The sequence below is a fragment of the Capra hircus genome, chromosome 7, assembly GCF_001704415.2.
Source record: "Capra hircus breed San Clemente chromosome 7, ASM170441v1, whole genome shotgun sequence".
Classification (NCBI taxonomy): domain Eukaryota; kingdom Metazoa; phylum Chordata; class Mammalia; order Artiodactyla; family Bovidae; genus Capra; species Capra hircus.
In genome coordinates this window covers 61,275,995-61,564,299 of record NC_030814.1, presented here as the reverse complement: position 1 = coordinate 61,564,299, position 288,305 = coordinate 61,275,995, and the positions used below count along the sequence as shown (strand labels likewise).

General features: G+C 43.1%; 2 protein-coding genes and 1 non-coding gene across 4 annotated transcripts; all 3 read right to left on the bottom strand.

The window, feature by feature from the left end:
• Window positions 105,055-227,683, bottom strand: KLHL3 (kelch like family member 3). 2 transcript variants are annotated; one of them, XM_005682967.3, is made up of 15 exons: window positions 227,224-227,683; window positions 215,498-215,617; window positions 197,812-197,918; window positions 186,406-186,527; window positions 175,999-176,161; window positions 163,880-163,989; window positions 149,072-149,188; window positions 137,398-137,547; window positions 125,991-126,108; window positions 125,300-125,497; window positions 123,454-123,555; window positions 120,118-120,246; window positions 116,542-116,682; window positions 113,801-113,944; window positions 105,055-109,643 (listed from the first exon to the last, which is right to left on the bottom strand). In XM_005682967.3, exons 1-15 carry the CDS (start codon window positions 227,235-227,237, stop codon window positions 109,615-109,617), a joined length of 1,764 nt encoding a protein of 587 aa, XP_005683024.1. In that variant the 5' UTR covers window positions 227,238-227,683; the 3' UTR covers window positions 105,055-109,614. The 2 variants fall into 2 exon arrangements, with proteins under 2 accessions (XP_005683024.1, XP_013821031.1); XM_013965577.2 differs by having other exon boundaries at window positions 227,220-227,421.
• On the bottom strand, window positions 130,568-130,677 carry MIR874 (microRNA 874). Its single transcript, NR_129796.1, has one exon. It is a non-coding gene; the product is annotated as a microRNA 874 (primary transcript).
• On the bottom strand, window positions 248,331-251,451 carry HNRNPA0 (heterogeneous nuclear ribonucleoprotein A0). Its single transcript, XM_018050344.1, has one exon. The coding sequence runs from the start codon at window positions 250,815-250,817 to the stop codon at window positions 249,903-249,905; it is 915 nt and encodes a 304-aa protein (XP_017905833.1). The 5' UTR covers window positions 250,818-251,451; the 3' UTR covers window positions 248,331-249,902.

Sequence of the window (288,305 nt, the reverse complement as noted above, 5' to 3'; positions counted from 1 at the left end):
TGCTGAGATGCTCCTGTTGCATTTCCAGCCCAGAACTGTTGATAACTTCCAGCTGTATATCCAGCTTTATAATCGATAGGTCCTCTGGATGCCCCAGGGGTATGTCGAATCAGAAGTCTAGATTTTCCTCCACAAACCTGTGCTGAGTCCTCCCCATAATAATAAATGTCTCCCACCCACATGGCTGCTAAAGCCAGAAACCCACGAGGCACCTTCAATCCCTCCATCTCCCTGGTCCCTCACTGCCCATCTGTCAGCAAGCCGATCCCCTCCACTTTCAGACTCCCCTCCCATTCATCCTTATCCTTCCACCTCCATGGGACCACCAGGTCCTCTTGACTGTCACGCCCTCCTGAAAGACTGCAGTGGCATCTTGGCTAGTTTCCTTGATTCTTTCCTTTCCCTTCCAACCCACTATTCACTAAGGGGTCAGTGCCATCTTTTTAAACAGATTATTACTGCTTCTTATAAAACTGCTCAATGGCTCACCATGTGCAATGAAAATCTAAACTCCTTCCCATGACCAATGAAGCCCAGCACCATCTGGCCCCTTCCCCTGTGCTGTGATTCCTGCATTCTAGCCACACTCCTGCTCACGGTTTTGCACGCACATGAAGCGTGTTCTCACCTCTGGCCCTCTGCACTGGCCATACCCTCTTGCCTGAACTGTCCTCTCCCTGCTCTTCAAAGGTCAGCTCCTTCTTGGGAGCCTGCTCAGATGCACCACCTCATCGAAGTCTTCCCCGACAACCCATCTAAAATAGGCCCTCCCCATCCAGCCACGTCAATACTCTTCATCCTTGCATTTGGTTGTTCCCTTAAAAGTATTTCGTCCCTTGATTCTCTGTCTTGCAATTCAAATAGTAATTCCAGGAAAACAAAAACAATGTCTTTTTCATGCCTGTATCTCCAGGCTTAACTCATAGGCTGATGAGCATTCAATAAATATTTACCCAATAATTGGATGAATGAGTGAAGCAAATTCCATAACCCTTAATTCACCCTAAAGTTTGAAACCTAACTGTCTGGAGACATTTCCTCTGGTCACCCATAAACCTCTTGCTCTGCAGATTCTATCTCTGCTTTTCTGGCAGGCCCTGGTTTAATCAGAGGGCATCTGCTCTTGGCCAGGCTCCAGTTTCACAACTGGAATTGTCCCTGTAACCACCCACCAGGGAGGGAAGGGCACTCAGAGCAGCCGAGGCAGGTATGGGGGTGCTGAAGCTGGCCTGAGATGAGAAAGGACGTAACCTTGGAGCCAGGGCAAGGAGCTAGAAGCTGGAGACCTGCCATCAGCCCAGCCGGTTGGCGAGGAGGGATGTCAGATTTATTCGGCCGCGGGAAGCACCCGGGACCAAAATCAATACTGAGCCTTGGGGCTGTATTTCTGCTTGTCATTGGCTTACACACAACTATAATAACTCCTTGTTTTAACATAGTTCTTATTTCCAAAGAGCACCACATGTTTTATTTTCAGTTTAATGGATCCTCAAACATGTACTATTGGTAGTCTGAAGCAGACATAACTATCACCATTTTATGCTGGGAACAGGGGCACACAGAAAGGTTGGATGAATTGCTGAAGGTCACAGAGAGAGAGGAAGATGGATCTAACAGTGGAAAGTTCTAGGTGTAGCACGCCCCCCCCCAACTTCGTGATTACCTCCATCTGAAAAGAGGGACCCATAACATTGACACTGTCATCACCCCAGATTTATTTTTAGCCGCACACTCATATACCCACCTGTTACACAGCATCTCCATTTGGCAACTGTCTCACTGGCCACATGGACTCACTGTGTCCAAAACTGAATGCTTGAGCTGTATCCCCCAGCAAAACCTTCTCCCCTTCCCACCTCCCCGATGGGAAAGCAACCCCCACTATGCTAGTGGTGGTCACCAAATGCTAGTGTCATCCTGACGTCCTTCACAGCCACCACTTTTAATGAATCAGTCAAAAAATAAAAACGAGGAGAAATAGTTCAGAAAAAAAAAAAAGAATCAGTCAACTGTCAGGTCTGCCGTTGCAGTTATTTCCAGTCCCACCCACCCTCCTCCACTGCTACACTTTCCCACCACCTCTCAGCCCCCACTCCACAGGGCCCCTCATAAAGACCTCAGCTTCTCAGCCAGCCATGTGTAGTTCATTCTCCATATAGATGCCAGAGTGATCCCGTCTCAGCATACACGTGGTCCCTTCTCTCTCCTCACTGGCCTTCCTGAGCTCTCAGGGTGATGGTCAGGCACCCGACTATGACGACCTGTGTACCCGCTAAGCCTGGGGGCTGCCACCCTCCTTGGTCCCACATGTCCCTCCCCCCCTTCTGATCACCTGCATCCTACCCCCTCCACCTCAGGGCCTTTCTGTGGGGGGCTCACTACAGCCTGGATGCTCTCTTTCTTCCCTGCCTTCTCCTCACCCTCCCCATGCAGCCTTCAGTTCACAGCTTCCCTCCAAGTGCTCGGGAAAGCCGCCCCTGACCCCAGCAATCCCATGGCACTCACCCCAGCTGTGTAATGCCCAGCTCCCACCAGGCACGCAAGGCATAGGGCAGGGTCCGGCTGTGCGTGTCTTGTCTTATTTGCTGATGAACCTGTAGTGCTTAAAAAACCCTCTCGTACATGGTAGGTACACAATAAATATTGAACAAATCAATGGATGCTCACAGCTCAATGCATTTAGTTGCTTAGAGGCAAAGGAGCTCCCTGGTTTACGTTGACATCTTAACCCTCAACACTCCATGGATGGAAGGTGGTAACAGTGGAGGAAGACAACCTCTCCACTCACAGGTTTGAGGATGAAGCTGGAACCCATCCTGGCCCCATGAAGAGGACAATGAAACAGATGCACTTCCTGGCATCCCTGAAAACAGCTCACACAGCAGGGCCTGTAGCTTTCACAAACATGTCGATTTCACCTATTGATTATATGTGTTCAGCAGAACCAGGCCCACTCCATCTCACTACATCCTCCATTGCCATCCTCACCCCTAACATGTACCTTCATGCTTTCTTCTCCTCCCTCCATGCGGAGCCATGGTGTATGGGCAGCCTAGCTTGGGAGGAATTGATTTTAAGCAAATGAATACCTCACAAATAAATGAAAATAACTGACAGAAAAGCCTAAAGGCCAAGTAATTACCCAGGGACAGAGTAGAGGGGGTCAAAGAATCACCAGGGCGACAATACCAGTGACATTTGCTGATGAGTACAGGGCGCTTAGGATGTATCAGATCAGATACCGCAGCCCTGTGTGTCATATGCCATCCTTACTGCAAGCGCCTAGGAAGTTGGCACTGAGATAAGCCCCATTTCACAGCTGGAGACACTGAGTCCCAGTGCTGTGCTATCACTCACTCTGGATCCCTCGGGGAGTAAATGGAAGAGCCAGGACTCAAACTGGCCACTCTGTGATGGCAAAGGCCTCCCACGGCCCTCAACCCCGTAGCTGACGTCTCCTTCACTGCCCCATTTCCCTCACCTCCCACGATAAATTTCACACTAGAGGAAGGGCACCTTTTGATCCAAATAGGCTGTTACCAATTCATTTATACACAATGTATGTTGTTGTCATGAAGTTTACTGTCTGTTACCATGGAATGTATGGTCTAGTCAGCAAGATTTAAGTGGAAAATCATACTAATTAATTACAGTTGTGATCGTATATCCTGCAAAAGGCACTGGCAACTGTGACTCATTGAATATAGTAGCAAAAAATTTAATATGACGCAGGGTCACATTAAGTGTAAAAGAGTATTTGGCTGCCAAGGGCCACATGTGTGGTCCTCCCCCAGGAACACTGGGATGCTTGCTACCTCTAATAGTGATGGCTGCTTACAAGACACCTGGTAAATAAGACTTGGTGGTGTCTTGACCCACCTCTGTGGTCCTCTAGGTAGAGTCTAATGAGGTGGCCAGGGATCATGGAAGAGAGACTCCTGGGGACCAGGGTATCTGTGAAAGACACTGGGGAGGGAAGCCACCTGGGTTGCTCTGGGGAAGGCAACCTCAGAGTCTTCAGTTACCCATTCAGCAATCAGCCATGGAGCAGGCCCTTTGCGCCAGGCTAGATGATGCTGGGAAGACGACAGGGAGGTGGGACTGACAGAGCCCAGCCTGTGTGGAGCTCTCTCTAGCAGAGAGGGCCTCAGGGCTTCTGGGCACCACTGCAGGCAAGCGTGCTTGGCCCGCTTGAAAGCATTGTCTTTGTTTGATTCCTCTGCGCTCCTGCAGGCTCCCCAAAGCTAAGACATCCTTCTGCCTGGAATGCTCTCCCAGTTCTTAGTTTGTGAGACTATCAGCTGTCAGCTGCATCCCATTTCAGAGAAGTTAACACAGCACTCATCTCAGACCCAAGAAGACAATGTCATGCTTATCTCATAGGGGTATCAAGAGGATTAAATGCGTTTATATTTGTGATGTGCTTAGAAAGTTCCTTCCACATAATAAATGCCATGTTAAGTGCTTGCTTTTTAAAGGTTCCTCACCCCACCCTGTGAACCAAATGCCTCAGTTCTCCCACTTTGTGTTTAAGGACTCTGAGGTCAGGAGAGGTTAAATGACTTGCTCAAGGTGAGGAGGGATCTGAACCCAGGCATTCTGGCTCCCGAGTCCACATCCACACCTCAGTGCGGGGCTGCCTCACTCTTTCCACATACATGATGCTCTGTGATGGAAAGTATGAAGATACCTGCCCTCTGTTGACTGAATAACAAGCCCGCAGAGACCTAGAAGATAATTGTCTTCTCCTCTCCCAGAAAAGCCATCCAAGCTCCTTTTCTTTTCCCTGTTCTCATTTTTATGTTCCTTTCAAGAGGAGCATTGCATCCCTGTGTTAGCAGGAGCCTCCACCCTATCTATACTGCAAAGATTCAGAACTGGCTGGCTGGGGCCTCCTTGCTCTCAGGGTCAGCGCCACATCTCTGCCTTTGGAAGGGCTTCCATTTAGGCTGATGTGGGTTCACACGTTTGGGAGGTGGAGGCCAGGCAATGCCTGGTCTACAGAGAGCTTAGCTGTGCCTCCAGAGAGCAAGGTTCCCAAAAGAGGACCCAACAAGGATCCCAAGACTGGCAGCAAAACAGGGTTCCTGGTGGAGGAAGCTCGCCAACTCAGATGGAAACCAGAGAGCAAAACTGGAGCTGGAGCAGGCACACAGAGCCAGGTGAGGCTTGGAAACACGACAGAGCGAACCCGACTGGTCCGCCCAGTCCCGAGAGAAGCCCGAACATTAACAGTCTTGTTGAATGCAGCATGATCTAACACAAAAGGATTTCCAAAACCACCCAGTAAACTAACTTGAACCATAACCAAGTCTCCTGTAAATATTTTCTATCACAACTTCTGAAATGGAATACAGATGGGTCACCAGGTCCTAGACACTAAATTGAACCAGCTTATGCCCCCAAGAATGAACAAATCTAAGAAGGCATCATTTAAAGGCAAGACGTCTCAGAGGCCTGGACAGCTAGATAAGAAGACTCAAATTTTCACTGTGCTAATGCCAAGAGTACCAAAGCTCTGGGGACCTTGGCTCAAACATCAGCTCAGCCTCTTACCAGCTATAGACTCTCAGACCAGTCAATTAACCCCTCTAGACCCATTTGCTCGCCTGTAAAACGGGGATAATAATGTCGTGCCTTCTTTGCAAGGCTGTGGGGAGGATTAAGAGGTATGTAAAACTCGCAGTGCCCGGTGTCTGTTCATGAGAAGCACTATAAATACGGTACAGCAGAGTCACTGCCATTCCTGTAAGATGTTTTACAGCTCACCCAGCAACGTCTTATTAAAGTTTCACATATGAGGCTCACATAAGCAGGTCAGTCACCCCTTTAAAAACTGAGAAACTTAGAGAAGAAATTTTAATCACTTACACACTTCTCTCCACTAGATATTTGTTAAACTCAAAGTGTTAGCAAGAATTTGCCTGGCTACATACATATTCGTATATAATTCACAGATGCCTACAACTATGAAAGACATCCTGAGGCAATTTGCAAGTTAAATTTGTATCATTTCATTCAAGGCATGAAGTGAAAAGGGAGCTATCAAGTCAGAGAGAATGCAGAGAAGACAGCGGGGGTCCCCAGAAGATCTCTCAAGATCTGCAGTGGGAGAACACTAAATTCAAGAATTTAGCATCTGCCCAACAAAGGAATATTATGCACATCATTAAAATGATGGCTATAAAATCCATGAAGCAATAGGGAGAAACATAGAGTGGAAAAAGTCAAGCTACAGAATTGGAAGTACAGAATGATTTCAGCAGGAAGGAGGGAAGAGGGAAAGAAATACACCAGGGACTGGCAGTGACTGTGTTAGGGGCAACCCGTGAATAATGTTCTTTTTCTTCTTCCAAAGATATTTCATTATGGAAGTATAACAGAAACACTATAACCTTTGTGAAGAACATATACTCTGGAGTGAGAGAGACTGGGATTTGGAGCTCAACTTTAATGCCTGTTCCCATAACTTTTTCACTCTTTCGGAGCTTCAGTTTCCTTATGTGTAGGACGGAGGTAATGATAGCATACATGCATCATGATTTTGAGAAGATAATACCGCATATATACCATGCTTGCACCACATCCAACATATTCTAAGTTCTCAATTACCATTAAATGAGTAAGCATAAGTTTTTCCAGTGGTCATGTATGGATGTGAATGTTGGACTGTGAAGAAAGCTGAGAGCTGAAGAATTGATGCTTTTGAACTGTGGTGTTGGAGAAGACTCTTGAGAGTCCCTTGGACTGCAAGGAGATCCAACCAGACCATTCTAAAGGAGATCAGCCCTGGGTTTTCTTTGGAAGGAATGATGCTAAAGCCGAAACTCCAGTACTTTGGCCACCTGATGCGAAGAGCTGACTCATTGGAAAAGACTCTGATGCTGGGAGGGATTTGAGGACAGAGGATGAGATGGCTGGATGGCATCACTGGCTTGATGGACGTGAGTTTGAGTGAACTCCAGGAGTTGATGATAGACAGGGAGGCCTGGCGTGCTGCAATTCATGGGGTCACAAAGAGTCGGACACGACTGAGCGACTGAACTGAACTGAACTGAAGAAGTAGAGACTGTCTTCTCCTTATCAGTGGGGACTGGCCGATAGTGGCTACTGTTCTGTCAATTCTTCTCCATCCTCACTCCTGATGAAGATGGTAGAAGGAATTGGGTTGGAAGCCCAATTCATGTACTATTTTCCTGTCTGTCCCTAGGACTCTGTTTCTCCTCTAAAGTGAGAGGAGGGAACCCAGCACCTCTGCTCCAGCACTCTACTCAGGAGGAGTGAGGTGCCCTTGACATTAACAATCGAAACTTCCATATACTTTGAATCAGTTAAAAGAGTCAAACAGATCAATGAGGGAAAGAATATCCATCAATGGGAAAACGCAAAGGCCTTGAGCAGGCAATTCACCAAAATACAAACGTCAAACTATATACCAGTCAACTGCCTCATAACCAAAAAGAGTACATTAGAATAATGTCACCTATCAAATTTGCACACTTTTAAAGTTCATTATCCTCTACTTGGCAGATATGAGGAAAAATCACCGTCCTACACTGTGAGCTCATTAACTGGCACAGTCCTCCTGGAGGCCAAGTTCATGATGTTTATATTAAGAGCCATAAAATGTTTGTGACCTTTGACTTCACAACTTGACCCATAACAATTTAACCTAATAAGATAGTTAAGGATGTTTACAATGATTTATCAACAATGCTACTCTTCTCAGCACTATTTATAATAGTGAAACTTGGAAACAATCTTAACATCTGGAAATAGGACTAGTTCAGTTCAGCTCAGTTCAGTCGCTCAGTCGTGTCTGACTCTCTGCGACCCCATGAATTGCAGCACGCCAGGCCTCCCTGTCCATCATCAACTCCCGGAGTTCACTCAGACTCACGTCCATCAAGTCAGTGATGCCATCCAGCCATCTCATCCTCTGTCATCCTTCTCCTCCTGCCCCCAATCCCTCCCAGCATCAGAGTCTCTTCCAATGAGTCAACTTTTCTCATGAGGTGGCCAAAGTACTGGAGATTCAGCTTTAGCATCATTCCTTCCAAAGAAATCCCAGGACTGATCTCCTTTAGAATGGTCTGGTTGGATCTCCTTGCAGTCCAAGGGACTCTCAAGAGTCTTCTCCAACACCACAGTTCAAAAGCATCAATTCTTCGGCGCTCAGCCTTCTTCACAGTCCAACTCTCACATCCATATATGGCTACTGGAAAAACCATAGCCTTGACTAGACAGACCTTAGTCGGCAAAGTAATGTCTCTTCTTTTGAATATGCTATCTAGGACTAGTTAAATAACTACAATAAAGAATCTGCCTACAATGCAGGAGACATAAGTTAGCATGTTCAGTCCCTGGGTCCGGAAGATCCCCTGGATGAAAAAATGGCAACCCACTCCAGTATTCTTGCCTGGAGAATTCCATGGACAGAGGAACCTGGCAAGCTACAGTCCATGGGGTTGCATAAGAGTTGGACATGACTAAGTGACTGAGCATGCACGGATGCCCGAACTTGGTAAAGAACATAAGGGCAACAATACATTCTGTCTCAAATTAATTCAAAATGAAAAAGTCAAAAAATAAACATCAAAAAATAAAATATACTTCACATTTTATAAACCAAGAAAAAGGAAAAGAAAGTGTAGGCCCAGGCAATGAGAATTCTTTTTAGTGTTACCTAAGCCCAAGCAAAACAAATAACTCAGGTAGAAAAATTAAAAATTATGTTTGCTCCCTGAACCAAACAGAAACTGTACTTAGAGTCTGTGCATGCTGTGTTCTCCATTAGCATGGATAATTGGAAATTGACTGTCTTTAGAAATGATGCCCAGTTTCTCTCTCTGGGTAGAGCACAAGATAAATTCCCAGGGCAGTGGCCTATGTTATTGAATCCAACAGTAATTAAGTTAATGTATCCTATCTTGTGTGTCGAGGTATAATTCAGATGGTACAAATCCTTTATTGAACTCAAATTCAATAGTCATGTACAATTCCCCCATTTGTGCTATGTACAAAGGTTGTGGGAAAATTACAAAAGGTGAAACATTATCATTATATTCCTAGGAAGGTTGGGTGCTGGAATTGACACAGGTCATTCATGGGGCACCCTTTCAGTTGCACAGAGGAACATGTTCTGTTGAGCAAACATCAGCACATCATCAGTGGAGCAAAGGCCCGCAGCTCTTGCCTGCCCAGTATTTTTTACTCTTCATTCTGCTAAACATACTCTGATTCTACTTTAAGAAACCACCTCCTTCCTTCTCATAGCCCATATGATTCAGGAGGGCAGGTGTCACACCCTAGTTCCAGACATGGGTACAGGACCCCAGCTGGTCAATGAGGCTCCTTTCTAGGGCTTTGGTTGGGACTATTAGGAAGAATAGGGGCTCCTCCTTTATAGGATGATACTAAGGTGATAGGAGGTAAACCCAGAATCAGGGGTGCCCATCTTACTGGCATCTTGGAAGAGGTACTGAATGAGGTCAATGCAGGGGATGGAGAGCTAAGAGAAATGGTGGCCAACCATTTGTCAACAGGTTTCTTGTCTCTCTTTCTTCCTCTCTTTCTTTAACCCAGTTTTAGTTGGGTTTCTAATACTTGCTAACAGAGTAAATAATTTTTAAAAAGGTTTTTGGCCAAAAAATATATATATCATTTATTTGAAATTTCAGCACTCAGATCTATCTCTGATAGACCACTCTGTTACACTATTATAAATAATTCTATCTTCCTGATTCTTTTAATCATCCTCTCTCGCTTATCTGGTCTTCCCTTTCACCTCACACCTCAACAACACTCACGAAACTCACCTTTCCCCAGAGCAATCAAGCGTCCTGCCTGCTCCCTTCCCCAAGTGTCGCACAAGTGAAACCTCTGTAACTCAGGCTCTGCATTTTCTCTAAGCTCTAAAAGAAACAGTAAAAAAAAAAAAAAAAAAAAAAAAAAAAAGAGGAGGGACAGAAAGAGAGAGATGGCGAAGAGTAAGACTGCATAATCATTCTGAGGTTAAACGTGGAAGTTTATTCTACCAGAAGCAGCAACCGGAAGTTGCCATCGCCAGTGTTTTCATGGTAATCACTTACCAGCTCAGGAGTCTTGGAGAAGACACCTGAAGGCCAAGGCTCCAGATACCTACAGTTTAGGCCACGAAAGGAAGGGTCACATTAGATGGAAAGCCACCAACATGGTTTCCATTGAGTCAGCGCATCCTCCACAAAGAAAAGTGGCAGAGGAAACCAATCCTCAAGTGTACCAAGAAGCTAGACAAACTATCACTTCCTAAGGTTCTCATGCAACTTTCACATTCTACCCACCTCCCCATAATAGCCAAATTCCTGCAGAGCAGAGACCGTCTGCCTGCAAGCAAAGAATAGCTACACTGGTAGCAAACACTTTCTGCATACCTACTACACGCCAGGCGCTATACTAGACACCCCTCCAACTATCTCCAACCCTCGCAGCCTCACTTTAAGGTAGATTGCTTTAGTCTCTTTTGTCAAACAAGAAAATTGAAGTTCAAAGAGGTTAAGTAATTTGACCGAGATCCCACAGTGAGGAAAGTTCTGCACTGCCTACCCACTGACCCTTCCTCTTCCTCTGTGTCTTGCTCTATATCCATGTTCCATCTAACATATGAAAAGACATGAGCAGGAGCACACGTGTCAAGCTGGTGTCTTTGAAAGGAAACTGGGAGAGCTGGATCCACCAAACAGAGAAAGAACCAGGCAACCACCTCTGCACTTATCTCTCAGCAGTTAACACTAACAATGATGAGTAAAAAGTACATATTTCCCATGTGTACCAAGGGCAAATCACAACACTGTAATGAAGGAAAAAATATCTGGAACTATCCACCGGAGAAGTGACTAAGCCAAGTGGCACAGATCACTAGGACAGAGATCCTGTAGCCTTAAAAAATGATGTTACCTGTTGTGTATGTGAAACGAGATCAAGCCAAAGGAAAAAGAAAAACAGGAACCAAAAGAATAACATCAATCACAAAAAATAACTTTTTTTGATAATATACTATGTGCAGGCATAGTGACTAGTACATTACTTGGATTATCTCACTGAATCCTCAACTATAATTCTATGAAGTGGGTATTATTCTTTCCCATATTTCAGATGGGGAAACTGAGGCTCATGTTAAGCAAAATACCCAAAATAATTCAACTGGAACTCATTTTAGAAACTAGGGAAGTTTCACTCCAGAGCCTTCTCTTTTAAGTGTTTATCACTACAATCTGAAAACACAGAGATGAGCATGTATGCAAGAACAATGAACAGGAATGCCCATATATGCTCAGCACTGTTTAGTGTTCTGGGACACAGAATTAACAAAGCAGAGAAGGCTGCATGTTTCATGGAGCTGACATGCTGGGAGAGGTAGGAGACAGACAAATGTGAGAATGGAGACACGGACTGTGGAGAAAGCGCAGAGCAAGGTAGGAAGAGGGGGAGTGGTGCGGAGGGGGCTGGTGTAGACACTCGAATAGGGTCATCCAGAAAGGCCATTTCGAGAAGGTGACACTGGCCCAGAGAAATGAGAGGCCAAGCCACGCAGCTGGAGCCAGGGCAGGTGGGGGAGGAGGCGAGGCCCTCCAAGGGAAAGAAACATTGGCGTGAAGGTGACGAGGAAGGGTTGACCTGTGAGTCCAAAGAACAGCAAGAGTGCCCATGTGGCTAGAAGAGGAGGAGGATGATAGAAGCTGAGTTCAGAAGGAGGGACAAATTCACAGCAATATGGACGGACCTAGGGATTATCACACTAAGTGAAATCAGACAGAGAAAGACAAATGCCGCATGATACCACATATGGAGAATCTAAAATATGACACAAATGAACTTATCTGCAAAACAGAAACAGACTCACAGACACAGAGAGCAGACATGTAGTTGCCAGAGGGGAGGGGCCACGGGAGGGTTGCACTGGAAGTTTCAGATTAGCAGATGCAAACTATTATACAAAAATGGATAAACAACAAGGTCCTAATAGACAGCATTGGGAACTATGTTCAATATTCTGTGATAAACCATAATGGAAAGGAATATGAAATATATAATATATATATAAATAAATAATAATAAAATATATAATATATATTTATATATAAATAAATAGGATATACAAATAACATATATTATATATATATATATTTATACAACCCACTCCAGTATTCTTGCCTGGAGAATCCAATGGACAGAGGAACCTGGTAGGCTACACTCCACAGGGGTACAAAGAGTTGACGCAACTGAAACGACTTGGCATGCACACACACACAATATACATATAGCTGAATCTCTTTATTGTACAGCAGAAATTAACACAACATTGTAAATCAACTGTACTTCAATAAAATAATTTTTTGAAAAAGGAGGAACAAGATTCTGAAGGACTCTGTGGACCACTGTAAGGCCTTTGAATTTTATGAAACCAACTTTAGAGGATTATAAGCAAGGAGTGATGCGATTTGATTAGGTGGGCCTAAAAGAGGGGCTCAGTAGTAAAGAATCCATCTGCAATGCAGGAGTCATAGGAGATACAGATCTGATCCCTGGGCCAGGAAGATTCCTTGGAGGAGGGAAGAATCCATCTGCAATGCAGGAGTCATAGGAGATACAGATCTGATCCCTGGGCCAGGAAGATTCCTTGGAGGAGGGCCTGGTAACCCTCTCCAGTATTCTTGCCTGGAGAATCCCATAGAATGAGGATCCTGGCAGGCTACAGTCCATAGGGTCCCAAAGAGTCAGACACGACTGAAGCGACTTAGCACAGCACACAAAAGGGGCACAGTGTAAGACTGAACTTCAAACTCAAAATACCTAAAGTCTGTGAGGTCTCTTAAGGACACCTCGTCCACCTAGAGATGGGCAAACTGGTCCCAAAGGTGCCTGATCTAAGGTCAAATAGCAACACCTGTGAAAGGGCCGGTTCCTTTAATGATCTGTGCGACTCCGGGCAAAGGAAAGGAATGAGCCGAGGAAAAGAAATCACAATGTTTGAAATCAAAGAATTTAGGAACTTAAGACCCCTCAGGTTCAAGGTCACTGGGGATGCTCGAATCTGTGTTCTTATGTGTAAAATGGGAATAATGGTTACCTCACAGAGTTTCTTTTAGGATGAGACACATACATTTATCTACATGTGGTAATAGATTACTGACTACCCTGCAACATGGTAACCCAATTTAGAAAGCTTAGCTGGTTCCCAGCTGTCTATAGGATAGAAGCTAAATGACAGTCATCCAGGTCTCATCTTAAATATCACCACTTACGTAACCCAACCCTCACTTGCCTATTCCCTCGAAAGCTGTACCAACCCCTAGGCCTCTCTACCACATGTCCCTGCTTCATTTTCTGGATATCGCATATCCCTGAGGTTCTTATTGAAAACCTGTGCATCGCTATATCACAAGTACTTGAAACCATAGCTGTTAGACAGTGTTGTCCTCTATAGGAGGACATCATAGTTGATGACTGAATTGGCTTGAAATTAAAGACCTTGGAGGATGACATGATTGTCAAAGGACATTGTGAAACTCTCTTTTCTACCTGGAATGGCCTGGAGACAGTCTTGCCAGTGGACAGAGAGCTGGAGCAGGACACCTCTTCAGGACGCTCTACTTTTTGGAGTTTTTTTTATCTCCCCCTGTCTCTTTGCCACTGGAAAATCTGTCATTTGTAAGAAGAGACAATGAACCAGCAGCATCTTCCACTTCCTTGTGAAGCCTTAAACCCATGCAAAATTGTACAATCTGGTCACGCAGTTGAAACTCAACTCTTGGAAAAGAAGGAGGGAGAGAGCTTTTTATACTCAAGAGCTAAGACTAAAATACGTAAAGAAAAATAACAACGCTGGCAGTGAGTATTGGCAGCTTCCCTGACAGCAAAATTCAATTTTAAAATAAATCAGGCAATTCTTCAAACTAGAGCTAGACTTCAGGAAATTAGGGTTTGTGTTCAAGTGGGCACATTACAATTCCATAAAAATTGTCTTAGCTCTTTCTCTGCTGTGGACTTGGGAAGATAATGATGTACTTAATGTTTCTGATTATGTTGCTGGACGCATCGAGGGCCATGGAATAATTGGAGAAGCAGAGACAGAGAGGTTATTTGGAAAGAAATAAACCACAGGCCATCCTCCAAGACTTGTGCCTTCAGCTCACAGGCTGGGCCAGACCTTCACATCATGCCCCCACCCCACTCCTACTTCTACTTTGACTCCTTTAAGTCAAATTCAACCAAAAGGGAAGGAAGATCCTAAGTCCATTCTTAACAGGGATTGTTCTGTTTTCAAATAGATGGTGTCAAAGCGGGGGGAAATCCTGCTACTGCTGCTGCTGCTAAAATGATTCAGTCATGTCCGACTCTTAGCGACCCGATGGACTGCAGCCCACTGGGCCCCTACACCCATGGGATGTTCCAGGCAAAAGTACTGGAGTGGGTTGCCATTGCCTTCTCCGGGAAAAAACACTACTCTGTGACAAACATCCTAATGGTTCAAAGCAGCAGGAAAGCTCTTTCTCTGAGAGCAAAGGGTCACCAAACCAAGATTATTCCAAGTCAAAAAAAGAAAAAGGTATTTAACAAGATAATTTACAATTTATCTCCTAGCAAGGAGAGTCCATTAGTTTAGGTCCAGAAATGACTTGCCTTAAAAATACCCAACATAAAGAAAATCAGATGTGATAGACTGGATATAAGGCCAAAGTCAACCCTCTCTCTTTTCACACTAAAGGAAACAGAGGCTTCAAGACACTGAAAGTCATGCCCAAGGGGACTCTGCAGAGCCAAGAAAAGATCTCAGGTCTCCACTCCAGAGCAGGGTGACCAACCACTCTGGTTTGCCCAGAACTGTACCCATTTTAACATTGCACGGCCTTCCTCTGACTTCCAGTTTCTGGTCTGGCATGTAAAGAGTATGGAATCTTCACTCCTCTCCTAACAACTAAAAGGCTGAACAAGCTGAAAAACCAACAACTCTTTTTAGATCCATCAGAGAAGTGAAGTCTAGGTCAAACAACTGCCTCCCAAATTGGGGGAACAAATAGATTCAGAAAATGATAGTTTGCTGGAATAGAAACACACAAGCAAAGAACTCAGCAGGAGCCATACTGGGATAGGATAACCTGAACTATAAGTAATGAATTACTGAAGGTTCATCAGGAACAAGTCTGAGAGTTAAAAACTCTGGCAGGGCCCAGGCAAAGGAAGATCCTCATACTTGTGAGTTTTACCTCCAGGTAAGCTCACAGTGAGGACAGAAGAGAAATGCCTTCATGCTTCATGCAGACATAGAGGGAAATAGCCATTTTGAAATACACCAGAGCATTCTGTTCTTTCTCACAAGGCCTACCCATAAGAGAAACTATTTTACCAGAGCCTAACCTACTGGGGTGTATCAGAGCTCAGATAATCTGGGCGAAGGAAACACTCAACTCTACCCTGCTCCAGCCTTCCCCATAGAAGAAGGAAAATACGCAACTGAGCCCCCTCTAACCATCCTGTCCCGCATGAAGGGGGAACAATTCTAAGAAACACTGTGATGTTCACAGTTCAAGGACACAGATTCACTGAGATCAGAACCTAATCCTAGAAATGTAGAACACTTCTCTTCCCTACACTTCACCACCATATCACTAAAGGCCTATTTATCACAGTTCCTTTTACCCAATACATCATGTCTGGCTATCAGATACTAAATGCAAATAGCACACAGTTCAAAGAGATTGAACAAGCATTAGAACCAAAGTCAGATATGGCTTTGGAATTTATCAGGCCAAGAATTTTTCTTTCTTTTGGCTCATGCAGCATGTGGGATCTTAGTTCCTCAACCAGGGATCAAACCTATGCCCCCTGCAATAGAAGCATGGAGTCTTAACTATTGTACCACCAGGGAAGTTCCAAGGATTTTTTTAGACTATGATGTATATGCTAAGGCCTCTACTGGAAAAAGTAAACAGCATGCAGAAACAGATGGATAATATAAAGGGAAAAGTGGAAATTCTAAGATAGAATCAAACAGAAATATTAGAGTTCAAAAACACTGTAACAAAAATAAAGAATTCTTCTCATGGGCTACTAGTAGATAAAGCTTAGGGAAGACTCTGAGTTTGAGAATATGTCAATAGCAATGCCTCAAACTGAAAAAGCCAGAAGAAAGACTGAAAAACATTTTTAAAGGAAGAGAATGTCCAAGAACTATAGAACAACTACAAAAGGACCAATGCACGTAATTACCAATGGGTAATATCAAAAGGAAAAGAAACAGAGAAAGGAACAGAAGCCACATGTGAAGCATGTGACTGGTCGTTGGTGTTCAGCCGCTAAGTCATTTCCAACTCTTTGTGACCTCATGGACTGTATCATGCCAGGCTCCTCCGTCCTCCACTGTCTCCTGGAGTTTGTTCAAATTCATGCCCATGGAGTCAGTGATGCTATCTAACCATTTCATCCTCTGCTGCCCCTTCCCCTTTCATCTTCAATCTTTCCCAGCATCAGGGTCTTTTCTAATGAGTCAGTTCTTTGCATCAGGTGGCCAAAGTATTGGAGCTTCAGCTTCAGCATCAGTTCTTCCAACAAATGTTCAGGATTGATTTCTTTCAGGATTGACTGGTTTGATATCCTCGCTGTCCACAGGACTCTCAAGAGTCTTCAACACCCCAATTGGAAAGCATCAGTTCTTCAACTCTCAGGCTTCTTTATGATCCAACTTTCACATTGCCTCAAATTAATGTCAGATGCCAAACCCCAAATCCAGGAAACTCAGAGACAACCAAGCAAAATAAATGCAAATATAGATATATATATATATTACACCTAAGTATATCATATTCAAACTAAAAATAAAAGTCAAAGATAAAAGAAAAAATCTTGAAAGAATCCAGAGGAAAAACCTTCTTACCTATAAGTGGAACAGGGGTTTCCCTTGTAGCTCAGTCGGTAAAGAATCTGCCTGCAGCACAGGAGACCCGGGTTCAATCCCTGGGTTGAGAAGATCCCCTGGAAAAGGAAATGGCAACCCACTCCAATATCCTTGCCTGGAAAATCTCATGGACAGAGGAACCTGGTGGGCTGCAGTCTATGGGGTTGCAAAGAGTCGGGCTCAACTGAGCAACTATCACTTACTTACTAGAGTGGAACAAAGATGAAAATTAAATCTGACTTCTCAAAAACCATTCATACAAGAAGAGAATGGAGTGAAATATTTAACCTTGAGAGTAAAAAAACAACCAACCTAGAATTCTATATCCTACAAAATTATCATTCAAAAGTAAAGGAAAAAAACTTTCTCAGTAAACAAAAATTAAGAGAATTTATTCTGCTAGACCTGCCTTGCAGAAAATGTTAAAAAGAAATTCTTGAAAGAGAAGAAAGATGGAAGGCCAAAACCTTTTATCTACATAAATCAATGAAGAGTACCAGAGAAATAATAATAAAAAAAAAACTTTAATTTTTCTTATTTTTTAATTGATTTACCGAAGAGAAGCTAGGATGAGTTCTGCTTGTGCCTTACTCAGAAACGGAGGGAAAGTGTCTCTGCAATGACTACAAAGGTTAATGGGGAAATACAACTTAATTTATAAAAGTTGTAGTTGAGGAGAAATCTTCTGAAATGGGTCTCCTATATAAACCAAGACATACCTATTAACAATCCCAAAAAATCAAACATTTGAAATTGGATTTCTTAAATCACAGGTTAAAATGAATTACTTTGGTACTTCTGTCCTTAGGCTGTAAGCCAGCCTCTGAGAAGACAGCATCTAAAACAAGTCCTTTCGCCACCAGCACAAGGATTTATGGATTGTTCTGGCACACACTTCTCTGAACTATGAGGGGAAAAGGTAAACTTGCCTTCTAAAATACAAACTTTAACACTTAGAGAAATCACATTTTATCTATTAAGAAAGTTACTCCACTCACCTGTGGTGTCAGCAGATCCTTATGAGCTATGAAAATTGTATCAATACTTGTGTAAGAAGGTGGAGAAAGGGGGCTAGAAGAAGGGAAGAACCAGCACAAGGACTCCTTGCTTTGGAAAGACTGGTACTAAGGACTTAGGGTCACTTCTCTCCCAAGTGTGTTCCACACACTGCTTTCCCTTGAAGCTGATGCACCTTACTGGACCATAGATTCCCCTGGAATCCTAGGGAAATGCACCTTGCCAACACCTTGATTTCTGACCTCTGGCCTGCAGAACTGTGAGAGAATATGCTCCTGTTGTTGTCTGGTACCAAGTGTGTGATGATTTGTTGTAGCAGCCACAGGAACCTAATATATCCCCTATAGTCTAATCTCATCCAGCAGACAGAGGATCCATTTAAATCATAAATCAGAGCTGACCACTCTTGGGTTCATGAGGGAAGTTCCTAAGGTACCTCCCCATGTCCTTCATGATCAGCTGGATCCTCGGAGGCTCTGCACCCCACTTCTCGCAGCTCATGATTTCTCTGATTTCCTCCCCTCTGCTCTCCCTCCTGCCCCTCCACCCCAGCCACATGGTCCTCCTCAATCTACCTTGAATCTACCAGGGACACTTCCACAACAGGGCCCTCTGCAGAGATCTCCATGGTACTTCCTTCACCTCCTTCCAGACGTTCATTCAATTTCGCTTTCTCACTAAGACCTACTCTGACCATTGTTTTTAAGGTTGCAAGCCCCAGCTCCCAAATACCCTTACCCTGCTCTGCTATTTCTTTTTCTATAACACTTGTAACCTTATAACATATAATTTCTGTATTTATCATGTTTACTATTTATTATCTGTCTTCTCCAAAAGACTAAAGCTCCTAGGTGGCAGCAATTTTTATGCTTTTGTTCACTGATGTAATTGCCTGAAATAGTGCTTGGGCACAGTAGCTTCTGAAGAAAGGTGAAAAAAGAAAGAAAAGGAAAGAAGAGAGGAAGGAAAGGAGGGAGGAAGGAAGAGAAAAAAAAGAAAAGAAAGGAAAAGGAATGAAGAGAAAAAAGGAAAGAAGGCAGGAAGGAAGAAAGAAAAACAATATCGTAATACATATTTTGTTTGAATACATAATATTCAAACTCAAGGCTGTCTGGTTCTAAGGTCTTTACTATTTTTAATCCATGCCACCTCCATATTCTTCTTATAATACTCTTGAAATACCTGCCATTGTATATCCTTGTATGTTAAACTCTCCTACGAGGAATCCCTCTTGCAAGTTCCATTATAAACACACATGGAGTGAGTCTAAGGCAGACTTAGTAGGCCAAGTGAGCTTAGTGAGCTCTAGCAGGAGCTACAGAGCAGAGTGAGATGTGGGCTGTGTGCACAAGGAGAGAGGGGTGTGCAGGGAAGGGCAGAGGTGAGACATATTTGAAATAAGTCAGAAAATAAACCCAGAAGTAATTTAAGAAATGCCACAAGGCAATAAATCAGGTACTTCCAAAATGGAAAAGGGAGTCCCAACACCCACCATTTCTTAAATCACCTTTATATCAATCATACCAAGAAGGTAGCTCGACTCTTGCATTCAATTAATACCTTAAATTTAGCTTTTCTTCCTTTTATTGTATAAAATGGGCCTTCTTACAGTGTTCACAGTCAAATCCTCCACACTAGATCATCTTCCCATACAGTAGACCAGAGGTCAGCACATGTGTTTTGGAAAGGTCCAAATAGTAAATAGGCTTTGTGGACCATACATTCTCTTTGGTAACAATTCAACTCTGCTATTGGAGTACAAAAGCAGCCATAGACAATGTATAAAGGAATAGGTGTGGCTGTTTCTGATAAAGCTTTATTTACAAAGACAGCCAGCAGACCTTGGTTTGCCAACCCCTGCATTAGACCACCCAAGATAAGTCACGTCTGTCTTTCACAGGTCAGTCCTGCAGATGCTGTAAGATAAATTCAACAACGTCTCTATTCTCTGAATCAAAAAAGTCCAACTTCTTCCTTTCTCACTGGTATGGTCTCCAGTTCCTCTATTGGAATCCTCCTCTAACTCCCCCCATCATCTCTCTGTGAAGTTCTCATCAAGGGTCCCACCCTGAGCAGGATGCCCCAGCATGACCAGGCCATACTAGAGAGGGCTCCTCAGCGCCTTCACTCCAGCCATCACGACTCTAATGACACTGCCCCAGGGCGCTTGCTCCCCGCATCCCTCGTCCTACTGTTGACTCAGAAGGCCCTCACCATAAACTAAAACCCCGAATTACATTCACACAGGCCAAGTCCCTGCCCATGTCTTGTTTGTGTCCGTGGTAATTTAGGCCAGATCTTTGCCCCCCTTAGATTTGCCTCATGAGATTTCAGGCTCTGGCTCCATCCAGCCAAGATCTGACTCCTACATCTGTCACTCGGTATAGCAGTCCCCCTCCCATCTCTGCCATCTACAAATTGATGAGTGGACCTTCTCTGTCCTCACCCAAGGCCTTGATAAGAAGTCTCTGGGAAGATGCGGCCACTCGCCCCCATAGTCTCCAGCACTTCTATTCTCCCATGAAGCCCCTTCTGTGGTTCAGAATGACATCCAGAGTCGGGATCCCCCTGGCTGCCTTCTCTCTCCTTCAGATCCTTCATCACAGGAACTATAAGCCCTAGACAGAAGAGGATAGAACTGGGTGGAACTTGTCCCCACATCAGTGGCCCTTGGTGGTGAGGAAAGAGGAAAGAGGAGGAAGAGCCCGTGCTGGGAGAGAGCAGTCAAGCTCGAGCACATTTAAAATCCAAAGATGAGCCTGTGCCTACTTTTTAGGGAAACGACAAGACTGCAGTAATCTTACGTGATTATCCCTGATGCGATATTGGATGGAAAAAGTCAGCTATCAGTGTTTTTTCTCTCACTACCATGAAGTGATTGAAAATGGAAACTTTTTACCAGTTTCTTAGGCTGGCTGAGTTTTTGAGAGATGAGGTAAATGAGGTTTTTTTCTTCATTGTGAAGTATTTTTAGGTGAAAAGCTAATTGTTTTACATTAGATGCTATTTTCACTCATAGCACTTCTGACACCAACTGTGAGGGTTCTTCCTTCACACCCACCAATTCTCCAGACACCAACTTGGTGCCCTCCACTTCACCTCAATCCCAACACTCACCACCTGGAGTTGGCATCATATCCCACAGGCTAACAGGCTTAGTCCCACAGGACTGCCCCCACTTCAAGTGCCAGGTGCAAGTTCCAGACCATCGTGCTTCTGACCAGAAGCTATAAACTGAGGGTTCCCACGACCCTCTCCTCATGCTCAGTAATTCACCAGAACAACTCATAGAACTCAGGAAAGTGGTTTACTTACTGTTAGTGGATTTATTATAAAGGATTCAATCCAGGAACAGCCAAATGGAAGAGGTACATAGGGCAAGGATGGGGCAAGGGGCACAGAGCTTCCATGCCCTCTCCAGGCATACCACCTCCCAGTACCTCAGTGCATTCACCAACCCAGAAGCTCTCTGAACGTCACATTCAGCAGTTTTTATGAGAGTTTATTAAGGAGGCATGTGTGAGTGCTTTGTCGCTTAGTTGTGACTCTGTGGACTACAGCCCACCAGGCTCCTCTGTCCATGGAATTCGCCAGGCAAGAATACTGGAGTAGGTGGCCATTCTCTTCTCCAGGGGGTCTTCCTGACTGAGGGATCAAACCCGCATCTCCTGTTTTTCCTGTATTGGCAGGCAGATCTTTACCACTGAGCCACCTGGGAAGCCCCTTATTAAGGAGGCAAATTGAGCAAATCATTAGCCATTAGTTATTGAACTCAGCCTCCAGCCGCTCTTCCTGGTCAGGTGGTAACCTGAAAGTTCTAATCCTCTAATGGCTAGTTCCTCTGGCTAACAGGCCCATCCTGAAGCCCACCAACAATCACTTTACTGGCATAAATTCAGGTGTGGTTGAAAGGGGCTCACCTCCTATTATTCAGGAAATGCCAAGAGTTTCAAGAGCCCTGTGCTGGAACCAGGCACAAATACGATTTGTTTTTCAGTCACTAAGTCTTGTTCAACTCTATGTGACCCCAAGGACTGCAGCATGCCAAGCTTCCCTACCCTTCCTATCTCCTGAAGCTTGCTCAAACTCATGTCCATTGAGTCAGTGATGCCATCCAACCATCTCATCCTCTGTTGCCTCCTTCTCCTCCTGCCCTCAATCTTTCCCAGCACATGCTCAAAGTTCAGTTATATATTTTATTATGTGACAGGTACAAATCACTGACTTCTATTTTTAAAAGTTTAAACATCACATCTACTTGGGTCCCAAGAGAAAAGCAACTCAGAAGAAATGTTGGTCTCTCCCTTGTCAGTATCAATCTAGAATCATCTAGGGTTTCATGCTGCAACAAGGAATCAAACTTTAAAAACCAGAGAGTAGAAAGAGCCAGAAATACAAAGTTCTTATTGTGGCCCTAAGGAGCAAGGCTGGAAGTTCATCAGACCTGAGTCAAGACTGATGGTGGCTTTTTCTTCCACTTGAATAGACAGTCAGACTTGGAGCATGTGCATGTGAGTGTGTGTGCTTCCAGCCAGTTACCCAAGTAGAATTTGGTATTCATGAGTTTTATACTCGTCTGTTTAAGGATGCTCAGACATAAATGGATCTTTAATTACGTGGGTCTAAATATAACCCCATCTCCTTGCGCAAGAACCTCACCTTTCACCGCATGCATTCATTCGCTCCTACTAACATTAGATCTTTCGGAGCTTTCAGAGGGAAGACCCTCCCCAACAAGAAAGCACTCCCTCTTTTCTGTGAGTCTTTCCCTTTCTAGGGAAAGCGGGTGTGAGGATCCTGCAGCTGCGTAATTGCAGCCTGACCTGCCCATCTGTTGTTTATGAACACCAGTGCTTTTCAGGCTGGGCAGCTTTGCCTTAATGGGAGGTTGTTACTAAGTGCCAAAAGGCTCACCTCCACTGCCCTGTACAGAAAGAGTTGAGGCCCAGGCTGGAAGTCAGCGTTTCTGAGCAAAGTAGGACCGTCCTGGTCCCTGTCCCCGGGACAATCTCTCAGCCTCTGGCTTCCCAAACCTGCATGGTACGCTGAAGCTGGTTTATTTCCTCCAGCACTGACATCCAGAAGTTACTCTGGTTCCCTGTCCAAAAGTAGAGCTGATTCTGGGCTGGTGAGAAGGAAGCAGAGGCAGAGGAATAGTGGGATGGGAGTTGCGTTTTAGGTAGAAGAACCAGGCTGTGTGGATCCCATTAGACCTGCCTCACTGAGCCTGTTCCTGGAAACACACCACGTTTTCCCTCCTCCCTCCTTCATGCCGGGAGAGCACAGCCACACCCAGCTCCCAACTACACACTTCTACCTGCTCTGAACCCTTGCTTGGCAACCCGGGTTCCTTTTCTTCCTTTTCTTCTCCAGATGAGCTCAGATGACCCAAGGGAGTGAGACGAGGCCAGATTCCAATTTATTTCCTTGAGCTCCAAATCTGAGACATGTTCACTCCCTACAACCATGAGCTCTAATAGCTTGCCTGCCATTACAACCACCCCACATTGCAGCTGAGGCAATTTGCTTTTCAAAAGTAATAGAGAGTAAATTGCAGAGGAAATATTTTATGCAAATTAACCAAGCTTAACATTTTGATAAAGGCCTCTTTTTTTTTCAAATGAACCAAGGAATCCAATACTCCATTGCAAGTTTAACACAAAAGATAATTTTAAAAGCCTGAGTTTTTAAAGTAGGTGACAGTGAGAGACATTAACCACCTGTAAGATGGAATGCAGAAGGCGAAGCGCATAAATTATTAGTTCAAAACAATATGTATGTGAGCCTATGGATTAAGGTGTTTCAATAATTTAAACAATTCTCTCCCTTCTTTTGAGTGGACTCACCGCTAAGCCAAAACATATTTGTAGTGGGATCAATGCTACATTTGCAAATGAGCTTGAAACGTGCTATCAAACAGAGCAGGAAGAGAGCTAAGATTCCTCCAGTGCAAATTGTGGGCCAGGCCCTGTGCTAGTTGCTTGGTGTGTGTTATCGCTTTGCATCAGGAGTGCTCTGAATTCCCCCAGAGAAAATGACAAAGGGACCAGGAAAAACCACAAGCCCATTATCCTTGGTAAAGACACTTTGTTTGGAAAGAAAATGGCTGAGAAGAGTATCATTAACGTCTTTCTCACCTGCTCCCAGGACATCTACATAAGATAGCCCTTCAAAGTTGGAAAAGGTGGGTTGAAAACAAAATGTTTTAGAAGCCTGCTAATACTGCCACTCATCCCAAATCCAGGCTTCCCAGGAGCCTCAAGCCCATGTCCTCACAATTGCCAGCTAAAAACAGTTTAGAGGAAGAGGCAGGCTTCAGCATAGGCAAATTGCTTAACAAAATGTGATTCCCCACAGAACTTCCCAAATCTGAGGCCTTAGAATTATTACAGAGGCAGCCAGCATCTACATGCACACCAGACTTTGTCTGTAGACAGAATACATGCTTCTTGGGTGTGCTGTTTCTCAGATGTGTGTCAGGGCTGGGGTGATTAATACAATGCAGATTCATGTTTAAAAGTAACTGAATAGTGTAGGTTTGGGCCATTCTCCATCCACAGACCTAAAAGTATAATCACTCTCATGTGGGGGTCCACAATGTTTTTACCTTAAAAAGAGTCCATAAACACAATCAACTTGGAAAGCAGTGACCTCAACAGGGCTGGAACAGCTGTCACCAAACTCACATGCATTACTTTGTAGGAAAAAAAAAATAAAAAATCACAGGCCCACACTATAGCCTCAGTGACTCTTACTTGGTAAGAAATCTCAGGAAGTTTGATTACCCATTTTTTCCCAGAGACAAAAGTTACAAATCAGTAATGTGGAAAAATATAAAGAACATTCATAACACTCAATTGATTCAACTATAGAACTTTTAAAGTCCCTTTGAGTCAAAAATTCTCTATAAAAATTAAAATCACAAACATAAAATAAACATAAGCAAAAGGTTTAATAACCTTAATACATAAAGGCTTGGGTGTGTGTTTACATCACACACACACATAGACATATGTCTTAATGTATAAAACAGCACAGAGCCCCCAGGTCATAAAGGACATGAATAAAATACATAGAAGTACAACTGACCAATAAACACTATAAAATTCAAACTCAGCAGAAGTCAAACATGTACAAAAATTTAACAATTATAGATCATTTCTCACCTATCCAACTGGTCAGAGATGCTTAAAAATTGTAATACCTAATAATGCCAAGAACCTAATGAGAAAGACATTTACATACTTTTACTTTGAATATAAACTGGTACTATATTCTAGAAAGAAATTTGGCCATATGTAATAAGACCTTCTTTGAAAAATAGCTTCATCAAAGTATAATCAACATATAACAAATGATACATAATTGAACTGTATTATTGATAAAATCTGTCATACCTATGAAATCATATCACAATCAGGATGCAGACACAGGCATCATCCACCAGAAAGTTCCTGTGTCCCTTTGTAAACCCTCCTTAGCCGTTCTTCCCACCCCCTCATTCCCAGTCAACCATTAAAACGCTTTCTGTCTGTGTTAGATTAGTTCTTACCTTTTAGAATTTTACGTAAACAGAATCGTAGAGAATGTGCTCTTATTTGGCTGGCTTCTTTGACTCAGCATAGTAATTTTAAAAATTCATCCATGAGAAAAGGGAACCCTCCTACACTGTTGCTGAGAAAGTAAACTGGTGCAGCCACTGTGGAGAATAGCATGGAGGTTCCTTAATAAACTAAAAATAGAGTTATGTCAAGGCTGTATATTGTCACCCTGCTTATTTAACTTATATGCAGAGTACATCATGAGAAACGCTGAACTGGAAGAAACACAAGCTGGAATCAAGATTGCCGGGAGAAATATCAATAACCTCAGATATGCAGATGACACCACCCTTATGGCAGAAAGTGAAGAGGAAATAAAAAGCCTCTTGATAAAAGAGAAAGAGGAGAGTGAAAAAGTTGGCTTAAAGCTCAACATTCAGAAAACGAAGATCATGGCATCCGGTCCTATCACTTCATGGGAAATAGATGGAGAAACAGTGGAAACCGTGTCAGACTTTGTTTTTTTGGGCTCCAAAATCACTGCAGATGGTGATTGCAGCCATGAAATTAAAAGACACTTACTCCTTGGAAGAAAGTTATGACCAACCTAGATAGCATATTCAAAAGCAGAGACATTACTTTGCCAACTAAGGTCCGTCTAGTCAAGGCTATGGTTTTTCCTGTGGTCATGTATGGATGTGAGAGTTGGACTGTGAAGAAGGCTGAGCGCTGAAGAATTGATGATTTTGAACTGTGGTGTTGGAGAAGACTCTTGAGAGTCCTTTGGACTGCAAGGAGATCCAACCAGTCCATTCTGAAGGAGATCAGCCCTGGGATTTCTTTGGAAAGAATGATGCTAAAGCTGAAACTCCAGTACTTTGGCCACCTCATGTGAAGAGTTGACTCATTGGAAAAGACTTTGATGCTGGGAGGGATTTGGGGCAGGAGGAGAAGGGGACAACCGAGGATGAGATGGCTGGATGTCATCACTGACTCGATGGACGTGAGTCTGAGTGAACTCCAGGAGTTGGTGATGGACAGGGAGGCCTGGAGTGCTGCTATTCATGCGGTCGCAGAGAGTTGGACACGACTGAGCGACTGAACTGAACTGAACTGAACTGAGAGTTACTATACAATCCTGCAATCACATTCTTGGGCACACACATATCCAGAAAAGATGAAAACTCTAATTCAAAAAGATACATGAACCCCAGTGTTCATGGCGGCACTATTTACAATAGCTAAGATGTGGAAGCAATCTAAATGCCCATCGACAGATGAATAGATAAGGAACATGCAGTATTTGTATACAATGGAATATTACTCAGCCACAAAAAGAATGAAATAATGCCATTTGCAGCAATATGAATGGACCTGCTGCTGCTGCTGCTAAGTCGCTTCAGTCGTGTCCGACTCTGTGCGACCCCATAGACAGCAGCCCACCAGGCTCCGCCGTCCCTGGGATTCTCCAGGCAAGAACACTGGAGTGGGTTGCCATTTCCTCCTCCAATGCATGAAAGTGAAAAGTGAAAGTGAAGTCGCTCAGTCGTGTCCGACTCATAGCGACCCCATAGACTGTAGCCTACCAGACTCCTCCGTCCATGGGATTTTCCAGGCAAGAGTACTGGAGTGGGGTGCCATTGCCTTCTCCGATGAATGGACCTAGAGATTATCAAACTAACTGAAGTAAGTCAGAGAAAGATAAATATCATATGATATCACTTATATGTAGCATCTTAAAAATATGATATATGTGAAAGAAACTCTTAGACATACAGAATGAACTTATGGTTACCAAAAGGGATAGTAGGAGAGAGATAAATTGGGAATTTCGATTAATGGATACATATTATTATATATAAAATAGATAAACAACAAGGACCTACTGTATAGTATAGGAAACTGTATTCAATATCTTGTAATAACCTGTAATGGGAAAGAAGCTGAAAAAGAATACATATATACATATACAAATGTGTATGTGTATATATATATATATATATATACACATACACATATATATATATAAATAGCTATGAAAAGAAGAGAAGCAAAAAGCAAAGGAGAAAAGGAAAGATATAAGCATCTGAATGCAGAGTTCCAAAGATTAGCAAGGAGAGATAAGAAAGCCTTCCTCAGTGATCAATGCAAAGAAATAGAGGAAAACAACAGAATGGAAAAGATTAGAGATCTCTTCAAGAAAATTAGAGATACCAAGGGAACATTTCATGCAAAGATGGGCACAATAAAGGACAGAAATGGTATGGACCTAACAGAAGCAGAAGATATCAAGAAGAGGTGGCAAGAATACACAGAAGAACTGTACAAAAAAGTCCAGTTTTGATGCAGGATACAGGATGCTTGGGGCTGGTGCACTGGGATGACCCAGAAGGATGGTATGGGGAGGGAGGTGGGAGGGGATTTCAGGATGGGTAACACATGTACACCTGTGGCAAATTCATGTTGATGTATGGCAAAACCAATACAATATTGTAAAGTAATTAGCCTCCAATTAAAACAAATAAATTTTTAAAAATAAAATAAAATAAAATAAGATCTCCACAATCAAGATAAACATGATGGTGTGATCACTCACCTAGAGCCAGACATCCTGGAGTGTGAAGTCAAGTGGGCCTTGGAAAGCATCACTACGAACAGAGTTAGTGGAGGTGACGGAATTCCAGTTGAGCTATTTCAAATCCTGAAAGATGATGCTGTGAAAATGCTGCACTCAATATGCCAGCAAATTTGGAAAACTCAGCAGTGGCCACAGGACTGGAAAAGGTCAGTTTTCATTCCCATCCCAAAGAAAGGCAATGCCAAAGAATGCTCAAACTACTGCACAACTGCTCTCATCTCACACGCTGGTAAAGTAATACTCAAAATTCTCCAAGCCAGGCTTCAGCAATACGTGAACCATGAACTTCCAGATGTTCAAGCTGGTTTTAGAAAAGGCAAAGGAACCAGAGATCAAATTGTCAACATCCGCTGGATCATCGAAAAAGCAAGAGAGTTCCAGAAAAACATCTATTTCTGCTTTATTGACTATGCCAAAACCTTTGACTGTGTGGATCACAATAAACTGTGGACAATTCTGAAAGAGATGGGAATACCAGACCACCTGACCTGCCTCTTGAGAAACCTATATGCAAGTCAGGAAGCAACAGTTAGAACTGGACATGGAACAGCAGACTGGTTCCAAGTAGGAAAAGGAGTACATCAAGGCTGTATATTGTCACCCTGCTTATTTAACTTCTATGCAGAGTACATCATGAGAAACGCTGGGCTGGAAGAAGCACAAGCTAAAATCAAGATTGCCGGGAGAAATATCAATAACCTCAGATATGCAGATGACATCACCTTTATGGCAGAAAGTGAAGAGGAACTAAAAAGCCTCTTGATGAAAGTGAAAGAGGAGAGTGAAAAAGTTGGCTTAAAGCTCAACATTCAGAAAACGAAGATCATGGCATCTGGTCCCATCACTTCATGGGAAATAGATGGGGAAACAGTGGAAAGAGTGGCTGACTTTATTTTGGGGGGCTCCAAAATCACTGCAGATGGTGATTGCAGCCATGAAATTAAAAGAAGCTTGGTCCTTGGAAGGAAAGTTATGACCAACCTAGACAGCATATTAAAAAGCAGAGACATTCCTTTGCCAACAAATGTCCGTCTAGTCAAGGCTATGGTTTTTCCAGTGGTCACATATGGATGTGAGAGTTGGACTGTGAAGAAAGTTGAGCGCTGAAGAATTGATGCTTTTGAACTGTGGTGTTGGAGAAGACTCTTGAGAGTCCCTTGGACTGCAAGGAGATCCAACCAGTCCATTCTAAAGGAGATCAGTCCTGGGTGTCCTTTGAAAAGAATGATGCTAAAGCTGAAACTCCAATACTTTGGCCACTTCATGCGAAGAGTTGACTCATTGGAGGAGACTCTGATGCTGGGGGGGATTGGGGACAGGAGGAGAAGGGGACGACAGAGGATGAGATGGCTGGATGGCATCACCGACTTGGACGTGAGTTGGGTGAACTCCAGGAGTTGGTGATGGACAGGGAGGCCTGGCGTGCTGCGATTCATGGGGTCACAAAGAGTCGGACACAACTGAGCGACTGAACTGACTGAACTGAATACATACACATAAAACTAAATCACTTTGCTGTACGCCTAAAACTTTGTAAATCAACTATACTTAAATTTTTTAAAAAATAGATTTATCCATGTTGTTTCAGATAGAAATAGTTTATTTCTTTTTATTGCTAAATAGTATTCCATTTGATGGATATTTCACAATTTGTTTATCTATTTTTCAGTTGAAGGGATTGGAGATATTTCCAAATTTGGGCTATTATAAATAAAGCTGCTATTGATGTTCCTGTACAGGTCTTTGTATGGATATATATTTCTTTTTATCTTGAGTAAAAACGTAGGAGTGGAATGACTGAGTCATATGGTGGGTGCCTACTTAATTTCCAAGGAACTGACAACCTCTTTTCTGAAGAGGTTGTACAACTTCACATTCTCATAAGCAATGTATGAGAGTTCCCATTCCTCCATCACCAACAATTGGTATTGTTAGTGAAAGCAGGTATCAAGAGCTTTAAAACAGTAACAATTTTACAGTCTGATCTAGTAGCCTCAAAAGACCCCCCAGGTGTATGTCCACCCCTGATTTGTTGGGAGTTGCCCACAGTGTAAACAGAATCAGTGGATTTCAGAGCTGACTGGACACCTCTGACAAGTAAGCCTATTGGAGCTCAAATTTCATGATTGGGAAATGAATGGACCCTTCTCAATAGAGGACTTCCCGACGTGCCTATCCATAGGATCACATTCCAGGGGAACAACTACACATGCTAGTTTCCTGCTAGATAATTCCCACTCATATGGCCCAGCTCTCCTCAGGTTCAGTATGGGTGAACTGAACCCTTCCTGAAAACATAGCCTCCTCCCTACCACTATCCCCTGTCTGTGTCTGTTAGCAAAATTCTCATTCTCCCCAGAGGTAACCAGACCCTCAGAGATCTCTTGCCTCCCTTCTCTCAACTCCACTCCTGGTCACCAAGTCCTAACCAGTCTTTCCTGCTTGTTGCTCTCTTCCTCCAGGCCTAGTTCTACAAACCTCGTACCTGGACAATGAGACAGCCCCTCACTGGCTTCCAGCCTTCCTCTCTCTCTGTCTCTCTCCCTCTGGTCCATAGCTGGCCCAGAGCTCAGTGAGAGCAAAGCCGCCAAATCACCTCTCTGATCACAGCCCATTCTACATGCCCACTGTGATGCTGGGGTAGAGAGTCACCCATAAGCAAAGTCATGTCCTTTTACCCCATGAGCATCAGTAACAGTGGCCATCTGCTATGCACCTGAGCCAGACCCTTTGAATACTTTATTTTACCAATCTTCACACAACTCTGTGAGGTAGAAGCTATTGCTCCACCTTACCGACAGGAAAAATGAGATCATATATTTAAATCATTTTTCCTCCAAACCTATTATTTTTCCTTGAATTATTTTTCCTCGAAACCTATTTGAGGTCTCAAAATTCTGTGAGAATTTACCAAAAGCTACGGACCTCTCATCCAGAAAAATATATGTGCTTAAAAATTATAATATAATATATGTGTATTATATGCAATATATTTATTATGGTGCATATTATGCTTGCAATGCCAAGTCCTGCATCCTATTTCATGGGATGAGCAAATAGAGTGAAGGAACCCATATGCCCCCTTTTGGTGTACTGCCAGGTGAAGAATCCCAGCTTAACAATGTCTTTCACTCTCCCTAGAAGCAGGCATCCAGAATTTTAAGTTAATGGTCTTGAATGGTTGGGGTTATTTTTATTTTTCATCTTTATCTTTTAGCACATTCGATCCCCTTAGAATGGGACTAAGGTATCCAGCTCATGACTCTAAAGAAAGACAAGAAGGTGGGTAAGTCGTTACTCCCCAGTTCCCCTAGAAAAGCATATTTCCATTTCCCTAAATGTGTGTGAGGCATTTCCCCTGGGCAGCCAGTGTGGCTTTGGAAGAGATGAACAGAGCAGAGGCTGTCACTGTAGAGAAAGTAACCCGCAAGGTTAAGAAACCAACCACTTTCCTTCAAGATCAGAATTTAATCTGACTGGTGTCAGAAATACTTCCTGGTGGCACCAAGATTTAAACTCATGACACCAAAAGAACAGTGAATGTCCAGCTTTATAATCGCTAAAATGCCCTCGCCAGCCCCGGGTTAATAGGCTGCCATTCAGAACACAGGTTTAGCCGGAAACAAACCACAGCCACGACAAAACAAAACCTCTTCCTCTCCATCTCACTCTCTCCTCCATCCATTCAAAATTTATTAGACATCTACTGGATGCTTGTGGATTCAGAAATGTCCCTGCTTTCAATGAGCTCACCGCCTCCAGGGAGAGACAGATGATTAAATGGATAATTATAGTGCTGGCCGAGTGTGGATAAATGGATGTTATAAGGGACAGGTTAAATTAATCAGGAAACGACCATACAATAGAGTCCTATATACCCATTAAAAAGAATGACGCAGCCCCATATTTATTGACAGGCCAAAATCTCTTCAGTGTGTTAAATGGAGGGGGGAAAGCAGACTGCAAAACTGTAGTTACGGTAGTTTGCTCTCTGTAAAATTATATTTCATATACACACCAATGTTGAAAGGATGTTCACCAAATTATCTACCAGTTAGCTCTGAGTGGTATGTTTTCAGGTGATTTTTACTTTATCCTTCATGCTTTTCCATTTTGTTTATACAACTTAATCTTTTGAAAGGAAACCTCTTTCTATAATAAAAATGAGAGGCACTCACAGCAGAAAATTCAATGTGCTAAGTCCAGTAACAGAGATACTCACACATAGACACACATGCAGCGAACATACCCCACTCACTTGGAGTGAGAGGATATGTGAAAGGTCAATGACTGTGTCTGGAGTTTTCTTCCATTTGGGGGTTAGCTAGCTATATGGACCAGAATTCTCAAAGCTAAAGATATTGGAAAATAAGAAAGGATACCAAATGGCCTGTAGTGTTTGCTACCAACAATGATAACAACTTCCCCATTCTGCAAAAGTGAGCTTCCCTTGACTAACCGAAGAAGCAGTTTGCTCTTGATTCTGCCAGAATACCAACCCCCACCCCACCATTCTGGCCAGCCCCTATGTACCCCAGCCCTCTGGACCAGTAAACCCACTGAGCCCTAATCCTCTCCCTCACACCCACTCTCACACCCGAACAAGGCTGAGGGGGCGCGGTTAGGATTATTGATTCACTTAACAAATACTTACTGAGCCTCCCCTGTGTGCTCGGCTTCCATCGGGAACTAAGGTGTAGAGATGAACAAAACAGGTACTGTCCCCATCTTCATGGACCTGGTCGGGGAGGGGACTGAAACAAAAGTCCTCTGGAGTTAAACTCCCTGCATTTATGTCCTGGCATCCCACTGGCCAACTGGATTATGTGGGGATATGGCTTAACCTTTTATGTCCTGGCATCCCACTGACCAACTGGATTATGCGGGGATATGGCTTAACCTTCCGGCCTTCAGTTCCCTGTCTGTTCTTTCTTTCCTTTCCTTTCCTTGCATGAGTGCTCAGGCATGTCTTATTCTTGGTGACCCCCATGGACTGCAGCCTGCCAGGTTCCTCTGTCCATTGGATTTTCTGGGCCAGAATGCTGGACTGGATTGCCATTTCCTTCCTGGGGGGATCTTCCCAACCCAGAGTTCGAACCCGCATCTTCTGCATTGGCAGGCAGATTCTTTACCACTGGCCTCACCTGGGAAGCCCCACTGTTAAAGGAGCTGTTAACGGGGCATAACAACAACCCTCATTGAGTCGCTCTGGGGATTAAATGAGATGATGCATGTGACATGAGCCTGACACGGAGCAGCCCCAGATGAAGGCTAATTACTATTGTCACAAGCACGTACATGTGTAGTGAGTGGCGTAAATGAAGAGTGCTTAGAGAGCAGAGCCTGGGAGCTCCCAGCAGGGTCATTGCCTACCTTTCCAGTAACAGTGGCCCAATAGGATAAAGGAAAAATATCATCAGACTTGCCACCATCACTCTCTTTCATTAAAATTGTGGTCATCAAGGATCCACAGCATTGCTGCAATCTCCTGACCACATGGGCAATACTGAAAAGAAGGACAAGGCAGAACATTAATATCTCTCCTAGAAAAATATATGGTAGGAGCCCCACCATGTTGACCTTTTCCACACGGAATATTTTGATTAACTGGTCATCCTATTCCTCCCCTGCAGGTCTAGAAGGCTATAAACAGAGAGGGGATGACTGGTCAGCCAGTCACATTTTTACTTCACTGAAAAGGTTAAGAGACTGCACAGTAAAGCACGGTGTCTGGAAGAGGAGAGAACCACGGCGGCAGTCCAGAGGAGGAGAGGGGAATGGGAGACAGCAGAGCTGCCCCACCTTGAACCCCTGGTCCTGAGCCAGGCTTGGCCCTTCTGCTGGCCTGTTCATTCCAAGCACTAACATCTGCCCTGATTTCTTCAAGGTAATTAGCACCACATGTTATCCACAGGAAGCTGGTACCCACGGGCACTTGAGATAATTGTTTCGGCACCAGCACATCTCTGCCTACCGTGAAAGGTCACTGCAGCCGATATATTCCAACCACCCCTATCCCTCTCGTCAAATGAAAAAAGCTGTCCCTGTGACCGCAGTCCTATCAGTTCTTTGGTGCTAGGCTCAGGGCATCCATACAAAGGCTTCTCAGAGGGACATGTGCTCCAGGAGTTTGTAGTGATTACTTCCTGTGACATTGCAAGTGTGGCCATCCCCTCATACAGGCAGTAGTTGAGGAACACAGCCAGATTTGGTGTGTCTGGGACCCTGATGTGCTCAGAAGAAGAAAATACAATTGCATTAGATGACTGTGACCAAAACTGCTCAGGACCCCTACCAAAGTCCAAGGAAGCATCTTCCAGAGAGCCAGTAGAAGTGGAAATCTCAGTGTCCTGGCCAGTCCTGCTCCGGGAAGGTGACTAGGCCATAGTCTCCTTCCTCTGGATCTGTGTCCCCTCTCCTGTTCTCTTTTCCCTGACCTCACCCTCCTAACACATCCTCCTCTGGGTCTCACCTTAGCTAGCGCTGACCCCCGACCCCCTCATACCCCTCAGTCTCTCTAGCCTTGTCTGTCCCATCCCAATCCCTCCTCTCTCCCACCAAAGGAGAACCGAGAAGGAGCAGGGGTCCCAGCTGTCTTGCTCACCCCTTCTACCTCCAGGGTCCCAAACATCACTCAGTAAATATTTACTGAGTACACTATGATCACACAGAGGGCATTGCTATTTGCTAACTGATGCTGTCCTGCTTTCCACTCCATGTAACATGAAATTCAGAAGACCATTAGTCCCCAGGGAGACATAATCAACAAATTCTTTATTCCAGAGCAAACAGGAGCAAGAAGAATCTTAATTGTGAAGTGAGTCAGCAGCTGGAGGCCCCAGCACGAGTTTCTCAGCAGGCAGCCGTGTCCTTCTGTCTGCATGGAGAGCTGAAGGCCCCCACAGGTCAAGGCTTCAGACATGGCAGCAAGAAATGCAGGACTGCCCCCAGGCAGCCAGCATGTGCTTGTTACTCTGTGTGCCCAGTCCACGGAGACCTCCAGCCCCCGGGCCAGGAATGGGAGCTCGCCTTCTGCAGACACTGCCCTCCCACTTGGCACCCCCCAGTCCCACCCAGGTGATAGCTGCACCAAGTCACAGGGAAGGGAAGTTTCAGTGGCTCCCCTGTCTTCTCCATCAGACCCCTATAAGTCCTCCCCCGCAGAGTGCTGGCTGCGCTGGTTTCTCCCCACTTCTAGGAAGTGCCACCCCTTGGCTCAGGGCCTCTGGCTTGGTTAATGCCCCTGCAGCCTTCATTTCTCCCTCAGTCACACAGAGGGGCAAATCCCCGGGTGGTGCCACACTCCTCTCCTGCACGCACTTTCTCCTGTTGTCATCTTACATCCAGCATGTGCTTCCTTGGTTAATGCTGGTTTCCCCCACTAGACCGTCAACGTCATGAGCACAGGGTCGAGCCTAGGTCTAACTTTACTAACCGCTTTGTCCCCTGTACCTGGCACTCGGGTGGCCGACTTAGGTGTGCAGTACCCAAACCGAGTCTTAAGAAGATCCCGTTTGCTCAGTTAACAATCAGCGTGCTCAGAGCACACTGATGCTCAAACAGATGCCCAGTGTGGGCATTGGTGTGCTCTCATCTCATGACATCTAATAACAATCTCTTACAACAACATCAGCAGGTAATACGGCCACATGTAAAACAGTTAGCTAGCAGGAAGCTGCTGTACAGCACAGGGGCTCAGCTCCGTGCTCTGTGATGACCTGGATGGGCTGGATGGGGCTGTGAGTGGGAAGGAGGCTCAGGAAGGAGGGGCTGTACATATACATATAGCTGATTCATGTTGCTGTACAGCAGAAACTAACACAACATTGTAAAGCAATTATATTCCAATTTAAAAAAATTTAAAAACTCCAAGCAGTGTTGTAAGAAAGAAGAGTATTCATTCAACTTTAATGCAGTGTTCCAATTTACCTGAATATGGAATCCTTTTCTCATTCTTTTCAATATCCTAGGAAGAATAGTGTACCTTAGAACACTAGTTTGGGAAACATTATTCTGGGTAAGGTATCTGTTTTTAAATATCCTATTTAAACAGATTAGTAAACCCACAATTTTTCAAGAATGCTCTGAACCAAAACAATGGGGTGAGAAGGATCTGCTGTTTCCAGGCTCTGACTCCTGTCCACCCCACCCCGCCCTTCCTTCCCATGGTCCAGGCCATGCCACCTTCGTGCCAAGACCATGCTGATAGATATGGACAGAAAGTTCCAGGGTTTAAGTCAGGATGAAGAACAGGCTGGAACCTGCACAGGCCTGAAAAGGACTATCCTTTTCACATTCACAGTCCCTTCATATCACAGGTTGTCCACACAAAGTAAGAACAGCAACTGGCCATTTATACTCTTCAGATCGTGTTACTGATGTTTTCCTTTTTGTCTCACAAAAAAACCCTCAGTAGCCAGTAGGTAATTCTGATGTAATTTTTCTTATTTGAAAGAACAGAGGCATGGAGGCCAGTGGGGTGTGACTAGCTCCAGGTCACTCAGCCCCAGAAGCGGCAGAGCGTGAACAGAAGGACAGCTCCTGCGCCTCTCCTCCCTCTATATGACGAGGTCACCGCTTCTAGCTAAACTCTTCCCAGAACACACAGTTTCTGGCCCAACAAGTCTGAGAGCAGAGAGAACACAGGCAGGCAACCCCAGTTCATCATGAACCCAACACATCAATGGCAAAGGCTGCAAACAGGTAGCCTCTGAGCTGAATCTAGTGGTTTTTATTCAGTTTAAAGAGTGGTATTACTTCTTAGCTGCCTGCATTCTAAAACCCACTGGAGACCTGGCCACCTGGGGGCTACATTCCTGCGGCCACCATCAGTGGCAGAGGGGTCTCTGTCCTTCCGGACAGGCATGACCCCTCCAGCTTACTCCAGGCCCCCCAGCCTATGTCACTCATTTATTTACCTGCTGGGCCCTATGGGCACTGGAGTTTGACCCCTTGCTTTGTATGTGATGGTCTTGTTCACAAGACCACCAAACTCAGAGGTGGGGGCAGAATGGAGGGGCACAGGGATAGCTAAAGAAAGAGGCGGAAAGCGCCAAGAAGGACGTTTTCTGAAGCCTGGAAGAGCTAAAAAGCAAGTTTCTGCAACAAAGAGAAAATACAGACCTAAATTCCCTTTAAGCAGCAGTCAAACATTTTAATATTTATGCCTAGACTTTCCCAGGCAATTTTAATTCACATGCGCACTTTTCCTATAGAAAATAAAAAGGAAGACAGAGGGTGCAGAATGTGAAAAATACTCAAAATGCCATCATTTAAATGTAATTGAATCCTTTTCAAAACACGGTGTCCAGTGAAGCCGTTGCCTTGAGAGGTGTTTTGTCAGCTCCCTGAACCACTCAAAACCCAGTGAAAGCTATAAAAAGCACCGGCCACCTCAGTGAACTCCAGATTCATTCACTCTGGGCTTGGATTCTAACGTGGCCCCTTTGCAGCAGGAGCAGAGCTGGGAGCGACAGCTGAGGAACTTCTCAGGCCTGTGACAGGCGACCTTGTCAGGCTACATTTCAAAGCCACACACTCTGTGAAAAACAGGCAATCCCTTCCAGGGTGGCCACATCCCATCCCCAGCTCTATCAGGCCGGGCTGGCCCTGGGAGGAGAATACTGATGCAGAAATTGCCAACCTCACTTTTTCCAAGTCCTTCAGAGTTCAGTAGTTCAAGTTGGCTCTTTCTTTGAGTAAATTCACCTCGTATTGGCTGTGGAATTGGCTGACTGGGCATTGCACATGTATAGGAATTAATTTCTCCTCAAAGTGAACTCTCGAGTCAGCCCACATTCCAGGTTCAGGTTCACCACTGTCTCCACCAGGGAGCCCTCCACCAAGTCTCCAACCTTTCCCATTCTCACTTTCCTCCCAACTGCTGGGGTCCTTGGTCTTTTTAATACTTGGTCTGCTTCCTTGAATTATTACTTACCTTTTCTACATGGAGATCTTTGTGAGCAGCTGGTCCCTTAGGACAGAACAGGGCCTCCTACTTCTCTTTATCAAAACCTATGGTAGGTGCAGGAATGGCCACCTCATGCAGAAGACACCCTGGACGTGAGACTCTGGGGCTCCAAGGGTGGCAAAGAAAGAGCAGAAGTGCAGGCCTGGAGGACTATGTGGCTGGGAGGATAGGCATCTCAGTGGCCAGTGGCTGAGGATTTCCCAAACCCTTGGCACTGCCTAAAACCTGGCACCCTGGCACTTCTCAGGGGAGAGACAGGACCCAGGAATGACCAAGGCTGAGCCTCAGCCAGCCTGGTAGAATGGGAACTCAGATTTACAGAAATGAAACATGTCACACATCTGAGCCTGTGCACTGGGATTCCCCATGGCCTCAAATCCAACTGAACAAACGACAGAGAAATAAAGTGTAGATTGTCATCCTCAGTGCGGTAGAGGGAGGGATTGAGAACATGTGGGAGGAAGCTGCAGCGTAGGCTCTAGGAGCAAAGAATAAGGTGTGAGTGTGTCTCAAGCCTGGGACCCATGGATTAGGTTTGCTTACGAAACCACAGTGCCCATTTGGATATAATTTCTCTACTGGTCTCAAGAGGTGCCCAGAACCTATTGTCAGTCCCCAGAACAAACCACAAGGCCACTTAAAGTCCCCAAAGAAGCAAGGCACCTTCTGAGCAGAGAGTTCTGGTCCCAGGGAAGACACCAGTGTGCACAACCATGGCGTGTCATGCTGCAAGTGGCTGTAGCCCACAAAACATGCAGGATAGGAACCAAGGTCCCCCTTTACCAGCAAGAAGCATGCTGAGCACATGGTTGAGTCAAGAATGAATTAATATCCACAGATAATAAATGCTGGAGAGGGTGTAGCGGGTGTATACTTTTGGTAGGATTGTAAACTAATATAACCACTCTGCAAAACCATATGGAGGTTTCTTTAAAAAGCAAAAATAGATCTACCATATGATCCAGCAATTTCACTCCTGAGAATATATACAGAAAACCAAAAATACTAGTTGGAAAATGTGCATGTACCCCAATGTTCACAACAGCACCATTTACAGTTGCCAAGGTATGAAAGCAACCTGTGTCCATCAACAGATGAATGTGTCCATCGACAGATGAAGAAGACATGGTCTATATACACAATGGAATACTACTCAGCCACAAAAAGAGATAAAATTTTGCCATTTGCAGCACGTCCACTTCACTTAGGCTAAGTGAAATAAGTCAGAGAATGACAAATACTGTACAATATCCCTTCTCTGTGAAATCTAAAAATAAAGCAAATAAATAAATATAATAAAACAGAAATAGACTCGCAGATATAAAGAACAAAGTAGTGGTTACCAGTGGGGAGAGGGAAGGGGGGAGGGGCGGGGGGAGTAGAGGATTAGGAAGTACAAACCACTGTGTATAAAATAAACTACAAGTATATACTGTAAAGCACAGAGGTTTCCCTGGTGGCTCAGACGGTAAAGTATATATTGCATAACACAGGAATATAGCCAATATTTTGTAATAACTATAAATGGACTATAACCTTTAAAAATTATGAACCATTCTATTGTATATATGAAACGTATAATATTGTAAATGAACTGCTGTTGCTGCTGCTAAGTTGCTTCAGGCGTGTCCGACTCTGTGCGACCCCAGAGATGGCAGCCTACCAGGCTCCCCCGTCCCTGGGATTCTCCAGGCAACAACACTGGAGTAGGTTGCCATTTCCTTCTCCAATGCGTGACAGTGAAAAGTGAAAGTGAAGTCGCTCAGTCGTGTGCAACTCCTCGCGACCCCATGGACTGCAGCCTACCAGGCTTCTCTGTCCATGGGATTTTCCAGGCAAGAGTACTGGAGTGGGGTGCTTTCTCCGTGTAAATGAACTATACCTCAATAAATATACATAATTTCCCCATAACATGTAAATAGGAAAATTCACAAAGGAAGAACAACAACTTTTAAAAATGAATAAATGAGTCATTCCACCAGTGAGGCCCCGCCTGAACCTTTCATCCACTCAACAAGTATTCATTCTGCACCGTTGTCACATGCCACACACCCTGCAGATGCTACAGCAGGAGCCAGGTGGATGTGGACAGACACAGTCCCTGTCTTCAAGAGGCTTGCCCTCTCAATTGGGGAGAGCACCCAAAACTGACAAATAAACTGTTTCAGCTAGGGATCAATACAGATAAAGAGAAGTAAAGCAAGAGAAAATGTTTAAATGTTGGAAGAGAAAATATCTAGACAATCACCTGCAGGACAGGTAACATTTGGGCTGAGACTTTGTGAAGATCTGAGATGAGCGTTGCAAGCAGGGGAAGAGCAGGCACAAAAGGCCTAAGGCAGGAGTGAGTCCGCCAGAGAGCGGGAAGCCCAGTGCGGCTGAAGAGGAGGGAGGGCCACGGGAGGAGGGCCCACACCATGCCACCACTTGTCATCCACTAGTGCTCAGGGAGCACAGCCACCTGTGCCCGTGCCAGCCCCAGAGGGCAATGTGAGTGGCAGGCCCACTGCGGCTGCTCCTACCCTAGACCTTAGCCTCCAGCGCTAGTAAGACCCCACAAACCCTGCTCAGAGAGAAGACCCATGGAATGGTGAAACTTCAACAAGATAAAATGGGTACTTTGCAACCCAGAACTTTCTGAACATCACCTTTGGGTCCAACATTTATGTTTGACACTAGCACAAAGGAAATTTTGTCTCAAAGGGTGAGTTACCTCTGTTCTATTCCTGCATCTGGGGAAGTAGGAAGTCCAAACTGTGCCTCAATTTGAAGAAGATTCCAGAGCTCCTCTCTTCCCTGTTTGAATCACTGAAAGGATACTGAGTCTCTAGATGGAAACATCAAGGGTGGACAAGTGGTCCTTAGTTAGCCATTGTGACTGGGCCTGCAGGGACAGTCTGCACCTATGCTAGAGACCAGAGACCTGCCCTAGAAGGAGCAAGTCAGAGGGAAGTCAAGGGCTGAGGCCAAGGCTCATCAGTGCACCCCTGGGGTTCTCCTCCATCTCCCAGGCTCTCCGCTCCTTCCGCAGGCTGCTGACCACCTGTCACGTGGAGCATTACTACAGCCTCACCTCCCACTTCACACTGCCCAGGCTGCAGGCCCAGTTGTGACCTCGCTGCTCTCTGTGTACAACTTTAAAAGGCTCCCACCACTCTAGGGACAGAGCCCAAGTCCCTCTCACAGTCCCATCCCTTACACCATCCACTCCAACACTCAGTCCAGCTGCACCAGAGTTTCTCACAAACCTGGGACTGTGCTCACAGCAAGAGACAGGTTTTTCAGGAGACCCAGTGTACACATCCACACAGGCTTGTGAGACACAGGTTTCAAGAAATGCTGATCCTTAACATATATAACCCTCAATGTTTTTGGCTCCAGATTATTCTATTTGCTTTTAAAGCTGGTCATGAGATACTAACTCATGAACCACAGTTTGTAAAACAACATACAAGAGGGATCCTGAAGTCTATCTGAGTCATCTTTCCCTCTTGTCCTTCTGATATTTTAATACAAGCAGTTCTTTCTGCTGGAATTTCCTTTCTCTTCCCCATTCCCCCTTCTTCTTGCTAATGCTGTTCTTTTCAGTCTTGGCTGCACATTAGAGTCACATGCCTTAAAAATGCCTAGCCCCCAGTGCCCCTGATCTTATGTAATTGGTCACTATGGGGTCCTGACTTCCCAGTGATTCTCAGGCACAGCCAGAGGTTAAAAAGTCCTGGACTCACTCCTAGGTCAGTCTTCAAGTTCATCTGAAACATCCCCTCTAGGAATCAGGAAACAGCCTCTCTCTCCCCACTCCCACTCTTTCTCCTTCTCAGTAAACACACACACACACACACACACACACACATGCACGCACACACTCTCTCCCTGGTGCAGTCTCTGTAGCACCCACCACATGTTACTGTGCTTGGGGTCCTGTCTGTCTCCCTTTATGTGAGTGGCTTGCGGGCACAGACTGTGTCACGTCTCATCCCTGTAAACCCATGGTGCTCAGCACACAAAAGCTGGTCAGGAAATATCTGTTACCTGAACCTGTGAGGAAGCCCCAGTCATGGTCTCAGTTTACAGATAAGGAAACTCATTCAGAAGCTTACATAAATGAGCCAGGGTTGTACAGCTAGAAGTGGTGGAGATGGGATGAGAACTCGGATTACCCAGTTCCAAGGTCAGAGCCTGCTGACCAGCACAGTAGCTTCCCATCATAGCCTGAGAGACAAGAGTTACAGTAAGCCCACAGACCCAACTCACACAGTTACTGCCAGTCCATATGGATGAAGCTCCAAAGAAAGCCATTAGGTCACATAGTGGGGCTATTCCCTCCACCTCCCCCCGGGTCTTTTCTGGCCCTGGGTTCACACAGCATCCTCCAGGGACTTGGCCTCCAGTCCTCTTATATTTCTACCCTGCCCTCTCACCAAGGATGCCCCAACCCAGACCTCATACTGGTAATGCAAGCTGAACGCTTGCAAATGGACATTCTCAGATCACAACTCATCCCAAACTCATGTTCTCCCTGCTATCACCCAGTCTCACCTCCTCCTCTCTCTCTTAATGTTTCCAATTAACTAAGTTCAAGATATCCCAGCCCCAACATGGCTGACTGCTTGCCTCCTCCCAGGCCCCCACACCATATCATCCTCGTAGTCACCTGGTCTCTCTTATCACTTCCCACACCCTACTTCTCAGCCTCACCATTCTATTGGCCCACAGCCAGCCTGCCCCCAGTTCATCCCCACTTTCCCCTGGACTGCAGGAGTGGTCTCCACACATCTTTCTGTTTCCAGGTTCTCCCCACCTATCGACCCCTCACAAATAGGATGCCTGACAAATCTTCCCGAGCCCAGTTCTGGCCAGATCTCTTCCCTATTCAAAATCCCCAGTGAGCCCACACGGGCCTACACTGGTAGACAAAACTCCAGGGGCGAATCCACTGCTGTGACCTGATAGAACGGGGCCTTTCCAGCCACATCTCAGCACGGCTCTGCCACGGGTGCCTATGCTGCAACTAACAGGTCTGCCAGGCATGTCACTTCTCAGATATGCCTCCTACTCATACCCATCCAGGCACCAACACTACCCGATTGCAGGAAGGGCTCAAGGAGAAATAATGCCTCAGGAGGACCAGCCCAGTAAACCAGATGATTTAGACACTGACTCCCTACTCTCCATGTTAAGACCATGAAATTGGGTCATATCTCAAGCTCATTCATAAGCTAAAATCAGGGCCATGGGATCATGAAACCTTGGCCATGTCAACTGTGAAAAAAGAAGGTGGTGATATTAATAGTAACGGTTTCTAGCAGAGCCATGAGAAGGCGACTATGGATAGGGTAGCTCGAAATTACGAGAGTAGGAGGGCAGAAGCATGGAGATCCACCAGGTCATGGGGCCTCTGAGGGCAACAGGGGAAGGGAATATTGATCCCTGGTATGCCCTCAAGTCAGTTACACTTTCATTATGGGAGGAGGTTCTGCCAGGATGTCTGTCTGTTCTCAGCTATGTAAGACTCAGAGGTCTTGAGGGAAACATTGTTCAGAAACATCCTTCACTCAGCAGAGCTTTCTTTCCTCCCAGAGCTTGGGGAGGTTGGGACCATGCCTCCTCCAACCCACAGCAGGGAATCAATCCCTAGGATCCCATTCCAGGGGGCCCCCTAGTCAACCCCTTTCTCTCCCACGCCCTGTCCCTGACTCAGGCTTGATGCTACCTTGCCTGGGTTCAACTGATTGGGGTCCCTACTTTAGCATTCCAAATGCCTAATTGGGAATAATTATAACTCTTAATTATACTTCAATCATTACATACCAACACTGCAGCTGCTTTTAGGTTTTATTTTTCATTAAAGCAATGTTTTCAAGAGCCTGTTTAAAACGAAGGGAAAAAACTACGGAATAATCATTTATAATTTAAAAGTAAATAAGAACAAATTATGTTCATGTTTGTGAAACAAAATGCTCTATCTAATCCAGTTAGTTATTAACCTAAAAGTCTCCTTGAGTCACCTGGAGCTTCAGACTCAGGCACAAGGCTCAGCCTCTGAATTCGATTCCAGCATTAATTTCCAGTAACCATAGACCCAAAGATAGCTGGCATCCATAGATCCAAAAGCTATGGTTTTTCCAAGAAAGAATGGCAAAGAAAAGGACGGTCAGCTCAGAAGGATGACACTGACAGACAAAAAGGCAGGGGGCACAAACATAACGCCATGCACTGATGGAGCGCTTCCCGTCTTGAAGCACATACTCAGATGTGTGGGTGCAGAACTCCAAGCCTCATTTTCTCAGTGGTTCTTAACCTTTTAAAGATAAAGCTGTGAAAACTTGTCTCCAGAAAAAGGCACTGTAAAGAAAGCTGAGCATCAAAGAATTGATGCTTTTGAACTGTGGTGTTGGAGAAGACTCTTGAGAGTCCCTTGGACTACAAGGAGATCCAACCAGTTCATCCTAAAAGAAATCAGTCCTGTATGTTCATTGGAAATACTGATGCTGAAGCTGAAACTCCAATACTTTGGCCACTTGATGCAGACAACTGACTCATCTGAAAAGACCTTGATGCTGGGAAAAAGTGAAAGCGGGAGGAAAAGGGAACGACAGAGGATGAGATGGTTGGATGGCATCACTGACTCAATGGACATGAGTTTGAGTAAGCTCCAGGAGCTGGTGATGGACAGGGAAACCTGGCATGCTGCAGTCCACAGGGTCACAAAGAGTCAGACACAACTGAGCTGAACTGAACTGAACCAAAAATACACAAGATTTTGCATATAATCTTAAGAGGCTCACAAAATTAATAAGGCTATCTGTAAAATCGTTAAGATTTATGATTTGCAACCTTGCCAATGTTCACTTGTTTGTTTCTATAATTTGCATGTTCTAGCATGGAGGCCCTTGCAAATTATATGCACTACAAAAGTTTTAGGCGAAATTATTTACAAGTCATTCCATAAACATTGACTAAGTGCCTACTATGTTTCAGGCTCCTTGTCAGTGAGGTTGTGATGATAAATCAAACAGGGTCCCTTAAGGAACTCACATTTCAGTGGGTGAGGCAAGGGGAAGATATTTGCTATAGTGAGAAGGAAGTGGGAGAAAGCTCTGGAAGAATGCTGGTCCAAGCTTGGCCATGCTCCATAGGAAAACATGGTATGGTGGGAGGGCAGGGAAGTGCCTCAACACAGACGTGCCATGATGACATTAATGCCAAGACCTGAGTCCCATGCTAGGAATGCTGACCCCCTTCAGACAAGCCCTTGCGCCTGACCCAGTGGCCAGAGAGTATGACCAGCTCTTCCATGTACTGAGTATTTTCTAAGGACCCAGAAGTCCAGAAGAGACCCTACGAGTCACAGAAGAGCCCCATGGGCCACAGAAGAGCATTTGGAAACCACCACAAGAGGGTTTGGGGGGAAAAAGGAGAAAACATGGTCAAAATATACTGCTGACCCTTGAACAATGTGGCATTAGAAGTTCAAACCCTCCACACAATGCAAAACCCAAGTAAAATTTTTAGTCCACCCTCTGTATTCATAGTGCCCCTGTATATGGGGGATTTCTGCATCTGAGGTTCTGCATCTGCAGACTCAATTAGCCATGGATTCCATAGTACCTTAGTATTTACTATCAAAAAAATCTGCATGGTAAGAGGACCTGTGCAGTTCAGACTCTTATTATTCAAGGGCCACTCCTGTGAGAAGAAATTGGCCCTGACCAGGACAGAAGAAGGACTTCCAGGTTGCTCAAGTGGTAAAGAATCCACCTGCCAATGCACAGGCCACAGGAGATGTGGGTTTGATCCCTGGGTTGGGAAGGTCCCCTGGAGGAATAAATGGCAACCCATTTCAGTACTCTTGCCTGTGAAATCCCATGGACAGAGAAGCCTGGTGGGCTCCATGGGGTCGCAAAGAATCAGATATGACTGAGCATGCACACACACACAGAGGACAGAAGAAGGAAGGTTTCCCAGTGGAGGAGTTATCTAGGCTGGGTGCCGAAGGATGTAAAGAGCCCCCATCAGCGCTGTTGCTAGAACCCTATAGACACACTGGAAGGGAAGGAAGCTGAAGAGAAGCACAGTGCCAACCTCATTTTTTTAACCTCATCTACCTGTTAATACCAACGGGGGTTTCCCAGGTGGCTCAGTGGTAAAGAATCCACCTGCCAGGCAGGAGACATAGGGTCAATCCCCTGGGTCAGGAAGATCCCCTGGAGAAGGAAATGGCAACCCACTCCAGTATTCTTGTCTAGGAATTCCCATGGACAGAGGAGCCTGGTGGGCTACAGTCCATGGGTCACAAAGAGTCAGACATGACTTAGCAACTAAACGACAACAACATATCTACCAAGAGCCCTTTTTGTCCATGTCTGTGTCTTCGCATGTTATACCCTGTTATCTCTAGGCTGCCCTCACACCCCAAAGCTGGACTTTCCTAACTGGTGGACAAATACTTCAATCTCTTGCTGGCTGACCTTGCTCCCTAAGCAATAATGCAGCTTTACAACGTTTGCTTCATTTGTCTGTAGTTCCTTATTTTTACAAATACTTCAATATTATGTTATGAAAGAAAAAAACCAAAAGCCTATAACAAGAGGGGGGAAAAATCATAGAAACTGTGTACAGTTTAGAAAAAGAGGAGAACTATTTTGTGAGCCCAAAGCAGTACATCTTTAGTCTCCACAGTACTGTCTGGACTTAAGCCAGTCAACTACATATTCAATTTGGGAAAGAACAAAACCATAAACATAAAACTTCCAGTTAAACACAACCCACTGACCACAAGCATTTATCTCTTCTTCCTCTGAAAACCCCACTAAAATAATAGCAAAGTAAATTTTAAGTATAACTACCAAAGGAAAAGAGAACGAGAAAGGAGGTACCAGAGAATAAACATTTTCCACAGATTTGGGGAAGACAGCAAGTAGATGCAGGGTTGGTAATCTACATAGCTAGGCCAAAAAAGCAACCACCAATGCACCCACAAAATAGAGACACCCATGATATACAAACTAATCCTTTCTTCCCTCACCCCAACACAGACCTTGGAAAGGCTCAGAATTTAAGGTTCTAGGCGCCATCAAAGGCAGTAGGTGGGTAGCGTGAGACACAAAGTTGAAAATAAGAGGACTCATGAAAAGTCAGAATACAGAATTATTGTGCCTTCACAACCCCAAAGAGTCAGGTGACTAAGTCCACCCACCCAGTTGCCAAAGATTTACTCTCTGGAGAAATCCATCCAGACAGGCTTTGGACTCAAGAACAGCTGGCATATTAGAGATAACCGTAGCTCAAGTCTGCAGTTCCCATTCCTCCACTCTGTTCTCAGAAGGCTGAAAACAAAGCATTCCACTCACAGGCTGGAGACTAGAGGATTCATTTCCAGAGAAAACATATCCAGATTTCTACATTTGCCTGGTATCACTTGAGTGAAGTGTGCTAACAGACATATATCACACGCACACGCACACACACACACACACACAGTAACCAGGCATTCCAGGACCCTATTGTGCAATAATACCCAACCAAAGATCATTTAACATTTGAGGAATTTTTCTGATATGAAAAGTAGATCAAAACAGACAGAGAAAAGTAAAGAACAGGTAAACTAAGCTAATCAAGAGAAACAAATGTCAAAATTTTAATAAAAAATAGATACTACATCCAAGAAAAAAAATAAGATTCTCTTTGTTAAGAGAGCAGAGTTGAAAAAAAGAAATCTAAAAGTAAAAATAAGATAGCTCAAATAAAAATCAATAAAAACCTTGGAAAACAAAGGATTTACCCCAAAACTAGAGTTTTCACCTAGCTTCCTCCCTGAAAGAAAGAAAGACCAAAGAAAGGGAGAGAATTGAACATGGGATGCAAAAGATAATGGATTAATGATTTCAAATAAGTTTTTAACCTGAGATTTCTTAACCAGCTAAGCTGTCATTCATGTGAGAATAAACAAGTTCATTTTCAGAGTTGAAACAGCTCAAAACTTAAACAAGGATCTGAAGCAGGAAAGCTGTTACTATTTCTGGGTGACACTGTGCCACAGGCCTAGAGAATAATCAGTTTAGAAGAAGCAAGATAATCGAAGCTTCTGGAAAGGAGGACTCCAGAAGAAAACCAACATCACAGAATTGATAGGCTATCTATGTGTATACTTAAAAAAAAAACTGGGATAGAAGTGTAGAGGTTGCTAATGAAGAAGAAATGAAGGTTATGTAAAAAGAAAATTCTGCAACTAAAAAGTAGGAGGGGGGCGACATTAACTCTAGGAAAACAAAACAAAATAAAAACTCCTCCAAAAAAAAAAAACCACTGTAGTACTGTACTTAGCTTGTCCATAAACTAATCATAGTCATGTAACCATTGATTTCAAATTCAAATAAAATGTACTACCTAATCATACTGGAAGGATGGGGAGGTAGCAGTGTGGTAAGAAGTGGACGGTAGGTAGAGGACTGTGTGTGAGCGTTCTAACCCACCCAGACTCTAAAGAGAATGCAATAATGTCTAAAGTGGGTAAATTAAGAAATGGTAAAATATATAAGCTACAAGGACATACTGTACAACACAGGGAATATAGTCAATATTTTATAATTACCATAAATGGAGTACAACCTTTAAAAATTGTGAATCACTGTGTTGTACACCTGTAACATAATATTGTACCTTAACTCTATCTCAATAAATAAATAAACAGAAAGAAATGGCAGTATTAGCATATTATCTATAAACACAGAGTTAAGTTCCCCCAAAACATTAAACATATGGAAAGCAGCTGACTCTGGGGGACATAACTAGAAAGGGATGAGGGAGGGACTTTTGACCACTATTTTTCATTGTAAGTATTTATTGACTGTGCAACCCACTCCAGTATTTTTGCCTGCAAAATCCCATGGACAGAGCAGCCTGTTGGGCTACAGTCCATGGGGTTAGAGAGTCAGACATGAATGAAGTGACTGAGCGTGGCATAGTACATATTATCTTGATAAAAGTAAATTTTATTTTTTTTAAATAACATATGAAACATGACCATGTCGTTTAATAATATGTTTAAACGGTAAGAAGCTTCAAGGACTTTGTTACAGTTTCAGTTCTCTGAGAACAAGCACACTCTTATAACACATGTCTATTGTTTAATGGCCACCTAGTCACTTTGACTTTAGTTCAGACACATGTTACATACATGTGTATCTGTTCAGACACATGTTACATACATACATGTTAAGCACATGTTACATACAGGGGTATGACTGCTAACATTTTCCTACTATTCAGTAGTTAATGGTTCCCCAGGCCACTGCAGTCCAGGCTTGGACTAATAGTTTCATGATTGGCCCAACCTGTCTGGCCCACAAGCTAATGACCTCATTCATTGTTCTGTATGATAACAACGGTTGAGCCATAATTTTCAACAGCTGGAGCCCTGAGCAGCCTGCCAAGCCCAGCCAACGCTCCTGCTGTTAAGGAAACCACCTGCCCCTCAGCAGAAGCCAGGAAGCTGCTCAGGCCAACTTGCTACCCTGGCTCAACACTGAGTACCATGTCTTCTCCCAATACATCCTCAGTAGGAACACGATAAAAATGTCTTTTTGCAAGGTAATAATCTCATAATTGTGACAATTAATAATCTCCCTGTTGTGAATGTCGCATCTTCCCAAGAAGTGAGCAGCAGTTAGGTTCCTACAACGCATGATGCCTCCTGGGGCTGGGGTCCTGAATAGTCACTGCACCTGGACCCTCCTTCCCAGAGGTGCCAGAGGCTCTCCTTCTGCCCTAATGTGGAAGCCAGCCTGTGTGATATAAGCCTGCTATTGAGTAGACTATCAAATAGGCCAGGCTTGACTTGGACAGCCTCAGTTCAAATCCAATCACATCCTAATCAGGCTTAATTGAGATTAATAACCTCTCACAACTGGCTCTTAGCTAGTTCATCAACAGATATCCTGCTAAGGAAACAGCTCCACCAGCTTCCAGTCTGGCCGCAAACAATTTCTACCCTTCTCCTTCCACACCCTGGCTCCCAGCCCATGAGACCACCCAACCCTGCAGGAACGGAAGAAAACACCAAGGGCACTGTCAGGACTTAGAGAAGATGGGAGACACCAAAGCAGAACTACTACTGAGTCAGAGACATCGCAGCCCTTGCTTGAACCTCTTTGCCCCACTCTGATGGCCCCTATAGGGTAGACGCAGTGAAGTTCTAGAAGCAGTGTGTCCATCATTGTTTCTGGAAGGACCAGATCTAGATCTTCTGCACTGTGGCTTATGCTTTCCAGCTCTGTCCACCTTGGCTGCCACACTGGACTAAAAGTTTACATCCGTCATTCATTTCCTCAAAAGATGTTTAAGTACCTATTATGTTCCAGGCACTGCATTATAAACTATAATTTACTGGAGAATAAGACCGACAAGGTACTTGCCCTTGGGAGTTTAGAGTCTAGGCAGACAAAGTCAGTAATTTCAACATGCAGACATGGCCCAACAAATTTTAATAAGGGCTGTGAACTGGGAGTGATGGATGGATAGTAGAGTGAAGAGAGGGTACCTGATTTAGATTAAGGGTCAGACAAGACCTCCGTAGGGCCAACTGAAGGATGAGCAAGAATTACCTGGATGTGGAGAAAAAGAGCATCCCCATCAGAGGCACAGTCTGTACCGTGTCCCTAAGGTGGGACCAAGACAAGTGATTAGTACAACTGACACACAGACAACAAAGCAAAAAGAGGCCATAGCAGTCCAGAGAGGCTGAATTATGGCCAATCAGGTAGGCCCAATGGGAAGTTACCTAGGCAGGACAGCCCTCTCTGTGGTTTATGGTCAAGAATCTGCCTGCCATGTGGGAGACCTGGGTTCAGTCCCTGGGTCAGGAACATCCCCTGGAGAAGGGAATGGAAACCCACTCCAGTATTCTTGCCTGGAGGATTTCATGGACAGAGGAGCCTTGTGGGCTATAGTCCATGGGGTTGCAAAGAGTTGGACACAACAAAGCTACTAACACTTTCACTTTCATTCTTCACTGGGCATAAACTTTATAGCAGTTTCCCATTCAGAAAACACTTTCCCAGAATAAGTAAGTATATACTAAGATGATAAGACTGACTCTTGCACAGCTTGGGTGAAATCAGTGTCACAAGGTCAGTGGAAGAGACTGCCCTAAAGAAATTCTAGGTGCTTCACTGCCTGGGCACATGGAGGCCACAGGGGAGGAACACAGGCTCCCGACCTCAAGAGGCTGGAAAGAACAGCCAGGTCAGCCTATGGTTCCCCAAACAAGAAAAGCCCCTTCAGACCCCTGCTCTAATGGGGTTCTTTTAACTTAGGACTTCAGAAAGAAAGAAAACAAACTGAAAGGAACTGAACTTCACTTAGGAATGAGAATTCTGAAGAGATACCAAGTAATATTTTTTACATGGACACATACCTTCCAAGCTCAGTCTAAGGCATTCTCTGCAAAGGGGCGGTCCTGAGAATCAGTATTGTAACAATTAGGAGGGGAGGGATGGGTCTCTGTTTCTTCAGATGGAAAAGCAAAGAAATCCCCTGCTAGCTTACCTCAGCCCCATTAACTCACACTCTGCACATGGGCTATTCAAAGAAGCACTTCATAGAGAATCATAATTGAACACTTCAAAAAACTTCAACACTGAAGATATTTTTTGATGGAGCCTAGAAGGTAACAGCTTTAGTCCCAGGAGTTGCACTGGCACCAACAGCCTGTACCAAGACTTTAAGTTGACCCAACCCTTGGGAATAGCTCTTTTTAAAAATTGGAAATGAGCCCCTACCTCATCCATTGTGGCATGAATACCGTGTCTATTACCGAAACTGCCGGCTACAAAAGGAGAGAACATGAGATGACGGTCACAGTGAAAACTGCTTTTACCCATGGCTCCAGCTCACCTTTGTGCTTCCCCATCTCCGCAGCTTTTCAATCAAGTGTTTTTTCCAAAACCACTGAAACTTGAGCACTGGGCTGCGTTCCTGTGTATTGTTGCAAGAGTTCTCTTTCCTAAGCATCCTAGGAAAGCTAGAGCCTCAAATTCTTGTCCTGTCTCACTCCTCTTGTCTGCAGACATTGAGTAGGGTATCCCAAGCCTTGCCAAAGTCTCCTTTGGAAAATCAAGTCTTGGGAAGCTCTCTGCAGAGCAAAGGGTTAGAGCAGGTAAAGAAGTACAAACAAGGCGCCTTTGGCTGAAAGGGAAGCAGGCGCTTGATTACAGAGTTCCCAAAAACCTAAAACTACAAATAGCAGCATACAAAGCAATCCATGATGCAAACTCAAACTGTTCCCTCCTCTCACTTCCACTGGCTTTGCCTGAGCTTAGGGACTCGCCACTCCTCTTCCAGACTGTTGTAGCAGCTTCCCTGCCTCCAGCCTGGCCTCTCTAATCTAGCTCCCCCATTAGGACCACACTTCTATCAGACTGACTTTTCCCAAATTCAGTCGTGACTGTCACTCCCACACTGAACACTCTTCAACAACCATCCATTGCCTATTAGAAACAGTACAACCAAGCTCCTTGGAATAATGTGATGGCCTTCATGATCCATGATCTCCTGTGACCTGCACTGTCTCATACAGTGAGACCCTATATACAAACCTTTAAGTTGCAGACTCTCAAAGATGCGAACATACGTTCCATCAACATCAGGCATGAGTGAAATTGCAGCTTGCCCTCCGCCTCTCGTTGCTGATGGTCCTTCCGTTCCACCATCCTCCACCTCCGCTCCCTCCTCCAGTCAGTAACTCTTCTTACCTGTTCTCTAGATGCCAGCCACTGTATGCCAGCTGTTATACTACTGTGCTTTTCACGGCACAGTACTGTAAATTTTTTAATGTTTTATTTATGTGTTTGTCTCCTTTTTATGTACTATTTGTATAAATAGTATTATAAACCTATCACAGTACAGTACTATATAGCTTATTGTGGTAGCCAATTGGGTACCTAGGCCAGCTCTAATGGACTTATGAACATTCTCTTGGAACAGAGCTCCCTTGTATGTAGGGTACTTGCCATATTCCCCTCACTCTTTCTTTCCCCAAGATGCGCATCCTTCCACTCAACAGAAGTGCATCCCCAGTGACTACTCCTGGGTTGTGCCTGCATGAGGTTTGCATGCCTGGGCCCTTACATATGCCCTTCTCCCTGCCTGGGATGCTTTCTCCCTCTGCCTTATCTGTTCATAAACACTCACCGGAATGTTCCCTCCCTCTAAAGCTGTCTCTGTTCTTCTCTGATAACGGGTCTGCTCCTCCATTGTCTAGTAGGACCGGTAACACCACATGGCAAGTGTTGATTTACAGGTTTGTCTACCCCACCTGAGTAAGTTCCCCAGAACATAGATTTAAAAAGCTTATCCTTCTCCAGTCCCTTACCCAGCACCTAGAGTGACAGGATCTTTACATTGTCCTTATCCATAACTAGAATCATTTTCATTTTACGGTTGAAAAAACTGAGGCCCTAAAAGATGAGTCACAATGCTCATGGGCAGTAGACTTGGATCTAAAAATCAGTTTATCCAAATCTTAATCCAGAGGATTTTCCACCAGGGCTCCCCTCCCACCTGGGGCTGGGCCTGCCCATCTCTGCAGAAGGTGACATCTTCAATCTTAAGTCCCATTCCTCAGAGTCACTGGATACAGAGGCCTCTGGGGTCTGATGTCAAGTGCTGCCATGATACCATGTTGCCTTTTTCTCCCATTTCCAGGGAGCTCACTAGACTCCCCAGCAGCAGGTTAGCATCAGATACCATAGTTCACCCAAGCACCTGAAAGTCCATAGAAGGCCTCATGCAAAGCATTTTTGTCAAGGAGTAGAAAAGTGGCCTGGTTGAAAGGCCTTGGACAGAGGGTCAAGGCCGAGACATAGCAGAGGGGCTGAGGGCACCTATATCCTCCACATTGTCTTAACCTCCCAGAGTCATAAGTACAGAGAAGGCCATCGGGAGGGAGCCTTTAATTACCTGCAGGTGTCCCAATTAAGCAGTATTGCCTCCCCAATTAGCAGTCCCTTCCATTGGAAATCATTAGGCTTAATTCCATTTCCCAGGAAACATCTTAATCAAGCAAGCTCTGTCCCCAGCTCCTGAGGCAGCCAGACTCCTGCTGACGTCAGCCTGGCCCTGTCTGGCCTACATGATGATGCTAAATTGGGTTCTGGGTCAATTTCCCAATTAAATACATTCCCTGGGATTACACTGTTTTCTAACGTTTAGCCAGACCAAGAGACTATGTTTCTTGAATTACTTATTAAAGGTAAGAGCATGTTCAAAGAAGCCCCTTCCCTAAAGAAGGTGATAAACTTGTAAACATACTCCCCAAAAGCATCCATTAGAAAAAATAAATCCTGGTCAAGCCCAAGATGGCAAAGGAGTAGGAAGTAGAGTTTACCTCCCTCCATAGACACACTGAAACTGTATCTACAGGTGAGACGATTCACACAGAACAGCTACTGAATGTAGACAGAAGACCCCAGAGGACCGAAAAGACAAGAAAACCTCCACATAACTGGGTAGGGGAAAAAAGACAAAGGAAAAAGAAGGAATCAGACCGAGGCCTGCACCCCAGGAAGGGGGCTGTGAAGGAGGAAAGGTTCCCAAACCTTGCGAAGGCTCCTCACCAACGGAGAGATTAGACTAGATGGAGGGAGAATTTTGGAAACTTCCGAGGGGAGAGCAGCCACCAGTCTGTGGAGGGCAAATGGAGAGGAACCTGGACAGAGAGTTGGCACCACCACCAGGTGCCCACAACCTGAGATACTCCTGTCGGTGAGGGTGGGGGTAGGCGGCTGAAGTTCAGACTCTGAAGTTCAGTCCCGGGGACAGAACCAAGGTTAGGTGTGGAAACAGCCTGTAGAGGTCAGGCCATCGCAACTCAGGATGGACTAGGAAGAAGCCTTGGCCCACCAGAAAGACAAGGCACTGTTGTTGGGAGGTGCATAAGGAGAGGCGCAGGACCACCATAGGAATTTCTTTCCCTGTGAGTGCTCCCAGGCTATAAGACTCTCCCCACAGAAGCTCCAGCTGCAGTGCACATCACGGCTGCCATCTTGGGCTCCAGAGGTCAGCACTGGCTGCCTCTTCCAGACTCACGGGCAGAAGCCAGGCCCCACCACTGTTGACCTAAAAGGGCACAGGTGGCTCCAGCCACTAGCCATTCCACTAGTTCGCCCTGGGGCCCACCACCACTGACTTAGAAGGGTGCAGACAGCTCCCTGCACTAGCAACTCCACCAGCAGTTCCCAGGACCTGCCTACACTGTCCAAGGAGGGTGCGGATACTGCTGATGGGTGCCAGGACCCACCTGGCTATCCTAGGAGGGCATGGATCACTCCCCAACTAGGCTTTCCATCGGCAGATACCAGGACCTGCACCACTGTCCTGGGAGGGTACAGAAAACTGCTACTACGAAATCCTCCAGTGGGTGCCAGGACCCACCTCAGTAATCCAGGACAATGCAGATAGATCCCACACTAGGATATCACCCAGAGGAGGAGCTGAAGCTGTTAGGGGAAGCACACTGACTGAAACCGCTCACCCTGGCCAGGCACCATAGTTACCATTTGCATGAGCTGTTTTACAACAGGAGGTTCTCGTAAGGAACACGGAACTATTAAGCCACCACCAACCAGGAGAGTTCAGGAAAGGTCAAAAGGAGACACCACATCTCTGACCACCTTCCAGAATCCCTCTTGCTGACATCCATCTTGGCTGAGCAATGCATGCACCACAAGGAAGGACTCTGAGTCAGAATGACTGGCCAAAGACAACCCAGAGACTAATCCTATCACCATAAAACCCTGACTGGCAGCTGACCATATCCCTGACCATATCCCAAGACTGGCAGCTACATGGCAGAGCAGTTCTCCTGGGTCCCCTTACCCTACTGCTGTCCACCCAGGCGCCTCTTCCCAATAAAACCTCCTGGTTTCTCAGCAGACGTGTCCCCTAACCTATGACAAAGGAGGCAAGAATACACAATGGAGAAAAAAAACAGTCTTGTCAATAGGCGGTGCTGAAAAAACTGGACAGCTACATGTTAAAAAAAGAAAAAGAAATTAGAACACTCCTCAACACCATATACAAAAATAAACTCAAAATGGATTAAAGACCACTTAAGGTCGGACACTATAAAACTCTTCGAGGAAAACATAGGCAGAACACTTTCTGACATAAATCACAGCAAGATCTATTTAATCCACCTCCTAGAATAAAGAAAATAAAAACAAAAATAAATAAATGGTATCTAATTAACCTTAAAAGCTTTTGCACAACAGAGAAAACCATAAACAAAACAAAAAGACAACTTTCAGAATGGGAGAAAATATTTGCAATCAAACCAATCAACAAAAGATTAATCTCCTAAATATACAAATAGCTCATGCAGCTCAATATCATAAAAAATGAATAAACCAATAAAAAAATGGGCAGAAGATCTCAATAGACATTTCTCCAAAGAAAACACACAATGGCCAAAAAGTACATGAAAAGATGCTCAACATCACTAATTATTAGAGAAATGTAAATCAAAACCACAATAAGGTTCTCACACGAATCAGAATGGCCATCATCAAAAAAAAATCTATAAACAATGAATGCTGGAGAGGGTATGGAGAAAAGGGAACCCTCCTACACTATTGGTGAGAATGTAAATCGTACAGCCACTATCGGAGAACAGTATAGAGGTTCCTTAAAAAATTAAAAATACAGCTATGATGTGGTCCAGCAGTCCTGCTTCTGGGCACACACCCAGAGAAAATCATAATTTGCAAAGATACATGCACCCCAGTGTTCACTGTAACACTGTTTACAAATCCAAGGACATGGAAGCAACCTAAATGCCCATCAACAGAGGAATGGATAAAGAAGACGTGGTACCTCTATACAATGGAATTCTACTCAGCCACAAAATAATGAGCAAAATAATGCCATCTGCAGCAACACAGATGGACCTAGAGATCGTCACACTGAGTGAACTCAGACACAGAAAGACAAATATCATATGACATCACTTATATGTGGAACCTAAAATTTAAAAGGTACAAGTGAACCTATTTACAAAATAAATTTATTTACAAAATGAACTTATTTACCAAAAGGTAGAGTCACAGATAAGGCAATGGCAACCCACTCCAGTACTCTTGCCTGGAAAATCCTGTGGGTGGGGGAGCCTGGTGGACTGCAGTCCATGGGGTCGCAAAAAGTTGGACACGACTGAGCGACTTCACTTTCACTTTTCACTTTCATGCATTGGAGAAGGAAATGGCAACCCACTCCAGTGTTTTTGCCTGGAGAATCCCAGGGACGGGGGAGCCTGGTGGGCGGCCATCTATGGGGTCGCACAGAGTCGGACATGACTGAAGCGATTTAGCAGCAGCAGCAGCAGTGTCACAGATGGAGAAAACAAACTCATGGGTTCCAGGGGATAAGGGGTGGAGAAGATAAATTGGCAAATTGCAATTGACATATACACATACCATATATTAAATAGATAACTATTAATAATTTGCTGTATAGCACAGGGAACTCTATTCAATACTCTTTAATAGCCTATATAGGAAAAGAATCTTAAAAAAAAGTGGATGCATGTATGTGTATAACTGATTCACTTACCTGTAAAACTGAAACTAACACAACTTTGTAAATCAACTATACTCCAATTTTTTAAAAATTTTAAATAAAAAATAAATAAATCTCAAACACCATAGGTTGAGAGCTACAAAGCACAGCATGTGTACATGATTTAAGACAGGAAAATTAAAGGTTCCTTCATTATCAAAGCCAGAGGAGCCCCATTTCTCTCCCCTTTCTTTTCCTTCACTATTCCCCCAAATTATTAAATTCAGGGAGATCTTTCCAGGTGCAGATGCCTTAAAAAACTGGAAATAGAACTGCCTTATGAACCAGCAATCCCACTGCTGGGCATACACAACGAGGAAACCAGAACTGAAAGAGACACGTATACCCCAATGTTCATCGCAGCACTGTTTACAACAGCCAGGACATGGAAGCAACCTAGATGTCCATCAGCAGACAAATGGATAAGAAAGCTGTGGTACGTATACACTATGGAGTATTACTCAGCCATTAAAAAGAATACATTTGAATCAGTTTTAATGAGGTGGATGAAACTGGAGCCGATTATACAGAATGAAGTAAGCCAGAAAGAAAAACACCAATACAGTATACTAACATGTATATATGGAATTTAGAAAGATGGTAATGACAACCCTATATGCGAGACAGCAAAAGACACAGATGTAAAGAACAGACTTTTGGACTCTGTGGGAGAGGGAGAGGGTGGGATGATTTGGGAGAATGGCATTGAAACATGTATACTATCAAGTAAGAAACAAATTGCTAGTCTAGGTTCAATACAGGATACAGGATGCTTGGGGCTGGTGCACTGGGATGACCCAGAGGGATGATATGGGGAGGGAGGTGGGAGGGGGGTTCAGGGTTGGGAACTCATGTACACCTGTGGTAGATTCATGTCAATGTATGGCAAAACCAATACAGTATTGTAAAGTAAAAAAAAAAAATTAAATTTAAATAAAATAAAATGAAGTTCTCAGTGTCTAAATCCAAAACATTTTAGTCAAAAGGTGAGAGAGAGGGACTAAAGAAAGAAGAGAATTTGGAGTTGTCCCCTTCTTGGATGACTCTCAACAGAATTGCAGCCTAATCCATGTCAGCACTGAACACAACCGCCAACCACCAGATTTGCAATTTACAGAGGCTCCTTCTTGGTTGGGAGGAGCAAGGCTCCAACTTGCTTCTTTCAAATTCAGAGAGCCCCACTCTCATGCTGACAAAGGGTTCATCACCAGCCAACGGTTGGTTCCCCTGGCTACCCCAGCGTGAAATCCTTTAGACTGCAGTGGTGCTAAAGTACCTCTCCTCCCTACGCCCAGCATGGCACCCTTCTGCTTTCTTTCTTCCTTCCTCTTGCTTCATTCCAAGCAGACATAAACCTCATGGAAAGAAGAAAGGGAGGGAGAAAAAGTACGAGATGAACTTGGTTCAATCACAGTTTAGAGTCCCTGGAAACTTATCCACGCAAACTCTGCAAATGCATCTTAATTTTCACTTTGAAATAGACTATAAGTTCAAATCAAATTCTGTTTCCTTTAACTTTTTTTATATCCATGTTAATCACATTCCTATGAAATTGAAGAGAGAGAAGTGCACCTCTCCTTGATGCTAAATTTAATACGAGATGATTAGAAGTGCATTTGCCACTGTTGCCTGGAGAGCTCCATGCATTAGCCCTTCAAAAATTAGATCAACACCTAACCGTTCCTGCCTCTCCCCAGGTCCTCACCACAGTGCCAGCCTCTCTCTAAACGTGTGTGTGTAAAATTTGTCTGAAGTCAATTGTTTTCTATTGACTTTTACAATTTATCCCCTCTCTTCCCCAAAGACAACACTGTTTAGCTCTGATAAAGCATCTGGCCTGTTAGATGAGCCAGTCTTTCTCCCTTGCAGAAATACTGAAAATGTCTCTGCTGTGATAGTGGACTAGAGACAGTTCCCAGGTGTGAGCCACAACCTGTCACTGGGTTCAGTTGTAAAGCCTTCTGGTTGGAGAAAATGGGACTCTTCAAATTATCCTTAACAAGTCTCAAGTCAGCCCTGTGAATTCAAGTAAACATGTGCCCTGTGCCTTGTGACCCAGTCCGTCCAGCCTTTGTGCCTATTCAAGGGAGTAAGCCAGGTTAAAGCCTTGTGATGATAGTACCAGTGGTCATGATATTAGTAATAGACTGTTACTAATAATAGATAATTGTTGAGTCCTAACTATGTTCTAGAAACAATTAAAAAGTGCTCTCCCTATAACATCTCACTTATGTGGCAGGTATTACTATTACCTACAATACAGAAGAGAAACCTTAAGTTTAAAAACGTCAAGTAATTTTTCCAAGAACAGGCAGCTATGAAATGACTGTGCTCAAAAATCAAACCTGGCTTGTTCTACTGGCAAATTGTTTGAAATCCCAGAATGAACAAGAGAGGAAATTAACACTGAGCTGGGGTTAACAGCCAGTAACTTAGACACTAAACCTCGATTCCTGCACAGTTTATGTGACTGCAAATTAGCTCAATATATTAGATCTCACCCTGGAATCAGGTTCTGACTTCGGGTGAATCACTTTCTCTCTGAGTCTTAGTTTTCTCACGTATGCATCGAGAATACTAGACTGAGTGATCTCATGGGAAACTTCCAGCTCTTAGTCTGGGATTCTAGGTAGATGTAATATAGATAGTGCTATTGACGGACGTTTAAAGCTGGAAGCAATCTAATCTAGGCATGCCAAATGCACAGCATACATATTACCTCTTCCCCAAGCTGTGCCCATGGCAGACATCACTAATGGATCACAATCCTCCATCTTGCTAAGCCCAGATGTAGTTTCAGGATCCTTTTCAATTCTATGCTGATGAAGCAACTGATCAAGACAATAACATATTGGATAAATCTATTTGGTTTCCAAATTTACAAATGAGGAAACTGAGACCCAGAGAAAGTATGAGGTTCAGTAAACATTTTGGCCAATTAGTGCATGCCAGGTCTTGTGTTAGATGTCTTCAGTTCAGTGAGAGATGTAGGCTGTTAAATAAACAATTATGGTACCTTGTAATGAGTCTTATTTGGTCTTATGGGAAGCCACCTAACCTAGATTAAAAGATTCATGGAAGGCTTCCTATAAGAAGTAGAACTTAAGCTAAGACTTGAAGGGAAATAGGAATCTGTCAGATGAAGGTGTAAGAAGGCCACTCTAAAAAGAGGTAGGAACCCAACAGTGCAAAAGAGTTCAGATTACTCAAGAAGTTATAAATTGCTAAGGATGGCTGAAACTTTGGGGCATAAAATCCAGTGAGGCTAGACAATGGTAAGCAGAGAGGAGGCTAGCAAGAGCCAGCCCATGAAGGGCCACACAAACCATGGTACTAAGGCCATCCCCTGAAGACACAACTGTACTCCTCACACTGAGAGGTCTTCATCCATCCTCCTTGAAACCTGGCGGGCGTGTAACTGCTTCAGCCAGTATAGTGCTATGGAAAATGATGCCATAGGATTTGTGAGGCTAAGCCATGAAACACCATACAGCTTCTACCATTTTCACTGGAACCCTGATTCTTGGAGCCGTGAATCACCATGTAAGACCAACTACCCTAAGCCCACCATACTGGAGGGGCCACACATGGTGCTCCAACTGACAGTCCCAGCTGAGCCCAGCTTTTGGTCTTTTCCACCAAAGTGCCATATATGTGGAGCCATATAAGTGGGCTTTAGGCTAGCCCATTACCAGCTGGATATGACCAAATGACCTCTGTTGATGCCCCATGGAACAGAATTGCCCAGCTGAGCCCTGTCTGAATTCCTGACTCAAAGTTTATGAAATGTAAATAATGGCTGTTTCCTTTAGCTACTAAGATTTGGAGTAATATTTTTATGCAGCAGTAAGTATCCAGAACGGCAGAGGAGCACTGACGGTTTTAGGAAGGAGAGTGACATGATTTACTGTGTTATGGAAGGGGCCATGTTGGGGGGGCGGGGAGCGGGGAGAAAGAAACAGAACAGTTCTCTGGGCTACTGCTGTTGTGTAGGCAAGAGATGACCAAGAGTGGGCAATGAGGTGAAGAGAAATGCTGAGCTAATTTGAGCTACGTGTAGAAGGTAAAGTTAACAGAAGGCAGTGACTGATGAGAAAGAGGAGAATCAAGAAAGATTCCTAGTGTTCTCGCTCTGGTGGACGGTGGCACCACTGCTGTGATGAAGTTTGGAGGAGAAGCAGGCATGGGCATCATGGGGAGAGGAATGAGTCCATTGTCATCGTGTGAGGTGAGACAACACAGGATGGGGTGGGTAGCAGCTGGAGAACTCAGGAGATCCACCTGGACTGGAAACCCAGGTTTGAGAGTCATGCAGTAAGGGATGCCGATGAAAGCCCTAAGATGGATGGAAGGACCAGGAATCTCACTGCAAGGAATGAGAAGAGAAAAACCAGTCACAGAATCACGGAGAGTAGGAGAGCTGATACTGAGTAGAAACAGAACAGTCTAGCCAGCTAAACCTCCCCGTCCTGGCTGAGCCCCAAAGTTACTTACCACCTCCCTTCTCCCATTTCCTGTCCCCTAGGAACTCTGTGGCTTTGAACATGACAAACACTGAGGCAGAGAAAATGTGGGACTAGGCTCTCTTCCCCTGGTGCTCATCAGAAATGCGTATGCCACCCCATATCAACTTCTTTAATTTTTTAAATGCTCTGCTGTATCCTCCTCTCTTCATTCCCTCCAGCCTGATTGTTTTCTTTTAAATGCTCCTCATTTCTTTCCCATTTCATTTTCTTTCATCTGCAACCTGCTATTAAGGTTGCTTTCCCCACAGCTATTTTGACACCAAAGCAGCTTAATCTATTCTCCTAATTAGCCTGTGATACATACACAGAGCCCAGCATCCCCTGCACAGCAGCATCTCCCACACAGTGGGGCTTTCCTCCTGCCTGCTCCATGGTTCCTCTGACCAGATCTTCCTCTCCATGGTCAGGGGATCAGGAGCCTGCACCACTGGTCTGCCCCATGACTACTGCAGCAGTCATCTTTAGAGTTCGTCCATGGAGTGAGGCATTGTCTCCAAAAAGCCCATTAGAATGTACCATGAAGATTAAGGAGTACTAGTTAAGTCATGCTCAAAATTCTCCAAGCCAGGCTTCGGCAATACGTGAACCGTGAACTTCCTGGTGTTCAAGCTGGTTTTAGAAAAGGCAGAGGAACCAGAGATCAAATTGCCAACATCCGCTGGATCATCGAAAAAGCAAGAGAGTTCCAGAAAAAAACATCTATTTCTGCTTTATTGACTATGCCAAGGCCTTTGACTGTGTGGATCACAATAAACTGTGGACAATTCTGAAAGAGATGGGAATACCAGACCACCTGACCTGCCTCTTGAGAAATATGTATGCAGGTCAGGAAGCAACAGTTAGAACTGGACATGGAACAACAGACTGGTTCCAAATAGGAAAAGGAGTGTGCCAAGGCTGTATATTGTCACCCTGCTTATTTAACTTCTATGCAGAGTACATCATGAGAAACGCTGGGCTGGAAGAAGCACAAGCTGGAATCAAGATTGCCGGGAGAAATATCAATAACCTCAGATATGCAGATGACACCACCCTTATGGCAGAAAGTGAAGAGGAACTAAAAAGCCTCTTGATGAAAGGGAAAGAGGGGAGTGAAAAAGCTGGCTTAAAGCTCAACATTCAGAAAACGAAGATCATGGCATCCGGTCCCATCACTTCATGGGCAATAGATGGGGAAACAGTGTCAGACTTTATTTTTTTGGGCTCCAAAATCACTGCAGATGATGACTGCAGTGACTGCAGCCATGAAAGTAAAAGACGCTTACTCCTTGAAAGAAAAGTTATGACCAACCTAGATAACATATTCAAAAGCGGACACATTACCTTGTCGACTAAGGTCCATCTAGTTAAGGCTATGGTTTTTCCAGTGGTCATGTATGGATGTGAGAGATGGACTGTGAAGAAGGCTGAGTGCCGAAGAATTGATGCTTTTGAACTATGGTGTTGGAAAAGACTATTGAGAGTCCCTTGGACTGCAAGGAGATCCAACCAGTCCATTCTGAAGGAGATCAGCCCTGGGATTTCTTTGGAAGGAATGATTCTAAAGCTGAAATTCCAGTACTTTGGCCACCTCATGCGAAGAGTTGACTCATTGGAAAAGACTTTGATGCTGGGAGGGATTGGCGACAGGAGGAGAAGGGGACGACCGAGGATGAGATGGCTGGATGGCATCACTGACTCGATGAATGTGAGTCTGAGTGAACTCCGGGAGTTGGTGATGGACAGGGAGGCCTGGCGTGCTGTGATTCATGGGGTCGCAAAGAGCTGGACATGACTGAGCAACTGAATTGAACTGAACTGAACTGAACTGAACTGAATGGTATGTCAGATAGCTTTCTTTGAGAGTTAATTTCTGATGGAATAAGGGAACTCAATTAAGACACTGGATAGAGGAACTCAACTCAAGTCCAGATATAGGAAAATGTAAAAATGAACCTGGAGAGTAGACAGCTGGCTCTGGGGTGAATGGTGGCGGGGGAATGTTAAGGTGAGCAGCTCAGAAGAAAGACATAGCGAGCCCTGAAGTGTGGTGCCAACGCCATGCGGAGGCAATGCAACAGCCTCACAGAGTCTCATGTGCTTTGACTCCTCCCAGCTGCTCTGGTGGTGCTTCACGGTGTGCTGAAAACCAAGGGGTCTTGCAGCACTGCCCATCACATAATGCAGAGGTGTCACAACGTTGCCCATGATATAACCAGAAACTTCTAAACATGCACAGTATGTTTCCCCCACAAAACAGGCTGCTGATAAAGCTAATGAGCCTAAGCTGGCCAGACTCACCTTGGAATTTGCATGACTGGCTGCGTACAGCCCCAGCACAAGCGAAAAGAGGAAGAATCTGAAACGGGGACTGAAATAGCATGCCTTTCTTCACAATTCCCCACTCTGTTGAACTTGTTGGCAGTTGACTTAACTGCCTACAAAAACTCATTTTCAGCCTCATGACAATCCTGAGAATTTTCCTCATCTTAAAAAGGCTTAGAGGCAACTCCTTGAAAGCTGGACAAAGTCATAGCTTTCTCAATAATTCCAGGGTTCCCCCTCCAGCCTCAGTGAAGACTCTAAGGATCACCCCACGATTAGAAGTTATCATAAGATAATATACATAGAGAGACTTGCACTGGGTCTCAGATTTGTTAGGTCCCCCATGTAGGGTTCTCTAACTCCAAATGCCACAGCTCTTTCCACAGTGCTTCATGGTGTGCTGAAAACCAAGGGGTCTTGCAGGACTGCCCATCACATACTGAAGAGGTGTCACAGCATTGCCCATGGTACAGCTAGAAACTTCTGAAAACCCGGTTCCTTAATTCCGAGAACAGTCTCTGTGGTCTGAGCCCCCTCCCTAACTGCCCATAAAAAGAACCACAAGCCCTCTAAAGGAAGAATCATGCTATTATCTGAGCTGCAAACAGTGTTTATAAACCCTCCAAAAAACCCACAGTCCCTTGAGGTTTGCATTTCTTTTTCTGAGGCTCACACCCTCCCCTTTAGCCCCCTAATCCTCTGCAGGAGAATTACAGAACTCACCATCACACTCCAGTACACATCTTCTGCCCTTTCCCTAAGGGGACTTGGGCTATTCCAAACTCTCTATCCAGTATATATCAGGCTATTTCCGATAAGGCTTATGGAGCCTGGACTCCCAAAATAATTACAGAAAACACATTTCCTAGACAAGAATATATTTATTCTAAGAAGCATTACCCTCCTAATCTGCCTTGCCCTTTGCACTCCTGAAGACTTCCCTAATTGAGTTTTGACAGTATTATATATTAAATCATAACTGATACAGTTAGAACAGCGTCTGGGCCTACACTGTCCTTCTGCCCGCATCCTATCAAAGCTCCTGGGTAAATACACACCTGCAGCTTCTGGAACATCCCAAACCTCATTTCGAAAAGCAGAAAAGTACAGAAACTGGAGAGATGTGTTCTTGCCCTCAAAGGTAACATATTTGTTGCAGGTGGCTGATCTGGAGAATACACAACGTGACCGAGAACATAGGTTTTAGACTCCATCAGACTGGAGTTAAAATTTACTAGCTTAGCCACTTACCAGCCCCATGGCCCTAGGCAAGTTATGAATTTTTTCAGCACCTGTTATTTAACTCTGTAAAATGGAGATGACAATAGTACCTGTCTCAGAGGGTTATGAGAGAGAACATTATAAAGCTCCCAGCACTGAGCAAGGCACCGGGGAAGCACTCGATAAATGACATTTATTAATTATACATTATGCTAGGGATGCCTTTTATGAACTTTGAGCTTTGTAGTTTGGTGCAAGGGCTATCTTGGGATGAGAGAACCAGGTGTCTTCCTAAACAGTACTGGGTAGCATCTATAATTTAGCTGTAATCTCAGGGGCCATCTTCACTGCCTGGTAATAGGTTTTGGTGTTACCAACATTTAGGCACCCTTACATCTTCAGATTTAGTGGTAAAGAACCCACCTGCCAATGAAGGAGACATAAGAGACACAGATTCAATCCTGGGTCAGGAAGTTCCCCTGGAGGAAGGCATGGCAACCCACACCAGTATTCTTGCTTGGAGGATCCCATGGACAGAGGAGCCTGGGGGGCTACAGTCCAGGGGGTTGCAAAGACTTAGACGTGACTGAAGCAACTTAGCATAGCACACACCTTCAGATTGCCTAAAGCTATCAGTGGTCTTCATACAGACTCTTGGTCCACTCTGGGCTGCAAAACTGCTGTTTTGTTGTGTTATTTCAGAGATGATTGGATGAAAACGAGCATCAGCAACCATCTAGCTCAAAATCCAAACCCCACACAAAAAGGAAAGTGAAAGGAAAGGAAAGTGAAGTCGCTCAGTCGTGTCCGACTCTTTGCGACACCGTGGACTGTAGCCTATGAGGCTCCTCTGTCCACAGGATTTTCCAGGCAATAGTACTGGAGTGGATTGCCATTTCCTTCTCCAGCGGATCTTCCTGACCCAGGGATGGAACCCAGGTCTCCCTCATTGTAGACAGATGCTTTACAGTCTGAGCCACCAGGGAAGTCCATAAACCCCACACACGGAGATATTAAATCACTGAATTCAATAAACACCCTACCTACCTCCCAGTCCAGCTCATTTCTTCTTTCTAATTCACTCCCACTCAACCTTTGGAATGGCAGTATATTCGCTGGGTCAGCAAATATTTAATGAGTACCTACTGCATTCTAGGAAGCATGCTAAGCAATGGGACTAAAAACAAAATGGGCAAAAATATCCCTGACATCATGGAACTTATACTCTAGTTGGGTAACACAGACAATAAACATAAATGAGTGAGTGGTACAGAGAAAAATAGGCATGTTCACGTGGAAAGGGAGCAGGGAGAGAGTCTGCTGGTTTCTGCAGAATATTTGGATTGTTTTCTCCCCAGGGCTTTTCTCTCAAGGCCTCCCAGAAGCAGGCAGAAAGCAAGGGAATTCTATCTGCAAAGAGCATTCAAGAAGCAGAACTCACAAATACAAAGGCCACAAGTGGGAGGAGAATGAGTCTAAGATGTTGGAAGACCAGCAGGAGATCAGAGTTTGTGCAGTGGAGTTATCAAGAGTGAAAGTAGAAGAAGAGATCAGAGAAATAGTGGAGGGTCAGATCAGGTAGAACTTGTAAACCAAGGCAGCAACTTGGTTTTTAACTCTGTAAAGATAGAGCTGCAAGTAAAAGAGAGACAGAAGCACTCTGAGTGGTGTACTGAGAACGGACTGCATGGTTAGCAAGGTACGAGCAGAGACATCATTTAGGAGGTTCCTACATCATCAAAGGAGAGAGCTGATGGTGACTTGGGCCAGAAGATGCCAGTGAAGGTGGTGAGAGGAAAGCTCAGACCCCACTTGCTACAGGAAGCCTCATTCTCTCTTCTTTTGCGGTACTAGCACCATCATACAATTTTCATCGTATTTTAGTTGTCTCTTTCCCCCAACTGACTCTAAGCTCCTTGAGTTAAGAACTCTATTTCATGCATTTCTATAATCTCAGCAACTCATCGAGTTCCTAGCACAGATCCACAGTCCTAATAAAATGAACAAACTCTTTTTGTCCTCCCACTACACGCCAGACACAGTAGGGATGTACATCAGTGGTCTAAGGAGCATTGCAACGAATGTGTATGCTGTCAAGACTGATTCTAAAGGCTCCCGGTCTGTTGTTTTGCTGAAGCACAAATTCAGATTACTTGCCTGAAGATTGGCATGCAAGAAAAAGACATTTCTCTAGTGATTGGGTCCCATAACTAACCAGAATACAAGCTCTACCAAATTTGTTTTTCTCTCCTTTTCCTCAGTGGCATTTTGCAGAGGGATTCAGATATTTCAGGATCCACAAAGATCTCTCTCCTGAAAGTCAAGAATCTATTGTAGATGCAGTATCTCCCTTCATCAGGCTCATATTCTACTGGGGAGGCAGAGACTATAATAAAATATAAGTGCCCTAATAAGATGGAAATATGGAACAGAAATAAGAAGGATATTTAACATCTGAAAATTGATTAATGTAACATACCATATCAATTGGGCTTTCCAGTTGGCACTAGTGGTAAAGAACCTGCCTACCAATGAAGGAGACACGAGACACAGGTTTGATCCCTCAGTTAGGAAGATCCCCTGGAGGAGTGCATGGCAACTCACTCCAGCATTCTTGCTCAGAGAATCCCATGGCCCGAGGAGCCTGCCAGTTTACGGTCCATAGAGTTGCAAAGAGTCAGACAGGACTGAAGCGACTTAGCGTGCACACAGACCATATCAATAGAACTCTTTAAAATTTACTATCTCAGTGGACAAAGAAAAAGCATTTAGCAAAATCCAACATGCTTTCATGATAAAAATCTCAACAGACTAGGAACAGAAGGGCATTTCTTTAGCATGATAAAGCATATCTACAAAAAACCCTACAGTTAACATATTAATGATACCAAAATCGAATGCTTTCCCCCTAAGATAAGGAACAACAGAAGTATGTATACTCTGCTACTTTTATTTATCATTTTACCAAATGTCTGGCCAGGGCAATTAGACAAGAAAATGAAATAAATAAAAGTCATACATATTGGAAAGGAAGAAGTAAAACTATCTCTGTTCACAGATGATACCATCTTTTATGTACAAAATCCTAAGAAGTCCACTAAAAATTATTGGAACTAACAAATGAGTGCAGCAAGTTTTCAGAATGTAAGACTAAAAATGTGTTGTATTTCTATAGACTGGGGCTTCCTAGGTAGCTCAGCTGGTAAAGAATCCACCTGCAATGCAGGAGACCCTGGTTCAATTCTTGGGTCAAGAAGATCCCCTGGAGAAGGGATAGACTACCCACTCCAGTATTCTTGGGCTTCCCTAGTGGCTCAGATGCTAAAGAATCAGCCTGCAATGCAAGAGACCTAGGTTCAATTCCTGGGTTGGGAAGATCCCCTGAAGGAGGGCATGGCAACCTACTCCAGTATTCTTGCCTGATGAATCCCCATGGACAGAGGAGCACGGGGGGCTACAGTCCACAGAGTTGCAAAGAGTCAGACATGACTGAGCAACTAAGCACAGCACAGCAAAGCAATAAACCAACTGAAAATGAAATTAAGAACACAACTCAATTTACAACAGCATCATAAAGAGTAAAACAGTTAGAATAAGTTTAACAAAACACTACATAGCTACAGTAATCAAGACCCTATAGTACTGGCATAAAGATAGACATAGGCACCAATGGACTAGAACTGAGAGTTTAAAAATAAATCCACACTTCATGGTCAATTGATTTTTAGCAAGGGTCTAAGATCATTTGAAAAAGCAAGAGAATTCCAGAAAAACATTTATTTCTGCTTTATTGACTATGTCAAAGCCTTTGACTGTGTGGATCACAATAAACTGTGGAAAATTCTGAAAGAGATGAGAATACCAGACCACCTGACCTGCCTCTTGAGAAACCTATATGCAGGCCAGGAAGCAACAGTTAGAACTGGACATGGAACAACAGACTGGTTCCAAATAGGAAAAGGAGTGCGTCAAGGCTGTATATTGTCACCCTGCTTATTTAACTTCTATGCAAAGCACATCATGAGAAACACTGGGCTGGAGGAAGCACAAGCTGGAATCAAGATTTCTGGGAAAAATATCAATAACCTCAGATATGCAGATGACACCACCCTTATGGCAGAAAGTGAAGAGGAACTAAAAAGCCTCTTGATGAAAGGGAAAGAGGGGAGTGAAAAAGTTGGCTTAAAGCTCAACATTCAGAAAACGAAGATCATGGCATCCAGTCCCATCACTTCATGGGCAATAGATGGAGAAACAGCGGAAACAGTGACAGACTTTATTTTGGGGGGCTCCAAAATCACTGCAGATGGTGATTGCAGCCATGAAATTAAAAGACGCTTACTCCTTGGAAGAAAGTTATGACCAACCTAAATAGCATATTCAAAAGCAGAGACGTTACTTTGCCAACTAAGGTCCATCTAGTCAAGGCTATGGTTTTTCCAGTAGTCATGTATGGATGTGAGAGTTGGACTGTGAAGAAAGCTGAGCACCAAAGAATTGATGCTTTCGAACTGCGGTGTTGGAGAAGACTCTTGAGAGTCCCTTGGACTGCAAGGAGATCCAACCAGTCCATTCTGAAGGAGATCAGCCCTGGGATTTCTTTGGAAGGAATGATGCTAAAGCTGAAACTCCAGTACTTTGGCCACCTCATGCGAAGAGTTGACTCATTGGAGAAGACTCTAATGCTGGGAGGGATTGGGGGCAGGAGGAGAATGGGGACGACAGAGGATGAGATGGCTGGATGGCATCACTGACTCAGTGGATGTGAGTCTGAGTCAACTCCGGGAGTTGGTGATGGACAGGGAGGCCTGGCGTGCTGTGATTCATGGGGTCGCAAAGAGTCGGACACGACTGAGCAACTGAACTGAACTGAACTGAACTGAATCCTAGGTATACACCAAAGAGAGATGAAAATGTATGTCCATACAAAAACTTGTACACGAATGTTTATAGCAGCATTATTTATACTAGTCAAAAGGTGGAAACAACTCAAAATGCCATTCATTGGTAAAGAGATAAGCAAAATGTGGTGTATCTATACAACAGAATGTTATTCAACCATAAGAGAGAATGAAATGTGGATACAAGCTATAACATGGATTAGCTGATAAGATATTATGCTAAGTGAAAGAAGTTACAAAAGACCGTGTATTGTATTGTTTTATATGAAATGTCAGAAGAGGCAAATATAGAGAGATAGAAAGTAGATAAGTGGGTGCTTGAGGTTAGACAGTTTCTTAGTTGAGGCAGCTATAACAAAGTACCATAGACTAGGCGGCTTACAGACAAACATTTATTTCTCACAGTTCTAGAGGATGGAAGTCTGAGATCAGAGTGACAGCGCTGTTGAGGCCTAAAGACCCAGTGTTGTTGACGTCTAAAGGTTACAGATTGCTAATTTCTTGTTTTCTCCTCATATGGCTAAAAAAGAGTCTCAGTCTCTTATCAAAATGGCACTAATCTTATTCATGAGGCTCTCCATCCTCATGACCTACTCACCTCCCAAAGACCCCACCCCTAAATAACATCACACTGGGAATTAGATTTCAATATAGGAGTTTTAGGGAAAACAAACTTTCAGACTATAACTGTTAGGATGATAGGTTAAGAGATGATAGCTAAAGGACGTGGACTTTCCTTCTGAGATGATTAAAAGACCTAAAATTGATTCAGTGATGGCTTCACAATTTTGTGGATGTACTAATAAATCATTGAATTCTATACTTTAGTGATTTAAATGGTATGTGAACTATATCTCAATAAAGATGTTAAAAAACAAAGATACACAGTGGGTAGAATAAAAATATATAACATGTTTAATCAGAATTCCAAAAGTAGGAGAGAAGAATAAATGGGTCAGATGCAGAATTTAGAGAGGATTCTCCAGAACCTATAGGAAATACCAATCCACAGATTCAAGAGGTCAAACAAACCCTAAGAAGGATAATTTTTTTCTAATCACCTGATGTGGTACAGTGAAACCACAGAAGACCACAAACGAAGGAGAGGAAAAAAAAACAACAAAAAGTACTCAGAGGAAAATGATAAAGAGAAATGAGCTATCTCAACAGCTGACTTATCAACAGCAGCAATGAAAGCCTAAAGACAGAGAAATTGCATGTACAATGTACTGAAAGAAAATTACTACCAATCTAGATAAAGACAAATGATCACTGAGAGATTTCAACTTTAATAGAATAAGGTGACATGGAGGTTTCTTGGTAATATCTGGTATAATTTTTGTGTGTGATAGAAAAAGAGCTTTAGCACTGAGCCACAAGACCTGAATTTAAATGCTAGCCCTGTTACTATTAGGGAAAATAAAAATTGGACAGTTTTCAGAGCCTCTAGGCAAGTCAGTTTCCTCATCTGTATCACAGGAATGTCTGCTTACCTCACAGAGCTGATACAAAGCTTAAATAGAATAGAATAGCTTGAATAGAATCACATATCCAAAAAATCGTGGAAATCTTTAAAGAATGAAGCAACATGATGTATACTGATATGAAACTACCTCCAAGACATTTTGTGAACTGAAAAGAAGTAAGACATTTTATAGTGTGTATAGCAGGCGATTACTGGTGTGTGAAGAAGGAGAGACTACAGTAGGTATATGCATTTATATGCATAGACTATTTCTAGACAGAAACACAAAGAACTGATAATACTTGCCTCTGGATAGGAAAAGTACATATCTGGGAGACAGAAAGAGGAGGCCTACCTGATAATTTTTATGACACTTTTAAAAATAGAACCATAAAAATAACTGGTAAAATATACTGTAATACATATTTGCATAATTTTTGTTGTATAATTTATGTAATTTTAAAGTCAAAGTTTTTAAAAACATGACACAAAACCCAGATATAATAAAACAATAGACTGAGAAATTCAAATATCCAAAAGTTAAAGGATCCTGCATGGTGATAATAAAAATATCACATAGTTTGCGTATCTTACCTATTCAAAAATTAATAGTAAAATAATTAATATTTAAATGTATTTGAATCTCTCATGTTACATGGTTCCCATAACATCCCTGTCCCTCTCTGTACTTTACCATTCATCCTAGGAGCCCTTTCTCTGGGTAGCAAAGCATTCCAGCCTTTGCACCCCAACAGAGGGCCTCCCCAACTCATGGATCCTTGGGAATAGGTTCTGCATCCTGTCAGATTCTCCTTTACTCCTGGGTGATGTTATTGATGTTTAGATTTTTACACCCCTAGCTCTGTGACATTCTACAAACTACATGGGCTAATGGAAGCAAAATAGTGGCAGCCAATTTGCATGTCATTTGATGCTCTATTCCTCTAAGAACAAAACATGTACCAGCTTCCCACCCATGACTCCTATAAATAAATGCCCACATCTCTTCTTCTCAGGCAGGCTAACAAGACCCCCTAGCCTACCACTCACTACCCTCCTATAGGGAATTTTGCTGTGCTGTGCTAAGTCACTTCAGTCGTGTCAGACTCTTTGAGACCCATGGACTGTAGCTCTCTAGGCTCCTCTGTCTGTGGAATTTTCCAGGCAAGAATACTGGAGTGGATTGCCATGCCCTCCTCCAGGGGATCTTCCCGACCAGAGATCGAACCCACATCTCTTGCATCTCCTGCACTGGCAGGTGGGTTCTTTACCACTACCGCCACCTGGGAAGCCCTATAGAGAATACACATCCCAAATTCCAGCCCCACAACCTCTGATCAAAATCATCTCTGAATTTTTTTTCCATTTGCAATCTCATCTCCCTCCCTGTTCAAAGCTAGAAACAATTTTCTGCCACAAATTTTGGTTGTCAGGCTCCTAGGCATAAAATATTCTCTTTCCTAAAACGAGAAGACATAGTAGTCCTTTTTGAACCATGTAGCTTCTGTTGTTGTTCAGTCGCTAAGTCGTGTCCAATTCTATGCAACCCCATGGACTGTAGCATGTCAGGCTTCCTTGTCTCCCAGAGTTTGCTCAAACTCATGTCCATTGAGTCGATCATACCATCCAACCATCTCATCCGCTGTTTCCCCCTTCTCCTGCTGCCCTCAATCTTTCCCAGCATCAGAGTCTTTTCCAATAAGTCAGGTCTTTGTATCAGGTGACCAAAATATTGGAGCTTCAGCTTCAGCATCAATACTTCCAAAGAATATTCAGGGTTGATTTCCTTTAGGACTGACTTGATCTCCTTGCTGTCCAAGGGACTCTCAAGAGTCTTCTCCAACACTACAATCTGAAAGCATCAATTCTTCAGCACTCAGCCTTCTTCATGGGCCAATTCTCACATCCATACATGAGTACTGGAAAAACCATAGCTTTAACTACATGGATTTTTGTTGGCAAAATGATGGCTCTGCTTTTAATACACTGGCTAGGTTTGTCATCACTTTTCTTCCAAGGAGCAAGTGTCTTTTAATTTCATGGTTGCAGTCACCATACACAGTGATTTTGAAGCCCAAGAAAATAAAATTTGCCATTGTTTCTACTATTTCCCCGTCTATTTGCCATGAAGTGATGGGACTGAATGCCATAATCTTAGTTTTTTTTTTGAATGCTGAGTTTTTAGCCAGCTTTTTCACTCTCCTCTTTCAGCTTCATCAAGAGGATCTTTAGTTCCCCTTTGCTTTCTGCCATTAAAGCCATATCATCTATATATCTGAGGTTATTGATATTTCTTCTGGCAATCTTGATTCCAGCTTGAGTTTCATCCAGCCTGTCATTTTGAATGATGTATTCTGCATATAAGTTAAATAAGCAGGGTGACAATATACCGCCTTAATGTACTCCTTTCCCAATTTTGAACTAGTCCACTGTTCCAGGTCTGGTTCTAACTGTTGCTTCTTGACCCACATACAGGTTTCGCAGGAGGCAGCTAAGGTGGTCTGGTATTCTCATCACTTTAAGAATTTTCCACAGTTTGTTGTGATTCACACAGTCAAAGGCTTTAGCATAATCAGTGAAGCAGAGGTAGGTGTTTTTTCAGAATTCTCTTTTTCTATGATCCAGTGCATGTTGGCAATTTGATCTCTGCCTTTTCTAAATCCAGCTTGTACATCTGAAAGTTCTCAGTTTGAAGCCTAACTTGAAGAATTTTGAGCATTACTTTGCTAGCAAGTGAAATGAGCAGAATTGTGCCACAGTTTAACATTCTTTGGCATTGCCCTTCTTTGGTATTGGAATGAAAACTGACCTTTTCCCGTCCCGTGGCCACTACTGAGTTTTCCAAATTTACTGGCATATTGAGTGGGGCACTTTTACAGTATCATCTTTTAGGATTTGAAATAGCTCAGCTGGAATTCCATCACCTCCACTAGCTTTGTTCCTAGTAATGCTTCCTAAGGCCCACTTGAGCTTCTAAATGAATACATAAACTTTTTCTGTAAGTTCAATCATGGCCTAAAATGATACTATTAAATGAATTCTAAGCATCATATTGTATTAACATTTTCAAATTTTAGATATAGTTGATTTATAATGTGTTGTTAGTTTGGGAATTATAGTAAAGATTCATTATATATATAAATACATGTATATATATTTATATGTACATTTCAGATTATTTTCCATTATAGGTTAATACAAGATATTAAATATATTAGTAGTTCCCCATGCTATACAGAGGGTGCTTGTTTTTTAATCTATTAATATTTTATATATAGTAGTGTGAATCCATTAATTCCAAACTCCTAATTTATCCCTCCCCAAGTGGCATTTTGATTAAAAAGAATGACAAATCTTTTACATTGCACATGTAAGTGATATCATATAGTGTTTGTCTTTGTCTGACTTTCTAGGCATAATATTCTCTAGGTTCATCTACATTATTGAAAATGGAAAAATTTCAACATTTGCTATTTGTAGGAATCTAAAAAATAAAACCAATATATATAGCAAAAAAGATGCCTGACTTAAAACTATATTATAAAACAAAGTAATCTAAACAGCATGGTACTGGCAGTAAAACACACACAGGGATCAATGAAACAGGTTAGGAAGCCCATAAATAAACTCAAGCATTTATAATCAATCAACCTATAACAAAAGAGGCAAAAAAATACAATAAAGAAAAGGCAATATCTTCAATAAGTGGGGCTGGGAAAATCGGAGAGCTACGTGTAAAAAAATGAAATTAGAACATTCCGTAACACCATATACAAAAGTAAACTGAAAATGAATTAAAGTCCTAAATGTAAGAGTGGAATTCTAAAACTCTTCGAGGAAAACATAAACAAAACACCCTTTGACATAAATCGCAGCAGTAGTTTTTTGGATTTGTCTCCTAGGGTAATGGAAACAAAAAGCAAAAAGAAACAAATGGGACCTAATTAAACTTAAAAGCTTTTGCACAGAAAGGGAAACTATAAACAAAACAAAAAGGCAACCTACAGAATGAGAGAAAATATTTGCAAACAACGCAGCCAACAAGGGATTCATTTCCAAAATATAGAAACAGCTCATACAGCTCAGTATCAAAGAAAAAAAAACCTAATCAAAAATTGGACAGAAGATCTAAATTGACATTTCTCCAAAGAAGGCATACAGATGGCAAACAGCCACATGAAAAATGCTATCGCTAATAATTATAGAAATACAAATCAAAACCACAGTGAGGCACCATCTCACATTGGTCAGAATGGTCATCATGAAAAGGTTTACAAATAATAAATACTGGAGAGGGTGTGGAGAAAAGGGAACCCCTTCCACAGGGTTGGTGGAAATGCCAATCGATGTGGCCACTATGGAGAACAGTATGGAGGATCCTTAAGCAACTAAAAATAGAGTTACTATATGATCCAGCAATCCCACTCCTGGGAATATATCCATAAAAGACAAAAGCTGTAATGTGAAAAGATACATGTACCCCAGTGTTCATAGCAGCATGATTTACAATAGCCAAGACATGGAAGCAGCCTTGGTGTCCATTAATGAATGGCTAAAGAAGATGTGATACATATATACAAGGGAACATTACTTAGTTTCAGGTATTTTTACAGCTTATACTTCATTAAAAGTTATTACAAGATAATGGCTGTAATTTCCTCTGCTGTACCACATATCCTTGCTGCTTACATATTTTACACATGGTAGTTTGCACCTCTTAATCCCATGTCTTGCCTCTTTCCTACTTGCCTCTCCTCACTGGTAACTACTAAGTTGTTTTCTATATATTTGAATCTATTTCTATTTTTTTTTGAAATATAGTTGATATACAGTGTTTTAGATGTATAGCAAAGTGATTCAGTTATATACATATACACACTCATGTATATATATATATTCTTTTTCAGAAAAATTTCCATCATAGGTTATTACAAAATATAGTTCCCTGTGCTATGTAGTAGGTCTTCATTGTTTATTATATATATATAATTGTGCATCCACAAATCCCAGATTACCATTTCATCTCTCCCCCACCTTTCCTTTTATAGTCATGTTTCTTTTCTATGCCTGTGAGTCTACTTCTGTTCTATAAATAAATTAATTAGTATCTTTTAAAAATATTCCATATCTATGTAATACCCTGTGGTATTTGTCTTTCCTTATCTGACTTTTTGCACTTAGTATGATAATTTCTAGGTTCATCCATGTTATTGCAAATGGCATTATTTCATTCTATTTTCAGTTAGTCAGTTCAGTTGCTCAGTTGTGTCCAACTCTTTGAGACCCCATGAACCGCAGCACGCCAGGCCTCCCTGTTCATCACCAACTCCCGGAGTCCACACAAACCCATGTCCATTGAGTCAGTAATGCCATCCAACCATCTCATACTCTGTCGTCCCCTTCTCCTCCTGCCCTCAATCTTTCCCAGCATCAGGGTCTTTTCAAATGAGTCAGCTCTTCGCATCAGGTGGCCAAAGTATTGGAGTTTCAGCTTCAACATCAGTCCCTCCAGTGAACACCCAGGACTGATCTCCTTTAGGATGGACTGGTTGGATCTCCTTGCACTCCAAGGGACTCCCAAGAGTCTACTCTTTTGAACCACAGTTCAAAAGCATCAATTCTTCTGCGTTCAGCTTTCTTTATAGTCCAACTCTCACATCCATACATGATCACTGGAAAAACATAGCCTTGACTAGATGGACCTTTGTTGACAAAGGAATGTCTCTGCTTTTTAATATGCTGTCTAGGTTGATCATAACTTTCCTTCCAAGGAGTAACCTTCTTTAAATTTCATGGCTGCAATCACCATCTGCAGTGATTTTGGAGCCCAGAAGAACCCCTTTGAGAGATTAAGGGGCAGTCGCCTCCTTGTCCCCCTCCTCCCATAGCCACACCTCTCTGAGACTAGCACTGAGAGCATACAGCACAAAGAACACACTCAGCCACTGGAAGGTGATGAACAGCCAGTTCTTTCAGCAGATAACAACACTTCATAGCCTGTTTTCAAAACATTTGAATTCTATAATGCATGCTCACTCTGCTACAAGGAATTACTGAAAATTGATCTGCTCCTCAATACCGAGAAGCAGTATTATTGTTCTTCGTCTGGTTGTGTACATGTCGTCTGGGCTTCAGGGCACATGAGGAGAGATTGCACAATTGAGGGCAGTATTAAGAGACCTGGAAAGTGAGATGGCTGAGAACTGCTCAGAGCCTGGCAAGGACTTCTCTGTAGAGTAATCACAGACACCCACACTGAGGAGTCACAGCTAGAAATCAAGGTCAGCTGGAGTGTTCCAAGTTGGGGATCATTTAATGCAGCCCACTCCAGTGGCTCTTTTTATTCTCAGTATAATTTCTCAGTATTCCAGAGTGCCAAAGATAGAAAGGGCTTAAATATACCCCATGTTTTTCAGTGTTCTCATTTATAAGCAAACAACAATAAAACCCTGAAACCCTGAGAGGGTGAGTAACTTCTAAGGTCACAGAATTAGTGAGATAATCAAGGCTGGAATCCAAAGCTCTGACCCCATTCCAGGGCCTACTCTTACAGTTACATTATGGTCACTTGGCCTCCACCGCTCACTGTCTATGCGTCCATTAGGAAGTAAGCTACCTTCTCTGGGTCCCAGTTTTCTCATCTGTTGAATGGAGACATAATTAGCCCTTCTCTCTTTGGGTTCATGTGAGAATAAAATGAGATCATTCATGTGAAATGCATAGTATAATAAATGTTTGAGGGTCATTGTAAATACTCAACAAGTGAGAATTCTCATGATCACTAATATTATTAGCAATATTGCCACCCTACCTATGAAGAAACTAAGTACTGGAGCTTCAAGAAGACTTGACAAAAGAAAAAGATTTTAAAATAATTGATTTTGAACTCTAAACCCCAACTTGTTATGGACCCTTGAGATGATTACTCTCAGGAACATGTTTCTTGAGACAAACATGCTGTGAAGCCAGCAAGATTGTACCTCTCATTCCCCCATGCCCCCAAGGGCTGAGCTGAGAACTCCAACACCCAGGAAGAGCACTAAACTCAAATTGCCCTTCACTTTCAATTTCCTCATCCTCAACACCCAGGTTGGCAATGAAGCCGTCAGCAGACTGAAATTCTGTATTTGACCTGCCTCTGCCTATAACTTTCATTGCTCAAAATCCCAGTTTTTGTTAATCCTCTAATCTGCTTAATGAAACACAATAAATGTTTAAGGATTAATGAACATGTTAACAAGAAAAAAAGAGATGAATTTACCAAGGATGCATGGAAGATAAAAGAATGAAAGCCAATAGAGAAAAATATTAAAGGGTGTGATTAACTGTACATGAGAAAGGTACAATTACCATGGCTGTTTTCCCAAAAAAAACTCATCACATGCATCAGATTAAATCGCTCCTTTTTCCTGAAAATAAACTAGAGACTTGACTCCTCTGTAATGGAATTCAACCCTTGGTTCTTATGAATCAGGACCAGATTGTAACGTTCTTGCCCAAAAAGTAGTGGAATTATTTCCAGCCAATTCAGAAGCTGTTCACTTTTGGTTATTTAGATCACTAACAGAATTAAAATACAGAGAAGAGCCAGCTTTCATACAAATCAAGGGAGAGTGAAAAGAAAAGAGGGGGAGAAAACCTGCAGGCAGGAATCAGTTAGACCAGCTCACAGCCTTTGCAGACTCTAAGACTCACTCCAAGAACCAGACCCAACTCCAACTCATACTGCACCTGTCACTCATTCCCTAAGACCTCATATTCCTCTCTCAGAAAAAGTCATTTTAAGACAAGCAAGAGACAACAGAGACTAAGAGAGAAGGATGGTGCCTGTCCCTTGCCAGGGATTTTGTACATGATTAGTGAACACTATTCTACTCAAGCTTTGTACCAGCCCTGTGCAGTAAGTGAGCGGACATCCCTGGAGTACAGATGAGGAAGATAATCCCCAAGGAGTTCTGTGACTTGCCTAAGTTTGGGGTTTGTTTCCCCAATAGGGTGATGATTCAAATTCAAGTTTGTGGTTCCGTACTAAAGCTCTTCACACTCATATACAGAAATTATATTGGAAATCCCTTCCCCCCAGAAAATTCCCTGTCACCTGAATTCAGGAAGAGAAATCTAGCAGAACAAGGGAATGGCAGGCACAGACAAAAGAAACTAACTTTTGTGAGCACTAACTACAAGCCAAGCCCTCTGCTAGGCCTGCTCCAAGCATCACACCCTCAAAACAGAGGCTCTGCAAGGAAGATGCTATTGTATGCAGAGACGGTCCCATTTTACAGATGAGGACACTGAGTCAAGGCAAAGAAAAATGACTGGCTTGGGCTTCAGTTTCCTCATCTATGAAACTGTAGGATTGAACTTGACAGTCTCTGAGGTCTTTTCCATTTCTAAGGTCTGTGATTCTGGGACAATAAAGAGGCCACCTTCCCCACATAGTGGAAGGAACACCTAGATCTCTTCTTCGATGATCACTGGCTCCCTCCTTGGGGTGCAGGAGCCAGCTCCCATCGTCAGAAGCCCTCCTAGGCTGGAGGGCATGGTGGGGGTTCCTCTTAGAAATGGAAGCCCCCAGGGAAGTTTCTTCTGTTGCTTTCCAGGTGAAAGATTCCCATGATTCTCAGCATGCAGCCCAGACCCACTAGCCCACAGATTCCCATGGAAATGAGGCTTCCAGCCAGGCAGACCCATATGCTGAGTGGGAGGCCCACAGACACACAACCAGAACAAACTTCCTGAGATCCCCACAGAGAAGCCCACTTTCTGCAAGCCTCCCCATCACCCACCCGCCTTAGCTCTCCACTCCTCACAGCAAGAGCCACAGCCCCAGAGACCAAGCCAACACATGGAGGGCATTTATGGGTGCGTCTGGCTCAACCAAGGCTAACTTCCATTTCCTGATGCTGATAAGAGCAGCAGCCGCCAAACATCCGTAATCCCATATCTCGTGCCACCCATGGCCCCCAGCACTCTGCACAGCCCACCCCAGTCGGTTCTTTCCATGACTTTGTGTTGTGGGCACTGCTCTTTCACAGGTGAGAAAACCAAGGATCAGAGGTTAACTGGCTAAAGTCACACCACTAGGAAGTGAGGGACTTGGGAGTACACTCTAGGTCTTTCTGACCTGACAGCCTGCTCTCAGCAGACTCTCTCAGCAGCTTCCCCAGGGCTGGCACCAGACCCAGGGCTCACCAAGCACCTGTTGGAAAGCAGGCGTGTCCATATGACAGAAGGACAAGAGACCGGCAAGGAAGAGTTCCTTGCTCTGGGAAGAAACACAGGCCTGTGAACAGGCTGCAGGCAAAGCAGTGATCAAAACACAAGAGAGACCCTGCACATAACCCTGGGGAAATGAGCTAAAGGCTGGAGGTGAACAGGGACAGAGGGTGGGGAGGACCTGGTGTTTAGGCTTCGGGGAGTTTCTTTTTTCATTCACTGTACAGTCAAAATTCACATGTTTCAAAAAAATACAAGAGAATCATCTCTGGAGAAGGTATTTAGAGAGAAAAGGGATGGGATAAACCCGACGTAAAGAAAGGGGAGAAATCGTCCCTCATTCACTCGACAATTTTGAGTACCTACAATGTATGCCCCAGTCTCAATGCAAGACTCTCCTCGCAGAGTGCAAGGGGAGAAACCCTGAACAGAGTAACTTCAAAAGATATGGAATCAACAATTGTGGTGGGCACCAAGCAGGTAAAGTGAATTATGTGAGTATTTAACAGAGCAATCTGATTTAGTTTGACAGGGTTGTAGTGGGCGTAACTGAAGACATTTAAGTAGAAGCATGAAAGATGAATAGGAGTCCATTAAACCAAGGGAGGGTGGAGGTGGGACAAGCATTACAGGAAAAGGGAATAGCACGCACAAAGCCCTGAAGTCTGGGACACTGAAGGAAGGCCAGTGTTGAAGACTGTGATGAGGTGAGTCAGCAGGGATGGGCCTGGAGAGTCCCACAGGGCTTGGTCACACTGAGTTCTGAAGGCTGCGCTCAGAGTGTTTCATCACTTTGCAAGCACCAATGGGGAGTTACTAAGCTGACAAGAGATGAGTGGAGTTTCTTATGTTGGAAAAGCTATGCTGGCTATTGTACAATGGATGGATGTGAGTTTGGGGGAGCTAGAAGCAGGGAAATCAGTTGTAAGGTTAATGCTTCCACCTAGGTGACAATGAAAGGGCAGCAGATTGCAGAGATGACACCTTCAGTGAGTCACGTGACATTTTTGGCAGGGACTGGGATGGGGCAACAAATAAGACTGGAAAGAGCCGGAGCCCCATACCGTCCCACCTGGACCAACAGAAGCTCCAGGCACAAAGAAATGGGGGTCTCAGCCTCTCCAACACCATTCCCTCTCATTTGCGGAAAGCCAAGCATATTTTCGGAGAAGGCAATGGCAACCCACACCAGTACTCTTGCCTGGAAAATCCCATGGATGGAGGAGCCTGGTAGGCTGCAGTCCATGGGGTCGCTAAGAGTCGGACATGACTGAGCAACTTCACATTCACTTTTCACTTTCATGCATTGGAGAAGGAAATGGCAACCCACTCCAGTGTTCTTGCCTGGAGAATCCCAGGGACAGGGGAGCCTGGTGGGCTGCCATCTCTGGGGTCGCACAGAGTTGGACACGACTGAAGCGACTTAGCAGCAAGCATATTTTGGGAACCAGCTCCCCCAGCTTTTGCTCTCATGTCAACCCTCCCCACTGACAGCTAACTGGAAGTCCCCAACCAGGGGTCCCTGGGGCAGGAGGAGGACTGGCACTCCTGAGAGGAAAATAGATTAAAAAACAGACGAGGGGATGAGAAGTCACCAATGTACCTCACAAAAGAGAGAAACTTCAGATCTCAAGAAGCAGGGAAACCCAGTCCAACTCCTAATAAGTACTTTCCAACTGAAGAAAAATCCTAGTATTATTACAAAAGTATATCCAATCATTTCTAAATGTCATCCTTTATCTCATCTCAGATTTCCTAAGGAGGATCAATAGACTTGTTTGCTTCTCCAGAAAGAGAAGCAGAGATAATGATGTCATCCAGGGAGGCACCAAGCCAGCAGAGCCAACAGCAAGAGGCCAGAGCTCCCCACTTTCAGACCAGCTAGAGCCCTACACAAGCCCTTCCCCACCAGCAGTTCACAGGGCAGCTCCCTTGTCAATCTCCCCCCACACCTACCCCAGGGCTGGTGGTTCCATCATCCCCCTACTAATGAGAATAATAGTTACAATCTATGGCGCATCATGATGCTTTTGAACTGTGGTGTTGGAGAAGACTCTTGAGAGTCCCTTGGACTGCAAGGAGATCCAACCAGTCCATTCTGAAGGAGATCAGCCCTGGGATTTCTTTGGAAGGAATGATGCTAAAGCTGAAACTCCAGTACTTTGGCCACCTCATGCGAAGAGTTGACTCATTGGAAAAGACTCGATGCTGGGAGGGATTGGGGGCAGGAGGAGAAGGGGACGACAGAGGATGAGATGCCTGGATGGCATCACTGACTCGATGGACGTGAGTCTGAGTGAACTCTGGGAGATGGTGATGGACAGGGAGGCCTGGTGTGCTGCGATTCATGGGGTCACAAAGAGTCAGACAGGACTGAGTGACTGAGCTGAACTGAACTGATGGCGCATCTGCGGAGAGCCAGACCCACATTTCAGGCTGTGTCATCACAGTTATACAGACGATGGATCTGAGAGTCAGGAAGGTTTGGCGACTTGTAATTGACTTAACTAGGACTCAAACCCCAGGGCTGAGTTCTGAGTTGCCTTTAGCTGCTTTGCTAAACCTCCCACTGGGCTCTCCTTGGACCACCAATTAAGATACTTTGGGCCAGTCACTTGGGGCCAGGGCAATGGAGGAAGGGCTAGCAGGGTCCTCTTCTGTAATGAGGACGAGAATAATGGCCTCACTCTGTCCTCTGACAGACAGCATATCCCCTGTTGCCTGCTGGGCTGAAACAAGGAGAGACAACCTCAGAGCTGAAAGCCAAGGGCCTGGGTGCCAGGTAGTCGGAGGTCATTGGACTCCAGCTCCCAGAAAGGACAGCCCTGGAACCCCAAATCCAGGGCTGAGGCTGATGGCTCTCCCTGCCCCCTTTCCACTTGTCTCTAGGACAGACAGTATTATCCCCAGGGCTTTAGGTTGGGAGGTCCAACCTGACAGAGAGGCAGCAGAGTGCAGGGCCCTGGAGTCAGTCCAGTGGGATTCTAATCTTGGGAACCTTAAGAAAATCACTTCTCTGGTCTGTGGTCATAGTTTCCCCATCTGCAAAATGGGAATGACAGTAACAGTCCTCCCTGGGTGGGGGTTATTGCAAGTGCTGGATGGGACCATGCAGACTGTTGGCTGTCATCCCACCTTCTAAGCCCAGAAAGTTCTCATCCATCCCGTGAGAATGGCCCATCAGGTTAGTGCTGCCAAGAAGCTTTTCTGAGCTTTTCTGCACATTCACTCCCAGTGCAGGAGAGCAGGGCGGAGCACCAGCCCTCCACCTAACCAGCAGTGGAGCCTCGCTGGAGCCCTCTGCAATCACCCTATGCAACTGATGTGGAAATGGAGACACAGAAAAGCAGAGTGATTTATCCAAAGCAGTAATCATGTATGGACCATGAGAGCTGGACCATAAAGAAGGCTGAGTGCTGAAGAATTAACACTTTTGAACTGTGGCGTTGGAGAAGACTCTTCAGAGTCCCTTGGACTGCAAGGAGATCAAACCAGTCAATCCTAAACGAAATCAACCCTGAATATTCATTGGAAGGACTGATGCCAAAGCTGAAACTCCAATACTTTGACCACCTGATGTGAACAGCCGACTCATTAGAAAAGCTCCTGATGCTAGGAAAGATTGAAGGCAAAATGAGAAGCGGATGACAGAAAAGGAGATGGTTGGATGGCATCACCGACACGATGGGCATGAATTTGAGCAAACTCCAGGAGAAGGTAAAGGACAGGGAAACCTGGCGTGCTGCACTCCATGGGGTCGCCAAGGGTTGGACGCAACTGAGCGACTGAACAGCAACAAGAGCACAGCCAGGAATCAGTGCCCCAGGAAGAAGTGAACCCTGATCCAGTGCATGCTCCATCATTTCACACCCTCCTTTGTTCTTCCTGTGTAAAGCATGCCAATGAGTATCTTGCCATTCATTGATGGAGACCACAGTTTCATCCAGACACTGTGCTGTGCTCCACTGTCAGAGATGAACATGCTGATACGAAGAGATGATTGCAATTTCCGGCACTGGTGTCTGTAACAAGGTCCTTTAGAGACACATAGGAGGTGCCAATCAACCCTGCTGGGGAGACGAAGATAGAAAGCAAAAGCTGCTGTGAGGAGGGACACCACAGCCAGGAAGACAAGCAAGGCCGTGGAGGACGATGCAGATCCAGGCTTAGAGAGCTGCTGGGAGGGCCTGAGCCCAGAGCAGCCCCCTGTGTTCCTGTTTCCCTGTGTCTGTGTGCTGCCCTGGCCCACTCTCCTGGAATTTCCCCTGGTTAATCCCTAGCAGCTGTTCCTGACATCACCTAACACTCTCCTAACCAATAGGTGCAATATTCCACAGAGTAACCTCCTGGAGGCACTCTCACTGTGTTCCAGCCATGCTCAGCTCCCGACACCTGCCAAAGAAAGCCAACAACATTCAGGCAGCCTCAGTCTCAGGTTCTCTCGAAACCCTCACCCTGCACCTTCCTCTAGGGCTGCTTCTGGGCCAGGAGCTGGGGACCACGGTGCGGCATGAGCTGACGTGACCAGGCTGTCACCACACTCACCCCTGAGGGGCCTTCTTGAGCTCCCAGCTCCAGGGCCTTCCCCAGGCCTCACTGAGCCAGCTCATCCGGCTGCTTTATTATTAGCAACAGCAACTACTACTCGTTTTTAATGCTTACTACATTCCAGGCCAAGAAAAAAATTTTTTAATTAAAATGAATATTCTGCACAGGATCTGCAATTCATGGTAACACATGCTACCCAAGAAAGACAGCTGAGTCTGTCTCCTTCAGAACCTTCCTTGACAGCAAACTTCAACTCCTTATATACTGATCATACTTTCCTCTGGAGTGATAAGAGAACCTGAACGGTTCTACTCCAGAAAGCATAGATATTTCAGGATTATTTCAGGGACCAAATGTCTCTGTGATAACAAGATCCATTCTCCCCCTCCAAATGCGGGCCTGTGAGAATGATTAAAATGATAGACAGGCCTGCTATTTTCCAGAAATCTATAAAGACTGCAGCAATATACCCCAAAGTCTCCCCAGAGATAAAAGAGTAAGATTAAATAATTTGAAGATAATTTCTTCCATGAAAAGAATAATGTTGCCATCAAAATGAAAACCCTTGTAATAAAACCAAATTATGCTGAGACCTCGGGAGTACTCTGCCGCTCTCCTGCCATTTCCAGACAGCACTTCTGCAAATGCAGTGCTGGAACTGTCAGCATGGCTTACAGGGGAGGAGGAAGCTGGAGGATTGCAGGTGCCCACACGGCCCGGTCCTGCGGGATAACACGGGGACCCAGTCGTATATTAAGTGCCCAAGCAACTGAGCATACAACAGAAGAAAGAAGGCTGTCCAACACCAAGGAGTCAGAACCAAGCTGGATCAGGCCTCAAGGAAATCAGAGCAACCAGCCACTGCTTTGTCCAGTTGGGTCGAGTTCAGCAGGTTCAAGTTTCCCACTTGGTTGGGGGCCTGGGCATCGAGTGGGCCCAGGGGCAAATCTGTGTTTGATTGGAACCCTGCGGGCTGACAGCAGAGAAAGGCAGCAGATGGGACTTGTAAGGGTGCCTGTAGAATCAAATTCTGCTGGAGCCAGGGATCTGAGCAAACCATGTGCAAGGCTCCTCCAAAGGCTAGAGTGGGAGAAACTGGGCAGAGAATGTCTTTAAGCACGCACATAAGGATTCCGTTTCTGTCTCAGCACAGCACACCAAAAAGGCTGAAGATATCTTTCCTTCTAATTAAGGGTGTGTGCGAGACAGTCTGAATTAAAGCACAGAGACACATACTAGTCACTTTAAATGCAATGAGAGGGGACTCCTCCTCCTCCAAAGAATCTGTTGACAGCCACAGTCCTGGCCTTCAGGGAAATTTTTACATGCATATTAAGGCAATGCAGGCAGAGAAAACAACAAGCATGTTCAGTGTGGGTCTTCAACTGAAAGTCTCAAATACAGTCTGCCTGGCCCCCAGGATTTGGTTTGTGATGGGGCGCTTCCTTACAGGGCAGTGAGTAGCACCAGGGATTTACTTATTTCATGGTGTTTAATGATTCACCGGAGCCTCAAAGGGGAGGCCAGTTGGTCTTCACAACTAGCCAAACAGGGAGCAGAGAGGAAAGATGAAGAGCATAGCCTGGAGCTTCAGTAAGGCCAGGTGTCAACAGGAGCCAGCCCCCAGGAAAGGCTATCTCCTCCTGGGCCCCCCATCTACTCCTCCTTTACTAAATGCACCTCTCTAGGGTGGCAGGAGTCCACAAGAACCTGTCCTTCTCCCTCTTCTCAACGTGACTGCTGAATCACCCTGGTGTGCCCAGAGACCCGAGCAGGGCCTAGCGTACAGTGGGTTCTTGGGACTGGATAAACAACGGTGAAGTCTCCAGGTCTAAGGCCTGAAGTCTGTGTAGTTAACACAAAGAGGCATTTCTACCCCCTCAGTTTTCAGTCCTTCCTGTCCCATAGTGTTTCCTCCTGCCTCTCTCAAATTCTGCTCCCCCAGGAGGACCTGATGCCATCATATACTTAGCTCTTGGGCCATTTTCTCTGCCCTGGGACTCCCATTTCAAGCTGTTCCCTTGGGATGAAAGATGTTGTCCCTATCTGAAGAACATCAAGCTTAACAGAGAAGGGAAGGAGGGAGGCTGGAGGCAGAGAAAGAGGAAGGAAGAGAGGCGGAGAGAAAGAGACTGAAAAGTATTTGACCTCGTTCAAGCAAAAGAGACTGAAAAGAAAGAGGAAAGGCAGAGGCATCTGTAAGCCCTGAAACCCAGAGGCCCACGCCCCCCAAAAGAGTCCAGGGAAAGTGCTAGTTAAGGCCTTGACGCCAGACACACCTGGATTCAAATCCTAACTCTGCCATTTCCTAGCTATGCAGTTTGGGACAAATTACTTGACAATCCCAAGTCATTTCATCATCAGTAGAAGGGGGGATGCTAACACCAGGTTCTCAGGACTGTTGTGAGGAATAAATGAGCTGATGTAGATAAACCATTCAGGGGAGTGCCTGGCATGCAAAAGAAATCCAAGAGCCAGTAGCTGTTAAACTGTATTTGTATTTCTAAACCAAACAGGGGCCTCTGCTGTGCAAGGAAGGTACTTCCTTAAGTTATAGGATGGAACTGGCTTTTAAAATCTTTGAGATTCTCTTTATATACAAATGGGGAAGCTTCCAGGATCTCTCAAAGATAAGAGAATAAGGCTGGAAAACAGTTTTTAGAGAGAAAAAAATGATTTGGGGATGACACAGACAACTCAAAATTAAGTCTCCATGTAACAATGTTTATCATAGCTTTCAATAATTCTCCCACTGGGAGAAATATTTTAAATTTCACACTATTCAGAGGGAAAGAGTCATGTCTTGTTTCACTTTTTTATACAGCCAATTTCATGCACTTTTGACAACTGTAGCATATCTCTAAGACATGATTCTCTGCCCCTGCCCCCATACACGGAATATCAAAACAACATATTAGGGTTGCCCCAGGCGAAAGAAGAAAAGGACAAGTGCGCGAGACTGGGATGACAAGCCTGGTTCACCTCTGGTGCCACTCTCACTGATGAGCAAGAGGCTGCCTGGTGCCTTGGCTTGCAGGAGTCAGTAAGATAGTGTCATAATTGATTAGTGACGTGTGCCCTGGACCCAAAATAGGGTACCTAGGACTCTAGTGATGTGTTTTTCACATCACAAATTCTGCGATAATTCTCCAGCTACTTAGGAGCTGAATTATGACCACATTCTGCTCAATAGTTGCTAAAGCAAGGAGGGGTCCCCCAAGAAGAGGCCGCCAGGAAGAGGATGGTCCAATGCTTAGGGCTTAGTGAAAACGCACCACCTTCCAGGACAAAGTGGAAGAACCAAACATAGACAGTTGGGACGTGATGAGAGACATCTGTGAGGGTTAATTTTATGTTGCCTTGCCCAGACTAAGGGATGCCCAGATGGCTGGTAAAACATTATTTCTGCATGACGTTGTGAGTGTATCTCTGGAAGAGAATAGCATTTGAATTAGCAGACATGGTAAAGATCAACCTCACCAAAGTTGTAGGGTGTCACCTGAACCTGGGTGTCACTGAGGGCCTGGATAGAACCAAAAGATCAGGGAAGGGGGAACTGACTGTCTTCTTGAGCTGAGACATCCACCTTCTCTTGCCCTTGACTTTGGTGCTCCTGGTTCCTGGACTTGGTGCTGAGATTGGGACCTACACCACTCCCCACTGAGTTCTCATGCCTGCAGCCTGGGGCTGAATTATACCAGCAGCTTTTCTTCTTCTCCAGCTGGTGGACGGCAAATTGTGGGACTTCTCAGCCTCCATATCAGCAGGAGCCAATTTCTATGATAAATTTCTATATGTGTCTGTGTGTGTGTGCACGTGGTTCAGTCAGTTCAGTCACTCAGTTGTGTCTGACTCTATGCAAACCCATAAACCACAGAACACCAGGTTTCCCTGTCCATCGGCAACTCCTGGAGCTTGCTCAAACTCATGTCCATCAAGTCGGTGGTGCCATCCAACCATCTCACCCTCTGTTGTCCCCTTCTCCTCCTGCCTTCAATCTTTCCCAGCATTGGGGTCTTTTCCAATGAGTCAGCTCTTTGCGTCAGTATGAAGTACAGGAGCTTCAACTTCAGCATAAGTTCTTCCAATGAATATTCAGGACTGATTTTTCTTTAGGACTGACTGGTTTGATCTCCTTGCAATCTAAGGGACTCTAAAAGAGTCTTCTCCAGCACCACAGTTCAAAAACATCAATTCTTCAGCACTCAGCTTTCTTTATGGTCTAACTCTCATCCATACACGACTACTGGAAAAACCATAGCTTTGACTAGATGGACCTTTTGTTGGCAAAGTAATGTCTCTGCTTTTTAATACGCTGTTTGTCATAGCTTTTCTTCCAAGGAGCAAGCGTCTTTAAATTTGTGTCTTTTATTTAATATATATATTAAATAAATTAAATGTCTTTTAATTTAATATGTATATATGGTGGTCCTAGTGGTAAAGAACCCATCTGCCAACACAGGAAACACGAGATGTGGTTCCAATCCCTGGGTCAAGAAGATTCCCTGGAGGAGGACATGGCAACCCACTCCAGTGTTCTTGCCTGGAGAACCCATGGACAGAGGAGCCTGGCAGGGTACAGTCCATGGGGTCACAAAGAGTTGGACATGACTGAAGTGACTTAGCATGCATGCATGCATATAGGTTTTATTTGGATATGTTTCTCTAGAGAATGCTGACTAATAGAACATTTTAACAAATAGCCGTTTGATCATATTCGTCCACAGAAAGTTTGGGGAGGAAAAAAGAGCAAGTGTAGCAATGGGTTGTGCCCAAGAGCATGAAGAACTGTTAGCTGATGAATTTGCCAAATCTTTGCCAGACTTGTAGAAAGATTTAAACCAAATGGGACTAAGAAAAGCGAAGATAGACTCCTGTCAGCCTCCTCCAAAACTGATGAGGACTTTGGTCTAGTTTCCACATATTTGGGTCTTTTCCTTAGATATCCTATTGTTATTAATTTCCAACTTAATTCCATGGGGGTCAGAGAATGTACTCTGTATCACTTCACTACTTATAAATTAACTGAGAGTTGTTTTATGGCCTGGATGTGGCTGGCCTTGGTGTACAGATCTTCTGTGGTAAATGGCAAAAATGGTTCAGCAAAAGGTGGAGTCTATTTTTCCATTCTCTGAGTCAGAATTGGCCACGGGACATTAGCAAATGTGAGAGAAGGCTTTGCGACTTGGGGCCTGACCTCTTGCTGTGCCTGAACCTCTAAGATTACCATGTGAACAAGCCTGAGGTAGCCCGACCCCAGTGACCTGCCAACCACCAGATATCTGAGTTCAGCCACCATAGATCCTCAAGCTACTAGCTGACCTGCAGCTGACCACTGGCAATGAGAATTCCCAGCCAAGACCAGTCAGACTACATCAGACCAAAACTGCCCGACCAATCTACAGAATAGTGAGAAATTGTACATAGCCATTATTCTAAGCCACTTAGTTTTGAAGTGTCTGTTATGCAGCACAAACTAGCATGTATGTGTATATATTCATATTATATAATATACACTACATACATACATATATATGTATACATATGTACAAGCACACATGCCCCAATTATCCTTTCACTCTACTTTATAAAGGCTCTGGTATAGACTGTGGCTGTTAGATGTGTGTTTAGGCTTCAGATCGTATGCTATCAATGCAGAATTGTCACTGAACTAGAAGAGGAATTATATCACCTAGGGATGCAGTGACTGATGAAACTTTTGCAGAGGGTAGTTGCATTAGATTAGAAAGGAGCAAGTTACTTCTGCTCTGGTAATTTAGATAGTTGGGAAGAAGGGTATGTACAAATACTGAGTAGCAGATAGAATAAGCGTGGCAGATTGTGAGGCCCGAGAGCTCACTAAGCTTTTCCGTCCCCTCCTACAGGGCAGGGGCTGGAAAGCAAAAAATACTACATCTCCCACGCAGGAAACTACATTCACTATCCTGCAAATAGTGATAAACCATAATGGGAAAAGAAGATAAAAAAGAATGTCTATATGGGTATAACTGAATCACTTTGCTGCATAGCAGAAATTAACACAACATAGTAAATCAACTATACTTCAGTTAAAAATTTCAAAAAATATACTGTTTTCCAGACTCATTTAATACCTAGGGTTTCTAGATGTGATTTAGGTTCTGCTGATAAGATGCTCTGAAGCCAAATGGAGATTGGGATCTTAGGGTATGAGGAAAGAGGTGGGCGCCCACACTCATGGTGTGGATGTGGCTAAGGTGGTGGGCAGGGGGGCAGGACCTGTGACATCCATCTCTGATTCTTCAGGGCCCCACCTGTGATGGAGACAGCCCTGCTCCAGCAGTCAAGCTGTGCGGCACAGCTTTGAGAGCCAAGCAGCCTCCAGTCTGTTTCCTTAACTCTCCCAACAATTTCACAAGCCATTAAACATCCCACTGCATGTCCCTTCTCTCCAACTGAACACTGGTCAGAGAAGGACCGATTCTCCACTGCCATGAGAATCCAGTGCACACTCTTAGATACCATTCTGGGTAAGAAAAAAGGGGACTAGGCAAATGTGAGAGGCTGAGAACTACCTAAAGATGTTGTTAAAAATTTTTGAGTAAGACTAAATTTACCAGAATGGACTAAAAATTGAAGTTTTGGGGGTTTTTTGTTTGTTTTTGTTTTTCCCTAGCAGTAGCCAGCAAGTGGGCGACTTGTAAGGAAAATCAGAACACTATTAGAGAAACCGAGACTGCATTTTCTCTCTTCATATGACTGTCTTTCCATTTATACTCATTGTATATGTATTATCTCATTTAGTCCTTCCAATAACCCTCAAGCTGAAGACTATTACTACTCCCAGTTCAAAGATGAAGTAACAGACTCAGAGATAGTGCCCAAGGTCACACAGCCTGGAAGCAGCAGGGCCAGAAATGTACCCTAGACAATGTGCCCCTGGAGCCTCACTCTTCACTTCTCTGCTGTTCTGGCCCCAGTTTCCCCTCCCTGCTGGTTTGGCATCCTCTCAGGCTCCCAGTCCCCTTTGCTTCCCTCCCCTTTCAAAATGTGCTTAGACATTCAGGCTTAGACAGGAACAACTGTTGAGCTGCTAACTTTGACAGGCAGAGGCGTTATCACTTTAACAGCATCGAGATCCTCTGAGTTTAAAGGATAAAACTTCAGAGTAAAGCAAGCAGAGTGACATGCATGGGACCTTCCTGGGTTCTGGAAAACCACCCCACAGTCACCCAGTCTCTCTCCAGGTTCTTATGCTGTCTCTCAGTTAACCTCCCCCCATCCCTCCTTGCTCCAGGTACCTTCTCCCAATCTCCTCCATAGGGAGAAAAAATCTACCAAAGGCAGCCCAGCTGCACCTGTTGACACACACACACCCCCAGCCAGGGTGGATCCGAGTCAGCAACTTGGGGCCTCAGCAGCGGGCCTGAGAGCCAGCATGGGTAGCGCACATGTCAAGGATAATGTCCCCGATCCTCCATCAGCCTCCAGGAAGCAGCTTCACGGGGAAGCCTAGGGGAAACAGCAGTCAAACTGCATCTCCATCATCCCTGACTCCAACTTGTTGAAATCCGTAACTCTCCACGCATGTTCAAGGGAATGTGTTTAGGTGTGGGAGCATCCGACAGGAAACTGAAATATTGATGAAGATGGGCCTATAATTTTTTGATAAATAACATGCTTTCTAATACTAGATTTTAATACAATACAAACAAGTTGTCAATGTGTGAGCAAAAATTTGCATCCAAGAGAAAGAAAATCCTGTTCATGCCGTTCATTTTCTCCTGTAACCTGAAGAAAACTGCCTTCCCTGAACAGTAGCGTGGTCTGGCATCTTTAAATCGTTGGGAAGGGAATGCCTTACTTCAGTTTAACAAACATTTCTGAGCACCTTCTCGATGCCTTGTACTGGCTGCTGCAGACACATACAGATCTGGTCCCTGCTTTCAAACCAATTAATTTTTCAGGAGAAACAAATCTGTGAATAAGTGAGCACGAAATAGCAGAAAATCATAGCAAAGAACATGGTCTTCAGCTTCAGATAGATGTGAAGTCACAATCCTGTGCAGATTTTCATTAGTTATGTAGACCCTGTGCCAGTGGTTTAACCTCTTTCAGCTTAAGCTGAAAAGGGTGGATAACGATGCCTGTCTCTCGGGGTTGCCCTGAAGGTCACATGCAAAAAAAAGCTCTGTGCCACTTCCACTCTTGTGTTCCACTTGGACACACTGGGGCATAACCCCACTCCCTGGAGGCGCGCGTACCCCCAGCCTCCTAGAGTGTCCTGTGCTAATGGCTCACAGCCAAACTCCTCCCCAGAAATTGCTGTCTGCCCAGGGGACCTGCCAAGGTTATACCACCTGCAGGGGTAGGAGGTGAGAGTATGCATATAAAATGACCTTTTTCAATGTGTTATAATTCACATTCCATAAAAACTTGCCCTTTTAAAGTACAACTCAGTGGGGTTTCATATATTCACAAAATTGTATAGCCATCATCACTAATTCCAGAACTTTCCATTTCCTCAAAAATACCCCAGATATCTCATGCCCATTAGCAGCCATTCCCTTTCTCCTATCCCCCAACTCTCACAACCATTGATCTAATTTGTGTCAGTATAGAATTGCCTATCCTGAACATTTCATATAAATGAAACTATATAACATATGGCCTTTTATGTCTGACTTCTTTCACTTAGCAAATGTTTTCAGGGTTCACGCATGTCATAACGTGTCTCAGCACTTCATTCCTTTTGATGTTGATCCATTCATCAGCTAATGGAGATTTAAGTTTCCACTTTTTGGCTATTAGGAGTAAAGCTGCTATCAACATTCTTGTACAAGTTTTTGTGTAGACATATGTTTTCAATTCTCTATATACCAGGGAGTAGAACTGCTAGGTCATGTGGTAACTTGATATTTAACATTTTGAGGAACTACCAGACTATTTTGCAATGAGACTACACCATTTTACATTCCCACCAGCAATGTATGAGGATTCCAATTTCTCTGCTAGTGAGTGTGAAGTGGTGTCTCACTGTTTTTTATCTGCATTTCCCTGATGGCTAATGATGCCGAGCATCCTTTCATACACTTATTGGTCATTAGCTTATGTTTTTAAGAACTGTCTTTTCAAATCTTTTGCTCATCTTTAAATTTGGTTCTTTTTCTTTTCATTGTTTAGTTGTTCAGTCAATCAGTCATGCCCAACTCTTTGTGACTCCATGGACTGTAGAATGCCAGGCTTCCCTGTGCATCACCAACTCCCAGAGCTTGCTCAAAATCATGTCCATTGAATTAGTGATGTCATCCAACTATCTCGTTTTCTGTCAGCCCCTTCTCTTTTTGCCTTCAATCTTTCGCCTTCAATCTTTCCCAGCATCGGGGTCTTTTCCAATGAGTCAGTTCTTCACATCAAGTGGCCAAAGTATTGGAGCTTCAACTTCAGCATCAGTCATTCCACTGAATATTCAAGATTGGTTTCCTTTAGGTTTGACTGGTTTGATCTCCTTACTGTCCACGGGACTCTCAAGAGTCTTCTCCAACACCACAGTTCAAAAGCATCAGTTCTTTGGTGCTCAGCTTTCTTTATGGTCTAACTCTCATTCATACATGACTACTGGAAAAACCATACCTTTGACTATATAGTCCTTTGTTGGCAAAGTAATGTCTCTGCTTTTATATGTTGTCTAGGTTGGTCATAACTTTTCTTCCAAGGAGCAAGTGTCTTTTAATTTCATGGCTGCAGTCACCATCTGCTGTTATTTTGGGGCCCAAGAAAATAAAGTCTGTAACTGTTTCCATTGTTTCCCCATCTATTTGCCATAAAGTGATGGGACCAGATGCCATGATCTTCGTTTTCTGAATGTCGAGTTTTAAGCCAACTTTTTCACTCTCCTCTTTAACTTTCATCAAGAGGCTCTTTAGTTCCTCTTTGCTTTCTGCCATAAGGGTAGTGTTATCTGCATATCTGAGGTTATTGATATTTCTCCCAGCAATCTTGATTCCAACTTGTGCGTCATCCAGCCCAGCATTTTGCATGATGTACTCTGCATAAAAATTAAAGAAGCCAGTGACAATATATAGCTTTGATGTACTCCTTTCCCAATTTGGAACCAGTCTATTGTTCCATGTCCAGTTCTAACTGTTGCTTCTTGACCCGCATACAGATTTCTCAGGAGGCAGGTCAGATGGTCTGGTATTCCCATCTCTTGAAGAATTTTCCACAGTCTGTGTGTTGTGATCCATACAAAGGCTTTAGTGTAGTCAATGAAGTAAATGTTTTTCAGGAATTCTCTTGCTTTTCCTATGATCCAACAGATGTTGACAATTTGATCTCTGATTCCTCTGCCTTTTCTAAATCTAGCTTGAACATCTGGAAGTTCTCAGTTCACATACTGTTGAAGCCTAGCTTGAAGAATTTTGAGCATTACTCTGCTATATGAGATGAGTGCAATTTTGTGGTAGTTTGAACATTCCTTGGTATTGCCTTTCTTTGGGATTGGAATGAAAATTGACACTTTCCAGTGCTGTGGCCACTGCTGAGTTTTCCAAATTTACTGGCATATTGAGTGCACCACTTTCACAGCATCATCTTTTAGGATTTGAAATAGCTCAACTGGAATTCCATCACCTCCACTAGCTTTGTTCATAGTGATGCTTCCTAAGGCCCACTTGACTTTGCATTCCAGGATGCCTGGCTCTAGGTGAGTAATCACACCATCATGGTTATCTGGGTCATTAAGATCTTTTTTGTATAGTTCTTCTGTGTATTGTCGGAGGAGCCTGGTGGGCTACAGTCCACGGGGTCGCAAAGAGTCAGACACAACTGAGTGACTTCACTTTCACTTTCACTTTTCTGTGTATTGTGACCACCTCTTCTCAATATCTTCTGCTTCTGTTAGGTCCATACCATTTCTGTCCTTTACTGAGCCCATCTTTGCATGAAATGTTCCCTTGGTATCTCTAATTTTCTTGAAGCGATCTCTAGTCTTTCTCATTCTATTGTTTTCCTCTATTTCTTTGCACTGATCACTGAGGAAGGCTTTCTTATCTCTCCTTGCTATTCTTTGGAACTCTGCATTCAGATGGATATATCTTTCCTTTTCTCCTATCCCTTTTGCTTTTCTTCTTTCTCAGCTACTTGTAAGGCCTCCTCAGACAACCATTTTGCCTTTTTGCATTTCTTTTTCTTGGGGATGGTCTTGATCACCGCCTCCTGTACAATGTTATAAACCTCTGTCAATACTTCTTCAGGCACTCTGTCTATCAGATCAAATCCCTTGAATCTATTTCTCACTTCCACTGTATAATTGTAAGTAAGTATTAGTCATTCAGTCATGTCTGACTCTCTGTGATCCCATGGGCTGTAGCAAACCAGGCTTCTCTGTCCATGGAATTCTCCAGGCAAGAATACTGGAGTGGGTTGCCATTCCCTTCTCCAGGGGATCTTCCCATCCAGGTATTGAACCCAGGTCTCCCAGATTGCAGGCAGATTCTTTACTGTCTGAGCTACAGCGAAGAACAGTATAATGTAATGGATTTGATTTAGGTCATACCTGAATGCTCTAGTGGTTTTTCCCTACTTTCTTCAATTTCAATCTGAATTTTTTCGTAATGAAGAGTTCATGATCTGAGCCACAGTAAGCTCCTGATCTTGTTTTTGCTGACTGTATAGAGCTTCTCCATCTTTGGCTGCAAAGAATATAATCCATCTGATTCTGGTGTTGATCATCTGGTGATGTCCATGTGTAGACTCATCTCTTGCGTTGTTGGAAAAGGGTATTTGCTATGACCACTGAGTTCTCTTGGCAAAACTCTGTTAGCCTTTTCCCTGCTTCATTCTGTACTCCAAGTCCAAACTTGCCTATTACTCCAGGTATCTCTTGACTTCCTACTATTGCAATCCAGTCCCTTATAATGAAAAGGACATCCTTTTTTGGTGTTAGTTCTAGAAGGTCTTGTAGGTCTTCATAGAACTGTTTAACTTCAACTTCTTCAGCATTAGCAGTTGGGGCATAGACTTGGATTACTGTGGTATTGAATGGTTTGCCTTGGAAACAAACAGAGATCATTCTGTCATTTTTGAGATTTCACCCAAGTACTGCATTTCAGACTCTTGTTTTGAGTTGTAAGGATTCTTTTGTTGAGTTGTAAGAATTCTTTATATATTCTGGATGTTAGATCCTTAGCAGATATTTGATTTGCAAATATTTTCTCCCATCCTTTGGGTTCTCTCTTCATTTTCTTGATAGTATCATTTGAAGGACAAAAGTTTTAAATTTTGATGGAGCCAAGTTGGCCCTTTTCTTTTTGATCAATGACTGACTTTTGCAAAGATTCAAAAAGTAGTCCCCTTGTGTCAACACCAGGCAGTACTGAAAGATCCTCCCAGCTCCAGAAATCCCCAGCTGAATGGCTGAGGCCTCTGTTGCAATCACATTATGGTTCAACTTCTCCCTCTCCTCCTCCTGCTTCCCTCTCCTTCAAGGAGGTTTCAGCTAACAGGACTAGTGACACTCTGAATGAATATCTCTGCACACAGGAGTATATCTGGGGGGAGAACCCAAGTTTAGGCACTTTCAGTGTTTTCCCACTGACCTCAAGAGAGAATTAGCTCCTCTCCATGGTTTCAAGTCCTCCTGTGACTCGGCTCCTACCCACCTCTCCAGACTCATCCTTCCCGTACATTCTCCTCACACGCTATGATCCAGCCATGTTGAACTACTTGTGTTGAAGCTGTGAAATATTGAAACACATGTTGAAAACTTATGTTTTCTCAAAAAGGCCATCTCTGTAGCCTCTGGGACCTTATATTTGCTACAACTTCTTCCTCTCTCCCCCACACTAACCTTGCTATCATCTATCATCCATTCAACGTAGAACCTTAGCTGACCACCACTTCCTCCAGGACACTGCCCCGCCCCTTCTGTGTGCATCCATAGGCCCATGTATTCACCCCATCCTTATGTGCACCACACAGAATCTAATCCCTTCTTTATTGCTTTGTCTGCATGACCAGACATGAACCCCCCTTGGGCAGAGACCCTCTCATTTACCACCACGTCTGTAGAGCTGGTGTAAATCCTGACATCCAAGAAGAGCTCGATTAATGTGCACTGAATGAATAAACACATATTGAATACATACAAAGTGCAAAAGCAGCCCAGAAGATGCAGTGACTAACTAGGGACAGTCTCAGGAAGGGAAGCTCCTGTACAGGGTTCAGGGTGCACAGGAGCCCCATGCCCCTCCACACAGGCCAGCAGGGGGAGGGCTCCACTGAAGCCCCTCCAGAGCCAGGAGTACCCCTGGGCATCCCTGTACTACACACTCAGACCACAGCAGAGCCCAGTTCCCTTGCTCACCCCACTGTCTCTACCTGGGCCTCCTGAATCCCCCCAGTGTCCCCTCCAGTCCCCACCCAGTCTGCATTCACAGGATCCTGGTGCCTAACATTTTCCCAGGTCCATGCAAAAAAAAATTCTGCTAGAAGCTGCTAGAAATCAAACCACTCTGAGACATGCATAAAACCTCCTCTAGCTGCCTGGAGAGGGTTTTATGGGTTGCCTTATCAGGGCACTGCAGAAGTCATAGGCACTAGGACAGACTATTCCTTAGTTAATCATTCAAATACAAGGCTGGGGTACATTAAAATGATGGATCTGTGCCTGAAAAATAATTTGGCATGCCCTCTGTAGCCTCAGCCATTCCCCCCCACCCAGATACCATCCTCCCAGACCCAGGGTGCAGCTTGAAGGAGAAGATGAGGCCCAGGCCCTCAAGGGCACTATTAGCTCCCAAGAGTATAGGCTCCCTCAGGACTGGGGTGCAATGTCTGTGCCAACCTGTCTGTCCATGTCCTCATCCTCAGAGGGACTGGGCTCGGGCCTGGTTTTATTACCAAGGTCCCCCTGCTAGTGTTTGGTGGGCATGGGTTTAAACCCACACTCTGACTTAGAGCCTTAGCTCTTACACACTGTACCACCCTGTCAAGCTCTACTTTGCAACTAGGTCACCCAGTTTTTCTATGGCCCTCTCCAAGCTGCCATACAACCCCCTCACTAGGTTGAGGGAGAGGCCAAGCCCCTCTGAAGCTCAGAGAGAACCCCCTCCCATGCCACTGCCAGGGTGGAGCAGGAGCCTCACTTGGCGAGTACAGACGTAGGATAGCCCCTTGGCACATCATTTCCTTGACCTCCTTCAGTTTGGCACGGCTCAGACGCCACTCGCTGGGCTACGATCAAATGTGAAGATAGCTCGCAGTGGGTGGGGGTGTGGGCAGGATGACAAGGGAGTTGTGGAAGTGCCTCCAAAAAGCCAACACCAAATCCCACCCATCTCCACCTCCCAGTTTGTGCCCAGCAAGATTTATGGCACTGCACACAGGGATCATTCCTGAGATAAAGGTCGTAGATCTTGCAGCTGACAGGCCTTCTCAATCAGAGCTTCAGGAAAGCATCCTTGACTGACAAATGAGCTGTCCCTAAAGCCTCGGTGACAGGCTCTTAAAGGTCTCCATTGTTCAGAATGTCTCCTTCATCCTGCAAGAGGCATATTCACCCTCGATGCCAACACAGCAAGGCAGACAGCTGAGTGAGGCAGGAGAGGGAGCCTTCCCCACCCAGCCCTGCCCCTGAACAAACAGGCAGCATCACTGCACTTCGCTGACAAGGGTCCTGCACATGCTGAGTGTCCAGCCAAGATAACTGCAGGACAACGGACCAAAAGGACATAGGCTTTGAATCCAAGGAGACTGACCATTGGAGCAGGAGCCATATGGCACTCGGTTAATAGGAGCTCTGACTGTGGCCGACACTGCCAATTATCTACCCAATGTCCATTCTACCCTTCTTTCTCCCAGGCAGAACTCTGAGATTGATGGGAACAGCAATGTGCCCAGTTAAAAGCATTCACCTCCCCTGACTCTCCTGCAGCTGCGGGGGCTGTGAAGAACACTATCAGGAGTTGCTGGAAAGACTTTACTTTCCCTTTACGAGTACTGTACCTTCTACCTCCCCTTCTCTTTTTTTCATGCCTTTTGCAGATATGAAAAGAGCTATGGAGCCCCTATCTTACAACACACTAAGGATGGAAGAGCAGAAGGACCTGGGATCCCAATGACACCACGGAACTGCTTATGCCAGCCCTGGAACTCCTATCTCCGGACTTGTGGTTTTCGGGGTGGGGGGGACCCACTCTTTGGTTAAAGCCACTATTGTAATTTTGTTGTTACACTGAGCCAAACACAGTCTTGGGTGATAAAGTCCAAGCTTTAACTGATTGGGAATTTGAAAGAGTCGCTTCACCTGTTTCTAGCCTCATTTCCCCTATCTGTATAAAGAGAACAATGAGAGTAATAATTGCTACCACTAATAAATCACCCACTATGTGTAGGCACCAAGCAGTGTTTCAAATTCCCCACCCACTGCACTGAGAAAGTGACCATTGTATATAATGGGCAGAGACACGTCCAAAATAAAACCTGCTGTGGCCACTTTATTGGGCCTTTTTTGAGAATCAAGTGAGACCACATTTGAAATTCCTTAGGAATAAAGGGTTACACAGGTGCCTACTAAATCCCATGTTCTGTGCAGTCAGCGGGATCAAATCCAGGGAGATGCTCTGCTCCTGGAGCAGGAAGTAAACTCATGAGACAAACCCCTATCACCACCCAGAGGAAAGGAGGAAACAAAAGGAGTTGAAACAACAGTTGTGCCAAACAGAAGCCACGAGACTGCCAGGGGAAAGCAGGCCCCCGTCTGCATTGTCTCCCTTGGGGACCTTCAGAAGCTGAGCCCTGGGTGTATCCCCAGCCCAGACAAGACTCAGGATGGAGAGCTTCATCCTCTCTTGTATCTATCTCCCCTCCATCATACTTGGTGCGGTGACCACATGCAGTCAGGATGCTCTCTGTGCTGTCACTGCAGAAACTGGGTTTCTCATTCCAGAGGCTGCTCTCCCAGGCCCAGTCTCCCCAGAACCTTGAGTGACTGCCTTCTGTTTCAGGGTCTTTTCATGTAACCTTCTGCAAAAGCCCACAAAACTGGTAGTACCATCTGTATCTTAACAGTTGAGGGCACTGCTGCTAAGAGGCAAAGAGACTGGCTCTAAGCCATAAGACCACCTGACCAAGGTCACATTTGAACTCATGTCTCCAGACTCAGAAGCTTCTGATATGAAGCTCTAGACTGACATGTCTCCTGTCCCTTTAAGAAATGATGCTGGCTCTGTCTGGCTTGCCTGTGTATTCCTATACAAATGGCATCTCCTCTGGCAGTGTGCATGCATCTCACTCATTGTGTTTCCATCTCCCTCTGTTTCTATCTCAGCGTGTCTCAGTCTCTCTCTTGGTCTCTATCTCTCTTCCTTTGTGTGACTCTTACACCCTTTCCCTAGGTCTCTATGAGCTTGTCTCTCTCTGGGTGAGCATGTTTCTCTGCCCGCCCCCTGACGAGCACACTATACTGTACCTGCTGTTTACCAACTGTGTCCCTTACACAACTCCAACCTCCAGTCCTCAGGGACCTCCTGCTTTGTTGGCAGTTGTATCTCAAGTAGCCAACACAATGTGCTGAATGTATTTCTGTTGGATGAATAATGTTTGTAGAACATATTGTGAAAGGAGAATGAAAGATCCACCACACTGGGAAAGACGGGGTGGGGGTGTTCTCTCTCAGAGACAGCTGGGAACCGGGAATGGGAGGAGAAAGAAAGAGGTCTAAAGCCAACTTTTCCAGTCCTTATAAAATTCACAGTTAGAAGATTCACCAGTCTTGATCATGCATGTGTTTGGCAGGGTCCAGTGGCCTAAGACCTTAAATACACACACAGCAGGGTCATCCAAAACTACTTCCATGGAAGATATGGGTTAAGATCCTAGCTCCCCACTGTAGCTTGGCCTTTCTGAGCTTCATCTCCTCCCCAATCAGGTGGAAACAAGAACAAGACCCTGCAAGTAGAGTAAATGCTCCTAAGGACACAAGAGCCCTCTGTTTACAGATAAGGAACTGAGTCCCAGAGAAGGGGAAGGGGTTCCCTGCAGGCCACACAGCCACCTGCAGAGACCCGCCCCTTGCAAGAGTTCCTCCCATCTGCAGCTAGTGAAGGACACAGACAGCTGAGGGTGCATCTGGAACAAGCCTTGGAGCTGGAGTGACCAAAGGGCAGGAATCTCAGAAAGCCCAGGCCTGCCATGACAGGACCACCTACATCTCCTCTCTCCTAACGCAGAGAGGGTGGTGGCCCTCAAGCCTGCACTCACTGCCTTTTCTTAGCCCCAGAGCCTCCTCAGGTACAGGCGGGCAGGCACGGCCCTGTAGCCTTTCTGGACCCCTGGGGTACCTGGCTCTGCCACAGGAGCTCAGGCCAGTCTATAGCTCCAAGCCCCAGGCTTCTCTTCTGCAAAGACAGGGGCTGGACTGGATGATGTCCAGAGTCCCAGACAGGTGTCCCACCCCTCCATAGGCCTTGATATAGAACTTTATAGGGAAAGTTGCCTGGGCAGAAAGGAGTGGTCAGTAGGAGACACAGGCCACTCAGTGAAAATCTCAGAAGGCAGAAAGAAACAACAGATTTTGTATTAAAATAAACTAGCTAGGTAGGGTCAAAAGACCCTATTTGTAAATTATAGAAGAATAAATTGGTAGAAAATCTACCAAATATGATTTCACTCTGGAACTTCTGGGTAAGAAGACAGGTCAAATGGTCAATGGGAGGGAAAGGTGCATATGCTCCAACTAGCACTCATTTGCTCATCTGTCCCTCCCCAGGATCCTCTCAGCCGGGGTGACAAGGCCGAGGAGTGGTTCCACAGAAGGCTGGCACAGGGCTCTGCCTCCCTGATGGCCCTGGAGGACCGGATGTTGGCAACTTCCTCACTCTAGGAGACTCACATAAGGTACAGCCCACTGGGGTCAAGGGTGCCACAGCTCCGCAAGCAGCCTAGCAGGAGGACAGGGTCTCCATCACTTCTCAAGGTTCTGTCTGACCGCAGGCCACTTAACTAGTCCCTGCGATCCTGTGACTTGAGCATCACTCCTGTCTATGAGGTGCTGTGGCATTAAAGCCCAGGACCTGCTGCTAAGCAAAATGTACAATAATGCTCGCCACTATGATGATGGAAACAAGCACATCCTAAGCCCTCTTCTCAGCCTGGTTCTCAAACTCAGTTGTGGACCAAAACAGCTTCCATCTGGGTCTGCACCCCTGCTCACTTATAACACAACCTCAGACAACGAGATTCACCTCTCTAGGCTTCTGTCCAAGGATGGACACAATCAATAGTGGTTAGTGCCATTGTCACTACAGAAACAAATGTGATTGTTCACCATTAATGTGACACTGGGACACTGTTGGTCCAAAAGACTGAAAACTCAGGCTGCAGTATTTTTCTTGAGCCAGGTTTGTACTTCCCCAGGGACCCCTGGGGCCTCCCTCTCCTTGGTGCTTCTCAGCACACCCTCCTCCCCTCCTCACAGCTGGAGCGAGAAGACTAAGGACACAGGCTCGGGAGAGTGACCAATATTCTGCAGCACTGCTACCTCAGACAGTCGTCTAGCCCCTCTGCATCTCACATCTTTATCTGTAAAACGAAGATAATAATAGTAACTCAGAAGACCATGATAAGGATTAAATGTATGGATAAAAGCAAAGTACTTAGAAAAGTGCTGGCACATAGCAAATACTCAGTAAATGTTAGCTATGACTATTATTTCATGTGTTTTGATATTTTATAAGTCAACATATTTAATAAATAGCTGTGCATATTTGATAAAATATATTTGCATTTTTAATGATTCAAACATAACAAAATATCTATACAATCTCTAGTTCTTGTTACAAACTTAAAAAAAAAAAATCAATGTTTATTTATAGCCAAATCTCTGCTTCCTCCTCGGGTGCCTGACACCATTTCACTCACCTCACAGTGATCACTGGGCAGTTGTCCACATGACCGTGAATACCCACTGAAGGGACTGGCCTCTCTGGGCCTCACTGAAGAGCTTCATGGATCTGGCACTATGCCAGACAATAAACACCAAAGGAACCCAGACTCTGTCCAGTACATCTTGAAGAAAAAACATTTTTTAACTGAAAGCACGCAGGAGTGGGTCTGTCCTTTTCATGTCTGAGACAGGGTTGAGAGGCTGGGTGACAGAAATGAAATACCGAGAAAGGTTCTCACAGTTTAGCTTTTATTAAAATTAAAGGAACATAAATTACAGGAAACTAGAACACGAGTCCTGTTAAAAGAGTACATGTGAGGAACTGTTTTCCTCAGCTAGCGCGGTAACCGATGGAGCAGGTGACAAGTGTTCTTTCACAAGCTCTGTGGTTCCTACCATCCAAGCAGAGAACACCCAATCAAGGGCCTGACTCATGCAGTGTGGTGTACAGGGCGTCAGGGATCAAGTCTGCCTGCCAGTGGACAGCCACACGGACACAGCACCCACACAGACAAACAGATTCAGTGCCTTGAATTTGCTTTCAAAGAAAGTATTTTACACATTATGTATGGATTAAACAAGAAGTCCAACAAAGGTTCTTATTGCCACTGAAAAGGGGGTAAAATAATCTGAAATCTCATAACCAAGGTGAGAAGGTAGCACTGGGGCACTTTGTTGCTTCAAATGCTCCAGTCCCATGCATCACTGCCTTGGCCAATGCTGAATCTGTAAGTCAGGAGCCCCATGACAAGGGCTGCACAGGGGCTCTGAGGTTGTGATTATCCACTACGGAAGAGGCCTCTGACACTCCCAAATGTCGGAGGTGCTGCAAGCTCTCCTCCTTGGTCACTAGATACACAGCATGGCTGAACATGAGGGGCTTAGGACTCTAAATAGTGCAAAAACTTAAAAAAAAATACATTCTAACCTCCTCGCCTCTCTAGACAAACAGAAAAACTCCAGCTAATTGGATTATGAGTTTGCTCAGCTTCCCAACTTGATCCACCAAGGTACGAATGGGGAGCACAGAGGCAAGTCAAATGGCACCTGTCCCCAAAATAATAAAGATTCTTTAAATGAGGTTAATTGGCAGACAAATACACAAAATAGAGCCTGGAGTGTAGACACAGCTTCAAGAGACAAGTAAGTTGTAAGTATAGTATGAACATCTGCAAAGCACATGCTGATCACATTCTTAGCAGGGTCCATGACCACTCTTTTCAAGCTCCTAGACAAGATGCTTTCTCAAGAGACATACATCATCCAGCAGCAAAGGGCTTAAGCCTGAAGCTCTGAAGAACAAGGAGATAGGAAAGAATGAAGACTAGTCAGCTGGACCTAGAACCTCCTTGGAGTATATGCTGAAGGGCGGGCCTTTCCCTGGGCTTCTCCAGGCCAGACTCCAGGCCAGACTGTGAGAGATGCCAGGAGATGGGCCAACCAGACTCACCCTGCCTCACTCCTGCCGAAAGCCTGTCTCCAGAAAAAGCAGACAGGCATCATAGATGGGTAAGTGCTGTGTTAGGCTTAATGTTAAACCCTAAACAACTAAAGAAACACCAGTGATTTGTGTGTGTTTTTAGCAATCTCCCTTGCATCTGTTGTAAGAAAGAAGCCTCCAAGTCAGCCAGGAGCTACTGAAAAATCAGTTTGGGTAAGGTGCGAAACAAAGGGAAAATACCTACAGGCATGAATGATGCTTCAGTGAATGACACAATAGAACATAACATTTCGTTATCATGGATAATAAAAAGCAATTCAAATATTGTGAAAAATTATTTTATAAAAATATCTACATTAAAATTTTAGCCTGAAAGCTATAGCTTCAGTTTTATAAAAAGGCAATCTTTGAAAGCATCTGGCTCAGGAAGATACAAACTTTACACAACAGATATCAAAGTAAGACAGCTCAGAAAGCATCTTAGGGGATATTGCAACTGGTTTGTCACAAAAAGAATTAAGTATTCTTATTGCATAGCAGAAAACGAGGTCACTTTCATTTGCATAATACTGCAACTTTTTAGATGGAGAGATGCCATTGGGTACTTAAGAGAAATAACTTTGGAATTCAGAGTCTGACTTCTCTGTTGTCCAAATCAGTATCCAAGCAGAGTCTAAGCTGCTTCTAACCTTGGGCTGCAATTCCATTTCATCACTGTGATCAGACTTCAGATACACCACTGGCAAAGCTGCATTCACAAGCAGTTGCGGCCGTCAGAATAGGGGTCTGGGGGTCTCACCTACCACATGACCAGCACAGACCTGAAAATAAGTCTGTTGTGCCCGCTGTAGGGAGAAAATCATACGGTGGTAAAGGGAGGGCTAGTGTTGGATGGCATCTGTGGGCAGATACAGCACATTGGCTTTTTGGTGATGACGTACCAGTGTTCTAGTCCCCATGAGAAAGGACACATGGAGGTGAGATGAACACAGCCTCAGAACACTGCCAACAGGGGCAGCACTTCCTGGGCAGGGAGACATAAGAAGGGGCCAACAGCGAAAATCCAAAAGCAGAAAACACGCTGGCTAGCTCTCATGGAGGGGACCCTCTCTGGGAAGATGACCATGAACAGTAGCCTCCCCTACACAAGCATGATAAGCATGAAAGGTCAACTTCTAAGTGTTGGGGGGTACTTCATGTTTCATCTGAAATCAGGAGCTGTGTGATGGCACGCATCAGACCCCAACCCCCAACCTTATCACCAACACACATGCACGCACGCACGCACGCACGCACACACACACACACACACACAGCCTGAAACAAAGTCCCAAACCTTCCTCAGAGAGGGAGGAGAACAACATTTGGAACAGAAAGCACATTCCTTCAGCTTCCGATCCAGAGGCAGGCAGAGCTCTGAAACCACAGCCACCTCCGTGCCAGGTAAGGGCGGAACGCCCAGCTAACAGCATGTCTTGATCTCGTTGGATCTTTGGAACTGTTCTTCCAGGTCCATCAAAGCTGGATATTTCAGCCTCTTCCCAAGGCTGCTAAAGACCCTGGGTGCCTTGGTGTTCTCCAAACATCTCACTGATATAATATCTGCTCAACATCGGAAGGAGATGTTTCCCCCTCAAGAGAGTTGAGTGGTTCGTGCACAATAAATATACAGTAAATACACAGAGTGACCAACTTGCTGGGGAGAGTCCTGGGTTTCTAACTTGGGGTGAAGTGGGAAGAATGCCAGTCTCCTGCAAAATCTGCTTGGAAGGGGCCCAGTTGTATCAGAAGTCCAACATCAGGGTTCACAAAGTTCCTTGGCTCCCTAAGGGTGGACCCTGACAACAGGGAGGGTAAATCCCAGTCCCCAAGTTGTGAGGCTGCTCCAGACATAAGATCTCCCCTCCTTATGCTGGAAATTCCAATATAAGCAACTTGCTAGTTCAGGAACAGTACAGCTTTAAGGTTCTTTTTTTTTTTAATGCAAGTGAGTCTATGCACCCTCAAATACCCCTCTCCAGATGCCTGGAGTTCTGTCATTAATCATTTTTACCTGTGAATTAGCAAAGCTTTCATCAAGCTCCTCTCTCAAAATGCAAGTATTCCTGAGAGACATCACACATCCAGGGCCTAGCACCATGTCCCACCTCACGGAAGCAAGGAGTGGGATTTCCAGGGGCTGGAGAGACGGTATAGGCCTGGAATGGGGGAGAGGACAAGGGTGTCAGACAGACTAGGACCTTCATCACAGACTGCTGAGGGCCAGGGCCAGCCGGTACACCCCTTTAAAGTCATCCGTGTCCATGTGAATCACACATGACTCCATCCAGTGCAAGGAAAAACCTATCTTTGGGTTTGGAGGTAGGGTGACCTTTTACTTCACCACCAAACCAGAACACTTATGAGAGTAAAATGGGATGCTCTGAATAATTAAACCCGGATAATAAGTATAAACAGAGGCTGTCCTATCCCGGGAAAACCCAGAAGTAGGGTCTTCTCTGAGACCGCTATGGGCAAGGACCAAAGCCCTAGCACTTGGTTTTGTTCCTTTTGTTTCCCATATATTTTTTCTCCAGTGTGTTTTTCAGTGCTTCGCTGAATAGCTAGTTTTCTCAGCTGAAGAGACAAAATCTCCCAGGGGCCCGGAGACCAGGCAGTTCTGACGAGAACTTCTGGGAGAAGTGAAGGAAGAGCTCCCAGCCGAGGGGCTGGAGAACCCATGGTCCTAGTTCTAGCGCACAGAGGACATGGGGCAGCTTCAAAAGAGCCCCACTCTTCTGCAGACAGTGCCAGCGGTCTAGGCCAGTACACAGGCCTGGTCATTTCTGGACATTCCTGGTGTATCCAACTGCACTTCCAGTAGGCAGCAGCTTTAGTAGTCCCCAGGACCCCAGGGGCCAATCCAGAAGAGGCTTCTGTGACTTGTTTTTCAGCATAGCAGAAGGATCAGTAGTACAGAAATGGAGTAGACCGTCATCATCCCCCAACTTAGTGAAGCAAAACGTTCTGCACACGCACGTACACACACACCCCTACACACACACACACACACACACACAAGTTCCAGCTTCTCTAATACCCCTATAGAAACACACACACACACACACACAATGCTCAAAGGTGCAGAAAGAACTATAAGGAACCCACTGCTCAGGGCAGGGGACAAACACCTCATGGGAGCCAGAGGTCAACCACTGTCTTCCCACCCAGACGATACTGCCAAGTTGGAGGAGGGCAGTCCCTGCCCCACTGCAGACTCCGGCAGTGAGTGGCATCCAACCAGCGTGGTCCTGCTGTGCTGAGTCACAGGCAGCACCCCTCCCTTCCTCCACCTCCTGGCAGTGGGAGTTGGGGTCACAAGGGCTTGTGAATCACAGCAACACCTAAGATGAAAAGGGGAGAAAGTTACCATATTATTAATAGTTTCTGCAAACCTATTCAGAGTCTCAAGGAGTTCATGAACAGCATTCCAAGCCACAGTCAAGGGAAATGGGCATGACTTATACCCAAACACTGAAGGGCCTGTGGACTCAGGTTGTCAGCAGCCGGCTGGCTGCTTCCTGCTGTAACAGCTAAGTCCCTACAAGATGCTTAAACATAAAGCACAGAAAGCACAGTCCCTCAATGCCACAGATGAGAGGTCTCACCTCACCTCATCACACCAACTCATCTCATACTGTAATGACTCCTCTTTCCAGCACTCAGCACCCTCACTGGAAACCTCACAGCTCTAAGTTTGTATCACTTTAAGAGAAGTGATGAGTGATTCATGTCCCCTTTTAGCAGACATAGAAATGAACTGGAAAGAACAATGGACTGACTTCATGGCAGCAAGAACAAGTAAATTCCCATCCTAGCTCTGCCACCACTCAAGCTGCATTGTGGCTTCAGATAAGTCCATGTACCTCTGTAGGCTTCATTCCCACGTATTTAAGGTCATCTAACTGAATGTGAAAGTGAAAGTCGCTCAGTTGTGTCTGACTCTTTGCAACCCCATGGAATTCTCCAAGCCAAAATACTGGAGTGGGTAGCCTTTCCCTTCTCCAGGGGATTTTCCCAAGCCAGGGGTCGAACCCAGGTCTCCCACATTGCAGATGGATTCTTTACCAGCTGAGCCACAGGGGAAGCCCAAGAATACTGGAGTGGGTAGCCTAATTCTTCTCCAGTGGATCTTCCCAACCCAGGAATTAAACTGGGGTCTCCTGCATTGCAGGCAGATTCTTTACCAACTGAGCTATCAAGGGAAGCCCATCTAACTGAAAGATCCCTCCAATGCTAAATTCTACGCATGGATAAACATTCCAAACATGCCTGTATGTGTTACTGTTTTAGCCAAGTTGAACCACACTCAACAGCTAACTTATGAGCCTAAAATCTTACATGTAATGGGCTGCAGCTGTGCAGCAGACATTTGCAGGCTGACTCATCCAACACCCCTTCTACTTGCTGGCCTCTGGTACTGAGAGTAGCAAGTTTCGAGCTCAGGTTCCCAGACTTCCTTGCAGCTGGAGGTGCTGCAATCCTGGCCCATACAATTGTAAATACAAGTCTGCCAGTGCTGCAGCTTTGGCTTTCTCCCTTGACCTTCCCAGAAAAAGCTCACGTAAGGTGCAAGGGGCAGCAGGAGCTATTCATAAAGCTGGCAGAACAGAAAAGACAGGAGGAAACTGATTCAATAGCAGTCTGAACCTCCAGGCTAGCCAGGGACTCCTTTCTGCCTGGGACAAATACATACATACAAATAAGATACTTCATTATTTAAGCAAGTATCTGAGGTTTTCTGGTACCTGCAGCTGAACCAAATTCTAACTTACAGGTAAGGTGTAACTAGGAGCCTTACTTTAACATATTCCCATGACTAGACTATCAAATCTGGTTGAAAATGAGATTGAGAGAACATTGCTAAAAGAAAGCCCAGGACACCCAAATGGTGAGATTCTGTTGAGGCACGCATTTCATGTCAATATCTGGATAAAGGTTCAGAGAGAAAAGAACAGAGGTGGCAGAATCCAAGTCCTCAGACCCAGATGTGCTATCTGCCTTTCAGAACATCCTGCCTGCACCTGAGGCTCCTCCTTCTCAAGGTAGCATTTCTTTACAAAGCAGGCTCCTGTATTGCTTTTTATATAAGCTTTCTGATTATAAAATAAAATATTCCCATTATGGAAATTTTAGATAACACAGAAGAACACCAAGAAAACAAAATTAATCCCTACATACAAAGAGAATCACCATTCTCTTTTCTGGAATATATCCTGACTTCTAATGATAGTCATAATCAGCCACTGAGTGGTTTCTACCTGCCAGACAGGCATTGTGCTAGGCGCTTTCCACATATTCTCACATTTCATTCTCACAACAGCCCCAAGAGGCTTGTACGGTTTTCTTTTCATTTCACAAATGAGAAAACAGGGGTTCAATCAGACTGACTGGCTTGCCCAGAGGCCCAGGGCTAGTGGCAAAGCCGGGACTTGAATTCAGATGTGACTCCAATATCCATTTCTGTAAGCAGGAGGTACTCCAACCCCCATGACCCAGGACTGCTCGACCGAGCTCACAGGGTATCATCCTTTTTTTAACCTAACAGCCTGTCACAAACATATTCTTACATTAAAAACACATCTTCTGTATAAATATTCCACAGCTTATTTAGCTATGTCCCTCACATCAAAACTACAATAAGTAGTTTTCAGTGTTTTGCTGTGATGAATAATGCTCCAATAAATAACTTTGTCCATAAATCTTAGCATGTCAGGCCGTTTCCTTAGATTCTAAGACAGCAGATTCACTCAGTCAATGGGTTTGAAACTAAGCTACACATCTGCTCATCTCCCTCCCACCTACTTCTGGAGTAAGCAAACAGTAAAGAAATGGACATGAAATACTCAGCACATACCCAAAACTCTAACCACTCACGCCTGCACTTTCCCCTCTCATTAAAACTCACATGGAGCCAAGGGGGTATCGTTCACTGGCCTCCCTGCCTCATATAGGAAAATGCCCTGCACTTTTCACTTCAGCTTCGGAGAGAAAATGATAGTGCTGGTTTTAATAAGTAACAATGAGAACAGAGTCACTCTAGGACCAAAATGCCCTGAAATCTTTTCTATTTAGTTGATAAAAATCCTCAATGAGGAAAAAAAATAGTAAAATAAGTTCATTAATTGAAGCCTTGGGCAGACGGAACGCAATACAAAGCCCTTTGAGCCTGCACGGCATAGTCTTTCTTTGCACTAAAATCCAAACAAAATGAAATAGTGACCTTTCTAATGAAACACAGAATAAGAATACCACTGGAGTCATACTGAGTGATAATGGTCATAAAATACTTAGGAGAATGACTGGCATATTGTATGTGCTCAATAAATAAATGTTAGCTCTAACTCTTCCAGCTCCTGGAGAACCAGATACAAGAAGCTGGGCTACATAGATATATTTGCTTGTCTCCCTAGAGACCCTTGACCTCAGCCCCACCAACTCTGATCCTGTGCCTTACACCTCACCAAAACTGTCACACACACACACCCCACCAGGAATAAGCCTCCATAGGCGCTTTTCTGGCAATCCAGTGGTTAAGACTGTGCTTCCTGTGCAGGGGACACGGGTTCAATCCTTGGTCAGGGAACTGATTTCACACGCCAAAAAAAAAAAAAAGCTTCTACAGCAGCTTCTTTCCTCCCTCCTCCCTCTCTTGCTTCACACCCACCCCCCCCAACCCTGAGTTATGGCAGCACGAAAGGCATGGGCTTAGGACTGGGTTTGAATTCTGACTCTGACGCTTTTTTTAGTCACATGATCCTGGAAAGATTATTTAAACATTCCAAACCTCAGTTTCATCATCTATAAAATGGAGGGATACAGTCTCATTCAACCAGAGGATTGTTGAAAAGAATATCTTGTAGGTAAAGATTTATAAACAAAGTTATTTATTGGAGCATTATTTATTATAGCAAAAGAAGACTCTGAGAACTACTTAATGTCTGACATGAGGGGAAATAGCTAAGCTGTGAAAGAGTTACCATATCTAACACACTGCTTTGTGGTGCAGGGAGTGGGTATCCGGTAAAAAACAGCTATCTGTGTGGCTGTGACCCAGCCTTTAAGTTTAAGCAGGCTTTGTCTCCTCCAGGAAGTATTCCCTAACTCTGGCATTTCTCACATGTCATGTCCTAGAGCCTGTGTAGCACATTCCTTTTATCACTTACATGCACATTATCTTGTACTTCCTGGTTTTGGAGGCTGGTCAGGAAGGGCAATGAAATTCTAAAACCTCTTATGACAACTGAGATCAGTTGGAAGGGATTCCCTGGAACGCTGTTAAGAAGAGTTCGGAGGCTACCTTCAACTTCACTGGGGAAAGGAGTGTTAATTTTAGGTATCTGTTGTGGGCACAGCATGAAGGAGTAGTGACATGTGACGATCTCTGCCATCCCTGGAGGAGGCACTTGGTCCCAAGTTAAGCAAACTGACCTGGGCCCCACCTGCCCCACCCCATCCCGGGCCCTAGTGTTGGGGTATGGGTGGGGTGGAGCACACTGACCTGCATAGCTCCGCCCTGTGCTCATGTTGGTTGGCAGCAGCGTCCACTTGTCAGTGACAGGATTGTAGTACTCCACCGAAGCCAAGTTACAGGATCCATCATCCCCGCCAACCACATACAGGAGCCCGTTCACTGCACAGACCCCTGGGAATCAAATAGAGGCCAGAGGAGGTATGAGAGCAGGAGCACAGGAGTGGGCGAGAGACAAGTCTAGATTGCCCTGGGGGCGCTCTTCCTTCCCTTTGTGGTAGCACAATAGATATTTGGCTCCTCAGGTTTAAGTCTGCTCAGCGAATGAATACCCAGCAGTCACTGGGCTCTGAGGAGCCCCCTTCCTAACAAGGTCATGTCTCTGACCAGGCAGCTTTCACAGCGATACAGGCCCACAGATCTTCCCTGCTCTGGCACAGAGCACCATAGGTACAGGCCCTGTTCTACTGCACAGGCACACAGGCCTCCCACGCTCAATCTGAGCTAAGAAAGAAGACAGCTCAGGGAATCTCACCCACACTACTTCCACTCTGCTTGGTTCCCTGATAAGCCCTGTTTCATCAACACTGTGAGGCACTAATGGTTGTGCTTGTGATCCCTTCATACAACTGGTGTCTAAATCTACATACAGTTTTCAGGGCAAAGGCTTTCCACCCACCCTGATCTCAGAGGCAGCTGGTTTGGGGGCAAGGTCTCATGTAACAGGGACTCAAGAGTAGGAAAATTAAGTACTGCTCATTAAGACTTTAAAAGGCCACAGTCCAATATTCTGTGTTTTTTTTTTTTCAAAATAAGATTCAGGGATTATGTGCTCAGATGCTCAGTCGGGTCCAACTCTTTGACCCCATGGGCTTTAGCCCAGCAGGCTCCTCTGTCCTTGGAGATTCTCCAGGCAAGAATACTGGAGTGGGTTGCCATGACCTCCTTCAGGGAATCTTCCCAACCCAGGGACTGAACCCACGTCTCCTGCACTGCCAGCTGGATTCTTTACCACTTTTGCCACCTGGGAAGCCCTAATTCAGGGATGTGCTGTGTGCTTAGTTGTTCAGTCCTGTCTGACCCTTTGCGACCCCATGGACTGTAGCCCACCAGGCTCCTCTGACCTTGGGGACTCTCCAGGCAAGAATCCTGGAGTGGGTTACCATGCCCTCCTCCAGGGGATCTTCCCAACGCAGGGACTGAACCCAGGTTTCCTGCATTGCAGGTGGATTCTTTACCATCTGAGCCACCAGGAAAGCTCAAGAATACTGGGGTGGGTAGCCTATCCCTTCTACAGGGGATCTTCTGGATCCAGGAATCGAACTGGGGTCTCCTGCATTGTAGGTGGATTCTTTACCACCTGATCTACCAGGGAAGCCCAATACAGGGGTGGGTGATGCTGAGAAAGTAGTAATTACCAGTGTTGGTGAACATACTCTCAAATACTGGTAAGCATAAAAGGCACCACTTTCCTGGGCGATGTCAAAAACATATATACTCCCTCTGAATCCAAGATTTCACTCTGACCTTTTATTCTAAGAAACAATTTTAAATGTGTGCATTAATTAGCTATAAAGGCTATTTATAATAACCAAAGCATTACTTACAGAAAAGATGGAAATGACCTAAATGTCCAACAGCAGCCTGGCTCTTTAAATTATGTTACAGCCATTTAAAATAATATTATGTAAATAGGCTTAGTGTTATAATCAGATATTCATAAAAGATTGTAAAGTGGATCTAAAAAGGCAGGTTTTAATAAAGCGGTATTACAGCAAGATTCCAAACTTGTTATAAAAAATAGAAATATCTATATGCGAATGTGTGCATACACATGCATTTACATCTAAACCTAATTCTTGCATTAGCTGCCTTGAAGGTTCTGTAATTCCTCATTCATGTGGCTCAAGGCCAAATGCCAAGTTATATCACAGCAGGCTTAGACAATGAGCAAATTAATAAACTCCCCTCTATTTACACTTTCAACAAGTCAGCTGCAAATGGGTTTAGCGAGCAAGTAATTTGAGCATAAAGGAAATAAGTATGCCTGAAAGTCACCTGCTTGTATTTCCAGCCAGGGAAGTTGGGCTAAGCCAACACTTGGATAGAGTGAGAAGACATAAAGCAAGATATACCAACATAAGACATGACCCATAGGGCAAAGGTCTGAAAGGAAATGGTTTAATCGAGGTTTCAGTCTCCAAGAACAAAACTCTAAACACAGGAAAATCATTCCTACTGGAAGGAAAAGGGGAGGGGAAGGGAAGGAGAGACAGGAAATACAAACAAGAGAATAAGGAAAGTGGTCCTTTTGGAGAATGGATCACAAATCCTTTCATGGATACCACTGAAAGGAAGGAAATCAGTTTCTGGAGGGAAGTGAGAGGTTCTCAGACATCGGCACAGAAAAGATAGAACCAAGTGTCATTGTGTGGCCCTGTCCACACAGCTCTAGGCTTAGCTACCCAACAAAGCCATTGGGCCTGGGCACACTGCTCCTCTGGGTCTGAGTCCATCCATGTGCAGTGAAAGTCATCATGCTTCACTGGGAAGGAAGGAACCTTCTGCCTCTAAGAGGGGGGCCTCTGGCTAGCTTTGGGGGTTCCTTCCATGCTCTCCCTGCCCAGCAAATGGACACTCCCCGCTCAGGATACAAGCTCAGCCCCAGGCCATGGGAGCTCTCCGCTCTGCCTCTTTTAGGGCCAGTGTTTGCAAGGAGAAAACACCCACAACATCCCCACAAGGAAAACAGGAAGGAGCCATCACATTACCTGCATTGCGTCGGCACATGTTCATGTCTGCCACCTGCTTCCAGGTGTTTGTTCCAGGATCATAAACCTCGACACTCTTCCTCACCAAGGGCCCGTCATGCCCACCTGTGGCGTACAGCTGCCCACTGAGGACCCCAACCCCTGAAAGGCAGAGCACAGAGTCCCAGCCTCAGGTTGGCTGCCGTGACCAGAAACCAGGAGGCCTGGCACCTGTCCTGGACAGCCGTCACCGGCAGGGTGACATGGGGAGTGCAATTTTGTCTCTCTAGAACTCAGGGTCCACATCTGTAAAACAAATATAATGACACCCTGCCTGCCTCATAAAATCACCAACCAGAAAACCTCCAAATAGAAGGCAAATATGACCTCATTTCTATTTAAAAACACATAAAAATATACATAATGTGTGTGTGTGTGTGTGTGTGTGTGTGTGTGTGTGTGTGTGTGTGTGTGTGTGTAGTAAAGAGACTTCAAATGGAAACGACACAGCAGGTGTGCTGAGATCATGACTGCTGAGACCTCCCTGCTTATCTGGAATCAGAAGCCATCCTTTCTGCCCCTCGGCTCTCCTCCTAAGTGGCAGAGGGGCCCTGAACCACTCTCGGTGCTGATAAGCCTCAGCTGAGGGCCAGGACTGCATCGTTCATAGGTTTCGGCATAACCTTTTGACATTCTCTAATACAAGTCAAGGGGATGTCATCCTTTAATACAAGAGGATGAGATGGGTGGATGGCATCACCAATGCAATGGACATGAACGTGGGCAAACTCCAGGAGAGGATGAGGAACAGAGAGGCCTGGCGTGCTGCAGTCGTGGGGTCACAAAGAGTCGGACAAGACTGAACAACAACAATACAAGTCAAGGAAATAAAATCCAGAAAGCAGGTGGGTGGCAGGGCAGCTGACGTGGTGGCCAGGATACCTGGGTTCTGGACCTGTGTCTCTAACCTGCCCACCAGGTGGTGCTGCCCTTTCAAGGCCTTGGTTCTCGCTTGTGTACAGTGAGGGAGCCGGACTAGATGGGTAGTTTCAGTGGACCACAGACTACTCCACTCCATGGACAGGCTGCAGCTCAATTAGCTGGGGAATTTTTGAAAACATAGACTTCCACAGCCTCACTCCCAGAGACATCAACCAGGAATCAGAAAAAGTACCTCAGGTGATTGCGACGTGCAGCCAGGTTTCAGACCCAAGGTCTCAATTTCCAGAATATAAACTTCATGCGGACGAGAACCATGCTTGCCTTATTAATGTAGGTTGCCCTGTGCCTGACAGCATATAGTAGGTTCTTAACAAATACTGCTTGAATGACAAGATGCATAAAATCCCACCAGTAATTATGCGGGTGTGCAAATGGTTCCTTGCAGTTGCCCTAAACTAACAGCAGATGGTGGTGTTGCATCAACAGCGGCTATCCGATGGACGGATTTTTAAAAACACAATTCAGTGTGTTCCCAAGCTGCCTCACCTTCCCCTTCTCCATGTGCAGAGGAACGAGCATCCGCTGGAACCTAGAGATGGCCTCTTTTTCGCACAGCCATCTGCGGGCACTGCCCACCCCTGCTGAGGAGGCACTCAGGGACACCGCGCCCTTCTGCAGCCTCCTCCGCTAAAGTTCACACAGAGGTGAACAGTGTGAGCCACCGGGGCCCCCATGCCAGAGTCTCCAGGCTTTAGCCAGCAACGAACACCTACTAGGACAAGTACATGGGAGCCCAACTCCAGAGGGGAGGCTTCCCTGAATCTTAGGGAGGTGAAGCTCTAAAGCAATGCTGCCCCGGGAGCCTGAGGCCAGGGCACTGAGGAAAGAATCCACCTTGGGGAAAGAGACGCCGCCTGAACTGAGGTCCCTGTGCCTTCCTCGTCACCATCCAGGGCCTCTGGCCCAGGTGAGAGGCATGAGCAGCCCGAGGGCATCCACTCAGCAGTGACCCCTGGGCAGCCCGACACAGAGCAGTAAGGCCTCCAGAGGCAGCTTATCCACAGAAGGAGGCTGAACTTTCTGAGGTGGCTCTGCTCAGCTTTGCTCAGGGCCGCCTCTCCACACCTTCTGCTCCAAGCGCTCCCGGGAACAGCCACACGCCTCAGTGCTCTGCTCTGCTCCTGAGGAGCTGCCCCTGCTCCCTGGGCTGTGACCACTAGCTCTCACACCTCAGTCACACATAGGCTTTCCAGTAAGTACAAAGAAGACTCTAGCAATACTATCAACAGAAATTGCTAAAAGAGTCCTGTGAAGGAAGGAGAACCAGGAGACACGAACTCAACTGGACTGTCGGGAATGCCTGCGGCAACCCACTCATTTCACATCTGAAGAAGCGGAGGCCAAGACCACACAGCACGCTCCAGTGGACCCAGAACCAAGGTCCAGGCCTCCTGCCCTCCACGCATGTGCTGTGTGTTCAGGGCCAACCTGTCAGGGTCGGCAGAGACGAGCTCCCTAAAAATAGCCTTCCAAACACAAATGCTTCTTAAATGGAGTCATACAGCTTTTTTTTTTTCTAACTACTGAGTATACAGTGATTTTTGAAAAATATTAAAACAGCCTAAAAAAAATAAAACAGCCTAATTTTCAAGGAATGCTGAGGAAGTGGTCATGTGTTTGGTGGTATAAAATGAGATCACAACTCAATCTTCAAAAGTACAAAGATAATAAAGTAATAACATTGTGGGGAAAAGCTCTCAGTTGTGGCTTCCCTTCCCAGAAGTCACATGGCCTACCCGGCAGCCAGGGTGGTCATCAGTCACCACTGCCACAGGAACCGGGGACAGAGAGCAGGTGCCCAGCCCCCACCACCTCCGTCTGCCCTCCCAGACCCTCTCCCCTGGGCCCCCACGTGATGGGGCAGACAAAGCAGGGAAGAAGGGGCTGCTGCTCCACTTCCTGGAAAATCCCAAAGCTCCTGCCCTTCCCCCAGGAGGGGGCTGACGTGAAGAAAAGTTGGGGAAGAGACACCAGTTTATCTCCAAATACAAACCTGACTTTTGACCCCCTAAGACAAAGACAGGCAAGCTTTAGCTTTTCCAGGGAAGACTGGGACTTCATAAGAACGAGACTCAGATCATCTGAGGTCAGAAAAAGCTAACTTTGAAGGGAGACAGACCTGAGTAGGAATCCTGATTCTGCCAGTGACTAATGAAAATGATGAATGACAGGACCTTGGGCTAATTAACCCCTGGATGGCTCACTTTCTAAACCTGCTGAGTGGAGTTACATTGTGTGAGCTATATGGTGAACCCCTGCAGGGCTGTGATGAGGATTAAACATAAATGAGACATAGAAAGTGCTTATTAGGAGAGCACCCGGCACACAGCAAGTTTCACTTTCAAGAGATGTGGACACCTCCAAACAAATGGAAGAGATGACAACGAAGGGAATATGATCCCACTGGTTCTCTACAGAGGGATCCCCCTGAGAAAGGTTAACTCGTTGCAAAGGTGCAAGTGGGATTACATACACTGAAAGCAGACGAGAGGGAGGGAAAATAAGGTAGAACGTTAAGCTTTTGGCCTCCAGACCCACCAGTGAGAACAAACACGGCCTGCCCCCTGAACCCCAACTCCCTACCCCACCCCATACCTGCGCCGCTGCGGCGAGTGCTCATGTCCGCTACATATGTCCACTCATTGGTCGCTGGATTGTACTGCTCCACGGTGCTCAGGCACTGGCGAGAGGCCCCATCATAGCCCCCGACAGCATACAGCTTCCCTGGAACAGACAAAGTGGCCAGGGGTGGGAGGGTGTTTTGGACCCTGGCATGGAACTGGAGCGTAGCTGAAATTCTGCCTGTAACCCACCAGCACACCCTCACCTCCATCAGGGTTCAGGGCTCCTTCCCCAGGAAGACCAAACAGAGCAAGCATCCTACATGATTCTGCCTCCTACTTCCTCTGAAGCCCTGGGCTCCTCCTCAAAGCAGTACAGAAGCTTAATCTCAAAAAGCACCCCAAACACCCAGTGCAAAGCTATGGCCTGGCGTCACCAGGGCTCAACATATTCTCACTGGTGAACTATATTAGATCTTCTCCAGAACAAGGCACCAGGGAGATGGAAAATTTAAGGGCCCCTGCTGCAGCCAGGCTGGCAGACTTTCTGGCTAAAGGCTCACAACAGCAAACAGAACAAATATAGAAAGATATTCTCCAACAGGAACCCAAACATTGCCTTCACCATGTTTTGTACTCTATCCACCAGCCAGGCAGGCAAAGCGTGTGAATGGAGTGCTCTGTGCGCACTCTGGGCTAGAGGGGCTGGAAGTGATCTGCCGTAAGATCCCCTTACAATTTCTGAGCCATGCACAAGAACCTCGGAGTACCATCATCTATTTTTTTTCTTTATCTTGGAATAGGCAAAGATTTATTTAACCAAAAACAAAAAGTGCAATCCTAAAGAAAAATATTGATCTATTGGATTACATTCAAGTTAAACTTAAAAAAAAAAAAATTGAAGGATAATTGCTTTACAATGTTGTATTACTTTCTGCTGACCATCACCTATTTTTATAATAAAGTACCGTAAGCTATTATCGAAGAGCATCATTTTGGCCTAAGGATGGTGGTGAGGTTGGGCAAGGGGCAGGAAACTGGTATTTGAGCTCTCCCAGAGAGATTTGAACATTTTGGTTTAACATGTAGTCTTAGAATGCAGTGGGATTCCGTTTGTGTGTGTGTTGGGTGTGGGGGTCCTACTTCATCTGAGGTCTCAGTTCTGTGGGGCACCCTGGAGTTATAATAAGGATCTACACTGTAATAAGTGTATAATAAGGATGTATACTAGCTGCAGGCTAAATAAATACCACCAGATGCAAATCTACTTAAAAGGTTACCTAATCAAAAGATTTCTTTTTGGTCAATATGTACTTTCTTAATGGAGACACACCAAGAATGCAACCAATATGTGAAAAATCTGCAATTATTTTAAGTCAGAAAGAGATTCTCAGGCTAAGAACAATGTTTTACCATCAAGACTTTACTGCATCAAATGTAAAATTATTTCTTCTTCTATCACTGAGCCTGGTTTTGTTTTCTGCCTCAAGAGCCCTCTCAACCGGCCCTTTTGCTCTTGAGACAGAAAGCAAAACCCTGATTCAGACAGGCTCCCCCAGGACCCAAGCTACTCTTGGGGTGTGTGCTGGCTCAGAGGTAACCACCTGCCTGGCCAGTTATCCATCACAAGGGAGGAGACAGGCCAGGGGTGTGGAGGAGACAAGACGCTCCTGAGGGCAATCCCAGTCTCTAAAATACACCATCTCTGCTCTGTTGGGAGATTCTGCCTCATCTCTCAACCTCACTGTCCCTTTTTCTACATAGAGATTCTTCAGGACAGCTGGTAGCTAAAGATCCTGGTTTTCCTGTTTTTGTCCCCAGTTGTCGGTCAGGCTGTGACGTCGTGGTAAGGAGATGAGGAGAGGGAGGTGGCAGCCGAAATAGCTTCAGATTCAGGATGGAGAAGATAAATAAACCCCCAGTCTGTCCTCCGTGTTGACGGGGTGTGCTACCGCACAGCACTTCTGCCATGCAGAACATGCTTACAGAAGCCTCTGTCAAGGGGGTCAGGAGGAATATTTCTGATGAGCGCCATGAAGGCATCTCCTCTAACTCCCATCAACCATCTCAACCCTATGTCAGCTGAAAAAATACCCATTCAAGGTTTCTCCTTTCAGGGATACGCTATTTTTAACCCCTACACTATTGTTTGATATTCCTGACTAAGGAGCAAGGGGGGAAATGGGAAAGTGGCTAGACAAAGCACTTATGCTTGGCAGACAAATCAATTTCTGTTTCACCAGGAGGATGAGAGTGCAAGAAGCAATTTATCTTGGTAGAAGGACAAAATCCTTGCACTCACTAAGGTGACTCGTTCTGTGCGTTAGAACAATATACTTTTAAATTAAAATTTAAACTATGTAATATTGGTACAGACCAAGAGATGCAGCAAGAGAAAATTACATTCCTATTAATGTCTAACTCCCTGCCCAACACTCTCCCCGAAGCACTCGTGTGAGCTGTGTGTACACGTGAGAAAGAGAAAATGCCTGTGTACCTGTGTGAATGCACAGATTCTCCACTAAATTCCCACTTCAGGACAGGCTAATAAGTGAGTGTTGTCCTGTGAAGTATAGCAGTTGAGTACAAATAATACTCTATGGTTTAATATGTTGAAATCATATATATTTCTAAAACTCCTCTCAGTTATTAATAACATTTGCCAATGGTCTGAGTTAGAACCTGGAGACCTGGGTTCAAGGAGTGACTGTGCTCTTTTCCAGTGTGGGACAGGCACACTGATTACTCCTCTGGGACTCAGTTTCCCCTTTTGAAGAGTGGAGGAAATCCAAGTCCTGCCCTTCTCCTTCGAGAGTTTTAGGAACAAAACGAGAAACTGGATATGAAGGCACTTGGCGCTCCAGTGCACTGTCCAGCCAGGCCCCAGACCGCACCCCTCTTCCTACCTCACCACACACATCGTTCCTGACTGAGCAGGACCCAGCACCAACCTTCCCTTCAGACTAATCAAAACTGGGGAAAGTCACCCACCTCACTCAGGGCTCTGCTGACAATCCTCGACATAAAATATGAGGACAAAACTGATTAAACAACTGACTCTCACCCTCCCAAACACACTGTGCTCCTGGGTTATATCTTGACTCTGGACTTCCCATCTTGTGATATAGATAAATAGCCAAAACGAGAGCCCAGCATTTTCCCTCTAGGCTCCTCCTGGTACCCCCAGTCCAGCTCACCTAATTTCTAGCCTTGGGCCAGTAGCTACACCTCTCTGAGTCTCAACCCCTCTCATCCGCTAATCAGGATACTAGTATCCAACTCGGCAGTAAGGAGAGGAACAGAGCCAGGACACTGGAAGAAGGCCCGGGGGCCAGGGCAGGAAAAGAAGCCGTCCGTTGTCGCTCCTTACCTTCTACGACACCCACGCCTACACTGCTACGGCGCGTGTTCATCGGGGCCACGAAGAACCACTCGTTAGTCTTGTAGCTGTAGGCTTCTACCGACGCCAGCCCTGGGAGACAAGCGACTCATGAGGTTTCTATGGTGCCAGGCCTCACCCTGCTGGGCTGAGAGTGAGGATGGGGCAAGAGTGCAGACCTGGGGGCCAAAAACCTGGGGGAGTATGACTCAGCAATACCTCTGCCTCACCATGCATCCCATGGCACCTCCATAAACACATCTGCAGTGTCTGTCTGAGGGGACCACTAAGACCTGACCTAGAGAGTGGGCTGTGAGAAGAATGAGGGTCTAAAGTAAATCATAAAACCACAGAATGGACTAAATACCTGAGATGGCCTCACTGAACACCTATTTCAACCTTCTTTCCCCTTGTCTTCCTCAATTTTAAAGGCTAGAAAGATGAAAACTTGTCTTCCCAGACTTCCTGAGAGCTGGGGGTGACCAAGTCAATGCAATCTAAGCAGGATTTCTGAAATAGCCTTTGATTTTCTGATAAGAGCCCCCCTTCTCAGCTCTGACCCCTTCCCCCCACCCCACTACTTCTTGCTACCTGGAATACAAACGTTTTGGCAAGAGCTATAACAGCCACCCTGTGACCATGAGGACAAGTCTAAGAGACTCTGCAAGATCTTGGCCCAAGATCCTTGAACAACTAAACCAAGTCAGCAACTGCCAACCTCTGACTTTGTTTCACAAGTAAAACAAAAGCTCTCATTTGTTTAAGCTATGGTGTAGTCAGGTTTTCTACTAGCAGTCAAAAGCAATGCCTAAAAGAAACAATGCCCCACTATCCTTTGTTCTCTTTATTCCCAGTCCCCCCTCACTAGAAGCAGCCTCTGGAGGGGCTATATAACTTGGAATTACATGAAAGAGGCAAAGAGAAGGTTGCAAAAGTTTACCAACTAGTGAAGACAGAAACGAAATTTCAGAGGGATAAAGCGTATTGTTTTTCATGTCACTGGGGACCAAAAGAGTCAAGTGTTTACAGAGACATCCACCTGGAGATAGAAGAAGAGGTAAGATAATTTCTCCAAGTCCATGTCCACTAGTATTAATAGTTTCTGATTCTGACTTTGGAGCGAGATGAACACCAGGAGCAAGGAGACGCTTCTGCAGTGTCACAGCCTTGCACAGCTTTGGTGGGGCAGCAGGGAGGGCAATGGAGAAAGGCGTGTGACTCAAGCCAAGTCTCTTCCCACAACTGAACCTCAGCTCTCCCGTCTGTTCAGCAGAGGGTTCAGATCACAGTCCCGAGACACCCTCCAGTTGAGCTTGCTCTATGTTTTGTCTGTGGAGTAAATGAGTTCCCAGACACTAGAAAGGAAAAAAGGGACTCTTCTGAGGGTAGGGTACTTCCTGGAACCTAGAAATGAGAGCACATGGATGGCATTGTGTGTGTAGGAAGGTGTGACTCTGACACACAAGCTGGGAGGGGAGGAAGGATGGGTATGTTCTTGGGACAGTAGCTACAGAGAGACCAAAGGTTGGCCCAAGAGCTGGCTGAGCAAACCAGGCTTGTGGGTTCAGTTATTCAGTTGTGTCTGACTCTTTGTGACCCCTTGGACTGTAGCCTGCCAGGCTTCTCTGTCCATGGAATCCTGCAGGCAAGAATACTGGAGTAGGTTGCCATTTCCTACACCAGGGGATTTTTCCCAACTCAGGGACCGAACCTGCATCTCTTATGTCTCCTGCATTGCCAGGAGGATTCTTTACTGCTGTGCCACCTGGGAAGCTTCAAACCAGAGTAACATGGAGTGCATGTCTCAGGCTGGATGGTGACTGAGTCCAGGACCTACCAGTACTGCCATCAAAGCCCCCCACGGCATAGAGCAGGTCATTGAGCACAGCTGCACCCAGCGTGCTCCGGCGCTCCTGCATGCTGGCGATGGACGTCCACTGGTCCTTCACCCCATCATACACGTCCACTGTCCGCACACGCAGTGAGCCATTGAACCCGCCCACTGCATACACATGGCCAGCCATGAACACCACACCTGAGGCACAGGAAACCAAGGCATCAAGGTCATCTCAAACAGCTGATGACTCACATTTCGATAAGTGACAATGTGGGAATGAGGCAGGCATATAAATACTGATAGTTTAACAGAGAAGGTGATCTGAGGGCAAGAATACTGGAGTAGGTTGCCATTTCCTACACCAGGGGATCTATCCAACTTGTGATATTTGGAAATCACTATGGGACTCATTGGATTTCTTCTCAGATTTGCATTGCTAATTTTGTTTGTGTCAAGCAAATATTTGCATTAGCCTAAAGTCCCTAAGCACGTAAGAACTGATCCCAGAAGGTACAGCTAGAAAGTGCGCAGGTGGGGAAGGGAAAGGAAGGGAGTGTGGAATGCACAATGTTTCCAGAAACAGGGAGCAGAATTTCAGCACCCTGCAGAGACCTGCAGGGTGGGAGTGGGAGCTAGGGACAGCCGGCACACTGGGAGACCATGCGGCTCACCGGGAGACCACGCGGCTCACCTGCTCTGCATCTCCTGGAGGGAAGCTCAGCGATCTGGTCCCAGCGATCCTCTTCAAAGTCATAGCACTCCACGCTGCGGATGGCCTTGGGTGCCTGGCCACCAACCACGATCATGACCTCCAGAGAGACAAGTGGACATTAGCTGGCTGCCCCAACATCCAGACCTATGGGTTACCAACCCCTGCTACATACAGGCTCACTGCTCAGGGTCCATGGATGACCTGAAGTGCCAGTTTACAGAGCTACATACATGAAGATGCTGCCCCTGATCACCAACAAGTATGAATATTCAAGAAAAGTCTAGTGAACATCTTCCCACAGAAACACAACCATTAAGTCTATGCTTCCCAAGTGCCCCTACTCACAGTTGTATTAGGGTCATGTGATGCCACTTGGGGCATCTTCTACCATCTGCGTGTCCTTAAGGACCGGGGGCAAGGAGACTAAATTTTATATTGAAACGAAATATTCATATATATATCTCAACATATGAATGTATTTTAGAATAGAGTATAGAAGTTGGATGCATTTTTAAGTTAAAATTAATTCAAAAATATTTTTGAATGAGTAGACTGTAGGGGGTACTTATTTACTGGAGTATGGGAAAAAAATTGTAAAACACTGTTTTGTGGTGGTTACCACAAAGATGTATGTAACTGATGATGTTCTGAAAAATAATGTTACTAGTACTATTTCTACAAGTAGGGTAGCAGCTACCACTGCCAGTCATCATGTGAAGTATGTTGTCATTCCTCTGTCATCGCAACTCAGTGAGGCAGATATTACCATCCACACTGATAGGTTAGGAAAGTAAAGCTCAGAGAATATAGGGAAACTGCCCAGGGCCACACAGCTAAGAGCAGCAGAAGAGACTGAAAGCCAAGTGCATCTGACACAGAGGTGAAGGCAGGCCCTCTCCGCTACTCACTGCCCCACTCTAAAGACAGGGTCTGTGCCAGGACAGCTCACTACACAATGGTTTTCAAACTGCAGGTCACATTTCTTTGGTGGGTCATGAAATCAATTTTAAAAAGTTTCAACCAGCACACTTTTAATAGAACAGCACAGAAAATACAAGGATGTTATCTCATGAAATACTTGTTCTGGTTATACATACATGTATGTGTCTCCTGGAAAGCAATTTAGGCATATTTCTTAGTGTAGGACGTAGTATTTAAAAACAAACAAAATAATGAAAGTCACTGTTTTGGCTGTAGCAACAGAACGTCATCACTCCACTGTGGTATCCCCATTGCTATGACAATTGTCATGAGCTATTAATAAATAAAAATTAAAGCACCAGAGTTAACAAAATTTTACATATTTCAATAAGCTTACACAAAATTCATGGGTGTCCCACAATGACATTACTCTCACTCACTCATTCCAATATGCTTTCTTAAGTGGAGAGAAAGAGATGAAGTCACAGGCAAACAATCAATATAAGTCACAGGATCTTCTCATTACCTGAGGCTTGTCTTATTTACCCCAGTGGATCTCAAACTTCAGTGTGCATCAGAATCCCCTTGAGGGCTTGTTAAGACACAAACTGCTGGGCCTCACCCGCAGAGTTTCTGGTTTAGTAGGTCTGAAGTGGGCCTGAGAATACATATTTCTAACAAGTTGATGTTGATGCTGCAATTCGAAGAGTCACACTTTGATAACCACTGTTTTCCTCCTACAAATATAGGGATTTCCTGATGATGTGCCATTAACCATTTTTGCCATTATACTTATCATAGTGTTCTTTACTCCTCCTCAAAGTGATTTTGGGGAGAGGAGTGATCATCGAAATCTGTGTCAGCACACAGGAGCACACCCCTCAGCTGAACATTATCCACCACAGAGGGAGACAGATACAGGGCTGACCACCACTGCTCAAGATCAATTATTTATGCCCCAGGATTCTAGAATCAGGCTCACCCACTGCCCATGTGGGTGGTCAATGGTCATCAGAGTTAGTCTGCAGCTCCTTTGTGACCAAATGTGAGTGACCAGTGTTCAAAAACTCAGAATTCAGTTCTGACTTCTGGACTATCCCAAAGGAACCCAGGACATAGTCCAGGCTCAGGGATGCTGTTGCCTCCAGAAATAAATGTTCTGCACTTGACTTTCCTCTGCTCAGGAGGTCTGCTGCTTTCTGTCAGGAGCAGTCCTTTTCAGAGAGATGCAGAATTCTCCATTATTTCCTATCAGTAATTCTTGGCTGAGATCCACGAACAGTTCAAGAGGGGACGTTAATGAACACAGCCTCCTGGCAAACTTCAGACAATGCCCAACTTCTTCCTCCAGGGCTGAATGACCTGAGTTCATAAACATACCTAGAATTTGTACTGCCTTTCTGGTTTTGAGTTGGTCAAGTTAAAATGAAGTCAAACCATTTCAAGGATTTTCTTTGCTATCTGATTTTGGGGCTAAGTAGGAATAAAACTAGTTTTTAGCTTTCTGCAATGACGTCAAGTATCCAAAATCCTCACACAAGTTGTTTCCTCTCCTTAAAATACTCTTCCCCAATCTGATTCCCCTCCTCTAACACCTGCTTATCTTTCAGGTCTCAATTTACACATCACTTCCTCCAAGAGAACCTCTTGACCTTGAAAGCTGAATCACAGGTCCTTCCCCAAGATCACATACGCCCAGGGTTCTCCCACTAAAAGAGCCCAATTTTATGCTCTGTCTGGTAACTTTGTCTCCCCTCTAGACAGTTAGCCCTGCCAGCACAACAAAAAATATCTGCCTCAATTACTAAGATAATCCTTGGGCCTTAGGGTACGAGGTAAAAGTAATGACTCAGATATTTATTTAGAATAAATGAATAGTAAAGACCGCATACAAAGAGTTAAATGAAAAAACACAGTTTAAAAAAAAAATTGCCAGAATATCTCTGTCTTGGATTAAGACATGTTGGACACCAGATTACAATTCTAGGGACAGAATTTGAGGAAAACAAACAAAAAGAGAAAGAGGGAGCTTTTCCCATCTTTTGATTCAACCACCAGAAGACAGAAGCTATCAATTCTTTGCAGCAACTATCAAAGCTTCTGCCATAAACAAAAAAAAAGGCAAAGCTTCGGGTGACTTAACCATGTCCCAGAAACTATCTTCCACCAAAGTAGGGAGATATCAGTACATTCATATTGGAGAAAATCCAGCACTTGTCTCTGAGAATTTCCATAGTAACACAGAAACAATATTAAAGAAATGCAAAAATTTGATGTACACAGACAAAAATGATACAGAAGAAGGTTTTCAAAATAAATTTACCTTTGAGCGCATAAAACCACTGGTGAGAGGCTGTACAATGATCTGGGAAGAGCAATTATGAGGTTTTGCAAATCACTGCTTTCTGAAAATGTGGAGGCAGCTCAAGGCAGAGGGAGGAATAGGTGTGCTTTCTGCTTCTCTCGTAAGCATAAGAAACCCAATTTCTATGGCAGGTCTTGCAAAAAACCATCATACATGGAGCACTATGCTCATTGCCGTGTAATTGCGCAGTGTGAAAAAGAACAAATTTCCTATCTTGACTACTAATGGATAGTTGTTTCCATAGATACCTGAACTTAGCAACCAATTAGATAAAAATGAGTATTCCCCAGAGTCTATGTGTATTACATCTCTGAAACTGTAAACTTCCAGCTACTTAAAGAAACCACAGTTTGTCAGGGCAAGAAGAGACTTGATCCGTTCTTTCTTGTAAGCCCACATTTGACATTTCCAGAAAAACTCAGGCCCAAAGAGTTCAATAGGCCTATTTCTTTCTTTCCCCAACATCCTAAGTCTTACTTTACCAAAGATGTGTAATGTCTTTAATACAAATTAGTGAATCAAATCAGCTTGTTTAATGACCACTACTTTTAACATTTATCCTTCAAGGTAACTAACTCTGAGTTAAGAACTATCAGTGGTCATATGGGAATCACAAAATAAAGAACTGGTTCCAGGCTAACAATCATGCTAGACCAAACTTAATCACATTCAAGGTCAGCAGCGTACTTGAGAGTCTGACAGGGCACCCAGGGCCCTGACTCCAAGTCTCAGTCATCCCTGTGTAGAAGGCTGCAGATCCTCTGGGGAGGAGGGAGTTCTGGGTGACACAACATTGGTGAGCCAGACTCGACAGGGCACAGCTACTGGATAGACTCCCAAGGAAAACACCCTCAATTTAGAAAGCCAAGTGGTCGTTTGCTTCAGGGATGTTTGAGAGACCATGGAAAGACTATCTGATTTCTTAGGAAGGAAACTGCACTCCCAGCATAACAAGATGGCTTTTAAGAACAAAAACACATCATACTATTTCTTTCACTTGGATGAGTCTGACTCTACCAGTGTGACCTGGGAGCCAAGGCTGTTGCCCCTCCTTACGATCTAACAACTGGTCTATACAAAGAGCCATTAGCGAGCAGAGACTGGCCAGAAAAAGGGCAGTGAGTGAACAGCGCAGAACTTCCCAGCCAGACCCAGACCCTAACTCGTAGACTCTGCGCTCAGGTGAGTGGAATGAACTAGGCTCTGCACAGTGTTCACAGGCAAAGGTAGAGTGTGTGTCCAAACTCTCTTCCATGACCGGTGAGCTGGGCAGAAGGCAGGCCCAGCCAGTCGGTCCCTCGGGCCAGGGCAGGAAGCGAGTCTCTCTTACCCTGGTGCGTGGGGCCGCAGGGCTAACACCAAAAATTCATCCGAAGGAGCATGTCGAGGTTGAGGCAGAAGACTTGTCCCAAGCAGGTTCCTGAGCAACAGGTGCTCCAGGCAAGGACCGACAGCCAGGATGCAGAAATGAGGGGTGGAGAAGCAGCAACGCAAGAGCAATATCCGGGGGGAGGAGAGCACGAGCGGGAAATGGACTCTGGGGCCAGACACACCTGTACTCAAACACCAGCCCCGTCACTAACTCACCGTGTGAACATGGGCAGCCACTCACCCTTGCCAAGCCCACTTCCACTACCTAAAACACCAGGGTGACAGGATACTTCCCCCATGGGTGTCAGGAGGCTTAAATGACTTAAGTCATTTAGTGCAGCACTTGGTAAAGAGCACACACTAAATGTTAGCTTCTGTTATTAGCTCAATGCCAGAATCATTACTACCATTTAAAACAGTTGCTAAAAAACAGATTCTCAACAAATGGTAGAAAAGGATACTTATGATCTGTGAATGGGAGAGTGAGCACCAGTAACTCCAGGGATAATGATGGGGCTTTTTCAGGACCCCAGAGTGTTTTCCAAGGTACAGCCTGCGTCTATTGGAAGGATCAAGATGAGGGAAGAGCAGTGTCCAGTCACCGGCCTGGCCCAGGAGAGAAGTCATCTGACCCACCCTGCCAACAAGCCTTGGCAACACTATCTTCCGAAAGCAGGACAGCCCAACCTAGGAGGAAGCCACCCACTATCAGCCCAAATGAGCTTTTGGTGTCATCTAAAAGTTTAATAGAGATGTCAACTGAACTGAGATGACAGTGAAAAGTGCCACATTCAGTACATCTCTAAAGGGTTTATTTCCATCTTCCTGAAATCTCATTTCTCTGCTACCATCTGCAGCACATGGTAATGTAGGAGTGTTGTGAGTGTCTGGGAGACAGCCCCTAGTTGTCCATGGCAACCCAGCCGTGGGGAAAGTGCTGGGCGGTGAATGTGTGGGAGCTCAGATGAGGCTATTAGCTGTTCTGGCTTGAATGTGTCAGTATGATCAGTGTGTATGAGGCACAAGAAAAAAATCCCTCATTAGCCTCTGCAGCTATCTCAAGGCAGAGTCTTGCTTCTTCCAGGGAGGGGATTTGGCTGGCAAACAGTTCACTGCTGAGAATTGCTGAAAACAATACAAATCTCTCTCCACCACTTAGTTTCTCAAAGTCAGCTTTGTCAGAAAGCCAACTTGGACTGGACTCATGAAAGCCCAAACCTGCTGGCCCCTGGAATTCCTGTGGCCACTCTTTCAGGGAGCCCCATTGTCTCCTAACTTCTCTTCTTCCTCATTTGGCCACTTCTATATTTCTACCTCACTTTCTCAAAAGGACTTCTTAAAAGTCCTCAGAGGGTAAGAACTGGGTTTCTTTCTACCCAGTATTCAGCTAAAATGCTTTTGTAAAGTGTGGAGGCAAGGTCTGGAATCACTCTGTTAAATCTCAGCTCAGCTATTTACTAGCTATGCTTATAGACACATCACAAATTCTTTGGTACTCCTCCACTCGAGACATGGAACCTAATCACCACCCTTCCCTTGAGTGTGGGCTAGACTTGCTGACTTGCTCCCACCAAATAAAATATAGCAGAGGTGATGGAATATCACTTTGAGAGAAGGTTATTAAAAGACTACAGCTCCTGTTATGGGCGAGCTTTCCCATTCTTTTACTGTAGAAATTACTTACTCTGAGGGAAGTCAGCTGCCATGTGTTGAGGACACCCAAGTAGCTTATGGAGAAGGCCATGGGGTGGGGAACTGTTGCCTACTAGCAACCACGAGAGTGAGCTTAGAATCAGATCCTCCCTAAACGAGCCTGGAGAGGACTGCGGTGCGAACCAGCAGCTTGGCTACAGCCTAATAAGAGGTCCTGCACCAGGACAATACAGCTAAGCCCCTCCAGGATCACTGCCCACAGAAACTGTGAGATAACAAACGCTTGCTGTGTTAAGCCACCAAAGTTATGGTAATCTATAATGCAGAAAGTGATAATAATACATAGCAAGAAGGTGACATAACCCAAGATTCAGTTTCCTCATGCATAAAAGGAGGATGATGACAGGCTTCACAATCCAATGAGGTAACAGATGTAAATCACTCAGCCCAGTGCCTGGCACATGCTCGGCAATTAGACCTGCTACCAACATCCGTGTGGGGTTAGTACCATGTCATGGTCAAAAGCAAAGACTTTGAGTTGACCAGACCCATAAAGAACTCTTAGAAGTCAATAATTAGAAAATAATTTTTTAAATTTGAAAAGATTTGAACACAGATTTCACCAAAGAAGACATACAAATGACAAATAAGCACATGAAAAGATGTTTGACATCAAGAACCAGAGAAATTTACATTAAAGCCACAGTGAGATGTGACCACATACCTATTAGAATAGCCAATTTTTATTTTTAAAAAATAGATAATACAAGTATGGTGAGACAATGGAGTAACAAAGACTCACATACATTGCTGCTGGGAAAGCAGAATGGCACCGTCATCTAAACAAATAGTTTAACAATTTCTTAAAAAGTTAAAGGTATAGTTGCCACTCAGCCCAACAATCCTACTCCCAAAAGAATGTATTTACCCAAGAGAAATTAAAATATATGTCCACACAAAGATCTATAAGTGACTGTTCAAAGCAGCTTTATCTGTAAAAGCCAAAAGACTGGACACCAAACGTCCATCAACTGAAAAATGGATAAACAAAGTATAATACATTCATAAAATGGACTATTCCTTAGAAATAAAAAGAAATGAACTCCTGATGCATGAAACAACATGGATGAATCCCAAAAGCATTATCCCATAATGCTAAGAGATATAAGGCAAGATCAAAAAGCTGCATATGGCATAAAGACATTTATAGGACATTCTAGAAAAGAGAAGACTGTAAGGACAGAAATCAGATCAGTAGCTATCAGGAGGTGGTGGTGGGAGAAGGGGCTTGACTACAAAGCAACACAAGAGAATTTTTTAGAGTAATTAAAATATTCCATATTTTGATGAAGATGATGGTTATATGACTGTGTATAGTTGTCAAAATTCATCAAACTGCATCCCTAAAAAAAAAGCAAATTTTACTGTGAATAAATTATTATGCCTCAATAAACCTAAAAGAAAATAATCTTGGATGTTGATAATGAGAGAAGCTACACACTGTAGAGGCAGAAGGTATACGGGGAATCTCTACCTTCCCCTCAATTTGGCTATGAATCTAAAAGTGCACTAAAAATATAAAGTCTTGACTTAAAGAAATAAATGTATTAGAAATGCATCTTTTAATAAGATGAATGAGATATTATAGTGCTGTAATGAAAGAATATTTTGCTGAAAAAGAAAAAGAAAAAAGAAAGGAAAAATGAAGGGAAGGTGAGAAGAAAGGGTAAATGGAAGAGGGGAAAGAAGAAAAAAGAAAAAAATAAAAGAAGGAGAAAGAAAAGAATCTTTTTTCATCTGCCACCAAAACCTGAAAACCTGTTCCTGGAGGCAGTTTGGCACAAGAATTTGTAATGGAACACCTTGTTAAAACCCCAGCTCTATACTCTCTAGCTGTGTAACTTGGCAAGTCACTTAACCTCTCTGAGTGAACTCTGTAGAGCAGAGATATGACCACACTGACCTATTTCTGTCACAGTTTAATGAGCTCAGTCTATAATCTTCACAGCGACAGCTCCCCTCAGCACACCCCATTCCTCAACCCTGCAGTAGGGATCTTGTTAATCCAAGTGCCCACACAGTGGTGACAGGAGTAAGAGTTTGAGAAGCAGGGTGGACAATACAATCTTACATCATTCAAAGATTAAAGTTGGGGGAACAACGAGGCAAAGAGTAGCCATGCCTTTTTTTTTAAGTCCCTACAACAGATTCAAAGGAAATCATGGTTCCAGTCGCCTGTAGAAGGCTATGTGCCCAGAAATCTAAACATTTCATTGGAAAATAAATGGTTCTCAAGGAGTAGAGGCAACATGGGGACATCTTTGGCTTCCTGAAACAAGGGGTGGACTCTGCTCAACTACAGACAAAGTATCTGGGAAGGGGCACAAGGTATGTTGCTGAGGTCGGAGGTCGGGCTATTTAGTTCAGGCCCAGACACACACTTGGCTTTGATTTTCAAAACTGTTTTTTTTGTGTGGGTGTATGTGGTAACACCCAGATGGGGAGCCTATAAAAAGGAGAGGTCACTGGCTATGGTTACCACACAAAGAAAATGGGCCAGTGATGCACCACTTCCTTAGCTCCAGAATACACTCACCGGGAAAACACATCATTACCCTGATATCAGAAAGGATGAGAAACTCAGCTTCCAAAGAGAAAAGTCACAGACAAGCAACAAGGCCAGCTGAAAACCCAGGGTGTAAGAAACAGCCTGCACACAAAACAATGCAACGGTGTACCTTAGAATCAGTATTCTTCAGAAACAAAGCTGGTGGAAATTCAGACCATAACTGAAGGTGACATTCAAGTCCATGGGAAAGAGGAAGACTATTGAATAAAATAACTTTGAGGCAACTGGCTCATGACTTACCATACAAACAAAGCTGAATTCCTACTCTCACTCCTTGCACAAAAACCAATTCTAAGTGCATCAAGCAGAAGACAGATCAATTTGACTACCTATTATTTTTTCAGGATTTCAAAATGTTATAAACAAATTTAGAGACAAACTGAAAACTAAGAAAAAAAATATTAAAATACATACAAAGACCTAAACTCTTTTAATAGCACATCTAAAAACCATTAATAAAAAAAAACATACAGTCCAACAAAAAAAAAAATGGGAAAAGGACATGAACAGAAAAGTTCCATGCCCCACCCAAAACAAATGTCAAAAATCCCATGAAACCAAGATTAACCTTACTCACAGCTAAAGAAAAGCAAACCAAAACAAGATGCCCTCTTTAAAAGGATATCTGACATATAAATGTTTAGATATCTAAAAATGGAAATTATTGAAAGGCCCATCAATATGGTTACATAAATAACAGCACATAAATAACAGTACATAAATACAATTAAATGCTGTACCCCATTACAATTTAAATGCTGGTTTTACCCATACTGATAACACTGAAGTAGTCTGTGACACTTGGTTGAGTAGACAAAAAAAGATTTCAATCTGTGTAGCAAGAGTCCATTTATCTAAAAGTGTGTGTTTTGATTTATTTGTGAATAAGTGTGCAGAGATATGTCCAGAAGAAATTCACCAAAGTGATTGTCCCTGGGTGGAGGGGTTTCAGGTGGTTTTTACTTTATTTCCAAACTGCAGTATCCTTTTAATAACCTACAATGAGCACATATTTCTATAATAAAGTTATTTTCACTTTGAAAAACACGAAGACATTTCAATGCAATATTCCAACAAAACAAAACACATCAACATGCAGTAAGGCAAATGGTCTATCAGACAGCAGTCCATGCCCTGTAGTTCCCCTTCTAGCCAGCACTGGCAACAGGCGTCAAACAGGTAGGTAAAACTCTCAGGTTTACAAAGGTGGAGCAGGTGCAAGATGGTATGGGTTCAAGAATAGGTTTGGAGGGGGAGAAAAACTCAATTCAAAATCGGGTTCTACCACATTAGCTACGTTGACTTTAGGCAAGTTCCTTAACATCTCTGGCCTTCAGCTTCCTCCTTGCTGAACTAGGATAATTACTTCTACCTTCTGTGGGATACCTTCAGTTCACTGCCTGGTGCACAGTAAGTACTCAATAATGTCAGCTGCTTCTATTATTATCTGAGACATTCACATTGCAGCCACTATGTTCTCCATGATCCGGTGTCACACAACAGAATGGAGAGAACATTGAGTCTTGGACAACATGCTTCTTGCGCCCCATGAAACCCTTCCTGGAAGCAGCAGGTGAGGAGTAAGGCAAACCACAAAGGGGAAGAAGAGGGCAAGGTGAGGGTCGACACAACCCCGGAGTTCACCTGCTTGTAATGGATGAGCCAACATGACTCACCCCTCTCCTCCACCCTTCCTCCTGGGTTGGCTGGGACCTCACCCATAGACTTCATATGTTAGGATCCTGGAAAGATGATGCAAATGCCAAGCCAGAAAGAACTTTACAGACTATATATTGCAGCATTCTTTTCATTCTGGAGGTGAGGGACCTGAGGACCGGGGAGAGAAGGGGACTCACAGGGGACCAGAGCAGCCAGCACCCAGCATAGACTCTCCATCATGGTCCCCTGCTATGCTCACCCTTCCCTCCCCCTGGCTCCCTCACATGCTTTCATTTCCCCCATTCCTTTCCCCTGCCTTATTGCCTGTCGGGCTCCTCAAGGGCCCTTCTCTCCTCTGGCAGCCCTAATTGTCTTTATTGGCTCTGTGGTGAGGGGAGAAACTAGACTAGGGCTATTCTGACTCAAAGGATGGCTTAGAGAGCGGATTGCTGTGGCCTCCACTAAGTCAAAACTTGCACAGCCATTCCTCTGCTTCCAAATGAAATAGAGCCCAAACCCTGGTGTGAAACAAGAAAGAGAGAAGAAGACAAGAGCTTGAGTTCTTCTCAAAACTCCCTGGTGACACTGCAAGTTACCTTGACACTCTTAGGAAGACCCTGGAAGAGAGAGGCACCAGCAGACTTGAGAAGAGCCAGCAGACTCCACCTCCTAGGTGCTAAACACAACTGAGATGCAGGGCAGCCATGGGTGAGCAGAGACTTGGAGGCAGGGGTGCAAGGCCATCCCCAGGTCACAGTCTCAGCTCTTGGTAGTGGGCTGGGACTTACCTTGGGCAGGCTGACTGGAGTCCTGGGCTTGGTCCTTGGGTTTTTAATCAAGAGCCTCTGATCCAGAGGGAGCAGATGGTATTTCATGGCCTCGATGAGGAAGTCCTTACAGGTGTTGTTATTCTTTATCAAAGCTTCTTCTTCAACTGTCTAAAGGTAATAACCCACAGGTGATCCCGGGGCAGAGTTCAGCCCCATTTCCTAAGCCATCTCCCTGGGCTGAGTCATTCCTGTGCTCCCACACTCATCCATTCCCACATCGCATTGTCTCAAATCCCAAGACCAAGGTCCAGAGTTATAGCCTGGTGCCCACCTCCTGCATCTCAAGAGTGCAATGGAGTAAGTGATGAAGCTCTGGCATCAAATCCCAGCTCTACCACTTACCTCCTCTGATCCTCAGTTTCCTCATCTGTAAGATGCAAGGCAGGCATATTAAAGCATCCCACAACCTCACATGTTGTATTTTCTTGTAAATGTAAATAATACAAAGACAATTTATTGTCCCTAAGGCTTCTTTCCACATGCCCCCTGACTGGAATGTATTAGGTTGGTGCAAAAGTAATTGCAGTTTTGCATTGCTGAACTTTGCTGTTTGAATTGGAATACATTCTTGGATAAATGTGGTTATGTTATATATCATTTTAATGTGCATTTCTCACTTTATATTTTCTTTGCTAATGACTAATTACTTGCTATTTATATTTATTTTAGACTATAGAAATGATGTTAGACAAAAACCAAATTTGAGTGATCTGAGATCAAAATGGGTTGTAAAGCAGTGGAGACAACTTACAACATCAACAATGCATTTGGCCTAGGAACTGCTAATGAACGTACAGTGCAGTGATCGTTCAAGAAGTTTTACAAAGGAGACAAGAGTCTTGAAGATGAGGAGCGCAGTGGCCAGCCATCGGAAGTTGACAACGACCAACTGGGAACCATCATCGAAGCTGATCCTCTTACATCTACATAAGAAGTTACTGAAGATCTCAGTGCCAACCACTTTATGGTTGTTCAGCAAATTGGAAAGGTGATAAAGCTCGATAAGTGGGTGCCTCATGAGCCGACCAAAAATATTTTTTAAAAAATCACTGCTTTGAAGTGTCGTCTTCTCTTGCTCTATACAATAACAATGAACTTCCAATAAATTTCTCAATTGGATTGTGATGTGTGATGAAAAGTGGCTTTTATATAACAACTGGCAACAACAAGCTCAGTGGTTAGACCACAAAGAAACTCCAAAGCCCTTCCCAAAGTCAAACTTGCACCAAAAACAGGTCATGGTCACTGTTTGGTAGTCTGCTGCCAGTCTGATCCACTACAGCTTTCTGAATCCTGGTGAAACCAATACATCTGAGAAGTATGCTCAGCAAATCAATGAGATGCACCCAAAAATGCAATGTCTGCAGCCAGCATTGGTCAACAGAAAGGGCCCAGTTCTTCTCCATGACAACACTCAGTCACAACCACACACCACACTACGAACACTTTCAAAGATGAACAAATTGGGCTATGAAGTTTTGCCTCATCCGCCATATTCACCAACTGACTACCACTTCTTCAAGCATCTGGACAACTTTTTGCAGGGAAAACACTGCCACCACCAGCAGGAGGCAGAAAACGCTTTCCAAGAGTTCTTTGAATCCTGAAGCATGGATTTTTACACTACAGGAATAAACAAACTTATTTCTCCCTGGCAAAAATGTGTTGATGGTAATGGTTTCTAATTTGATTAATAAAGATGTTTTGTCCAGTCACAAGACTTTTTGCCCTCTGCTCCCAGGAACCTCAGACAGCCACCCCTATGGGCACATGCCTAGGCGCTGTTCCTGCTCTGCGCTCCCTCCCTCTGCCTTTTATTTCTTAGCTGCCAAGATCTTGGAAGGCTGAATATTTCCCAGCTACTTCAGTCGTTCCTTATGTGAAGTTCAGAAGCCCCAGCATTCCGGTTACCGTTCTGTAGGTACTTTCTGATTTGGTCAGTCTTCCCTTTCATATGACTTCTAGACTGAACTCTTGGTAAGATATCTGAGTGATGATCCAGTACAATTTTTGCAAGAATGAGTCAGGATTTTCATGACCAAGTATTAGAGAAGAGAGCCTTTTTCTTCTCAGTTTCTACCTGTTGTGGCCTGAAGTTGGCTTCTGCTTTCTCAAGACTATCACTAGGCATTAACAAACACAAAACTACTTCTCAGAGCAGCTTCATAGACATTGATTTTTCAAAATTAAATAAGCATCTGGTGGACTGAAAATGTTTTATACCTGGTATTTTAAAGATATTTTGACTACAGCCAAAAGAAATCAATTCCTTCATGCTGTCTCCTTGTGGATGTCGTCATATGCCACTGGGTCATGTAGAGCACAGGCTCTGGGGGGAGGCAGACTTGTATTCGCACCTCACCTTTTCCACTTACTGCTTGTGACCTTGGACTTTGCCTATTAGGAAAACAAGCTTTGAAGCTCAGCAAAGAAGGGAAATTCATTGAGAACAGTCTGTAAAGAGATCAAGCCCTGAGCCTTTGGAGTGGGAGCACTGACTCCAAGATCCTAGACTACCAGAGAACTAACCCTAGGGAGTATCAAATAGTGAGAACTCATACAAAGGAAACACAAGCCCCAGCATCACCCAACCACCAGTAGCACCCTGTGCAGGATGCCTCATCTAAACAACAAACAAAACAAAAATACAAGCCCAATCATCAGCAGACAGGATTACCACCTCACTCAGCCTTGCCCATCAGAGGAAAAATAAACAAACAAAAACTCAGGACAAATCTCACCCTATACGAAGCTTACACAAACTACTGGACCAACCTTAGGAGGACAGAAACCAAAAGGAACAAAGAATTGAACCTTGAAGCCTGGGAAAAGGAGACCTCAAACACAATAAGTTAAAAAAAAAAAATGAAAAGGCAGAGAAATACTACACAAAAGAAGGAACAAACTAGAAACACAGAAGTCCAAATAAATGAAGAGGAAATACACAAACTACCTGAAAAAGAATTCAGAATAATAAAGATGATCAAAAACCTTGAAAACAAAATAGAAAAAAAATGCAAGAATCAATTAACAAAGACCTAGAAGAATTAAAGAATAAACATACTGAGACAGACAACACAATTACTAAAAATAAAAATACTCTAGAAGGAATCAATAGCAGAATATCTGAAGCAGAAGAACGAGTCAGTGAGCTGAAGATAAAATGGTGGAAATAACTTCTGAAGAGCAGAATAAAGTAAAAAGAATGAAAAGAACTGGGAATAGCCTCAGAGACCTCTGGGACAATATCAAACACACCAACATTCAAATTATAGGGGTCCCAGAAGAAAAGGAAAAGAAAAGGTATGAGAAAATTTTTGAAGAGATTATAGTTAAAAATTTCCCCAACATGGAAAAGGAAATAGTCAATCAAGTCCAAGAGGCACAAAGAGTCCCATACAGGATAAACCCAAGGAGAAACACACCAAGACACATACTAATCAAACTAACAAAGACTAAACACAAAGAAAGAATATTAAAAGCAGCAAGGGAAAAGCAACAAGTAACATACAAGGGAAACCCCACATGCTTAAGAGAAACCCTATACACTTTCAGCAGAAACTCTGCAGGCCCGAAGGGAATGGTAGGATATATTTAAAGTACTGAAAGGGAAAAATCTACAACCAAGATGTACCTGGCAAGGATCTCATTCAAAATTGATGGAGAAATAAAAAAGCTTTTCAGACAAGCAAACATTAAGAGAATTCAGTACCACCAAACCAGCTTTACAAGTGTTAAAGGAACTTATATACTCAAGAAATACAAGAGAAGAAAAAAGATCTACAAACTCACTCCCAAACAATTAAGAAAATGGCAATAGGAACATATATATCAATAATTACTTTAAATGTAAATGGATTAAATGTTCCAACCAAAGGACACAGACTGGCTGAATGGATACAAAAACAAGACCCATATATATGCTGTCTACAAGAAACCCACTTCAGACCTAAAGACACATATAAACTGAAAGTAGTGAGAGGATGGAAAAATACAGTCTATGCAAATGGGAAACAAGAGAAAGCTGGAATAGTAATCCTCATATCAGACAAAATAGACCTTAAAGAAGATTATAAGAGATAAGGAAGGACACTACATAATGATCAAGGGATCATTCCAAGAGGAAGACATAACAACTGTAAATATCTATGCACCCAAGGTAGGAGCACCTCAATACATAAGACAAACACTAACAGACATAAAAGGAGAAACTGGAAGTAATACAATAATAGTAGGAGACTTTGAACACCCCACCCACACCAATGGACAGATCATCAAAACAGAAAACTCATAAGGAAACACAAGTCTTAAATGAAACATTAGAGGAGATGGATCTCATTGATATCTTCAGGACATTCCATCCAAATGCAGAAGAATACACCTTCTTTTCAACTGCACATGGAACATTCTCCAGGACAGACCACATCTTGGGTCACAAATCAAACCTCAGTAGATTAAAGAAAACTGAAATTGTATCAGGCATCTTCTCTGACCACAATGCTATGAGACTAGAAATCAATTACCTGAAAAAAAAAAAAACTGTAAAAAACACAAACACACGGAGATTAAACAACACATTTCTAAATAACCAACAGGTTACTGAAGAAATAAAAAGGGAAATCAAAAACTTTTTGAAAAAAATGACAATGAAAACACGACAACTCAAAACCTAGGGGATGCACCAATAGCAGTTCTAAGAGGGAAGTTTATAGCAATACAATCCTACCTCAAGAAACAAGAAAAACATCGAATAGACAACCTAACTTTACACCTAAAACAACTGGAAAAACAGGAACAAAAAAATACCCAAAATCAGTAGAAGGAAAGAAATCATAAACATTTGAGCAAAAAGAAATATAAAAGAAATAAAAGATACAATAGTAAAGATTAATAAAACTAAAAGCTGGTTCTTTGAGAAGATAAACAAAATTGACAAACCTTTAGCCAGACTCATCAAGAGAGGAGAATCAAATCAACAAAATTAGAAATGAAAAAGGAGAGGTTATAACAGACAATGCAGAAATATAAAGGATTATCAGAGATTACTATGAACAACTATATGGCAATAAAATGGGTAATCTGGAAGAAATCAACAGATTGGTAGAAAAAGTTCAATCTTCCAAGACTGAACCAGGAAGAAATAGATATTATGAACAACCCAGTTACAAGCACCAAAACTGAATCTGTGATCAAAAATCGCCCAAAAAACAAAACCCCAAGACCAAACAGCTTCACAGGAGAATTCTATCAAACATTTAGAGAAGAGCTAATGCCTATCCTCCTAAAACTCTTTCAAAAAATTCCAGAGGAAGGAACACTTCCAAACTCATTCTATGAGGCCACCATCACCTTGATACTAAAACCAGACAAAGACAACACACAAAAAAGAAAACTACAGGCCAATATCACTGATGAACATAGATGCAAAAATCCTCAACAAAATTTAAGCAAACAGAATTCAGCAACACATCAAAAAGCTCATACACCATGATCAAGTTGGGTTTATTCCAGGAATACAAGGATTCTTCAATATGTGCAAATCAATCAATGTGATAAACCATATTAACAAATTGAAAGATAAAAACCATTTGATAATCTCAATAGATGCAGAAAAAGCCTTTGACAAAATTCAGCACCCATTTATGATTAAAACTCTTCAAAAAATGGGCATAGAAGGAACCTATCTCAACATAGTAAAGGTCATATATGATAAGCCTATAGCAAACATTATTTTCAATGGTGAAAACCTGAAAGCATTCACCCTAAGATCAGGAACAACACAAGCAAGGGTGTCCACTTTCACCACTATTATTCAACATAGTTCTGGAAGTCCTAGCTACAGCAATCAGAGAAGAAAAAGAAATAAAAGGAATCCAAATTGGAAAAAAAGAAGTAAAACTCTCACCATTTGCAGATGACATGATACTGTACACAGAAAACCCTAAAGATACTATCAGAAAATTACTAGAGCTAATCAGTGAATTTAGCAAAGTTGTGGGATACAAAATCAATACACAGAAATCACTTGCATTTCTATATGCTAACAATGAAAAATCAGAAAGAGAAATTAAGGAATCAATCCATCCACTACTGCAACAAAAAGAATTAAATATCTGGGAATAAACTTACTTAAGGAGACAAAAGAACTTTACTTAGAAAATTATGACACTAATGAAAGAAATCAAAGATGACATAAACAGATGGAGAGATAGTCCATGTTCTTAGGTAGGAAGAATCAATATTGTGAAAATGACTATACTACCAAATGCAATCTACAGATTCAATGCGATCCCTGTCAAATTATCAATGGCATTTTTCACAGAACTAGAAGAAAAAAATTTCACAATTCATATGGAAACACAAAAGACCCCAAATAGCCAAAGGAGTCTTGGAAAAGAATGGAGCTGGAGGAATCAATCTTCCTGACTTCAGATTATACTACAAAGCTACAGTCATCAAGACAGTATGGTACTGGCACAAAAACAGAAATATAGACCAATGGAACAAGATAGAAAGCCCAGAAATAAACCCATGCACCTATGAGTACCTTATTTTTGACAAAGGAGGCAAGAATGTACAATGGGGCAAAGACAGCCTCTTCAATAAATGGTGTTAGGAAAACTGGACAGCTACATGTAAAAGAATGAAATTAGAACACTTCCTAACACCACACACAAAGATAAACTCAAAATGGATTAAGACCAAAATGTAAGACTAGAAACTCTTAGAGGAAAACATAGGCAGAACACTTGATGTCATAAATCAAAGCAAGATCCTCTATGACCCACCTCCTAGAGTAATGGAAATAAAAACAAAAGTAAACAAGTAGGACCTGACTAAACTTAAAAGCTTTTGCACAGCAAAGGAAACTAAGCAAGCTGAAAAGACAACCTTCAGAATGGGAGAAAATAATAGCAAATGAAACAACTGACAAAGGATTAATTTCCAAAATATACAAGCAATTCATACAGCTCAATGCCAGAAAAACAACCAACCCAATCAAAAAGTGGGGAAAAGATGTAAATAGATATTTCTCCAAAGAAGACATACAGATGGCTAACAAACACATGAAAAGAGGCTCAACATTGCTCGTTATTAGAGAATTGCAAATCAAAACTACAATGAGATATCACACTGGTCAGAATGGCCATCATCAAAAAGTCTACAAACAATAAATGCTGGAGAGTGTGTGGAGAAAAGGGACCATTCTTGCACTATTAGTGGGAATGTAAATTGATGAAGCCACTACGGAAAATGGTATGGAGATTCCTTTAAAAACTAGGAATAAAACCACCATACGACCCAGCAGTCCTACTCCTAGGCATATACACTGAGGAAACCAAAATTGAAAATTGTATCCCATTGTTCATTGCAGCATTATTTACAATAGCTAGAATATGGAAGCAACCTAGATGTCCACTGACAGATGAATGGATAAAAAAGCTGTGGTATATATACACAATGGAATATTAATAAGCCATAAAAAGAAACACTATTTGAGTCAGTTCTGATGAGGTGGATGAACCTAGAACCTATTATACAGAGTGAATGAGTCAGAAAGAGAAAGATAAATATCATATTCTAATGTATATATACAGAATCTAGAAAAATGGTACTGAAGAATTTATTTACAGGGCAGCAATGGAGAAATAGACATAGAAAATAGACCTATGGACATGAGGAGAGGGGAGGAGAGGGTGAGATATATGGAAAGAGTAACATGGAAACTTACATTGCTATATGTAAAATAGAGAGCGAATGGGAATTTGCTGTATGGCTCAGGAAAGTCAAACAAGGACTCTGCATCAATCTAAAGGGGTGGGAATGGGCGGGAGATGGGAGGGAGGTTCAAAAGGGAGGGGATATATGTATACCTATGGCTGATTCATGTTGAAGTTTGACAGAAAACAAAATTCTGTAAAGCAATTATCCTTTAGTAAAACAATAAATTAAAAAGAAAAAAAAAAGATGTGTTTAAGCCTAGTTACAGTGATTTAAAATTCATAGTCCTAAACTAAAATTACATTTGTATCAACCTAAACTTTATAGTGTTTAAGGAAAACGGTCAGGCATTTGCGAGAAGGAAAGGGAGGGAGACAGGAAGACAGTGGGACCCAACAGCCAGCTCTTGTAGGCACGGGGTGTAATAAGGTGATGTTCATGAAGAATTCATATCCCTTTTCCTACTGTACAACCCTCAGGGAGAAGCAGCCAGTGAGGCACTCTATAACATATCAGAGCAGAAAGAATGTCTTACACTAAAGTCCCACCAACTGACCTCCACTTGGACCCCATCTAAGCTGGGATTGTGACTTCTTCATGCCTTTTTCTACAGCCAAGGACTTAAGCCTAAATATTTTATGTGCAAAGCTAAGCATGAACCATGTTGGTACCCCAAATCTCAAATCTCTGCCCTTGGGTGCAGGTCAGATTGCTACATGACATGTTTGTAAGGGGTACTGTGATCCTCGAAGGCTACTTCATGTTTTCTTTGCTGGAGTGTTTGGGAGTTATGGGTAAAGGTCACTTCCATTCAGCAGCTAACAGTCATTGAATGTCTCCTGGTTAAGCAGCTCAGTGCTGAACCTCAGGGGAGAAAATGATGAACAAAACAAGGGTTCTGACCATGAGCCCTCAGGTCTAGTCAGAGAATGAGAAGGGCCTTTCCATCTCAACTCTCTCAGCCCTGGAGTGGTCATGCACAGGCCTGGCTGAGCCTCTCCTGGGTCCTTACCTGTAACTAGGAATGGGAATGTGGCCAGGGCCATCATCTGCAGAGCAGTGTCAGAAACGCCAGGAAAAGGAGGGTCAGTGAGAACACCTGTTTCCTCTGGATGCCTCCTTCCCCACAGACGATCCCCAGGAACACTCCCTTTTCTGGGAAGGTTTTTTCTGTCCCACTGAGGGGCTAAGGCAAATTGGGACAAATCATTAAACATTTAGGGTCAGTTAAAAAAATTTTCAAGGGTGGGAGAGGATCTCTTTAAAAGCTTGGGAAGAAGGAAAAATGCATGAGTAGCGTCTTCTCCCAACGCGCTCATTCAGAGAGTACTCATGTGTGCAGAGTTTCAATCTGGGATGATGAGAAAGTTTTAGAAATGGGTATGGTGATGGTTGCAGAGCACAATGAGTGCAATTAATGCCACTATACTGTACACTTCAAATGGTTAAAAGGATGAAGTTTATATTATGCATATTTTATGACAAGAACAAATTTTTAAATAAGATATACTATGTTATACACTTGGCACAATATTTTTAAATATTTAATGAAAACCTAATAAATGTTAGCTATTTTTTAAAAAACCAACCAACAACAACAAAAAAAAACACCTCCCCTAGGAATCAATATTGGTACAGGTCTGCCCAGAGCTTTCCTTTCTCTCCTCCTCCAACAGTCATCCTCAGTGGTTAGAACTGTTTGAAGTTTCAAGGTCAAATGAGTGTTAATGAAATATCTCCTTCTGAAGCTGTTTTGGAAAAAAAAAAAAAAAAACTTAAAAAAAAGTCCCACATCACAGATCTCACGCCCATTGTCTCTGTCTTCCTTCTTCTCCAGACCTAAAAACCTGACCTTGCCCTAATAACCCAGGAACTACTTCCTAAAGTCTTCCATTAAATTTCCCTTGCAGGCACCCGATGGAGGTGGTGAGTACGGGTTCTCTAAGGCCCTTTAGCTTTCTCTAGAACCCAAGTCCACGGGCTGCCCTTGGTCCCTATGCAGGTGAGACGGTGCTGGAGGCCAAGCATCCACCTCTACAGGTGGCTGGGCCCACTCCGTGGGAGGCTTGATTCCGACACTGGGAGTTGGGGTGGGTTTGATTCCTCTGCTGAGGGGGCCTTTCCTACAGGAAGAATGTGTGGCCACCAGGGGGCAGTGGTACCATCCACGGTGTAAAACGCAGGGCACGTCTGAAGGTTATTGAGTATACACTCTGGCCCCTGGGCTTCCCTGGTGGCCAAGAAGGTAAAGAATCTGCCTGCAATACAAGAGACCTGGGTTCAATCCCTGTGTTGGGAAGACCCCTGGAGAAGGAAGCGGCAACCCATTCTAGTATTTGTGCCTAGAGTATTTCACAGACAGAGGAACCTGGCAGGCTACAGTCCACGGGATTGCAGAGTCGGACATGACTGAGCGATCAGCTCCACACCCTGAGAAGAGGGCTGAGGTTCAGACACACAGAAAACATTCCACTGACCTCTGAGGACTGTGGTCAACACTGTCACAAACTAGGACTTTACAAGGGCTGGTAAGGATACTGTCTGCCACTAGTGCCGATAGCAGCAGTGGTGTGACGAGAGTAGTAGTATCACTGAACACTGGGTTGTAGGCTTTACATGATGTATCTCATTTGATCCTCAAATGATCCTAGAAGGGCAGGGGCTCTTTTCACCAGATGAGAAGGCAGAGGCTTAAAAAGGTTGAGGATTTACCCAGCGTCTTATGGTCAAGAAGTGACAGAGCTCTGCTGCTGGATACTGAACCTCCTCTTATCCTTGCTTTACGCCTGCCATTCCTCCCAGAGGCTTCCTGAGAATGGCTGAGCTGGCCTTCTGCCTTGGCACTTGTCGTTTATCTAGTAAGTTTTATCTTCTGCCTGCTTGGAAAACATCTAATGCCATTTATGCTACAAAGTCAGTTGTGTAATGCACAAACAGAACAGAGAGTATTAAAGATGGTGTCTGCTTAGGGAAGGTGGGGTGCTCTGGAGCCAGACAGACATGGATTTGAATCCTGACCCTGCCACCTACCTATTAGCTGGAGACCCCGCATAAATCCCAACCTCCATAAGCCTCAAAGCCCACATTTGTAAAAAGAGGGTTATAACCTCTGCTCACAGGGTTGTTATAGGATTAAATGAAAAAACGTGGTGCCATGTTTTAGAGGAAGCAGTGTGTGCTCACTCAGTCATGTCCGACTCTCTGCGACCCCACGGAATGGGCCTACCAGGCTCCTCTGTCCATGGGGATTCTCCAGGCAAGAATACTGGAGTGGATAGCCATGCCCTCCCACAGGGGATCTACCTGACCCAGGAATCGAACCCACATCTCCTGTGTCTCCTACATTGGCAGGCGAATTCGTTACCACTGAGCCACCTGGCAAGCCCATATATGCAGTATGTATTCCAGGCAGCTATGAAGAGCTGGTTTTTATGTCCTGAATTAGGCCCCAAGTTGCCTAACATGAAGCAAAAAGGGAACATAGAAACATGAACATAGAAATGACCCTCCTAGCTGAAGTCCTATACAACAAAAGCAGCTAACTTCTGTTGAACATGTGTTGTCCCTGGGCTCCATGCTAAACACCTGAACTACATACTTACAACTCCTTTGGTCCTCATAACAACCCTACCTGGCTGTAGTACAATTTCCCTGCTAGAGAAAAAGAAACTGAGACTCAAAGCTAAGAAGTGGGAGAGGAGGAACTAAACCTAAGTGTCTCATTCTCAAACCTATGCTCTTAAACCTTACACTAACACATCCTCACACTGAGGATCAGTGGGTCAGTGCCCTCACTCCACACCAAAGACCCATGGAACTCCTCACCAATCCATACAACCAGTGTTGCCCACTGCTACTCCTAGAGGCCGGGGTGACCAGGGAAGCACTTGATTCTTCACGCAGCACTCACCTGGACGAGGTAATCCCTTGGCAAGAGAGGGAGACGGACATGTTCCATCAGTTTTGCCATGTGCTCTAAACGGGTCTCCTTCTCATAATTGATCCATGAAATCACAGCTTCAAATACCTGTAAGGAAAACCGAAATAGGGAACTTTAGCAAAGGATAATAACTTTAAAATAGCTTTCAAACAATCTCTTCAACCTTAAAAAAGAAAGAAAAGTTACAAGTCATCCACAAAGGCATTTAACCTAAGGTCTAATATTGAAAATATTAATAAAAACAGAATATATTTACTACCTGATGTCATGTCAGAGAGTACTCTCTCTGCCTCCCTCACACACACACACACACACACACACACACACACACACACACACACAAACCTGCTGCCCCAAACATAGAATCATCCAGGTTCATTGCAAAATAAAAATCAATTCCAACAGTTACCCCAGGGTGGAAATGCAGAGAAATAACTTTGAATCAAATTTTACAAAGTCTTCCCAAGAGGACCAGAAGCCCTGGGGGCAATGTCTTCATCACACAAACCCTTCTCTTCATCTATTTCCCATGTTCATTTAACGCAGAACAAAAACTATAAAGATGTCCCCCACAAAAGTTGGTAATAATGGTGAACTGATGACCAACCTAGATAGTATATACAAAAGCAGAGACATTACTTTGCCAACTAAGGTCCATCTAGTCAAGGCTATGGCTTTTCCAGTGGTCATGTATGGATGTGAGAGTTGGACTGTGAAGAAAGCTGAGCACCGAAGAATTGATGCTTTTGAACTGTGGTGTTGGAGAAGACTCTTGAGAGTCCCTTGGACTGCAAGGAGATCCAACCAGTCCATTCTGAAGGAGATCAACCCTGGGATTTCTTTGGAAGGAATGATGCTAAAGCTGAAACTCCAGTACTTTGGTCACCTCATGCGAAGAGTTGACTCATTGGAAAAGACTCTGATGCTGGGAGGGATTGGGGGCAGGAGGAGAAGGGGATGACAGAGGATGAGATGGCTGGATGGCATCACTGACTCGATGGACGCGAGTCTGAGTGAACTCCGGGAGTTGGTGATGGACCCGGAGGCCTGGCGTGCTGCGATTCATGGGGTCGCAAAGAGCTGGACACGACTGAGTGACTGAACTGAACTGAACTGATGACAGAGAATGGCAAAAATTTCTCCTTGGGTTGAACCTTTCCTTCGAGGAGAGATTTCATTTCTATACAAATCAAAACAGGTCTTGGAACCAAAAAGGGGAATCTATGGTTTGACTGTTTGCCTTACTCAAGGTTAAGTTCAGATTCAAACCCTGCACCACCATACACACAGACACGCATAAACGTCAGCATTGGTAAGACAGCAGGGAAACCACCACTGTTTGTGGAAGCTTAATTAACATGGCTTTTTAAGAGGGGAAGGAAGAATTTGGCAATAGCAATCAAAAATTCAAATGTGCATATCTTTGACCTAGAAATATAACTTCCAGAGCTCTAGTCAACAAAAATATTTACACAAGTGGTGCAAGAATATGTGTTCCAAGATGTTTGCTGCAGGATTTTTGTAAGAGGATAAAGAAACTATCTGAAGTCCACTAGTGGAGAAATTATTAAACTAGTTTTGACATGGGATATTTTCAGCTGTTAAAAACAATAATAACAACAACTAATAATAAGACCAAACACTTTCTTGTGCCAGAAAGCAAGAAAGTACTCAAAGATCAAAGTGACACAACAGACAGACCAGAGCGAGCTGGACAGGGCTTTTTCACTGCCAACATTGGGGACAATTTAAACATCTAACAGGATAATGAATAAGTAATTCAGCGCTGACTGGGAAGGGGCCAAAGAAAACTTTTGGTGATAATGGATAGTTTCTATATCTGGATAGAGAGGGAGCTATATAGGCAAGTGCATTTGTCAAAACTAATCAAATCTTACACTTAATATCTATACATTTCACTGTCTGTAAATCATACCTCATTTAAAATATATTTAGTTAAAAGAAAAAGATAGCAATGAACCAAAACCCAAAGAATAAAAAGAATCTATACTTAAAAAAGTATGGGAAGGCTGCTCTTCACAGAAAAGTGCCAGCTAATAAGGTAAAAGCACAGAATTAAAAAAACATCACTTTGCAACCACAGATATAATAACTGATTCAGCCAGTGTCGCCCACAGATGCTGAGACCATTGGGTGAAAAGTTGTTGGGAACAAGATATCCACAGTTCCCAAGCGTCATCTGACAGAATACTTATCAATCACACAGGGAGCATGGGGGAGATTCAGACTGGCTGATCTGACAGATACCACCTTTACCAAGTGGTCAAAGTTAACACCACTAGTAAACAGGCCAAATTTATACTACACTCCTGAACGCGACTTAATGAGAGGGAATCAGCATTCTCTATGCAGTAGTCTTTCTAAAACGTTAAACCTGAACCTTATAGCAAAGAAATAGACAACTGCATGTGTGGGACACTCTTCAACATAAGTGTCCTGGATTCCTCAAAACTGTTAGCATTGGGGACTTCCCTGGCCATCCAGGGGGGACACAGGCTCAAACCCTCGTGTGGGAAGACTTCACATGCTGAGGGGCAACTAAGCCTGTGCTCTGTAGCACAACTACAGAGCCCATGTGCCCAGAGCCTGGGGTCCACAAGGGAAGCCACCACAATGAGTAGCCCATGAACCACAACTAGAGAGCAGCCCCCACTTGCCACAACTAGAGAAAGCCCAAGTGCAGCAACAAAGACCTAGTATAGTCAAAAATAAATAAACAAAAAAATTTTAATTGCCATTTTAAAAAGCTGTTAGCATTATGAAAGACACTAAAAAAGGCATGGAAACAGAAGATCCCCTGGAGAAGGAAATGGCAACCCACTCCAGTATTCTTGCCGGGGAAATCCCAAGGACAGAGGAGCCTGACAGACTACAGTCCATGGGGCCTCAAAGAGCTGGTCATGACAGCATGCACGCTTAATCTTCTTCTTCAGAGACTTAGAACTAAATGCAAGGCATGATCCTTATTCGGTCATGGATTAAAAAGAAACAACCATGAAAGACTTTTTTTGAGACTGTTAGGAAATTTGAATGCCGACTGTATATTAGAAAATATTATTGTGTCAGTGTTACATTTGTTTGGTATGATTATGGTTTTATGGCTCAGAAGGAGAATTTCCTTGTTCTTAGGAAGGGCAAGCTAAAATACTTAAGGGTAAAGTGTCATAATGTCTACAATTTATTGTCAAAAATAAAAATTAAATATTTAACAAAATAAAAGATTATAGAGAGAAAGAGAGAAAGCAAATGAAGCACAATGTTAACAAATGGTGAATCTAGGTAAAGAATATATGAATGTTCGTTCTTTTCCAACTTTACCATAGGTTTGAAATTTTTCAAAATAAAAAGTGGAAGGGAGAAGGAAAAAAAAAATCCTAAGAGAAAAGGTAAACACTACAGAAAAATTTACAGTTTCAAAATTCACAATTTGAAATGAAAGCTGTATCTCCCAGTGTGGGTTAAAAACCTCCAATTTTTCTTATTCTAATTGTGTATTTGTGTGTATTGATATGTTACTAACGCTTTGGCCCTATTTCCTAAACATGTACTTAAGTCAGGCTGAGAATACTCGGATTGGATGAGATATCAGAAAGGAATCCATCAGAAAGAAGAGAAGGAAGAAAGATGAGTGGAATGGAACAGAAGGGAAGGCGCAGTATACATGTGTAGTTTGCTCTCATTTCTATATAAAATAACCTACATGTGTACAAACACAGACATACACGTCACGGAAATCCTCCTCGTCTAGTTCATTTCTAAAAATTATTAACTCTCACGTAGCTATGTGTCTCAACCTTATTGCATTATTCTGTAAATAATTGCGTGTTTCTTCAATTAACCCTTAAGATTCATGAGAACAGGGACCTTGTCTTACTTGTTGGCACATAATACACATTCAAATGTATTTAAAGAATGAATGGACAAAAGAGTTCAGAATGAGCTTGTAAGCAGGCCGGAGCAGGCAGCAGGGTTAGGGAAGCAGAGCCAGGCCCTAGAACCAAAGGATGCCAGAGACGCCTGGCTTTGCTGAGTTAGGTGATGGACAGCTACACCTGCTCTGTTGTGCACACTGCCTTCCTCTTCCCTTTACTGGACTGTGATTTCTACGGGGTGAGAAGGGTATCAGCTCTGTCTCTGCACTTCCTGCCACCAAGCACAGTGCCAGGCACAGAGCTCATGGCCGGATGAGAACGCTTTCCTAAAGAATGAACAGCAGGGCCTTGAGTAGGTAGGATTTGCTGATCACACCGTTCTGTCAATCAGCATAGTTTTTGTTATAGAAGCTGCAATGCAGGCTGAGTCTAATGAAGTCGATATTTAACCTTATCTTTATTTTTGGCTTGACTTGTCTAACTGGTTCCGCTCAGTTGCACTGTTTACCTACTCAGCTGTGAAAGCCACAGCACTTGGCAGCAACAGTGACCTTCTCCACAGCTAGAGGAGGTCGCATACTTTTTTCATTTAGATGCCATATTTGGAAAATAAGCAAATGAACTTCAACTAGCCTATGGGCCTACAATCGTTCCCAACAGTCCCTGCTGTCAAAGGAGTGGCCAAGGCAAAGGGGCAACAAGTAGAAGCAGCAGCAGCTCATGTCTAGCAGCAGCTCGTGCCCAGCACCACACTCTCCAGAAACACCATAACCCCGGACTCTCCTGACGGCCAGTGAGTATACACTCCGGCCCATACTGAGTCACTCACTCAAGTCCAGAGCCAGAAAGCAGCAGAGCTAGGTCCACATACTCCCATCTCTAATGCTCAGACTCTTTCCCGTTATTCTCAGTAGCTACCCAGTTGGCAAACCTCAGCCCACAGGCCACATGCACCTGTTTTTGTAAATAAAATTTTCTTGGAACACAGCCATGCTCACTCATTACAAATCATCTACGGCTGCTTTCACACTTTAATAGCAGAGCTGAATTGAGAGGCTGTGGCCCACAAAGCCTAAAATATTTACTCTCTGGCCCTTTAAAGGAAAACTGCATAAAGCCCTGGTCTCTTAGATCTAAGCAGCAACCCTGTGGCTTCAATCATGGGACAGGGTAATGTCTACTTAGATGAAAACTTTTTTTTTTTTTGTGGGCCCCATGATGAAATAACCAGTTGCCCCCAAGGCATACTTAGTGTTTCACTTTTAGACAAAGAAAGTGAAAGTCACTCAGTCGTGTCTGACTCTTTGCAACCCCAAGAACTATACGGTCCATGGAATTCTCCAGGCCAGAATACTGAAGTGGGTAGCCTTTCCCTTTTCTAGGGGATCTTCCCTATCCAGGGATCGAACCCAGGTCTCCCGCATTGCAGGCGGATTCTTTACCAGCTGAACCACAAGGGAAGTCCATAGCATCATTTCCTCACTGCTTCATGTTTCAGAACCAATTTTTTGAGTGCTACAAGGTTGCTACATGGAAAGAAGATGGAGAAAATCAGATTTCATAGTCCTCAGCTCATACCTCTGATGGAAGCACAAGCCTTGGTCAGAAAACACTAGATGAACCTGATCCTTCCACTCTACCCTCTAAGTTATAGAGGGAGCCAAGCCAGACGTACCTGTATACTGAGCAAAGAGGGTAGCCCTGGGGCACTCTGCCCTGCTTGATTCATGCTGACGTATGGCAGAAACCCAACACAATGTTGTAAAGCAATTATCCTCCAATTAAAAATAAAAAAATTAAAAGAAAAATAATGTGTTCTGAGAATGAAGAGGGGGACTCAGATTAAAATAGGGCAGGGCAGTGACTTGGCAAGGGGAAAGGTCCAGTTAAGGGTGATTCTCACCCAAACACGGGATGAGGAAATAAGCTAGCTTTGAGAACATCAGGGGAAAATCTATATTCCTACATGGACCAGATTTGCTACTCAAGATTGAGAAGGACTAATTTCAGCAATAACAGCAGGCACAGTCCTGAGCATTTTACATGTATGACCTCATTTAGTCCACCCTAGACTCTGTGAAGGAGGTACCACTGCTCTCATTTTATAGATGAGAAAACAGCCTTAGAGAGGCTGGCAACCTGCGCATGACCCTTCTGCCAGGAAGCAGTGGATCTGAGACATGGACTCACCTCTAATGCCAAAAATTCAGGTTTAACATTATGCAATATAGCATCTCAGAGGCACAATTATTTGAAAAACCTGGGCATACTGTGGAGCTGGGAAACTATGTTTCTAAATCCAAATTCCTAACTGCACTCTCCCTGTCATCCTAGAACATCCCCTGGTACATTTTTCTTTCCTAGGGACTGAGCCAATAGCATTTGCCAAATGCACTGCCATGATTTTAAATCAAGAAGACAGCACTTCCAATGTGATACACACACACACACACACACACACACACACACACACACACACAGAATATGAATCAGCCATAAAAGAGTGAAATTTGCGACAACATGGATGGATCTAGAGGATATTATGCTTGGTGAAATGTCAGAGAATGACAAATTCCGTATCATCTCACTTATATATGGAGTCTAAAAGACAAAAAAGCAAATGACCAAACAAGACAAAATGAAAACAGACTCACAGACAGAGAATAAGCATATGGTTGCCAGACAGAAGGAGGGCGGAGGGATGGGTAAAACAGGCGAAGGGTACCAAGAGGTATAAACTTCCAACTATAAAATAAGTCATGGAGAGGCAATATACAGCATAAACAATACAGTCAATAATATTGTAATAAGTGTGTGGGGACAGACAGGTACTAGACTTAATGTGATCATTTCATAATGCATTTCAGTGTCAAATCGCTATGATGTACACCTAAAACTAACAAAATATTGTATGTCAACTATATTTTAATAAAAACCTTTTAAACTTCAATAAGATTACTTTAAAAAAAAAAAAAAAAAGACAAGACAGCATATCCAGACACAAGAGTGATTCTGTCACACTTCTGTGCTCTTTCTCAAACCAAAACTTAACAAGAGGTGTGTTGTCCATATTCCCACTCCTTGCCACACACAGCATGGGACACAGCTGGGAGCAGTGATGGGCTGGAGCTGGTCGCAATTCAGTGTCTAGTGACACTACCTTGGTGGAAATATTTACACCATGGAAATTAGCAAAGGGATCAGCAAACAAACCAAAGCTCTTGGGATTCTTTATTGGAGAGCCAACTGCTAAACATTTACCAGCATATCACTGGTCTGAAGGCTCCCCAGACTCTAGGAAAACCTCATCTAGTCGCCCTCATCTCTCAGATAGTATCATCATCTTAAGGTTCGACACTGAAAAAGCTCTTTCTTGTAGTTGTTTCATTTCAGACCCACAACAGTTCTGTGAAACAGCTAGGGACACTCACAAAAAGAGAACTTGAGGTTAGACAGTGAGAAAGTGGTCTACCCAGTCATGACGTCAGGGCAGCAATCACAACTACTGCTTTCAGTCTGCGCTTTCACAGCACCCTGTGCTCACGAGCCGCATATTTGTTTGCATGTGTGTTTGACAATCTCTGTCTCCCTCCATGTAACTGTAAGTTCCATGAGGCCAAGAATCTTGTTGTTTATCTGTTCATCAATGTCTCTCCTGTGGCTAACATAGTATCTGTCACACAGAAAGCACTCAAGAAATATTTCTTGAGAGAATGGATAGATTAATCAAAGCAGGAATGACTAGGCACATGGTTCTTTCTCTTTCTCCAACAGCACACTGCCAGAAATCTGACTTCATATAAACAAAAACAATGACAAAACTATAACAATAACAGCACCTTGCCTGGAAATTGTTCTCCAGGTTTCCACTACTGTCCACAGCCAGCAAAAGACTTCCACTATGATTCACTAGACAAAGGATACGGGAAAGGACTGAAGCACAATGGTTGGACACAAAGGCCTCCAAGCTGACAGACTACTTCAGCTGTACTGATCCTACACATGACGGGAACATGACCCAAGGAGGGACAACAACGTCTAGCCAACACGGCATACTGAGCTGACTTAGAAGGAATCTTCCCCTATAGCTCTAAACACATGAAAAAATGGTATAAAACCAAAAAATAGATTTGAGCCATACTCAGAAGCAAGAGGTAAAGGCTGAGTGCTTTAAATAACAAAGGATTTAAGTCTGGGAGCTGAATGAAAGCTGAGACCAAAATGACTCACGGGCTTGTAGAATTCCGATATGGGCTTTAATGGTTCAGGACAAGTATCCCATCAGGTTGAATGTGTAGGCCACAGGCTCCTTGAGGACAGTGTAGCCTCATCTGTAAAACCAGCAATAGATGAACTCCAACCATCTGCTATGGGAAAGTGGAAGGAAGTTCACCATCTCCTATGGCCTGGGGAGTGAAAACTTCACCTTCAAGAAACCAGAACCCAAGGCTCATGTCACATACAGATGTGGGGGTTGAATTACTACTATCCAGGTGGTATAAGAGGTACTCAAGACAAAAATATAAAAACTATTTCCAAACCAGTAAATTTGTTCTAGAAGGAGCACCTTCACAGCCCAGGATAACCCAGACTCCCATGGATATAACACCCTCTGAAGATGGTCTCACCATCAAAAAATACAGATCACTAATGAAATGAAAATTGACAGATGCAATAATCAAAAATTATTTGGGGCAACCAAAGAAAGGTGGCTTCCTTAATGTGTTCCTCAAAATACTAGAAGCCAGAGACATTCTATAGTAAAGAGGTTCTAGGACCCAAAAGAGTCTGGGGAGCACATCATATACAACTACAAATCCCTTTTAGAGATTCACGATCCTCATCAATATACAAACGCTCAGAGAAGTCCCACAGTTTCTCAACCTGGTTCCTTTGTTTTAGCCACTGTCTCCCAGATGCACCTCACTTGAACACTTTTTTTTTTTTTTTAACCTAAAACTATCTCATACCATTAGGTTTTATAGCATGCAGTTGGGTAAACACTGGCCTAAAGAAGAAAGCCCTCACTTCCTAACCTTCTCCACAACCCCTACTCCCTTCCCAGCCTTATCTTCCAGTTTCCTCATCAAAAATCCTTGATTTGCATTACACAAATTATTTTCCCCTCAGTAAGTTATTTCAAACTTTCATGCCTATATTCCTACAATTCCTTCAACCTGAATAGATTTCCAAAAACCCAACTTTTCATTCTCCAAGTTTTAGTTCAGATATTCCCTATCCTATGAGGCCTTTCCTATCCCCCAAATTTGGAATAAAATACTCTAGGGTGCTTTCCTTGAACTTTGATTACAGCCAGCTACTTTTCTCAGCCACATTATCAGTCTGTCTGCCCACCAGACTGCAAGCTCTTTCCTCTTTTTTTGGCCATGCCTCACAGCTTACAGGAACCCACCAGGGACTGAACCTGGGCCACAACAGTGAAAGCCCAGAATGCTAACCACTAGGCAACCAGGGAACTCCTCCAAAGTTCTTGAATGGTAATAACTAAGGGTCTCCCCATCAGGGTGGAGGTTCCTTAATAAAAAGCAGGGCAGCAGACACAGTCAGCTTCAAATCATAGAACCATCTACTGTAAATAAGCCTCAGGTTCCTCCTCTGCAAAATGGCCTTGCGAGTTGTTTTAAGAATTAGAATGATGTGCAAAACAGTACTCTGGGCAAAAGAAGTCAGGCACAAAAGCATGCAAGATTCCATTTATACAAAGCTTAAAAGCTGATAAAACTGATCTGTAAGAAGTCAAATAGTAGTTTGGCTTCTTGAAGTGGGAGGTAGTGACTGGAAGGAAGACCCTGGAGTTCTGTTTCTTGATCCAGATGCTGGCTTTGTAAAAGTTGAGCCGTGCACTTTGCATTTGCTCATGTCTCTGAGCTTACTGCAACTTAAACACCCTTTTTTAACAGTGTGTGAAATAATCACAGTGAGCAGTCAAGGTAAGTTTTTGGTCGTAGTGTGGCAGTACTCCAGTCACAGGTGCTTAGTGAACTGTGCTCTCAGAGAAGAACAGTAAAAAGAGTATCACTGACTCAGGCCAGATCATTGTTTGCAGGCTGAGAATTTGGCAGGTCTAATGCTGACCTCAGAGGGTGGTAAGGCTGCCAAGAGGCCAGCCTAAGCATAGGATATACTTGCTTGGTCCCTGGATGATGCCTTGCCAGCAAGCACTCAAGCCCAGCCTACTGGCCAGGGAGCTCCTGCCTGTACCCCAGACCCATCCCTGGAGAGGCCAGGAATTCAGACATGAGGGCTGCTGCTGCTGCCAAGTCACTTCAGTAGTGTCCGACTCTGTGCGACCCCAGAGACGGCATCCCACCAGACTCCCCCATCCCTGGGATTCCCCAGGCAAGAACACTGGAGTGGGTTGCCATTTCCTTCTCCAATGCATGAAAGTGAAAAGTGAAAGTGAAGTCGCTCAGTCATGTCTGACTCTTAGCAACCCCGTGGACTGTAGCCTACCAGGCTCCTCCATCCATGGGATTTTCCAGGCAAGAGTACTGGAGTGGGGTGCCATTGCCTTCTCCAAGACAGGAGGGCACACAACACTAAAGACCCCAGGAGACAAGGTCCAATTCTTTCCAGGAAATACAATATCAGAATTTGGCCCCTGATGATAGTTTTAGGAGATAATAGTACATAAAATGTGATCATGCAGAAAGAAACAAATCTGTACTTCTCTTTCTAACACACACTTGACACTAATCTAATTTTTTGAAGAGATCCAACCAATTTCTTGCTGACCTATACCTGAAATGTGGGTCATTTTTCTGTTAGTTCTCACTCTGAAAAGGCTCAACAGAGTTTCATAAGGAGTGGAAATCTTGAGAAGTAGAAACATATTTACCAGCTGAAAATACAAAGATTCAGAAAAGTCTAGTACACAGAAATTCAGTGGTCAAACTACAGTAGAACTTGGTCATATCCCTTCTCCTCACAGTATGTGTGTCCCAGAAGCTTGCTTACCCTGCCCCTGGGTCAACAAGGCTGCATGCGGTGACAGTTGAACTTTGTGTCTCAAAGGGAATGCGAGAAACAGGCTATCTGCTCACAGGATTAGCTCTACCCACTGAGACACCTCCCATCAGAAAGACTCAGGTGACTAGGAGGGGCTTGCTTCTCTGCGTCATTCCTCTACCTGAGCAAGGATGGGGGGCGGGGGTGTGATCACAAAGAACTAGAGATTCTGTGATCCCTACCACATCCATTTGTCCTCTCTCAAATAACAGGAATTTTAAAAACAAAAACTACAAGGAGGAAAAACAGGAGAGAAAATGGCAAAGATCCATGCCCCTGTCTGACCTCTAGTTCCCACATTTGTCCTTATTCTCTAGAAAAATATTAAAATTGTCTCCATAATCTCAGCTGGCTCAGGGCAGAGTCCAACCGCAGTCTGCCTTGTCACTTGTTCAGGAAATGTCTGCTGAGCACTTCCTAGTGCCTCCCAGGGCTCTGCGTCAGGACTGTGTGTGACACACAGATGGCTAAGGCACCCTCATAGCCCTCAAGGAGCTTGAGCATAGTAGAAGAGATGAGGCTTGGGCAAAAGCAAGTGCTCATGAGGAAAAACAGCACCTGAATTCTGGGAGAGGCCCAGACGGTGCTGGGGATGATGGACCAAAAGACAGCTACCAGCCTAGCTCCTACCAGGCACAGGTCATGCCAACCACCCAGACCACCAAAGGGCCTGGGAACAGCTTCCCCTTGAGAAAGGCCCCAATCAATGGGTACATGTATCATCTCATTTCATCCCTAGAACACCACCATAAGATAGATACTATACTATCATCAACCCCCCTTTCACAGATGAGAAAACTGAGATTTAGAAGGGCTCTTTTATTCATTCATTCAACAAACATTTTTTGTATCTACCAAGGACCTGATGGGCTTCTCTGGTGGCTCAGATAGTAAAGAATCTACCAGCAATGTGGGAGACCTGGGTTCAGTCCCTGGGTTGGGAAGATCCCCTGGAGAAGGGCATGGCAACCCACTCCAGTATTCTTGCTGGGAGAATCCCCATGGACAGAGGAGCCTGGCGGGCTACAGTTCGTGGGGTTGGAAAGAGTCAGACACGAATGAGCGACTAAGCACACAGCACACAAGGACCTGATGCCACTCTAGCAGTAACCATACGACAGACAAAATTCCTGATTATTATGGTGTATGTGTTCTGATAGGAGATAACTTGTTCAAGGTTGCTCAGCTTGTTAAAGTAGTGGAGCCAGGATCAAATTCAGTTATTCTGGCTGAAGAACCTATACTTTCAAACTTCCAGCAAACAAGCTGTCTGGGCCCAGCCACAGACACTGAAAATCATCATTAATAGCAAAATACCACATTTCCTCTATTTCAAGATGCATAGTTGTAAGACACATCTGAAACCTGGCTGCATTTTATAATATATGTTGAAAGAAACTTGCAGGCTGCAAGTAGAGAAGTAAACTGAAAAACTGGTATAACTGATACTGCTGTTCAAGTGTGAATTTTGCTGAATACAGGTTATTTGATTGTCAATGCAACTGAATTTTCTGCAGATGCTAACATTACATATAGCTGGATTTTAACTTAACTGACGATCCCTGATACTGCTTTGAATACACTCAAAAAATTTTGCTATAACACAATATTGCAAGAAAAAGCCATTGTGCATGTAAGAAATTATGCCTATCACACAATGTGATTAAAAGGAGTAGAAATTGCAAGAAAAAGCCATTGTGCATGTAAGAAATTATGCCTATCACACAATGTGATTAAAAGGAGTAGAAATCACCAAATCTCCTGGAACAGATTACAGAATCTTCAAAGCTTAAAGGGCTAGCATTCAAATGACAAACACCTAATTGTCAAAGCTTTTCCAGCTATTAAATTTCCAGAAATAAGCAATCTTATTTCTGGGGGGAAAAATAACGGGTTTTGCAAAAGAGAAAATATAGGCAAAACTCACTATTCATTAATAAGCCTCAAAATTACATGGCCAACCTTAAACATACCATGAGTAATATATTTTCTGAAAAGCATAACTCTGAAGTTACACATAATTTCTGAGACCCAAATATGATACACAACATCAATAATGTGAAAAATACATACACTCCAAACTGATTCTACAGAAACAGCAACTCATATGTAAGCATATGAATAAATGAAAGCCACCACAGGCAAGTTTTAAGTGTACATATCTATTGCCATGTTTCTGTTTCTGAAAAGATGCAGTTAACACCATGGTTTATTTTACCATTCAGTTCAGTACAGTTCAGTTGCTCAGTCATGTCCGACTCTGCAATCCCATGAATTGCAGCTCGCCAGGCCTCCCTGTACATCACCAACTCCCAGAGTTCACTCAGACTCACGTCCATCGAGTTGGTGATGCCATCCAGCCATCGCATCCTCTGTTGTCCCCTTTTCCTCCTACCTCCAATCCCTCCCAGCATCAGAGTCTTTTCCAATGAGTCAGGTCTTCGCATGAGGTGGCCAAAGTATTGGAGTTTCAGCTTTAGCATCAGTCCTTCCAAAGAACACCCAGGGCTGATCTCCTTTAGAATGGACTGGTTGGATCTCCTTGCAGTCCAAGGGACTCTCAAGAGTCTTCTCCAACACCACAGTTCAAAAGCATCAATTCTTCAGCGCTCAGCTTTCTTCACAGTCCAGCTCTCACATCCATACATGACCGCTGGTAAAACCATACCCTTGACTAGACATAAGTTTGTTGGCAAAGTTATGTCTCTGCTTTTCAATATGCTATCTAGGTTAGTCATAACTTTCCTTCCAAGGAGTAAGCATCTTTTAATTTCATGGCTGCAATCACCATCTGCAGTGATTTGGGAGCCCAAAAAAATAAAGTCTGACACTGTTTCCCCATCTATTTGCCATGAAGTGATGGGACCAGATGCCATGATCTTAGTTTTCTGAATGTTGAGCTTTAAGCCAACTTTTTCACTCTCCTCTTTCACTTTCATTGAGAGGCTTTTTAGTTCCTCTTCACTTTCTGCCATAAGGGTGATGTCATCTGCATATCTGAGGTGATTGATATTTCTCCCGGCAATCTTGATTCCAGCTTGTGCTTCTTCCAGTCCAGCGTTTCTCATGATGTACTCTGCATATAAGTTAAATAAGCAGGGTGACAATATACAGCCTTGATGTACTCCTTTTCCTATTTGGAACCAGTCTGTTGTTCCATGTCCAGTTCTAACGACTGCTTCCTGACCTGCATATAGGTTTCTCAAGAGACAGGTCAGGTGGTCTGGTATTCCCATCTCTTTCAGAATTTTCCACAGTTTATTGTCAAAGGCTTTGGCATAGTCAATAAACCAGTTAACTGTGATTTCCAGCAGTTCCTAACCCCTCTGTGGAGCTCAGTTTCCTCAGTAAAAATTCCAGTTCCCTATTGGAATTAGATGTTCCCCAAAGGTTGGTTGTGGCTTGAATACTGGATATTCACAAGAGGCCATGTGGGACAGTGGTTAAGATTAAGAGACATGCAGACCAACTGAGTGACATTGAACAAGACAGTTAATGCCTCTGAGTCTGCTTCCTTATCTGTAATGTGAGGACAATGGTGATGCCCGCCTCACAGGGCTGAGGTGAAGGCTGAACGAGCTGAAGAACATCAAGCACTTAGCACAGGGCTTGGCAAACTGTAAAGGTTTAAGAATTGGAAGCAGCTTTGAAGCCATCATCATCATCACCATTATGCCTTCTTTAAAGGGTCCATAACGCATATATAGTGATCATGGGCCAGAAAGTCTTTTCTAAGGGACAAAAGATATATAAACCTTTTGTTTTTAATTTGGAAAAGAGATCTCACTGAATCACAAGTCCTTCCCACAACCACCTCATGAGAGAGGCTTCTGTTTCAAAGAGCGCCATGCCATACCTTCTCTTCTGAAGAAACGGTCAGCTTGTCACTGGATATCAAGCTGCACACCTGGTCCAGACTTAGGCTAAGAAATTCTTCCCCCAGCATCACCTCTGGAAAGTGCTGCTCTGTTCCAAAAAGAAAAAAAGCATAAGTTCAGAAAACAAATTTATAACACACTCCTGCCCATCCATGAACCAAGGCCATGATAATCTGTGGGATTCAGAGCAGAGTCCAGGGAGCTCTGGGGGAGGCAGGAGGGAGACAGAAAGGTAGACATCCTGGCTGGAGGGAAACCAGCCTTTTAATTCAGCAGCAAAGGCATCCCCCTGTGTAACCCTCTCTCCAGAACATCATCACAGAGGAAAATTGGGCAGAGTTATGAGGTTATATTTTTTCCATGCTCCATGAGATTAATAATGGTGCTGCAGAGAAACTTCGCAGGGGCCTGCCTATTTAATTGGGCTCATTTCCCCTCAAGGCACAGGCTGGCAGAGCTGCAGACGGTGCCCCCTGCCGCGCAGGCAAACAAAAGTGGGTCAGAACTGCTGCACGGCCAAAGTCTCTGGGGGTTCTGGTAGGAAGTCAGCATTAGAAGCTTGGCAGAAGGGTTCATCCCTTCCTGCCCAAGTCAAGCCTGTTATCTCTGGTTCACAAGAAGGCTCAACTAAGCTTCTGTCTGGGTGTGGCGGCAACATGGCTGCCAAGACCACTGCTGGGAATGGTCCACAGCAGCCAGGCCTTCCAAGGCTGTAATATAGAGGGGAGTTGGGGACAATGAGAACGAGATAAATCTCAAAGCCCCAAGGGCCACATGAGGGAAATGCCAAGGACAATTCTGACCCTGACATTCTCCCAGGCCACCATCCTGCTAATACAGAGGCAGTGAGATGCCAGGGAAGGAGCAGGCAGTTCCGAAAGAAGGAATCTAGATTCAAGTCCCGGCTATGTCATTTACGAGCTGTGTCCCGTGGCACCATTCTCCTCATGCGTACAATGGAGATAAAAACCACGTCTCCCTCCCTCCCATGCTCTGATGAGAAAGGAACTGAGAACATGTTTTGCAAGCTGCTTCAAGGTGAACCAGCCCAAGGGCTGACAACTCCAGGTGCAAGAGTCCCTGGAGGTCACAGGGTCCTTTGTCATTTGCCCCAGACTTTGCTCCTTCCTCAATTCTCACAACCCTGCACCATCACCCCAGGAGCACCTGTGCTCTTTGCCCTCCAGACCTTTCCCCTTCTTCTGTGGTAGTCCTGCTCTAGCCTGAGAGCTTCTTGGATAATTCCAGAAGCCCCACCCACACCCCCACCAACTTGGTCTGGCTGGTCCCTGGAATGAGATTCCGAGTGCCACCATGTCTGGGAGGCCATGCTGAAACATCAACTCTGCCACAGCTGCACAAGGAAAATAAAATCGGAGCATGCTAATCACACTCATCAACTTCTTAAAAATCAAACAAAGAACTTAAGGTTTAAGCCATTTCTTGTAAAAAATCATTTTGAGCTTTATATGTTGAAAGAATTTCAGATCCAAACAATTCCATATACCCTTCATCCAGAGTTCCTAAATGTCAATATTTTACTCTCAAAGTCTGAGTTATAAATAATCTTTTCCATCTCTCACTGGCCAAAAAAGGCTCCCCACTTGCTCTCCACTAGCTTAATAATATAACTGAAACCACAGTTAAAGCTTGCCCATCCTGAGGCTCAGGGATGTTTGTACATGACAACACAAAGTTAAAAGTTAGATCCGTTACAGATAGAAGCAACTGTCACAACATAAGAAGTTGGTCTTGCCCCTCTACACATTAATAGAAAAAAAATCTTTTGTTAAAGCATAGATTTTAAGTATGAGATTCAACTATCTAATTTTCAGAATATTAAGACTATAGTTATCTTTTTAAGTATCCATTCTTAAAGATTTTTAAATAAAAGTGAACATCCCATTTCTTTGGATGATGGGAATTCATTCTTGGCCTGGAGGCTTGAAAAGTAACAGGATTCTCCTTATACACTCTTCTGGCCCAAGAAGTCTTTGGACCAGTCACCAGATGCATTGACAACATACAAGAAACAGCAGACAGGAAAACTGACCAAGTGTAGGGCAGAGAGTTCCTGGGGACCAGCATGGCTGAGCTCAGCAGGGGAGGCAGGCCAGCCAACGCCAACATCTCTGTGCCCCAGAGCCATACCTGGTCTTCCCACCTTTATCTTTGGTTGATAGGAAAAAAAAAAAAAAAAACCTAACATTCAGAAGAGGGAAAAGAATAAGAGGAAGTATAAGAGGAAGTACAATTCTGAGCTTTAAGAAATTCTTCCTCAGAGCTCAGAAAGCCAAGAGACAAACTTGGGTTTTGAAAAGGAAGAAAATAGAAGTGCAATGATGCATATCCTAGATGACCTGGTGGACAAACAAGAAGTACTCAAAGATAAAGCAAGGCAAAAGGTAGTCAGCCCTCTGCACTTCCCCATCTCCCACACCCTGGAGCATCACAGCATGAGTCTGGGTCCCAACTTCAGTTGGCTGCTTCTTTGCCCATCTGGAACCTCCCACTGCAATCCCTTCAGAAATCCTCCCAGGAAGCAGTGTCTGGTGGGGAGGAGACAACAAGGGAGGTGTTGGACAGGAGCTTCTCTCACCAGGGCTGGCACACCCAGAGACCAAGGAGATTTGCAAGGCATGAGCAGAACACAAAGAAGGGCCCAGAAAGAAACTCCTTCCCTTCTCCTTTCAGCCTGGAACACAGGGCTGAGCCCCAGAGGAGACCCCTTTCTGTTAGCAACACTCAAGACACAACAGGGTAGAAAAAAATAGGAACAGGCTCCTCTGGCTAACTCAGTTTCCTGGGAAACAGGAGTTGCCCAGAAGACTCTGGACTCAGATCAGCGCTCTTCTCAGGCACTTCCTGGAAAGAACCCACTCTGCTCCCACAAGATACACTTTAAGAATCAGCTTCTGCTTTTAACACTTGTTTGGGAATTTTTTTTAAGTTTCTTTTGCTTTGCTGTTAATGTATTAAGGGAGAACGTAGTGACTAATTGTGGCTAACAGTCAGAAGACCTGGGTTTACCTAGCTCCACATCTTATAGTCCCTTCTTTTCAGGCTCTGACTTCATTAATCATAAAATGGGACCATAAAGCCTGACCTCGATCTCCAGGTTGTTCTGAAGTTCAAAAATGATAACATATATTAGCCTACCTTGAGATCTATAAGAAAGTCTTTAAAAATGAAGGAGAAATACCACGTGCACGTGTACCTGCATTACGAATCCCAGTTCTGCGGGCAGCACTGCTCGCCAACGGAGAAGCCATTTCCACAGCATCAGTCATCCTTTGAGACTGCAGGACCTGCCAGTGAGGCTGTGGACTCAAAGGTCTCAGAATCCCACTTTAATTCCATTGAGTTCCACAAACTTTCTAGTGATATAAGTATTGAATTTCCTAAGGCTGGAGTTTTCTCATCCACTAAAAGGAGCTAATAATAGCACGTAACTCATAAAGGTGAGATGGGCATTAGATAAATATATGTACAATAATTCCCATTTCCTGAGACCACTGCAAGTGCTCAATAACTGTTCATACGTTATGGGCCAAAAGCAGTGTTTCTTCAAAAAGGAAGAAGGTAGAGCTGGCGTCTAGAAGGAGACAACTGGCTTACAAAAGGGTAACACAAGACACCAGTGACTTCAACCCAAAGTCCACAGGGCCATGCCAGGAAATGCACTCCACATTCAATAAAAGAAGGCCAATTCAGAGCATATCTAGAAAACAGCAACAGCCCAGTCTAGCTAGAGCCTAGGCTGTATCTTCATTCATCTAACAAATACATACAGAGCCTCCACCAAGTATGGGGAACTGTGCCAGGCTCCCTGGGAGGTAGAAGAGGCAGACAAGGCTCAATCTTGGGGAGCAGGTGGAATGTGCAAGGGCATAGGATCTTTGAACCACAGGCAAGCCCCCATGAAAGGGGATTCTCCAAAATAAACTTTCATCTTATCTAAACTTATCTAAACATTTCTTATCCTCTTGCTTTTTTCCCCTTTAGGGAGGAGTGCAAACAAACCCCCCCCCCCAAAAAATAGTTAATTAGTATCTGGTTAGTTCAGTTCAGTCGCTCAGTCGTGTCCAACTCTTTGTGACCCCATGAATCGCAGCACGCCAGGCCTCCCTGTCCGTCACCAACACCCAGAGTTCACTCAGACTCACGTCCATCGAGTCAGTGATGCCATCCAGCCATCTCATCCTCAGTCATTCCCTTCTCCTCCTGCCCCCAATCCCTCCCAGCATCAGAGTCTTTTCCAATGAGTCAACTCTTCGCATGAGGTGGCCAAAGTACTGGAGATTCAGCTTTAGCATCATTCCTTCCAAAGAAATCCCAGGGTTGATCTCCTTCAGAATGGACTGGTTGGATCTCCTTGCAGTCCAAGGGACTCTCAAGGGTCTTCTCCAACACCACAGTTCAAAAGCATCAATTCTTCGGCGCTCAGCCTTCTTCACAGTCCAACTCTCACATCCATACATGACTACTGGAAAAACCATAGCCTTGACTAGATGGACCTTGGTCGGCAAAGTGATGTCTCTGCTTTTGAATATGCTATCTAGGTTGGCCATAACTTTCCTTCCAAGGAGTAAGCGTCTTTTAATTTCATGGCTGCAGTCACCATCTGCAGTGATTTTGGAGCCCCCAAAAATAAAGTCTGACACTGTTTCCACTGTTTCCCCATCTATTTCCCATGAAGTGATGGGACCGGATGCCATGATCTTCATTTTTTGAATGGTTAGGAGTTCCAATTAACCAGGCTTTACTACAAGTAGCAAACACTGTCTAAGATGTAAGTTTTGGAGACACTACATTGGGAAAGATTCTCAGTGTTCTCCCTACTTGCTGCAAATAATAATTTTTTTTCTCCAGCAAAAAAAAAAAAAAAAAAGTCCAAGTTTTGATTAATGAAACGTAACGGAACTGTTCCTGCCTATTTGGATGAGAAATTATGGAGAAGACGAGGGGCACCAGACAATTATAAATCCTTTCCCTACCAAGCGACACAAATATATCTTCCCAGTGTGGAAAGGATAAGGAAACTGGGTGGCACATTCCCAGGAAAGGGACACTAGCTGGGTCTTTTCAAAGAAGCAGGCCTGGACAACATTAAGGGCTTTTCCTAAAATGGCTAACATTCTAGGTATTCTATGTATATTATGTCATTTACATCTTCCAAAAGCCCAGCTGAAGCGAATATCAATATCTCCACTTTACAGATGAAGAAATGGAGGCCCAGAAAGCCTAAGTCATGATCTTAGTATCACATGGCGGTAAGTGGTAGAGACTGGTTTTGAAACCAATGCTATCTATATAGCTCTCCAGCTTTCTTTTGATTAGTGTTGGCATGATGTTTTCTCCATCTTTACTTTTCACTGACTATGAATCTTCATAATTAAAGTGGGTTTCTTGTACACACACACACAAAAAGAAACTAATGCTATCTATAAATAATAACAAATATTCTGATAAGAATCTTAGTTTCCAAAATAATAAAAGCCTGTCCTGAGCAGGCCATTTTGGTAAAATTGATATAGACATCGGAACATTCTAAGAATACTGCAGATAGATACTGCAGAGAGAGAAAGAAAATATGAATCTAACTATATTTTCTTTTAAAAAATAAACTTAGAGTAGTAGTGTTTCAAACATTTTGGCATCAGACCTGGGTTCAAATTTCAGACCCTTGGATAGAAATCTTTCCCTAACCCACCTATCCGGCTAGAGGACATGATATTCTTCTGTGTTCCCAAGGTCACCAAAATAGGAAATTAAAATCACAGTGCTCATCAACCCATCTTATCACCTGAGGTCTTTCTCTCATACTGGGACTATGATCCCCATGAGGGGAGGCTCTGTCTTATCTGAGTCTGTCTTGCTTGAATGTGAATCCTTACTGTCTGCAGATATCGAGCTCTGAAAATACCATGCTTCCATTCCCATGCTTCTTCAAGACTTCCTAGGCCTCAGGCAACCTCTCAAGCAAGTCCCAAGTCCATTCCTCCCTCTTGATGGGGTGAAATAAACCTAAAGCTTTGATCAGCTTTTATCTAAACTACAAGCCCAGAACAAATGGAAGTGATAACTCATCTACGACTTCTTTGACCTGCAGAGATGAGATGAACCCAGTTATTCCTGGACCAGTGGCCCAGCAAACAGGTATGAGTGAGTGCCTCTGAATGGAACCACTTATTAGGCCCCAGAACTTGCTAACGAAAGGTAGACACACAAACAGAATCAAAACATTTTAGTAGGGTTTTAAAAAAACAGAGCTACTTTAAATCTCTCTCCCCTTCCCTCTATTACTCTATTTTTGGAGAGCAGAGGTAAGCTTTCTTGATCAGTACTTGGCTTTCAGGGCCTATAGTTTCCTTGCTCCAGGGAGAAAGCTCAGCTGCCACAGAGAATAACACAGATCTACCTGACTACTTCCCACAAGGGTCACGACCACCAGCCCTCAGACTCTAAATTTCACTGCCTACATTCTCCCTGGGATAGTGGGATAAGAGCTCTTGCCCTGCTGACTTAATTCCAAAAGTGTATGTACTGTACCTCCCCCTTGCTATCATACACACAGAGCAAAGGGCTGTATCAAAACTGCCCAGTTAACAGTGTTGTTGATTCAACAACAGAGTTCCCTGTTCTCCAGAGAATGGAAGGAACAGGGACGTCTCCTAAAATTCCCAGAAGGAGAACAATTAACGATAAAAACTACCTGCATCCACACGAATGCTTCATTTGCCACCTTCAAGGTAGAAGCAGAAAATCAAGGGGAGGCAGAAGTGAGGCAGCAGCCACAGCAGAGAGGCTGAACTGGCCTGGGGAGTTGTGAAAATAAACAGTGGGCTCAGAGCACAGGCCCCGGAGTCAGGCAGCCTCTTCGTGAATCCTGGCATTGCCACTCACAAACTATGTGATCTGGAGCAAGTTACTGAACTGCTCCAAGGTTTCCGTTTCTTCATCTCTAAGTTAAGAAAGTAATAACTACCTCTTACAGTTTTGAAGTATGTAGCACCTTGCCTGGTACCTTGCAAGTATTCAGAAATGGCAGAAACTTCCACCGTGACCATCACCATCATTATTATCTTATGATGCCAAGCTGGAGGCAGCAATTTCACCAGATAACCCTCACTAAGTCAGAGGGTTGTGTTTTTTCAAGTGCTTTGTCAAAGTTTTTTGCTGTCCTTAGTTTAATTACTTCATTCCATGGTCTTAAATGACTCAATCAATCGAAAAAAGGCCATTTCTCTCCACAAACATGTGAAATTCAATGGTTTTTCCATCCATGGCTGGGTGGTTTCAGCTCAGCTTTGGCAGGCTGATGTAAACACATTGTTCAAAGAATTTTAATTGCCATTTCATTAATAGGGTCCCATTAATACCCCTCCCAACTAGCTCTGCTGATGGCCCAGGCATGGTCATCCAATTACCAAACAACAAAATCCCCATAAACCTTGGCCCATGCCTCTGAAGTTAAAGATTAACCAGTCCCTGGAAACAATAACAGTGAGATACAAGAAAAAGGCTATGAAAATATGAGGGTCCTTTTCCCAGTTATCTGGTACTCAGCAGAACTATGGCATCAGCAGCTAGGGGCAAGGGTCCTTCCCAGCCCAGTCAGCTTTTAACTATGGGACTCACCCTTCCCCAGCCCAGCATAACTTATATCACAGCAAAAATATGGGGGCATAACCCTAAGGGGGAAACTGGACCCGGAGGAAGCAGAAGGGACTGCCACAGGAAGAAGAGACAGGCCCATTGCAAACAGGAAATCAACCAGGCAGTTAGGTGGAAAGAGCTGGTGCTCCAGCCCCGAGTCACGCTGTGTCCTCCTTCTCCAGGGGGCTGAAGACTAATCAGAAGGCAGTTGTCAACCTTAAAAATAGTTACTCTTTTTAGACAGAATTTGGCAGTATCTTTTAATGCATACTCTCTACAAGCTACTTTGTGCTATATGCTAAGATGGCACCCTACAAGCACAATTTCACGGTTACTTACATACCAGTGAGTATACTCCAAAACATTATGTAAAAGAATTCCTGTTAAAGCATTTGATGTAAAAGAAAAAAAAAAACTGGTAACATTAATGTTCATTAAGAGAGGACTGGTTACCTAAATTATAGTTCATTATAGTTCATCCCTGTGATGCAACAGACAGAAAGAGTCAGACTAGCCATCCGCAGGAGTCTGGAAAGAGCTTCAAGACACTGCACTAAGGTAAAAAAAAAGTATAACGAGCACAAAAGTCTTCTATTTGTGTAAGTTAAAAAGCATAATATATACGTATCTTGTAGGGATATCCAAGAGAGTCCCCGGCTCCCTTAAGAGGATCTGAGAGATCAACGTGTATTTCATACCTTTGGTCTTGTTTGAAAGTTTTATCATGGATACAAGTTGCTTTTATTGAATACATTCTCTAAAGTTTTAAAAATAGTGGTATAGAAATATGCCTGCTAACATGGAAAGATGTTCAGAATATACTAAGATTTTTTTGGCTGGAAAATATATATGTGGGATGAGAGATGGGGGAAGCTGTACACTAGGATGCTGCCCATGACCCCCTCTGGGGAGGACTATGGGGCCTTTCCTGAAATAATCACAGGTGGTTGTGCATTAAGATAGCAACAATAATAAGAACAGAAAGTTCATCTTAGAGAAGGAGCATGAACAGAATTCAGAGGCAGTTTGGGGTTGTGGACAGGCGAAGGCAGAGGCCCGCTGGCCAGAGATAGGGAAGGAGTGGAAGGCAGACATACCCAGCTGTGCGTATGTATACAGGGGAGCCACCATCAGAAGCTCCAGGAAGGGTCCTTCTCCCGCAAAGTGCATGCTGTGTTCAGCAGGGCTCGTGGTGTTGACCCAAGGAGTCCCGTCTCTCCACCAGGTCCCGTGGGGCTCTGAGGCTCTCTTGCCACAGACGTCACGAACAGCAGGGAGGATCCAGGGCACGGCCCTGTGGTGGCACCTACTTCTGCAGGAGGCACTCCTACCTGTCCCTTCCACACTGACTCCAATCCTCTAAACCATGCTGAAAACAAAGCAGGAGGAGCAACCTCCCATCTGAGAGAAAAGAAAACAGGCCTCGGGTCACTCAGCTCCAAAGTGTTGGCTTGTGTGTGTGATCCCTGGTTCTGATCTGAAGGGTCTCCTTGTAGTCTGTGGGCTCAGCTACCTCCTAACTCGAGGCATGGAGCCATGGAAGCCTGTAACCACACGGGGCCGACACTGCCCCTTGTGAGTGTGATTCTGGTCAGTACCCACACGCCCACACTTAAATGGGCGAGACAGCAGCTCTGTCTCAGGAGGCAGCAATGGCAGAGCTACCAGGCTCCATCTAAGTTCGGGGGTTGCAAAACCAAAGACACAAAGCAGGCCCACAGCAGTGGCTGAGTGTGATGGAGTAAGCACAGATTAACCATTTTTTACTTCTCTATATACCACACAGGGTGAAGTCTTAACTTCACACTGCTTCTTCTAATGTCTCTTCATCATAGTCTTACGACCTCTGTATTACCACGCCACCTTAAAAATGTGATTTTTATCTTCCCAGTTGTACACAGCTGAGGGCTACAAAGAAAGCTATCCCGGAGCTGGTCCCAGGTTCCCCAGAAGGCCTGCACAACAGGGAGGAGGCTCTCAGCCAGCAGTCACACTGACCCAGCCAGAGAAGGAGGAGGGCTCACACGTGCCGTGAGGGGCAGCCTCCCAACAGGGAAGAGAAGACATCCACGCCTCACTTCCCCACCCCAAGATGACTAAACACCCAGCATCTAGCAGAGACAGCTGGCCATCTGTCTACAACGTCTGGTTGTTGGAATCTGGTAACTGCATGGCACAGACTTTGAGGTTCACACTTCCGATGGAAAATGCCAGCTCTAGCCACCGACACTCCACAGTTTCTGATTCACAGGGCCACCCTGTGTCCAAGCTGGGCCTGGAAGCCACAGAACAGAGTAGTTATAAACATAGCTCTGGAGTAAACACTGTCTGGGTTTGAATCCTGTCTCTGTCTCTTCTAACTAACCCCAACAAATGACTTCACCCCTCTGCGCTTTACTTTCCTCAGCTACTGTATGCTTTAAATGAACATAAAATGCTTAGTCTGGGATGTGACCCAAAGTGAAAGCTCAGTAAGCACTAGCTGAGAGTCATCCACCATGACCCTGCACACACATGGAGAGCACACACCCATGATGCTGCGGACCACATTACCGTGCCCTCAGGATCAGGGAGCACCAAAACCACACGGTGCTCCAAACCGCATCCTCCCCACTCTCCCACAGGTGAGCCTCGCCATCAGACAGGGAGAAGGGCAAGAGAGAAAACAGGGATTCTGAAAGTAGAAGAAAGCCAGGCCACAAGACCTAGGAGCCTCTGTTAAACATGGGGAGTTCAATACACAGCCCAAACCTCTGATGACCTCATGAGCCAACTACAAAAGGGTGTGAGACGTGCTGTGTATGGATGCAAGCATGCACACTCTATAGAGAGGCCTGGGGAGGGGAGACAGAGACCTCCTGGCATCTAAGCATTCTCCCTTCTCCTCTGCACCAGGAAATGTCCACACTCTGACCTGGGCCTCAGTTAAGCCTTCAGCTTTTGCTGAAGCAAAGTCTGTGCACATCCCTCAAGAAAGCGGCTAGACTAGAGAAGGCTGGACTAGTGACCACTCCCTGAGAACAGAAAGGAGGTAGGGTATCACGCCAGGTAATACGGGCACAGGAGGGACAGCAGAGAAACAGGAGAGTCAAGGATTAAGGTCAGAAAGAGTCAGAGGAATTCAGAATTAGGCAGACTGGGGAATGTCCTTCACAAAAATCATCATCATTGACATCCTAACGTCTGGTCCCATTTGTGTCCTCAGAAACAGACTTCAAGAAGTAAGAGTCTGTATAGACTCCTGGGGTCTTGATCAGAGCAAAAAGAGGATGTTGAAAAACAGAAGAAATGCTTGTTGACTTGTGGATCAAGGGGCTAACACAGTGCAGGGACCTGGCATGTGAGCAGCTAGCAGGCCCCCAGTTAACTCCCAGATATTGGTTCCCTGGACAGGAGACAGAACAGACAGCAGCCATGCCAGCATTTGGGCAGGGGAAGAATGAGAGGTTTTACTGCAAGGGAAGGAGGTAGCCATGACCAGCTCTATCAATTCATATGACCAGACCTGTTTCCTAGGTCACTCATGACCTTCATCCTTAAATCACTACTCCCTATAAAAATCACAGGATTACAAGCTCTAGTGAGGAGAATGTCTCCAAGAAAAATAAAATGGGCTCAGCAGATTATCTGATGTACTGAGAAGACTGTTCAGCATACCTGTCTTGTAAGAGTTAGTGATCATAATACTGTGTAAAAGAAAAAGCATCTAGTCACTGCCTTACTGATTAAAACAAAAGTTTTCTGATAAAAAACCAATTATAACTTAGCCCAGCTGTAGAAATATTAGAAGAATAAAGAGAGGGGAACGGTGAATGTCTATGAGGGGACATCTGTGAAAGCGCAGTTATTCTTCTGTGAGAAGTCAACAGACAACATCTAAAACTAATAAACCCCAAACCAGTCGTATAACCTTTTATTTACAGAAACAGAGGTAAATGTCAGATGAAGCAACCTTTGGCTGAATCAGCACCTGTATTTTAATTCTTTCAGAAAGGCAAGTGAGTGGCTCTAGAGAGCAAGACTTGGTATGGAAAAACAGCAGGAGACTCTTATCATTATGAGACTTGCAACAGTATTTGACTTCTCAAATGGTATTCACAGAACACTTTGATCAAAATAGAAATTTTCCTAAACAAAGATAATTTCACGACCTAGTTCAAATTATTCTTCCCCCACAAACTCTTCTCAGATCTCCTTCCTCTTCTCTAGTGAAAATTACTGTCTGAACTTTTCATCTGGCAATTAGTTATATTCCACTTGGCACTGAGCTGAACTCCTCTATCGTTAATTATCTTTCCACCTGTGTCTTATCTCCTTGACTAAATCATAACTGCTTCTCAGTAGAACACACTAGCCTCATAATCTTTGAGGAGTCCACCACAGACCAGGTTATTAAATTCACAGCTTGGAAAGGTGCAGCTACATTGTTCCCCATTACCTGCGTAAGCATTGGCCTGCTGCAGCAGGTCGGTGCAGGTATGCACGTCTGCAAAGGCACGGATGCCCAGGCAATTGGTGGGATGCAACTGAGACTGCAGGAAGTCACAGCAGTTCTGACGAACATCCATGAGCTGTAGCAAGCTGGCGGCTGGGAGCAGCACCTGGAAGAGAAGGTGACATTCTGAGTCGCAGGATCCCACCACCAAGGTCTCATCTCCCCAAAGCGGTGCTTTAATCAGACCATGGCCAGGCTCAAGGCCTTTGCATGGCTCTCTACTGCCTGCCAAAGTAAGTCCAAACTTCCCAGCCTGGCCTTTGAGGGAACCCCAGCCTTAGTTTCTGCTACTCTCCACTTCATGGACCCTTTGTTGTTGTTCGGTTGCCAAGTTGTATCCAACTCTTCATGAGCCCATGGACTTCAGCACACCAGGCTTCCCTGTTTCTCACCATCTCCTGGAGTTTGCCCAAGCACATATCCATTGAACTGGTGATGCCATCCAACCATCTCATCCTTTGTCGCCCCCTTCTCCTCCTGCCTTCAATCTTTCCCAGCATCAGGGTCTTTTTCAATGAGTCAATTCTTCACATCAGATGGCCAAAGTATTGGAGTTTCAGCTTCAGCATCAATCCTTCCAATGAATATTCAGGACTGATTTCCTTTAGGATGGACTGGTTGGATCTCCTTGCAGTCCAAGGGACTCTCAAGAGTCTTCTCCAACACCACAGTCCAAAGGCATCAATTCTTGGATGCCTGGCTTTCTTTATAGTCCAACTCTCACATCCATATGTGACTACTGGAAAAACCACAGCCTTGACTAGATGGACCTTTGTTGGCAAAGTAATATCTCTGCTTTTTAATATGCTGTCTAGGTTGGTTGTAACTTTTCTTCCAAGGAGTAAGCGTCTTTTAATATCATGGCTGCAGTCACCATCTGCAGTGATTTTGCAGCCCCCAAAAATAAAGTTTCTCACTGTTTCCCCATCTATTTGCCAGGCAGTGATGGGACCAGATGCCATGATTTTAGTTTTCTGAATGTTGAGTGTTGAGCCAACTTTTTCACTCTCCTCTTTCACTTTCATCAAGAGGCTCTTTAGTTCTTCTTCACTTTCTGCCATAAGGATGGTGTCATCTGCATATCTGAGGTTATTGATATTTCTCCTGGCAATCTTGATTCTAGCTTATGCTTCATTCAGCCCAGCATTTCTCATGATGTACTCTGCATATAAGTTAAACAAGCAGGGTGACAGTATACAGCCTTGATGTACTTCTTTCCAAGTTTGGAAACACTCTGCTGTTCCATGTCCAGTTCTAACTATTGCTTCCTGACCTGCATACAGATTTCTCAACAGGCATGTCAGGTGGTCTGGTATTCCCATCTCTTGAAGAATTTTCTACAGTTTGTTGTGATCCACACAGTCAAAGGCTTTGGCATAGTCACTAAAGCAGACATAGATGTTTTTCTGGAACGCTCTTGCTTTTTCGATGATTCAATGGATGTTGGCAATTTGATATCTGGTTCTTCTGCCTTTTTCTAAAACCAGCTTGAACATCTGGAAGTTCACAGTTAGGCTGAGGCCCTTATTTATAAGAAGAAAAATAAATAGCAGAGTTCTCTTTCTCTACCATGCAAGGACACAAGGAGAAGGTGGCCTTCTGCAAACTGGTAAGCTAGCCCTCACAAGAAACTCAAATCAGCTGGAACCCAGATCTAGCACTTACAACATTGTGAGAAAATTAGTTTCTGTTGTGTAAGCCACCCACTCTGTGGTATTTTGTTATGACAGCCCAAGCGAAGATAGACATTTCCTACATGGCTATAGATTAGAATCCCCTGGAGAATTTTTAAAATACTGATGCCTGGGTCTCATCCCCAAAGATCCAACTCAATAGGAATGGGGTGAAGCCTGGACAGTGAGATATTGCTAAAGTTCCCTAGGTGCTTGTAATGTATAGTCAAGTTGAGAACACTGCCCTATAGCCCTTAGTTAATATATTTACTCAGAAAGATATTTACTGAATAGCTAACACACTCATTCAGCCTATAAGATTCAGCAGAAGTCAGACCCCTGATCTTGTTCTAGCATCTACTGGAATGAGGGCATCATCCCCAAATCCATCAAGACTCAAACACACTCTACTCTCCCATCCAACAGATAAATAGTAAAGAACATCTTGGGGTAGGTTCTCAGCAAAAGGAGAGCTAAGGTTCCTTTTAAAAGGTCATGAGACACATGAGTATTTATACTGTACCCTGGGAGACAGAAACAAGTTCCTGCTCAAGTGTGTGTGCATGTGTTTTTCCTAAAAGCCAGGGAAGACTAACTTGAACAGGCCACATGGGTGCTCAGACCGTCAACCCTAGTCGAGTTCCTCTGGACTTTGCCACAGCTCCCGAAGCCTGCCCTCAGATCAAAATACCAGGGTAGTCAGCAAAGTCCTCCTCAACCCAGCTTTGCTACCCATTCTCTCCCCTACCCTGTGGGAGACACAGACAGTCTGAGAGTGACTTTAAAAAAAAAAAAAATCAGATAGCTGTGAATAGTTTGGCTTCAGACTGCATTACTTGGGGCCCCCAGCATCCATTTCACCCCAAAACAACCCCCATGTTCTGAGTCCTTGCTTTCAGCTGCTCCCCTGGCTCTCAGGGAGAGTGTCTGGGCCAGCCAGACCCCAGCTTTCGCATCCACCAAGGATTGCCCAGGAAGACATACATGGGCTGCAGATGCATTTGATTTCTTGACTCAGTTCAGTTCAGTTCAGTTCAGTCACTCAGTCGTGTCCAACTCTTTGCGACCCCATGAATCACAGCACGCCAGGCCTCCCTGTCCATCACCATCGCCCAGAGTTCACTCAAACTCACGTCCATCGAGTCAGTGATGCCATCCAGCCATCTCATCCTCTGTTGTCCCCTTTTCCTCCTGCCCCCAATCCCTCCCAGCATCAGAGTTTTTTCCAATGAGTCAACTCTTCGCATGAGGAGGCCAAAGTACTGGAGTTTCAGCTTTAGCATCATTCCTTCCAAAGAACACCCAAGGCTGATCTCCTTCAGAATGGACTGGTTGGATCTCCTTGCAGTCCAAGGGACTCTCAAGAGTCTTCTCCAACACCACAGTTCAAAAGCATCAATTCTTTGGTGCTTAGCTTTCTTCACAGTCCAACTCTCGCATCCATACATGACCACTGGAAAAACCATAGCCTTGACTAACAGAGCACTATAAAAGTCTTTTTCTTTTCTTTTTTGAGTGATTTAAATTTTACAGACTGATTGTCCCCCAAAACAACTCTGAACCTCATCTCTAGTTCTCTTCACCTCCATGGGCTAAGGCTAAAAATTCTGCCCCACTGCCCCATTCTTGGGCCTTGTCTCATCATTAGAGTAACCAGCCATCCAGGTTTGCCCAGGACTGAAAGACTTCGCAGGACACAGGACTTTCAGTGCAAAAGTTGGGGTGGTTGGCCCCCTTCCTCATTCCTGCCCACACAGAGATGCCACCAAGAACCTCTGCTATCAGTGGTCCTGCTCCAGAGCTAAGCGCCTGCTCTCAAAGGGAAGTTCATCCTGCCTGCAAGATGAGACCTCTCCCCTTCATGACAGCTGAGTTCTAGAAAACATCTCTCTCCTTCCTCTCCCCTCTCTCCTTCCTCTCCCCTCTCTCTCCTTCCTCTCCCCTCTCTCTTCTACCCAGCAAGACAACTGTATATTACCATCATGTTCTTGGTATTTTCTGAACCACTGATTCATTCCAGAGAAGGAAAAAGATAAGATCACCCTCTGGAGAGTTTGAGACGGTAAATGAACACAGTCAGGCTCCAAATCTGACCACCTAAGCTCCATTCCCACAAAGCAGCTATAAACTGGGGAACTCAATTAACCTGTGAGCTTGCTCAGCCTAGCCAAACAGATTCCAGGACCAGATTAGTCTCGGCCTGCTAGTAAAGTGGAGAACCATTAACCATTCTTGCTGAATACATACCAGGAAAGGAAAGCGGTGTTCCAAACTCCCCAAATGACCTCCATAACATGTGCCCTAAACCAGCACCAGCTACAAACCCTAAAGCCAGGCCATGAGTTGACCGACCATCCCAGTTTGCTGAGACCTTGCCAGTTCTAGCACTCAAGTCCTGTGCCCCAGGAGAGCCCTCAATTCTGGACAAACTGGGACAGTTGTTCACCCCAGGAACAAGGAACTTGTATTCAGTTACACTGAGAAGGCCTGGTGGGGAGGAGTAATCCAATGCTGTCCAGCATATACTCGGGTGTAGGAGCCCCCAAGGGTCAGATGTGATCAGAGGATGCAATGGACAGCAGCCCTTTAGTGCCGCGGAGAAGGAATTTCTGAGAGTCCAATCCCCACCCCCGAGATTGCATCCCAGCCAAGCTAAAATGCTGTCGTGCCAGAGACACACACCCCCTCTCCCTTGCCCTCTTCTTTACCACAAAGTCAGTTGCACAGTTTGGTGCTAAAATTTTCAACCTCATGACAACTACCCAAAGAAATGAAATAATAAATACTTCCTGAACACACTCCCTAGATTATACTTTCAGTTTTTAAAACCTCCCTGGATACAGCTACCCACACAGCTTTCAACTTCCTCACTTTTCACAAAACCCACGTGGCAGACAGAAACTCTCAGAGCTTCCCCCATCCTGCTTGGGTCCACCCCTGCCCTAAAGTGTTCCCAAGCTGACATCCCAAAATGAGCAGGCTGGTGGCTTCTCTAATCACCCCTTCCCTCTCTTCGATCTTATGCCGTGGTCTTCCCACTGCTGCTTCACACAGGAAGGCGCGAAGAAGAGGCAAGGGAGTCAGAGTGCTGTATCCCTGCTCAATTGCTGAGTCTCAGGGATAAATAGGGGCCTGGCCCAGTGGAGCTCTGGGGGCTGCACCCAAGGAGAAGCAACACAGATCCTCAGAGGCTACGAAAGAGCGAAAAACATCCAGGAGATGGTCTTCACTTCCCTCTCCTACAGCCAAGGCTGGAAAATGATTTACTCTTCTCTTCTCTTGCCTGCAGTTCGACTCCCTCAAGCGGTAGCAGTAACAAGATTAGGAACAAGAGGCCAAGTGCAGGTCCTCAGCTTGGAAGCAAGACTGTCCTGGTGGAACTGCTAGGGCTGTGTGGCTTGGCCCTTGGAAGGAGGCTGAGACCTGAAAAGGAGCAGTTGGCTGGAACCACTGCAGGAAGGGAAGATGACCCTGGGTTAAAAACTTTCAGCTTGCCTCTCGCTGTCTCAGCATTTCGGTTCTGGGAAAACAGGCCCTGGAATGACCCTCAGCAAACAGTTTACAGGTTCCCCTCCAGCTTGCAAATGGCTTCCCCTCCATTTTTCATGCGCAGGCCCTGTTGTTTTTTTTCTCTCCCTCGGATAACATGAAAACCCAGCAGAGGATATCCCGTCACAGAGTTTGTTTCCTTTAACAAAAACAAAAGGAAATGCCCTGCCTCAGAAAGCACCTACTCCTGGAATTTCAGAGAAGTAGGGCCATGCACAAAGGGAGGGTACCAGTCAGAGGACCAGGTGACAAGGCTGTCCAGGGGCTCTGCCCCCTGCCCACCCCCCCTCCACCACACACAGCAAGTTCTGCCTCTGCCAGCACCAGGCATGAGTCCTGCCACAGAAACAAAAAGTTACTGAGAGAAAGAAGAAGGGGGTGGGGGTAGGGGTGTACAGGAGAGTTAGCAGAACTACACTGTGATTAAATGTGTCACTTAGAACACTTAGAAAAAATATTTTATGGAAGTATAGTGTCACTTAGAATTTTGACTTCACTTACCAGCCATGTGACTAAAGGCAAATTACTTAACCTCTCTCTGCCTCTGACTCCTCAACAGTAAAATGAAGATAGTAATCAGTTCACTTCAGTTCAGTTGCTCAGTCATGTCCAACTCTTTGCCACCCCATGAATTGCAAGGACACCAGGCCTCCCTGTCCATCACCATCTCCCGGAGTTCACTCAAACTCACGTCCATCGAGTCGGTGATACCATCCAGCCATCTCATGCTGTCATCCCCTTCTCCTCCTGCCCTCAATCCCTCCCAGAGTCACAGTTTTTTCCAATGAGTTAACTCCTCACATGAGGTGGCCAAAGTACTGGAGCTTCAGCTTCAGCATCATTCCCTCTAAAGAAATTCCAGGACTGATCTCCTTTAGAATGGACTGGTTGGATCTCCTTGCAGTCCAAGGGACTCTCAAGAGTCTTCTCCAACACCACAGTTCAAAAGCATCAATTCTTCGGCACTCAGCTTTCTTCACAGTCCAACTCTCACATCCATACATGACCACAGGAAAAACCATAGCCTAGACTAGACAGACTTTTGTTGGCAAAGTAATGTCTCTGCTTTTCAATATGCTATCTAGGTTGGTCATAACTTCGCTTCCAAGGAGTAAACATCTTTTAAGTTCATGGCTGCAGTCACCATCTGCAGTGATTTGGGAGCCCAAAAAAATAAAGTCTGACACTGTTTCCACTGTTTCACCATCTATTTCCCATGAAATGATGGGACCAAATGCCATGATCTTAGTTTTCTGAATGCTGAGCTTTAAGCCAACTGTTTCACTCTCATCTTTCACTTTCATCAAGAAGCTTTTTAGTTCCTCTTCACTTTCTGCCATAAAGGTGTAGTAATAGTACCACCTTAAAGGCTTGTCATTGGACTCAAATGAAATAATACATTTAAAGCAAGCAACACAGTGTTTGGTGCATAGGGAGTCCTTAGTTACACTGGTTTTTATTATTCATTAATACAAGCTGAAGTCAAGATTCTGATCATGCACTTCCTAAGAAATTCGAGTTGACCACATCAACAGGGTACAGCAAATTAGAGAGAGCTGGATTCAAACCCCAACTCCACCACTAACTACCTGTGTGACCATGGGTAATGTCCATTTCACCCCTCGCAACATCAGTTCCTTCAACCGTAAGAGAAGAATCATAGTAGAACCTTTCAGTATTGGTTACAATAATTAAACGAAATAATGCATGTGAAACAAAATAATGCATGATCAACACGTGCTTTGCTTACAGTGAGTATCGATAAGAATCAGTTACGAATTGTTGCCTCCACTGTAGAAGGGCAGTTCAGTCTCTCCAAGGTATGTGTGGCTGGAAAGAGAAGCAGGGCATAATCTCCCAGCCATTTAACCAAGGCCCAAGTCTCTAACCCTTGTTTTCCCAGGAACCTCTGCGTACACGCCCTCAGTGCAATGCATCCTCACACATACTGTCTTCATAGACAGCTTGTGAGCAACTCTCAACAAATAGATACATCACAGCAGGAGGACGCAGCCACATTTTGATTTAAAACTTTCTCTTAACCAGTTTTGGTTTTCCCCTAAGGTCATCCCTGACCAAACCATAAAGTTACGGAAAAAAAGGAAACTAGTTCACATATATGATTGATTCCAAACTGCAGAGTTTTATTCCACATTGTGCTTCCCAGGGGAGTCCCTGCACATGCAGCCTCTCCTCACTCCCAGATAATACTGAACGCAGCAGGTCCCTCCAGGGTCTCACAGGCCAGCGGGGTCGCAGACAGGCAGAAGAGGAGGCAGGCCTGCACACACCATGCATCCTCAGTGAGGTCTGCCCTTAACCACCCTCATCAAGGTGGTAATGAACACTCTCTGCTTCCTGGGTACCTCCACTCTGGCCCCTACTACAATGGAGGGCACCCATTTGCCTGGCCACCTCTCTCCCCCTTCAGACATGTGCTCCTTGGTGAAAACGCTTCTGTGTTCACACTGCTCTCTGTGCCTACCCTGTCTGCTGGCACACTCTCCTAAGTGCTTTACCTGTAGTAATTCATTTAATGCTCACGCCAACCCTAAGAGGTTAAGCACTATTATTATGCCCATGAGACAGGCAAGAACACTGAGGCACAGAGAGGTTAAGTACCTTGCTTGGGATCACACAACTAGAAAATGGTGGAGCCGAGATTTAAAGGCAGACAGTCTAACTCATGACCACCCAACAGAATGGGCACTATTATGATTCCTGTTTTACAAATGAGAAAACTGATCCTTGAGGCAGAACGTTAGTGGGGGTGTCAGAGAAGCTCTAGTGTTCCTCACTATGAGTACAGCTAAGATTTATTACCTTGAAAGGATACAAAGCAAAATCAGCAAAGGGAAAAGGTACATGGGGCAAATTTTGGAGAACAATAGCCACAAGCTTCCAGGAGTCCTCTACGAAGGAGTCACAGAAAACTCACTTAATCCCACCGGCAATGAACTGTGACAACACGTGCAAAACATTACCAACCAGGAAAGCTAGCCTGACTCTGAGAGGCCAAGACGTGTGTCAGGTGTCAGTTACAGAGGCACCTTCTGCCTAGCATGGACTAAAATTCCAAAGTCTCAGAAGGAAAGCAGGTGATCGGCATAAACCATATTGCTTGCACGAACAGTTTAAGCAGTGCAAGCTACTACCATTATCACTAGAGGAGTGGGAACTCTCTCAAAATCCAAGTTGCCAGACTCTGGATGAAGACTGACCTTGTAAGCAAGCCTTTCTGAAGATAGCAAGCAGGCTTGCCATGTTCACTCTTTTCTGCACATTCCTCTATCACTTTCATGTTTATAGTATCTCTAATAAAAGATTTAAAAAAATATTTACCCCCTACACATTTTTTAGGTTGACATCTAGCATTTTTCATTAAAGTTGCAAAGGATATAATTTCCTGCATTTTGTAAATCTCAACATTTATATCAGTCTCAAAAGCACCTAAATGAATTTTAAAAACATGGTGATTTCATATAACTATCACCCATTTAAAAAAATTTTTTTCCACACATGCCCTATACATACTTTATACTAAATTACTTTGCACTTACTGTTACTGCCCAAAAGTTATTCAGCTGCTTAAATTTTGCTGCTTGACCTAGTATGTACCCACGGCATTGCCCACTCCACTCTGGATGGGAAAGACCAGAAATAATGGAATGGCTATGCATTTTACTGTGCATAAAAGATATTTCAGTTTTAAAAGGGCGAGGAAGGATTAGACTAGATCACTGTAGAAACTATACCACCCAAAAGTCTGTCTAGGGGCCAGAGACAAAAACAGGCTATACCCTGGGCAGGCTCTACAGGTCCAAATGCAGGGTGCCTCAGACCCTCGGTTTGCCTGTGGAGCCTGGTAGGCTACAGCCCGTGGGGTCGCAAAGAGTCGGACACAACTGAGTGACTTCACTTCACTTCACACCCCTACCAGAGTACCATTTACCACACAAAACTAACTTCTACCCATCCTTCAGTCCTCAGCTCAAATCTTATCTTCTGAAAGAGCCCTTCCTAGACTCCCCACTTCATTCAAATTGTTCCTCTCCTTCAAAGGACTTACCACAATTTATATATAAACATTACTTGTGTGCCTATTAGACACACAAGACAGATGAGTGTCTGTCTTCACCCTAGAACACAAATTCCATGAAAGGAGACAATGGAATCACCTCCGCTCACAGTGCCCAACACAGTGCCCAACAAAGTGTCTGGCATATGAGAGGCCCTCAAACATTCTGGCTGGATGGAATGAATACACAATTACCAATGTGGCCTCCCAAACACCTCAGCCCTAAAAAGGGCATGGTGTTCTGAATAAGAGAAATACGTCATGGTAGTTTGCATATCTATCATCATCTCATATATTTTATCTCTCTCACAATATAAGGTAGAATTTTGCTTTAAAATAAAAAAGAGAAGAAAAACCTTTCATATCCCATATAATTTCCACTACTTTAATAGCAAGATCCTTAATGATAAGAAATAGCACATCTTGTGTCAGCATTTGGCCTGGTGGTTCATAGGTTTCCAGACTGGGCGACACCCTCCACCATCCCACCTTCGGAGCCAGGACACTGATGTCTCACACCCCACAGTAAGGACACACACCTTTGGGTGAAGCAGTGTCTTTGCTGATTCCTCTTTCCTAGGCTCCAGATGGCTGAGAAAGAGACCAGGGCGGCAAAAGGAGGCAGAGGCACAGACAATCCACCTCCATGGGCTCAGGGCATTTCACTAACACTAACACGAGAAAAACTGTAAACAGACTCACAAGCCAATACTCAAAATCCGAGATGAGATGATGACTGGGGAGAAGAGGGGTCACCCAGGCTGAAAGAGTTTGAACCAGCATGAGTTAAAGACTTTCTGCTCATTCTGAGGGATTATGGCCTAGTGGTTAAAAACATGGGTCCCATGGTCAGGCAGGCAGGATATGAGGGTCATTTGCCCTGGCCACGTATCTCAGGACAAGTCACCCACTCTCTTTGAAGCTTCAGTTTCCTCTACAGTTACCAAGTGAATTGTTGTGAGGGTTAAACGAAATGATGATGTAAATGGGGCGTGGTGGAGAGGGGCTGAGTATATGATACACTGAGCTATTAGCTGGAGCTGAGTTTACCTGGACGTTCTCTTCAGTCACCTCAATCTCAGCCGTATAGATATAGTCAATCAGCTTACTCAGGGTCTGCCCATCCACATCCTTGATTTCTATCTTCTTGGCTTTACTCTCAGACATGTCACCTACAGTTCAAAACAAAAACAAAATGGACATGAACTTGGTGCCTAGGATGTGCTTAACTTTCCCATGGTCTCCTACCCTGTCTTGGCAAAATAAAAGCACTATCTGTGCTCCTGGAGCCAGCAAAAGGAACACTCAGCCACAGAGTAGGACATACTAGCAGACATCAAGGTCACATCAACTTCGGGTCTGTGATCATCCACAAGCCCAACCTCAAGCATTCCCTAACTCTATCCATTGCCCCTTTTCATTTTGAAGGCAAATCTATACACGAGAAAGCATTCAACCAAGTTCCTGCAAACTTGTACACAGGGGGCCAGAGAAAGTGAACAAGATATGAACCTGTCCTCAAGGAGCACTTGGTCTAGTAGGGCAGAAATATTAAACTATATGAGATGATGGTTTAAACCAATTATTGAGTGCTAACTATGGCCAAGCACTGGGCTTAGCACTTTAAACTATTGCCTCTTTTAATCAATGACTTAAGAGCATTATTCTTAACATCCCCATATTACAGATAAAGGAACTGAGGCACAGGAGCAAAGGTAATTCACTTTGCCTACAGTCACACATGTGGGAAGGGGCCAGGCGAGACTTGAAAGCCAGCAGTCTGACTCTAGAGTCCACACTAGTAGTCACTGTGGTATGCTAAATCCAAAGAATGCAGAAGATGGAGCAACACACCCTATTTGCAGAATCCTGGAAGGCCTCCTAAGAGGAAGTCATATTTGAGTTGGCTATTCCACATGCAGCAAGGTGAGGAAAGATGAGCTGGATGCAGGAACCATCAGCGCAGCGACAGAAAAGTACCAAAAGGATAAATGTGGGAAACAGTGAGAGGGTAGCATGGCTGATATGTGGAGTGACAGTGAGAGGAAGGAGGCTGGAGAGACAGCTAGGAGAGGACTCGCAGAGCCCAGTTAACCATGCAAATGAGTTGGGACTTTATCCTAAGAGCAGCACCACTGAACGGTTTTAAACGAGGGAATGACATCAACAGATGGGTGTCTTTGAATGAAATTTTGGACACATTGGTGGAGGCTGGACCAGTGGCAGGGAGAACAGATGGGAGGCCCTGATAACCATCCAAGAAAGAGAGAACACAGGCCTGTGAACTAGGGCAGCAGAGGCACCATGAGTGTGCAGTCCTGAGGCCCCTGACCGCAGCCTGCTCTCTCTGTACAGCGCACACAGCTCTGTCTAGAGCCAGGCTCATTCAACCAAGGTTGCTGGTTTCAGGAGGAAAAGACAGGCAAGATGTGTCCTTGTAGACTGAAATGCTGGGCAACGTGACTGCAAGAAATGGGGCTTCAGAAGTCCTTACGTGAGTGTGAAAACAGAGCCTGGGCGGTTGTTTTCTGTCTGTGGAATCTGTGCACTGGAGCCAAGCAAACACAGGACAGTACAGCCCGTGGGCTGCAGACGCCCACCTCCAGGCTGCATGGAGTATGCATGATTCCTCCACCAACCCACAGTTCCCAGCCTGACACACTCTAGATACAAGTGACGCCAGAGAGGGAGGAAAGATGGGGGTGCAGAGACCTATTCCAAACCCTGCGGGCTCCCACTGATCAGGCAGCCCAGTGATCCCCAGTCTATTCTCTTCTCTCTGACTGCCGGCAGAAGCCAGCAAAATGGCCTCAGCACAAAGAGCCCTGAGACAGGACAAAGAGGCAAAGAGGAAACAGGAAAAGATGGTGAGTTTCTCCTCTACCCATAAAACAAGCTTTCGCAATCTCTCTCTTGAATATACTCCATGACAAACAAGAACACACACATAAGGAAATCAAAAGTTAAATTCGTCTCTCTAAACAGCTATGAAGATGTTCACTAGCAAAGATCCAGTTGGTAATGATACTGCAAAAGATCATCAAAGATAGCCAATTCTCAGTTTAAGAACTTGGACCTTAGAAAAAAGGCTGGGAAAAAAAAAAAAAGCAACCTGACTACAAGAATCAAGAGACTCGGAAGTCTTCAGTGAGTGTGAAATCAGAGACAGCCTGGTCTGATTGCTTGCTCTCTATGGAAGTAGAGTTTGGGAGTCAGGTTACGGTTTTGTATCTTGGGGGTAAACAAGTGGAATCTCCTGAAATTGTATGAAAATATTTGTACATATGGGCAAAAGTTTGATTTTCTGATAAGATGAACAATCATTTTCATCAATCTTGAATACCCAGAAAATGTTAAGATACAGTTTTCTAGACAATGGGATTTTTTTTTCCTTGCTTCTTTATATGAATCAAAAATTTCTGCACTAAGTACTTAAAATTCCAACAGCAAGGAAAAACTGGAGAAAAATCTAGGGCCTCAAAGACCATATCTTTTCTGATGAATTTCCATTATAGGAAATTGGAGACTTATATTAATATAAATCATAAGGACTTGTAAAATCCAATTTAATATCTCTGTGAACCAGTAGAAATTACTGCATCAAACAAAGATGTCAGCTTAAACAAACCCTGAACGTGCTAGTAATAATAGTTGCTACTACATGCCAGGCCCTCAGGGTTTACACACATTATTTCATTTAGTCCTTGTAACAACCCCAGGAGGTATGAGATATTGCTTCCAATTTATAAATTATAGAATTGGCATATCAAGAGGCATTTGCACACAGCTAGTTAGAGGGCAGGGCTGGGATTTCAACCTTTGGCCTAACTTTAGACCTCATGTCATTTTTAATAAATCCCTCTATAATTTAAACCTGACCCTAACTAAAGACCTTGACAAAAGTATTCCTAAAGTGAAGAGTGAAAGTGTTAGTAGCTCAGTCCTGTCCAAATCTTTGTGACCCCATGGACTGTAGCCTGCCAGGCTCCTCTGTCCATGGGATTCTCCAGGCAACAATACTGGAGTGGGTAGCTATTCTCTTCTCCAGGGGATCTTCCTAACCCAGTGATCAAACCAAGGTCTCCTGAATTGCAGGCAGATTCTTCACTGTCTGAGCCACGAGGGAAGCTCATTTGACATATAACAAGCACTTAAATACTTGTTGGAGCAGAGAAAGAAAGAAAAAAGAGAGGCTTTCTCTTGACATCTCATCAGTCCACAGACTACAGTTAATTCTGAAGAAGGAGAAATCATCAAAGGCTTCTTCATTTTGCTCTTTCACTCACCTCTGCTACTTTGACAAAATATTTCTAGAGGACAGAACATAAGCCCTGTAAGTCCCTCTGTCTTCAAGGTTAACCCAAGAGCCCTCTTCTGCTGATTTTTCCCAAGAGGCCCAGCCCAGCCACCTCAGACTCTGAACTTTCAGAAAAGAAGAAATGCAGATGGCCAACAAGTACATGAAAAGATGTTCAACACGACTAATCACCTGTGACAGGCACATCAAAACCACAATGAGATATTACCACACACTGGTCACAACAGTTATCATCAAAAAGAACACAAATAACATAAGCTGGTGAGGACGTGGAGAAAAGGGAACCCTCCCACCGTTTGTGGGAATGTAAATTGGTATAGCCACAGTGGAAAACAGTATGGAAGTTTCTCAAAAAACTAAAAATAGAAATACCATATGACCTAGGAATTCCATTCCTGGCTGTATATCCTATTCCCCCCAGAAAAAACAAACACAATAATTCAAAAAGATACACGCGTACCAATGCTCACAGAAACATTATTTATAATTGCCGAGATATGGAAGCAACCAAAGCATCAATCAACAGATAAGTAGATAAAGAAAATGTGGTCTGTATATATGATGGAATACTACTTAGCCATCAAAAAGAATGAAATTTTGCTATTTGCAGCAACATGGATGGACTTGGAGAGTATTATGCTAAAGTGAAAAATGTCAGACAGAGAAAGATAAATTCTGTATCATATCATATATGTGAAATCTAAAAAATACAACAAATTAGTGGATATAACAAAAAAGAATCAGACTCACAGAAATAAAGGCCAAATCAGTGGTTACTAGCAGAGAAGGAAGAGGGGAGGGGATGGAGAGGTACAAACTATTAGGTATAAAATAAGCTACAGGGCTTCCCTGGTAGTCCAGTTGTTGAGAGTCTGCCTTGCAGTGCAGGTAACACCAGTTCGATTCCTGGTCCAGGAGAATCCCAATTCTGCAGAGCAAAACTACTGTGTGCCGCAGCTACTGAGCCTGTGCACTAGAGCCCACGAGCCACAACTACTGAGCCCATGGGCCACAGATACTGAAGCCTATGCGCCTAGAGTCTGTGCTCCGCAACGAGAGAACCACACAATGAGAAGCCGACATACAGCTAGAGAGCAGGCCCTGCTCTCTGCAGCTAGAGCAAGCCCCCATGCAGCAGTGAAGACCCAGCATAGCCAAAAATAATATATAAATATTTTTAAAATAAATTAAGAAAATAAGCTATGAGGATATATTGTACAACACAGGGAATATAGTCAGTATTGTATAATAACCATAAATGGAGTATAAGCTTTAAAAATTGTGAATTTTATTGTACACCTGTAACTTATGTTGTAACAGCAACTGTACTTGAATTTTTAAAAGAAAAATAAAGAAAATGAAAGTTGTACATTTTTCATCCTCTGTTAACATCATATCCTGTTCTTTCAGATAGATCTTGATCTACCTAGCAAGGGCAGATATTTGTTTGTTCATTCACTCAATAAGCAAGTATCAAACAGTCCCTATGGGCAAGGCCCAAGGACACAATGGTGAACAAGTCATGTTCCCAGCCCTCATGGAGCTCAAACTAGTAGAAAGATGAGTAAACCAGCAATTTCAAAGTGTGTTAAATGCTAGAAAAGGAGACTTAATTTAATTTAAAAGGCTCTTAAGCAGGAATTCCTCTACCCTGAACTGTATGTAAAATAATGAGCATACAGGAGCACATATTTACTTTTTTGTGGAAAGAATCCATTGTTCTCATCAGACTGATGAACCTGACCTATTCTGGGGCCACAAAAATTTGAGTCTGGCAGAAGCACAGCATATAAAAGGACGAAGGGGGAGAGATGGCTGAAGATACAAGCAGGCTCTGGACAACTTGAGGGCCTTGTACACCATGCAGAGAAGTTTAGACTTCATTCTAAGGGCAATGGGGAGCCCTTGACAGACTTTAAGCAAGTAAGGAATACATTAGATTTTTATTTAGTAAATATGACTATAGCTACAGTGTAGAAAATGGGATGGGATTGACGGAACAAAATGGGGGCAGGTTGACAAATTAGAAGGCTGCTGCAGTAAACTGGGTGAAAGACGATGGCAGCTAGACTAAGGGACTACATCTTAAACTTCTTTAAATCTTCAGACTCTACCTTCAGACCAGCACCTAGAAGTCTCCAAGAAGCATAGAGAGCCCAGGAGAGCAAGGCATAGTCTCAACCTAGCAAGCACATCACATGCACCAAAGTGTGAAAGTGTTAGTTGTTCTGACTCTTTGTGACCCCAGGGACTGCAGCCACTAAGCTCCTCTGTCCATGGGATTTTCCAGGCAAGAATACTGGAGTGGGTGGCCATTTCCTTCTCCAGGGGATCTTTCCAAACCAGGAATCAAACCTGAGTCTCCTGCACTGCAGGCAGATTCTTTACTGTCAAAGCCACCAGAGAAGCTCACGTGCACAACAGAGCTCTTTTTAGGTTTAGGACTGCCCAAAGGGGGGAAAGGTGCATCTTGAGGAGCCATGGAGGAAAATCTTTCACCACCACATAAGACAGGAGGGCTAGAAAATCACTGGCTCATATCCTAGACTGCTGATAGAAACCCAACCCCATTATTCAGCCAAAGGAGCCTCAAGAGCGAGAAAGGAATGGTAGAATGGCTGTGAGGTCTTTCCAAAGAGCCAGACACAGAACACCAGCCACCCCTCGAAGCTGTACAGCAAAGGGAAGAAAAAGTGCATTCAGGAGTCCTTGTGTTACAGAACTCTTCTTCACTCCTCAGTTGAATCTTTACTGTTGAAATTAAGTTTCATGATCTGGGTAAAAAGAAAACAGAAGATCCTTACCCTCTGCACAATGATCCTGCCTGGGTGTTAGGATGGTTATTATACTCTCTCACCCCTAACCTTCATCTGTCTAAGTCTTAAATGCCAACTCATTTGGCTAGAGTTGAGACTTGTGCCACATGTTAGCATCACATGAGGAAAAGAAATAACCTGCCACCTTGCTGAATCCCAGCCAAGCCTCCTGCAGGTAAGGTTTGCAGGTGAGCCATCTATGCCAGATAACTGCAAAAGGTTGACCTCTGTCTCCTGTGAAATAAGGACATTCCTGGCCCTGCCTTTATGCCAAAGCTGTGTGACATTCAAAGGAGATAATGAGAGTGTGAGAAGCACAGCAGCAGGATTCAGCAGAGCTGCAGTGCTGGAGATCACCCCAGCACCCAGCCTCCCTGGACTCTCAGCCTTCCTCCACCTGGAGAGGTCTTTCTCCTCAGGTGAAGTATCAAATCAGGAAGGAAATGCCTATGTAGCCAGAGATGTTTCATGCCAACCCTCACCGCCACCAGGGCAGCAGGTATCAGAGCCTCCCCACACATCCACACGAGCTGTATAAACTATGACGGGCCCTACACATAATAAGAGTTAGCTTTACTAAGTACCTATTCTGTGTTGGGTGCTCTTCCCTGGTGGCTCAGATAGCAAAGAGTCTGCTTGCAAGGTGGGAAACCTGGGTTCAATCCCTGGGTCGGGAAGATCTGGAGAAGGCAATGGCAACCCACTCCAGTATTCTTGCCTGGAGAATCCCATGGATGGAGGAACCTGGCGGGTCACAAAGAGTCGGACATGACTGAGCAACTAACACTTTCACACTTTCATTCTGTACTGGGTGTCTTATTTCCCTTACCTGTATCTGTTCCCTGCTTATTGTTATTATTGTTTTATTGTTATTATTCCAGTCTCACAAACAAGAAAATAGGATCACAGAGGTTAAGTAACTGCTTACAAACCTATCAGTTGCTGGAATCAGGTCATGATGGCTCCAAAGCCCTTTCTAAGATACCACACCATCCCCTAGTTAAGGTGTCATTACCAAAGAGGCCTTTGCATCAACAACTCCAAACCTCCTCCATGAACACTCATAAAAAATTTCCATCCAGTGGTTCTCTCCAGTAGAGATCTGAAATTTCAAGACTGAGCTACGTCAAGTGCAGACAAGTCTACCCCAGACCATCTTGGTCAAATCAGTTGCACCTTAATGGATGCTGGTAGGTGTCTGAACAATAGTCTCTTTTCCAGGGTGCTACACAAGCCTGTGTTGAACTACATCAACCCAGGCTTGAATGACATCCAAATCAATTCTTGAAAAAAAGTCACCATTTCTATATCAAGAGCAACATATTTTTAGACATGACTACTGCACCCATCACCCTCAAATCTAGGACACTTAAGCCACAAAAGGACATCTGACTTTGATGTGGTGTGTTAGGGACAGGAAGAAGAAATCCCATGATACTGTAAGCTTCTGCCCTGAGATAACCAACTCTAAAAGATACATGGAAGACCAGGCTGTTTCTCCTCAGTCCCATACAGGCTCTGATCTTCATTTTTTCCTACCCCCCTGAACTATTCTACCCAACTTCTAACTCCTTAGGGGCAAAATCCTCAGAGGCCAGACCCTATCTATTCTGACTACTCCCTCAAGGCCCTCTTAATACAAAGAAAAGATTCTACTCCCTAGTGTTCCCTCCCTCCCTGCTCCATTGCTTTGGATTAAGTCATGCTAAACTGCACGATATGCAAAGATCTTCAAAGACATCAATACATCATTCAGACACTCAGAACACAAACATGGTCCAAGGCCTGGTGGAGTCAGGCATGAAGAAAGCCCCAAACAGTGGTTCTACGTGATGAGTGCATGCCTAGAGGTGAGTAAGAGAGCCTGGCCCTGACTGTTCAGCTGGTTGGTGTCCACTCCTTCCAAGTCCCTTGCCTCTTACCTCCAGCACATTCCTGACTCTCCTCATTTCTAGTCACCATATAGTCAAAGACAACAGTTGAATATCAACCTGCATCTAAAAGCAACTTTTCTTTAAAAAAAAAAAAAAAAAAGCCAATCTAATCAGCCTCAGTGTGTAATATCAATACACTAGAACCAGAAGAATGGGACAGCTCACTCTCAGGGCTTCTTGTGGGATGGAGCTCAAATGTCTTTTCCTGAGCCCACATATTCTTTAGAACTTAGTTCTTTTAATACCATAAAATGGGACTGCTTTTAAAATTCTGGATGATACGTAGGGATCTATATGGAGTACCAATACTATAGGTACACAGAACCCATAGTAAAGGGCATGCTAAAAACAGGGGGAAAAAAGTGACTAGGCTGTTTTGGGGAAATTATCTTCCCCTGGAATGGAGGTGCTAGATGGGGAGAAAGGGGTTGAGGGGAATCTTAAGTATTCCATACTCACAGGGAAAAGGACAGGGTCAGCCCTGCTGGCCTCTCCAATCACACTATTCTAAAGGAGTAGACTGCAATTCAGGTGACTGCCCATCCCAGATCCTCTCACAGGCTGGTTGCCTTTGGACACTCTCCTGTGGACACTCAGACCTCAGTTTCATATTTATTCCAAGTTATGGGAAGGACACTATCAAGGAGTGGGGCTGATATTTGGGACCATCGACAGACATTTGGGCAATATGAACTCAGAAGACAAACAAATAAAAACACGTTAAGCCTGAGTAAAAGATCTTAATCACACCACTCAAGTCAGAAGAAAGCCACATATATTTTCTCTTCTTTGGGGCCTTAAACATGCCAATAGAAACAGACTTAAAAAGAGTCAGCTGGACCTTTTCATTAACCTGATAATGAGAACAAAATTTTGCAGTTACTTTTTTCTTGTACCTGTTTACCAATATTTAAGCAAAATCAAAGGGCCTCAAAAAATATACAAATCTGATACAATGCTGATGGAAGCATACGCTGGTACAACCGTTCCAAGTGTTGTGGAGTTGAGACACATGTCTCACAAGGATTCAAAACATGCACACACTTTAATCAAGTATTACTTATTCTATTTTTTTTCTGCAATGAACATATATGCATAGTCTTTGGATGAACATATGGATAGGTGGATGGGTGGGTGGATGGATGGACAGATGGTCAATGGATGGAAGGAAAGAAAGATGGAAGGATGGATATTAACTAGATTCAATGGAAGCCATGGGCTGGGCCACACATTAGACTGCTTTCTTCTCTTGATTCTCTTCTCCTTAAAATTACTAGAATCCAAGATCTGATCCAGAAGCATATTTTCTCTCCCTTTTTAAAAACACTTTGTTTTTGCTTAGGCACTTCCATGAACCCAGAGACAAGTTCATTAGGAAAAAAAAAAAAAAAAAATGGAGCCCAGAGTATAATTCATTGTAATTGCAAGTGGACTCCTCTTTTAATACTAGACTTTTAAAGTCACACACATGGAGAAAAATGACTGGCAGAGCTATTTACTGAAGTTGCAACTAAATTTGTAGAGAAGTGGCTCAAAATTTCCAGGTAATGAAAGTAGCTGGTTTTCCAGGCTGCATTATGGAATTCCTAGTACAAGGCTCAAAGTGAGGGAAGCGTGGCTTGGTGCACTTAGCAAAAACAATGCTCCAGGTTGAGATCAGCCAAGAGAGGACACATATGGGGAACTCTCAAATAACAAGCTCTAAGTTCCCACCACCACCCCCCATCAAGAACCACTCCTGCCTTAGGAAAAGGACAAGAGCCTATTCAGGAAAAATGTGCCTGTACTCACCCATCCTTAGCAATCCCATATTCATTCGTTTAACCTTCAGTTGTTCACTGTCTCCTAAACACCAGGCCCTGGAGTGGGCACTAAGGATTCGACAGTGACAGGATGTGGTCCCTGAGTGCCCAAGAACTCACAGTCAAGGGTGGGAGACATTTTGTTCATTTAAAAATATTTTAGTGCTAGTGTGTACCAGGTACTCAGGATATGGAAACAAACAAAACTAACAAGATCCCAATCTTTATGGAACTGATATTCCAATGAGGAGACACAGGTAAAAAAGTACTTAAACAACTAATCAATATGATTTTCAGATAGTGATGAGTTATGAAAAAAAACCAGAGATGAGTTATGGAGTATAAGGAGACCTAGTATGGAACTGTGGCTCAGGTGGTCAGAGAGGAGGTGGCACCTGAAGTATAAACTGCAGGGTGATAAGCAGTGAGTACATGAGACTCCAGAGCATGGGCACCACAGACACCAGGAAACAGACAGGAGTGCAGAATGATAGTGACCACACTCAGAGGAAGCACAGGGTACAAGTGAACATGTGGAAGGGACAGCAGACCTCATCCAGGGCCATACTCGGGCCAGCTGGCCTTCAGTCAGCCATGATAGATACAGCACTGCCTGCGCCTGGCTCAGGGGAGGGGCTGCGAGGTACTGCAGACAGGAAGCTCAGCCCATGGATTTAAGGGAATTCGGGCTCAGAAGTAACGCACATGCAACAGATGGACAAAGCTGTTTGGCATGTCCAGGAAACAGGGATTCCCGGCAAAGGTGCTGAGACAGAATGCAGATGGTGAATATGCTTCTGTCTTACTCTTTCCACCCCAAGCCCGCCATCACATCTCCCAACTCTCTCCCAGGTTTAGGCGCTAAGTCATGTCTGACTCTTGTGACCCCATGGACTGTAGCGGGCCAGGCTCCTCTGTCTGTGGAATTTCCCACACAAGAATATTGGAGTGGGTTGCCATTTCCTTCTCCAGGGGATATTCCCAATGCAGGGACTGAACCCAGGTCTTCCACACTGCAGCAGCAGCTTTACTATCCGAGCCACACTCTGTCCCAACACTCCTGTAAAAAGGCAAAAGGAGGCTCAGGGCCCCTGCCTGGAAGAAATGGCTAAGGACTGACAAGATGTGAAACAGCTAGGCCAGCCAGCCCTGGGCCAGGAGTCCAGAAGCCAAGTTCCACTCATTCACCGTGTGACCTCAGGCAAGTTCCTTCCTTGCTCTCAGTCTCAGTGTCCCCAGACTGCAAAATGGATGGAAGAAGCCTGAGGGTGAGCCCAAGAGTCTACATTTCTAACAAGCTCCCTGACATGATTACGATACACAACAAAGTCTGAGAATTCACGGACTGTGATTCTACCTTTGTTCCTCAGAGTGAACTGCAATAGGGGCTGCAAGCTTGACCTGGCTGAGGCTATGAGTCCATCACAATTCCTTGTACCTCCATAGTTCAGAGCAAAGAATCTGGCACATAAAAGCTCCTCAGGGTGGAGCCTTCTCTTTCCTCCCCCACTCACACCACCACCCTCAACATTCCCCAGTTGGGACTGCAGTCCCACAGGTATGCGTTTATCATCTGCCCCTCATACCTGTGAACATCGCACAGAAGTAGGGGCTGCAGGCTGCCAGGACCACACGGTGGGCTTCTATCTCGACATCTTCTGCCACAATCATCACGTCACACAATAGCTGTTTGCTGTAAGACACCAGTGAGGGGAAAGGATGGGTCACAGCACAAACACCCACCCCCAGCCATACAAGGGTATTTTTTTCTCCCACCCACATTCCATACTATCACTGTCCAATGGCTGTCAAACGGCTCTGCCATATCTTGAGTCAGGCAGCAGAATGGACTCATCACCTTTTCCAAGTCCCTGATAAGCCTGACATTCATGCTTTCCTGAGGCACTCAACTCTGTAGAGATCCAACTACAATGTAGCTGCAAATTCAGGGCTCCTCCATCTGTCTTCATATTTCTGCTCCCCAACTCTACCAGCTCCGACTGAGACAGGGGGGCAGCTCAATGAGCAGTGGGAACAGTTTCAGGCTGCTAGTTGAGTGACTGAATGAACACCAAGGAGCATGAGCACGCCCCTGAGGTGTGCCACCAGTGAGAACAGGTATTAACTATTCCCCAAGTGATCCACTCACTGCCTATGAAACACTGGTAAGAGGCCAGCCATGTCCGGAGGACTTAAGTATATTTCTCTTCCCACCCAGGTTTAACACTATCATCAAAGAAACTCCATGTATATACACAGTGCTCCCTAAAGACCCTGTGTAAACTCCAATCACTGCAACTATTAAGAAAATTGTAACCATATTTTTACTTGTTTTTCACCCCAAACATGGTGACAAACTTTTGAAAAGGACATATTTGTTGTTATATCCTAGACACTTGGCTGAATGCATAGCACACAGTAGGCTCAAATTTTTACTGATAAATGAAGGAAGGAAGGAATGATATTTTAAACAGGATCAGTCTACACTCAGAGAGGGAACGAATATTTGACTACTTTGAAGACTGCAAGGATACTACAAGACCTACCAATTCAAGAATTTTTCCTCTACCAGCCTTTCAAATTCTTATCATGGCTATTATTATTATAATAGCTAACATTTTTTTAATTACATGTGCCAGGCATTGTTTCAAGCACTTTTTAAAATATATATTATTTCATCTAATCCTCTCTACAACCCTAAGATGTTGAGCTATTATTATGTCCCATGTTTCAAAAGAAGGAAACTGAGACCCAGAGACATTAAGTAACTTTCCAAAGGTTACACAGAAAGGGAGCAATAGAGACAGGATTTGAATATAAGGAGCTGAACCCAAGAACCCACGTTCTTAACTTCTGTAGTATCCTAGTCACCGCTAGTCCCTCCCTCAGCTTGAAGCACTAGAAGTGGGAGGGAAGACAGGGAGATTAAAAACAATGTACGGCAAAACCAATACAGTATTATAAAGTAAAATAAAGTAAAAATAAAAATTAAAATAATTAATTAATTAAAAAAAAACACACAGTTCAACTGTGATCCACTGGCAGTAGTTACTTGCACACTATACGGAATTGTGGATCACAAAAACCTTAAATTCTTAAAGAGATGGGAATACCAGACCACCTGACCTGCCTCATGCCTCATGAGAAATCTGTATGCAGGTCAGGAAGCAACAGTTAGAAGTGGACATGGAATAACAGACTGGTTCCAACTAGGGAAAGGAATACATCAAGGCTGTATATTGTCACCCTGCTTATTTAATTTATATGCAGAGTACATCATGGGAAACGCTGGGCTGAATGAAGCACAAGCTGGAATCAAGACTGCCAGGAGAAACATCAATAACCTCAGATAAGCAGATGACACCACCCTTGTGGTAGAAAGAGAAGAACTAAAGTGCCTCTTGATGAAAGTGAAAGAGAGTGAAAAAATTGGCTTAAAGCTCAACACTCAAAAACTAACATCATGGCATCTGGTCCCATCACTTCATGGCAAATACATGGGGAAACAGTGGAAACAGTGAGAGACTTTATTTGTTTGGGCTCCAAAATCACTGCAAATGGTGATTGCAGCCATGAAATTAAAAGATGCTTGCTCCTTGGAAGAAAAGTTATGACCAACCTAGACAGCATATTAAAAAGCAGAGACATTACTTTGCCACAAAGGTCTGTCTAGTCAAAGCTATGGTTTTTCCAGTAGTCATGTATGGATGTGGGAGTTGGACCATAAAGCAAGCTGAGCGCCGAAGAATTGATGCTTTTGAACTGTGGTATTGGAGAAGACTCTTGAGAGTCCCTTAGACTGCAAGGAGACCCAACCAGTCCATCCTAAAGAAAATCAGCCCGGAATATTCATTGGAAGGACTGATGCTGAAGCTGAAACTCCAGTACTCTGGCCACCTGATATGAAGAACTGACTCATTTGAAAAGACCCTGATGCTGGGAAAGATTGAAGGTGTGAGAAGGGGACAACAGAGGATGAGATGGTTGGATGGCATTACCAACTCAATGGACATGAGTTTGAGTAAACTCTGGGAGTTGTTAATGGACAGGGAGGCCTGGGGTGCTGCAGTCCATGGGGTCACAAAGAGTCAGACACAACTGAGTGACTCAACTGAACTGAACTGATCTGATACTGAATTGAGAAGTCTGAGGTCATGACTGGGTTCCACATGAGAGTGATGAGATAATATAATGAATCTTCCACGGTAAGCAGCTGGAACAGAAGCTACATATTTGCCCTCCCTAGTAGAGCATATTAAGCCAACTACTCACATATTAGTCCAGGTTCACTTTTCAGAGAAATCGAGTCATAAAGCCTGAGAAGGCTAGAACTGCAAATGTCTTTAGAGATCACCCTATGATGCTCAGAGAGGTGACCCCAAACCACAAAAGCCTTAGTCTTTGATCCAGTTCTGACTCCAGGTACAGTACCATTCCTCCCTCATGATTGGTTGATACTTAGAATGGAAAAAGACAGAAACTAGGTTAGCTCCAAAAGGGAAAGGGGATCAGGAAAGATTCAGCACATGGAATAAGGAACCAGTGAGGGGACTTCTGGGAAAGGTCAGACCTCTGGGCACCAAGAAGCAAAACCTGGGAGTGGGACCTCATCCTGCAGTGAACAGCACACCCTAAACACAAATCTTATCAGGAGAAACCAGCTCAACTGGGAACAGAACTGGTTCTGACTCAACAGGCTATAAGAACATGAACAAATTGACCCCACCGATTTTCTCATCTTTCTTAGCTGCCTTGGGACATATACCATGGGGGCCAAATGAGATTGTAGGTACTACTTGAGAATAGTCTTGTTTAAATTTGGATAAAATATATTTTAAAAATGTATTCCCAACATGAATAGATTCATCTTGGACATTTTCACTTCTGTTAAAGATTTGGGAGAGAAAATAGAGTTATCAGGGCTATTTAAAAAGGCAAGTAATTTTTTTTGGTAACTAGTATTAATATTTTAATAAGGAAAGTATTGACATAGATGAGTCACAGATGCTGAACAAATTTTCAATGTCAGGTACTAGGAAAGCAAATAAAGTGGGATATCTTACATAAACCCAGAAAGGCTGATAATTCTTGAACAAATGAAAAAGAGACAAGAAGGAAAAAGGAATAAAGATGGAGAATTCAGTCAGCAAATAAATGAGAGCAGTTCTGAGAAGCAGGAGGTACATCTCAAGGCCAGAGAAACTCTAACCTGGGAAAGTAACCAATAAAAACTTGCCAAACACTCAAAGTAGACTTTCCCACCACTTGTCTTCACACTGGAGACATCTTTGTCTCCACTACACAGAGAAAAGGGAAGGTGCAGCTCCAGAGGCACTGTGTGGCTCATCAGCACTTCTGGGGCCAGTCACCAGAGATCCTGTGAGACTCTTTTTTCTGAGTGATCACATACTACCCCAAAGGACAATCTGGAGGAAAGTTGAGTTATACACAATGTGTCTAAAAGAAATACAGTAGAGATGTTAGGAAGGAGCTCAGACCCTGGAATCAAACTGACCAGGATTCATGACCCCTGAGAATCATAGAACTGACTTGTGCTGTAAATAAGATGATGAATAGTGTTAATAAAAAACATTCAGTAAATATTAATTGATTTCTTGTCTCCCTTTTTTCCACAAAATACTTCATTTATGATTAGAGTAAGTTTTGGACATGGTAAATTTGAGCTGCCTTTTGGATATCTAAGTGAGGTTGTCAAGTAGGCAAGTGGATACTAGGGTCTGGAATTTACAGGCAAGAAATGGTAAAGAAGTTGGGAGAAGAAGAAGAACCAACAAAAGATATGAGAAAACAGCCAGTGAGACAGGAGGAAAACCAAAAGGGTGTGGTGCCCAAAAAGCCCAGTGAAAAGATGGTTGCAAAAAAGAAGGAATGATCAATTGTATCAAATACTGCTAATAAGTAAGATAATATTAATGTGGCAAGCCAGGGCAATTAGGCAAGCAAATGAAATGAAAGGCATCCAAATTGGAAAGAAAGAAATAAAACTATCTCTATTCACAAATGATATGAACTTGTACATACAAAATCCCAAGGAATCCACTAAAAAATTAGAAGAATAAATAAAGGAATATAAGAAGGTTGCAGAATATAAGGTCAGTATACAAAAGCAATTGTATTTCTATACACTTGCTGTGAACAATCCAAAAAAGATATTTTAAAAATTCCATTTACAATAGCATCAAAAAGAATTAAATACTTTAGGAATAAATTTAACAAAAAGAGTGCAAAGCCTGTACCCTAAAACTATAAAACACAATTGAAGGAAATTAAAGAAGACCACTGGAAAGACCTCCAGTGTTCATGAATTAGAAGATTAATACTGTTGAGGTGACAATTCTCCTCCAAAATGTTCCACAGATTCAACACAATTTCTATCAAACTCTCAACTGCTTCTTTGCAGAAAGGGACAAGCTGAACCTAAAATTCATAAGTGCAAGGGATCTAGAATGGCCAAAACAATCCTGAAAAAGAAAGGAGTTGAAAAACTCAGGTATCCCAGTTTCAAAACTTAAGCGTGTATGTGCTCAGTCAACTCAGTTGTATCCGACTCTTTGCAACCCCCTGGACTGTAGCCTGCCAGGTTCTTCTGTACATGAGATTATCCTGGCAATAATCCTGGAGTGGGTTGCCATTTCCTCCTCCAGTGGATCTTCCCAATCCAAGGATCAAACCTGCATCTCCTGCGGTTCCTGCATTAGCAGGTGGATTCTTTTACCACTGAACCACTTGGGACACTTACTACAAAGCTAAAAACAGCATAGTAATAGCACAAAGATAGACATACAGATCAACACAGTAGAACTGAGAGTCTAAAACTAAACACTCATATTCATAGTCAGCTAATTTCTGAAAGGATGCTAAGACCATTCAACTGGGAAAGAATAGTCTTTTCAACAAATGGTGCTAGGATTAAATGGATATGCTTTGTTTGCTAAGTTGCTTCAGTTGTGTCTGACTCTTGGCGACCCTATGGACTGAGCCCACCAGACTCCTCTGTCCATGGGATTTTCCAGGCAAGCATACTGGAATGGGCTGTCATTTCCTTTTCTAGATCTTCCTGACCCAGGGATCAAACCTACATCTCCTGTATTGGCAGGTGAGTTCTTTACCACTAAATCGACTTGGGAAGCCCAATTAGCTGGATATCCACATGCAAAAGAAAGAAGTTGGATCTCTACCTCACATCATACACAACAATCAACTCACAATGAATCAAAGACCTAAATGTAAGAGCTGGATCTAGAAAACTCTTAGAAGAAACATTAGGGTAAATCTTAATGACTTTGGATTAGGCAATGATTTGTTAGATAGGACACCAAAAGCACAAACAAACAAAAAATACATTAGACATCAAAGTTCACAACTTTTGTGCTTCAGAACATCAGGAAAGTGAAAAGAAAACATACAAAATGAAAGAAAAACTTTGTAAATCATATGTCTGATAAAAGTCTTATATCTAGAATATATTAAGAACTTGAAACCTTACAACTCAATAATAAGTAGACATATAACCCAAAATAAAATAGGCAAAATATCTTAATAGAACTCTCCAAATAAGATACAGAAATGGCCAATGATGACATAAAAAGATGCTGAACATCATTAGTTATCAGAGAAATGCAAATCAAAACCACAACGAGATAACTCCTTACACACACTAGGATGGTTATAATCAAAACATAGGATATAATAAGTGTTGATGAGGATATGGAGAAATTGGAACCTTCATACACTGCTGATAGAAATGTAAAGTGCTGTGGAAAACAGTCTGATAGTTCCTCAGAAGGTTAAACATAGGTTTTATTTGACCCAGGAATCCCACCCCCAAGAGAAATAAAACACACATTGACACAAAAACTTGTTTCTGAATGTTCCCAGCAGCAATATTCATAATAGCCAAATGGTCTCAAATTTGTACATCCATACAATGAACTATTACTCAGCAATACAAATGAATGAAATACTGAGACATGCTATAGCATGAATGAACCTTGAAATGAACATTATGCCAAGCGAAAAAAGTTGGTCACTAAAGATACATTATATGATTCCAAAATAGGCAAATCTATAAAGACAGAAAGTAGATTAGTAGATTAGTGATTGTCTAGTACTGGTGAGGCAGGGTGAGTGGATAGGAATAACAGGGGAATTACTGCTAAAGTATATGGGATTTGGGAGAAGTGATAGAAATATTCAAAAACTGACTGTTGGTTGCCCAATTCTGCTAATATAATAAATACCATTAAAGTATATACTTTAAATGGGTGAACTGTATGTTATATGAATTATATCTTGATGAAGCTGTTATCAAAATTTAAAAAACAGCATATATATCTGAAAAAAATGAAAAGTCTAAATCAATAAGATATATGTACTCCAATGTTCACAACAGCACTATTTGTAATAGCTAAGACATGGAAGCAACCCAAATGCCCAGATGACTGACTTAAGAAGATCACACACAAACACACACTCTCTGGAGTATTACCCAGTGATAAAAAAGAATCAAAAATCACCATCTGCAGCAACATGTATGGACCTAGAAAATATTATGCTTAGTGAAATAAGTCAGAAAGAGAGAGACAAGTACTATATGATATTACATGTGAAATGTAAAAAATAATACAAATGAATGTATGTACAAAACAGAAACAGACCCACAGACACAGAAAACAAATTTATGATTACCAAAGATGAGGGGAAAGGGGCAAACTAGGAATACAGGATTAAAATATATAAATTACTATAGATAAAAGAGATAAGCAACAAAGATTTACTGTACAGCACAGGAAATTATACTCAATATCCTGTAACCTATAAATGAAATATAATCTGCAAAAAAATCAGTATACTATATATTGAAACATTAATAATACAACATTATAAATCAAGCAAACTTTGATTTTAAAAAGTTATACTAAAAGCAAGAAGTAAAAAATAATGTAAAGGCTAAAAACAAAGATACATGTCAAAAGAAAAACAGAAAGCAGTATACTAAGGTATCTCATTACTGCCTTTATTTTATTACTATAGTAAAAAAAAAAACCATATTGGACAATAATCTAAAAAGAAAAAAAGATGAAGCAGAGAATTGTTTGCAGTGGCCAGACAAGAAATTAAAACTGTAAAGATGAGATAGAAGATTGTCTCTCATTTTCAGGCCTCATCAGGAGGTGCTTTTCCAACAAGGATCACGTCCCCACTTGCTGGCAGGCCAATAAGTCAGAAGAAAAACAGCCATCAGGGTTCTGCTGCCCAGAAGCAGCTGTTGGTTTGACCAGAGCAGAGTGATGAAGTACAAAAAGAGGAGCAAGTTTGCTTGGTTACCATGCCAGCAGCTCATTTTCTACCATGGAAGTATAAAGAACAGGAAACAGGTAAATTGTGTGATTCATAAATTGCAAAGAATGTGTGTGCCTGAACAAAAAAAGCTTAAAACTGGAGGAGGGGAATGTGAAAATAATGCAGGAAATAATCCCAGGTCCCTGGAATATCAGGTACCATTTCATTAGCCTGACCCCTGGATGTCCAGGTGCTTCACCCTGGCCTTCCTCCAAACGAAGTATGCCTCTCCCCATTTCTGACTAAAATCGCCCAAATCAATCAAGTGTCTATTCAGGCCCCCTTTCTCTCCCTGCATCACCCATTCCACTCTAGTTTTTTCAGGCAGTCACCTAAACACCTTAAAACTTGATATAATCTTTGAACACCACCAGAATGCAAGTGAGATTGAGGGCAAGGCTTTGATTGTCCCACCTACTGCCATACTCCTAAAGCACATCATCATCATAAGCTAACACAGAATGTTCAGTTTGTTGCAGGAACTCATAAAATATCTAAGGAATACCTATTATTATCATTATGTTACTTTCTGTTTCAGTTAGCAATTCTACTAATTCAGGAATTAGTTCTATAGAAATAATTGTAAATGTGCACAAGCACTTAACAACAGTGACAGCACTAATGTGCTGTCACTGTTCTAAGCACTTAACTTATTCTATTAACAAGCCAGCAAGATTGGAACTATTATTAGCCTCATTATATGGCTGACAAAAGTGAGGTTGGGGATATTAATTAACTTGTTCAGGGTCACACAGCTAATCAGCACTGGAGCCGAAGTTTAAAACCAGGCTGTCTGGCTCCAGAGTCTATGCTTGTGACCAGTGCACGATCCTGCCCTACACAAAACCACTGTGAGTATCATACAAAACCACTGTGAGTATCATTTACGCAAGGAATTGGAAAACCTAGACATCCAACAACAGGGAACTGCTTTTAAAAAAATAATTCAACCACTTTAAATGAAGTTGTAGAACAGTTAGTAACATTTAAAAAATTGTTCAACAAAATGTTAAGAATAAAAATCTGGTTGAACACACACACTACATAACAGATAATCAACAAGGACCTACTGTATAGCACAGGGACTTCTACCCAATATTCTGTGATAACCTATAAGAGAAAAAATCCTAAAAAGAATGAATATATGTATCTAAATAACTTTGCTGTACATCTGAAACTAACACAATTGTAAATCAACTATACTCCCAATAAAATTAAAATATTTTTAAAATTAAAAATCACCCATAGGAAAAAAAAAATCCAGTTGAGTCATACTTTTTAAAGAAAAAAAGATCTTCTCCTAAATGTTAATAATGGTTTCCACTGTGACTTTTCCCTCACCTGTATTTTCTAAATATTCTACAATATATTATTTTTACAAAAAAAAAAAATTGAAAGAAAAATTTTAAATTTAAAGAAAAACTAAAGGGAAATCCATGCCCAAACCTGAACTAAAATTTCCCAACAAAAACATAAACAGATTGTGGTCCATTTGAAAAAAAAAAAAAAATGAGGAAGAACAAGATTGTGATGGCTAATGTTTTGTGCCAAGTCAACCAGGATAAGGGACGCCCAGATAGTTGATAAAATATTATTGGTGGGTGTGTCTGCAAAGGTCTTTCCAGAAGAGATTAGCCTTTGAACTGGTAGACTGAGAAAAGAAGATCTGTTTCACCAATGTAGGTGGGCAACATCCAATTTACAGAGGGCTTGCATAGAACAAAAAGGTGGAGGAAGGATGAATTCCTTCTCTCCTTAAGATGGACTATACATTATCTTCTGCCCTCAGACATCAGAGGTCTTGGTTCTTAGGGCTTTGGACCACAAGACATACTCCATTGGCTCTTGTTTCTCAGGATTTCAGATTTGGACTGAATGACCACTAGCTTTCCTGGTTCTCCAACATGGAGACAGCACACTGTGGGAATTCTCAGCCTCCATAATCAAGTGAGCCAATTTCAATAATAAATCTCCTCTTATATATATCATGTTTTTTCAGAGAAGCAGAACCAACAGCATATATATAAATAAATAATAAAAATAGATGTTATTGGTTTTGTTTCTCTGAAAAACCCTGACTAATACAAAGATTATTCACTTAAGTTTCAGCAAATGACCAGTGTTTTCCAAAATAAGTTTCACAAAACACTCAGTCTGTACATAACAACCAAAGAGGGTTCAAAACCATGAGGGAAACCCTCAGTTAGACAAGTTTATTGTATGACTTCTCAGAAGTTTTAATCTACCTATATATATTATGAATCTTGGAGGGGAGTATAGCAGTTTTATATAGCATTTTTAAAACTCATTTTGGCTCAGATCTATTTTCCCACAGAGCATCTTGAGAAAATGTTTCTCAGAAGAGACTGGCAAATGGTAATTTACACAAAAGAGAAGCACCAGGACTGTTGGAAGAGGTTAAATCCAAGTCGAGGCTTTTAAGGAAAAATGCAAAAGTGTGGTAACTTGCAACAACAACAAAAAAAGGGAGGACATAGCAGGATTTTCAGTTATTTAAGCAAAAGGAAAAAATATTAATAATATAAAGTGAGAGTTGGGGGGAATTCTGTGGGCAAAGCTATTTCCTGAGCTCTGCCTTTAAGTAGTTACTGGAGTGGGCTAAACCAGGCAAAATAAGGTATGGTGAGAGACCAAAAGTCTTCTTTCCCCAAGTCTATTGACATATAACATTGTGTAAGTTCCAAGTGTATAATGTGATGATTTGATATATACTGTGAAATAATTACCACAATAAGGTAATATATCCATCACCATACAGTTACAACTTTTATTCTTCTGGCGAGAACTTTTAAGATCTACTCTTCTAGCAACTTTCAAGTATACAATACAGTATTGATAACTATAGTTACCACATTATACATAAGATCCCCAGAACTTACTCTTCTTATAATTGGAAGTTTGTACCCTTTGGCCAACACCTCATTTCCCACAACCTCCACTCCCTGACAACCACTAATGTACTCTCTGAGAGTTCAGGTTTTTTAGACTTCACATATAAATGAAATCATACAGTCTTTGGTTTTCTCTGACTTACTTCACTAAATACAATGCCCTCAAGGTTTATCCACATTGGTGCAAATGACAAAACTTCTTTCTTTTTTACAGTTGAATAATATTCCATTGTGTTAATATACCATATCTTATTTATCCATTCATTCTCTGACCAAAACTTAATGTTGTGTTCATGTCTTTGCTACTGTGAATACCGCTGCAATGAACCTGGAGGTACAGATATCTCTTCGAGAAAGTGATTTCATTTTCTTCAGATACATGCCCAGAGTGTGATTGCTAGATTGTATAGCAGATCAATTTTTAATTTTTTGAGGAACTTCCATGTTGTTTTCAATAGCGGCTGTACTAATTTGCATTCCTACCAATAGCACACAAAGGTTCCCTTTTCTCCACAGCCTCAGCAGCACTTGTTATCTCTTAGAGTTTTTTGTTTGTTTGTTTGATAATAGCCACTCTAACAGGTGTGAGGTGATACCTCATTGTGGTTCTGATTTGAGTCTCCCTCATGATGAGTAATGTTAAGCCCCTTCCCATGTACCTGTTGGCCATTTGGGTATCTTTTTTGGAAAAAATGTTTATTCAGGTCCTTTGCCCATTTTTAACCATTTCTTTTGAGTTCAATGTTTTATGTATTTTAGATATTAACCCTTCCTCAAATTTATGGTGTGCCAGTATTTTCTCCCTTTCATAGGTTGCCTTTTCATATTGTTGATCATTTCCTTTGCTGTGCAGAAGCTTTTAGTTTAATGAAGTCCTATTTGTTTATTTTTTCCCCTGTTTTCTTCCAGGAGTTTTATGGTTTCAGGTCTTAACATTTAAGTTTTAAATCCATTTTGAGTTAATTTTTGTGAGTGGTATAAGATAAGCATCCAATTTCATTCTTTTGCAGGTGAACATCTAGTTATCCTAATACCATCTGATGAAAGACTATCCGTTCCCCATTAAACATTCTTGGCTCCCCTGCCAAATATGAGTTGACCATATCCATGTGGGTTTATTTCTGGGCTCTCAATTCTGTTCCACTGGTCTATATGTCTATACCATACTGTTCTGATTACCACAGCTTTGTCACATATACTTGACCCTTGAACAATGTGGGGATTAGGAGTACCAACTCCCCCCCACATGCAGTGGAAAACCCACATCTAACTTTATATCAGCTCTCCATATCCACAATTTCATATCAGAGATATGGAATCACAAATAGTGCAGTACTACAGCAGTTAGTGAAAAAAAAAAATTCAGATAAGTGGACCCTCACAGTTCAAATCCATGTTGTTCAAGGGCCAACTGTAGTTTGAAATCAGAGAGTGCGATATTTCCAACTATGTTCTCCTTTTACAAGATTGCTTTGGCTATTCATGGTCTTCTGTGATTCCATTCAAATTTTAAGAATGTTTTCTCTATTTTTGTTAAAAAATGCCACGGAAATTTTGATAGGGATTGCAGTGAATCTACAGATCGCTTTGGGGAGATTTTAACATTTTAACACTGAACATTTTAACACTATTCTTTTGATGCAAGAACACAGGATATCTTTCATTTGTGTCTTCTTCAATCTCTCTCATCAAGTTTTCAGCATACAGATCTTTCACCTTCTTGGTTAAATTTATTATTAAATGTTTTATTGTTGTGACACTATTTAAAATGAGATTGTTATCTTTATTTCTTTTTCAGATAACTATCAGTGTATAGAAATGCAACTGATTTTTGTATGTTGATTTTGTATCCTGTAAATTTACCAAATTTATTTTTAAGTTCTAACAGTTTTTTTGGTGGAGTCTTGTGGGGTTTTTTATATACAGAACCATGTTATCTGCAAAACAGACAATTTTATTTCTTCCTTTCTAATTTGGATGCCTTTTATTTCTTTCTGTTGCCTAATTACTCTGGCTAGAACTTCCAGTACTGTGGTCAAAAAGAGCAGTAAAAGTGGGCACCCTTGTCTTGTTCCTGACCTCAAAGGAAAAGCTTTCAAACTTTCACCATTCAGTATGATGTTAGCTATGGGTTTGTCACATAGGGCTTTTAACATGTTATGGTATAATCCTTCTAAACCCAATTTGCTGGGATGTTGAATTTTGTTAAACACTTTCCCTGCTCTATTAAAAAGATGTTATGGCTTTTATCCTTCATTCTATGAACATGGTGTATCATCTTTATTGATTTACCTTGAATCACCCTTGCATCCCAGGGATAAATCTCAGTTGATCATAGTATTTGATCCTTTCATCAGATCATATTTTACCAGATCATACATATACTGTTTGCTAGTATTTTGTTTCAGAGAAGGCAAAGGCAACCCATTCCAGTACTCTTGCCTGGAAAATCCCATGGGTGGAGCCTGGTAGGCTGCAGTCCATGGGGTCGCGAAGAGTTGGACACGACTGAGCAACTTCACTTTCCCTTTTCACTTTCATGCATTGGAGAAGGAAATGGCAACCCACTCCAGTGTTCTTGCCTGGAGAATCCCAGGGACGGGGAGCCTGGTGGGCTGCCATCTATGGGGTCACACAGAGTCGGACACGACTGAAGCAACTTAGCAGCAGCAGTAGTATTTTGTTTAAAAGTTTTACGTTAATACTTGTCAGGGATATTGGTCTATAGTTTTCTTTTCTTGTAGTGTCCTTATCTCTCTTTGATATCAGGGTAATGCTGGCCTCGCTAAAATGAGTTTGGGAGTATTTCATCCTCCTCAAGTTTTGGGAAGAGTTTGAGAAGGATTGGTGTTAATTCTTCTCTGAAATTTGGTAGAATTCACCAGTGAAATGATCCAGTCACGGGCTTTTCTTTGTTGAGAGATTTTTGCTCACTGATTCAATCTCCTTAATTATTATTGGTTTGCTCAGGTTCTCTACTTCTTGATTCAGTCTTGGTAGTTCATATGTTTCAAGGAGTTTATCCATTTGCTCTAGGTTATCCAATTTGTTGGCATATAATTGTTCATAGTGGCCTCTTACAATCATTTGTATTTCTGTGATAACAGTTGTAATGTCTCCTTTTTCATTTATAATTTTGGGTTCTCTCTCTTTTGTCTTCGTTAGTTTAGCTAAAGATTTGTCAATTTTGTTTATTCTTTCAAAAAAACTCTTAGCTTCATTTTTTTCCTATTGTCGTTCTAATCTGTATTTCATTTGATCTCTGCTCTTTTTTTTTTTTAAGTCACTTCAGTCATGTCTGACTCTGTGGCAACCCCACAGACGGCAGCCCACCAGGCTCCCCCATCCCTGGGATTCTCCAGGCAAGAACACTGGAGTGGGTTGCCATTTCTGATCTCTGCTCTAATCTTTATTAATTCTTTCCTTCTGCTAATTTTGAGCTTCGATTAAACTTCTTTTCTAATTCCTCCATGTATAAAGTTAGGTTGTTTATTTGGAGACCTGAAGCCTTAAACCAGACAAAGGACACAAGCCATACTCAAGGGAACAAAATGAGGAACTTCAATGGTGTCTAGGGAACACAATACAAATTCTTTAGTAACAAAGAAACATTAGGGATGAATGTTAGCACTATCCACCACCTAAAACAACTATGGATGGAGCTTCTAGAAAATCTGGCAGGAAGCCTAATATTAATAAAAATTGAGCAATAGAGCGTAAGACAAATCTAATTTAACTTGGTTTTTAATGCCAAAGCCTAGACCCTGCAGAAAAGAAAATCAAGTAAATGAATATAGAATTTTTTTTTTTACAAGTAGTTCAAACCCCTACACAACAATCACATCTTCAGCTATACATGCTTTGCTCATGCCATTTTCTCTGCCTGGAAGACATCTCCCTAACCTTACCACTTTTCGTTTCTCTAACTCTTACTTGTCCTTTAGAATTTAGCTCAAGCATCTTTCCTCTTAGGATGTGTTCTCCAAAGTTGCAGTTTTACATGCTTTCTTTCATGACACCCTCTAAGAAACTAATAATTACTGCACACCTACCACCTGGCAGGCACCTGATACATTTTTCCTTCATAACACTTATTTGCACTGTAGGAAGACCATTTTCATTGACCTATTATCATTTTTTACCTTGCACCCTCTCCCACACATCTCAGAGCCAGCCAGTGTGTCTGGGGATCTTTAGTGAATAACTCAAAGCTCCTATGAAGTACTAGGTGCTAGAGACTAAAATGATTCAGAAATTGTTCCTGCCCTCAGGAAGCTCATGAACTACAGAGAAAAGAGGAGATAAACAGTTATAACATACAATAGGATGAAATATGTGATAAACAATGGCACTGGTACAACAAACACATCAAAAGATCAACATCACTAATTATTAGAGAAACGCAAATCAAAACTACAATGAGGCATCACCTCACCCTGATCAGAACGGCCATCATTAAAAAATCTACAAATAATAAATACTGAAGAGGGTGTAGAGAAAAGGGAATCCTCCTACACTGTCAGTAGGAATGTAAATTGGTACAGCCACTATGGAGAACAGCATAAAAATTCCTTAAAAAAGAAAATAGACTTACCATATGATCCAGCAATCCCATTCCTGGGCATATATCCAGGAAAGACAAAAACTCTAATTCAAAAAGAGACATGTACTCCATATCTTGGCTATTTACAATAGCCAAGATATAAAAGTAACCTAAATGTCTACTGATAGATGAATGGATAAAGAAGATATGGTATATACATTTTTTTTCATGCTGTAAATATATTTATTCATTAACATGTACAGAAATTTGTTAATTTTCCTTTTCCTTCCCTTTTTAACTGTATTATGTTTCTTCATATGTTAACATCCATAAAATGTACATATGTACATTTTTGCAGAGTTAACATCATAGAAAACTAGATGGCATCTAGCAGCTAATGGCAAATTATGGCTTAATGACAGTGTTTCTCTTTTTCTTTTAAGTGGAAAAGCACTGATAATGATGCATTTTACAAATGATAAATGTCTTTAAGACTTTTTCAAGGTAATAAATAGGTGCTGGTGGTAGTAAAAACAAAAAGAGAAGAAGAAGATACGGTGCGTGGGGGGGTGTGTGGGGGTGTATGTGTATACATACATATACATATATATATAAGCTTCCCTGGTGGCTCAGCTGGTAAAGAATCTGCCTGCAATGCAGGAGACCTGGGTTCGATCCCTGGGTTGGGAAGATCCCCTGGAGAAGGGAACAGTTACCCACTCCAGTATTCTGGCCTGGAGAATTCCACGGACTGTATAGTCTGTGAGATCGCAAAGAGTCGAACACAACCGAGCAACTTTCACTTTCATGTAGATCACCATTATATGTGTGTGTGTGTGTGTGTGTGTGTGTGTGTGTAAAACATTATATATATAACAGAATACTACTTAGCCATTAAAAAAAAATGCCATTTGCAGCAACATAGATGGACCTAGAGATTGTCATCCTAAAAGTGAAGAAAGTCAGAGAGAGCAAGATAAATATCACATGATATCACTTAGATGTGGAATCTAACATTACAATTCAAATGAACTTATTTACAAAAGAGACATAGACACTCAAACACAGAAAATAGACTTATGGTCACCAAAGGTGAAAGGGTAGGAGAGAGACAAATTAGGAGTTTGGAATTAACAGATATACACTACTATATCTAAAACAGATAAGCAACAAGGATTTACTTTATAGCACAGGGAACCATGGGGCTTCCCTTGTGGCTCAGCTGGTAAAGAATCCGCCTGCAATGTGGGAGACTTGGGTTCGATCCCTGGGCTGGAAAGATCCCCTGGAGAAGGGAAAGGCTACCCACTCCAGTATTCTGGCCTGCAGAATTCCCTGATAGTTCAGTTGGTAAAAAATCCACCTGTAATACAGGAGACCCCGGTTCGATTCCTGGGTCAGGAAGATCTGCTGGAGAAGGAATAGGCTATACACCCCAGTATTCTTGGGCTTCCCTTGTGGATAAGCTGGTAAAGAATCTGCCTGCAATGAGGGAGACCTGGGTTTGATCCCCAGGTTAGGAAGATCCCCTGGAGAAGGGAAAGGCTGCCCACTCCAGTATTCTGTCCTAGAGAATTCCATGGACTGAATAGTCCCTGGGGTCCCAAAGAGTCGGACACAACTGAGTGACTTTCACTTTCACAGGGAACTCTATATTCAATATCTTATAATAACCTATAATGGATAAGAATCTGAAAAGTATATATAACTGAATCACTTTGCTATACATCTGAAAATATCACAACATTGTAAATCAACTGTATTTCAATACAAAAGAAAAATAATGGCATGGGCAAAGGAAGCTCTGATAAAGAAGAGGTTGTATGCACAGCCTTCATACAAAAAAACTCATTCAATGTCCTGAACCTGTCTTGCAACAAAGCTCAGCAAACATGCACCTTGGCCTTACAAATAGTCTGCATACCCCTCACTGTTTAGCTCAGTGAGAATGAGTGCTTTTGTACTTCATTTCTTTCTTTATAGAGTTAAATTGTATTTTAGAAGCTAGGTATTCTCCCTGTCGTGTGGTTGCCTTGACAAAGACAAAGTTGAGACCAAAGAAAGAGAGAGAGGCCAAAAGAAAATGCATGGCATCTGCAATCTTTAATCTGCAAGTGTGTGTAGGCGTTGCAATCACTCTATTATTGGCCTTCAAGCAGCTGGTTCAGTTGGAAATTAAGTTTATGAACAGAACTGCTGCAACCATAAGGGATTTTTCCCCAGTGATTAAGCACTAAAAAGATAGGTGTTAAATAAATACAAAGAAAAGAAAGAGCTTTGGGGGAGTCATTCTGTCTCTATCAGAATTCGAAAGGGAAAGCCAACTGACTGAGAGTGGGTGGGGAAGAGTCAGACTTCACTAGATGGTGGTGTTCTGACTTCTGTTCTCAAACCCTGATGACGCTCACCCAGTAAGTTCCTTCCAAAAGGGCATGGGCAAAATAGGAAAAGTACCTCCGCAGTTCATTCATAACCTTGAACGCCTTCCCCATGTGGGCAGGGTTGACAGTGACGGTCCTCTGGTTCTTTTCATCATCCCCAGTTTGTATCAGGGGCTGGGAGCTCGGTTTGATGCTGTGAACAGGAAGGGAGAGGGAGAGGAGAGAGAGGATCACATGTTGGCAAACTCATTGATCCAACTGTCACAAACCCATCCATTTACCCACCCACCAGGGGCATCTCTGTCAGCCTGTTCTCTTCACCACAGGCCCAGAAGGGAAGGAAATCACTGGATCAGGAATTTCTTCAGGATCTTCCAGTGCAAAATGTACGCCTAAGACCCTAGTTAGCTTCTTCCATCCAGCACTGGTGTGACTTTGTGGGAGGTCCTTATTCTCCATCTCTCCATCTCTAAAAGGGTATGGGGTGAGGGGCAACTAAGCACTGTACCACTCACTTCACAGGGGTGTAGGTTCATTCAACAAACATTTAGTGGAGCTTACTAAATGGTTTAAATTCAAGAGAAACACAACAGCTAAGTCACAGATCGTGCTTTCACAAAGCGTAGAGTTCAGCGATGGAGAAAGCCAAGTCAACATTTAAACATATCAGAGTATTATGATCTGATTGGAATTACAGAAGCACAAAGGGATTCCCCAGTGGGGCCAGTGGTAAAGAACCTGCCTGCCAATGCAGGAGACATAAGAGATGCAGGTTCGATTTCTGGGTAGGAAGATCCCCTGGAGGAGGAAATGGCAACCCACTCCAGTATTCCTGTCTGCAGAATCCAATGGACAGAGGAGCCTGGTAGGCTATGGTCCATAGGGTCACAAACAGTCAGACACAACTGAGGCAACTTAGCGTGCACGCCCACACAGAAGCACAAAGGATAGGCAACTATCTCAGTGATGGCAGGTTGAGGAAAAACTTACTGGAAGCTGAGGAAGAACAGAAATATTAAGGAATAGCAGAAATTAACCAGGTAAGAAGATGGGGACACAGAGGAAACAATATGAACAAAGACCTAGAGAAAAGGAGTCCAGTGGAATCAGAGCACTAGAAGTTCAGTAAAACTAAAAGTAGTCTTATAAGCGCCACATAAAAACAAAGCTAAGGAGTTTGGGTTTCATTCTAAAACAATGAGAAGCCCTCAGTTTTAAGCAAAGAAGCAGAGCAGGAAGCAAGTGAATACATGTGTGCTTTAGGAAGATCACATTGGCCACAGCGTGGAGAAGAGTGGCATAACAGTGAAAGCTTTGGAGAAACCATAATCCCATAGAAAGACAAGGGATTGTAACTGTTATAAAATGACTATATGTGGGTTAGGTGAGCAAGTGGTGACTAGCAAGAGGCACCTATAATCTCAAAGCCTTCTACACCAAAGACAAAACACTCAAATTCCTGTGGGATGCCAGCGAGATGCTCAATCACTTCCAAGCAACATGTCTCAACTTGATGGTGAGGTGGGAAAGAAGAATCAAAAAAATAAGCAAGAAAAGGACTTTCTCCCCAGACTGATAAAACTAATCAGCTCCAAGCCAAGTCTGGGACCTTGGAGTTACGTCTGTTTGGACCAGGCTAAGCTTTGCCTTCTCACAGAAAACCAGAACCTTCTCCACTGGTGTAGATTTGGGGACCCACAGTTCAAACCAACTCTAAGACACTGCCAGTAACTTCCTTTGCCTTTCTCTAGTGAGCCTCTGTTGATGTTACCACCTAGCCTTGCAAACTGGCTCAAGAAAGGGGTTGCCATGGTTAAGATAAAGTTTCGGAGACCTGAGAGTCTCTCTAGATCTCACACTGGGAATGGTAACGTTGGAACATTCCAATATAACCAGCATGCCAGACCCACAGCTTGTCTAACCAGGACACTCGCCTCTACTGGCTTCCTTCCCACTTTTAGTTCAGCAGGAAAATGTAAGCCACAGACATCTGAACTGTGGGACTGTCTGCATTCTAGGTACAAAGAAGTTAGCTAAGCACAGGATGATAAATATCAAGGCAGAATCATGTGTTTAAAAACATTAAGAAAATCTCAAAACAGAGAAAGTTATCAAGGAGAGGGAGGACCTAGTAAAAATTTAAAACTTCCTATTAAAAATCCCACAAGTATAATTTCTTTTATAACTTAAGTGTCCTTCCCTACTCCAGGCCAGATAGATGTAAATTTCTATTCTATACTAAAAGCTGAATGATTTTGCTTTTGATATTTAAGCACTTCTTTTATCTAATGTTGATTTTTATGTCACCATGAAATATGGATCTAATTTTTCCTGTAAGTTCCACTTATTGAATACCTTTTCTTTTTCCCCACTCACCTTGTTATGCCACCTTTAGACATATATCACAGAATGATAAACATAAAATGTCCTAATGAATATTCTTGTCATCTTCCTCATTTTAAATTTTAAAAAGATGTTTGTGATGTTTCCTCATTGTATGCTAATTTTAGGATTTTTGTAGATGGTCTTTATCAAATTAAGAAACATACATTTTAATTTTAATCATATATTAATTTTATCAAACCTTTTTGTAAATCTAATGAGATGATCATATGGATGTTTCCCTTTAATCTGTTAATGTGGTATATGACATATTTTCTAATACTAAACTATATTTGCATTTCTGGAGCAAATTTAGAAACTGTAAAACGCTGCACAAATATTCATTATAAATACTGTCTTCAAATTGCAGAGACTTAAAAGCCAGGAAGAGAAAATATCTGGTATTGATCAGAGAACAACTAAAGGTTTCTGACAGAAACGTTATGATATTAGAGTTCACAAAGGCCCAGTGGACAGACATTATTAGTTCTATTTTACATATATGGGATGGATGTAGATCAAAGAGGGACATTCTGGAAGTGCTGACAACAATCCCCTGTGACTAGTAACTGGGGAGCTTGCTCTTCCTTGTTGTGTTTGTCTTTGAATTTTCCAGTCTTCCAGGATGGCCTAGTAGGTTAAGTTTTGCCTTCTCTATGAAGTCCTTTGACTACTTCATTCCTAAGTGATCTCTGCCTCCCCTAAACTGTTGTAGTATCTCTGGCCTGTAACTCAGCTGCACATAGGATACAAACCCATGTTTGATGACCTTTTCATAGCACATATTTGAACACCCAGCCCCCCATGCTAGACTCCTTATTCCTGGTAAGCAAGGACGATGTGTCCAAGGACTCTCAACAGTTCAGCCTGCCCAGCAGAAGGCCATGCCCACAGCATGTCTTCATGACATATTTACCATCAGTGAAATCTGATCTGAAAACCCTCCACTTTGTCCCTATGGGTGGCAGACAGTAGAGCAGAGCGGGGATGGTCTACCCAAACACTGCCCCTTTCCCTAACAATCTTAAAAATGAAAGCTGGTCTTCAAAATTAAACTGTAAATTAATACACATAAAATCTTATAATAGTTATGAGTTATAAACAAAAATACATAAACTGTAAACATTAGGCCCTCTTTCATGGCATGCCACCTCCCACAGCCTTTTCTCCCACCCTCCCCTCTCCTCTAAACTCCAGATCCATATATCCAGTATCTGAACTGACTCCCCAACTTAGATTTTTCATAGTAACTTATACTCAACTGATGCTCCCCGCCCTCTCTGAAGCCTACTCATCTTTCTGTACTCTCGGTCTCAGAGTCAAACCCAACTACCCAATCACCTATGCAAGGCAGAAACTAGGATATCATCTTTCATGTCTGCTTCACTCCGTCTCTCACTTCACATACTACCACAAGTCCCATCAGTCCTAGGTCCTTTAATCTCTCTCTACCCCATTCCCTTCTCACAGTCACTGCTACTACAACTTCAGTCCAGGTCATCATGATCTCTTACCTGGGTTACTACAGTAACGTCCTCCTCAAAGACTTCAGAATGATCTTTACAGAATGTCACTGTGCACATGGCATGTCCTATGTGAAACCTCTCACTGGTTCCTCACTGCATACAGAAGAAATCTCAGAGACCCAGCCTGATGCTTCCTCATCTCATTGCTGTCCTGAAGACTCTGTTACTCAAGTACTAAAATATTCACAATTGCCTAAATATATCAAGCTCTTTTGCCCTATCCCCACCCGTTGTCCCCTATGTCTAGCGCATTTTCATCAACCCTCAGACCTCTTGCTGACGGTCTCCCACTTTGCAGGCAGATTCTTTACTGTCTGAGCCACCAAGGAAGCCCATTAGTAAAATAATTAGGAAGAGATGAATCTTTACTATGTCAATATAATTTATTAGTAAATCACATAATTTTTAAAATAAGGGCTGTATTTAAATGACTGACTCACAAAATTCTTAAAAATTTAGCAAGCAGCTCTAGCAAGTGGGTGAGTGCTGGTTCTTGCATACCACTGCCCACCCTAGATCTTGAGCTCCATGAGAATCAGGATGGTATCTTATTTCCCTCTATATTATTAGCCTATGGCACATGGCAGGTACTCAATAAATTATTGAGTAACTGAATGGATGGATTAGCAAATGAGGTATAACTATCAACTATCCCATTTTTCTCACATCCTCTAAAATAATTATAGCTTTATCCCTCTCAACTCCCCCCCCCCGCCCCCCGTCCTTCCCCAAAGGAGGTGGTAGGGGGAGGGGAGGAGCTTTCTTAGCCAACCTAGCTTCCTGCATTGGTGATACAGAATCAGGAAGCTCTTGACAGGAAGCGGGGCAGGCAGGGGTAGAAGAGAAAGTCACACTCCTCTAGAGAAGAAGGAAGAAAGCAAGAAGAGTTACTGCCTCTTGCGTTAGTTCTTAGGCTCTTTCCATCACTAAGAAAAATCCAGGCAATGAATAGAAAGGACAATAGCATGCATGTCAGCAAAGCAGGAGACATAGAAACCTCGGAGCATCTAATTGTCCAGATGTGTTTGGGGGGATCTGCCAAGAGGAACTCTGGAGCATCCAGGGTGTGAGAGAATGGAGAGGAGAGGAAAGGGGAGTCTAAGAAACACTGCTGAGAGTTAAGAACTGCATCCCTGCTGAAAATCTTCAAGAGATGCAAATAAAGTTCAGGCAGCATGGGCCGCACAGATAGAGCCCAAGCACATGATGGTCAAGCTATAAATGAGACAGAATAAAGAGAGGCAAAGTCACCTACGGGGGTCAGCACAACTCTGTGAGTCCGAGGAAGGCTATGCCGAATGTATCAAAATCCCTCAATAAAGAAAATGCCCTTTAAAAAAAAAAAAGGTAAGAAAATTTCCTTTAGAAAGGGAAATCGAAAAACAAGAATCAGGCTGAGAAAGCTCTTGGTCCAGCTCACCCCACACTATGGAAGAAATGATTTAATCATCAGTCATTAGGTTCAGCCTCATGTCAGATCCCTGCTGTGGAACTTGAAGCCTATAAACGCTCAAATGACCTTACTCAGTCCCCAGCTCGCAAATGCGGCCTCTTGATCAAGTTGGCTTCCCCTGTGGCTTTCCTTTAGGAAGCAAGAAAGTATGGTAGCAGGTCCTCAGGAACATTGTGCCAGTAATACTTTTCATCACAAATTAATAAAATGACACTCTGACTGCTGTACCTCAGTTTCTCATGATGAGTTCATCAGCATGACTCCACTTCTTCAGGTCTGGGCAGCAAAGGACAAGAGAAGATTTTGGAACCTACCGGGCTCTAGGTAAACTAGCTCTGGGAGAACTAGCATATTTCTCAATCCTAAAGTTCAAGGCCAAAATGAACCAACTGAGATTTCTGCATCTGGATGAATGAATGACCTGGCTCTTGAAGATAACCAAGTAACGGGATTCAGGGCATGATAGTGCCGCCCTGTCCTCAAGGAACACCCCCACACACAGACTGCTATAGAGCTCCATATTCTCCTACTTTTTCACTTGGGCCACCTCAGTTCAAGCATCAGTTGATTCCCTACAACAGGCCACACGGACCCAGGGAAAATAATGCATCAGTAAGCTATGGTTCCTGGGTAGTAACAGTTAACGTTTATGAAAGCTTACTTTACCTCTACTATCTCACTTTATCTTCAGAACAACCCTATAAAGGATAACCTCCTCAGGCACTGAGATAAAACTTGTCCAGAAATCCCACATAACTACTAAGTGGAGAACTGCCACTCAGACCCATGTCTAATCCACTCCAGGGCCTACGCTCTTCATAGCAATGTCCACTGTCTTGGGACAATGTCCACAGCCCAACAGGTCAAGGGAGACTCCATCCTTATGATCCACTCTCTGAGGTTCTTCATGGTGTGGCCAAACCAAGCCAATGAGAAAGACTGAATCCCCTAGGACCTGTGCCATGGCACTATTTCACTTCACTGACTGTGGGGAACTACAGTATGTACTGGAGTTAATATTATTAATTGGACAGAACTCAGAATTTTCATACAAGCCTGTCATGACGCATCAAAGCTGGTCAGCAGCTGCTGCCATTCTTGTAATGTGCTCTTTCATAAACCAGTTCAAGAACAGGTATGTTACTAATCACATTCCTAACAGTCCAATTCACAAATAGCTTCCTTCCAAACCAAGAAGGCAATCACTTCAGCAGGCTGCGTAAAAATGCAAAATACAAGAAAAACATGAGTTCAGACAGACAGAATGAGACAAGAGGAGAGAAAGACTGAAAGAAAACACAGCCCTCATTATGTGGCCTTTTGGAAGCCAAACTTCTATTAGGTTTGAATAGGAGAGCTGAACTCTTCCATGTGTGTGGTTTTGATAGAGGTTACAATAGACTTTCACAAGTTAAAAAGAAAAGTCCATGAAAGCAGGGCTGAAAGTCTGAAAACCCTTTTAAATTATAAAAAGTTACAGATTTGTAACTTGACCACCATTGAACTTGATAGAGAAAAAAAATTTAAGAACAAAACATGTTCAAGTTATTTTTTACACAGTGCATCAATGCTCTTTTCAGTCTAACCTAGTTTCAAGGTTTATCCAGAAATTGAAAAAAAAAAAAATTAGGTCAATTCTATGTTGGCAAATTTCATCAAATAAAACACTTGCTTTAGAAAACTTATCCCAAAATGTTCTTGTATAGATGTGTCTTAACAATATAAAACCTAGCAAGCAGCAAAAACCTAAAAGCTCAAATCTGGGTATGGGGATATCAAAAGGTTTCTTCCAACTAACTTTGTTTTCTTGCAGTTGAAAACCTTGCTTCAACAAAAATTATTTCCAAAATGGAAAGTTTGGTTTCAATTATCATGGTTGAAATGCACATATGCTTCAGGCAGCAGTGATGCCCAAAAATTTCTACAGAAGTTTCCACCCATGCCTTCTATGGGTGGGAGAGGGCTGAGAGGAAGAGAAAGCCTGCGGCGCTGAACACTTGCTCTTCCCTGGGTTTTGCCAGTGATACACCGGGCGTTGTAAAACTCAGCGTTTGGAGAGACTTAGCTGCCTAAATCATGTTTTGTTTTTGTTTTAATAAGATCTGTTCCTGATCAAGGATGGAAAAATAAGCTCTCAGGGTTCTAGGAGCAGGCTGTCCTCCGTAAGGATGAGCCATTCTCTCTCTTAGGACTGCTCTCATAAATTCAAGGCACATTGTTGGGCACACAATGCCCCTTGCAATAAGAGGTATCCTGATGCTTCTGATAAAGAAAACCACAACAATTTTAAGAAAAATGGACAGCCAACATCCCTCTTTTGTGATGCTTCTTCTAAAAGTTGTCGTTCTCTGCAATTCTTGTGAATATCCCAGAGACTATGCCTGGAAATTTTTTTAACTGTGGTAAAATACATGTAACTTGAAATTTACCCTATGTTGTGGGGAGGGAGGTGGGAGGGGGGTTCATGTTTGGGAACGCATGTAAGAATTAAAGATTTTAAAATTTTAAAAAAAAAAAATTTTTTTTAAAATAAATAAAATAAAATAAAAAGATGCTTGAAGAAAAAAAAAAAAGAATATAGTTCAGAGGCTTTAAGTATGTATATATTCTTGCACAACCATCTATTTCCAGAACTTTTTCATTTCCCTAAATTAAAACTCCACGCCCTTCAGGATTGGGAACACGTGTACACCCGTGGCAGATTCATGTTGATATATGGCAAAACCAATACAGTATTGTAAAGGAAAATGAAGTAAAATTAAAAAAAAAAAAAGGAAAGAAAACCCAAAGAAAAGCAAAAAACAACAACAACAACAACAAAACTCCATGCCCATTAAGGATTTCTCCCTCTCCCCAGACCCTGGCAACCACCAATCTACTTTTTGTCTCTATGAATTTGACCATTCTAGATACCTCGTATAAGTTGGGAATTTACTGTAATCCATCCTCAAGGCTAATTTCTAGTACTTAAATGAAATCCCAGTAGCCAAGCTACTGTCATTTTCAATGTGCTACACACACACACACACACACACACACACACACAATTTGTCACTATAGTGATGTCATGGCCCCAAATCACTAATGCATCTGAAGCCTCGGGGTATCTATAAAAAGGAGGACTAAGGTAAGGCTTCCTAGGTGGCACAGTGGTAATGAACCTGCCTGCCAATGCAGGAGATGCAAGAGACTCGAGTTCAATTCCTGGGTCAGGAAGATGCCCTGGAATAGGAAATGGCAATCCATTGCAGTAGTTTTGCTTGGAAAATTCCATGTGTCTTGCAGGTTACAAATCCATAGGAATCACAGAGTCTGACTGGACCGAGCACACATGTGTGCACACACACACACAGACACACACACACACAAGTGTTGATGAACCCTACAAAAGGAAGTGCCAAGCCCTGTGTGGTATCTCACTGTGAGGAGACAGTTTAGGTGGATGCAAGATGATGATCTGATAGCCTCTTAATTTTCTCATGGGAATGGTCCCACAAAATCTGCTTTGGATTATAAATATACGAAGCCCTTAAAATAAGCCTTGGTTAGTATCCAAGAACAAATCATGGAGTACAGCAGGGCAATAGATGAACACTAACAATAATAGCAACTACCATTTACTGAGAACTTACTCTGTGCCAGAAAAACTTGCCAGGTGCTTTATCTATATTGCCTCCTTTGATCTTCACAACAACTCTGTGAGATATGGATACTGCCTCTCTACATCAAAAAGAAAAATTAATTCTGAAAAAATGTGCCATACTCAAGGTCATACAGTTTATGAAATAGATTCACCACAAGCTCTATGTTACCCCAAAGCCCATGTTTTAATTAATAGCCTTTTAAGGTAGAAGTTATTTTCAAACTCTCATGGCAAAGAAAGAACATTGTTCATTAGAAATCTCTTGGCTGAAAATTCTTAATGCTTAAAAACAGCCCCAATTAAGCTTTAGCAGGTTAAATGTAGAAGAACAAGACTTAGGATCCCTCCAGTCTCTAGAGGTCTGACATGTGATCCTAGGCCAGTCACCCAGTTTCTCTGGGAACTTGTGAAAGAAGCCTACTTCCCCCTTTTCTCCCCTACCTCAAAGCATTCCATGGGGTCAATTACCCATGCTGAGATAATAAGGCTGATAGCCAAGGATGAACCTATTGGCCAGAGGTTTCAATCGCCTCTTGGAGAGGCAATTTTTAGTTACTGGAGCTTCTCACAAAAGTCATCAGCTAATCAGCAAATAATTATCTACTACCTACTATGTGTCCAGCCCCACAGTAGATAATGTGGAGTATTCAGAGGTACAGGCAACATTCTTGTCCTTGAGAACCTATCCCCCACTGTGGGAACTTACAAGATATATGAAACAACAGCACAAAAACATCTTGTGGGTGGGCCTGTTATTCAGTACCCAACTATGAGATTCAAACTAGAAGTAATGAAATTAGGAAGAACATCTGCCAGAACCAGAAGAGCTTAAGTTTCCAAGACAAAGTGGAATTTTAAAACAGCCTTGATAGATGAATAACTTTTGGAAAAGTGAAAGCAAAAGGCATTCCAGGCGAAAGAAACTCTGGAAGCTAAGGATCGGAGACTGGATGTAGTAGTGCACAGGATGAGTGATCACAAGAGAGACCCATTGATCTCTCGGTAGGGGTATATGAGTGAGCAGTAGGAATGGAGACTGGAGCCAGATTTCAGAAGACTTGAATGCCTGGCAGGGTAAGCTGGTCTTAGAGTGGGAACAAAAGGTAGTGAGCTCGGTGACCTGGTGAACACTGGAAGCTGCAAGGTTTGGATTTCTCTGCTTTTAATAGAAGGAAAGCAAAAGAACACATGTAAAAACTAGGGGTTGCAATGCCAAAGACCTCAGCCATCCCAGTTGAAAGGCACCAGAGTGCTGAAGAACAAGAGAGCTCCTAGGAGGCCAGGGCTCATTACATTTTGGAACACAAAACTGAGAACATAGTAAGTACCCAAAAATGCTTGGGAAGCAGTGCTTTGATCTACTGTTGCTAGTCTCAAATGGACCTTTCAGTCCTAATATATAAGCAAACAGGCTTGATCTAGAATCTCCAAACCTCCGTTCATATCACCCCTGTCCTCTGTTAGCTACTAGACCAATAAGAGAAGGTAAGGACACTGCACACTTCTGCCCTAAGGAAGCAGGCTTTCAAATGCTCTGTCACCCAGGGGGCCACAAAGAATCCAACACTAAGCTCCTATTGCAAAGGACACTCAAGGAGAGACACTCAACCAGTACATTCAGTCTAAAAAGTCCCAGTTCTCTTCCTAGGAGTTACATCAAGAAAGACAGCCCCCGGGGGCCTCTTCAGACAAGAGGACACTATACAATCCTGCCAGTCCTAATGGGGTTTAGAGAGGTTTAATGACATCATTGTGCCCCCATGAGATGTAAGACTGGGGACAATCCATGCAAAAGAAATTGTTTATTGAGGTACACTCCAGGCATTGTTGACTTAGTTGAACCTGTTACCCTTTAACCAGCTAGTTACCATCTGAATCAAACTGGTGACTTAGAGCAGCAGCCCTCCTCCCTCAGGGGTCCATTGGCTCTTAGTCTTCTCACCTCAAGGAAAAGGCAAGCCTCGTTCTCTACCAGCCGCAGACTCACAGAATGGAGAGGAGATGTTTTGGCACACAGAGAAGTGACCTGCCCTGCACCACACTCAGCACCTTCATAATTAAAGAATCAGAGCCTCAGATAACAGCTTTAAAATGTATTAAAATGCATGGGACTGCCAGGAAAAAAAATCTCTCGCTAGTTAGATCCAGCTCAACAGAAGTACTGAAATTTCCTTCTGGTAATTTCTATTTCATAAAGAAACCCCTGATGAAAGGAGCAAGAGTTTCCCTAAAGAATATAACTTCCAGTATCATTAGGAAACTTTTCAATGCAAATGGAAAGTTCCGAGAAAGTGTCACCTGAATGGATTTCTCTCCTTCTTACTTGAACTTGTGTGTGCATACAGGTACACACACACACACACTTTTAGGAAAGACATCAGCTTGGCATGCTTGTTGACAACTTGAGCAAGTACTCTATGCCAGGCCAGCCCTGCTATGACATCAAAAAACACCCACCAAAGAAAAAACACCCCGAGGAAAGTAGCCAGGAAAGGGAAACGCCTCCTTGAAACAGCCTGATACAGCCCATGCTGAAACTCTTCCCAAACACCAGTCAGGAAGTCACTTCTTTCAGGGTGCTCCGCTGCCCTGCAAACCCAGACCTGTCTCTGCGGAAGCCAGATCTCTGGGGAAAGGGGTCTCCCTGGTCTGGCTCTGCCGCCGGCTGGGATCCATCAGTGACCAGGTCTTCCAACCCTGTCTAACCAACGCCAATACAAAAGCTGGTGGCTGCAGTGTGAGTGCGTATATACGTACACAAACACACACACACACACTTATACACACGTACCTACCTTTCCCCGTCCATTGTGTGAGGCCCAGCTGGGGTGGCAGCTGCTGAGCTGTGTCTGTACCGGAGGATCCTAGCTCTGTTCTGCTCGGTTCTCCCAGCCAACCAGCGGGAGATCTGATCAACAGCAGTGATTCAGCATGGCTGCAAATGAAGCCACCTCCCTCTCGATCCTCCTTGCTCTGACTTACTCTCGGCAGCTTCTACCGCAGAATCAGCAGCAGCAGAAAACGTCTTACCCAGAGCTCCCTGCAGCCCTTTCAGCTGCTAAAAGCAGCAACCCACTTGCTCCCCCTCCCCCGCAGGCTTGCTGCTCCTCCGTTTCCTAGGAACAGCGCAGCAACAGCAACCCAAGTGCAAGGCCACCTTTCCAGCCGCTTCCACATCTGCCCAGGCATCCCCAGGCAACCAGCCGACCCCAGTACCTCCTGCCTCCTCTGCCTAGACTGAAAAGATCTGGGCAGTTCCTCACTAGCCCGAGAAATACTGGTCCCCTCCTCCTCCCCTGCCCCCATAGGCTGTGAGTCTGTCAGCCTGGCCAGATTGCTGGAATGAGGAGGCCCCTCTGTGGCTTCCAGTGGACTTTATCCACCTGGGGAAATTGACTTGTAGGTCACAGCTCATTTTCCAGTTCCTCCTCCCAAAATCTACAGCAGCTCTGAGAGTCTGATAGAGGAAGAGAAGTTAGGGTAAAAGAGCCTGATGGAACCGAGAAGAGAAGAATGCAGAAAGAAGTAAGAAAAAGAGAACTGAAACAAACACTATTTGACTGCAAGAGGCTAAACTGCAGTAAAGCCATCACAATGGGACCACATACATTTATTTCCCCAGGCCATAACAAAAGACCACAAGTTCCATAGCACAACCCTAAAACACCTTCCTAAAGTCTCTCATGTTAAAATCTGACATACGCTGTAGCTCCAAGCAATCAGTCTCCAACTAAACCCCCCATCTCCAGTCAAAGACCTCTCGCACCCTGGAATCTCCAATTGCCTTTCAAGCCTCAATTCTGACCCACCTATGCGAAAACATAATGTAGGGGGCATGCTGGAGGCTGCTCTGTACCTCAGAGCCACAGTCAAGGCGCATAACTGGGGCAATCAGCCACTGGTGTTTGCGTGGTCAGTTCCTTTCAGTTGCATCTGAATCTACAACTCTATGGGCTCGTAGCCCAGCAGGCTCCGCTGTCCATGCGATTATCCAAGCAAGAATACTGGAGTGGGTTCCCATTTCCTCCTCCAGGGGATCTTCCCAACTTAGGGATCAAACCCACATCTCCTGCAGCTCCCGCACTGGCAGGAGGATTCTCTACCACTGAGCCAACTTGGGAAGCTTAGCCACAAAAATGGGTTAAGAAACTTCCTTGATGCCTCAGAAAGACCACACATGAGCATCTCTATTCTTGGAATCCTCTGTGTCCTGTCTTTGCTTTTCAGGACCCATATTACCACCATCTGGTTGAGTGACTTTCAGTCAGTCTTTTCCCTACTCTCGACCTCAGCCCCTCACACATAACGTAGGGTCAAACTCTAGAGTCCCTTTCAACTCTAAAATCACATAACTCTAAAAATGTCTTAAATGTTCCATTTTTCTTCTTATTAGCCTGTAAGATTGTTTAAGAAGAAATTTTTACTGGACTCTCAAGTTTTGAGGGGGATTTAAGGAAGATAATATGAAGTATGTGAAAGTATGAGGGATGCTTAGTAAACTTATAATAGTTGTAATTTTGACCTGTTAAATTTCTTCACTGCCAGAAAGCCCTGAGACCATAATGAGGGAAGCCGGACACTGAGGTAGCAGAAACTAGGAATAACTTAAACTTTGCACAGCCTCCTGAACCCAAACTGGCTAGCATGTTACTCTCAAAGATTACTCCCCACCACTGACATCACAAAGTCCTCTTAAATAAGGCCATTAGGCAACTACCCAACTCATTCTTTCTCAAGTGAGAAGGGGCTCAGATTTTATTTACACCCTACAGCCCTGTATCACTACTTCTTCCTTTCACAACAATACCCCTCCTATCTTTCTCCCTCTGCCCCTTCCTCTTCTAATCAGCCTTGTGGCTCTGCTCCAGATATTTCCTCTTGAGGTGAATCACAGGGACCAGAAGTTGAACATCACAAATAAGGAAACTAAATCCCAGAATCCATGCCAGAGTGCAGACATCCACCAGGAAGATGAGTGGATGATTCATAAAAGGGATACGAGACTAAGATGAGTCTCTCACAACTTCATACCCCTAGTCACAACCTCACCATATAGAAAAGGGGGGCAGGGGAAGTGTCACATGAAACAAACCAGAAACTTTTTGAAGATCAGAAAAGTAAATACTAAAGGACCAAGCATATTTCAGGTTTCAATATATTACAACTCTGGAGAGCCAGTATAAAATGTTTACACACTTTCTTTGGCAACCTACTTCTGCAGTGCTAACCAATGTCACCACAATGCATGTGTTGAAGCCATACTGCTCTCACCTGCACTTTATCCTCCACTCTATCCACGAGAGATAAGCTGAACAGAGACTTCTTGGAGAAGGGCATCAAGAAAAGAAAAGCAAAACCAGGGTCTGAGCTGAACCAAGAATCAAAGTCTCCAGACTCCTGGCACAAAGTTGCCATCAGAAGCTCCTCTGCTATCAGTGCTATACTTTACACTTTCTACTTTATTATCCAAGCCTTCTCTGGGCCACAGGCTGAAACTGCTTGCTCAAGGCTAACTGTCCTAACTGGATTTCAGATTAAGGAGAGTCACTATGGGATTCTTGCAATAGAGGAAAGCCAAAGGAACCAAAGTAGTGCCTTCCTGTAGGAAGAGGTCCCATGTTTGGAATTTCCAGCAGTAGGGTCTCACCTCCTTGCTGGGCCTCCTCCCCATACCCAAAGCTTCTCCCATAGCTTACCAAGAGTCCCCACCTCTCCATTCCAGAACCATTAACCCAACCATCTACATCAACTTTGTTCAGAATCTTCCAGCTCTGTGCGGCTGAGGAAAAAAACCATGTGAGAACTTTTTAAGTAGGTTTGGTCTAGAGAATTCTCTGCTCCACACTCCATCTGTCCACTGGGAGCCTGCATAGCACAGCTTACCTGGAGGCAGTAAGCACAGCCGATCAGTCTTCCTTCTAAGTGTCTTTTTCTTTTCTTGCTTTTTTCATCCTTCTTCAGAGCCTCACTCTTGCCCAGAAAATCCCATGGACAGAGGAGCCTGGCAGGCTACAGTCCATGGAGCGGGCAAGGAGTCAGGCATGACTGAGTGACTTCACTTTCACTTTTAAAGCCTCAGTTCCTCACAACTGCAGGCACCAGAATACATACAGTGGTCCCACACCCAGCTGTGCATCAAAGCCATCTGGTTGAAAGTATAGGCATCAGGGGATCAAAAGACATAAAAAGAAATTTTTTAGGCTTATGGTAGTGCTCCATATCTTGACTGTGACGATACTATACAATTGCATACAACTACTACACTTTATCAACCTAGAAGTGTCTAGTTTGAAAAAACTAGTGTTTTATCAGTGTCTAGAAGGAGGTGAATTTTGTCAATTATACCTCAATAAACCTGGGAAAAAGGAAAATACCACAGTACCGGGCTCTACCACACACCTATAGAACTGGGACCGAAGGAGCGGGAATTTCAGCCAACTTCATCAGCTCAGCTCAGTCACTCAGCCGTGTCCGATGCTTTGCGACCCCATGAGTTGCAGCACGCCAGGCCTCCCTGTCCATCACCAGCTCCCGGAGTTCACTCAGACTCATGTCCGTCGAGTCGGGGATGCCATCCAGCCATCTCATCCTCTGTCGTCCCCTTCTCCTCCTGCCCACAATCCCTCCCAGCATCAGGGTCTTTTCCAATGAGTCAACTCTTCACATGAGGTGGCCAGCGAACTTCATAGGTGACACTAATGCACAGCTAAACGAAAAGCCCACAAAGAAAAGAACTCAGGCCATTAGAATCAGTCAGACCAGAATCTGAATATACTTACCAGAAATATAACCCTTAGCAAGGTACAAGTCTTAATTTCCTCATCTGCAAAAAGAAGATAATAATGGATAATAATAGTACCTACCCCCTAGGGTTGTTAGGTTTCAAGACTATCAAGCTCTTAGCAGAGAGCCTGCCCTGTAATAAACACTGAGTAACCATTAGCAGCTATAATTTGCATTGCCTATGCCAATGCTACCAAACTATAGCTCTGTGAGTCCTTAGTTTTGAGGTCAAGAAGTCAGACAGGGTACCTTGTGCCAGGAAGCATAGCCCTGGGCCTCTCCTGGAGTCATTCAGTGGTCCCTATTACCAACAGGTCACCAAGGACTAGGCAAAGTTAAATTAAGGCCCACCCACACCTGTATCACCAAAACTTCCCCTCAGATTCCTGACTACTTTGAGTAGACTCTTCCTGTAGATGCTTAGCATGTTCCCAGCACAGGAAGCCAGGCAGAAAATGAAAAGGAACTCAAGGTCCGAAAAAGTCAAAAGGTAAAGAGAACAGCATCTTATCCAGAGATGCCTGGCTTCCCTCAGGACACCTCCTGTGAGGGAGAACCCATGCGCTGAACATATTCAAGAGAGTAATCACCTGTGGCATTTATGTTACACTGTAAAGCTTACAGAGTTCTTCATGTCCCTCATTTCCTTGGACTTAAGATAAAACATCCACTCAACAGTAATAACAGCTCCCATCCCTTGACCTTTTACTCTGGGCCAGACTCTGTATTCTTGCCTGGAGAATCCCAGGGACAGAGGAGCCTGGTGAGCTGCTGCCTACAGGGCTGCCCAGGGTCGGATATCACTGAAGTGACTTAGCAGCAGCAGCAGACTCTGTACTCAAGACTTTACATGTAGCCCTCTCATTTAATCCTCCCAATAACCCCGTGTAAAGCAACTATTATCCCTGTTTTAAATTTGAGGTACACAGAAATGCAACAGATTTTTGTATGTTGACTTTGTATCCTGCCAACTTTATTGTTAGCTCTGATAGTTTTTTGATTGAACCCTTAAAGTTTTCCATTAATATATATAATATCACCTGCAAATAATGGTAGTTTTACTTCTTCCTTTCTAATTTGGATGCTTTTTACTTCTTTTTCTTGCCTAACTGCTTTGGCTAGGACTTCCAATACTATGTGAAATAAAAGTTGCGAGAGTGGGCATCTTTGTCTCATCCGTGATCTCCCTTTTGAGTATGTTAGCTGTGGACTTGGCACATATGGCTTTTATTGTGCTGAGTTACAATCTCTCTACACTCACTCTATTCAGAGTTATTAACATAAACGGATGATGAATTTTGTCAAATGCTTTTCTCACTTCTATTGAGATGATCATATGATTTTTACCCTTCATTTTGTTGATTTGCTCCTCCACAATGATTGATTTGCAGATATTGAAACCTGGAATAAATCCCACTTATGTCAATGATCCTTTAAATGTATTGCCGCATTCACCAATAATATTGTTGTTAATATTTTGTTGAGAACTTTTGCATCTATGTTCATTGGGGATACTGGTCTATAATTTTTTTTCTGGTGGCATCCTTGTCTTGTTTTGGTAACAGGTTAATGCTGGCTCTATAAAATGAGTTTAGTAGTGTTCTCTCCTGTTAAAACTAATAAATTCAGTGAAGTTAGAGGATATAAAAATCAACATACAAAAAAAGTCTACTGTGTTTCTATATGCTAAAAATAAAGCATCAGAAACAGAAATAAAGAAAAATACCACATTTATAACTACATCCCAAAAAAAAAAAATCCCCATTACCTAGGAATATAATCAAGGAGATGAAAGACCTATATGTTGAAAACTACATTAATGAAAGAAACTGGAGAAGATACTAACGAATGGAAACATATTCCATCCTCATGGACCGGAAGAACCAATATTGTTAAAATGTTCATATCACCCAAAACAATCCATAGATTTTATAAACTCTATCAAAATTTCAATGGCATTTTTCACAGAAATAGAATAATCCTAAAATGTGTATGGAACTAAAAAAAAAATGTTCAAAGCCATCTTGAGAAATAAGAACAAAGCTACATCATCATACGCCTTGATTTCAAACTTTATTACAAACCTCTATCAATTAAAACAGTATGATTAGCTACCCCTGGTGGCTCAGAGGGTAAGAAATCCACCTGCAACACAGGAGGCCTGGGTTCAGTCCCTGGGTCGGGAAGACCCCCTGGAGGAGGGTGCGGCAGCCCACTCCAGTGTTCCTGCCTGGAGAATCCCATGGGCAGAGGAGCCTGGTGGGCTACAGTCCATGGGGTCACAGAGAGTGGGACACAACTGAAGCAACTAAGCACAGCACAGCACGTGATCAGATACATCAACTGAAACAGTATGATTCTGGCGGAAAAAGACACACAAATTAATGGAACACAGAGCCCAGAAATAAACTCACACATAAATGGTCAATTAATTTACAACAAAAGAACCAAAAACACATGCTGGGGAAAACGCAAAGGTAACAAGAGCAAAAAAAACAAGTGAGATGCCATCAAACTAAAAAGCTTCTGCAAAGCAAAGGAAACAACCCAAAATGAAATGGCAACTTATGAAATGGGAGAAAAGATTCAAAATCATGTATCTGATAAGAGGTTAATACGAAAAATACATAAAGAATTCATCAAACTCAATAGCAAAAAAATCTGATTTTAAAAATGGGCAGTACATATGAATAGACATTTTTCCAAATAAAAATATACGGGCACCAACAGGCACATGAAAAGACGTTCAACATCATGGAAACGCAAATCAAAACCACAGTGAGATACCACCTCACACCTGTCAGAAAGGCTATATCAAAAAGACAAGAAACAACAAGTGTTGGCAAGAAGGTGGAAAAAGGGGAACCCTTGTACACTGCTGGTGGGAATTTAAACTGGTATAGCCACTATGGAAAACAGTACTGAGGTTTCTCAAAAACTTGAAAATTCAACTACCATATGATACAGTAATTTCACTTCTGGGCATATATCTGAGGAAAATGAAAACACTAACTCAAAAAGATGTATGTACCCCATTGTTCACTGCAGCATTATTTACAACAGCCAAGGTATGGAAACAACTTGTGTCCCTTGATGGATGAATGGATAAAGAAGATACACACACACACACAGAGAACAGTATTATATAACCATGAAGAACATTAAAATGCTTCCATTTGCAACAACAGGGATGGACAGCATGGGCATTATGCTAAGTGTTATAAGAAGTTAGAGAAAGACAAATACTGTACAATGTGCCTTACACCTGGACTCTTTAAAAAATTATTTTAAAAAAATCTCATACAGAAGACATATTAGTGGTTGCCAGAGGCAGGCGGTCAGGGGAAGGGGAAATGGGTTAAAGGGGACAAACGGTAAAAAGAAAACACTATTTCTCTTCAGAAGTAGTGCAGCAGGACTTGCCTGGTGGCACAGTGGTTAAGAATCCGCCTGCCAATGCAGGGGACACGGGTTCAATTCTGGGTGCAGGAAGAGTTCCACATGCTGCGGGGCAACTAAGCCCATGTGCCATTAACTGCTGAGCCTGAGCGCCACAAGTACTGAAGTCCACACACTACAGAGCCTATGCTCTGCCACAAGAGAAGCCACTGCAAGGAGAGATCTGTGCACCACACCTAGAGAGTAGCCCTTCTAACCACAACTAGAGAAAGCCTGCATGCAGCAGTGAAGACCCAGCACAGCCAAAAATAAATTTAAAAAAAGTAATGCAGTAAACACAAGCTTGACTGAAACATGGAACATCAATAAACAAATAAATATGAGGAAACTGAGGTTCTGAGACTTAAATGACTTGATCACAACCCCAGAGATCTGAGACCCAATCTGCCTGACTTCAGAGACCACTATTAACTACTGTGCTTGGGGACACGATCCCTATCTTACTACCTCCATTTTAGAGATAAGCCAGCTGAGACTGACAGATAGCAACTGGCTCAAGATCACTCAGTGAGCTGGTGGCCAAGCAAGGTATGGATCCTCAGATGCCTGGCCTCATGCTCTCTCCACTTCACCTGAAGAAATGGAGCAACAGCATCTGAACCCCAAAAGATACTAACATAAGCTGACATCCAAGGCTTCCAATACCTACCCTTATTAAGTCCTTACCCATTCCTCTGGTCCCTTAGCTTACCAAGCCAAGCCAAAGAATGCTCTTGGGGAAAGCTGGAAACACACCACTGGACCCCAGTGAGTCAAAGAAAAGCCAGACCAACTACAGCAGCAAGCAGTGTTTCACACAGGCTTGCACATTGCAAACACTTGTCTTTCCGGGTTCCCCCTAAGAATCCCATATTCTAAGCATCAACCTGCAACTTATGCCCTCTGCTGGTAAATCTGTGCATCTCTCCATAAGAAAAGTGAAATCTAATGACTATACCAATGGTTTAGTAAAGGGCCAAAAATCTGCTTCCTTCACAGAACATTCTGCACAAGAAAGAAGATTAATTCCTACTGACTGTTTTTTCATAGATTCCACATGATGCTGGGCAACTAAACCCGTGTACCACAACTACTGAGACAGCACCCTCGAGCCTTCAAGCCACAACTAATGAAGCCCGGGCAAAAAGAGCACACGTGTGCTCCACAAGAGAAGCCACCACAATGAGAAGCCCTCGTACCACAACTAGAGAATAGTTCCTGCTTGTCACAACTAGAGAAAGCCAACAAGCAGCAACCAAGACCTGGTCAAAAACAAATTAAATTTTTTTAATTTGTATTTTAAAAAGACTATTTATAATTGTAAATACTTGCACCTAGATTGGCCACAGGACTGGAAAAAGGTTAGTTTTCATTCCAATCCCAAAGAAAGGCAATGCCAAAGAATGCTCAAACTACCACACAATTGCACTCATCACATACACTAGTAAAGTAATGCTCAAAATTCTCCAAGCCAGCCAGGCTTTAGCAGTATGTGAACCGTGAACTTCCAGATGTTCAAGCTGGTTTTAGAGAGCAAATTGCCAACATCCGCTGGATCATCGAAAAAGCAAGAGAGTTCCAGAAAAACATCTATTTCTGCTTTATTGACTATGTCAAAGCCTTTGACTGTGTGGATCACAATAAACTGTGGACAATTCTGAAAGAGATGGGAATACCAGACCACCTGACCTGCCTCTTGAGAAACCTGTATGCAGGTCAGGAAGCAACAGTTAGAACTGGACATGGAACAACAAACTGGTTCCAAATAGGAAAAGGAGTATGTCAAGGCTGTATACTGTCACCCTGCTTATTTAACTTATATGCAGAGTACATCATGAGAAACACCAGGCTGGAAGAAGCACAAGCTGGAATCAAGATTGCCGGGAGAAATATCAATAACCTCAGATATGCAGATGACACCACCCTTCTGGCAGAAAGTGAAGAGGACCTAAAAAGCTTCTTGATGAAAGTGAAAATGGAGAGTGAAAAAGTTGGCTTAAAGTTCAACATTCAGAAAACTAAGATCATGGCATCTGGTCCCATCACTTCATGGCAAATAGATGGGGAAACAGTGGAAAGTATCAGATTTTATTTTGGGGGGCTCCAAAATCACTGCAGATGGTGACTGCAGCCATGAAATTAAAAGACACTTACTCCTTGGAAGGAAAATTATGACCAACCTAGATAGGATATTGAAAAGCAGAGACATTACTTTGCCAACAAAGGTCCACCTAGTCAAGGGTATGGTTTTCCAAGTGATCATGTATGGATGTGAGTTGGACTGTCAAGAAAGCTGAGCCCCAAAGAATTGATGCTCTTGAACTGTGGTGGTGGAGAAGACTCTTTAGAGTCCCTTGGATTGCAAGGAGATCCAAACATCAGCCCTGGGTGTTCTTTGGAAGGAATGGTGCTAAAGCTGAAACTCCAGTACTTTCGCCACCTCATGCAAAGAGTTGATTCATTGGAAAAGACTCTGATGCTAGGAGGGATTGGGGGCAGGAGGAGAAGGGGACGACAGAGGATGAGATGGCTGGATGGCATCACCGACTCGATGGATATGAGTTTAAGTGAACTGTGGGAGTTGGTGACGGACAGGGAGGCCTGGCGTGCTGCGATTCATGGGGTCACGAGGTGTCGGACACGACTGAGCGACTGAACTGAATTTCAATTTCTGATGATTTCACTTAAAATTTTTTAAAATTTTAAAGGTTCAATTGTTTAATCTCAACTACTTTATTTACACTCATATTACACTAAATACGTATCATTATTGCATATTCAATTATAACCTTTATTGTGACAATATACATAAAATGTACCACATCAACCACTTTTAAGGGCACAGTTCAGTGGCATTAAGTATATTCACAGTGTTATGCGAGTCACTACTATCCATCTGCAGAACTTCATTATCTCCAGAGAAACTCTGTACCCAGCGAACAGTATTTTCCATTCCCTCCTTCCTCAAGCCCCAGGTAACCTCCATCTTACATTCTGCCTCTATGAATTTGCCTATTCTAGACCCCTCATATACGTGCAAACAAATTATACATACCCTTCTGTGCCTGGCTTATTTCACTGAGCATAATGTTTGTGAGGTCCATGTGTATATACCACATTACATTTATCCATTCACTTGTTGATGGATGATGTATTTTTAATATTTCACATTTTCATAGAGCACAATTTAGTAAACATTTCCCTAACATTTCACATTTATAGCTTCCAGTCTCTTGCTATAAATGTTCTCATCACCATCTCTGTGCAATAACTTGTTTCATTGAATTGTTCTGTTAAATTCCTAGTATTGTAGTCCTAGAGCCAAGGGATGGATACATTAATGGTTCCTACTAAATAAATCCATATTTATCCTCCTCGCTCATCATTTTTTCCAACCTAACGGAGAAGTTACTGTCTGCAATTTCAGTTATAAAAGTACAAAACTGTGATTAAACTCAACTGGAGGGAAGCAAATAGTTCCACCAAATGAAAATAAAAGCTTTCAAGATCATGGATACATGAATCCAGAGACTCAAAGGAACTGGTTGTGATCCTGAAGTCAGCAACAGATACTCAGAAGAGGTATGTCAAATGAGTAATTTTGCCACAATCTGCCTTCTGTGACTGAAGTTTCATATCCTATGAACCAAAGTCGTCTTATACGATCAGAACAGAACTCCCTTCCAAGGGGAGTAATACAGAGTAGTTAAATCAGACCAGCCTGCTACACATCTCAGCACAGTGCATACAAGCAAAGCATGATCCTTCTAATATACTGACCTATCTACACCTGTTGTCAAATGCGGTTGCTTCTAGTAGCTATACTTCCTATCTCCCTAAGGTATTATTCATGGCATCTACGCCAGCAGGCATCTATGCCAACAACTGCCTTCACTCAGATTATTTTAAACATCTTTATGAGGCTGTCCTTTTTCTAAACTTGCTTACAATAGATTTACATGATGGCAGTGAGTCTCCACATGTTCAAAATTGCTGTGCTGTGCTTACTCAGTTGTGTCTAACTCTCTGTGACCCCATGGACTGTAGCCCGCCAGGCTCCTCTGTCCATGGGGATTCTCCAGGCAAGAATACTGAAGTGGGTTGCCATGTCCTCCTCCAGGGGACCTTCCCAACCCAGGGATTGAACCCAGGTCTCCTGCACTGCAGGCAGATTCTTTACCATCTGAGTCACCAGAGAAGTCCAAGAATATTGCTGGAGTGACTAGCCTAACCCTTCTCCAAGGAACAGATCTTCCCAACCCAGGAATCGAATCAGGGTCTCCTGCATCACAGGTGGATTCTTTAACAGCTGAACTACTAGAAGCTGCAATAATGAAAAGACCTAGAGCTTTTGGAAAAAGTGAAATTAACAAAGCAGAAACTGCTCAGAAGAGTTCTTCACTAGACACAGAGCTGACTGACCTATGTGACAGGTTTTCCAAAACTGCACCTTCTATCCACAATGTGATGTTTTCCACTCAGTTACACTAAAAATATCTATATTAAGAAAAAAAATTTTAATGTTAGCTGTTTCCAGTGGTTCCCAAGCCCAATGCCAGGTTCAGAGATGAGCTAAAAGAACTCACAAAACTCAGCACTGCTAGGTCTTGTATTCACAAATAAAATTTACTACAGACACATAGTGAAGATACACAGTGGAATCATTTGGAGAAAAGAGTCCGGAGAAGCCCAAGTACAGGACTCTTTATGCTCTCTCCCTACCATGAAGGGTCACAAAGACTACACTTGTGAGTGATGTTTCTGCCCAAGGACTAAGTACTCCAGGTTTTATAGGTACCCACTGCTTGCTAAGTCGCTTCAGTCGTGTCCGACTCTGTGCAACCCCACTGCTTAGCACATATTAAAATTCCAGAGTCCCAGAAGAAAGGAGGTATTTAGCCTAAATCCTACTGCTTGCACAGTCTAGACCACCTTTATCAGTTAGGGAATGGTAAAAACACTACCTAAATCCAAGTGCCCAGACAAGGGCCAACCTTGCAAGCAGTCCTTTCTAAAGACAGCACATCATAATCAAAGATTCATTTCAGCCAGAGAATAATCTCTCCCTCAAAAATGCAGGTGCCTGTAATAGAATTAAGAGACTACAGGTCTTTTTATAGCTTAATCCAAGTTGTTCTGATTGCTTTTCTCATAAAGCCTCATCAAAACCAACCACATCAACTAGAAGAATTATGTCCTGAGAAAATCAGAGAATCTTTTTAAAAAATTCAAGCAGAGCATATTCTTCTGCTCAAAACCCTGAAACAGTTGACCAATCATGCTGCAAAAGCCAAAATCCTTACAAAAGCCCTACTATGAGCTAGTCCCTTTCTGACATCATCAGCTACTCTTGTTCTTTACTCAACTTCAGCCACTTTGACCAATTTGCTCTTCCTCAAAGTTCAGGTACAATCCTGCCTCAGGAATTTTGCTCTTCCTCAAAGTCCAGGTACAATCCTGCCTCAAGACTTTTGCTCTTTCTAAATCACTGCAGATGGTGACTGCAGCCATGAAATTAAAAGACGCTTACTCCTTGGAAGAAAAATTATGACTAACCTAGATAGCATATTGAAAAGCAGAGACATTACTTTGCCAACAAAGGTCCGTCTAGTCAAGGCTATGGTTTTTCCAGTGGTCATGTATGGATGTGAGTTGGACTGTGAAGAAGGCTGAGCACCAAAGAATTGATGCTTTTGAACTGTGGTGCTGGAGAAGACTCTTGAGAGTCCCTTGGACTCCAAGATCCAACCGGACCACTCTGAAGGAGATCAGCCCTGGGATTTCTTTGGAAGGAATGATGCTGAAGCTGGAACTCCAGTACTCTGGCCACCTCATACGAAGACCTGACTCATTGGAAAAGACTCTTAATGCTGGGAGGGACTGGGGGCAGGAGGGGTAGGGGACGAGAGAGGATGAGATGGCTGGATGGCATCACTGACTCGATGGACACGAGTCTGAGTGAACTCCAAGAGTTGGTGATGGACAGGGAGGCCTGGCGTGCTGCGATCCATGGGGTCACAGAGTCGGACACGACTGAGTGACTGAACTGAACTGAAGCCTCTACCTGGAATGCTTTTCCCCTAAACATCTACACTGCTAAGCCTCTCATTTCCTTCACGTTTGTGCTTAAGCATGACCTTCTCAGAGACCTGCCCACACTACCCCCTTCACCGCATTTGATCTATGGCTGTGCTGGGTCTTCGCTGCTGCATGGGCTTTGCATTCCAGTGGCTTCTCTTGTTACAGAGCACAGGCTCTAGGGCGTGGGGGCTTCAGCAGCTGTGGCCCCCCACCTCTGAAGCACAGAGTGCTTGTGACACACGGGTTTAGTTGCTCCATGGCATCTAGGATCTTCCTGGATCAGGGATGGAACCCGTGTCTCCTGCATTGGCAGGTGGATTCTCTAACACTGAGGTACTAGGGAAGGCCATCACCCCATTTTAAATTGCACAATCCTCACAAATATCCTGCCCTGCAGCACTGCTGGCTCCTTACCCTTTTCTATCCACACATTTTCTAAATACCATACAACTTATTATGCTTCATTATCTGTCTCCCCCTACTAAAACATAAGCTCTGAGGACAAGGATTTTTGTTTCTTGTTCCTTGCTGCATTTCCAGATGAATCACGAAATAGAAGAGAGTCAAACATTTAACCTGACACAGCAGCAAACAGGGAGATACTGACTATCAATGTGGAAAAACTCATTAACAGGTGGGGCGGGTAAACAGCTAGATCTCCAAGTTTGGTGGTTTCTGGGAGACCAAGTCATTAGAAAATGTGGGATTTTTTTTTTTTTTCACTGAAGAGATAACAACAGATGGCACATTCAAATAGGGTTACTGGAGTTTTAATAAAAGGAACCATCTACGAGGATGTGGGCACAGTTAAGAGAAAACCAACGAGGTCTGGTAAACCATCTTGGGGCTAGAAAAAGGGAAGCTGGAGTAGTAGCAGGAGGGAGTGTTTCCCAGTGAAGGCCTATAGCTGGCCACTGGAGGAGAGCTCGCTAAGAGGCCCTGACAGACTATGTGCTCAATACGTATACTTTGGGGGGAGGGGACAGATATCTCAGCCTCACCTTTCTCTCACTCTTCTAGACTTCTGCTGGTTTCTCCCACTGTCAAACCCAACATGAAGCCATAGAAGAGAGCGTAGTTGTTTAACAATCAAATTTCTGAGAACACAGAGCAAGGAACAGAAAGGTATAGAATGGATCAAGAAGGGGAAAAAGAGAATATCCTGTAACCATTTTGTAAAGCTATCTACAGAAGACAGAACGTTTCAATGCACTTAACAGCATCTTCAATTCACTATGTTCAAACCTTCCTTCTAAATCTTCTCATTCCATTTCTGGTGACATCACCACCCTCCTACTTACCCCAGTAATTCTGACTGAACTACTCACTTTTCTCTCTCCCCACCATATCCAATCATTTGCTAATTAAACTTTTACAACTTCCCTTACATTCCATTTCCATCTATTGCCAGTGCTACTTCTTTGTTCATGCTCTCATGGTTAACATAAGCTGTCATAGCAGCCTTACCACCTGAAAACATCACTCAAATGCCATCTATTTCACTTAGTGCTACTAATTAGTCTTTCTAAATTAGTCTCGCTACCACTATTCTCAAAAACTTTTAGTAATTTCCACTGGCTGCCAGATAAGCACTAATATGGTCCCAACTTCTCCCAATTTCCCACAACTCTCCTTTACCCTTAATATAAATTATCCACTTGTATCTGGAAGTTTCATGCAGCATATGGCCATTGAAATCAGTAAGGCTTGGATTCAACTCCCAGTTCAATCATTTCACCAGCTGGGTGGCCTTGGGAAAATTTAACCTTGAGATGAGCTTCAGCTACCTTACTGTGAAGCAGAGGGTTACTGAAATGGATCCAGTGAGAACATTTGCAAATGTACTTTGTACAACATTTAGCACACAGTAGGCATACTTCTCTGTATGTGCCCCATGTTTCTATTCGTCCCTCTACTGAAATTAACTTTTTCCCCTCACTTTCTCTATACAGCTAACTTTTGAAGTCAAATACATCTTTCATAATGCCTTTCTTAATCCTTTTTCCTACCTGGAAGGCACTCTCAACACATTACTTGTAACTTTCTTATAATACTTAGACACAGACAGCTAACATAGTTCATACCTCTCCTACTAGAGCTGAAGCAGTAGAGGAATAGAGGGCTCCCATATCCAAGCTCACCCAGCAAATCAAGAGCAAAGCCTCGGTTAAAAACCAAATCTCAGTAACTAAGAGTGCTCTATGGTCTACACACTTATATCAGTACTTTTTTAAAGATGGCTATTCATTCACCTCATTGTGCAAATACCTTGTGGTTGAGGGGGGGATGAAATAAAAGTACACTCATATCTCCTAACCAAAGTCGTAATATTAACTTCACAATGTACCAACAATGATAGTATACCCTTTACATGTGTACTTTTACTGAATTTGTTCAAAGTATAATTTGTTCACAATCCTGTGAGACAGATATTAACAGCAGTCTCTCCTTTTTAAGGACTTCCCTGGTGGCTCAGATGGTAAAGCATCTGTCTACAATGTGGGAGACCTGGATTCAATCCCTGGGTCGGGGAGATTCCCTGGAGAAGGAAATGGCAACCTACTCCAGTACTCTTGCCTAGAAAATCTCATGGACAGAGAAGCCTGGTGCAGGATACTGTCCACGGGGTCGCGAAGAGCCAGACACAACTGTAAAGGCAAGGAAACAAGTTCAGGACCATGTGTTCAAGGTCATGGAACAACAAAGTAACTGGATCAAAAAAAATTTGATACCAAAACTTATGTCATTAAGAACTGCTATTGCTGCTGTTGCTGCTAACTCGCATCAGTTGTGTCCGACTGTGCGACCCCATAGATGGCAGCCCACCAGGCTCCCCTGTCCCTGGGATTCTCCACGCAAGAATACTAGAGTGGGTTGCCATTTCCTTCCTCAATGCATGAAAGTGAAAAGTTGAAAGTGAAGTTGCTCAGTTGTGTCCAACTCTTCACAATCCCATTGACTGTAGACTACCGGCCCCCTTCACCCATGGGATTTTCCAGGCAAGAGTACTGGAGTGGATTGCCATTGCCTTCTCCACCATTAAGGACTATGAAATACTAAGTCAGATGCCTACTGAGGCTAATTACAGTAGCAACAAAAGCATCAAAGAAAAATGTACCTTTCATATGGCATGAGTAAACCAGTAAGATTAAAGCCTTAACTTTATCAGAGAATATATATTAAATGATGATGGGACTAACTCCAACTTGCCTGTACAGTGTGAACAATCTGAGACAATTCCACAACGCTGAAAAGGATGCATAATTTCAAAAGAAACAGAATCTCCAACAGAATGCAAGTTACTTGAAGACAGGAACCGTGTTTGTCCCACTGCAGTTATCTCCAGATCCTAGATGTTTTGCACAAAGAGGTAATCAATCCCTGAAGAAACTGACAGAAAATGCTGGGAAATAAGCATACTGTCAAAACAGTACAAGTTCACATCAGATAATTTTAGAACAAAACCCATTTCAGATATGTTTTTTGGTGTTTTTTTTTTAAACAAACCATACACAGTGAAAAAAGAATTAAAGGAGCCAAAGAAAATCTGCCTGAGAAGGGAGCACACAGCTAACATATCTTTTTCCTCTCTGAAGATGCAAATCATTCAGCTCCAACTGCAAGTTTATTATTAATAAACTATCAATAAATGATAAGTTTATCAATAAATAGGTGGGATAGCTCAGAACAAAAGTGATTCAACCGCCCTTTTAGCCTCCCTAATATACTTTTTTAAACAGCAGCTTTCTAGTATCTCCTTTTTTGTGTTTTATCTGATGGCATGTCTCATTTAATATGAAGTTCACCCACAAGCAGGTTCCAATGTCAAAGACCAATTTCCCAAACCAGTTGCCTGTCTTAAAAATGAGTAATAAATCCTATTTCCCAACAAAATACTTCCACACACTACACTCAGTAAGCAACTAAATTTAAGCATCAAGAACATTCACGATGTGCTAAACTCAAATTTAATTTGAAGCTAGTAATTCATGCCCACTTATTCTTCAAACTAACCCTGTCTCCCCCTGCCAAATTATACAACTGTTAGCTTTATTTTTAAAACAAAATTTACAGAACATAGTAAGTTTCTAATAACTTACTGCAAACATTTTCTCACAAAATTATATTTTAAAACCAGCTAGTAAGTGAAAATATAGGGAAAATATATTAAAGGAAAAAAATAAGAGTGAGAATATTGCTAACTATGGCTTAATAAAGGGGGTCTCCAAACTATGAATTATACTTTTCACAGAAACTTTTTAACATCCATTCAAGATCTCAACTGATTTGTACTTCTATCGTTGAATGTGTCCCATAACCCTTAAGCTGATTTTGCTATTAAAACTTAGAAAAAACCATTAAGCCATAAAATAATGCAAAGCAATAAAAATAGATGATGTACTTCTGAAGTCTCTGTGGCCTAGCAACGTAAGCAAAAACATAAGGAGCCCATTACATCATGCTCTGTGTATTGGCATGTTAGTAGCATGCCCTCTGCCAACTCATCTACGTAGCCTAAATGTCAAGACCAGCCCAAATGTTTTCTTGACCCACCAAGTCGACACAATTGCTTATACCCATCTCTAACTAAAATGCCCACAATCTACTACAATTATTGAAATTCCCACTACTCAAACAAAAATTGCGAGTACCTTGTGAGCAGGGGTGGATCCTTTCTGCTATGTTGCAAATGGCAACACAAAGCCTGCAAAAGTAGTTTGGAAACATACTAAACAATAAATTACGATGCATCTATACTATAGTATACCAGTGTTATGATACAGAATGATTATGTACACATATGGGTGTCTTTGAAGTTAAAACACATATGTATGTATGTATATATAAAACAACCCAATATTTGTTCCTAAAATAAAGATAAATATATCTCCCTGGAAATAGAAAGACCTAGAAATAGGCAAACTGTTAACATACGTCATCTCCAAGTGCTGGAAGAAAACAGGGAAGGAGCAACGTAAGGGTCTTTATAGGCCATTAACTGTTTTATCACGCATTATCTAGCTTTGAAATTTTTCAGCAAAATGTTTCAGTTGAATATAACCTAAGGCTTTAACAAGGCTGCCAATGAGCATGTACCTTTCCCTGAATATATACTAAGAACAAAAAAATACTCATGATACCAAAGAACTGCTGTGTTCTAGTTATCCAGCACATTTAATTTGAGTGAGCCATCTCATCAACTAAGTGTGTATGTGGTAAGCAAGAACATGACCTGCAATTCCAACAATCACTGCATTACTCTTAATAGCAAGAAATGTCCATCAACCATTACGGTATGGCCATGCTATGGAACATTATACAGGCATTAAAGAGGATGAGGAATGTCTATTTGTTCTGATATGAGAATGCCAATCATATAAACTACTGAACTACTTCATCCTTTTAAAATGCAGGTACATAAAAAAAGTTTACTGAACATACACCTATTAACCAGGATTGTCCTTGAGAAGAGGATTTCCTCATATTAGTAGTTTTTACCATTCTTTGTTTAGTTTTTAAGCATTTATTTAAACGTTTAATTCTCATTTTAAAAAATACACCAGTCTCAACATTCAGTACAATTTCTCTTTTCTATTTCCTAGTAACATTGCCCAGAGAAAGCGATGGCACCCCACTCCAGTACTGTTGCCTGGAAAATCCCACGGATGGAGGAGCCTGGTAGTCTGCAGTCCATGGGGTCGCAAAGAGTCGGACGCGACTGAGCGACTTCCCTTCCACTTTTCACTTTCATGCATTGGAGAAAATGGCAACCCACTCCAGTGTTCTTGCCTGGAGAATCCCAGGGACGGGGGAGCCTGGTGGGCTGCCATCTATGGGGTCACACAGAGTTGGACACGACTGAAATGACTTAGCAGCAGTAGCAGCAGCAGTAACATTGCCAAATGTTACTTGGCAACATTTGACCAAACATGCAATATTATAATTTTTAAAATAACATGGTAGAAAGGGAACTTTTATTGGAAAGACGTTTTTACAACATTCACTTTTAATAGAAAACATTAGACAAAGGTGCAGCAAAGCAACCGGCAATAAGACACTAAGGAAAAGGCATTCATTGTCTTACCCTGGTTTAGAGGCAATCTTTGTTGCTCCACTTAATAAAAAAAAAAGAGCCTTCTAAAACAGGGAAGAGAAATTATATTCCCAGTGGCCAAAATCTTAACACTGATGCAGTAAGTTGGTTAAAACGGAAGAAACAAACTCACCCTCTTCTAAGTGCAAATACTGTCTTTTGGGGAATAATCCTTACATTACCTAGATGCAGTTTTGCTTAAATTGACTCAACATCCAAATGCCCACTTTTAATCAGCAAAAACATAGGTAATTTAGTTTAAAATGCAAATTCTCAAATTTGAGTATTAAGCACACTTAAAGATAAACAAAGCTACAAACCAAATAACTGACACTACTATTTCTGTTCTTGAGGTAATTAATCAGAAATAGCAAATTCTTAAGTATCCTCAATGCTTTAACCTCACTTGAAAACAAAAATTCATTATGAAGATTTAAATATTAAATCTGTTCTAAATCATTAAGCTACACAACGAAGCAATCAGTATATCATTCTGATTTGTTACCACTATGAATGTCAACCGTTTGCAAGCTTTTTAAGACCTGAAATTACTATCAATCTTTCAAACCTCTTCCAACCAATGATTACCACTGAATTTTACTAAACACTGTACATGCAGAAGTTCTTCACAACAGAAAGACAAAAAAAATTTTTTTATTTTGCTAATCTTTCAAAATCAGATTCAAGCATTGCACAAAAATTATATTCAATGCTGATCAGGTTCTGTACTACTTCCTCCCATGAAGTCTTGATTATATTTGAAGTAGTAATGTTCAGGTAAATCTTACAGGTGAAAAAAGTGAAACCATAACAAACAAGTCCTACATGCCAAATCTGGAAAGACTAAAGACCTCTATTTCTGCCTTCACTGAATACCAATCCAGATATTTGTAAAGGCAGATACATGACAACAAAGCGATGATATACTATGAATACTAAGCCATTTTTCTAATTAGGAAATCCTTTTACGTAACTTTTCACACATCACTATGTGGGAAATACAAAATGACAATAACCTTATTAAATTCTGAAAACCCTCCAGAAGGTGGACTATTCCAGTTGAACCAGAAGAAACAGATCTTCCTCCTAAAACTGAGTAAAACACAAACACAATAATTACAATAAAAAACTTAAGCATATCATTTTCTGTATCTTAGAGCCCCACTCCCTGCAAAAGCTAGACCAAATTACCACATGAAGAAACGCAGTATGATGCATTTCAGTAAGAATGAAAACAGAAATTTAAGCAAATAGTAAAACCATTTGTAATGCAAAACTTAGACTATCTTGTTAATTTCTTCACTATGCAAACACATCTATCCCATTTGTTGTAGAGGTACTAAAAGTACCCATACCAAGTATCAGCTACCCTTTGTCAAAGTGACTAAGCAGCCTTAAGCAAAATTCCAGCCAAAAATTTTACCATATCATTAAATCAAATGTAGGTACTAGATTAAAAGGTATTCTGAACCCACCCACCAGGTTATACATACTCTCACTCAATCATGTAAAGAATTGAATTCTTTATTTGTGATATCCATAAACGGTGCTATTCTATATGTCTATCCAGGAAGGCAATTTTCTCCTATACCATTTTGTTTTGCTTTTTATAAACAACTTGAATTCTATTGCATGAAAGGGCTACAAATATACATTTGTTAACCAAGCAGAATACAGATATTTTGCTTTACAACTTGCACCTAAGATACCAGTACAGGAAGCTGGTTCATTAGTTAATCATAGCAATTTGGGGCCACTGCCCAAGCTATGCAGAGCAGTTTTACATTTTCAAACCTCAAGTAGAAAGGGCAGTAGTGATATGGACCATTAACTACATTCCTGTAAAGCCCATCTTAGTTACAAATAAATGTATAACCAAAGTCTACACAGATTTTTGATGGCAAAACTTCTAAAATCTGATGCAACTGTCCTGAACAAGTTTTTAAACCAACTGTTTTGCAGATACACTGACATTCTGCCGGTAGATGGTGCCACAAAAGTTAGGGGAAGGATTTCCAGGAGGACAACAGTTCAGCTATAGGGGAAAAAAAAACAAAACATTTAAACCTGCTCTGAAAATACAAAAATGCACTTAAAAGTTTGAGGGTAAAATATAACCCTTATTTGTAACCATTCATTACAGACAAACCAGTAAGAGGGATGAAATTAGGCCATCTGAATTTTTTAAAACAGTTTATATGAATGAAAACACATGCTTAACACAAACTATTTCTTTAGAACTACACAGTACATATTTTGAAGCAAATTCTCATAGAAGTGACCACCCATGTCAAGATGATAAGCAAATCACTTAGTACAAGAGATGGATGTAGGAAAAACTGTAAAGATTTTAAAAAGCCACATCCACCACTTCAAATGTTTTACCTGTAAGGGATAAATTCAACACATCACTACCTGCGTACAGCAAGAAGAAAAAAAAAAAAAAAGCCTCACAGGACCTTTTAAAAGTTTCTCTAAGTACACATTAAGAATTAACACGAAAAATTACCCTTAAAACGGTACGGAATGGATCCTACAAAAAAATGTTAGACATGTACGGTCAAACACAATGATTTATTAAAAATAAAACGTAAAAATGATTTTTGTACATATGCTTCCAAATTTCGGGCATGGGATCCAAGGAGATTTTATAGAAAACGCTGTAGCCAGATACCAAGTCCTTACAACAAAGTAAACTAAACCCCCCAACCCCCGCCCAGGTTTTGCTACAGAATCAGCAAGTTCACTCCCTCCCCCCCCCAAAAAAAACACAAATTAAAACAAGACATTTTGCTAGTATAAAAACGACCAAAGTCCAAGTAATAATAAAAAAATAGAGTCCATCAATGACTGTAACACAAAAATGTGTATGTGGAGGCAAGTCCATCTTCAGAGGGAGAGACGAGAGGTGGCAGGCATATAGGGCAACACCCCCAAGGGTAAGCAGCCTTAGAAGTGGCTCCCCCAAGGGCAGAATGGGGAAAGCGGTGGGAGTGAAAAGGACTTAGGAGTTGACCCTAGTTGGGTGGTTGAAAAGAGCTACCCCTATAGCCACTCCCAAGCACTAAAAAAACATTTTTAGAAGGAGCTGCCTCCATAGCCACCCCCACCGCCATAGCCACCTCTGTAAGGTCCACTGTTGCTGCGACCTCCCCAGCTGCTGCCTCCGCCGCCGCCGCCGCCGCCGCTCTTCATGGGCCCATAGGACGACTGGTGCTGGCTGTAGCTGCCGAAACCGCCGAAGCCGTTACCGTAGTCGCTTCCACCGTAGGACGAACCGCCGCCGCCGCCTCCGTAGGCGTTGTAGCCGCCGCCGCCGCCGCCGTAACCACCGTAGCTGTTATAACCGCCGCCGCCGCCCTTAGACAGGCCGTTCTGGTCACGACCACCGCCCCGACCCCGGCCGCCGCGGCCGCCACGGGAGGACCGGGAGCCGCCTCCGCCCCCACCGGAGTGGATATCCTCCTTGGGGACAGCCTTCTTCACCTCCACGCGATGGCCCTGGATCGGATGGAACTTGACCACCGCGGCCTTGTCTGCCGCGTCGTGATTCTGAAAATACACGAAGCCGAAGCCACGCTTCTTGCCGGACTGCTTGTCGGCAATAATCTCGGCCTTTTCCACGGTGCCAAACTGCGAGAAGTGCTCGATCAGGTCGCCCTCGGCCACGTCTCCCTTAAGGCCCCCGACAAAGAGCTTCTTCACCTTGGCGTGAGCACCGGGCCGCGCCGAATCCTCCCGGGACACCGCCCGCTTCAGCTCCACCGTGTTGCCGTCCACCGCATGAGGCGAGGCGGCCATGGCGGCATCGGCCTCCTCCACATTGGAGTAGGTCACGAAGCCAAAGCAACGGGAGCGCTTGGTCTGGGGGTTCACCACCACTACGCAGTCTGTCAGGGTCCCAAAGGCCTCAAAGTGGCCGCGCAGGCCGGACTCACTCGTCTGCACGTTGAGGCCGCCGATGAACAGCTTACACAGTTGGGAGTTCTCCATCTCCACCGCCCGGGCCTTGCCCCCGCCCTGGGAGCTCCGAGGTTTCGCCGTCGCCGTGATGGTTGGCTAAGGTTTCTTCACAACTTGGGCCCAGCCGTCGCTGGAGCCGCCCCCGCCGGTCAGCGACGGAAAAGGGAAAAAGGGAAGGGAAGGGAAAAAGGAAGAGAGGAAGGGGGAGGGAAGGGGAGAGGTGCCGGCTAGAGGACAAGCCGAGGAAACTGGAAGGCAACCAAAGCCGCCGCTACCGCCACCTCCGCTCCCGTATCTGTGCACCACACAAAGAGGCCGCTGAACGCGCGCGCACCCTCCCCGAGGCGTGCGTCACCGCCGACGTACGGCAGCGCAGGACAGTCCACCAATCCTCGCCTCGACCTCATTAGTCCCGCCTACCGCGCTGCAGCGCCGCTCTCGGTCACGGACTCCCCGCCCTCCGCGGTCTATTCAAGCCTTCGGCCTGCGCTGCTCCGGCTGCCGCCTTTACCGCTCCGCTTTCACTCCCAGGATCTCCAGTGCGCCCTCACTAGGGACTCTCTCTGCCCTTCGCGAACCTCTGCGATTCACTTGCCCCCAGCCCCTGCGGCTGTTCCCAGTGATTTTTCCCCCTCCCCTAGCCGTATCCCCTCGCCCAGCTCCGCAGTGGCGTTCGCGCCAGCCCCTTGAGAGACATGTCAGTTCAGCCAATCACAGCCATCCGCTTGCATCCACTTCCGTTTTCGGCAGCTACTGGACGGGCGCGCTCCCCAGTGCGCGCTGGCCGCGGCGCCCGCTGTGTGCAGGAGTTTTCTTGCAGCCCCTAAGCCTCCTCCCGCCCTGGGCTTGCCGCGGGGGTAGGGCGGGGCGCCGGGGGTGGTAGTGAGCGGGGACGCGCTGGGGGCCGTTCCCAACGGATGCGGCCTGGGGCGTCACGCGCGGGTTTTTTGAAAACTTGACTGTTGGGGTTAGGGTCTTGGATTTACCCGCCGCGTTTCGGCTGGGCCACTACACCTGGAGTCCTCGCCCCTCCCGTCCGCACAAAGATGGAGGGTAGGGGCCTGGTCGGGGAAGACGGTTATTAACCGTTTATAGTAGGCCAGAGGCGCGATTAGACAAACATTGGCACGTGGCCCTGCGCAAAAGCGAGCCCGAGGCCATGTGAAAGGACTGCAGCACGCCGAAAGCGCTTCATACTTTCCGACCGAGGCTTGGCGCGAGACCCCCCGCTACCCCAGTGCTGTCAGTGGAACCCTCTTGTGAGGCCCTCTCAGCGGACATTTTCATACTCCCCCGGTGTACACATCTTTTCATAGGTCCTGTTATCTGTACGAGCTTCCTTCCCAACTAAAATGTTAGGTTTTTTAAGGCGTTTTCAATCGGACTGGGAGCCAAGTTAAACACATGAACACTACTGTATATGAGTATTGCACACCCTTGATAACTGCCATATCGACCCAGGTGGGAATGCAAGAAAGTTATAATGGCTTCCGTCTACTGAAACTTTTGTGTTCCAAGCAAGATACAAGGAGTGCCACACGGTGTATGGCATGTGATGGAGAGCCCCAAAACCATGTAGCAAATTAGAAGATAAATCCTCACTGTATCCTGGAATGAAATGTATGCAGAAATGATTAAAGAGATAGAACTTGCACTGAATCACAGAGTCAAAGGCTAGATAAGATTTCTATAGGGACTTTACCTGAACAAAATCTGGAGAAAATTTATAAGCTCCCAGGAACAGAAAGTGGACCAGTATGATTGTATCAGGAGGTTTTTGATAGAAAAAAACTAAGTTAGGTTGAAGGTCTTGGTATTATGTAATGTCTTGAAATTTAGATTTCGTTCAGTTCAGTCGCTCAGTCGTGTCCGACTCTTTGCGACCCCATGAACCGCAGCACGCCAGGCCTCCCTGTCCATCACCAACTCCTGGAGTTCACTCAGATTCACTTCCATCAAGTCAGTGATGCCATCCAGCCATCTCATCCTCTGTCGTCCCCTTCTCCTCCTGCCCCCAATCCCTCCCAGCTTCAGAGTCTTTTCCAATGAGTCAACTCTTCGCATGAGGTGGCCAAAGTACTGGAGTTTCAGCTTTAGCATCATTCCTTCCAAAGAAATCCCAGGGTTGATCTCCTTCAGAATGGACTGGTTGGATCTCCTTGCAGTCCAAGGGACTCTCAAGAGTCTTCTCCAACACCACAGTTCAAAAGCATCAATTCTTCGGCACTCAGCCTTCTTCACAGTCCAACTTTCACATCGATACATGACTACTGGAAAAATCATAGCCTTGACTAGACGGACCTTTGTTGGCAAAGTAATGTCTCTGCTTTTGAATATGCTATCTAGGTTGATCATAGCTTCCCTTCCAAGGAGTAAGTGTCTTTTAATTTCATGGCTGCAATCACCATCTGCAGTGATTTTGGAGCCCCCAAAAATGAAGTCTGACATTGTTTCCACTGTTTCCCCATCTACTTCCCATGAAGTGATGGGACCAGATGCCATGATCTTCATTTTCTGAATGTTGAGCTTTAAGCCAACTTTTTCATTCTCCTCTTTCATCAAGAGGCTTTTTAGTTCCTCTTCACTTTCTGCCATAAGGGTGGTGTCATCTGCATATCTGAGGTTATTGATATTTCTCCCGGCAATCTTGATTCCAGCTTGTGCTTCTTCCAGTCCATAATGATGTACTCTGCATATAAGTTAAATAAGCAGGGTGACAATATACAGCCTTGACATACTCCTTTTCCTAAATTTAGATTAAGGAGTATAAATACTAATTCAAAGGCATATAGATAGGCTTCAAAGTTTGGGGAGAAACTATGTCTCTATTACCTACAAACCATGTGAGCATCAAGTTGTGTGACTTTGGACAGGTCACCTAACCTTTTTAAAATTATCAGTTTTATTATTAAAATCAGAACATAAAACACCTACCCAATGTGGCAAAAATTAAATGAGATTCTGCATGTAAATGCAGAGCACAGTGCCTGGCACATAGTAAGTGCTCAATTTCTCAATTTATCCAATAACTACTATACCAAGTGTTGGGAACAGGGCAGTAAGCAACAGACAAAAATGTCTGCCCTCATGGAACGTACATTCTTGTGGGGAGAAGCAAACAATAAGAATGGTATATAGCATGTTAGATAGCAATAAATACCATTGAAAAAATTAAAAGAGAAGGATAATAGGAAAGTATTACCTTATTACAAAACACAATTCAGATACGTCAGGATTTGCTAACCGACTGATGATAAATAATGAGGAAAATAAAAGCATTCCAGTGTTTGATATCTGGAAGCCTAAAACTGCCACATGATAGAACTACAAAAATGTAGGAAAAGAAACTATTTTAGAGGAAGTATGGGTGATGGTGAACATAGCTGTTAATGTTTAAGGTGAAACTGCGATATTCATGGGGCACTATGTTCTGAGATGCCCAAGGTTATAGCTCTGATGAAAGATCAGACCTGAAGAAGTTTTAGAGTCACTCAAATAAATGTTAAACAGTAAAAGATGAATTTCTGAAACAGAATAAGACCGTAACTTGTTTTCTCATCTAAACTGTAAATTCTAAAGTAACATTTTTTTCCTGTATTGTTTTAAAATAATCATCCACACAGTCTTATTGAGGATCTGTTACTGATTTAATTACTATTGACTAGAAAAGCTTCATAAAAGCATATGTCTAGTGTAAGCCTTACCTATAGAAGGAGGGCAGACCTCCCTGTTGGCTGAGTAGTAAAGAATCCACCTGCCAATGCAGGAGGTGCACGTTCAATCCCTGGGTCGGGAAGATACCCTGGAGAAGGAAATGGCAACCTATTCCAATATTCTTGCCTGGGAACTCCCACTATCAGAGGAGCCTGGCAGGCTACAGTCCATGGGGTCACAAAGAGTGGGACACAACTTAGCGACTAAACAACAACAGAAAGAGGGTAGGGATGATAGGAATCAACACAAGCATGTTTGAGATGATAAGTACAAGATAACTGGGATAGAAGACTCTTTTTAGAGATTAGATTGGTAAAAGTAGGGACAGTGAATAAAGAGTGTTATATAAACAATTAAATGATGCTGTCATTTTCCTACCTCTGAGATCATTCAGGTGGAAAAACAATTTTTTTTCTACTTTACCTTTTAGATCATTGCCTGCGTATGTTTCTTGGCTTTTTCTTGCTTACAAGTATCTCAGCCTTCCAAAACAAATGTTTAAAAATGTAACTGAAATTTAGACAACCTTTGCTTTCCATCCCTCCTGCAAGTGTGATAACAAGATCTAATTGAATGTGATGTTTAAACAACTCAAAAGAACTGCACAGTAAAAATGGTATATTTTACTGCACCTTATTATGGCAGAAAGTGAAGAGGAACTAAAGAGCCTCTTGATGAAAGAGGAGAGTGAAAAAGTTGGCTTAAAGCTCAACATTAAGAAAATGAAGATCATGGCATCTGGTCCCATCACTTCATGGGAAATAGATGGGGAAACAATGGAAACAATGTCAGACTTTATTTTTGGGGGCTCCAAAATCACTGCAGATGGTGATTGCAGCCATGAAATTAAAAGACGCTTACTCCTTGGAAGGAAAGTTATGTCCAATCTAGACAGCATATTAAAGAAGCAGAGACATTACTTTGCCAACAAAGGTCCGTCTAGTCAAGGCTATGGTTTTTCCAGTGGTCATGTATGGATGTGAGAGTTGGACTGTGAAGAAGGCTGAGTGCCAAAGAATTGATGCTTTAGAACTGTGGTGTTGGAGAAGACTCTTGAGAGTCCCTTGGACTGCAAGAAGATCCAACCAGTCCATTCTAAAGGAGATCAGTCCTGGGTGTTCATTGGAAGGACTGATGCTGAAGCTGAAACTCCAGTACTTTGGCCATCTCATGCAAAGAGCTGACTCGTTGGAAAAGACCCTGATGCTGGGAGGGATTGTGGGCAAGAGGAGAAGGGGACAACAGAGGATGTGATGGCTGGATGGCATCACCAACTCCATGGACATGAGTTTGGGTAAACTCTGGGAGTTGATGTTGGACAGGGAGGCCTGGCGTGCTGCGATTCATGGGGTCGCAAAGAGCTGGACACAACTGAGCAATTGAACTGAACTAAATGGAAAAAGAGAACTAGAGAAAAGGAAAAAGAATGAGCTGAGAAAGAAAGGGGAAACTATGAACAGCTATATTTTCAGAAAGCAGCAACTCTACTTTTTTAAGTCAACTTTTTATTATTTGTTGTTGTTCAGTTGCTTAGTCATGTTTGACTCTTTGCAACCCCATGGACTACAGCATGCCATTATATCTCGGAGTTAATTTTTGCAGTTGAGTTCTGTCATGGCCTGAACTGTGTCCCCACCCTCTCTTACCTCTAAATTCATAATGTGAAGCACTAGCCTCCAGTACTTCTGAATGTAACTATAATCAAAGATAAAGTATTTAAAGAGGTGATTATCTTAAAATAGGCCCTTAGGATAGAGCCCTAATCCAGTATGGTTAGTGTCCCTATAAGAGGAAGAGACACCAGGGGTATATGTGCACAGAAGAATGACCGTGTGAAGAGGCAGTGAGAGGACGGCCACCTGCAAGCCAAGAACAAAGATCTCAGAAGAATTTAACCCTACTAGCACCTTGATCTTGGACCTCCAGCCTCCAAAAATGGGAGAAAAATTAATTTCTGTTGTTCAAACCACTTATTCTTTGGTATTTTGTTATGGAAAATCTAGCAAACCAATACATGCTCCATTTTTATTTACCCAAGGTACTTTCCAAAATGGCACTTTGCTGTTTGTGATGAGTAGTGGGCTCAACAGCCTTAAAATTTGACCATTCTTTTGTACCATTAATGATGCTTCTGGAAATTTATCCTAAGGAAATAACTGAGAATCTGTGTAAGCTGGAAACTTCTAATTGCCCTCAAATAGCAATCTGATTGAGATTCCCTGGTAGCTCAGCTGGTAAAGAATCTGCCTGCAATGCAGGAGACCCCGGTTTGATTCCTGGGTTGGGAAGATCTGCTGGTGAAGGGAAAGGCTACCCACTCCAGTGTTTTTGGGCTTCCTTGGTGGCTCAGTTGATAAGGAATCTGCCCGCGATGTAAGAGACCTGGGTTTGATCCCTGGGTTGGGAAGATCCCCTGGAGGAGGGCATGACAACCCACTCCAATATTTTCAGTGAAGCAGAAGTAAATAGTCACTGTGCTGTGCATGATATCCCCAGGACTTAGTTTGCACCTTTTGTCTGGTCACTTCTCTTAGACTTGGGAAGCTATCTCTTTCCAACCCCTCCACCTTTGAAATCCCCTTCCATATAGAGGAAACAAATATAAATCCCTTCTAAAAGCCTAGACTTTATACTGGAGGAAAATACAAAGGTATAAACCAGATAGTTAATATCTTTACAGATTGAATATATCTGTGTATTCTTTTGCCCTAGGAGAGTATCTTTTAAGGTCAGTCCTCATTGTTTGTTTGTTTTTCACAAAAAGCATTTTATCAAAGTATTGCTCTTATGTTGCCCAAGAAGGAAAGGGGAAGAGAGGCAAGCGCCTTTGAGTGGAAAACAATGAGAGGAGACCCAATAATGACATGTTGACATTACTGCCATTCTGTTGAGTGTGTAAAGTCAAATTTAATTTGATTTGGTAAAATAAGTAAAGTGACTTTTCACACATCATCATAATTGTATAAGATTCATACCCAAGTATCAATCATTTTTCCTATACAATATCAATTTAACTGCTTTATAATATTCTTTCCTGAACTATTTATTATTTCCTTATTTGTTTAGAAAGAATATTGCACAGTTTGTATGGAATACTAGACCATCTTACCTGCCTCCTGAGAAATGTGTATGCAAGACAAGAAGCAACAGTTAGAACTGGACATGGAACAATGGACTGGTTCAAAATTGGGAAAGGAGTACATCAAGGTTGTATATTATCACCTTGCTTATTTAACTTATATGCAGAGTACATCATACAAAATGCTGGGCTGGATGACTCACAAGCTGGAATCAAGATTTTTGGGAGAAATATCAACAACCTCAGCTATACAGATGATACCACTTTAATGGCAGAAAATGAGGAAGAACTAAAGAGCCTCTTGATGAAAGTGAAAGAGGAGAGTGAAAAAGCTGGCTTAAAACTCAACATTCAAAAAATGAAGATCATGGCATCTAGTCCTATCACTTCATGGCAAATAGATGGGGGAAAAGTGGAAACAGTGTCAGATTTCATTTTCTTGGGCTCCAACATCAGTGTGGACAGTGATGGCAGCCACAAAATTAAAAGACACTTGCTCCTTGGCAGAAAAGCTATGAAAAACCTAGATAGTGATAAAAAGCAGAGACATCACTTTGCCGACAAAGATCCATATAGTTAAAGCTATGGTTTTTTCAGCAGTCATTTATGGGTGTGAGAGTTGGACCATGAAGAAAGCTGAGCACTGAAGAACTGATGCTTTTGAACTGTGATGCTGGAGAAGACTCTTGAGAGTCCCTTAGACAGTAAGGAGATCAAACCAGTCAATCCTAAAGGAAATCAACTCTGAATATGCAGTGGAAGGACTGGTACTAAAGCTGAAGTTCTAGTACTTTGGCCACCTGATACAAAGAGCTGACTTATTTCCTAACATCTTTCCTGATGCTGGCAAAGATTAAGGGCAAGACAAGAAGGGGCAACAGAGGTTGGGTGGCATCACTGACTCAATGGACATGAGTTTGAGCAAACTTAGGGAGATAGTGAAGGACAGGGAAGCCTGGTGTGCTGCAGTTTATGGGGTTGCAAAGAGTCGGACACAACTCAGCAACTGAACAACAATGGTGACTATAGTTAACAATACTATACAGTATATTTGAAAGTTGCTAAAAGAGTAGATCTGAAAAGTTCTTATCACAAGAAAAAAACTGGAACTGTGATGATGGATGTTAACTAAAATTATTGTGGTAATCATTTTGCAATATATATATAGCAAATATTATGTTGTACAGCTAAAATTAATAAAATGATATGTGTCTAAATTATATCTCAATTAATTTTTAAAATTAATTTTAAAATAAAATACACAACCAAAAGCTTCTGTGTTTTTGTCCATTGGAGGAAAGAGTGACCCAGCCAGTGTAAGCCCTATGAGTCTACTCTACCCTCCCTCTGTACACTCATACACACATGGATAATCATACAGGCTGAACAATATCTTGAAAAAAGATATATCACCTTTGTCTTGGGACCAGATCCACATCAGCAACCCCAAATAAACTTGGAATCCTTACATGTGAAACTAAACTCTAGTAATAACATATTTAATTGCCAGCCATCTGGGTGGGAAGTTGGGAAAAGATTACCAGAATTAAAAGATGTTATGGACTGAATGTGTCCCCCAAAATTCATATGTTGAGGCCTAATCCCCAGTGTGCTGGTATGTGGAGGCAGGGACTTTGGAAAGTAAGCCATGAGAGTGGAGCCCTCATGAATGGGATTGGTGCCCTTATAAAAAGACCCCAAAGAGCTTTCTAGCTCTCCTTCCATCATGTGAGGACACAGCAAGAAGACAGCCATTTATGAACTGGGAAGTGAGCCCTCACCAGATACTGAATCTGCCAGCACCTTGGTCTTAGACTTCCCAGCCTCCACAAATCTGAGAAATTTTGGTTGTTCATAAGTCACCAAGTCTATAGTATTTTCATTATATTGGCCCAAATAGACTAAAACAGAGGACTTAACAAACTGATGTTTCTCAGACTCCCTCTTTGTAAAGAACACACACCCAAGTAGAAACATACCCACAGACTCACGCACAGAATATGAGCCTTCTAACTTAAAAATATTTAGAACATTCTATTTTCATTTATTCATCATTCCAATTATATCATTCATGGGCTAGATACTGTAAATAACGTCTCAAGCCTCTCAAGAGGTCAACAGTCTTGGAAAAGAGGGGAAATCAATGACAGTAATAACAATAACAGAGAAGTACGACAGATGTTGCAAACATCGTGTGTTGAGATAGAAATGGACAGAAACCCTAAGTTCAGCAAATTCTCCTAATAGAAGGTAACTTCAGAAGTAGGGTTAAGAGTTAGCTAGACATACAAGAAGGTAATAGCATTTCAAGTACATGAAACAATGTGCGTACATGCTATGTTTGGAGTTACACAAGTAAATGATCAAGGGTCTGACAGTGTGGGATTCCCTGGTAGCTCAGCTGGTAAATCCGCCTGCAATGCAGGAGACCCCAGTTTGATCCCTGGGTTGGGAAGATCCCCTGGAGGAAGCCATAACAACCCACTCCAGTATTCTTGCCTGGAGAATCCCTATGGACAGAGGAGCCTGGTGGACTACAGTCCATGGAGTCGCAAAGAGTCGGGCACAACTGAGTGACTAAGCAGAGCACAGCATAGCACATGACAGTGTACGGTAGGTTGGCTTGTTGCTGCTGTAACAAATTACCACAAACGCATTGCCTTAAAAAACACAAATTTGGTATCTTACAGTAAGGAAATCAGACAGATGTCTCACTATGCTAAAATCAACGTGCTGGCAGGGCTGTGTTCCATTTCAACTTCTAGTTTTAGCTTATAGTATAGTTCGAAATGTGTATAACAGTTTAATAAAGCTTTTCTTCCTTACTAGGAGCAAAGAAGGCAGCAGTCTGTAAGCCAGAAAGAGAGGTTTCACCAAAAACTAATTCTGACAGCACCTTGATCTTGGACTTCTAGCCTCCAGAACTGTGAGAAAATAAAACTGTTGTTGAAGCCACCCAGTGTGTGGTACTTTGTGATGGTAGTCCTAGCAAACTGCAATACCCTCCTAGAAATGAAGTGCTCTCAGCATCCATTATTCAGGGAGTCAGATCTAACTCATCTGTTCCTGCAAAGCTTCCTATCACATCTTGCCTAGATAAGATTACACCAGATTTAGTGTTTAACCTACGAATTTCATAACAAGGTCACATAATTGCATTCCTTTAAAATTACATAAATTATTCATCTTTTGGTTTTGAATTTTATGACTTTTATTTCTATTACTCTTAAAGTTGCAATAAGAACTTCAATTTTTAAATATTCATTTTCTTCAGCAAAATTTATACTGGATATTTTTCTCTCCATGAGACATGTAAAAATGAAGTTTTTTAATCTTACCTGTTAAGTCCATTTCAACTTCTAGTTTTAGCCTACAGTGTGGTTCAAAATGTGTGTAACTGCTTAATAAAGCTTCTCTTCCTCATTATACAAAAAGTAAAATGTGTTCATTGAGATCAAACTTCCCTTAACCTAAAGAGTGGCAACTCAGAGTAAGATTCAATTTGTGCAATGTTCAATACTCAAGACCTGTACTTAAGTAACATTCATAGCACCATATATATTTTGAGTCCTTAGGAATCTGATCCTATCTAATTTCTAATTATACACTAAAGAGAATAAAGAACAGCTTAGTCTACTCAGTAAGCTGTAAGAGTGGTATTCAGTTGTAGTTGGTCAGTGAGTTCAGACTATGTGTAAAGCCTTTCTGGATCATTCAGGATCTAAACATTTTTAGTTAAATGGTATTTGCTATCATAATTTCAATACATTAATATTAGAGAAAGGAAATTACACACATTTTTTTTTCAAAATAAAACTAGAAAAGCAGTGAAAAAAAAATTAGCCAAGAGTTATACAAGCAACATTATATAAATGATTAGCATCTATGAAATCAAGACTCAAATGCTTCCTGAGGAACCTATTCCATATGATAATCACTGAAAGAGATCTCTCAGTAAATTTAGCAGTGATTTATTTTCTTGGGATAGACTATTTGTACAGCATAATTTACTGAAATCTGTTTTACTTTGCTGCCCAGGAGTCTAAATATGGTCAATTTTCCAGCCTCTGAAAAAACATAGAAAGCACTTTTCATTCACAGGAATCAAATAAAGGAATTTCTTTCAAGGATTAAAATTGCATATAATTCAGTTCAGATTCTAATAATTTTCTAATTCCCATCATTGGTTCTGGGAGGATTTATTTTTCACCAAGATCTGATATGATTACCCACTGCATACAGCAAAAATATATACTAATACAATTTCTAAGTTTCATCACAAGGTTTTGATAATGGTTTTGTAAAAACACTGAACTGATTTTACAGGCACATTCAAAAGTCCTACAAAAAATAAGTCCCATTATATCTAAGTATTTAATGTCAATCAGTTCAGTTCAGTCGCTCAGTCATGTCCGACTCTTTGCGACCCCATGAATCGCAGCACACCAGGCCTCCCTATCCATCACCAACTCCTGGAGTTCACTCAGAGTCATGTCCATCAAGTCAGTGATGCCATCCAGCCATCTCATCCTCGGTCGTCCCCTTCTCCTACTGCCCCCAATCCCTCCCAGCTTCAGAGTCTTTTCCAATGAGTCAACTCTTCGCATGAGGTGGCCAAAGTACTGGAGTTTCAGCTTTAGCATCATTCCTTCCAAAGAAACCCCAGGGTTGATCTCCTTCAGAATGGACTGGTTGGATCTCCTTGCAGTCCAAGGGACTCTCAAGAGCCTTCTCCAACACCACAGTTCAAAAGCATCAATTCTTCGGCACTCAGCCTTCTTCACAGTCCAACTCTCACATCCATACATGACCACAGGAAAAACTATAGTGTCAATAAAGCTCCTTTATTACCCTATAACTCTACTTTAAAATAATCTTACTATACATTCTAGAATCACAAGAAGTGTAGAGCATGAAGAGGTTTATTTTAGGTCATCCATTTCAAAACTTCCATGTGCTGATGTAGTCCAGAGACTTAAAATGACATGCCCAGGGCCACACAGAAGGGTAGTGGCAAAGTTAAAAAGTCTAGTCTGCAGTCAACTGACTTCTTCATACATGGCTAAGCCTGTAACACTTTGCCTTGTATGGTTTCTGGATAGGCTTCCTTCTTTGGAAAACAAAAACATCACTAATGAAGGAATTGGATTGTCATTCTATCCTTTTAGTCATCATTTATCCAAAGTCTAATGAAGTAGGCTCAAGTCAGAGCTCAATTTCACCTGGCTCAAATTAAAAGAAATATGAAGTCTGGGTATTTAAATGACAGTTTGCACCTGAAAAATAAAGCTATAATAAAACTGGAATTAAACCAGTCTTCACCCCATTCCTGCTGCTCTCTGCCCCAAGTCAGTTGCAGGAGTACTGGGAAAATGTAGAGAACAGAAAGGGACCTGCATCTATCAAATGTGGGGCTAGCTGTTTCCTTCCTTCCTACCACTTCAGCTTTTGGGGCAGAAAAAAATAATAGAAAGCTAAGCTTGTTGAAGCATCCTGAGTCCATCTAGCATTAATTTCTGGAGGCACATATCAAACTGAAATAGCTGTTTTGCAAAAAAGGTACAATGAAAGACTTAAGCAGAATATTTCTGGGGGAAAGAAGTCTTTTCATATGTAAGTAATCTCCCCTAGATCTTGCAAGCTATAAATGTGTACAGTGAGTATTAAAGTTACTTCACAGTCTAGGAGATAGAAGTATCATAGTCCTTTTCTTTTATCAAATCTCATTTTAAGCCACCACTCCTCAAGTTGATAGAAATTTAACCTCAGTCAATACTAAGGTCAAGTGCTATTCCTAGGACAAAGACTTCAGGGTATACACAGTACACTACTTAGGGACAGTCCTCTGATCTTTGGTCCAGATTGGTCCTTGCTGACAGGCTCTTTATCCAGGACTACAGGGTCCCTTGCAGGAAGGTGACTCTGCTGTTTCCTGAAACTTCCCTCTCAGCTTGAGCCGAGACTCTTTTTTACCAAAACTAGCAATCCCAATACCAAAGGTTCAGCTTCCCACTGTATCACAAAGCCACTCCATGCTGAGAATAGGTCGCATCCCCAGGGGGTTACAAAAGAGCAGCACAGAGGGACTGGATGCTGGACCCTGCCACTCCATGGAGCCCTCCTTCCCCAAATAAATCTATCTTTGGGGTCTCCATAATAGACTCTCACTCTGAGGCTCTTGCCTCTCCTCTCCTATGGGAATACCTAGCATAAGCCCTTTAATAAGTTTAGGCTTTCTTTTTTTCTTCTTTTTTAAAAAAATTTTCTATCTTTTTTCCAACAAATAAACAATAAAAATGCATGAATCATAGTATTACTAAGTCTGAGACTAAACACCAAAACTTGACTGTCTTCTATCTTTTAAGGCAGAACTAAAGGATAAGATTTTTATTTAAATTTAACTTTTTATCTTATTTTGGAGTATGGTTGATTAACAATACTGTGCTAGCCTCAGGTATACAACAAAGTGATTCAGCCACATACATACATGTATCCATTCTTTCTCAAATTCCCCTCCCATCTAGGTTACAGAGTTCCCTGTGCTACACAGTAGGTCCCTGTAGGCTTTAAAAAACAAAAGGCGTTTTGACTTCTTCATTGGTCCTGCTGAACAAAAGCTCGAAAAAGAAAGCAAAAAAATATTTTTGGAATAGGGCAGGAAAACAGAATAAAAAGCAAACTGATATTTCAATGAATTATCCTATAACATGTGTCTATTGTAAGGTATCCTTTTTCCTATTAACACATTATTTGAAAGCAGATTTGATATGACAGAGGCTACATTTTCCATCCCTCTTCATGTTTCTGAGAAGGGCCTCCTGCAGGTACAAGTCTAGGGCAATTTGTGACTGAATTCTGAGCTTAAGAAGCATCCTTGTGCAGTTTTTAGACAAATGGTTACCTGTACCAGTTGGGGAGCATCCTCCTTGACACTTCGCTCTTGGTTGTCAGTTTTACGGTCATAGAAGTGAATACATCTCCTATGTCAGTGAATGTTACCATCATTCATCTGAGGGTGTTAGATGTCTTCTCTTTTGACAGCTGCCCCATCATCAATTTTATACTTTACAGATGTGCTGAACTGCTTGCAGTTCTCATAAGTCATGTCCTCTGAGCTCCAGGCCTTTACATATGTGACTCCTTCTGCCTAAAATAACGTTCCACAGCCTTTTTTCATGTTGCAGACAAAAAAAAAAAAAAGATAATGTTTATATAACAGGGACAAATTGGAAGGAATTTGGAATTACCTATATGGGCCTTGTTAGAAGAAAATTCAACGAGAAGATATTTAATAAGATATGAAGGACTTCCCTGGTAGTCCCTTCCCTTAACCTATCTGCAATCCAGGAGACCCGGGTTCAATCCCTGGGGCAGGAAGATCACCTGGAGAAGAGAATGGCAAGCCACTCCAGTATTCTTGCCTGGAAAATCCCATGGACAGAGGAGCCTGGGGTGGGGGAGGGGGGGGGAGGGGGGCTATAGTCCATGGGGTCACAAAGAGTTGGACATGACTGAGCAACTAACACTTTCACTTTTCACCTTCCCTGGTGATACAGTGGATAAGAATCCATCTGCCAGTGCAGGGGACATGGGTTTGATCCCTGGTCCAGGGAAGATGCCACTAAGCCCTTACACCACAACTACTTAGCCTGCCCTCTAGAGCCTGCAAGCTGCATTTACAGAAGCTCATTGGCCTAGAACCTGTGCTCTGTAACGAGAAGCCCCCAATGAGAAGACCATGCATTGCAACAAAGAGTAGCCCCCACCACTGCAACTAGAGAAAGTTCACGTGCAGCAACAGAGACCCAGCACAACCAAAAACAAATAAATAAATTATAAAAATAAAAATAAGATACCAAAACATTTTAATGAGAAACTTTAGCTTCCTCATTTAAACATAACTTAATTCTTTTCATGTTAAAATAATCCCGAATTTGCAAAAGAATTTCAATGATAATACTATATATTACTTCCTCCTTGAGAGTAAATTACCAGCATAGTACTCCAGTGGCCATGATACCCAGATGCTCCCTTCACTTCACTCAATCTCCAACATCTTGGGCCAGGCTGTTGCTGTTACCACCATCCTGTGTGGACAACCTCCTCACCTCTCTCAAGCGCCCAACACTCAAAGGCTGCTACTATCCTCCCCCTCACTTCACTTGGACTCTGATATACCATGCCAGGCAGCCAACAGTCCTCCACACTCCAATGCAGATGCCTACACTGCAAACCCTACTGAATGATTTTTCAATTGGATTATTTAGGAAGAATGAAAAGAAGGTAGGAAGATTGTAAGGTAGAAAAACAGGGAGGAAGAGAAGAAGGGAAGGATATAGGGAAGATCAGAGTGAGGAAGGGAAGCGGGGAAGAGGAAAGGGGGAAGGAAGGAAAGTGGTTTTGCAACTGAAATGGCCAGGTAGTTCTCTTCAGTTTTTGACAATCACCATCCACAGGAAACTTTATTCATGGGTAGGTAGATGAAAATAGAAAACAGCTTTTATAACCCTTCTAAAATGAACCACAATTGAAATCACACTTTAGAAAATCTAGTACTTCTGCATTTTCTTTTACTGGCAAATGAAAACATTCCAGACAGAGGGAACAACTAGTGTAAAGATCCCAAGGGAGAAAGTAGTATTCCAGTGAGCTAGAGATTACTGACAGAGCAAGAGAGTAACAGGGGAGATTTCTTCTGCAAAAGCATTTCCAGTTCAATCAAACTTTTCATTATTAAGACTTTTAAAGTAGTGAAGAAGCTCCATTTGATATCTATACTATAGACTATAGTTACACTGTAGCTACCCTTAGATCCTGCTGAAAGTATGTATCCCAAATGTAGAGACAAAAGTATCTGATTTATATATGAAGATAATAATTCAGGGCTACCATCCCAAGCTGAGTCCACCAGGATCCTCTGCTTCATATTCCAGACTCCTACACACTATACTCACTGGACTCTTGGATCACTATGGGTTCCATTTCCACTGTCTCTTGTCCCTAACAGGCAGCAGCTGACTCCTGAACATCCTTGGGCCCCACTCAGCATCTAGTATAACAACAGTAAATGCCAGATATCCTTAAAAATACTTCCTATTTGTGAGGATAAAGAATCTTGTGGTCAAACACTGATCCATCACAAATACCCTCTAAGGAGTTCAGCACAGGAATGCTCTTGTCACTTTGCCAGCTTGTACCTGAGTACATCAAGGACTGAAGGGGTTAACATCTACTCAATGCCTATAATCCATGTGAAACAAACTAACTGGATATTTTTGGCTTCTTTTTCTTCCCTTTTGTGCCTAGACAACTCTTATTCTTATTCAGAACTCAGTTTAGAAGTTCAAAGTCATTCATTCATTTAATTAACAAATATTTTTTTTTAATTTTTTATTTTTTTTAAATTTTAAAATCTTTAATTCTTACATGCGTTCCCAAACATGATTTTATAAGATAAATTAGAAAATAATCCAATTTTCAATTGCATCAGAAAGAATAAAATACCTAGGAATAAATTTAACCAAGGAGGTAGAAGACCTGTACACTGAAAATTATAAGCCACTGATGAAAGAAACTTAAGACACAAATAAATGGAAATATATTCTGTGGTCATGGATTGGAAGAATTGATATTATTAAAATGTCTACACTCCCCAAAGCAACCTATAGATTCAATGCAACCCCTATCAAAATTCCAATGACATTTTTAACAGGAATAGATCAAACAATCCTAATATTTCTATAAAACTACAAAAGATCCTAAATAACCAAAGCAATTTTGAGAAAGAAGAACAAAGCTAGAGGCATCATAATTTGTGGTTTCAAACTATATTAAAATCCAAAAAATAGGGTGTTGGCATAAAAACAAACACACAGATCAATGAAACGGAATAGAGTTCAGAAATAAACCCATGCATATATGGTTAATTAATTTACAATAAAGGAGCCAATAATAAAGTACAGTCTCTTCAATAAACAGTACTGGGAAAACTGGATAGTCATATGCAAAAGAATGAACCTGGACCACTGTCTAACATTCACAAAGGTCAACTCAAAATGGATTAAAAACTTGAATATAAGACCTGATAATAAAAAGAAAGCATAAGCTCCCTGACATCAGTCTTCGTAATGATTTTTTGGATTTGACACCAAAAGCAAAAGTAAGTGGAACTACATCAAACTAAGAAGCTTTTGCACAGCAAAGAAAGCCATCAAGAAAATGAAGAGGAAACCTACAAAATGGAAGAAAATATTTGCAAAATTGTTTATTTCATAAGGGGTTAAGACCTGAAATATATAAAGAATTTATACAGCTCAATAGAAATAAACAAAACAATTTGATTTTTAAAAGGGCAGAGGATCTGAATAGACATTTTTCCATTAAAGACATACAAATAGCTAACAAATACATTAAAAGATGCTCAGCATCACTAATCATCAGGGAAACACAAATCAAAGCCACAATGAACTAGCACCTCACACCTGTTAGAATAGCTGTCATCACAAAGAAAAGAAATAAGTTTTGACAAATACGTACAGAAAAAGGAACTCTTGTGTACTGTTGGTAGGAATTTAAATTGATGTAACCAATTCAGAAAACAGTACGGTGGTTCCTTGAAAAATGAAAAATAGAACTACCATATCATCTAGCAATTTTGCTTATGAGAGTAATCAAAATCACTATCTCAGAAAGATATGTGTACTCCCATATTCACTGCAGCATTATTTATAATAGCCAAGATGAGGAAACAACTAAATGTCAACTGATAGATGAATGGATAAAGAAAATGTGGTGTGTATATACATATATAGTGGAACATTTTCTAGCCATAAAAAAGAATTAAATTGTGTCCACAGATGGACCTTGAGGGAATTATGCTAAGTGAAATTAAGTCAGAGAAAAACAAATACTGTATGATCTCATCTATATATGAAGTTTAAGAAAAATAAAACAAACATAGATACAGAGAACATATTAGTGGTTGCCAGAAGTAGGGGGTCGGAGAAGGCAATGGCAACACACTCCAGTACTCTTGCCTGGAAAATCCCATGGACGGAGGAGCCTGGTGGGCTGCAGTCCACGGGGTTGCTAAGAGTCGGACATGACTGAGCAACTTCACTTTCACTTTTCACTTTCATGCATTGGAGAAGGAAATGGCAACCCACTCCAGTGTTCTTGCCTGGGGAATCCTAGGGACAGGGGAGCCTGGGGGTCACACAGAGTTGGACATGACTGAAGCGACTTAGCAGCAGAAGTAGGGGGTATGGAGAGAGCACAATAAGTAAAAGTGGTCAAAAGGTGCTGGGGATGTAGCATGGTGACCATAGCTAACAACTGTTGTTTCACTAAGTTGTGTCCTCCGGCTCTTGTGACCCTAACCCACCAGGCTCTTCTGTCCGTGGGATTTCCTAGGCAAGAATACTGGAGCGGGTTGCCATTTCCTTCTCCAGGGGCTCTCCCCTACCCAGGGATCAAACCCACATTTCCTGCTTGGCAGGCAGATACTTTACCGCTGAGACACCTAAGAAAACTGAAACTGAAGTCACTCAGTGTGTCTGACTCTTTCTGACCCCATGGACTATAGCCTACAAGGCTCCTCCATCCATGGAATTTTCCAGGCAAGAGTACTGGAGGGGGTTGCCATTTCCTTCTTCAGGGGATCTTCCCAACCCAGGGATCAAACCCAGGTCTCCCGCATTGCAAGCAGACGCTTTTACCATCTGACGCACCAGGGAAGCTCACTGTGTGTTTGAAAGTTACCAATAGGGTAGATCTTAAAAGTCCTCATGAGAAGAAAAAAAAACAAAAAGATATATCTATGTGTGGTGATGGATATTAACTAACTTATTTTGGTGATAATATATACATACAGATTGTACACCTAAAACTAATACAATGTTTCATGTCAATTACATCTCAATAACTTTTTTTAAAAACAAATATTTTTAAAGTGTCTGTTAAATTCTGAGAATGCAGCCCTGAACGAGATATAATTGCAAGGATTTTACAGCTGGTAAAGCAGGTACTGGCAGAGCACACAGACAACAGATAAACACACCAAAAAAATTAGAAATGATAGGTACAGAAACACTAATGACAGGAAGCCAGTCATGTTAAGAACCAGGGAAGAACATTCCAGACAGAAAGAAGAGCTAGTGTAAAGGTCCCAAGGAAGAAAGAAGACCAGTGGGCTGCATCCTGCTGACAAAAGAGTGGCAGGAAATGAGGACAGAGATCTAGCAAGGGCTAGATCATGCAGGGCCATAATCAGGCACACAAGGTTAGATTTTAAGAGCAATAGAAACCACTCACAGGTTTTAAACAAGGAAGTTCCATGATGTGACACCTTAAAATTTAAAAGATGACTGGTGGCTACATGAATTATGAACTGTAGGATAGAAGCAGAGAAACCAGTGGAGGTCCTCCACAGTAATCCAGGGAAGAGACAAGGATATCTGAGACTAGGCCAGTAGTAGTAGAAGCAGACATGAAAACAAAGAGTTGAATCCATATACACTATGGTAGCAGAGTCAAAAGAGACTTGCTGATGGACATGATATAGGGTTTAAGGGAGTAAGAGTCATCAAGAACGGTGCACAGCCTTCTGGCTTGAGCAAGCATATAGACAGAATCCCACTTACTGATATTTGGAAGACTGGGGGAAGATGCAGGTCTGTGGGTGAAATCACAGGTTCTCTTTCGGACATGCTATCTGAAATTCCTATTAGAAATCTAGGAAGAGTTGTTAAGTAAACAAATGGATATAGGGGTGTGGAGACAAGGGAAGGGTCAGGGCTAAAGATATAAATTTGGAAGCAATTTGTACATAGTATTTAATGACATGAGACAAGCAACAATATGGAGACAGAGAAGATACCTCAGGACAGAGACCTAGGGTGCTTTAACATTTAGAAGTTTACTGGAAGAAAAGGAGAATAAAGAGGAAGAATATGAGGTAAACACACAAATGAGTATGAGAAAGAGCAAGTGAGACAGGAGAAAACCCCGGGCCATGTGATGTCCTGGAAGCCAAAATAAGGAAATGTTTGAAGAATGAAGTCTGCTGTAACAGAACACCACAGACTGGGTGGCTTAAACAACAGAAACTTATCTCTCACAGTTCTGGAGGCTGGAAGTCCAAGCTCAGAGGGCCAGCAGGTTGACTTCTGGTGAGAGGACTCTGGCACAAGTCTTTCCTGTTTCCTCACGTGGCTGGATGAGAGAGCAGAAGAGGGGAGGAGAGAGAGACAGACAGACGCAGAGATACAGACAGTGTGTACTTCGATCTCTTCATCCCATGACAAGAATACCAATCATATCATGGGGTTTCCACCCTCATGATCCATGTAACCATAATTATCGCCCAAAGGCCCTACATCCAAATACCATCACATTGGAAATTAGGGTTTCCACATATGAATTTGGGGAAGAACAAATGTTGAGGACAAAACATTCAGTATATGCCAGATTGCTCTAAGTATTGGTGAAGATATGGAAAAACTAGAATCTTCATACACGGCTGATAAAAATGTAAAATGGTCCAGCCACTGTGGAAAGGTCTGGGGTTCTTTAAAAGGTTAAACATACAGTTACCATATGACCCAGAAACCCCACTCCTCGGTATAAATCCAAGAAAAATGAAAACAAATGTCCACATGAAAGTTTGAATACAAATGTTTAGAGCTGTGTTATTCTTAATAATCCCAAAATGAAAGCAATCTAAATATCTCAAATAGATTATCTGATGAACAGATCATCTAATGGTGGCATATTTTTATAACTGAATGTTATTTTACAATAAAAATGAATGAAGCCGTACTAATGCATGGGACAACATGGACGAACCTTGAAAACATTTTGCTAAGTGAAAGAAGTCACATACAAAAGGTCACATATTATATGACTCTATTTATATGACATGTTCAGAATAAGCAAATCTACAGAAACAGTAGATTAGTGGCTCTCTTAGGCTGGCACAGGAAATGAGAGGGAAATAAAGAGTGAATGCTAATGAGTGCCAGGTTTCTTTTAGAGGAGACAAAAATGTTCTAACATTAGAGTGGGTGATGGCTGCACAATCCTGTGAATATTTTAAAAGCATTGAATTGTACAGTTTAAACAGGTAAGCAGCATGGTATATAACTTAGGGAGAGGTTACCTAAAGCAAATACTGCTGACAAATCAGCCAAGGTTAGAATGAAGTAGAGACCACTCTATCAGCATCAAAGTCATGTGTAACCTTCACAAACAAATCTTTAGTGGTGTGTTTGAGATAGAAGGCAAACAGGGTGGACTGAGAGGAAATAAGAAGTGAGGAAGAAGACTCAAAGAAGTTTTGTTGTTAAGGATTGCAGAGAAACAGGTTAGTGCCACAGAGGGATATGAAGTAAAGAGAGGGTTTGTTTTCATAAGATGGGAGATAATGCAGCATGTTTGTTGATGAGAATGAATCAATGTGGAAGGAGAAATTGACAGTGAAAGAGAGAAAATGTACTGTTGAATCAAATCCATGAGAAAGGGATGACTAAAAAGCACAAATGAAAAGGCTGGCATGCCTTCAGACTTCAACAGGGAGAAGGCAGACAGCCGAGGCATGCGTGTCAGTAGACTGTGGATACTGTTAGGAAGACGAGAGGTGTGCTGCTATTTTCTACATGAGGCCTGAAGCAAGGTGACCAACTTAGGGTAAGGATGTGAAAGTATATTACTTATATTGCTGTATAACAAAATTACTCCCCCAAACTTAGCAGCTCATGAGATCATGTTTTTCTTCTCAGTTTCCTAGATTTGATCTTTACCTAGAAGCCAGTTCTTAAACTTAGAATCATTTGCTTTTTGGAGATGCTAGAAATATTTTTAAGACCAGTAAGTCCTGGATTCCTTCTGTTTAACCAGCTTTCCTTTAGCCTCTCTCTCTCAACATTTTACTCTATGCAGCAAGAAGAAACCAGGAAACACCTTCAACAGTCTGCCTGGAAATTTTCCTTAGCTAAATTAACAAGTTCTTTATGTAATTTGCTACCTTCCACATTAACACAGCTGACAGTGTTGCTAAACTCTCTGCTTACATATATATGACTCTCTTTCCTTCATTATCCACTGATATGTTCCTTACTTTTTAAGACTTCACCTACAGTCTTCAGAAAGGCCATAATGCTTTTTCTAACAAACTAGTCAAGACACTTCAACTATTCTCCAACATTCTCCTCAAAGTCTGTCCAGCTTCTGCCTACTGCTTCCTAAACTACTTCCACATTTTTAGGCAGAGAAATGGTACTTCCAGGTGCCAAGACTTGTATCAGTTCCCTATGACAAATCACCTAAACTCTGCAGCTTAAAATGACAAAATTTATTATCTCATAGTTTCTGTGAGTCAGGAATTTGTGAGGCACTGAGCTGGCTGATCTGGGCTCAGGGTCTCACAAGAGGTTGTCAGCAAGATGTCAGCCAGGGCTGGAGGACCTGCTTCCAGGGGAGCTCACTCACATCTATCGTTGCCATAACACATTATCTCAAACCAAGTAGTTTAAAATAGCACAACTTATTATCTTACTGTCCTTTAAGTCAAAACTAGACTAAAATTAAAGTGTTAGCTGGGCTGCATTCCATTCTGAAGGCTCTAGAGGAGAAATTGTTTCCTTCTAGAGGCCCTTTACATTTCTTGGCTCATGCTCCTCTCTTCCATCTTTCAAAGCCAGCATTGGTGAGTCTGTTTCCTTTCACACTTCCATTTTTCCTTACCGCTTCTTTCACTGTCCTATCTATTTATCTATCCGTATCTTTCTCTCTCTCCCTTTGGCTTCTGACTACAACCAGCAAAGGAGCTCATATGATTAGACTGTTCCCACCCAGACAATTCAAAATAGTCTCCCTATCTCAAGGTCCTTAACCTTATCATATCTATAAGGTACTTCTTGCCATGTAAGGTAACACATTCACAGATCTAGGGATTAAGATGTGGATACCTTTGGAGGGTCCTTATTCTTCTTACCACAGGGCTACAGGCACAGAAGAGGAGAACAAGCACAGGGAGGAGTAAAGGAGGCCACACATTTGTACAGGTCACAAAGCCAACACTGATTTAATTAAGAGAGGCACTGAAGGAAAAATTTAACTTTGATGACTCAGTTTACTTGGCACTACATATGAGGTTGAAATATGCCCTCCGCAATAGAAGGCCCAACACCCGTCTCAGCGTTACTCCACTCAAGTACAATAGCAGTAGCAGGCATTTTTCCACTAATTCGCTTTTATCCATTAACAGAAAATAACAAATTTGCCCAATCTATTATACTATGCCTAGGAGCCATTACTACACTATTTACAGCAATATGTGCTCTTACCCAAAATGACATTAAAAAAATCGTCGCCTTCTCCACATCCAGTCAACTTGGCCTTATAATAGTAACAATTGGAATTAACCAACCCTACCTAGCATTCCTCCACATCTGCACCCATGCCTTCTTCAAAGCCATGCTATTCATATGCTCCGGCTCTATTATCCACAACCTAAACAACGAACAAGACATTCGAAAAATGGGAGGCCTATTTAAAGCAATACCATTCACCACAACAGCCCTCATTATTGGCAGCCTTGCACTAACAGGAATACCTTTCCTCACCGGATTCTATTCCAAAGACTTAATCATTGAATCCGCCAACACGTCGTATACCAACGCCTGAGCCCTCTTAATAACATTAATCGCCACCTCCTTTACAGCTGTCTACAGTACTCGAATTATCTTCTTCGCACTCCTAGGACAGCCCCGATTCCCAACTCTCATCAACATTAATGAAAACAACCCGTTCCTAATTAACTCAATCAAACGCTTACTAATCGGAAGTCTTTTTGCAGGATTTATTATTTCCAACAACATCCCCCCGATAACAATCCCCCAAATAACCATACCCCACTATCTAAAAATAACTGCCCTAGCAGTTACAATCCTAGGCTTTATTTTAGCACTAGAAACCGCTAACATAACTCACCACCTGAAATTCAACTACTCATCAAACATATTCAAATTCTCCAACCTACTAGGATATTATCCCACAATCATACACCGCTTAACCCCCTACATAAACTTAACAATAAGTCAAAAATCAGCATCCTCTCTCCTAGATCTAATCTGACTAGAAACTATTCTACCAAAAACCATCTCACAAGCCCAGATAAAAATAGCTACCACAACAACAAACCAAAAAGGCCTAATTAAGCTATACTTCCTTTCCTTCCTGGTTACAATCCTTGTCAGCACAATTCTATTTAATTTCCACGAGTAATCTCCATAATTACCACAACACCAATTAACAAAGATCAACCAGTAACAATAACTAACCAAGTACCATAACTGTATAAAGCAGCAATCCCTATGGCCTCCTCACTGAAGAACCCAGAATCCCCTGTATCATAAATAACCCAATCCCCCATACCATTAAACTCAAACACAATCTCCACTTCCTTATCTTTTAACACGTAATAAACCATAAGAAACTCCATTAACAAACCAGTAACAAACGCCCCTAGAACAACTTTACTAGAAACTCAAACCTCAGGATATTGCTCAGTAGCCATAGCCGTCGTATAACCAAAAACTACCATTATACCCCCCAAATAAATTAAAAAAACTATTAAACCTAAAAAAGACCCACCAAAATTCAACACAATACCACATCCCACCCCACCACTCACAATTAACCCTAACCCCCCATAAATAGGCGAAGGTTTTGAAGAAAACCCCACAAAACCTATTACAAAGATAACGCTTAAAATAAATACAATATATATTATCATTATTCTCACATGGAATCTAACCATGACCAATGATATGAAAAACCATCGTTGTTATTCAACTACAAGAACACTAATGACCAACATCCGAAAGACCCACCCATTAATAAAAATTGTAAACAACGCATTTATTGACCTCCCAACCCCATCAAACATCTCATCATGATGAAACTTTGGATCCCTCCTAGGAATTTGCCTAATCTTACAAATCCTGACAGGCCTATTCCTAGCAATACACTATACATCCGACACAATAACAGCATTTTCCTCTGTAACTCACATTTGTCGAGATGTAAATTATGGCTGAATCATCCGATACATACACGCAAACGGAGCATCAATATTCTTTATCTGCCTATTCATACATATCGGACGAGGTCTATATTATGGATCATATACCTTTCTAGAAACATGAAACATTGGAGTAGTCCTCCTGCTCGCGACAATGGCCACAGCATTCATAGGCTATGTTTTACCATGAGGACAAATATCATTTTGAGGGGCAACAGTCATCACTAATCTTCTTTCAGCAATCCCATATATTGGCACAAACCTAGTCGAATGAATCTGAGGGGGATTCTCAGTAGACAAAGCCACTCTCACCCGATTCTTCGCCTTCCACTTTATCCTCCCATTCATCATCACAGCCCTCGCCATAGTCCACCTGCTCTTCCTCCACGAAACAGGATCGAACAACCCCACAGGAATTCCATCAGACACAGATAAAATCCCATTTCACCCTTACTACACCATTAAAGATATCTTAGGCGCCATGCTACTAATTCTTGTTCTAATATTACTAGTACTATTCACACCCGACCTACTCGGAGACCCAGACAACTATATCCCAGCAAATCCACTCAATACACCCCCTCACATTAAACCTGAGTGGTATTTCCTATTTGCATACGCAATCCTACGATCAATCCCCAACAAACTAGGAGGAGTCCTAGCCCTAGTCCTCTCAATCCTAATCTTAGTACTTGTACCCTTCCTCCACACATCTAAACAACGAAGCATAATATTCCGCCCAATCAGCCAATGCATATTCTGAATCCTGGTAGCAGATCTATTAACACTCACATGAATTGGAGGACAGCCAGTCGAACATCCCTACATTATTATTGGACAACTAGCATCTATTATATATTTCCTCATCATTCTAGTAATAATACCAGCAGCTAGCACCATTGAAAACAACCTTCTAAAATGAAGACAAGTCTTTGTAGTACAATCAATACACTGGTCTTGTAAACCAGAAAAGGAGAATAGCCAATCTCCCTAAGACTCAAGGAAGAAGCCATAGCCTCACTATCAGCACCCAAAGCTGAAATTCTATTTAAACTATTCCCTGAACCACTATTAACCACATCTATTAATATACCCCCAAAAATATTAAGAGCCTCCCCAGTATTAAATTTACTAAAAATTTCAAATATACAACACAAACTTCCCACCCCACAAGCTTGCATGCATAACAACGTACCAACAACCCACACGTATAAAAACACAACACCCCACAGTTCTAACCTAATTTGAGTACGTATATAAATGCTAACGCCACACATAGTGCCACATGTACGTAAGTACATCACACCATTCGTCCTATACACATGAATATAAATATCAACACTCATGTAATGCGGACATACAGCCTTCATATAGTTTACTGTATATATCCACCTCGTACGTGCGGGTATGTACATGACACCAATGTAGTACAGACATGATATGTATATGTCACATTATATGGTTTATCCCATGCATGTAAGCACGTACATTGGTATTAATGTAACAAGGACATAGTATGTATATAGTACATTAAACGATTTTCCACATGCATATTAAGTACGTACATCAGTATTAATGTAATAAGGACATAGTATGTATATCGTACATTAAACGATCTTCCCCATGCATATAAGCATGTACAGTAAGCCTATTAATGGCAGTACATAGTACATTTTACTGCATATTCGTACATGGCACATGGAGTCAAATCCATTCTCGCCAACATGCGTATCCCGTCCACTAGATCACGAGCTTGTTGACCATGCCGCGTGAAACCAGCAACCCGCTTGGCAGGGATCCCTCTTCTCGCTCCGGGCCCATTAACCGTGGGGGTAGCTATTTAATGAACTTTATCAGACATCTGGTTCTTTCTTCAGGGCCATCTCACCTAAAATCGCCCACTCTTCCCTCTTAAATAAGACATCTCGATGGACTAATGACTAATCAGCCCATGCTCACACATAACTGTGCTGTCATACATTTGGTATTTTTTAACTTTTGGGGATGCTTGGACTCAGCTATGGCCGTCTAAGGCCCTGACCCGGAGCATGAATTGTAGCTGGACTTAACTGCACCTTGAGCGTCCCCATAATGGTAAGCACGGGCATCATGGTTAATGGTCACAGGACATATTTATTACATTACATTTCCCCCCCTTCCCCCTTAAATATTTGCCACCATTTTAAACACACTCCCCCCTAGATACTAATGTAAAATTTTCCCACCCCCAATACTCAAATCTACACTCCAACCAAGGTAAATATATAAGTGCCTGGGTCTTTTACATGGTAAGTGGTTGATGTAGCTTAAACTTAAAGCAAGGCACTGAAAATGCCTAGATGAGTATACCGACTCCATAAACACATAGGTTTGGTCCCAGCCTTCCTGTTAACTTTCAATAGACTTACACATGCAAGCATCCACGCCCCGGTGAGTAACGCCCTCCAAATCAATAAGGCTAAGAGGAGCAGGTATCAAGTACACATCTTGTAGCTCATAACGCCTTGCTTAACCACACCCCTACGGGAGACAGCAGTGACAAAAATTAAGCCATAAACGAAAGTTTGACTAAGCCATATTGACTAGGGTTGGTAAATCTCGTGCCAGCCACCGCAGTCATACGATTACCCCGAGCTAACAGGAATACGGCGTAAAGCGTGTTAAAGCACTACATCAAATAGAGTTAAATTCTAATTAAACTGTAAAAAGCCATAATTACAACAAAAATAGATGACGAAAGTAACCCTACTGCAGCTGATACACTATAGCTAAGACCCAAACTGGGATTAGATACCCCACTATGCTTAGCCCTAAACACAAATAATTACAGAAACAAAATTATTCGCCAGAGTACTACCGGCAACAGCCCGAAACTCAAAGGACTTGGCGGTGCTTTATACCCTTCTAGAGGAGCCTGTTCTATAATCGATAAACCCCGATAAACCTCACCAATCCTTGCTAATACAGTCTATATACCGCCATCTTCAGCAAACCCTAAAAAGGAACAAAAGTAAGCTCAATCACAACACATAAAGACGTTAGGTCAAGGTGTAACCCATGGAATGGGAAGAAATGGGCTACATTTTCTACCTTAAGAAAATTAATACGAAAGCCATTATGAAATTAATGACCAAAGGAGGATTTAGTAGTAAACTAAGAATAGAGTGCTTAGTTGAATTAGGCCATGAAGCACGCACACACCGCCCGTCACCCTCCTCAAGTAAATACAATGCACTCAAGCCTATTAACACGCATCAACTACATGAGAGGAGATAAGTCGTAACAAGGTAAGCATACTGGAAAGTGTGCTTGGATAAATCAAGATATAGCTTAACCAAAGCACCTAGTTTACACCTAGAAGATTTCACATATTATGAATATCTTGAACTATATCTAGCCCAAACCCCCCCCCCTTCAATCTAAATTACCAAAACAGTCTAAAACAAAACATTTACCCCAATTAAAGTATAGGAGATAGAAATTTTAAATATGGCGCTATAGAGAAAGTACCGTAAGGGAATGATGAAAGAGGAAAAAAATCAAAGTACAAAAAAGCAAAGATTAACCCTTGTACCTTTTGCATAATGAATTAACGAGCAAAAAACTTAACAAAACGAATTTTAGCTAAGTAACCCGAAACCAGACGAGCTACTCATGGGCAGTTTATCAGAACCAACTCATCTATGTAGCAAAATAGTGAGAAGATCCATAAGTAGAGGTGACATGCCTAATGAGCCTGGTGATAGCTGGTTGTCCAGAAAATGAATTTTAGTTCAGCTTTAAAGATACCAAAAATATAAATAAATTTTACTGTATTTTTAAAAGTTAGTCTAAAAAGGTTCAGCCTTTTAGAAATGGATACAACCTTCACTAGAGAGTAAGACTTTACAACACCATAGTAGGCCTAAAAGCAGCCATCAATTAAGAAAGCGTTAAAGCTCAACAATAAAAATAAAATTAATCCCGACAATAATACAGCTAACTCCTAGACCTAATACTGGACTATTCTATTACTAAATAGAAGCAATAATGTTAATATGAGTAACAAGAAATATTTTCTCCTTGCACAAGTTTAAGTCAGTATCTGATAATACTCTTACTGTTAACAGTAAATAAAAATAACCCAACAATAAATGATTTATTAATTGTACTGTTAACCCAACACAGGAGTGCACCCAGGAAAGATTAAAAGAAGTAAAAGGAACTCGGCAAACACAAACCCCGCCTGTTTACCAAAAACATCACCTCCAGCATTTCCAGTATTGGAGGCACTGCCTGCCCAGTGACTAAACGTTAAACGGCCGCGGTATCCTGACCGTGCAAAGGTAGCATAATCATTTGTTCTCTAAATAAGGACTTGTATGAACGGCCACACGAGGGTTTTACTGTCTCTTACTTCCAATCAGTGAAATTGACCTCCCCGTGAAGAGGCGGGGATAAATCAACAAGACGAGAAGACCCTATGGAGCTTTAACTAACTAGCCCAAAGGAAATAAACTTAACCACTAAGGGATAACAACACCCTCTATGGACTAGCAGTTTTGGTTGGGGTGACCTCGGAGAACAAGAGATCCTCCGAGCGATTTTAAAGACTAGACTTACAAGTCAAATCAAATTATCGCTTATTGATCCAAAAAACTTGATCAACGGAACAAGTTACCCTAGGGATAACAGCGCAATCCTATTCAAGAGTCCATATCGACAATAGGGTTTACGACCTCGATGTTGGATCAGGACATCCTGATGGTGCAACCGCTATCAAAGGTTCGTTTGTTCAACGATTAAAGTCCTACGTGATCTGAGTTCAGACCGGAGCAATCCAGGTCGGTTTCTATCTGTTATGTATTTCTCCCAGTACGAAAGGACAAGAGAAATAAGGCCAACTTCAACAAAGCGCCTTAAACCAATTAATGACCCTATCTCAATTAATTTTACAAACAAAACCTGCCCTAGAAAAGGGCCTAGTTAAGGTGGCAGAGCCCGGTAATTGCGTAAAACTTAAACCTTTATACTCAGAGATTCAAATCCTCTCCTTAACAATATGTTTATAATTAATATTCTAACATTCATTATTCCCATTCTTCTAGCCGTAGCTTTTCTTACACTAGTTGAATGAAAAGTCCTAGGCTACATACAATTCCGAAAAGGCCCAAACGTTGTAGGACCATATGGCTTACTTCAACCAATCGCTGATGCAATTAAACTTTTCATTAAAGAACCCTTACGACCTGCCACATCCTCAATCTCAATATTTATTCTAGCCCCCATTTTAGCTCTGACCCTAGCCTTAACCATATGAATTCCCCTACCCATACCCTACCCCCTCATTAACATAAATTTAGGAGTCCTCTTCATATTAGCTATATCAAGCTTAGCCGTATACTCAATTCTCTGATCAGGCTGAGCCTCCAACTCAAAATATGCTCTCATTGGAGCCTTACGAGCAGTAGCACAAACAATTTCATATGAAGTAACACTAGCAATTATCCTACTGTCAATCTTACTAATAAATGGATCCTTCACCCTCTCCACATTAATTATTACACAGGAACAAGTATGACTAATCTTCCCAGCATGACCTCTAGCAATAATGTGATTCATCTCAACACTAGCAGAAACAAACCGAGCACCATTTGACCTGACCGAAGGAGAATCCGAACTAGTATCAGGCTTCAACGTAGAATATGCCGCAGGGCCATTTGCCCTATTTTTCATAGCAGAATATGCAAATATTATTATAATAAATATCTTCACAACAACTCTCTTCCTAGGAGCATTTCACAGCCCCTATATACCAGAACTCTACACAATTAACTTTACCATCAAATCACTCCTACTTACAATCACTTTCCTATGAATCCGAGCATCCTACCCCCGATTCCGTTACGACCAACTAATACACTTATTATGAAAAAATTTCCTACCCCTAACACTGGCCCTATGTATATGACACGTATCACTACCCATTCTCCTATCAACCATCCCCCCACAAACATAAGAAATATGTCTGACAAAAGAGTTACTTTGATAGAGTAAATGATAGAGGTTTAAATCCTCTTATTTCTAGAACTATAGGAATCGAACCTTACTCCTAAGAACCCAAAACTCTTCGTGCTCCCAATTACACCAAATTCTAATAGTAAGGTCAGCTAATTAAGCTATCGGGCCCATACCCTGAAAATGTTGGTTTATATCCTTCCCGTACTAATAAATCCAATCATTTTTATTATTATTCTAATAACCGTTATACTTGGAACCACAATCGTCATAATTAGCTCCCACTGACTACTCATCTGAATCGGATTTGAAATAAACATACTCGCCATTATCCCCATTATAATAAAAAAACATAACCCACGAGCCACAGAAGCATCAACCAAATATTTCCTAACTCAATCAACAGCCTCAATATTACTAATAATAGCTATTATTATTAATTTAATATTCTCAGGCCAATGAACCATAATAAAACTATTTAACCCAACAGCCTCCATACTCATAACAATAGCCCTCGCTATAAAACTAGGAATAGCTCCATTCCACTTCTGAGTCCCAGAAGTAACACAAGGTATCCCCCTATCCTCGGGCCTAATCCTACTCACATGACAAAAACTAGCACCCATATCTGTACTCTACCAAATCCTCCCATCCATCAACCTAGACTTAATCTTAACCCTATCAATTTTATCCATTATAATTGGAGGCTGAGGAGGACTAAACCAAACCCAACTACGAAAAATCATAGCCTACTCATCAATTGCCCACATAGGTTGAATAACAGCAATTTTACCATACAACCCCACCATAATACTATTAAACCTAATTATTTATATTACCATGACCTCCACTATATTTTTACTATTCATAGCTAACTCAACCACAACCACCTTGTCACTATCACATACATGGAATAAAACACCCGTCATAACAACTCTAGTCCTCATCACCCTCCTATCAATAGGAGGGCTCCCCCCACTATCAGGATTTACACCAAAATGAATAATCATTCAAGAAATAACAAAAAATAACAGCATTATCTTACCCACCCTTATAGCAATCACAGCACTACTAAACCTATATTTCTACATACGACTCACATATTCTACCGCACTCACAATATTTCCCTCCACAAACAATATAAAAATAAAATGACAATTCTTGACCACAAAACGAATAACTCTCCTACCAACCTTAACCGTACTATCTACAATACTCCTACCACTCACACCAATCCTCTCAATTCTAGAATAGGAATTTAGGTTAAATAGACCAAGAGCCTTCAAAGCCCTAAGCAAGTATAATTTACTTAATTCCTGATAAGGACTGCAAGACCATATCTTACATCAATTGAATGCAAATCAACCACTTTAATTAAGCTAAATCCTTACTAGACTGGTGGGCTCCACCCCCGCGAAACTTTAGTTAACAGCTAAATACCCTAAATAACTGGCTTCAATCTACTTCTCCCGCCGCGAAGAAAAAAAGGCGGGAGAAGCCCCGGCAGAGTTTGAAGCTGCTTCTTTGAATTTGCAATTCAATATGTTAATTCACTACAGGACTTGGTAAAAAGAGGAATCAAACCTCTGTTCTTAGATTTACAGTCTATTGCTTTGCTCAGCCATTTTACCCATGTTCATCAACCGCTGACTATTTTCAACCAACCACAAAGACATCGGCACCCTCTACCTTCTGTTCGGTGCCTGAGCTGGCATAGTAGGGACCACCTTAAGCTTACTAATTCGCGCCAAACTAGGCCAGCCCGGGACTCTACTTGGAGATGACCAGATCTACAACGTAGTTGTAACTGCACATGCATTCGTAATGATTTTCTTTATAGTAATGCCTATTATGATTGGAGGATTTGGCAACTGGCTAGTTCCTCTAATAATTGGAGCCCCCGATATAGCATTTCCTCGGATAAATAATATAAGCTTTTGACTCCTTCCCCCCTCTTTCCTATTACTTCTAGCATCCTCTATAGTTGAAGCCGGAGCAGGAACAGGTTGAACCGTATATCCTCCTCTAGCAGGTAATCTAGCCCATGCAGGAGCCTCAGTAGACCTAACTATTTTTTCCCTACACCTAGCAGGCATCTCTTCAATTCTAGGAGCCATTAATTTTATCACAACTATCATTAACATGAAACCCCCCGCAATATCACAATATCAAACTCCTCTATTCGTGTGATCTGTATTAATTACTGCCGTACTACTCCTCCTCTCACTTCCTGTATTAGCAGCTGGCATCACAATACTACTAACAGACCGAAACCTAAACACAACCTTCTTTGACCCAGCAGGAGGAGGAGACCCTATTTTATATCAACACCTATTCTGATTCTTTGGACACCCTGAAGTATATATCCTCATCTTACCCGGGTTTGGAATAATCTCCCACATCGTGACCTACTACTCAGGGAAAAAAGAACCATTTGGGTACATAGGAATAGTATGAGCCATAATATCAATCGGGTTTCTAGGATTTATTGTATGAGCCCACCATATATTCACAGTCGGAATAGACGTCGATACACGAGCTTACTTCACATCAGCTACCATGATTATCGCCATCCCAACCGGAGTAAAAGTCTTTAGTTGATTAGCAACACTTCACGGAAGCAATATCAAATGGTCCCCCACCATAATATGAGCCCTAGGCTTCATCTTCCTTTTCACAGTCGGAGGCCTAACTGGAATTGTTTTAGCTAACTCCTCCCTTGATATTGTTCTCCACGACACGTACTATGTAGTAGCACATTTCCACTACGTACTATCAATAGGAGCTGTATTTGCCATTATAGGAGGATTTGTACATTGATTCCCCCTATTCTCAGGCTACACTCTTAATGATACATGAGCCAAAATCCACTTCGCAATCATATTTGTAGGCGTTAACATGACCTTCTTCCCACAACATTTCCTAGGATTATCTGGTATGCCGCGATGATACTCTGATTACCCAGACGCATATACAATATGAAATACTATTTCATCTATAGGCTCATTTATCTCACTAACAGCAGTGATACTAATAATTTTCATTATCTGAGAAGCATTCGCATCCAAACGAGAGGTCCTAACTGTAGACCTAACCACAACAAATCTAGAGTGACTGAACGGATGCCCCCCACCATATCACACATTTGAAGAACCCACATATGTTAACCTAAAATAAGAAAGGAAGGAATCGAATCCCCTATTATTGGTTTCAAGCCAACACCATAGCCACTATGTCTCTCTCAATAAACGAGATGTTAGTAAAACATTACATAACCTTGTCAAGATTAAATTACAGGTGAAAATCCCGTACACCTCATATGGCATATCCCATACAGCTAGGCTTTCAAGATGCAACATCACCCATCATAGAAGAACTGCTACATTTTCATGACCATACACTAATAATTGTCTTTCTAATCAGCTCACTAGTACTTTATATTATTTCACTGATATTAACAACAAAACTAACCCACACCAGCACCATAGACGCACAAGAAGTAGAAATGGTCTGAACTATTTTACCAGCCATTATTTTAATTATGATTGCTCTCCCATCTTTACAAATTCTATACATAATAGATGAGATCAACAACCCATCTCTCACAGTAAAGACCATGGGGCATCAATGATACTGAAGCTGTGAATACACAGACTATGAAGACTTGAGCTTCGATTCCTATATGATCCCAACATCAGAATTAAAACCAGGAGAACTACGATCACTAGAAGTAGATAACCGAGTTGTACTACCCATAGAAATGACAATTCGAATACTAATCTCTTCCGAAGACGTCCTACACTCATGAGCAGTTCCTTCTCTAGGATTAAAAACAGACGCAATTCCAGGTCGTTTAAATCAAACAACCCTCATGTCAACTCGTCCAGGCCTATTCTACGGCCAATGCTCAGAAATCTGCGGATCAAACCACAGTTTCATACCAATCGTTCTCGAGCTAGTCCCACTAAAATATTTTGAAAAATGATCTGCATCAATATTATAAAGTCATCAAGAAGCTATGCTAGCGTTAATCTTTTAAGTTTAAGACTGAGAGCATAATACTCTCCTTGATGATATGCCACAACTAGACACATCAACGTGACTTACAATGATTCTATCAGTATTTCTAGCTCTCTTTATTATTTTCCAGTTAAAAATCTCAAAACACGACTTCTACCACAACCCAGAATTAACAACAAAAATACCAAAGCAAAACACCCCTTGAGAAACAAAATGAACAAAAATCTATTTGCCTCTTTCATTACCCCTATAATATTAGGCCTCCCCCTTGTTACCCTTATTGTTTTATTTCCTAGCTTACTATTCCCCACATCAAACCAACTAATCAACAACCGCCTCATCTCTCTCCAACAATGGATACTTCAACTTGTATCAAAACAAATAATAAGTATTCATAATACCAAAGGACAAACATGAACATTAATATTAATATCCTTAATCCTATTTATTGGATCTACAAACCTATTAGGCCTTCTACCCCACTCGTTTACACCAACTACACAACTATCAATAAACCTAGGCATGGCTATCCCCTTATGAGCAGGAGCCGTAATCACAGGCTTTCGCAACAAAACTAAAGCATCACTTGCCCATTTCCTACCACAAGGGACACCCACCCCACTAATCCCAATACTAGTGATCATTGAAACCATTAGCCTCTTCATCCAACCAATAGCCCTTGCCGTACGACTGACAGCCAACATCACAGCAGGACACTTATTAATTCACTTAATCGGAGGAGCCACTGTTGCACTAACAAGCATCAGTACCACAACAGCACTCATCACATTCATTATTCTAATTCTACTAACGATTCTCGAATTCGCAGTAGCTATGATCCAAGCCTACGTATTTACCCTCCTAGTCAGCCTATACCTGCATGACAACACATAATGACACACCAAACCCATGCCTATCACATAGTGAATCCGAGCCCCTGACCCCTCACAGGAGCACTATCCGCCCTCCTAATAACATCTGGCCTCATCATATGATTTCACTTCAACTCAACCGCCCTACTAACCCTAGGTCTAACAACAAATATACTTACAATGTACCAATGATGATGAGATGTAATTCGAGAAAGTACCTTTCAAGGCCACCATACTCCAGCCGTCCAAAAAGGCCTTCGCTATGGAATGATTCTCTTTATCATTTCCGAAGTTTTATTCTTTACTGGATTCTTCTGAGCTTTCTATCACTCGAGCCTTGCCCCCACACCCGAACTAGGCGGCTGCTGACCCCCAACAGGCATTCACCCACTTAATCCCCTAGAAGTCCCACTACTCAATACCTCTGTCCTTCTAGCCTCAGGAGTCTCCATTACCTGAGCTCACCATAGCCTTATGGAAGGAGACCGTAACCACATGTTACAAGCCCTATTTATCACCATTGCACTAGGTGTGTACTTCACATTACTACAGGCATCAGAATATTATGAAGCACCATTCACAATCTCAGACGGAGTCTACGGTTCAACTTTCTTTGTAGCCACAGGATTCCATGGCCTTCATGTCATCATCGGATCTACCTTTTTGATTGTCTGCTTCTTCCGCCAACTAAAATTTCACTTCACCTCTAGTCACCATTTCGGTTTCGAAGCCGCTGCCTGATATTGACACTTTGTAGACGTAGTATGACTTTTCCTCTATGTATCCATCTATTGATGAGGCTCATGTCCTTTTAGTATTAATCAGTACGACTGACTTCCAATCAGTTAGTTTCGGTCTAGTCCAAAAAAGAACAATAAACCTTATAATTACTCTCCTGACTAATTTTACACTAGCTACATTGCTCGTAACTATCGCATTCTGACTCCCCCAATTAAACGTTTACTCAGAAAAAACAAGCCCATATGAATGCGGATTTGACCCCATAGGATCCGCCCACCTTCCCTTCTCTATAAAATTTTTTCTAGTGGCCATCACATTTCTCCTTTTTGACCTAGAAATTGCACTACTTCTTCCACTACCATGAGCCTCACAAACAACTAATCTAAACACAATGCTTACCATAGCCCTTCTCCTAATTTTTCTATTAGCTGTAAGCCTAGCCTACGAATGAACTCAAAAAGGACTAGAGTGAACTGAATATGGTATTTAGTTTAAAACAAAATAAATGATTTCGACTCATTAGATTATGATTAAGCTCATAATTACCAAATGTCCCTCGTATACATAAATATTATGATAGCATTCGCAGTATCTCTCACAGGACTACTGATATATCGATCCCACCTAATATCCTCCCTCCTATGCCTAGAAGGAATAATACTATCCCTATTTATCATGGCCACCCTAATGATCCTAAATTCACACTTCACCTTAGCCAGCATAATACCCATCATCTTACTAGTTTTCGCAGCCTGCGAAGCAGCACTAGGCCTGTCCTTACTAGTAATGGTATCAAACACATACGGCACCGATTACGTACAAAACCTTAACTTATTACAATGCTAAAATACATTATTCCCACAATAATACTTATACCCCTAACCTGACTATCAAAAAATAACATAATCTGAATTAACTCCACACTTCACAGCTTACTAATTAGCCTCACAAGCCTATTCCTTATAAATCAGTTTGGCAATAACAGCCTCAACTTCTCATTAACCTTCTTCTCC

Coding starts and splice junctions, on each gene's coding strand:
- KLHL3 (XM_005682967.3), bottom strand. Junction 163,990..175,998: donor GCAGGCCAATGCTTACGCAG/GTAATGGGGAAC, acceptor TTTTTGGAACAG/AGCAGCACTTTCCAGAGGTG. Junction 116,683..120,117: donor CACTCGCCGCAGCGGCGCAG/GTATGGGGTGGG, acceptor TCTGCCTTTCAG/GGGTTGGGGTCCTCAGTGGG.
- HNRNPA0 (XM_018050344.1), bottom strand. CDS start 250,817: ATGGAGAACTCCCAACTGTGTAAGCTGTTCATCGGCGGCCTCAACGTG.